We start from the raw sequence: 288,358 nt of genomic DNA, 5'->3' as shown, positions 1-288,358 counted from the left end.
ACACTACAGGCAGATAGTATAGCCTCATAATAACACTAAAAACATCATACTGTATTTATATATATACACCCATTAATAATTACAAAGGCAACATCATCATTTCCAGTTTCAAAAACAAGAATGATACTGTATGAGTCCATGATGTGACACTACTAGATACCCTCAAGTAGTTCTCAAAGGGATAACTAAGCAGTTATTGCTGTCTCTCTAATGTAGTTGACAAATAAGAGTTGATTCGTGTTAATTCTGACCCCTGATGTGTAGTCATAGCAAGCTCAGAAAACACACAGAATCATCCTCGATGTGCAATGAATATCTGTAAAACACAAGTCCACTGTAACGGCAGAAATGTGACTCCAAACCACCCATAGAGACGTTCATAACGGGTCCCCTTGTGGTGCTTCACATTTATGGTCTGTCCTTTATCAGTCTTAAAACTATCAAGCAGGAGGATCCCTGCTTAGTTCCAGTCCTTAAAAGTCCGGCCACAAGAGCAGTGAGGTTCAGGTGTGAGGTTCAGGTGTGCGGTAAGATGGCTGTTGAGAATCCCACAGCTTCTTTGGTTTAACAAGTTGCTGCTCATTTTACAATAATAACATAACAGTACAAAATCTAATAAATGATCATTAACAAATAAAAATGCTGCTTGTTGGCGATTTATACATTTTTGGTACTAATACTAATTTTAAGGCTTAAACATTCAACGCAAGTTACTTAAAGTAAAGAAAATCTGGTATCCCCAGTCCGGGACTCGTCAATTCAACTTGTAAAACACAACATGTACAAATAACACAAAGGAAATAATTTATCCCATAATTAATGAAATGTTCTTAAAGGCATCTGAAATATATTTTGTTCGGTGTCTGAGTCACATGTAGTGTACTAAGTAATCAGATCATTTGTGTACGTCATAGAAAGAAGGCAAACTGCTAAGAAAGCGGACATAGAGTGCTACAGGAATGAGTCCTAAAACCCAGAAATGAGTTAGCATTTCCGGTTCCCTTGTCTGGAAGTCAAAGGGTTTCTTGAATGGCTTTTTAGTTAGATGCCTGAAAGTGTGGTTAACACAAGCTTAAGAGATTTTAATGTCTTCAGAAATCAAAAAAAGTGGTATCATTTGTGAAGAAAACCTTGCTGAACAAAACTTGTTTCTTTGCCACAGAGCTCATTTTCTGCAATAATTCAAAACTCAATGGAAAACTCCCATCGGCTTTCTGTTGAGGTAACCAGGACGATGCTAACTTCATGGTTGGCCAACAAAAAAGACGTCATCCCTGGAGCACTCTATTACCATTCATCATCCTTATTTTGAGTAAATGTTAAACAGGCTGACAGACATGCAGAGCACCAAAAGAAAAACAAGTCCACAGCTGACTAGTGACTGCATCACCGCAGTAAACTCAGCAAATACTGTACATTCATCGTTCTGTTGAGATCTGTTGAGGACTGACTCCCGGGAGTCGACACCTAAAGGTCAAAGGTTCAGGGGTCAGTGCGGCTCATCCGTCCTTGCTGTCTCGTACATTCTCCACACTGTGGATTAATGTCTTGAAAGTGGGGCGCGCTTTCGGATCACTGCTCCAGCACTCTGTCATAATCTTGTGAATCTGAAGGAAGCATCAGAGCATGAACATTAACACAGGGAGAAAAAAATAAAAGAGCTACAATTATTTTATTCTACTTAAATAAGTTAAATAATAAGCTAGTTTTACAGCCATGGAACATTTTGAAATATATTTTTGCTATGAAAGGGGTCTCTATTCATTTTTGATTGGATACGCTATTTAATGATATGACGTTTTCTACTTGGGGCAAAGAATAATATTGTCTTTATTCCCCAAGTGTTTGCTCTTAGTAAGTCCTTAACTTCTCTATCCATTTCTGCAACACAGAAAACTAGTGAGGTTATCACTTGAAGGGCCCTATTTAAACAATCTATAGCATTGCGTAAGTACTTTATGTCCAACTCCACTTTTGCTAGTTAAACGGCACATAATCTGGGCCCATAGGCGCACAGATGTGCGCAAATACATTTGCTACTTACAAAACGTGGGGGCTGGATGTGAGAATGACAACTGCGTTGGTCTGAAACCACCACTGACAGTTGCACTGCTCTGTGTGCCGCTTTGCGCCGGGTGTAAGATAGGAACCTAAACCTAATGGACTCAATCGAACCTGAGTTGGTATACTAATGAATTTATTAAATGAGACCCTGGTTTGTTTGACTTTACAAACAAGTGGTGAGTTTGCATTGGCCTTGAACCAAGAGACATTTTTATTAAAGCAAAAACTGAGAAAAAAACAACTTGTTTTGCAATTTTGTATATTTTGTAAAGAGCTACTGACCTCCTTTGGACAAGTATCTGGAGCAGGTAACCTATATCCCTGTTTCAGCAGGTCTATCAGATGGTAGACGATCATCTGGCCCTGCTTTTCATTTCCCATCTTGTCCATAAACACCTGGAAAAGAAAAAAAGTGCAGTTCTTTAGTGAAAACCCACCTAGTAAAACATAAAAAATGCCCCTGAAAAAGATGAGAAGTGTTTCCTGTTTCTGAGTACATCGCTGAGTGCTCAATCAACTGATTGCTTTAACATTACAAACTAATTATACTGGCCATTGTTATCTAGCTCAGTTAATTTGACAAAGCAATTAAGGGTGGAATAAGAAAAGGTTTACGTGAGAGAGAAAGTCATATTGTCAGAACAAAAAAAACAAAAGTTAACAGAAAGAAAGAAAGAAGAAGTGCAGTACCGCCGGTGGGCTGCTGTTCTTGTCACTGTAGGTGAAGAGTTCGTAGAGGACGACACCGAAACTCCAAACGTCTGATCCCACAGAGAACTTGCTCTCTGTCAGCGACTCTGGAGCATACCTGGAAAATACCATATACACAGTACATAAGAAACATACACATAATGATGCACACATCTTTAAACAGTCAATCCTACATTACAAGCAGACAGACATGAAGGCATGAAAGAGGCAGTACAAAAACACTTTTTTCTCCCTGTGTGAATCACATGATGTTATGTGTTTAAAGATCAGTCACAAAGGGTTACACTTCTTAACCACAACTGTCGAAAAAGCTAATCAAAAACATTCTCTTAAGCGGAGAATCCATAAATGTCAACCCACAAAAAATATGAAAATACTTCTAACAAACATGTGCAGTGTGTCTTCCTCACCAAAAGATGGGGCTTTCCCCCGGCTCTCTGACAGTGTAGTACTCTTTGTCCTGCGGCAGCACCTTGGTCAGGCCAAAATCACCGATCTTCACCCTCATCTCGCTCTCCACCAGAATGTTCCGAGTGGCCAGGTCTCTGTGGATGTATCGCTTAGTGGCGAGGTAGTCCATGCCCTGAAGTATGAACACAAGAGTACTGGTTTATATTAGGGGCTGTGTATCGGCAAGAATCTGGTAGGGTTACACAAAGTCTTTAAAGTCCACACCACCCACTGCACTACATTACCTTGCAAATCTGTGATGCATAGTGCATCAGTTTGTTGAAATCAAAGCGCTCCTTGTGTTTGATGAGATAATCTCTCAAGCTGCCGTAGGGGAGGTACTCCATGATCAGCCGCAGGTTCCTTCGTCCTGCAGAAATAAAGAAGTTAAGTGTCGACACAGCGGCGGAGTGGAGGCCTTCTGAGGAAATCAAGATTGATTTGTCTCATGGGCATGGTCACTGACGCCTTAGGCAGCACATGTTGGAACTGTAAAGTCATTTATTATGTGTAACAAAATCTGCCGGGGTGGTGATATCAAATCAAGGAACAAGTTGTAGGCCGCTCCTAGATCTCACTTAAGAAAAGAGATTTATCAGGAAAATAATTTGCTTTATTTAAATAATGTATACCAACAAAGAAAAGAAATACTAAATATATATTTTTATTGTGATCTACTGTTGATTGGGAATCAAATCTGTGTAAAAGGAGATATTTATTCATACAGCAAATCTCTTCTTATCTCTTTAATAAGCTTAGAACCACTGATGTAGAAACACCAGCTTATATCGCTTTGATTTATATAAACAATATGTGACATATATTCAAAACTGAGCTAGGACAGGTAACAAGATACAGAATCACACCCTATATTGTGATTTTTCTGACCATTTCTAAACAATATGATATTATTATAATAATGAAATATTGCACATATAGATATCAGACCATGTGCTCCTACCTGCGCTGTAGCAGACTCCTTTGTATTTGACGATGTTTTCATGCTGGAGGGATTTGAGGATCTCGATTTCTCGCTCAAAGTCCCTGACGTGCTCGGCCGTGCTGTGCTGTAGCTTCTTCACGGCCACCACCTCCCCCGTGCTGTCCTGCAGGGGGTCGTACCGGCACATCTCCACGCTGCCAAAGTTTCCCTGCAGCGTGGGGTCAGAGGGAGAGCACATGTCAGAAATCTAGAAACAACAGCTGTGATTCCATCTTGGTTTTGAGTAGGACTGCCACTAACGGATATTTTCATTGTCGATTCATTAATTAGTTTGTTTGGTTTATAAAATGTCAGAAAATGATGAAAAATGTTGATCAGTGTTTCCCAAAACCCAAGATGACGTCCTCAAATGTGTTTTGTCCACAACAAAAAGATATTCAGTTTACTGTCATAGCGATATAACACAGAATTCACACCAGCCAGCGGTGACGTGCAGCTCACCGCAATAATAAAAATGTTCTGTACCCTGGAGGCATATTCATGTGTTTCAGGCTTTAAGAAATTCTTTGTAACAATGATGTCACAGGATCATAAAGGATCTGTTTACTGGTTTATTGGTTGTCTCTGGCTGCATTTCGCCACTAAAAGTTGAACTTTTCCCAACTTTAGTTTCGCCGCACTTCATTGCAGAATCAAACAGCCACAGCTGGTTGAGCTCGGGAGTGGTCGCCGCAGCTTTTCATAGACATTGCATGGCAGCTCGCCACAGGCCGCACTTCACCGCTGCTCTGGTGTGAATCTGACGTAAAGAAACTGGAAATATGCACATTTAAGAATCCGAGAATTTTGACTTTAAAAAAAAAAAACATACTCGTTGCAGCTCTAGTTTGAGCGCACATTAAATTATGTAGCAAAGTACAAGATGGTGCGTTGTCATTAACTAGGATGGAATCAGTGAGATACCTAATCACCAGAAGAAGAATTAGTTATGACAGAAAACAAGACACATCATCTTCAGAAAATTGTTGTTCTTTCGAATCAAATAGTGCTGAGCAAGTTCACGCTGTCCGGGAAGTGTCATGAGAATTTTTGAGATAATAGCGGAAACTGCTGATTAGTCGTGTGGGTTGAATGTTTGCTACTGTATATCATCATTTATCTGACAGACGCATTTCAAACACCCACATACAGACCAGCAGAAAGAAAAAGAAAAACCACCTCAAGAGAGTGTGAATCTTTAGAGAGGAAGTTTTAACAGATTTGTATCCAGCTCTCCAGTGAAAATCTTTTTAATGCTTTAACAAATATTTGTATTAAAGGGGCTGTATGTAAGTTTTTACACATATAAACATTGTAATCGCTTTTTATTGCGTAAATGTGTTCATGTGTACAGGTTGTAGCCGAACCTAAAAAATTAGACCTTCCGTGACTTTCTGGGTTTCATCAGCCTTTAGACTGCTTTTAATGTGAAGAAAGTGACATCATGTGCCTTTATTTTCAGCTCCGCTTACAGGGCTAACAGTGTGCAACCATAGCTAACGTTCGGTCAGGATCAACATCGGCTGGGCCTTCGATTTATGGAGTGACCTTTGTTTTGGTAAGCTAACATTACTTCCAAGCATGTTAAATATATAGTGATATTGTGGTTTTAGCTGGCTAATATTGCTTTAACTTTAATCAACATGATGCCTGTCAATCACGTTCAGTCTCGTGTGTTGCCTCACTGTCAAAAAAATCACACTTAAAGATACTATATAAATACTTTGGAGGAGATAAAGGAGAGTCAAACAAAATGATAGTGTGTGTGTGTGTGTGTGTGTGCATGTTTCTCACTTTGCCCAGCTGCTTGAGAAAGATGAGGTGCCTCTCCTCGAACTGGGCGGGCTCCTGGCTCTCGGAGGCCCACGGGAAGCCGAAGCCTCTTGTCCTGTTGGGCACCATGTCGCTCTCCACCAGCAGCTCATAATCTGCAACACAACAAAACACAAAGTCGTTTTCTTAAAATATCTTGAGCGAACCCTAGATGACGAGTGTGTGTGTATGTGTGTGTGTGTGTGTGCGTGTGTGTGTGTGTGTGTAGGGCGTAGTGAATCCACATTGATTTTTTCTCCCCACCTGGTGTGAAGAGGCTGTTGAGATCTCTGATAATCGCTCTGAAGGAGGGTCGGTGTGACGGCTCATAGTCCATACAGCTGTTTATCAGATTGGCCAGCTCTGTCCATTTAGGAGCCGGCAGCTGGTGCCTGTCCTCGTAGAACAAGTTCTTCTGCAGAGCAAAAGTCAGAACCTGCATGTTTTCAAACTGATTTGGGAAACGATCCAAGATACAAAGATTGCAGACATTCTTAAAATAATCAATACAATATGTTTTAAATAACTTTGTGTCCTTCTCACGTTTTGAACAAATTGCATGAGTTAAAGGAATAGTTCGACATTTTAGGAAAAATGCCTATTTGCTTTCTTGCCAATGAGTTAAATGAGATGAGTGACTCTCATGTCTGTATGGTAAATATGAAGCTACAGTCAACAGCCGGTTAGCTTAGCTTAGCATAATGACTGGAAACAGGTGGAAACAGCTAGCCTGACCCTGTCCAAAAGTAAAAAAAAAAACACTTACCAGCACCTCTAAAGCTCACTAATGAACACCATAGTGTAAAAATGACACTGGAACTATTTTTTTGCTGGGAGCAGTGACTTCCTGGCCTCTCAGTGTGGCCAGGCAACCAACTTACTTCAACATTTCCCAAAATGTGGAACTATTCCTTTAATTTAATATTCAATATTCTTAATGCATCCTCTGTTTTTGTGAACCTTAGAGCAGTCCAGGGTGCTGAGTGGTTTGTCTCCGCCACTGCAGATCTCCCAAAGCGTGGTCCCAAAGCCCCACTTGTCTGTGGCTAAACTCAGGTTTTGAGGGTTTTCAATGCACTCGGGGGGCACCCATGGGATACGCTCCACCAGCACTGACGGACGAACACGAGGAGAGATATAGAAGCACAGAGAGAAGGAAATACATGAATGGAATAAAAAGGTAGAGGAGGAAAAAAATAAATCACACCAAAGCAAAATTATGTTAGGTAACATTATTCTCACATGACTTGAGCCTCCACACAGGTGTGAGTTACAAGTCTCCTCACATCAGGACGGTACATGACTGATCTCACCTTCTTTGGGCAGCACGGTGATGCTGATACCCGGGTCACTGAGTTTGATGAAGGGCAGGCTGCCCGTCATCCGATCCTCCTCTCTGATCAAGAGAACATTCTTGGCACAAACATTCCCATGGATGAGACTCTTATCCTCCTACGTGCAGACACGACAGCGACAACAATAATGATATTAGGTACTTCAAGGCTTCAACGCTCGACTAGTTTTATTTACACATTACTTGAAGGTATTTCTCTTTTCTTATGTCGGTAGTCTTACCAGGTAGTGCATAGCCCAGGATAGCTGCTTGGCCACTTCTAGCTTCCAGGTGATGTTAACACAGCTTTTATTCTTCTTCAGGTAGGTGTCCAGTGAGCCAAATTTACCATACTCCTGCACCATCATGTCTGACAGGGAGATCATTTTATTAGTCACTACTATCCATATAGAAAATCTTCCAAACAAAACTCTTTTTATCAAATCTCCCATACAACCAGTTTGTGAATTACGGTAGCTGATTTCCTGTGGTTTCCTCAAAGACAGCAGTTATAGACGGAACACTTTCCGCACCCATGAATTTCTTCATCCCTATTTTGCTATCTGGTAGAGTACAGTTTTTTTATTGTCTAGTTTTGGTGATAAAATCTGAACTGAAAAGTTTGAATTTCTTTGGAGCTGTTATGGTACATGTCCACAGGCTCCGTGCTTTCCACGCTCCCCATTCATTGTCTATGTAAGCTGCCGCGCAATGCATTCTAGTAGCGTGGCGTCGCGGTTCGAGAAACGGAGCGTCACGACGCCCGCTCCTCATTTGCATAAAGTTGAGGTCTAGTCTACTTTATGCAAATCACGGGCGTCCGACGCGACTCGCCGCCTCTCGAAACTCCCGAGAATCTTTTAAAATAAACGTTGTCGATCCAAAATAAAGACAGATTCAGCAACTGCACGGCTTATTTCTCGCCTCAAATGTTTTCTGAAACACATTTCGGTGAACTATTTTCATGAAATAAGAGAAGAAAGTTTCCAAACGAGCCTCCATACTGGTTCCGGTTTGAAAGCTGGGAGCAGCAGCAGCCAACGGAGGGAAAGCGTTCGTCCAATCAGGAGCCTAGTGCCTTGTGTCTAGTGACAGCCCACCAAACGTCCAATGCTGGGAAGCGTCGCGTCCCCTTGCGATAAAAAACGCCCCTGTGGACACGTACCATGAGGCTGACCCGAATGCTTCGAAGCTTTGACTGTTGCCATGGTAATCAACATCCAAATCAGTATTCAAGTGTAGCAGGTTTTTTTTTATCACTGTTTGTTGTGCGTAGAGGGTGCATGTGTAGGTGCGGCGCTGTCCCGGGTGCTGAAACGGAGCGGTGGCGATCGACGGACAGACCGGCTCAATAAAGACAGGTATTTAATTTAATATGTTGGCATAGGCTTCAGTCTATTTGTTCATTCATTTGTTTATAGGCCTACATATGAGCAAATTTGGTTTTATGGATTATCGCTGTAATTGAATTGCCTGTGTCAGTTTTGCATCTTTTTTTTCCATGTCCTTTATTACAATCTTTGTATTTCTTTCCGGCCTTCTCTTATCCTGCAAGCAGAAATGTGAATGGTGAAGGTTTCCAGACACACTGCCCTGATGTGTGAGGGCAGTTCCAGGTGGAGTAAAGATCAACACTGCAGTGGCCCATTAGTAACTTGTTGATCCCGAGGGCTTAATCCAGTCCGAGTGGAAGGGTCAGGGCACAGCAGAGAGCAGGTCAGCAGGTCAGAAACCTTATTTCCTCTGTGTTTGATTGTCTCAGTTGCCTAAAGGGACAACATTTGACCTCGTCTGATGTAAACACACCTGTTTTTAGTGTTGAAAACTCTCTTTTGCATTCAGGAGGACAATAGCCTCCTTGCTTTCTTTGTATTCTACCGTAACACACATTCTGTTTTGCTCTCAATATCCCTCTCATCTAAGATCTTAAAGCGTCCTTTTTATATGAGGATAACCACAATGATTCCTTCCTCTGTGACCATCTCTGTCCTGTGGTTGTGTGTGTGTGTGTGTGTGTGTGTTGTAGACTTACTCTCATTGCCACAAACACACACGCCGTAGTTGAGGAGTAAGTGCTTGTGGGAGAGCTGGCTCATCATACTGGCTGCTTCGAAGAAGGACTGTGAGGGAGAAAATGAGATAAGAGATCCTATTAACTGGTGTCCTCAGAGTTTATTTAATCAGGCTCACTCAATCAACAAGACAAACCTCTGAATAGTTGCGGTGAGCCTTGTCCAGGGTCTTGATAACGACGTCTATCTGGTGCACCTCTCCGTAGTCTCCCAGCTCTTTCCTCACACCGCAGGAGATCTTGGTGAACGTTCCTTGGCCCAGACTCTCGTTCTAAAACACAGTTTTATTATGTTGAAAAACCTAGTTTGGAAAGGGGGTGGAGTGCATTTTAACCACCTTCTCTGAGTCAAAGAAACAATTCCTTGGCCAATACTCCCTCATACAGTTACTGGATCCCTCTGTGGTGGCTTTTTAAAGATGAATTCACAAAGAACGAGCTTGTCCTTTTAGAGTTTTATAACAATAAACAGGGTTCACATTTGAAGGTGCGGATCTCCCAGCTGACTGGCAAGAGAGACACCGAATGAAGTTCACACCGTCTTTTGTCTGTACATTCATGACCTCATGTACAGAGTGTCTCTTTCTGCATTGCATGTCGGGAATTAATAGTTGAAGGCTGAACTCCTCGACTTTGCTTCTGACAACATTGGCTGGCCTAATATAAGACAGTATAACATAATAATAAGTGAATGTGATTGTAAAAAGGACCAATATGAAATATAGTTACTGGCCAGAGGCTAACAAGGTCGTGTCCAAAAAGGTAACCCTCATATTGCGAAAACGTGCGCTGCTATCAGTCACACTGGAGTAGCGGATGGGCCAAGGCTCCAATGTTTTGAATTTGGACTGCTTGTACCCATTTTAAACGCCAGCTGTCAGTCCTACATATTGTTCCTTTAAACACTCTCCAAGTAGTATTACTAAGGAGCATAAATAATCGCAATAATGGCGACCTATTTGATATATGATGCTCCAAATGACATATCAAAGACATTATGAGAGCTACAAGAAGTTTCCTCACTTGCAGCCCAGAAACTAGTCTGAATAAAGTCCACTCCTGTCATCCTCCAGTGTGTACCATTTAGGGGGATCTATTGGCAGAAATGGAATATAATAATAATAATAAGTATGTTTTCTTTAGTGTATAATCACCTGCAACTAAGAATCGTTGTGGTTTCGTTACATTAGAATGAGCCGTTTATATCTGCATCCTCTTCACGGAGCTGCCTGCCATGTTTCTAACGGACAAACCTAACACTGGCTCCAGAGAGGGCCAATCGCATGTTTGCGTCGGCCACCGTAATCCTCCTACACGCTTGGCACTGGAAATTTCAGTTGGTCACTGCTAGATGCCGTCAGATTTAACACACTGCACCTTTAAGATTCAACTAAATAGATTTAAGGTCAGGATCTGCCAAAGCTCTTAAATAAATGCATAAAAAAGCTGAACACATGTTCAAAACAGGAAGATAAAACAAAAACGACACCTGATGAATCTGATGGGGGGACGTGCGAGAAGATAATATTGCAATACAAAAAACCCCCTGAGCTCTCTGATTAGTGGAAACGGCTTCTGTGGTTTTCCTGTGACAGACCTGCTGTACAAAACTGTGCTCAACAAGTGCTCAACTAAGAGAAAATACGGGTGACACGGAAATGGAGCAGTCAACGAGGTGAAAGCCCCGCTGACACACACATGTCCACAGGGACCGCCACTGACAGTAGGTGGATCAATGGAGGAAGTGTTTTGTTAACTGTAGCGACCTCATTGACCCCACAGGAGTTTACAATTTCTACAAAAGGCCTGGATCAGTATATTTTGGCTTTACATTCAGTGTTATTTTACATTTATTAAAACATCTGCGACCCTCTTTGGTACAGATTACCTCTGTAAATCTATAACTTATCTGCTCAGGGCAAGAAACAACACACAAGCGCCTTTTCGTTACTGTTGTAAGCTTCTACAATGCATATAATCTTACACTAATACAACATATTAAGATCGAAGAAATGGCCTAATTCTGAATGTTTGCACGTCTTTTTCAGAGAGGAAGCGAGGAGGGTTATCTTACGATGACGAGGTCCTCCTTTCGGATCTTGTGGAAGACCATCTGGCTGATGTTGTGTTTGTGGAGCGAGGGAGACAGTGGGACATCTGCCCCTTGGTTATTTCTGCACACCACCAGGTTGGATTTATCTACAGAAAGGTAAAGATGAAGGGATTAGTAAAAAACTCACATCACATTTTGACACCACATCTGATTATCACTACAGGAGGGTTATTTCTTTTCAATGTGTGATACTGTTAAATGGCGAGTATGAATAGAAATGCAACAGTTACCAATTGTAAAATCAGATTGCTTAATTTAGAGTTCTTAATCACGAATGTCACCATGAATAAAAACCTAAGTGGTTTGTTTTATTGGCCCTTAGAGACAAGTTTTACCGGAAACCTGGTGAAGTAATTATTGACTCATTAGTAATGATTAGCAAGTCTATCAAATCCCCACAGAGATATAATCATGGTGAGCTGCGGGGCAGTAAAAAGCTTTCCTTCTGCCCACTTGAAGGATAACACTGATTGTGCTTCAGTACGTCATACAATACAGTGTAGTGCAACAAGTTCAAACATGGGAGCAAGTCAATGTGAAAGCAAGATGGAGCTCTAAAACTGTACTACAAGGAACTCAGCAAGTTGAATGAACTTAGTGCTGAGCGAATTCGAAGATGAAGGTCAGTGTTTACTTTAAAGAATCTCTAGATCTTTCAGCGTGTAGTCTCTCGTGTAATCTCTCTCTCTTGGCATCTGATATAACAGCCCGTTTTCATTCCCAGGGCGAGAAATACCGAGGGTTTGTCATGGGCGTCGGTGTGTGGTACCGCCGCACAAGGCACCCCTTAGCGCCGGTATGGAACGCACCGAGCTTTCTATTAACTATACTGTATAAACCCTTCCGCGGCAACAGTAAACACTCCGAGAAAATGCGGCAGGAGTGTGGTGACGTAGTTTAAAGAGCAAAAAGACACACCGGGTGGACGGGTGAGGAGGTGTATGGGTCCAACAAACACAAGGTTTTCATCCAGGAGACCGCTGTTCGTGTCCTGTGCGTCACGTTACAATCATTTGTTCGTTCGTGTCCCGTGTTCACAACGTTCAATGTCATTTCTACTGTGCAAACAAAGTCGTTTTAAGCCCAACCATGTAAACCTAACTATAGTGGTTTTGTTGCCTAATCCTAAAGTGACGCCAAGGGGTAACTATAGTGGTTTTGATGCCGAAAATAAAGTGACGCCAAGGGGGCGTTACAAAGCGGCGGTATGTGACGAGTTGGGATGAGAATGTGTTTGATATAAACAGAAGCTTGAAAATGGGTAATTAGCCGCAGCAGGGATTGGAGTAAGTAAATATTAATGAAATAACAAGATAACAGTGTCAAAGACCGCTGTGAGGAATTGTGTTGGGCTCTAAACACAAAGGGTAATTGGTTGCCTTGATAAGAGATGTTGAACTTGGAGCATTCTTGCGACTTTAAATCACTTCCTTCTATTGTCTAATCATTGCTTTCAAAATGTTATAGATTAAACTCAACTGTTAGTCATTCCTAAAAGTGATTTATGACCCAGCATCAATTAAGACCAATCTTTGGGTCTGCAGCTAAAATAACATCTGCATTTTTATACAATGTGCTAAAAAACTCACTCAAAGTTTTACAATTGATCCTGGTTAAAATAGGAGATCATCCATCTATGATGGAAAGGATGCTGTTGTTGTATTTTTGCAGCCTCATGGACAAAGAAACAATTACCTTCTTTTACCTGTGTTAATATGTGTGCGGATATACATGCCGTATTCTTCTTTGTGTATGTCTGTGTGTGTGTGAATACTTACCTTTGAGGCTAGGTGAGCAGCACCTGGTCAGCTGGAACATGTATCCGTCAGTGCGGAGCGCCTCCTTCTGGTAGCAGTGCAGAAGTTCACTGAGCGAGCCGAAGCTCCTCTTAGCACCGCTCAGAATGTACTCTCCTGACTCCGTCTTCACGATCTGACAGTGCTTATAGTCCACCATACTTACATCCTGAAAATAACAATATCAATTATTACAGTTCAGTTGTGCTGAATATGCCAATATTGATTTAAGAGACTACAAAGTACACTCTGCGATTGAGTCTGTCAGAACACACGAGAGCTTTAAAAAAGGATAGGTTCACATCTTTTTAAGTCTTTCTTCAAACAACAGTCAGGTATCCATACAGTATAAACACTGAAAAAATGTTTTTTTCTTTCTGTAATCACTCCTCTTATTCATACTGGCCATGAAAATATCCGTTCCTAAAGTGATGATGGATAACATCAACAGTAGAGCTGCAACGATTAATCGATTAGTTGTCAACTATTAAATGAATCGCCAACTGTTTTGATAATCGTTTAATCATCATTTTTTAAGAAAAAAAAGTCTAAATTCTCTGATTACAGCTTCTTAAATGTGAATATTTTCTTGTTTCTTTATTCCTCTGTGACAGTAAACTGAATATCTTTGAGTTGTGGACAAAACAAGACATTTGACGACATCATTTTGGGCTTCGGGAAAAACTAATCAACATTTTTCACCATTTTCTGACATTTTATAGACCAAACAACTAATCGATTAATCGAGAAAATAATCGAAAGGTTAATCGACAATGAAAATAATTGTTAACTGCAGCATTAATCCGCAGTCCTCTTTGTGTGAAAATATACAGTTACAAAGTTAATATGAGCTTTCAGCAGTGTTAATCAGTTAAAGAGTAAAGAGTCACAGTCCCACTTTTTGTTTTCATGGCCAGTGCTGCAGATGAGCTGCAGCGGAGGGACAACAACAAAAAGACGACACCCACTTGATTTGACTATCACGGACAGCTGAAGCCTCATTATTTATCTATCAGATAAACTTTGGAATATATCTATGCACAGAACGAGAAGCACACTAGGAAGGGATCTTTTAAAGGCCAGTATGAACAAGAGGAATGATTACAGAAAGAAAAAACATGATTCAATGCTCATTTTGGCACCTGGCTATACTGAAACCTTAAAAAAAAAAATTAATTTCAATGTATTCAAAACCTCCCTCAGTCCCACAACAATATTGGCATGATTATAAAATAACCTAAACTTAATACAATATGTTTATGCCAAACATGATGCACCTGATGTATAGAACAGAAGATATACAGTACACCTTAGTCACAGTATGGTATTGGATATCAGCTGTATTGTCCATTTAATGTGATAATAAAACCTTATTGCTCCCTCCAGTGGTTGAAATTATGGTCTATATTTCAGAGGTGCTGGTGAGTATGACTACTGAGTTTTAGCAAAACTGTGAACAAACACTTTCAGAAACAAGTTTGAAGCAAGTTTGTGATGTTTATCAATCAACAAAGACTGTGTTGAATAAGCCTGTTTTATTTGTAGAGTCACATGTGAGAGAAACACAGTACATCACATTGAAGAAGACCCAATATTAAGAGCTTACCCCCACCACAAAGGACACAAAGAATTTGTCGTAGTCCCTGGGGCTGCAGCGAAGGATGAACAGGCCTTGGTGGTTACCGGAGCGACGCAGCTTACCAATCGTGAACTCCATCCTGTGATCAAAGATGCAGAGGATGTGTGTGTAAATGGCTCTGTGGTTGTGGGCGCACGAGTGCTATATACTATAGGTGCATTGGGTGCGATACTCACGACACGGGACCGTGGCAGTAGCTCTGAATGCACTCCAGAAGTCTCGGTGGAGCCACCTCTTTGCACAGATAATGATGGGCATCTGCAACCAGCCTGTAATAGCCGTCGACTAACGATACGAATGACAGAGCCTCCGGGAGCGAATTAAACTCCAGTTCCTTTGTGGTCAGACAGAGAGCATAGAGAGAGGATGTAGAAGAAGAGAAAAATAAATCATTAAGTGCCTATTTTTAACTTAATCAATGTAAACAATAAGCCTTCAATCCATGTTTTTATGCAATTTACTGTAACAAATGATTACACTTTAAAAATCAACTATAAAGCAAAGAATCTCTGTCTGTCTGTCTTTCCGTATGTCCTTCGCATATCTCGAGGACCGTTCATCCGATCGACTTCACACTTGGCGGGTGTATTGCTCAGGATCCAAGTGTCGAATGTGGTTCAATTTGGCCAGATGGTGGCGCTATATCAATGAACTTTACATTTTGGCCTGTAACTTTTTAACCATAATTCTCAGAAATATTTCGTAATGGGTCCAGGCAAGTCTATCCATATAAGGATCTTTGACTCTGACAACAAGTATGTGCTCATTTAAACACATTGCAGGGACAATTTGGTTTACAGACAGTAGTGAAAATAAGATAAGATTGGAATGAAGCAAAGTAAACAAATGATTCAGCTTAAAGAAGAGCGCAGTGTGTACTCTACCAGGTTCTGGCTGTCCTGTCTGGTGAGGCTGACTATGCGACTCTCCACTGAGCCTTCCTTATTGGACTGTTTGATGCTGATGTCGATCACCGCCGGGAAGTCACAGTATGTCAGTAACTCCTGGAGACACAGAAAGAGCACAAGATACTGGTTTATTTGTATTCGTATTAGATGAAGAACCGTGCACATGCATGCTCTCTTGTTGTTATTGGCAATTTTAACCAACTCCTAGAGCTCCATCTATTGGCACAAAAACAGCCATGGCAGCATGAACCCATCCCCTAGTCCTCACCTCCTCTGCTCCCTCCTCCTCTTTCCCTTTTGACCACTGGATGCCCGTGTTGCCCGTGACAACGATGGCGAGCTCGCGCCCAGTGAGGTCGGTGACTTGGAAGCGCTCGGAGTAGAGGGAGGGTAGCAGCATCTCCAGGCTCATGAGGTACTTGAGCTTGAGGTTACACACCGTGGCCTTGCATTCGCTGAACTGCTGGATGAACTTCTTGAAGCGATAGCGAATCCTCTTCCGAGTCAAGATGTTGTATTCCCGGATGCGGCTTTGCATGCATCTCGGCAGGAAGGATTTGTAGCTATCAGAGCGGGGAGGGGGATCGGGATGGGTGGGTTAGGTGAGTTATCAAAAAGAGGAGGAGGGAATGATGAACAAATAACAGGAAATGCAGAGAGAGAGAAGGGAGGGGCGAATGAAAGAGGAAGGTTAAAAGAGCAAACGCTAAGTACGCTTTGTGGCAATTCAGCAAGTCTACATGCTGCATCCACCTCAGGAGAATCAAATAATATTAATGATGAATTATACAGTATATGAAAGAGAAATTATAGAATAATTAATATTACAAGTGTGGACACAATGCATGCAAAGTAAGATCAGATATTGTAGACGCCTTTTCAACTGAAACATCTCATGCAAAGAGAGAAGTCATTCAGCTGCATGAACACACATAATGAAACTATCTTGATGCTCGCTGTGTCCTATCACACTGCTCTGAAATCGTTATTCATGAGCTGTACCACAGGCACACAAGCATAACAGCGAGCATTTCACATTATTTAGGGAAGAGAGTGTGCAGCATGCACATGAGACCAAAATCGTCTGGAGTTTTGGAACTGCTGCTTTATAGTTAAAGTGGGATTGAAGGGATTGTGTATTGAAGTGGGGTTATAAGAGGTACTTACTTATCCATAGTCAGTGTATTACCTACAGTAGATGACGGTGGGAACGTTCCCAGTTTGGAGAAGCAAACAGGAGTACCGACATCGTAGCAAAGCAAAGCACTGCTGTGGACGAGGGCAGCAGCAAAACATATTTTAGCACCTAAAAGAAAGACCCACCTAAAAAAATCGATATAAGTGTACGCTATATTTAGAATACTTTAGCTGGTTTACCTTGCCGCGAGACAGCTTTACAGTCTATGTTTCCAACAGGGCACATAAGCCGTTATCTATGCTCTCGCCAAAGTAAAGCAACCAGACTCCATTAAAAAAAAAAAAGTAATTTTACCTCGCAAAGCATGGAAGTTACTGGTCCACCTCACCAATTGCACACAATAGCACAAACAAACTAACTGATTGAGGCAGCCGTAGACCATTAACCCCCGTGTTCTGCAAGAAAAAATTACAGTTTTTTTTCAATGTTGTCTGGTGGCTTTGGCGAGAGCATAGATGATACAACAGTTTTAGTTCCCCGTCAGAAAGGGCTGTCTCACCGCAAGGTAAGGCGGTGGAAATATTCTAAATATAGCGTGCACTTAAACTGATATTGTTATTTTAAGTGAGCCTTTCTTTTAGGTGGCTAAAACACGTTTTGCTGCCGGCCCCGTCCACATCAGTACATTGCTTTGGTTCCGTGCGGTAAATCCCGTCTGTTTCTCCAAACTGGGGGCGTGCCGACCGTCATCTACTGTAGGTAATACACTGACTATGGATAAGTACCTCATACAACCCCACTTCACAACACCCAAACTATCCCTTTAAGTGATAAACATTTCTGGGCTTACAGTATTAAACTCTTCTAGCTGAGTTATGATTCTATCAGGTTTCCCTTCATATCCATATTTTTTGGTTACTCCTGATTTAGATCATATAATGTCTGAAAGCAGTAACAGTCACAATGGCATTCTATGACAGTTGGTCGTTCATCTCTAGTGAGTGAATGCATCCTATACCTGGTGTCATTGTAGACTTCCACAGGTGACTGACCACTCTCTTTGGCGAGCCTCATCATGTCCAGCACTGCCATGCCGAGACACTCCTCCTGGACCTCGTGGCTCACCGGAATAAGAACCCAGCCGTTCAGGAAGTCACTACGCCTCTGGAGGAGGAGTGAAAAAAAGTGAAGTAAATCTTAGATCTATCAACCAAACTGACAGTAATCAGACGGATTATAATCTCTTCATGGCACCGGAAATTGTATGTTACAAACAAAAAAAAGTATTTCAGTTCATCAACAAACTCATCACATCAAGTCGAGCTCTACAACGACATTCTGTTGACTCACAGCTCATGTTGTCAATGTGAAAGTGGAGATAAAAGCTGAACAGAGCTGTATGTGTCAAGTTTATAGTAGCATGTGGGAAAGAGTAGTAGAAACTATTTAAAACGCACATGCAAATGCACTCACACACATAAGCGTGCCTAGACACAAGCAAACACAGTGTGAAGAGAACCCTGACACATCCTTGTTCCCCATTTGTGCTTCTTAAACACTCTGACTACCCCACTTCCTGTTTTCCGAACTTGCACAATGGCTGACATGACTGATAGGCCGACAGTCGGCCAGTCAGTCAGAGAGAGAAGGAAGCAAGCATATATCTCCCCCACTCAACACTTCTGCTTGTCGTTATATTTAAAAAAAGCAAGGCATGAAAGAGAAAGTGTGGGATGGAGGGGAAGGAGAGGGCATCTTGAAGACGCTGTCCTTTAGTTGGCACCCGGTTAAAGGAAAAAAACTATAAATGATTCAGACTAAAAATGCACTCCAATTTATAAAATCACAAATACAAAGAACATAGAAAATAGCAGACTTAAAGGGGAACACCACCTAAATTAAGAAATCCAGTATGCTATTTCCACGGCCTAGTAAAGTTCAATCAATATGTGTGAACATGAGTTACTCTCTCTCAAAGCCAGAAACCAGAGAAGTAAGTCTCATACTTGTGATGTCATAAGGTATAAAGTCTAGAGCTGCTTCATAGACAATGAATGGGAGACTGATTTTGTGCCAAATGAGCTTTATTCTATTGTAGTGTTGTCAGTTGTGAAACAGAAAATGTTCCCGTATACTCAAAACATTCCCCTGGGCGCTCTCAGTGTCATCTAGAACATCTCTCCTAATTCATTGTCTATGGAGCGGTTCCACACTTTATACCCTATGACATCAAAAGTTTGAGTTTTAGCACTCTAGTTCTGGATTTGGGAGAGTTGTTCATGTTAACTAATATTTTTTGGTCTGTCTCAGACTGAGGAATAACATGTATGAATTTTGAAAAATGGATGTAGATCCCCTTTAAATCTCATAGCTAACTGAAGCTAACGCTAGCTCTAATGTGCTGCTATAGCACGTATAAGTGGGCCTTAACCAGTTTGTTGACTATGCGGGAATTGGTCTTCATCAGACTAGTCTAAAGAATGTAGGCCCAGGAATAACATTTGAATTTTGAAAATGGGCGTAGTTCCCCTTTAATGATAATACAAGGTGCAAGTCATAAAGACTAACCTGAAAAAACTGGTATGCCATGACACAATCATCCATCACAGGTCTCTCTGTCCCCTTGGACACGCCGTAGCGATGGGCGAATAATGAATTGCCGCTGTCGTACCAGCCAGGAAAATAGTATCTGGGTAGGAAAAGAGACCAAGTAAGGAAAGGAATCAGAGCATGAAACAACACATGCAAACCTGAAACATGCATACTAAAAATATCTACCTGATTCTGAAGTGCAGGGTCTCACTATCCGGATGGTGCAGTTTAAAGATGTGATTCGGAGGGAACCATATCCTGTCATTTTCCCTCATCAGGCCAAACAAGTTGCAGTACACTGGAGCAATCCCTGGAAAGAGACAGTCATCTGTTTACTATGATACAGCACAGACAGTGAACGTCTGGGAAGTCTGAAAGACAGTTTTAGAGCTTTATCAGCGCATGTTCCTAATTAGCTTTAACAAAAGAAGAAGAACTGGCTGTATGTTTATTCACACTCACAGCTTGTGTTGCAGTAGCAAAGTAGACTGGAAGCAGCTGTGCTTATTCAGCGACACATGATGACCACCAACTCACTTCTATTGGTAGTGTATCTCAGTGGAGTTGCCTCACTGAAAATAATTACATTCCCTGCTGAAGTTCCCATGGACTGTTTTATGAGTTTGAGTCTTTGTCAGGAGTTTTATTTACATTTGAGATTACTGTTTGGGATCATAATTTAATTGCGGATTTGGCAGCCTAATTTAGGAGGAAGACAGCCAAGCATTCAATCTCGCACATAACTGGGAGATTAAGGATGACTTTCGAGGGTGAGCGCAGCGAACACAGAGAATTTTGGGAGCCAGCATTAGCAAATAGTAATGTATGGTTGGTGATAATGGATATAAGAAAATGGCTTAATGCAAAAGGAAATTTAACCAAGGAGGAAATCACAATAGAAGGCCAAGCTAACATTAAACCTGCGGCTGGATCCCCGCCACTGTCATCGATTCGTGGATCAGGTGTGATAGTCAATAGACAACAACTTCAGCCTCCAGCTGATCTTGGAAGTGAGAGAAAATTCACTCTCAGTATTGAGGAATGTCTTCACTGACCACCCATGTACCATGCATGTAACTTTAAAGGGGATATATCATGAACATTTTCAGGTTCATATTTGTATCTAGGGTTTCTACTAGAACATGTTTACATGCTTTAAAGCTGGACGAGGCAGTTTATTTTTGGCATTATTGGGTTAAAAAATCCATAATAACTTTTCAGCATATTGTAATTCAAGTGGTACCCTGGGGTAGGCAGTTTCCTGGAAAAGGCACACAGTCTTCAGCCTTCGTCCTACAGCTCTCCTCTCTCCCGTCTCTGTCCTAAGACCCTTCCACTAGACGAGATGAGAACTACATCCTTTTTCTTTGCAGACTTGTGAGCCTGTAAAGTCCTTTGAGGTGACATACTGTGATTCGAGGCTCTAGAAAGCTAAAATATCAGCAAAGCGTTTTCAGAGATGGAGAGAAAACATTGCTAATAATTTAGCCTTCTGCTAACCGTAGCCGTTGCACTGCAGCAGCGAGCAGAAGACTATTAACTAACTATTAGCAACATTTTCTCTCCATCTCTGAAACACTCTGCCGATAGTGACAGACTCTTTTCTTGAAGTCCATCTTCCGATTTTGGGTTGCTTTGCAGTGTAGACACTACGGCTGTGTATTGGCAAGAATATGGCGATACGATACGTATCATGATACAGGGGTTACAACTCAATATATTGGGATATATTGGGATATATTGCGATACTGGAAGTGAGGCGATATATTGCGATTGCGAATCTAATTTTAGGAAAACTGTCAGTTTAAAGAACACACCGCCATATGCATAAAATCTGAGTAAAAAAAGTTGACAATCAGAACAGTGGGATCTGCATTTGCATTTATCACAGTCCTGATAACATCCAACATCATAGCACTACTTTGAGAGGGCACATACACTGATCCCTAATAGAGAGTTGATGCCAATGCTGGAATGGCAACTTTTCCTGCAGGATATTTCGCCGTTGAGTTAGTCTTTCACCATCTGAAGGGACGTGAATGTGCATCTACATTAGAACAGCCAATAGGAACGCTCTATCTCTCTGAAATGACCTGCGATTGGCCAAGGTCTCCCGTCACGGGCTAGATTTTCTAAAGACTGAAAACAGAGCTATGATGAGGTGCAGAAGTAGAGTTTTCTTTCAGAACACTTGAATTACAATATGCTGAAGGGTTATTATGGATTTGTTGCCCAGTGATGCCAAATATATACGGCCTACCCCAGCTTTAATGTTAAAAAACACATTATTTTTCTCATAGTGTCTGTCTGAATATACCTGTATTCACCTTCTGTCTGAAACGCTCCGATTTGGCACCTGTCTCTTTAAGCCCCCCTCCCGAAAAAGCCCAGTCTGCTCTGATTGGCTTGTGAGAAACATATGGTGCACCTTTGTAAAGGTAGTTCCCAAGCTGTGGCCGATATATTCTAATGAGCCTGCTTGGGTACAAGCACTGAAAAAAGTGAGTTTGTTATGATATGTCCCCTTTCAGGTGCAGCTGGTCTTAGAGAGAGACCTCACACTCAAATGCCTGAATAAATGGAAGGACGAGGTCCTCAAGGGAGACCCACCGAGACGCATCCTTCAGCTCTTCTAAGGGTGAGTCCAGTGGCGTAGCGGCAACAGTTTTTAACGCAGATTTGCGTAGTCTATAAAGAGTTGGCAGTGGTGGTTAAACCCAGGCTTATGAGTTATGTTGTGGCATTTTAGTGGAAGTAATCAGCTTTTGTTCATTAAGTTTGCATTGGAAAATGTTTATGCTGCACTATAATTCCACATTCCCAACCATATTTAAACCCCCTGTGAAAACTGAATGCCCACCTGTTCGATCTGTTGTGGCAGTAAGGTGTTTTATCAGTCAGGCTTAAAAGTGAGTCATTAGCAAACAAAAGATTTCATCATTTGGCAGGAAGCACTCACACATGTGAAGCAATGGTATGAGGGTGCGTTAGAGGATGTATGCTCAACCACAACAGGGGAAGTGAAGTCAAAGTAAGCAAGTCCTAACGTTGTATGATTTATGACATTATCAAATAATAAGGTAAGCAATGTACTGCAGAGTCACTGTATTCACACCATTCATTGCATTATACAGTATGTTACACAGCTTAATGACACACTTCATACCATTTTACCATGAAAGTGCAAAGACAGACAAACGAGACAACAAAGGGAGTTGAAAAGAACAAAAACAAACAAAAGCAAGGGGATATAGAAAAAGTAGAAGATAAAAAAAGAGAGTGGTTGTTTCTTATCAGCTCAAAGGGGGATGGAGCAAGAGAGTGTGGCAGTGAGAGATACTGTAGAGCTGAGGCAAAGAGGAAAACACACACGACAGTCGACAACTTCCTGATTTTCTGTTTGCTAGAAAGAGTTGGTGAAAGGTTCCGTTTCCACAGAAATTACTCAGCGGAAACTCCTTCAACTCCTTTACCAGGATATTCTTGTAATGAAACACAGTTGCATGAGACCACAGAAATAAACAACAAATGCTTTTGGTTAACCAGTCCATTTGATTATTTACTTCCTTATCAACTGGATGACAGATCAATCTAAACCACGCAGATCATGGCTCAGAGCCTTAAAATGCCTCTAGATGGCTACAGGTCATGGATCAAAGAATTTTCCCACCATATTGAAGAGAACAAAACAAGCTAGTTTATACATATATGGACAAATTAAAGGCAAAAACAGCATGGGATGTCCTAATAAGGTGTTGACCGAATGTTATCAATGCTCCTTAGCATCAAGTCTCTGAACTCCAGTAAAGGGATAAACAACATTCTTCCAAAAGATATCCCCTCATTTGGTGTGGAGGGGGAAGTCCCTGCTTTTTTTTTTCCCACGTGAATTTAAAGGCACATTTAGAAAAAGAAAAAAAAATACATTCTCCCATGTGTGTCTTCTTGGTTGTGGGAAGTATGCTTTGGGCCCGCATTTGCTTGACTGACATACTGTTACTGATATTGATATTTAAGCCTATCACAGTTGGGTTGGTGATAGGCCAACTGCTCGTACCAACTCTCACTTTAAATGAAAGACATATGACGAACGAAATCAAGCATTCGTTTCCTGCTTATATTATATAGAGAGGCGAAGTCCCTCTCCTTCCGGTGAACAAACATGGGACCTTATTTCGAAAAAAAAACATGAACGGTAGTCAACGGCAGGAGAAAAAATATTTTTTTGATCCTGTTTGAGTTGCGTCATGAATCACACATATGATGTTTGTCAATTTAAAAAAATAATTTAGCAAGTCAAAAAAGTCCAGTCATATTTTTTCTGAAATATGGTCCCATGGAGTCCACCGGAAGGGGAGGGACTTCGCCTCTCTGTTGCTAATGTTTATGTTGAATGGAAACGTAGTGTATACTTTACGTCCTCACTCAGCTCTTTCCAGGCTTCCCACTCATTACCCCTCTTCACAAAGATGAACGTTACGGTCCAGTCTATGATCTATTCAGACAAATGCATTGATGCAAGTAGCAACCAGGCAGCAACCTCCGGTTCTGAAAAGTGAAGCCAATGCAGAAGTTCCCTAAACTTAAATCATTTCTAATAGCCAGCAGGGGGCGACTCCTCTGGTTATAAAAATAATTCTGATTGTATAGATATCTGTGATAAAATGAGCCTACTTCTCACTTGATTTATTACCTCAGTAAACATTGTAAACATGAGTTTATGGTCTCAATCGCTAGTTTCAAGTCTTCGTCAATACAGCATGATGTTCATTTAATAAATGATGGTCCCATTTAAAGTCAAATAGACCATAAAGCAGGGTATGCTTTAGGGCGTGGCTACCTTGTGATTGACAGGTTGCTACTACGGCGTAGTCCGGTCTGGGAGTTGTCCGTGTTTTTGTCTTACAACTTTAACCCTTTCACAGCGTGTTTTCAGTTCATGAAAGTTAACTGTAAAATTGTGGTCGCCTAAAAATGTCTTATTCAGCGTTCGGTTGTACTTAGCTCCACCCTCTCGTGTCACTTCTGATCACAAAAATTCAAGATGGTCACGGCCAAAATGCCAAACTCGAGGCTTCAAAACAATAGCCCACAAACCAATGGCTGACGTCATGGTGACTACGTGCACTTCTCATATATCAGTCTATTGCAGCACCTTTTCTTTTGTAAGCAGTTGCATAAGACTTCATGCCTTTCTGTTCTTACTTCTACATAAATTCAAGATTCAAGATGATACTTCACAACAGTGTCACTATATGTGCAACAGTGTCTAGGAATGTGGATGTGTATGAATGTCGTGTGTGTAATATTTCAGACTTTAGCCTGACGCACTTAGAGGACAACACAAACAAAAGCAGAACTTCACAAGGTTGCACAAACGACCAGATATGTGGCAATAAAAACGGCAAAAAACTGGTGCAGAACAATATAATACATTTTCACACCACTATACTTTGATTGTTGTTCTTCTTTCCCCTCTGTTTTCTAACATATTTGATGCATGTTTCGTTTTTTTAGCATCATATTAAACTGCTGTTAAACAAATTGCTCAACAAATAAACTTCATATGAGTAAACTAAACTATATATTGTGTGTGTGTGTGGGCAGACATCAGAACTGGAATCCTCCTGTGACTCACCACATGCTTTCGCTGCACTGATGCACAGCTCCTCTGCTACATACTCCCCAGGTGGAAATGTGAGCACACTTTCTGAACCGTTACCCTCTCCTCCATCCTTCCCCAGGTAGTAGAGGTGGACAGTGAGGCAGGTGGCATCCGTGTCCTGCTTGGGGTCGAGTCCAGCGGCTGCGTCGAGATCGGGTGGAACGCCATTAAGATGTGCTGCGGGGCCGGAGATGGGATCCATGTCTGTCAGCAGAATACAGGCCATGTGCTGCTTAAAACAATCATCCAACTGTCAGGGAACAAAGACAGAGAAAAAACACAGGTAAGAACGAGACTGAGTAGAAAAGGTCATATTATACTGTAGTTCTGGGACATAATCAGATTAAGGCATTTTGGAGTGAAGATAGTGTTTTACGGCACATACTGCCATCCACGGCTTTCTGACTGACCTGACATATGACCTTCTGAGATTTGAAGGTGTTCATCAGCAAATTAAGCCACTATCAGACACAAAAAAGTGAGAATTGTATCCTTTTATTATCTTGTGGAGGATAATAATAGCGGAGAAACAGGCATCTTTGTCTCATCTAGGATAGATTTCTTCCTGCATGACAAATAGAGTCTGAGAAAATTAGATTCAGAGGGTCTGAAAATAGAAATAGTTTTTTGCTTTTCATGTTTGATAAGGATTTTCAAGTAGCTAAAATATCTTTATGTCACACTTTCTACGTTTACTTTAATCCGCAATCAGAATAAGATTAAAATGCATAATGTAAACACCTCAGTCACAGTAAAAATGACTCATTTGAAGATCAATTTCATTCCTTTCAAAAGGCCCGGGTTAAACCTTTCATTATGAAATTTAGAGCTGCACAGATTAATCAATTAGTTGTCAACTATTAAATCAATCAGCAACTATTATATTATATCTTTGAGTTGTGGACAAAACAAGACTATTGAGGATGTCAACTTGGGCTTTGGGAAACACAAATTTTTCAACATTTTCTAACATTTTATAGACCAAACAACTAATTGATTAATCAAGAAAATGATCAACAGATTAATCAACAATGAAAATAATCGTTTCAGCTCTAATCAAATTAAAAGCACGAAATGTCTCTTAATCACAATATCTTCATCTATCACTTTCATCTGTCTTCTTGTTTATGCCCTCAATACTGAAATCAAGGTTCCTTAAATCAATTATAATTACTGAAATAAAACGAAAATCCAGAAAGATGAGGTGAATATGGTGAAAAAAAGTTGAAATATTATCACAAGAAAAGCCCTCAGATCCACCCCAAAGGGAAAGAGGGAAAAGAGGTTGGAAGTAGAAGCTGAAATGAAGATGATAGGCCACAGCTGGAACACCCAGAAGAGACTTTCCTATAAATTACTTCCAGTAGATGGGGAGAAGTCATCAATAGTCTGTGCTCCCAAGGGAAGGTAAAGGCATCAGTAAGAGATTAGTAATTCATGTTTGTAGTCTGTAGTTGGGCGTTTCTTGGCTGAGTCAGCTTTGATGGCAGATTTCCCAATAAAAGACGGATTATGGAGAAGAACAAGTGTGATGCTTGTAAATCACAGCACATTCCTTCCTGGTTTTTTCACTCTAATTTGCACTCAATCCTAAAATGACACTAATATTTTTCTAGACAGCAGTCGTTTTGAACAGTGGCTGATATAGATGTCTGAGATGCTAATGTATCCCTCTCTATAACCATAAACTGTTGGCTGACACAAGATCAGTATTACTTATCGTCTATTACATTTATGGTTAATTATCAGAACACACAATTACTTATCACAAGACTACAGTGCAGTGCGCTTACTATACTATACAATACTATACTATACTATACTATAAAGACTGCCACTGACAGCTCTCTAGTTCTATAGTCTCCAAACTATATACGTGGAAAATGCACTTAATAATTTTTGCACGTGGGAAAAAAAATTCTCTGTTTTTGCTTTTACTCTAACGCAACCAGCAGGTTGACGTTTGTGACATTTTTTTGGAGTGAAACGTTCCGATAACTATTGGATGGATTGCCGTGACATGTTGTACACACAATTAAGTCCCTTCCAAAGTAAGTTGTAATGACTTTGGATGATCTCCTGATTTTTCATCTAGTGCCATCATTCGGTCAAAATTTGTATTTCTCTAATAATTATAATATATATTATATTTTTATTTTGAATATATTTTATTTTATTATTTATTTTTTATATAATTATATTTTTTAGTTTTATTTCTCTAATAATTATAATATATACTGGAAAAAGAAAGTTTGGAAACTTGTGTTTGGTCGATTATTTCTCTGTTGTTACAATTCTAATTGGCATTGTATTTTACATGGTTGGAAAGCCTGTTTATTTACCTTCACAATGATGTCCTACTTGTAAGGATCATGCATTTGTGGGATTAGCAGCACAGCTGATTATGTGGGGAGCGCCCAAGAAAAATTTGCCAAAATGCTCTGCCAATGGTAAACAGTGTATTCTCATAAGGCTACCAGGAAGCCTGCAATGACTGCCCTTCACCTTCAGGCCCGTTTGCGCTGGTTTCGACAACACAGACAATGGAACCTGAACATGTGGGGGAATGTCATGTTCAGTGATGAGAACAGGTTCTGTCTGCGAAAGTTGGATGGCAGGGTCAAAGTATGGAGACGACGCGGAGAACGCTATGCTGATTGTTGCACCGATGGAGTAAGAGCTTTTGGTGGGGGCAGTGTCATGGTGTGGGGCGGCATCTCCCTCACTGGCAAAACAAGGCTTGTCTTCATTGAAGGCCATTTCAATGCAGAGAGATGTCGGGATGAGATTCTGCAGCCAGTGGTGATCCCATATCTCCACAATCTGGCACCTAACTTCATCCTCCAAGAAACAACGCTCACCCCCACAGAGCCAGGGTTATCACAGACTACCTCCACAATGTGGGAGTAGAGAGAATGGAACGGCCTGCCAAGAGTCCACACCTCAACCCAATTCAACACTTGTAGGATCAGCTTGGGCGTGCTGTACGTGTTAGAGTGACCAACACAACCACACTGGCTGACCTGCAACGAATCCTGGTTGAGGAATGGAACGCCATCCCACAGCAACGTGTGACCAGGTTGGTGACCAGCATGAGGAGGAGGTGCCAGGCTGTTGTGGCTGCGTATGGATCTGCCACCTGCTACTGAGGCTCCTGACGGTGTATTAAATGAATAAAGTGTAAAATAGCCAATATGTCTTGTTTGTTCCTTGTTACTGATAGAGAGTTCAATCATCCAATCCACCAAACAACTCAAAACAAGAGTCAATACCAACAGGAGAATACACTGTTAACCATTGGCACATTTTTCTTGGGCGCTACCCACATAATCAGCTGTGCTGCTCATCCCACAAATGCATGATCCTTACAAGTTGGACATCATTGTGAAGGTAAATAAACAGTCTTTCCAACGATGTAAAATACAATGCCAATTAGCATTATAACAACAGAGAAATAATCGACCAAACACTGGTTTCCGAACTTTCTTTTTCCAGTTTATATTATATGTAATATAATATAATGCACATAACAATTAATGGTATTTTCAATATGGTTTGACTCATTCAATTTGTTACTATAATTGTATCCTTATATAGGGCACAATTAGGACACATTATTATTTTTTGATGCAGCAACAGTCTAATTTATAAAGAGCGATCAAATGTAATGAATTGCCCTCATGGGGTTATGCCATTCATTGTTGAGTAAACTCTTTGAAATCTAATTTTGCTGTGATGCATTGCATTGTAAGAGGGAAAACACAGTAAATAAAAACAGAATTGACTGTTTTCAAGTCAGATACTGAAATAGACTCACACCTCTGGTTGCCCTAGCTCTGCATTGCCAGTCTGCTTTTGATTACAAACTGGCTGACGAGTCATTACATTAGTGGAAGCAGATGGTATACAACATCAGTTTCCCATTCTTTATTACACGACTTTGTTAAATAGTTGACTTTGATTGGTCAATTACAGCGTTCTACAGTCTATTATTTCTTTATAGCAGACCATTGCTATGTATAACAGACCGTTGCTATGGACGCAGTTCTGATCTCGGACTCTGGCAAGTTTTGCTAGTCATAAATCAGAAATAAACATGAGTTATTGAATTTATTAAAATTAATCCTAAAGTTGTATAAGAACTTAGAACATTATGATAGAAGTATATGATGGCCATTCCCATCCTCACTTATGTCTCATAAATTGTAGCATGCTCAGCTTTACAGTGATACCCAATTTATGCAATTCCAAGACTGTTTAGGGACCCTAGTATGTAGAAACCATTTTTAGGTGAAAATAACTTTATACTGCATGCAAAAAAACTGCATGGGATTATCATAAGTGGGCATGTTTGTAAAGGGGCGACTCGTGGGTACCCATAGAACCCATTTTCGTTGACATATCTTGAGGTCAGAGGTCAAGGGACCCCTTTGAAAATCGTCATGCCAGTTTTCCCTTGCCAAACTTTAGAGCATTATTTAGCCTCCTTCCCAACAACTTAGCATGACATGATTGGTACCAATGGATCCCTTATGTTTTAGACTGAGCCCGTTACAGCCTCTTAAAGACAGTACTGTTCAGAATATTTAACAGTGTATGGTTATTACAGCTTCAATCAAAAACTACAATGATGACCTACAGTAACATGCCCCAAACAGTGAAAAGCTATCTTCTGGTGCAGCACAACCAAACAAGGGTGGTATCATCAGCTAATAGTCAAAACCCATAAAGAGGAAGTGCAACACTATGTACACACCCACATGACATAAACAAACTGCACAACCATTACTAGGAGATGAACAACAAAGTATACAACAATATACTGTAGACAATACTAAACCAAAAGCTCCTTAAAAAAAAAAGACTAAATGCTACTTACACATGGGTAAACTTAAAGGCAAATACAGATTACCTGACTGCTGAAATCATGTTTAGATCATTTGGGCTTACAGATATCTAGTTAGTGGGATATGCCCTGTAATTTAAGTGGGTTGACGGATCATTCAGGGCAATAAGAGGCTCAGGATTAAACAGATTATTCCAGTAGCATACCATAGGGTAACTTTAATTGTCATGCAGTGGGATTTCTGCCATTTCTGCAACAACTGAACATTAACTGTATTTTTTTTCTGAATTTGTATGTTATTAATTAACCTCCAGTACATTCAGTAACCACACTGAGTTTTTCTCAAGGATTTAGTGGCTGAAGTCCAATGTTAAGCCCCAGATACAGTTTCCATTTAAATCACATCATGGAGTGCAATAGTGTAACATGTTCCTTGTTGACGATGAAATAACAAAAAGGATAAAAGAAAAAAAAAAAAAGAGCCAAGAAAAACGACCACTAGAACAATTAATTCAATATGGATGACTGTAAACTTGGGAATTAAACACTGGGCTTGCGGCTATATTTTATTTACTCAGGAAATTTCATGAAATTAAGATCTCTTTTGCAAGAGAGAACAACTATCATCTACACAGGATCAAAACAAGAAAAAAAATTCACTTAAAACAAGCATCATACACACAAATGCATTTGTTTAATGTTTGACAGAGTACCTAATGCTATGTAGGATACAACACAGAAGCTGTTGCAAAGTAAAAGTAAAAAAAGTAAGCAATGAATTATGCAAAGTATTGTTTTGGTCTAGGCAGAACATTATTGATGCTCCATAGCTGGAGTCCTTGTTTAAGAATAGAGGAAACACATGCTCTCTAACTTTCTGTCAGTGTGTTTACACACCCACAACGTTTATCATGTAGCAGACAGGCAGTTAGACCAGTTCCTCGCTGCGTCTTATCTGGGCCTTGGCGCTGGTTAAGGTCAGTGCTATCAGCTCGGACATGGCTGCTCTACTGCTCTGCTTCCGTGCTGGCCGCCCATGCCACCTCTTTAATCGGCCTCTGGACATTTTCCACTAACCAACTAACTGTTCCAAAAAAGCATGGCTTAATATCTCAGATTTGTTCTACAGGACTAGTTGTTGGCATACCTTAAATTACACACCTTATGCATGCTGCCTAGACTAAGTAGGGTGATCAAGTGAGCGATGGCATCTTCTGGGTTATCAAGTGGGCGCCTTCTTTCCTTTCATTTGAAACTACATTGTTGGCTGCAATTTAAGTGTCCACCAGCTAATGAAAGCCATGGCTACAACTTTCCCCAACTAGAAAACAGAGCTCGCTGACAGACTTTGTCTTGCAGATGGCTTTTGTTTTCTGTTTTTTCTTCATCATTCAATCATCAACAACCAATCCAGAAAATAATATGAGATGAATCTTTAAGACAGTGCTTATAAAAAGTATTGAGACGTTTACCAATAAGGGAGGCTAACCTGAGACCTATGACAAATCTGAAGGAGCAAGGTTGTGTCTGGAAGGTAACCCCCAAGTTGAGAAAACGTGTAAACTCTCATGAGACTTACTGCCTGATGACGTACCCTAACCCTAACCATTGGAGGTCATTGCCTAACCCTAACCATTGGAGGTCGGTCAATGCCTAACCTTAACCATTAGAGGTCGGTCAATGCCTAACCTTAACCATTGGAGGTCAACGCCTAACCTTAACCATTGGAGGTCAATGCCTAACCTTAACTATTGGACGTCAATGCCTAACCTTAACCATTGGAGGTCAATGCCTAACCCTAACCATCTTGCAAGAGTTCTGCAACTTCGGTGTTACCTTCTAGACACGACCAAGGAGCAACAGGTTTCCAAGGTTAAAATGGGAGACACGGTGCATCCAACAACTATCGCCTGGGTGCTTCACCGGTCATAGCTTAATGACAATGTGGCAGAGTGAAAGAGGTTTGATGGTCTGATGAAACTAGCGTTAAGCTTTTTGATCATTGATGTTCGCCAAACCCCACACATCAGCAGAAACACATCATCCCAAACATGAGGCCTGGTCCTGAAAGCATCATGAGGTGGGGAACATCTGCTCATGGTACTCATGCCACTACAAAATCCAGTTTCCAGATGTACAAAGCTGAGAAAGACCAAAGACATAGACACCAAGCTATAACTGCTGCCAAAGAATGCGCACGTGTCAAAAACGTGCAATAACTTCTTCAATAATGTGAAGAAATAAAAGGATGGAAAAGTCGAGGTGACGTTTGGCTTTGCTTCGTTTGGCTTTGCTTTGTTTGGCTTTGCTTCGTTTGGCTTTGCTTCGTTTGGCTTCACATAGGCCCACAGCATCAATAGCTTTCGACCCAGCCAGAGCTCTCTATAAAATGGGGAAAACCCCTCAAAATACAGTTTACATGTTACTCTGGTTCAGTCTGAGCAGCATGTGTGAAATGTGAAAGACAATATACAACTTTTCTGGTGAAGAGAAAAATCCCCGGCTGCTGGCCATCACTGAAGCAGTCTATAGCACCTATTGTTGCTTAAGGAGGAGAGGGTTGTATAGCTGCTGACTCCACTATGTGCAAAGATTTGTTTGTTTGTGGCACCTTCAGTCAAACGATACTTTATGATACTCCTGACTCATTGATGATGGACTGATGGGGACTTCAGATAGCAGGTGCATTGTATAAGACCAAAAATCATATGCATCCTGGAGCGTTTTTTTTGTGTTACTAATCTTGCTCTTCCATCTAGTTACTCTAGTTACATCTAGAAACTTGTGTGTAACTCAATAATGATTTTAGTCTGTGTCATACCTAGTCATGTTTTGACAAGTAACCACACAGCCATCTAATTAATGTAAACTGTGCTATCTATTGTGATCTCTTTTTTCTTTTGACAAGACACAAGCCTCATTTAATATATTTTCTCACATGCTAAGAATGGAAATTGATCAAAAGAGGGCAATGGTAGCTAGGCTGGAAAATTCCAAAACATTTGTTTGACTGTGTAATCTTCACTGAGCAAACAGTACAATAAGAGAGTTGTGTCTAAAGTTCATATTGTCCTCAGTTACTGCTCACCCACTTCCCATATACTACTTGTCTCTGCTCTGTACTCTTTATTTGTCAGAGTTGAAACAATATAACACTTTGTTACAGTTTTCACATGCTATGTGCTGTCTTTTCCCACATGAAAAAAGTTTAGTGCGAGTAATTACAAGGTCAAGATCAAGGAAAACTTTATTATCCCCTAGGGGCAATTTGTTGTAGTCAGCCACGGCACACAATTTAGCATTGAATCACACCCTTCCGTCATCCCTTAAAGTCTGGCTAAAGTAAAATCTGAGATTTGTTTCTAAACACATTACACATGTTAGAAAATAATTGCTGAAAATATGTGAAAATACTGTGACAAAGATAGTACTGAATTGTGGAGTTAAACTGTTTTTTAAACAGTTTTTCACCATTTTTGTGTTTTAGGATTTTTTGGGCAGGCCTGAAATCATGGCTCTATGATGCACTGGAGCCATCCGTAGCATAACCTCTCCCCTAATGCTATATACAAATTAGAGCACGTAGCACCAGTGGTTCTCCCATTCAACCGCGACTTGAAACAATACTTATTTACCACAGCCAGTGGTGTAGTGGCCATCTGGCATAACGGGACAAATCTTGGTGGGCTGGCACATTGGTGGGCCAGTGGACCGTCAAAAAATTCATAACGTTTTTACCAGCCGTCCAGCCCTGGTTATGTCTAGAAGGTAACCCACAAGTTTGCGAAACTGTCATGAGATGGTTAAGGTTGAGCATTGACCTTGAATGGTTAAGGTTAGGCATTGACCTTGAATGGTTAAGGTTAGGCATTGAACTCGAATGGCTAAGGTTAGGCATTGATCTCGAATGGTTAAGGTTAGGCATTGACCTTAAATGGTTAAGGTTGGGCATTGACCTCCAATGGTTAGGCTTAGGCATTGACGTCCAATTGTTAAGGTTAGGCATTGACCTCCAATGATTAAGGTTAGGCATTGACGTCCAATGGTTAAGGTTAAGCATTAACCTCCAATGGTTAAGGTTGGGCGTTGACCTCCAGTGGTTAAGATTAGGCGTTGACCTCTAATGGTTAAGGTTAGGCATTGACCTCCAATGGTCAAGGTTAGGCATTGACCTCCAATGGTGAAGGTTAGGCATTAACTTCCAATGGTTATGGTTAGGATAGGTCTTCGGGCAGCAAGTCTCGCGAAAGTTTTTGCACAGTTTTGCAACTTGTGGGTTACCTTCTAGACATGACCTCTCTGTGGGCCCTTCATTCGGGGTGCCCATGAGAGCGTGCTGCATGTGTGTTCCAGGTCTGGGCTCACTGGCCAATCACAACCAAGTAAAACTTGTGTTTATGTCATAGGCTCCACTGTAGCCTATTAGGTTGCTACTGTTGCGGCTGTAAAATGGTGGATAAATTGTTTTGCGCGTCACAACCCTCGTGAAATTAGTCATTTCACTATCAGAATTTGATTGATTTGAGCCGTTAATATTTGGAAAGTCTAGAAGAGAAGCACGATTTAATTATTTTATCTTCATTCAAATTAGCATAGGGCTAAACCAGAAGTTAACCGACTCGGTCAATAGAAGTCTCTGGTGCGCATGCTCTGCCCATAGAGCATGCACGTTAACGTTCTACAAAAGTAGTGCACAGCAGTGATATTGCCAACAAGAAGTGTTGTATATGCTGTACATATGTAATCAACCCACAACTGCGATTGCCCGTGGTTTCAGCGCCTTCAAAGGACATGCCCCCAGCGTTTCAGAGCAGAGATACTGCTTATTTTTTTCACAATTTTGAAACCACATTTTATGTAATTACTTACTTACTTACTTACTTACTGACCATTTTATATACTTACTATATACTACAAATTTGGCTGGGTGGTTAATAACAAATTTTCTGTGGTGTGACAAACATTTACTTTTGCTTTACCCGGACTTGAACATCTCAAGTAAAAAAAATTCACATAACGTCATCAACGAAATGTACAGAACAGACCACAGATTAAAGTCATGAAAGTGAAATGTGGAACACAGGCGTTTCCTTCCCCTGCAGCACAGTACTGTATGTGTGCGTTGTTCGTGGGAATGTTTGTGTGCTGGCTCTCGCTGTGTTAAAAGAACAGAGGCACTGTATTTGAAAGATGTTGAAAAAAAAACAGCATTATGGAAAATATTTTGGTAAAAGGGATTCTCTTCTAAAATACCTCCAACTGGTTAAAAAAACCACAAATGAGCAGCATGCTTCAAACACTGTATGAATCAAGGCTCCGGAAAACACAACCACATCACAGTGTGGGATGTTTTCATTCATTCGGGTTTATAGCTGCAAGTCTCTCTAATGGTCTTAAGATTGCACTGACTAAACATGGAAAAACATGCAGACGTGTAATTTAACTGCTGCTACGTGTTCCATTTTAAACTGGCCAACTCATGTTTTCTCAGTTACAGCGGCTGACAGTGCAGATCTTTGAATGTGACCTGAATTTAATTTGCAAGAATAATGTACTTTCCCCACTGTCACGGATTTTGTTCTTCCAGGAAAGACCTCAACAAAAATGCTAAATTGGCTATGACAAGTACTCCAATGAATCAACTCTGCCTACGTACAATTAAAACATCATGTCAAAAACATCAGGAACATGTGTACTTGCTTTTGAAACATAAAAAACAAAAACAGTTACATAATAGTACACTATTTAAAGCATGTCAAGCCCTAAATAGATGCACTGCTAAGTATATCTGTGTTGTGGTAAATGTGGAGTTTTCTGCTCCCTCAGGCCGAGCAGTCCCCTAGAAATGCGATACAGTCAATTTAAGAATCCGTATTAGTACTGTTGGTTGGGGATGACTCAAACATTGCAAACAACACGGCTTCCCTTCTCGAAACCAGAGTTCAGCCCAACACTATGAACTGGAAAATGACTTGTTTGCTATGAAGGGAATTAACTGGCCTGGCTTTTAAAATTAATTATCTTGGATGAGCTATATGCAGTAAATCACACGACATCACTATCAATAGACATCAAGTGTCCAACCACATAAACAAAAGTAGGCTACAGTGAATGTAGAGTTCAGTAACCAGTTTATCAGGTACACTTAGTTGGCCTAGTCTTGCAATAAATCCTCCCTCCCTACATGATGGTTATATTGCTCAGTTTTTTTTTTAAACTGTTTTAGAGAGGTGTTGATTCATGGATGAAGGAATTATTAACAAACTACAGTATCACTTAAGGTGTTGATTCAATTTAAATCTGCAGGGCGTAGAAATGGAGCAAATGTGATTAAAAAAAAGTTATTTTTATAAAATGGTCATTTTATCCTGACAGTAGTTCATGAGACAGGTAATGTGAAAAAAATCATGTGCCTCAGTGTCGTCCGGTGTCCTCCCGTGCTCCTAATGGCATTTGCAAGAATTCACAGACTGGAGGAAAACAACCAATCAGAGCCCATCTGGATCCTGCGGTCCAGCTTCTGTCTACGAGAGCCATGAGTCAATCACTCACAAACTCCGACCAAACTGTCAAACCAGGCAGCGCCGATCAAATGTGAGTCATATTCTGTTACTGTAATACCTATTTCTCGCCTCAAATGTTTTTAGAAACATCTTGTAGTGTACTGTTAAACTGTAAAATTAGAAAGTTTGTGCCCAATGATTGCCAAAAACTTTATGCCTACTGAAAGCTTTAACCACTTGAACGCCAAGCACATTGTGTACACGACTTCCCATGTTGTAAACACAAGCTTGCAAGTTTCATTGGAACCATATTGCACCATGATGCACCAGAACATGTGTATATGTTTTCAATAACATGTGGTTGAAAGGTTGTCCACCAATCGGAAGGTCGGTGGTTCGATCGGGTCCCGGCTGCTTCGGGTCGCATGTCGATGTGTCCTTGAGCAAGACACTTAACCCCAAATTGCTTCAGAAGGCATAGCCATCGGTGTGTGAATGAGTATTTAGATTAGATCCTGATGGGCAAAGTTGGCACCTTAACAGCCTCTGCCATCAGTGTATGAATGTGTGTGTGAATGGGTGAATGCTGACATGTAGTGTAAAGCGCTTTGAGTGGTCGGAAGATTAAAAAAGCGCTATATAAATGCAAGTCCATTTACCATTTACCATATTGTGAATTGGGTTGGGATGGTCTGTCATTTTTAAAAAAGTGGGTCCCCAAAAACACTGCACTAGATGATTTTTTTAATTACCAAATTGAAGGGATCCTTATCAAAAAGAAATGTTTATGTTATGCCTTAATGTTAAAAGAAATTAATATTGGCCAACATACTGTTTTTCAAACTCTCATATATTGGCCTCAAAAATCCAATATCGACATATCGGCTCTCATCAAATAAACTCTTCAACAAAAACTGATCATTAAAACCCTTCTTAAGGTAGTATTTACTGCAGGGCTTTTGCAATAGAATAACACTATTAGCTTCAGACAGGTGTAGTTAATGAGTATAAATAAACTCGGAAAACAAAGTTTGGAAATTTGTGTTTGGTGGATTATTTCTCTGTTGTTACAATGCTAGTTGGCATTGTATTTTACATCGTCGGAAATCCTGTTTAGAGAGTTCAATCATCCAATCCACCAAACAACTCAAAACAAGAGTCAATTCCAACAGGAGAATACACTGTTTACCATTGGCAGAGCATTTTGGCAAATTCTTCTTGGGCGCTCCCCACATAATCAGCTGTGCTGCTCATCACACAAATGCATGATCCTTACAAGTTGGACATCATTGTGAAGGTAAATAAACAGGCTTTCCAACCATGTAAAATAAAATGCCAATTAGCACTGTAACAACAGAGAAATAATCCACCAAACACAAGTTTACAAACTTTTTTTTCCGAGTTTATAAACCAAAAATGTGAATTATCACACCATGGGATGAACTCAATTTAAGGAATCTCTGGTACTTTTGTTCAACACTTTAACATTTACTGAACTGTCCAACCACATCAACACCAATAGACTCCAGTAAGGTGGTAAACACAAACTTTTCTGAAGTTTGCTCTTGCAAAATGCAGCTCTATCACACACCAGCTGATTCAACATTATAACTCTACTTGATATAAACTATAACTGCTGTCAGTTAGTTGGTTTGCAGGAACTTCATGACATATGACAATAACATCCTACTTACTCTGCTTGTTGTCTTCTGGTGTTGCTGTGTGGCTGCTGGAGTTTTGAAGTCCGGTGGGTCTTTTGCCAAAAAACGTGCCAACGGAAATACCCGAGTCAACCCGAGTCAACCTGGCTATCTACACAGACGTTAACGTTAACGTTTAGCTGTCAACAAAACGCGCTTATAGCTCCGTTATTAGCTCCGTTAACTCTCATCCCGTCGGTCTTCACATCCTCCCCTAAACTGTTTTCACTTCAGTCACTTCACCCCGAGCTCACATGACGCGTTGTGCTTTAGAAACCTACTACGTAGTCTACTATCCGGACTCACCCGACGCGACTGTCTCCTCATATGATTCGGTAGTACGCTTCTGTGTAGATGATGATGAGGAGGAGGAGGAGGAGGAGGGCGGAGCAGGATGCCTAACTGTTTAGTCTGCTTTCTTCCGTGTTTGTCACGGAAGCATTTTTTATACTAGAATCCTTTTTAGTTAATCACACAGCTGAAGAAGTCTAAAGTCAATGTAACTACAGTGTTGTGGTCGTTTTACTGTAGGGGAGAGCGGGGTGAGTTGAGCCAGGTTTCTTTAAAGTGGCAGTAGGCAGTATGTATGTTTTTGGCATCATTGGGCAAAAAATCCATAGAAACCTTTCAGCATGTTGTAATTCAAGTGTTTTGTTAAAGATAACTAGACTTCTGCACCTCCTCATGGCTCTGTTTGTTTTAAGGCTTGGAAACAAAATCTCCCAAGCCAATCACAGGTCATTTCAGAGAAGGGAGCCTATTGAGCGTTCCTATTGGTTGTGCTCCGGCTGGTTGGGCGGTGCTTGGCTCACAAACTTTCTCATTTTGCAGCTAAACAGTACACTACAAGATTTTTCTAAAAACATTTTGAGGCGAGAAATAGGCATTACATTAACATAATATTGATTCATATTCGATCAGCGCTGCCTAGTTTGACCGTTTGGTCGGAGTTTGCGTGTAATTGACAGCTGCTCAGAGACGGCGAGGCTTCATCTCGGCTCTGATTGGTTGTTTTCCTCCGGTTTGTAAAATCTTTCAGATGCCATTAGGACAGGAGTCAGCAACCTTTACTATCAAAAGAGCCATTTTAGGCAAATAAAAAAAATTAAAATCTGTCTGGAGCTGCAAAACATTTGAGCATTGTGATGAAGGTAACACAGTTTATAGTCTAAGTATATAGTATATAAGTCTAATGCAGTGAGGGCCAAAGAGCACATGTACTACGGAGTATTAGGGTCACATTGAGGGAAAGAAAATTGTAGATTTACAGAATAAAGTCGTAATATTACGAGAAAAAAAAGTCGTAACATTACGAGAATAAAGTCATAACTTTACGAGAAAAAAAGAAAATAACACGTAAAATTACTACTTTATAATATTATGACTTTATTCTCATAATATTACGACTTTATTCTCATAATATTATGACTTTATTCTCGTAATATTATGACTTTATTTTTGAAATCTCAGATTTATTTTTTTTCCCTCAATGTGACCCTAAGACTTTGTCGTACCGTCGTACCATAGACCTACAACAATGATAGATAAAAATGAAAATGTAAACAAAAAATAGTTACTCATTTCCATTTTTAAAAATCCACAGGGAGCCACTGGAGAGGAGCTAAAGAGCCACATTTGGCTACGGAGCCGCAGGTTGCTGACCCCTGCATTAGGAGCACCGGAGGACACAATGGCACACGTTTTTTTTTTCAGATTACCTGTCTCATGCACTGCAGTCAGGATATAGACACCGTTTTATAAAAATAACTTTTTTTTTAATCATATTTGCTCCATTTCTACCAACTGCAGCTGTAAGTGTCTTTAAATTCAGGGCATGGCAGTAATGTCTCAAATTAAAATATATAATTCAGGATGTGGTGCATTCTTGGGAATAATCACATCCCGATATTTATTTTATAGTAATTGATCTTAAAAGCTTTTAGAAAATGAACAGAAGCAAGACTGGCGTAGTCCTAATACATCCAGATATTTAAAATGAACAGTCTAAAGCTGACTTTCAGTAAGATGGATAAGATAAGATAAGATATAATATGATATGATATGATATGATAAGATAAAATATACTTTATTGTCCCACAGGGAAATTTGTCTTGGGCTCTAGGCCAATGCATCACACAACATACTGTACCAAAGTCACAATGTACATACACGCATAAAACATGGATCATACATACACTCATGCATGAACGTGCTTAAATTCACATGTCGAGTGTGAGACAGTAGTTCTTTAAAATAATAAAAAGTAATGAAAGACAATAGTTTAAAATGCTAAGACCAGGTATAATCATACCAGATAATAAATAACTAATTTACAATATATTAGTTCTCTTAAAAATCATATCATAATATTAGTAAGTGCTTCGACTTTAAAAATAATGAACTTATTGCTCCTTATTCAAATCATAGGCAGAAAGCTCTTAACAAATCACAATAGAAGTTATCATGCAGTGTTACAAAGTAGGCAACATCATAGTAATTAAGCCTATTACTTCAGGAAATTTTGACTGGAAAAAATTGCAATAGAGTGAGTGAGATTGATGTGATGTGTCCCAATCATATCAGAGTTTCTATTGGCCCACAGCTAACATGGTTGGGAGTAAATCTGCCTGTTTTATTGGCACAAATAATCCCCATCTGTACATATGTACTTTTTAATGATACAGCACAATTTTATAATTTATAGCAAATTATTTCACGAACGTTTTGGCATCCACAGACCCCACGCTGAGAATCACTGGATTAATAGAATAATAATGCAACAATAGAATATATCACTTAGAGGACCCATTCTGCGTAATGAAAACTTTTTGTTGGAAATATTTCCATAATTTAACTTGAGCACTTTGATGTCTTGAGCAACAAGTAGTTCAAATAATTACATTAGCATGAAAGCTGATTACTTTTCTTTATAGTTTTTACCCCAAAACTGGATTTAAATTGTATCCTGACAATGAAAACCCAAAATTGTGAATTGGCTCATACTGAAGAAGCCTTTCTTAATAATGATGAACAGCTGAACACAGATTAATTTGCTGATATGGCAAACCCTAATTCTTTGGAGCATTCATCTTTTGGCATGACAAGAGGTTTGGCAGGTAATAACTGCAGCTTCTAAGAAGAGACAGATGTCTGGCAAACTGTCTGTTTATAGGCGTGTGTCCTTTGCTCTTCAGGAGTGAAAACATTTCAACAAAAGTCTATCTATCTATTTATTTATTATTTATTTATTATGTCCTCAGAGTGCATCCAACTGAATGTTATTCATTAATCTTAATCGATTTGGCAAATTTTTTTAAACAGTCTTCTATAAACTGTACTCATGGGAAATCACAACTCCACTGTATATCTGCAAAAGGTAATAACTCACCCAAAACACTTAATTCATGCTTCAAAACCTTGTTATTGTGTCTGTAAATTGGCCACGGCAGTCAACCCTGGAAATGTTTCTTATATAAAAGTAGAAAAAGTCGTTTCGTTCTGCTTTTCCCAGGGGGTGCACCAGGATTTGTCTGCTCTGAGGTGGTCGAAATTAGACTTGCACATATAAAACTGGATAATTTATGAAAGAAATATGCATAAAAAACATTTTAAAAAGAGATTTTCTTTTGCTACTTAGCAGGCCACATTCTGTTTAAACCCAGTAAAGTCAAAATTTTATTGAAAAAAAAGAGGTGTAGTCACTTCCAAAATTCACATGTTTTTGTCTAATGAAATATTCAGTTTCAATCCAATTTTTGTTGGCGTTTAGCCTTTTAAAAAACATTTTCAGTGTGGTCAAAAAACTGTTTGCTCTCCCACTTGCTGCACACAAATGGAGACACGCACTGTTATATTCATTACAGTTTTTCTCAATCCCTTTGGCTCATTTTTTGAAACCATCTTAACATTGTCTAAATTGTAAGTGCAATTATCACAACTGTTTGACGGGACATCACAACCCTATTGCATGTCTGCAAAAGGTAGAAACTCACCCAAAACACTTCATTCATGCTTTTAAAACCTAGTTATTGTGTCAGAAAATTGGCCAATGCCACCAAAATGAAAAGTTGTGTTGTCATTGTGTGAGCACCACTGGACCAAATATTTAGATTTTTTTCATCAGGCCAGTCAATCCTGGAAATGTGTCTCATATGCAAATCTCTGTTTCGTTCTACTTTTTGTTGACATTGACTGCTTACTGTACTATACCAGAATGTCAGTTTTGTCCATCTGAAGGCTGTTGTGTATCGCACAGAGCTTTTTAGATTCCCATTTTAACAGTAGGCAAGGGTTTACTGGGAAAAGTCAATACTGTAGTAGCTACACAGAAAAATAATATGCACATTTGTATTTACATTTGTGTTTAAAGAATTTTTTTTTTTCATGTAGCAATGTGTTACATGTACTGTAAACAGAAAATTCTCTTTTGATCTTTCATGTGAACAGAAAATGTCCCACAAAATGACAGCTATGCCAAAAAAAATAAAAAACACTGCAACAATGAAAGAACCTGCAGTAGTTCAGTTCAAAAACAACAAATTGTACCTCCTCGTCATAGATATTTATGGAATATACATGTATGTCTGACAGATTGGATCATTTTGCATGTGATGGCTCAAACGATGAAAGACTATTTAGAAGTTGTGAAGAATATGACAATTTCAATGAGCATCAACTTATCAGTTTTGATCAGCAAGACATGCAAGTGGTTATTGTGCAAAATGCAGATTGTTCAGAGATTTTAACTTATTGTTTTGGAAAAAATAATTCTCATTCGAGAATTGAGCCAAAGCGAATGAAAAAAACTGTAATTCAATAATACATATTGTCGATAGAGCACATTCTCACATGCTTTCTCTTTGGGATTAACATATTTTGTGTGCATCTTCTGAGTTGTTTGTGTGACAGAGGGCAACATTTGGAGTTTAGCCAGAACCTTGGAGAACAGAAAAGACAATGAACATAACCATGTTCAGTGGGTTATTGCAGTTAGAAGACCACAGAGGAAAAAAATACAATGACAGGACAAGAGAAGTTGGCTGCAGACGAGCATGATGGTCATCCGTATACAGGAATTCATGTGACATCAGCAGCAGGAAGCGATAACTTTTCATCTTTTTTTCTTAAAAAAAAAACCTTTTGAAAGCACAATAAGAACCATTGTTTCCCATGAAGCCAGGGGAATTGTTCAGCCTTTCCCATATTCTGTGGTTCACCATTCATCTTCATTCAAAACAATAAAAGTAACTTTCTTCATTTTTTTTTAAAGACATCTGAAAATTTCTTGATTTGAACCCACCTTATGGAAAGTTTGTATAGCCTGAGCTTTATTGCCAACTAATGTTTGTGTGTAAGATATGAATTTGCAAGTTATGAGTTACATTTATATTCATGTTATCTAATTTCATATCATCCACAGTTACACTTAAACAATTTGTATTGCTCAGCTTAGTAATTTGTAATCCACAACTTACAGTAAAAAAATATTGTTTAACAGACTGAAGTTCAACATTCACTGCATGGCCAGCCGATTAGACTGTTGTCAGGCTATCAAATATAGGTGTTATCAGTCACTATAAGCCCCACAGATGTGGGTCAATAGGGGCCTACTACACCCACTAGTAGGGTTTATCATCTATTCACATGGTAGATCACCAAAAGAATATAAGGAAGAGGACAACCATTAGCGACCGTAGTAATTATGACAGGAGAAGAAACGGAAGTCAGGCGCTGCAGTATAGACAGTGTGAAGCTCCATAAGGTGTGGAGATTGGGGACAATGGATGGGACACAAAATACAGACTTTAGGGCTTTCACCCAGGAGACCAAAGATCGCATCCCGTGTGGGAACAACTATGTGCAGTTGTCTTTGTGTTCGTAGTTATTTTAACCCAAAACACAATGTTATCCCTAAACTTGATTGTTTTTTTTGTTGCCTAAACCTAAAGAAGTTGTAGTTTTGTTGCCTAAACCTAACTGTTTTTTTTTTTTTGCCTAAACATAAAGAAGTTGTAGTTTGGTTATCTAAACCTAACTGGGTTTTTTTTGCCTAAACCTAGAGAAGTTGTAGTTTTGTTGCCTAAACCTAAAGAAGCCTTTTTGTTTGTGTTCAAAACGTAACGTTTCATTCAGTTTTACAACGTGTTAGAAAACGTATTGCTTTTAAGTTTCTCTTTCACTTTTTCAACATAGTAGATGTAGTAGGCCCCTATTGACCCACATCTATGGTGCTTATAGCGACTGATAACGCCTATTTAATGGCCTGATAACAATTGAATCGGGTGCCATGTCTCAAAGTATGTGGACACCTGAATTTTCAACTCATAGGTGATAGTTGAACATATAAACCCAAAATCATGGGCCTTATCAAAGGAAACTAAATGTGGACAGGCAAGTCTTTTTACTTTTGGCAAAATAGTATAATCATACCATAAACAAACCCCTTTGCAAACAGTCATGTCAGTTATTAGCTTCATCAAAATTCCCATTAAGATATGTAACAATGTAAATCTTATTATCTTATTACATTTTCTTTCTTTTATTACCAATTCCAGCGTGAAAATAAACAATTTCCCCATAGTAAGCACAATGTGTGCACACTGTGTGAGTGAAGGAGTTAGAGAGCATTATCATCACCATGCAGTTGTTTTTTAGAGTTGCACTACTGAATTGCTTTATTTCAATGTATTGCACATTCTGTCCGTTTGGGTAGGTTTGCACAATATCATTTCAGGAGCCCTCGGTGCCTTTGTAGAAACCCTTGTGAAATAAATGCACTGAAGGGGTTAATTAGTTCACGAGCTACTGCGCAGCACACACACACACACACTTACACACTGCTGTCTAAATTTAAATTCCTCAGCAGAAAGACGGAGGAAGTCAGGATGACCATTGCTTCCTCGCTGAAGGATACGTCTCATCCGCCTGCATGTGTTGCCCATTAAACGCCTTTTTCCCATCAGTAATTGTAGTTAAACTGTCAGGCACCAGGCAAATAGAAGACTCACTGTTCCCTCTAAATTAATTGTGGTTTTCAATCCGGCTGGATCCATCAGACATCACGGGATGCGCCTGCTGTAAAAGGTGGGGGCTGTGTTCTCTCTGGTATTTTACTGACTGTGGTGCAGAGATTTTTGCTTAATTGCTGACCAAAACTATCCCATGATAATGATGATAATGAGGATGTGAGGATTGTGATTTGGCTGCAAGTCAGTGTGGGCCTTATATAAAGTATTACAAACTTTTATCACACTTAAAATTCAAAAATGTACTTGCACTGTTCAACTAAACGTAATAGAAAAGGCCCACAACCTATTTGAAAAGACAGTATAATGAAAACAATCTTTCTGTGTTCAACCTCTAACAAACTATTCTTTTAAATCCGAACAGACCATCATGTCAACCTCCTCTGACATCCTACAGTTCTGTTTCCCCACCCACGGCGACTCCATCCTAAGCAAAATCAACACCCTAAGGGAGGAGCACCGCTTCTGTGACATCACGCTCCTCCTTGGGGGTCAACGGGGCGCCACTGTCCGGCCCCTCCATTTCCACGGTCACAGGGCGGTGCTCGCGGCGTCCTCGGACTTCTTGCGTGACCAATTCCTGCTCCACGAAGACCGGGCCGAGCTGAGCATGGGCGTAGTGTCCAGCGTGGAGGTCGGCAGGAGACTTCTCCTGTCCTGCTACACCGGGCTCTTAGAGGTGCAATGTAATCTACTGCTTCTCTGAACAAATCCATCCCAGTTATACTACTGTACAATCAAGATGGCATCACCGCAAAACAGTCGGATTGAACAACATCAAGGTGTTACGGCACCAAATCAGAAATAAGGAACAAACATACTGTTACAACAACAAAAGAGAGGGTGTTGCGTGATATTAAAGTTAAAGTGACCGTGTGTTTAAAGTGCACAAGTGGAAGTTTGGCATGAATCTTGTACTGTTAGTTGTTTTTTTCATTATTAAAGGGATACTTAGGATGTTTTGAAGTGGGGTTGTATGAGGTACTTATCCATAGTCAGTGTATTACCTACAGTAGATGACGGTGGGCACGTTCCCAGTTTGGAGAAGCAAACAGGAGTACCGACATCGTAGCAAAGCAAAGCACTGCTGTGGACGAGGGCAGCAGCAAAACATATTTTAGCACCTAAAAGAAAGACCCACCTAAAAAAAATCGATATAAGTGTACGCTATATTTAGAATACTTTAGCTGGTTTACCTTGCCGCGAGACAGCTTTACAGTCTATGTTTCCAACAGGGCACATAAGCCGTTATCTATGCTCTCGCCAAAGTAAAGCAACCAGACTCCATTAAAAAAAAAAACAGTAATTTTACCTCGCAAAGCATGGAAGTTGCTGGTCCACCTCACCAATTGCACACAATAGCACAAACAAACTAACTGATTGAGGCAGCCGTAGACCATTAACCCCCGTGTTCTGCAAGAAAAAATTACAGTTTTTTTTCAATGGAGTCTGGTGGCTTTGGCGAGAGCATAGATGATACAACAGACAGAAACAGACAGGACTTACCGCGCAGAAGCAAAACAATGTACTGCTGTGGACGGGGCCGGCAGAAAAACATATTTTAGCCACCTAAAAGGCAAATCAATATCAGTTTAAGTGTACGCTGTATTTAGTAAATCCGAACTAACCAAAGTCACACAATTACACAAACAAACTAACCAATAGAGGCAGCGGTAGACCAGCAACTCCCATGTTCTGCTTGGTAAAATGTATGTTTTTTATAATGGAGTCTGGCTGCTTTGGCAAGAGTATAGATAACGGCTTCAGTTCCCCGTTGACAACATAGAGTACATAGCTGTCTTACGGCAAGGTAAACCAATGAAAATATTCAAAATATAGCGCACACTTTTACTGATATCGATTTTCTTTTAGGTGGTAAAATACATTTCGCTGCCGGCTCCCATCCACAGCAGTACATTGCTTTGCTTCCGTGCGGTAACTCCTGTCTGCTTCTTCAAACTAGGGGCATGCCGACCGTCATCTACTGTAGCTAACACACTGACTATGGATAAGCACCTCATACGACCCCACTTCAAAACACTCGAACTATCCCTTTAATTCACTGTTTGTCCTTGTAGGTCCCTCTGAGAGAACTGGTGAGCTACCTGACTGCCGCCAGTGCGCTCCAGATGAGTAAGGTGGTGGAGAAGTGTGCCCAGGCCGTCTCCCAGTACCTCAGTCCCACACTGGCTTTTTTGAATCTGGAGAGACACTCAGAGGAGAAGGAAATCCAGCAGCCGCCAGACAGCAACTGCTGGCCAGGTACCAGTCTCAACAATCAGGAGGAAAAGGATGCAGCCCTGCCCAGCACCAGCATCCAGGAAGCAAGCACCGAGGATGTGATTCAGTCCAAAAAGTCGAGGTTCAGCCAAGGAGCTGAGGTCGATGTTCAAGGACTGAGGGAGGTCAGAGATGATAGGAGGGTGGTTATAGCTAAAATAGAGTTATCTGAAGATGCAGCAAGTTGTCTTGATACACCGGAGTCAGAGGAAGGTGGAGACATCCAGCCTGTTCACACAAACAACCAAGTCTGCCATGTTACAGGTGCCCTGCAATGTAAGCAACACCCTCCTCAAGATCATTTATCATCCACAACCAGAGGAAGTTCTCAACACGAAGAATTGGTGTACAGTTCACAGAATCAACATGAAGAAACACAGGAAGAGCAAAGAGAAGAGGAAGAAATGTTCTTGCTGGCAGCTCAACTGCAAGAATGCGGAGAGCTGATGGAATCCGATCTGTTCCGCCTCTCCGGAGCAAAGAGTCATTGTTCTGGAGATGATGATCTGGCAGAAGGTTCAGACGGCGTCTCGATCCAGAGGCCGTACCTGTGCCGGAGGTGCGACAGAGTCTTCCAGCACATGCAGAGCTACGTGGGCCACCTGAAGGAGCACAGACAGCACATGTGTTTGGTCTGCGGGAGAGGCTTTTCCCAGAGGAGCAACCTGACCCGCCACGTACACGTCCACACCGGGGTCAAGCCTTTCCGATGTCCGCTGTGCCACAAGACGTTCTCCCAGAAGGCCATGCTGCAAGAACACCTCGATCTGCACACATGGGATAGTAAGCCCCATGAGTGTAAGCACTGCGCTGTGCTCTTCGCTCACAAGCCAGGCCTCAGGCGCCACCTGAAGGACGTTCATGGTAAGGGTAGCCTGCAAAACATGGAGGAAGCTGTGCACTTATGACAAACAAGCAGTTTTAGCTCAAGTGTTGTTAATGCAGGGGCCTAACAGTTGTTTGTTTCTATTACTTTGGGAACATGTCAAATAAGGTATCTCAAAATCTCAAATTATCTCCCTTTCTGCTACATCAGTATCTCCCATAACAGTGATAAAAGATCAGTGAGTTCATGCATTTGCACTGTATCATCTGGCTAATGGAAATTCCTTCTGTGCCTTCTGCAGCGTTTTCCTGATCTCTGCTGGTACAATACATTGAATTAAGTCCTGTAGCATGCAATGTACACTTTTCATTATGCTATAGATAGTCTGGCATGTATAATAGTGAATGCAGTCTCATATAGGGTTGAGTTGGGGCATTGTTTCCACAGCCGATTAGACTTTTATCAGGCCATTAAATAGGTGTTATCGGTCACTATAAGCACCATAGATGTGGGTCAGTCGGGGCCCACTACACCCAATATTAGGTTTTATCATCTATTCACATGGTACATCACAGAAAGAAGGTATAAAAGAACATGACAGCGACATCTAGTGACCTTAGTAATTCATTTTTTTTCAATTTGTTTTGTTTGTGCTCAAAACGTTTCATTCAGTTTTACAATGTGTTAGAAGGTGTTGCTTTTTAAGTTTTGCTTTCAATTTTACAATGTAATAGGTGTAGTAGGCCCCCACTGACCCACATCTATGGTCCTCAAAGCGACTGATAATGCCTATGTCATGGCCTGGTGCTCCTGCATTTTATATAGTGTGTACAGATGACTGAGTTTGTGTCTCTGTTCCCTCTACAACCCAAGATTATTAGAAAATAAGATAAGCCAAAAGTAACTATAAGAGAGAGAATGCTATGACTGAAAAATTCATAATTTTCTATTAACTTGTTTATTTAATTTATTATTACTCAGTTATTTTTTGTATTATTATTGGGGTTTTTTTATTATATTTTTTCTTTTTATCATTATTATTATTATTTCTTTTCTTAATTTTATTTCAATTTTGAATGTTGAAGTTGTTTTCTCTAGTGTAGTTAATGAGTTTGTCTATAAGCTCAACTACTTAAAAAATTGGTTAATAAACTATTGTAATTACGAACTGTACATTGCATATATGAAAACAACCTTGAAAAAAGGGAAAAAAGAAAGTATAAAAAAAGAAAAATTCATAATACAGTGAACAAGTGAACACTGCTTTAATTACTGCAACAAATTCTGGAGAAAACAGTTTTAAAATAAAATGCCTTTCTAGTTTTAAAAGGTTATTTCACGGCTTGTTTGTTGATTTTCTTTGGATAGACTGAATGCTGCATACTGCCTGCTGGAGTTCACAGACAAACCACTGCTTCTCCATTTGACCCGACTGAAATTGTGTGCAGCTCGCTGAGCATTACGTTATCAGTGAGTGGGTTCTCCCGCGTGGCTGAGAGGGTTTCCATTCTCTCTCTCTCTCTCGCTCCATCCTTTCCCTTCCTTTCTCCGTCACTCATCTCAGTGAATGGAACAGTAGTCGTTGCCCTCCTCGGGGCATCCGAGGTGCCATTGGCTTGTAATGTGTGAGTCTGTGTGCAGACAAATGATTAACGCATGGTGGGCTGTGTATTCAATACATAAATTATAGTGGGAGTATGTGCACACACACACACACACAGTAAATGTGGCATTCGGGGAACCTCCATTATGAATGAGAGGTATAAAATATGAGGAGGATGAAGGCAGTGGGGAAGATGGAGGAGTAGTGGTAGATACAGAGAAAGGTATAGAGACCATCTTGTGATGCGATCACACCAGCCACAACACCAAATCCTGGGGAGGGGGGCAATGGCCCCTTTCCTTCTTCCTACCCTCCTACTTCTGGCCCCCTTGCTCGGACTACACCCATCTTCGAACTCGGTCTTCATTTTGATCTCAACTGCACACCTGTAAAGTTTCGTGACTACATCTTATACAGTTGTGACACTATTGAGGTGAAAACAGACAGAAGACCATGCAGCGTCACTGTCTCGGCTGGTAACTAGAGTGATAAAAGACAGTGGGTTATCGAGAAGAAGCATTTTCTTTGGTCTTATGATAATTAAAACCATTACTGGAGGTGTATATATATATATATGCATGTGCATGACCATGACTGTACCAAGGAGTCCATTTACTGTGATGCTGGTATAGGAAATATTGTTGGCCAACAGATCAGACTGTGACTGTACAGATATGAATGTGCGCAACTGTGTGAGGCTATATTCCTAAAAAATATGGCATTGCTCTCAGCAGAACTACCTCTGATAAATAAATCTGAAAACACTACAATGAAATGTATTTTTATTTGATATTTATCTGATGCCAAAAAGCACAGATAATCCTTTTTCACCAATTGGTATATTCCGTAAGACTAAGATCTACATCATGCTAGTGGCTTTGTGAGACTGATAAACGTAAACTCAGCATGCTAACATGCTCCCAATGACAATGCCAATGCTGATGTTTAGCAGGCATAATGTTTACCATGTTCACCATCTTAGTTCAGCGTGTTACATTTGCTAACATTTGCTAATTAACAAAATTAACAAAAAATTAACAAAACAAATGTAAGTACAGCTGAGACGGATAGAAATATCATTCATTTTGTATGTATTTGGTCATAAACTAAAGTATCAGACCAATTAAAATATTGACCTTATGATTTATAATTAAATTATAATGCATCCTCTGGGCACATTTGATTGAAAATGTTATGACAATCCATTCAACTGCATACAAGAAATGTCACTAAAAACCACAAATGTCAACCTGCTGGTGGCACTAAAGGAGTGGGGGTTGGATTCATCTTCTGGAGACCATGAATGTCTGTTGAAAATTTCATAGCAATGGCAATCTGGATCAAAGTGGTGGGCTGTCGTGGCTAAATACAAGAAAAGAATAAAGCTCTATTGGTTGCACAACTGCTGTGGGTGGAAATTGCAGTGTTTTATAGTGTTTATAATACACAATATAAAGTATGCATATGACAGATTGCAATCACTGTCATTTTTAATGTTTAGTTTACTTTGCTGTAAAACAAACTCAAATACATCGCTCACTAACTGCATGTGATTTAAGGGGTGCAAGTTAGAAAACACTCGAGTTTGAATGAACAAACACTTTGAAATTACTGCTTGCAGCTGTCAAGTTGTTCCACTGATTATTTCCACATCATGTTGAGGCAGCATTTAACCTGCAGCCACATCCACAGAGAGGAGGGATTGTCATGTGACGATACAGTAGATGTGCAAAAAGAGATTGTTGGTTTTGTTATTATCTAAATCAAAGGTGAAGTGTTAAACATTAATTTGTGCTTTTACTGCAGGATGACATTTGAGTGAGCTGACCTCCTGATATCATTCTTTGCTAAATGGACCGCTCACTTTATTAAGGACACTTCTCTGATAATGCAAACAGCTCACTCCACACAGCGAGTCACATATAAATGAAGCACTCAAATAAAACACTCAGATAGGACAGTTCAGTCACTGTTTAACTCACAGTAGTGTTATCCAGACTCATTATGTAACTGAGTTTGAGTTCCTCGCAGTGCCAAATGCACCACTTGTTACCACGGAGACAGGTCGGCCTCAAATTTTCACTAACTAAAGTAACTTTTTCAAGCCAACAGCCTCATGCATGTACAAATGGCTTGCAACATCTCAAAAAAGTAAATTAGCACATATTTAACTCTCCAATATGCATGTTATAGTAAATTAGAAACACATTATGTCCTCATAAGCTCACATCTCCTGTAGTGAACAGAAGGTCAATCAGGCTATTAAATAGGCGTTAACAGTTGCTATAAGCCCCATAGATGTGGGTCAATAAGGGCCTACTACACCCACTAGTAGGTTTGATCATCTATTCATATGGTAGATCACCAAAAGATAGTGTAATAGAACATGACAGCGACCTCTAGCAACTGCAGTAATGATGACAGGAGCAGAAGCAGAAGTCAGGCGTTGTAGTATAGACAATGTAAAACTCTATATGAGGTCGATGGGACACAAAACACAGGATTTTCATCCAGGAGGCCGGGGTTTGCATCCTGTGTGGAACCAAAAATGTGTAGCTGTCTTTGTATTCACAAGTTTCATTTTCACTTATTGAAACTTAGTTATTTTAAGTTAAGTTGTTTCCCTAAACTTAACTCAGTGGTTTTGTTGGCTAAACCTAAATAAGTTGTAATTGTGTTGCCTACACCTAAGTAAGTGTTTTTGTTGCCCAAACCTTAAGAAGTGGTAGTCTTTCTGTTGCCTAAACCTAAAGAAGTTGTAGTTTCGTTGCCTAAACCTGAAGATGTTGTAGTTGTAAGTTTCGCTTTCACTCTTACAACATAGTAGGCGTAGTAGGCCCCTACTGACCCACATCTATGATGCTTATAGCAACTGATAAAGCCTATTTAATGGCCTGATAACAGTCGAATAGGGTGAACATAGACAGTCTGAGTTATTATTACTACAGTATGATACATTATAAACACTGGAGGTAAAGCCATAGCCAATGAGCATGTTAAATACCACTGAGATGCCAGACTAAGTCTATTATAATGTACTGGATGAGGCTAGCCAACTAACCGGATTAACCTCAGTAGGCCACGTTCATCAACATAAGCCAGAGTTTTATCAACCAGTAGCCTATAATAGATATAAAAAGGCACTCTCAATATAAAATAATTATATTTTACATAAGAAGACATTTGAATATATTCACATAATTCTGACTTTGAAATGCTGTAACAGCCTAATAATAATAACAACAAATGTAATTCAAGATAATTAAAAAATATTGGTCAAAGAGTTGGAGATAAACACATCAATGCGAGGTGGAAGAAGTGTTCAGATCTTTTACTTATAAGTATAAGTAAAAGAAGCAGTATTACAATGTATAAATACTCTGTTACAAGTAAAAGTCCTGCATTCAAAATCTTACTTCAGTAAAAGTACAAAAGTATTATCATCAAAATTTACATAAAGTACCAAAGTACTCACTATGCAGAATAATATATAAATAATCTTGCAGATGCCATTAGGAGCACCGGAGGACACAGAGGCACATCTTTTTTTCAGATTACCTGTCTCATACTGTCAGGATATAGTAACTGTTTTATAAAAATAACTTTTGTTAAACATATTTGCTCCATTTCTACCTACTGCAGCTTTAAGAGGCCTGATAGTTGGGATCCATTGTGCTAAAATATGTGGTCACGCATAATGTGGGCACTTGTATTACTCTCTATAAGAGGGGGAAACCGGTGACAGTATTGCGGTTTTCGTTTTGGTAGCTATTTTAGATTTAATCTTAGTCTTACTCTTCAGACAAAAATGCTTATTAGTTTTAGTCACATTTTAGTCATTTTTATCCCTCATAGTTTTAGTCTAGTTTAAGTCGACGACAACTCATAATGTTCTAATCCCATTTTACTCCCGTTTTAGTTATTATATTACATTTTAGTCAACTTTTAGTCATTATTTTTAGTCAAAAAGTATTCTCTCTTAAAGGAACTGTTTGTAAGAATCAGAAATGCTTGTTAACAGCGACACCTGTGGCCGTTAAGTCAACGAAAGTCAGCGTCGAGCTCGCACTTGTTCTCGCTCTAAATAGACATGAACAAGCATCGCCACAATATCACTCTATATTTCACCTGCTTTTCAGTAATGTTAGCTGACCAGACGAAGGTCTCTCCATGAATCAATGCTGATCCTAGTGTTGGCTTTTCCTGCTTCAGCCTCCCGACCGCGGTCAGAGGAAACAGGGACACCGGCACCCGGTCGGAGACGATAACGTTTCTCGCTGTTGAGCCCCGTCACTTCACATGACACAGAAAACCTCTGTTGGTCTGGAGGAGCTGCAGCATTTATTTCTGCACAAACGTCCACTGTACATTCACTAGATATTCTCAGAGCTACGAAGTCTTCTGCAGTGTGTGCGCATGCACGTGAGGTGGAGAATGCTGTGAGTGAAGGCAAGCAGGCAGAGGAGCAGAGGAGCAGAGTACAGCAGAGACTCCAGCCCTGGAGACCAAAGCTAGATAGAACTTTGTATTTTTGGTGCTTCTGTGTAGTTTGTGTTGGAGTCTTGTCTGAACAGCATAGCCACACGAACACGAGCATGCATACGGCGCAAGCGTGCATACACGAAGCGAGCGTGTATACTTGGGCGCGCATGGGACACCGACCCGGGTGATTTCTACATGTAAGAAGTTACAAACAGTCCCTTTAATTTAATCTTAGTCTAGCCCTGTGTCAAATGTTCTTTTTGTTTTAGTCATCAGATTACACTGAACATTTCAGTCAGTCTAGTCTAACCAAAACCAATACATTTGTCATTTACATTTTTAGCTGTATTACACCATCATATCTGCTCCAATTCTCCAATACTGCAGCTTTAAGTACAGTATACCTAGATAAGTGAGTTACATTCCCCCACACTGCATGCATGCATGGTTAGTAGGTTAGTATGGGAGAGTAAACAACATTATAAATAATGGGGAAGACAAACTGAGTTTTATTTTCTTCCACTGCTGCTCCACTTCTCTAAACGCATGCAGGGCTGCAATAAAGCGAGCGGGAACTGCTTGTGTTTAGTCTGTATGTATGTGTGTGTGTGTGTGTGAACTTCCTCTCTTCAGAGCGCACTTGCTGAAGCGCATCATCATCATCATCATCATCATCCTCCAGCCGGTCTGTTCCTTTAAAACCAGACAGCCCACGCCTCGAAAAGCGGCTTGTTCCGGCTTGCCCCTTTACATCTTTTTATCCTTGCTCACAACATTAAAATAGTGCCCCACCACACACACACACACACACACACACACACACCGCTCCTCCAATTACGCGCAAGCATTTTTCATTGAAACGTCTGGAGGATGAACAAAACAAGCGTCTATGGAGTAAATGCATGATGCGTATTATTCTCTCGGTGCGGCAGCAGCAGCTCTCCGCCTGTGCAGCCCGGTCGTGAGGCACCATCACCGGCGGAGCGATACCACCATCTCATCTCAGCCTGCTCTCTCACTGTACCTGCGTGAACGTGTCCGTCATGTACTGTCGAAAAGGAGGGCAGAGGATCAAACAGTGGACCAAGGCAGCTGTCTCTATAATGCTCTGAAATGCAGAGCCACATCACTCTGGCATCAAGAATGATCTCACCCTGAGCTGGCTGCTGCTGCTGTTTTGCAACTGATGATTTTTTTTTATTTATGATTATTATTATTATTATTTTTGATGCGCTTCTGTGGGATGAATATGTTTATTCTGGAGCTCTGAGGTAAGTGACTTATCCAGAGGAGGTGCGCGCTACTTTCTCCTGTTCCTCCTTTAAATCGAGATTTTTGTTTGATGTGTGCAAAGAAATTTTTCTATCAGATTTTGTGTGTTTATCTCATTTAACAGCTACAGATTTCAGACATTATTATATCATTAAACCTGGAAACTATTCAGCCCACCAGCGCATCATCATTAATTCCTGCAACTGGTGCTGATGAGATATTATAATAAGAAGGCTGGTTGTATTTGGAGTTATGGGCCCATAATAATAAGCTCATACGAATGAGGGTTTTCTAGAAAGAGTTGTCATTGCATGCTGTAAAAAAGCAACATGAAATAGATATGCTTGCTGCAATGGTGGAGACTAGGTTGATGTTACCCCCAAAAAGCGTGGTGCACAATTTATGGAGGAGCATCACTTTTGCTCTCAAAGTGACTCCTCCTGAGCCACAGCAGAGCAAGTTCAGGTGTTGCATATTATTTACAGTCTGAAAAGGCAAGGAGGAGTGTGCAGCAGCCTGTCATGTTGGAGGTTATACTCTATATAATCTGCTGGTTTTGCAGCTGGATGCAACCTGATGTTTTTGATAATCCAAGGCTGCAACAAACTAAGATTGCATAACTCTTCTTGGTTGTCTCCTACTGCAGCAGCATGCGTAATAAAGTAGGCCTATATGTGTTGTAGATTGTGAGCTGTATGGTTGCCCTGCCTACATCCACACACTGTGATGACAGGCCTAATGAATAAATAATCACCCAGACCCACATACCCCCACTGTGCTGTACACTCAAAAACAAGCGAGCACACACAAAAACAAGTGTAGTAATCCTGCAATGAATTATGGAACGAAACAATCCAAATATCACAAAAAAATAGCCCGTGTGCTGCAATACAAAAACAAAATTTAAAATCATGTAAAGCCAAAATAAGATTTTTTCATTGCAGACTGTAAGTGCATTAGTGTTTTGTCCCATATACTGGAATGTGTGTGTGCCTGTTGAGACTTTTTAAAGATTAACAAGCAGCGTCAGTGTTAAAGTTGAACTTTCTCTTCATCATTTACCTGCTGGTTGTGGTTATAAGTGCTTTCACTTTGCAGCCGAGAGGTGCTGCAAGTCGAGAGTTATTGTGCATGTAAACACAATCTGATTGAATTACTTTCACTTTGTTGTCAACAGAAATGTATTTCAGGACAAAAGAGTTTAGTGTTTATAGTCTTCTTGGCTTGCTTGACTCGACTGATAATAGAGTTTTTCAGTATTTTTTTTTTTCTTCAGCAATGTGGTGGGTGTGAGGTTTCGGTCTTGTTGTGCTTTACCCACAAAGTTGTTCCCCCGAAGGCTGTGCAGCAGTTGAGTTTATGTTAAACTTCTGGTTGTAGCTTCATGTTGTAAAGGGGTAGGCCAGGCATATTTAGGGGGGGATTTAAAAGGTCATGAGCACATCTACAGAAGTGAAGACAAATGAGTCATGAGAATGGAAATTACATTTTTTGTAAATACCTAAATAGGCTCATTAAAACAACTTTTCTGTGTGTGTGTGTGTGTGTGTGTGCGTGTGTGTGTGTGTGTGTGTGTGTGTGTGCGTGTGTGTTTGTGTGTGTGTGAGCACAAGTTGCACATATTTCTCAAAATGAGTAAATTAGAGTAGTGATTACAGTAGTACGGCCATGAATTATAGAATGAGACCTTTGTTTTGTGCTGATGTACTTCTTTAGTGATAGTAAATCAGTTGTTGGGGAGTTTTTGTGAATAAGGCTATGTTTACACTGTAGGCAAAAGTGGCTAAAATCAGTTTTTTTTATTTTTTGCGTACATGTGACTCGTATCTGTTTTTTTTACATAACAGTGTGAACGGCACAAATCACGTGGAATCTGAGCTTTTCAATTCTGATTTGTGCCACTTTCATATGTGTTCCTAAATCAGATACAAGTACAATTTTTTTGCAATGCGACCGCAGTCTAATGTGTCTTTGCGACTTTTATGTCACTCATGGTCATGTGTGTCTGGAAGATGACCCACAAGTTGCCAAACTCTCGCGAGATGGCTAAGGTTAGGCATTAACCTCAAATGGTTAAGGTCGGGCAGTGAGTCTTGTGAGAGTTTCACACGTTTTCACAGCTTGTTGGTTACCTTCTAGATACGACCGTGAACACAAATATGGAAGACAGCTGCGGTGGAGGCAGTCAGTGGTGGAACAGTGATCGTTATCATCTGCTCACAAATTTGCTGGTTTCCGCCAGCGGGCTACCTCCGGGTCTGAAAAGTGAAGCCATCGCTGAAGTGCCTTAAACTTGCATTCTTGCTAATATCCAGCAGGGGGCGACTCCTCTGGTTTACTACCTCAGTAAACATTGTGAACATGAGTTTATGGTCTCAATTGCTACTTTCAAGTCTTCTTCAATACAGCATGATGTTCATTTAGTAAATTATGGTCCCATTCAGAGTCCAATAGACCATAAAGCAGGGTATGCTTTAGGGCGTGGCTATCTTGTGATTGACAGGTTGCTACCACGGCGTTGTCCGGTCTGGGAGTTGTCTGCGTTTTTGTCTTACAACTTTAACCCTTTCACGTGTTTTGTTTTTCAGTTCATGAAAGTTAACTGCAACATTTTGGTCGCCTAAAAATATCTTATGCAGTGTTCGGTTGTACTTAGCTCCACCTTCTCGTGTCACTTCTGGTTCCAAAAAGCCAAGATGGCGACGGCCAAAATGCCGAACTCGAGGCTCCAAAACAGCAGTCCACACACCAATGGGTGACGTCACGGTGACTATACGTCCACTTCTTATATACAGTCTATGGTTCCCCTGCACATTAACTTTAAATAAATACATAAATAAAACTGTAAACGTTGACTTCAGTGGCCTCCACGTTTACTTCCGTCTGACAGCGTGTCTTTGTTATTGTTCTTTTGCGCAGTTCAGGACCATGACCAGTTCACACAGGAATCTGATATTGGCCACATTTATAAAAAATAATGTGAACAACCAAACAAAAAGATCAGATCTGAGCATTAAATCTGAATAGAGCACTAATAGGCCTGCAGTGTGAACGTAGCCTATATTCCATTAATCTGTGTCTCTGGTGAAAACACCAACCTGGGTTTACTGATCCAGTGACGTCACAAACAGTGACGTGCATATTCTTACACACGCTCTCACATGCTTGCATACACACATACACACACACACACACTAGAAGGAATGTTCTAATTCAAGGGTCACAGTGACACTGAGAAGGAGTCCTCACATTACTTCAGATTCCTCTCCTTCAGGTCCAACTCTGCTCTGTGGCGGTGTGTGTGAGTTTGTGTGTGTGTGTCCATGCAGCCATTTCTTTTTTCTTTTCTTGCGTACTGTATGTATGTGTGTGCACGTGCAGCAGAAACGTTTTTGGACGATATGAGGATGACTGTTTGTCCATCAGATGATGCAGCGTTTGCTCAGCCACCCATGAGACAGCTCATCTCCTTATTGTTGTTGATTGTTGTGGACCCATAAACTGGTCAAACGTCTAACTGTTAGATTATTTTGGTTGGCAGCCACATCCATCCATCGTTACTACATGCCTAACCTCAGTTCTTAAGCCAATCATGACCTAATCCTGCCTGCATGAGGGTGTGTACAGCTTGGATTGGTCATGTGACAAGCTACCTGCAAGCAGTTCTTCTTCGCTGCTCCAAAACAGTAGTTGTCAGTGGCAGCCATGATCAGTCAGGGCGACGGAGGCACAGTGAAGGCTACTGTTTTGGAGCGGCGAAGTGGTGTTGATTTCTGGATTTCAGTTTATTTTTTTCCTGGGTTAATAAATGATGGTAGCGTACTCGCCGATACGGATGCATTTCCGATCCTGATATCGGAGCAACTGTAGTTTTCCCCCCTGGCATGATATTTTTGCAGGCGCTGTAGTGATCTTAGCATGCACCAGCATGAGTCTACCTGATTTATTTCTACCCAATCTTTCGCTGCCAATGTGAGAACTTCCACCCTTACCCTTAAATCATGAGCCTATAAGCCAGAGTCCAAATCTAATAAAGACCCTTGATAAATGAGGATGGGCCATCCTATTGTGAAAATGTTCGTACCTCAATGTTCTGAAAAACACTCTCTCAAAACAATCTCTCTCTCTCTCTCTCTCTCTCTCTCTCTCTCTCTCTCTCTCTCTCTCTCTCTATGAGACATGCCAAAGGAAACTCCAGATGCCCTCCCCCACACAGAGGGGGCCAAGTGAGGACTCACTGTCCTGAGCCAGATGATAGCTCGCCAACTGTTGGCTGTAAAGACACAATGTACTTCTCATCCTCCGCTCGGCAGAGTGGGTGGCTCAACAGGCAGCTACAAGCAAAAATAACGGCTTATAAAAGCTACGAAGCCTTCTTTCGTTCAACAGTTTTAGGGATATTTTTTGCTCTTAAAAGTGGACACTGGAGCTTTCTTGGATGCTTGGGGTGTGTTTTTAAAAATGGCACATCCTCAAGTTCACAAACCGTAGCAGGTGAATCGCAAGCATGGACAAGCCTGGTAGAATAAAAAACACAGCTCATAGGTCAATTTCCTCATTTTGAAATAATCAGTGGAGCCTAATGAGGAAGTTGAGGTCTCCTGTGACATCACATCACGCCCACTCCTCCTTCCAAGGTCACAAGACCGGACTTATTCATGACTGTGGGGGCTTTTTTTGTGTGTGTGTGTGGCATAACGCAGTGGTCCATTCATGCAATTAATGGGACTGTTTGTAACTTTTTACACGTATAAATCTACTGGGTCGGGATCCCATGCGCGCTCGCATATGCGCGCTCGCGTGTGGCTACGCTGTTCAGACCGCTCCGCTGACTGCTTGTCTTCACTCACACAACGCGCACGTTCTCGCTCCACCTCACGTTCATGCGCGCACACTCCACACTGCAGAAGAGTTAGTAGCTCTGAGAATATCTAGTGAATGTACAGTGGGACGTTTGTGCAGAAATAAATGCTGCAGCTCCTCCAGACCAACAGATGTTTCCCGTGTCTTGTGAAGTGACGGGGCTTCGCAGCGAGAAACGTTATCGTCTCTGACCGGGTGCTGGTGTCTCCCTGCGGGCGCAGTCGGGAGACGATAACGTTTCTCTTGAAAAGCCAACACTAGGATCAGCATTGATTCATGGAGAGACCTTCGTCTGGTCAGCTAACATTACTGCCAAGCAGGTGAAATATAGAGTGATATTGTGGTTTTAGCTGACGTGTGTCGCCTCACTGTTTTGAGCGATGCTCGTTCATGTCTATTTAGAGCGAGCAAGCGCGAGCCCGACGCTGACTTTCGTTGACTTGACGGCCACAGGTGTCGCTGCTAACAAGCATTTCTGAATCTTACAAGTAGTCCCTTTAATGGAAGTCTTGTGCACATTATGTGTTGTGAGGTACTTATGCATATCATGGATCTAATTGTGGTGTGACAGTGCATCCAGCCATGTGTTGCAGGAATCATTTCTGCACAGAGAGAGAGACAGGCAGGAGCTCAGGCCAGACTTCTTGCATTCTGCCAAGTAAAAGACAGGATGTAGCAGTTGCTCCGAGCAGGAACAGGTGGCTGTCAACGTGACTAGTGCCAGCGAATGACGGTGAACAGTTGCCCCCAGAGTTTGCACCACTCCTTAATCCGCGCGCACGCAGAGAAAGAGTCCAAGATAAAAAAAAACTGCCCCACCTTCATCGTCTCCAAAAACTCCCCCCCCCACCCTGAGCCAGCTTCATCACATGAGCGTTACCTCACTCCGGTGGTTCCTCAGTTTGTGGGCTGCAATAACCCGTAATAGGTGTTATATTTGGTTCTCCTCGCGGAAGGAAATATGACGCGCGAGGACAGAGCGGAGCTTTCCACGCGGACACACGGGCACCGCGCGCTGCAGCGGGGGGCAGGTTGGAAGGTGCGTGTATAGACAGTAAACTGGCATATTTATAACTGCTATATATATATATTATGATTTAAATCACATTGAAATGCATGTTGTGGGTGTGTTTGTTGTTTAATGTGGCGCGTAATGCGTAAATGCGCACAGTTCCTCTTTCGCTTCCCATTGGACTGCCAGCATCTTCATATTGTAAAAATACTCATATTTATTTGCCATAAAAGGTTGTAAAAAAAAAAAAGGTTGTTATTCAAGCTCAGACAATTCCTAGGAAACTTGGGGAATCTTTTTTTTTTTTATTATTATTATTATTATTATTATTACTTTTCCAGACATATAGGAGTTTTGTTTTTATTTCATGGGACACAGAAAGTAGTGTTAATAGAAAAATTAAATATATATTTGTGCACGTGGTCGATACATGCTGCACAGGCTCTCAGAAGCACACACACACATACACACTGGTTGCATACTTTATACTAATAAATATTTGCCATAAAAGGTTGTAAAAAGGTTGATATTCAAGCTCAGACAATTCCTAGAAAACTTGGGGAATCTTTTTTTTTATTCTTACTTTTCCAGACATATTGGAGTTTTGTTTTTATTTCATGGGACACAGAAACACACTGTAGAGTTTATAGAAAAATTAAATATATTTTTACATTATACATGCTGCACAGGCTCTCAGAATCACACACACACACACACACACACACACACACACACACACTGGTTGCATATTTTCAAAACGTGTTTGGTCCGTTAACTGATTTGCTTTGTCCTCTATAATCTCCTTTATTTGCACTGTGTGAGTGTGTGTGCGAGTTATTTTATCTCTAAACCCATTTGAATAGATATTTTTTGTTCAGTTTATCATGGCACCTGTTCTGTTCTGTTTTAGGGCACCAGCTGTTATTTTGGTGAGCAGTTTGAACAGATGCAGCAGACTCTTAAAAAGCAACAGGTGCTGACTGTCTGTGTGCCACTGTGTCTAAAACACTTTGCATAATGGAGTCAGAAGGATTTTTCTCATGTTTGCATGTATTTTTTTATGCAAGGTTTTGCTTGTAGTTAATGGGTTGATGTTCAAATCAAATAGTATGCAGGAAGAACTTTGTCAGTTGAAGTAAAAAAAATACTGCCTGCAGAAAACACTTATATTCACTTATAGTGCAGTAACAAGTGTTTGTTTTGATGCTATTCTAAATAAGTAGTGTTGTATATCTTTATTTCAACTTGTCTATCTCACCGTGTGGCATTGTGCTCAGTTCAATACAATCTTGCAAACTGTGCTCACTAATACGAAACTGAATGAGAGTCAGTTGTAAAAGATGTCTGTGAACATTTGACATAAACAAACACTGGCCTACAAACTTTCCCTGATACAGGAAACGCTGTTATGATTCAGCTTTATCCGTCTCAACCTGATGATCCTGTCTGTGTTTATCAGTTGTGCTCATTCAGTATTATTATGATTCAGCGTGAGCTCAGTCCTCATTAGACAAGAGAGGGTTTGTCTTAAAGAGCAGGAAGTGGAAGCTGAGATGATTCTGCAAGACCGATCTCACTCTCAAATTAACACTCAGTGCTCAAACTTGGACCTTTATTTTTGAGGTAATTGTCTTCATCTGCTATTCTTGAATAATGTTTTATCTTTGGCACTCTTGTTTTTCTACTTGTTCTTGTTATCTTTGATGATTTAAATAATGTCCCGTCTGTGTTGGTAATGAGGAGAGTGAAATATAGGCTTGGACAGCTTGATACTGTACAAATTGTGTTCACAGCGAGGCCTTTTAACGCAATATGTGTTGAGAATTTGGCAACTGCTTATTTTAGGAGAGAGGGAGAGAGCGCTTTTATTGCCTGTATTAAATAAATGTCTGACTTTTATGGGGAGAGTGGCTGAAGATTGCCTGTGTACTTAGCTAAATGCTTATTGCACTTGATAGAGCTCAAAGAATAATGATATTTATTCTGCTTTATTTATTGGCTAGACACCATGTCATTGTCTGTTAGCTCTTATTGTCTGTAAATATGTGTATAAATTATATATATTTTCAAATGTAGATCATAATACATCAAAGCAAAAGCATTCTTGATTTATGAAGCTATGGCTAATATTTTTTATGGCAAGCAGCTGAATATATATACGAACAGAGTGAATATATGCACATAATGAATTCTAATGGGCTTTATTACAAAACTTTCACAATGTTAGTTGTAATTGTGGAGGTTTACGAATTCTCTATTTCACATTCTTCTATTTTTTTTCGATTATTTAAAGAGGACCTTTTATGCTTTTGTGCTTTTTCCCTTTCCTTTAGTGTGTTGTATATTTTTTTGTGCATGTAAAAGGTCTGCAAAGTTACAAAACCCAAAGTCCACGCCAAAGGGAGTTACTCTCCCCCACAGAAACACTGCTCCTGAGCTGCCAGAAACACCTCGCTTGAAGTCCCGCCTTTTCTTCCATAACGTGGTGATGTCACCAAGTGACACATTTGCGTAATACCTGCTATAGCGGCCAGTTTGTCACGCCCGCAAACAAAACTGGTTAGAGCGGAGCTGGAGCGGAATCTGAAGAGTTTGATTCCGTTGACCAATCACAACAGAGTGGGCCAGCTGACCAATCAGAGCAGACTGTGCTTTTTAGGAGGGGGGGGGCAGGAGCTCAAACAGAGCGTTTCAGACAGAGGGTGAAAAGAGGTGCTGCAGCACAGCCGGTATGAGAAAAATTAAGCGTTTTTTGAACATTAAAGCATGTAAACATGTTCTAGTAGAAAAAACTAAATACAAGTATGCACCTGAAAATAAGCATATTAGGTCCTCTTTAAATTTGATATGGCTTTTTTTTCAGTCACACTGAGTGCAAATCCCAGAATGTAATGCTTTTTTGTGGTGTAGCTATAGTTGTAGTTATTGTAACGCCATGCAGACTGTGATGATCCTTAATGTGCCATGTGGTGGATTATCTAAAGTACTTTATTGTGCCGGTTAGTGCTGCAACAATTAGTGGATTAATGAAGTAGTAAACTGTCTTTTTTCATCATAATGACATCATTAGTTGCGCCTGTTCTTTTTTTACAGTATTGTGCTAACGTGTGTCTTTACAAAATGAATGCTGCATAACTTCATGTCCTGTTCCTCACAGTTGTCGGCGGCGAGCAGGAGCTGTAGTCGGGGCTCATTGACATGCATTCCCCCTGAGCTCGCCGACACCTCCCTCGGTGGTGCGGCAGCAGGATGCCAGTGCAGGCGGCCCAGTGGACGGAGTTCCTGTCCTGCCCCATCTGCTACAATGAGTTCGACAGCAGCGGCCACCAGCCCATCAGCCTGGGCTGCTCCCACACGGTGTGTAAGACCTGCCTGCACAAGCTGCACCGCAAGGCCTGCCCCTTCGATCAGACGCCGATCAGCACCGACATCGACCTGCTGCCGGTCAACTGCGCCCTGCTGCAGCTGGTCGGAGCTCAGGTGAGTCGGGGAAGAAAGAAGATGGCATGTTTGTGTATCAAAGTGTTCTATGTCTTGTGTGTGCTCATGATGATGTGCGTCTCTCAGGTCCCAGATGTGCAGCCGGTGAGCCTGAGCAGTGCAGCAGAAGTCGAGAACTACGAGGTGTGCAGGGAGTGCGTGGAAGAGCTGGCTCTCTACCTGAAACCCATCAGCGGAGCGAAAGGTTTGTGTGTCTGTTTTTGTGTTTTTGATGGTAAATTTTAGAGTTTCACATCCTAGAGAGAGAATGAAGCTCTTGGTGCTGAACATGCGTGGGCTGCAGTTGAGCTGCCATGTGCAACTTGGCAATTCATGCTTCTCACACTTCTCCTGACGCCTGAAAGCTGTACTTTTATGATGCTGAGGGAAGATGCAGCTCTCTGCGTAACCAGACAAGAAAGATTAACCTCACTGAAAATGACCAGTAGTTTCCGGTTGTTTGTTCAGCCAATTTCTGGGTGACGGTGCTATGGCAGCATTCGTCATCATTTTTGGCGAATTAGATCACACTTCGTCATGTTCTGGTTCCCCAAGAATCATAAACCATTGGTGGGAGATTAGCTACACAGTGAACCTTTATCCATTCCATGAAGAGGCCTTTAAATACACCTACATACTGTAACTGGTTCTAACAGACTTTAACAGAGTTAAACTAAGACAAAATCAATAAAACTGAAAAATGACTGATAACTAAAGTAAATGTTCTAGTTGTGATGAAGTGCCACGCTGTTTTACCACAGACCTGTCACCTTCTGCAGGCGTGGCGACTCTGAGTCCGAGCGTGCTCAGCCGGCCAATGCAGAGGAAGCTGGTGACCTTGGTGAACTGCCAGCTGGTGGAGGAGGAGGGCCGCGTGCGGGCGGTGCGGGCGGGCCGGTCGCTGGGGGAGCGGACCGTCACCGAGCTCATCCTGCAGCACCAGAACCCCCAGCAGCTCTCTGCCAACCTGTGGGCGGCGGTGAGGGCGCGGGGATGCCAGTTCCTGGGACCTGGTGGGTGTGAATGAACGTCATGCTCCAAGACACAAACACTTAGATGTTGTGAGGCATGGCAATAAACGTGATTTGTAAGATTTGAATGGATTTTTCAGCAGATTCCACACGTCTTTTTGCATCTTGTCTTATACTGTAACCATCTCCAACTAGACATTTAAAACAGACATTCAAGTTTTAAAGGTGATGCATGCTATTGTGAACTTTTTGAGGCACTATAATTTAAAAACAGGTCACTTGCTTACTTTTGTTACCTGTAAAAAGTACAAGCCGTGTGGTACAGGTTTGAGAACGATAAAGTGGCATCTTGGTTTTATTGCTGCTATAAACTTGTTGAATTTATGAAATCATTGAAACTACTTGTTATTTTAGTGGTTTGGTGTCTGAATTCAAAGGAATTGTGTCCAGAAGTTGCCTTTTGGATTGTCTCATCAAACTGGCTGCTGGTGCTGGTACCCGGTGTCCTGTGATGATTACTCATAGGGCAGATTCTGACTGGGAAAATGTTTCTCATCATGATAACAGAATGAGTTCATTTGAAAGTCTGAGGACACCTGGCTCTATGTGTTACAAATAGATTTTGTTTGTTTGATTTGTTGATTAAAATATGTGTTGTGTTCTTCCATCGTCCCACCATCCTCACCTCTCGCTGCATCCCAACAATCCCCCTCTACCTCCTCCTCCTCATCAGCTATGCAAGAGGATGCTCTGAAGCTGGTTTTACTGGCTCTAGAGGACGGGTCAGCTTTGTCCAGGAAGGTGTTGGTCTTGTTTGTCGTCCAAAAGCTCGAGGCTCGGTTCCCTCAGGCCTCCAAAACCAGCATAGGGCATGTGGTGCAGCTTCTCTACAGGGCCTCCTGCTTCAAGGTACGTGCATGAGCGTACACACACAGATGTACATCAGTCACATAAATACGTGCACATGCGAGGACATGTGAGCAAGCTGCACTATTGAATGCTTTATTAAAAAAATGTAATCTACGTCAGACTGAACAAAAGAACCTCAGTTTGCTGCTGTCCCAAGAACCCAAGCCATAATGAATGACCTGATTAAAAGAAGGGTGTTTAAATAGATCCTCCACGTAGTCCATTACCGCAGAGATAGTGCTTCAAATGAATACCCTTTTTTGTATGTCAGCAGTAACAGAGGGGTTCTCCAAAACTGTTATTCTTTTCAGTTTTATATAATATATTCCACTTAATAAACTCTATCAAATTAAGATAAACAAAAACAAAGATTTTCTTAAAATTTGTCTGGGTAAAACCTCTTTTCAATTGTGGATTGAGCTCCAACTTAAAGAGGACCTATTGTGCTTTTGTGCTTTTCTCCTTTCCTTTAGTGTGTTGTATAGCTTTTTGTGCATGTAAAAGGTCTTCAAAGTTACAAAACCCAAAGTCTACGCCAAAGGGAGTTGCTCTCCCCCACAGAAACACTGCTCCTGAACTGCCTGAAAGGCCTCGATTGAAGTCCTGCCTTTTTTTCCGTAACGTGGTGATGTAACCAAGTAACATATTTGCATAATTCCTGCCTAGCGGCTAGTTTGGTAATGGAGCGGAGTCTGAAGAGTTTGGTTCAGTTGACCAATCATAACAGTGGGTCAGCTGACCAATCAGAGCAGACTGGGTTTTTTTGGGGAGGGGTGGGGGGCAGGAGCTCAAACAGAGTGTTTCAGACAGAGGGTGAAAAGAGGTGGGGAAGCACAGCTAGCATGAGAAAAGTAAAGCATTTTTTTGAACATTAAAGCATGTAAACATGTTTTAGTAGAAACCCAAAATACGAGTATGCACCTGAAATTGAGCATAATAGGTCCTCTTTAACATCCCCTTTAAGCTTTAACACCCTGTCTGACATTAAAGTATTATCACTCCCTAAATGGGTTGCCCATTACCACCAATATCTCACATTGCATTAGAGTCGTATTTGTAATCAGGATACGAGCGTCTGTGGATATATTTGCTGCTCGTGCGTGTATTTCTGTGCCTGTTATCTGATGACAGACATTGCTGGTAGGGCAGAAATGCCAGCTATTCGCTCCCTGATGTAACAGCGGTCTATATTTGCCCCTGTTGCCCCGCCGTGCAGCCAGGACAGATAGACGGACAGCACAGCACAGAGATGCAGAGAAAGATAGTGCAGGAACAGAGAGAAAACAGACAAAGAGGATGGACAGCAGCAAGAGTTCCAATCATGATGAAATCTGATTCGGTTCACTCACAATTTTGTTGTTGCTGTTGAACTTGGCAGATATGTTGTGACAGTGATACAGTAGCTGGTTGTGTGTCTTGTGATGATTACTCATAGGGCAGATTCTGAGAAGGGGGAATCCCTTTGTCTGATCTGAATTTGAGTTTGTTAGTCTGAAGACACCACATACGGACAAACTGGCTGCTTTGTATATTTGGCCACATTTAATTGGACAAATATGCCTCTTTGTCTCCCATACCAAAATACTATTTTTATTTTAAAGTAATAGGTCACCCCAAAATGAATATATATATGTATATAAAATTACATTAAATTAAATTAATAAGTAATTAAAGACTAAAAACAGGTAAAACTAAACAGCAGGGACAAATTAAATAAAAATTGTAAAATGTCTCTCCTTCTTGTATACTACCATACAATACACTTAACAGTAGTAAACCGATAGTATTGTTGTTTCTTTTGCTGTATTTTTAATTCTTAACGTTAATGTAGCTTTTACATTCATGTTAAAAATAAAAAATACAGCAAAACAAACAACAACAGAATTGGTTTACTACATTTATATGTGATACCTTCTTTTCTTATATGTTTTTATCTTATATGTTTTATATATGTGCCATATATGATCTTTGTTTTTTTGTTTTTATTTGCAGCACATTGATTTTTACGCCAGTTGTATGAAATGTGCTATATAAATTGAGATCGATTGATTATAAGTGTCATGTCTGGTAGTATACAAGGAGTGACGTTTAATTATGGGATGACGTGAAAGATGATGATATTTTTCCATTTGTTCTGTATCAATGACAAAAACTCTTACAAAAAATAATAATCTCTCCCTACCTTCCTTCTCTCCCTCGTCTTTCTCCTCACTCTCCTGTCTCTCAATTTCCTCTCTTTCTTATTCTCTCTCCCTCCATTACTGTCAGGTGACTAAGCGTGATGAAGACTCCTCACTGATGCAGCTGAAAGAAGAGTTTCGAACGTACGAGGCCCTCCGGAGAGAACACGACGCTCAGATCGTCCACATCGCCATGGAGGCGGGCCTACGGATTTCACCCGAGCAGTGGTCCTCTCTGCTGTACGGAGACCTGGTCCACAAGTCACATATGCAGTCCATTATTGACAAGGTACCGGTATGATTCATATGCCATTAAGTAACAGGTTGTCATTCCACTTGCCATTTAAGTTTCAGCATTCATTATAGAAATTTCACACGGTGGGTCTAACAAGCCTCTGGAGAACAGAAGCACAGGGCAAACACATTATTCTAATATTTATTTTTTTAATGCCTCACTCTCCTCTTCCATCTTCTGCTCCAGTTGCAGTCCCCGGAGTCGTTTGCAAAGAGCGTTCAGGAACTGACGATCGTTCTGCAGAGGACGGGAGACCCCGCCAACCTCACCAGCCTTAGACAGCACCTAGAGCTGCTAGCCAACATAGACCACAACCCAGGTACTTGGGTTTGTTTGACATCTGAATACTAATGAGTCTGAATGATTCACACTTCTCAGAATAAAGGGCTTGTCCTGTTCCACAAAGATTAATGAGATCGAAAAGTGAAGTAAATAGGAAAGCTGTGGCGCTCACATACCAAAATGCAATTAACGAGCACAAAAGAGAAGATTAAAACTCCTGATTCATTTTGTGTGTTAAATATTTATTGCGCAAAGCACAAAGACAAGCAGGGAGTTTAAAATATGATCGCACTCTACTCTGTATTCTGTAGCCTATTGTGGTGTCTTATCCCTCTGAGACCTACGTGATTGCCGGCGATCCCAGAGGACATTACTGTCTTTACGAGGCATGTGGGCTCAATCTTAAAGCTAGAGGAAATGTATATGAAACTAGAAAAACCTAAGGAATCCATTAGTACCAACCATGTCATGCTAGCTTGTTGGGAAAGAGGCGAAATAATGCTCAAAATTTAGGCAACATTTTGGTGAGGGAAAACTGGAATGGTGATTTTCAAAGAGGTCCCTTGACCTCTGACCTCAAGATATGTGAATGAAAATGGGTTCTATGGGTACGCACGAGTCTCCCCTTTATAGACATGCCCACTTTATGATAATCACATGCAGTTTTGGGGCAAAACCATGCAGTTTTTAGGTCCCTAAACAGTCTTGGAGTTACATAAATTGGGTTTTACTGTAAAGCTGAGACACTTGTGGATCCAATGAGCCTAATTGTATTCATGTGTGATGATGTTAGTTCCCATAGTTGCCATTTCATATAGTGAGACCATTTTTTTAAAACTTGACCTCACTGTATAAAATGACCTGTGGTGACCTCTAGGATAATCACAGCCTCATGAAACTTTACAACCACAAAAAGAGACCTAGAGCATTCAGAGGATGGATGGCTTTCCTAGCTATTTTGACAATAAGGGGGTAATATTTGAAATTTGTCCAGTACTTGAGCATTTTGGCACGCTAATTTTAGCATGTGCTCTCAGCCTCACAGAGCTGCCAGCATGACTGTAGAGTTGCGTTATTTACATTCTCTTCTTTTGCTGTTCTGTTTACTTATCACATTGTATAATAGATATAATGGTGAAAGTGTGTGTGTACTCGTCCAAAAAGTAACTCAGCTAGAGAGTTTTACCCTGACTTAAAGATATCAGGATGTCTAATCTTAATTATATCTGATACACGCTAAATTCTGTCTCCTGAGCTTTTTTAAGAGCTTGTGCAGTGATTAGGATCCCTTCTTCTGAACAGACTTGTGTTGTTGATCTGTGTGCAGATGCCCCGGCGCCATCATGGGAGGAGCTGGAAAGTGTGATGCTGGCTGTGAAGTTGGTGGTTCACGGACTAGTGGAATTCATACAGAACTTCAGCAAGAAGAGCCACGACACTCCGCAGGTACACTGAGGCAATACGAAGAGATTGTACACAGAACAATGCATGAAATCAGAGCGATTGATAAACATAATATTTATTATTATTATTTACCGTAGAAGGTCATTGACACGGAAGATAAGATGTTCAGGGTCTAGCAGCACACTTTGTTCCTCTTGGCTAAACGGGACATGACAACATGGTCTCTGGCTGGATACCACGTCATTAAACAAACAGTATAGTAGGGTGAATAGAGGCAGAAGATCTCCTGCCAATGTCAAACAGTAAACAGAGAATGAAGTTTAAAACAAACCCTAAAAACAAGATCAAGTCCAGACACAGTTTACCGCAAGCTTAGGGTTAAAATAAATATAAATAAATAAATAAATAAATAGATAAATGAATGAATGAATGAATGAATAAATAAATAAATAAATACATAAATACATAAATACATAAATACATAAATAAAATAAAATAAAATAAAATAATACTTGTACAATATCCATGTACAATATTGTAGTATAATATCTTTCATCATCCATGGCTTGCTATCATGAAGTTCTGCCCTGTGCAAACTGAGACATTTTGTTGGTTAAATGAATCTTGTACTTTTCTCCATATTAGAAAATAAGATGTTAAAGATGACCGATCACACCATTATACTTTGTGTTTTGAGCTCTGTAAAGCAGGGAGTATTTTTGTGCGTTTGCTTTGGAGGAAAACAGTTTCAAAACAGCAGCCCTGCCATAAACACTAAGTCTGTTTTCCATCGGGGAATGTACCACAAAGGTGATTATTATACACCTGTTTGTTGGCTTTGCTTTGTGACATCATTCATCTTTGCCAGCAGTGTCTTTGACATCTGTTTGACATCCATTGTGAAATTCTGAGCCTTTTCCTTTTCAACATCTACTGTAAGGAGTTTTAACAATTTGTAAATAAAAACTGGAATCACTATGGATCTAGATAATTAATCACAACAGTACACAAACACTGTTAAGAGTAAACATTAACTAACATCTTGAACTTTACACTTATATTGCCCATGTTTTATTATATCTATCACAACTTAAAACTTCAGACCGAGAGTCCTGAGTTAATTTTAGTCTTTCATTGAAGACTTGTATGCATTAGTTTGATTTCACAGTTACAGTAATGTGTATCGTATCATTGTATTTGCAGCCTCAGGCCAACAGCAAGTACAAGACAAGCATGTGCCGAGACCTTCGTCAGCAGGGAGGCTGTCCCAGAGGAACCAACTGTACATTTGCACACACGCAGGATGAGCTGGAGAAGTGAGTCCGCCGCACTCACATACACTCCGAAAGAAAGAGTCACTGTATTCAAGATAGAAAATAACTCCAGTTGTCCAAGTTTGCATTTATACTTAGATAAAAAAAAAAAATTCCAGACAGAAGTCTGCTTGTCCAACTGTGGGAGATTTTCTTTATTTTTTACAAGTGTCTATGTATCTGTATATAAGGAAGAATTGAATTGAAACGAGACAGATATCTACATTATATTAAGGGTTTGTAGCCCCAGATACACTTTATCTGCCCTGCAAAAAAGTCCTTTAGAGTCTCTCTGCTCTCATCTGTTCCTACACAGTCTTCCCCAAGTCCCCCTTTTTAATTAGGTTTTATTTATCTAATCATATCTTTATTTACAAGAGATCCTTACTGCAAATACCATTTATTAATCCAAACATAACGAGGGGAAGGGGAAAAATTGAAACAGCATAGTATTGCGATATTTTGCGTGGCAATATTGTATCAATACACGGACGTCAAGTATATCGATCTTTTATTGTATAAACTATTTACCGCCGGCCGCTATTGAGAAGAACTGCTAGAATGAAGATACTGGTATAATATGAAACTAGAAAACCTAAGGAAACGATTTTCATCTCGTCGGGAAGAACGCTAAATAACGCTCCATAGTTACACTAAATTTTGGCGAAGAAAACTGGCATGGCCATTTTCAATGGGTCTCTTGACCTCTGACCTCAAGATATGTGAATAGAAACTGATGAACAGAGTAAAAACTGTATCTGATTAGATGAAACAGACAAACTGCATAATTTGCAGTTGAAAAAAGGTGATAAATCGCAACATATCTTATCGCAATTCTCAGCATATCGAAAAATGTTTAAAATCACAATAAGATTGTATCGTAACTTATTAAGTATCGTGATAATATCGTGTCGTGGGGCCTCTGGTGTTTCCCACTCCTAAACATAACCCTACCCCGTCGTCTCTTCTTCTCTTTACAGATTTAGACTGAGGAACAAGAAGAGCAGCAGCGTGGGCCGCGCATTCCCGTTAGCGCCGGGGGTTATGGGTAAAACCTTCACCATGGAGGGCAGTATCCAGACTGATGTGTCTACAGGTGTGGGGCAGGGGCTCAAAGGCACAGGGGAGAACACTGCCTCCCTGACAGAGGCAGGGCCCGGCCTGATTCACCCGCAACTGATCTCCAGAGGGGCCGACATGATGGAGGAAATGAAGAGAGCGGTGCCGAATGGATCCAACGGGGCCAACGGGTCCAACGGACTATCTAGCAGAAACACATCGGGGTCAACTGAACAGTAAGATTATTATTATCTACTTTTTCACTGATGCTTGTACATCTTCTGTTGTCGGCTTATAAAGAGGACCTATTATGCTTTTGTTCTTTTTCCCTTTCCTTTAGTGTGTTATATGGTATTTTGTGCATGTAAAAGGTCTGCAAAGTTACAAAGCCCAAAGTCCACGCCAAAGGGAGATACTCTCCCCCAGAGAAACACTGCTCTTGAACTGCCTGAAACGCCTTGCTTGAAGTCCCTCTTTTCTTTCGTAACGTGGTGATGTCACAGAGTAAGACATTTGCATAATACCTGCCTAGGCTAGTTTGGCACGGTTGACCAATCACACGGGAGGTCAAACAGAGCATTTCAGACAGAGGGTGAAAAGAGGTGCTGCAGCACAGCCGGTATGAGAAGACTAAAGCGTTTCTTGAACATTAAAGCATGTAAACATATTTTAGTAGGAACCCCAAATACAAGTATGCACCTGAAAATAAGCACAATAGGTCCTCTTTAAAGCTGCAGTGCGTAGAAATCCGGAAAACGCAAAATCCTGCATCCCCTCGAGCTGCTCTCTCCTCTCTCCGCTCTCCCCTCTCTGTCCGAAGCCCCTCCCCCCACACGAGAACGGGCATATGCACGCGCTTCATACGTGCTCGCTACATCTGAGGAGGCTACCGCAGCGAGCTACACATTACCTTCTAACGACATCAACAGTTTGGACTGTCTTTTTGAAAGTCTGTCTTTCTTTTTTTGGGTTGTTTTGAGGTGTAGGCAGTTGCTGCCAATGCTGGAATAGCAAGCTTTCCAGTAGGTTGTTCCGCCATTGACCGAGTCTTTCACTATCTGCAGAGACCAGACGTGAACGCGCATCTCCTTTTGTGGAACAGCCAATAGGAACGCTCTCTCTGAAATGCCCTGTGATTGGTCAAAGTCTGCCGTCACGGGCAAGATTTTCTAAAGCCTGTAAACAGAGCCATGAGGAGGTGCAGAGGTGTAGTTTTCTCTCAGATCACTTGAATTACAATATGCTGAAAGGTTATTATGGAATTTTTGCCAAATTATGCCAAAATATTGTTGCCTACTGCCACTTTAACCCTGTGACCAGCCTAATATTATTTCCATTACTATTTATGTGGAGTGAAGTTGCAATAAGTAATTAAGCAATATAAAAATAAACAATATATAAATTTATATTTGCAAGCATGGTTCCAAACATTGAGTTTATTTTTGTAAAGTTGGATATAACAAAAAATTGTAGTCCATATGATTATTTGTGTATCAAAAAATGTGGTTTTCTTTCATTTACACTTGAAGGAATCTAGTCAAATCCACATTTACAAGTCACCTGATATGTGGATTTGCACACATTGGATATTTGCACATAATTTTGGCAGGGAAGGTCTGGTGTTAGGTATCTCCAACTCAACCCAAGAGGCATTCATGTGTTCACTCTTCATGTTGTCACACAGGAAACCCATCTCACCTCCCAGGACCCCAGTCAGCCACTCCTCAGCGTCGTCTCCCTTGACAACAGTTGGGCGTTGCGACGGTGGGGCTCCTATGCCCAAACATGGTCAGTTCGTGCTGCGTGCACCACATCCTTCTCAGGCGTCGGAGCTGTACTATCAGGAGCCCCACTCTGCATATGACACGCCGCATTATCAACCAACCTGTGAGTCCTATTTTTAAAATTAAGGCTTATATTAAAAAAATTAGTGTTGTCTTGGAAAAGTGCAAATTTCCTCCTCCTCTCCAGCAGGTTCCTACTACCAATCCTCTCTTCATCCTCCTCACAAACCCTGCATGGCACGCTTCCTTCGATCCTCCAACGTCCCAGAATCCTCTTTGCCGCCCTCTATTGGCCCTCCGCCATCTTCCTACCCCAGTGACCCTCAATCACCGCATCCACCTTCCTCCTCTTCGTCGGGGTACCCACCTAGAGAGCGGATGGGACCACCTGCCTTCCATCACCACCCGGGGCAGCCTCAGTACGGCCCTCTGGCTCCTGCTCATGGCGTTTACGCTCCCCTCTACGACAGCAGGAGAGTATGGAGGCCTCAGGTGAGTCTTATCTTAATTAATTAGTCATGCTACTGATCATTCTGTGACTCACACTAATGATTATTATCATTACCAGCTGTACCACAGAGAGGACGCCAGGAGTAACTCGCTGCCCCCAGAGGTGCTGCATTCCTCCGTCTACCAGCCTCCACTCAGGGAGAGATTCAACTCTCTAGACAGCAACTACTGCTCCGGAGCTGAGCACCGCGCAGGGCTACACAGGGTAGGCGAAGCGACGCACATCTCATAGCATTGCCGTGGGGAATACTCGCTTCTGATAGGCTGGGGGGGATTTATTTTTAGACGACAACACACCTCTGATGTAACCGCTGCATCACAGTTTTAGTTGAAGACACATATCCGTTACTTGGCTGCAGCTTCTCCCACTTGTTTGAGTGACGTTTCTTCCAACGTTCACAGTAGCATCTATTTTCAAGAGCGTAGTAGTGTATTTTAATTATTGAAAGTAGGCTTACTATAAGAGAGATAATCCACTCGGAGCCATGCAATCATTAGAAACTAATGCTCTTTGCCGAGGCTTATATTAGATGGCTTTCTTTCTGTTTTTCCTGAAACATCTCTCGTGTAGCTTCCAGTGTATCCCGTGAAAAAAATCCATATTAATCGATGTTGGTCTGTCTCACGTTGAACAGATCTGTTGCTGCATTTTTTCCAGCAACATTTCCTTTCCTTTGATTTCTCTTTTTACACCCACATATTATCTCACCTCTACCTTCCCTGCCAGCCACAGAGCTGCAGTATGTAGCTCCAACCTCCTCTGTAGTCCTCCCACTTCTCACCCAAATATGTTTCTGCCTCCCCCACTCTCTTCTTCTCCTTCTCACATCATCATATAGCATCACCAGTCTGACTATACTGCAGTACCACAGTATATTTTACCAGTAATGTTGTCTGGCTGCAATACCTTTGATAGAGATTATTAATACAGGAAACAGTCTTAAAAATATCATTTTTTTTTAAGGTAAATTAAAGCAGCAGTAGGTAGAAATGGAGCATATATGATTAAAAGGCTATTTTTATAAAACGGTCTCTATATCCTGACAGTAGTGCATGAGACAGGTAATCTGAAAAAAATCATGTACCTCTGTGTCCTCCGGTGCTCCTAATGGCATCTGCAAGATTTCACAGACCGGAGGAAAACAACCAATCAGAGCCGAGCTAGAACCTTGCCGTCTCTGAGCAGCTGTCAATCACTCGCAAACTCCGATCAAACGATCAAATTAAGCAGCGCTGATCAAATATGAATCAATATTCTGCTACTGTAATGCCTATTTCTCGCCTCAAATGTTTTCAGAAACATCTTGTAGTGTACTGTTAAACTGTAAAAATGAGAAAGTTTATGACCCGGTAGCCATGTTGAGAACAGTTGAGGAAATACCAAGCACCGCCCACAAGCCGGAACAAACTTTCTAATTTTACAGCTGAAAAGTACACTACAAGGTGTTTCTGATATAGGTATTACAGTAACAGAATATTGATTCATATCATCATATCAGCGCTGCCTAGTTCGACCGTTTGATCCGAGTTCGCAAGTGATTGACAGCTGCCTCCGTTGAATGAACAGCCAATAGGAACGCTCTCTCATTGTAATGACCTGTGATTGGCCAAAGTCTTCCGTCACAGGCTAGATTTTTTAAAACCTGAAAACAGAGCCATGAGGAGGTGCAGAAGTCTAGTTATCTCTCAGAACACTTGAATTATAATATGCTGAAAGGTTGTTATGGAACTTTTTGCCCAATGATGCCAAAAACATACTGCCTACTGCAGGTTTAAGTCTAAGCAAAGACTATTTCTCAGTTGTGCAGGAGAAAACAAACATTTCGTTAAAGCAACACCTATACATTACAATGCAATGCAGTGCTGCAATGAAAATATTCAATATACCTTTTGTGTCCACCACCTGCATGTACAGCATAAGGTGACTAAATGGCAAGCTAATACAAGACCACTAATAACTACAAGGCTTTTAATTTCTGAATAAACAGCTCTCTAGGGTCTCAATAGAAAGGGAACATTAGAAGCGTGACTATTTTCTACTGGAGAGTTGTTTTATTGCATTTTATTGGACAGCTGTTTTTATTATTTCCACCCCCACATATTCAGAAAAGGCTCCTCTGTCTGCCCCGATGTCTAGACCTAGACCAAACATAAAATGCAATCTAAAGTTTGGAAAAGATTGATTACAAATCGGATTCAACTGAAACCTCATATACTGTATTAGTCATGTATTTGTCAGCAGTCTGATTTGGTTCTGAACAGCAGTTAACAGTTATAGTTTCAGTCAGATGTGTTTGCTACCTAATGGCATCATCACTAAACTGTCGTTTAAATATATTAGGCTATTATGTTAATATAAGTATCTGTTCTCTTTTTGCTTCCTCGCACTTCCTGTCTCGTCCTACGCTCCCGTGTCAGGATTATGGCCGCGTTCCTCTCGGCTACGAGGATCTGTTCAGAAGGAAGCAGGAGCAGTGGGCTCACCATCACCACCATCACAACGCCAACAGGCCCTCCCAGTCCTCCCCCATCTTCACCATCGATTTTGGAACTGAGGTAGAAAGCAAATAAAAGAGACGACGCATCACATACTAACACACAGAGCATCGTTAAGGGCGTTCATTTAGAGGCATGACAATTACAATTAAAACGCCACCGTGACCAGTTTGTTAATAGTGTCACGTCTGCAGGCACCTGAAAGTGAGAGTAATAAATTGCTTGTGCATTTTTACCATTTTTAAAGATATGTAGGATTTAATTCCCATCCCAAAAGCTTGCACCTCAGCTGTGCCCAATGCTATTTAAGTGGGGGGATAGTTGCTTAGCAACTGTGGAGGGAGATATCATAGCAATGCACAATTGTGGCGTATGTGCATGTGGGGGCGTGTGTATGTGCGTGTGTGTGAGAGAGAAAAAGAGACAGCGGGAGGAGAGACTTTAACAAGCAGTGACTCAGGCTTTCAGCTTTGTTTAACGGCACGGCAGATATGTTTTCGGGAAGATATCCGCTTTACAATTTGAGCGCTGAGTTAAAGAAAAACACAAGGACTTTTTAAGTGTTTTAGGTGCACTGATCTCAATTTAATTTCGATGCCTCTGCATAATAAACATAAGCTAACAAGACCATCGGTGAAAAGACTAGTTATTTCTATTGAATGATATCCAGTGTTTGCAATGGGGACGGCAGCAAAGTGGCAGCGCTGGCAGTGAGAGCTTAAATTCAAATTAGTCAGCAACAAAGGCTGATATGAGGTGTAGGAGCCCTCTTAAAACGTACACCTTGTGTTTAATATTCATTTCACATGTGACATTGACAACCATGCACACTCATATTCACACCTCTGGTTCTCTATTTCACCTAATCTGCATGTCTTTGGATTGTGGGAGAAAATTGGAGCACCTGGAAAAAACTGGTGGCGGTGACGGCGCTTACCGCTAAGCCAGTGTGCCATCCCAACAGTCATTGATATTACATCGCAAAATATTAAGAGCGAAAATGATCCTATATATAGATCCTATATGTACTGTATTGAGCAAACAGCTGCAATCCCTTTTATTTATTACTACCTGTTAATTTCTCTTGCTTTTTATGTCTATGTAAAGCACTTTGTAACTTGTTTTTGAAAAGTGCTATATAAATAAAGCTATTATTATTATTATTATTATTATTATTATTATTATTATTATCATCCCAAAACACTGCTACTGGGCATCTCTCTTCCTGTCTCTTTAAAACAAATGTTTGGCTGATGAATATAGGCTTAGCAACATGCACAATCTAAGGTGCGTGTCTCACCATCATTATTAAAGGTGCAGTGTGTAGGATTCGGCGACATCTAGTGGTGTGGTTGCAGATTGCAACCAACTGAGTATCCCTCCGCTTACTCCTCCCTTTCCAAGACTGCGGTAACATCAGCCGCCGAGTGCAAAACCGCTGTAACCCCGTTCGCCTCGCTCAGAGGCCATCCATACCATAATAACACTACTTTAGGAGCAACGAAAGTCAGACGGCGGCTGGCGGCACCAAGGTTTTGCACTGTGGCTCTCATTACCGCAGTTTCACAAGGGCGTCAGAGAACTACGGCTTCAGATAATGTAAAAACATGAAAGGCCCTCGCTAGAGCCAGTGTTTGGTTCGTCCGTTCTGGGCTACTGTTGAAACATGGCGGAGCAACATGGTGGACTCTGTGAAGAGGACCTGCTCCCTATGTAGTTGTGAAGGGCTCATTCTAAGTTAACAAAAACACAACAATTTATTAGTTTCAGGTATTATACACTGATAAAAACAAAGATATGAATATTATATTCCATTTCTGCTAATAGATCCCCAGAAATGTTACATACTGTCCCTTCAAATGTCTCTCTCTCTGTCTTTCAGCATGTGGAGAGCAGCGGAGGCCAGTGTGTGGGGTGCAGGTTCAGAGGTGAGGAAAGTTTAGCGCACTACTCTCCGTGGTCCTGTGGCACCATCGGCCCCTGCCTCAGCCCCTTTGAGCCCGAAACGCTCGCACACACCTCGGCTCACTCCTGCTCAGAGCACTCGGTGAGACTCTGAAGACACTGAAGACAAATTATTATTTTAATTTCGATATCTCTGCTGCAGCGTATTGGATGTGTTCCAACAGTATTTTATCTCATGCAGGAGTTGGACAGTAACGGCGGTGGAGGCGGCGTTAGCGGCAGTGGTGGCGGCAGCGTTGGAAAGCGATGGCTACATTCGTTGGATCACTACCGGCGCTTGAAAGACGAGGACCCGATCATTCCCTTCAGTGAGGGGCCCATTATCTCCAAGTGGGGCGCCATCTCCAGGGCGTCTCGCACGGGCTACCACACCACTGACCCCATCCAAGCCACGGCCTGCCAGGGCAGCGCCAACACCACGCCCATCAACTTTAAAGGTGAGGAGGGATAAAAATCCTTTGTTATTCATATGTCACCATGATGATGTTCTATGTTTGTTTGTTTTTTTATTTGGATTTTTTAAATTTTGTTTAAGCTGTTTTTTCTTGTTTATTTTTAAAGGTACAATTGATAACATTGACAACATTCATCCACTAGATGTCGCATTCTCCCTCCCCCGTTCCATTGCATCACAACAAGTCATTGCCAAGCACTTACTTCGCTTTTTCCACACTAACTGACAACCCAGAGATACCAAAGTCATTTTACTATTGGCTCACAAGCCTTGTAAGAAGTGGGAACCAAACGTCAGATATCTTCCACAGAGATAAACAAAACATTCATTTTGGAACCGCCAAATTTTTTAAAACGATTAATTCACAATCATAATAATTTGTTTCAGGAAAAGCCATACTTTTATTCGGCACCTTTCTAAAGGCTCTGTAGATATAAAAAAATATTCGTCTACATAAAAAAGTTATCAATAAGCCCTTTAAGGCTCTAAACTAAAGTTGGAAATTTGATCCTGTGATGCAGCTTTTTTACTATTTACTGTTCTTTATCTGTAAACTGTGTTCAATATACAGATGCATAAAACATGATACGTATTTAATCTATATTAATATAAGGTAAATGTTGCTTAGTTTGTTTTTTCTCCATTTTTTTTTTTACATTTTTCTGTCTTTGTTTTTCTCTCAAAGATTACAACCACCACTTGGATCACAGCGACTACAGGTGGAGCTCCAGAGGATCAGACTCTTCCAGCCACTCCAGTTTCCTAGAGAGGTACAACACGTCTCCTTCAGGTCTTGCATGTTGTTGAACTATGGGGGAAACACACAAACTCCCCGTGGAAAGAAGTGAGAATTGAACAAGAAACAATTCAAATCTTTAAGTTCACAACTTGCTACAGAAAATGATGTGAACATGATTAAAGCAATTTCACAGTTATCAGTTAGCTTTCTCTCCCCTGGGCACACGTGGAAGTCCATTCCTGATTGTTCTTAACACATTTGCTCTCCCTCGTCCTCTCTCATCCCGCTCTCCTGTCTCATTGTGCCACAGTCGTTTCCTCTTTGTGGTCAGACTAAAATAGTGCTGCCAGCTGGGCAGCCAATGAACAGAGTCAGGAAAGCCTTCTGCACTGATGTCTCTCTAACGCACAACATATTCTCCTATATACAATTACACTTTGCTGTATTGTATCCAATTACCAGGCCATTTATGCACATGCAATTTTTCTACTAATGCCAAGGATATTGATTCCAAGAAATTTACAATTTCGATGTACTATACTTTTACTTACAATTATCTGTATGTGTTTTAGTGAGCAGCTTTGTGCATCAGAGCTTCACTGCCGTCGAACTTCATTAAGCAGCGGAGAGAAAATCATATCTGATCTGCAAGCCCGTCAGACCGCCTACAGCCGGGATCGGGGCCGGGCCGAGAGCGAACCGGACCCGGAACGAGACATTGAGCTCGAACTGTGTGCTCTTGACATGGAGGATTCAGAACACCAGGAGATGAAGTCTCAGGTAAAATCACACCAGAGTGATGGGCTATAAGCAGCAAAAAAATGGACACTATATCTGTGATGTGGCTTGAGTATTTCTGAAGGGATGTTTCGAAGATTGGAGTTGACTTTGTCCAACCTCAATCAGAACATTTTGAGTCAAAGTCTCAATGCAACCAAGTACAACCAAACCTCTTTATGTTATCATCTTTATTATCTTATCATCATCTTTATCATATCATCCACTCAGGAGTCTTTAGACCTGGCCACCCCACAGTCTCAGGATGCTTCCCACCTCCGCCCGCCACCCTGCTCCTCTCCCCTCCTCTCTTCTCCTGTGGAGGAGCACCCCCAAACAGAGGGTCCTTCGACAGAAAAGATGGACGCTCACCTGCTGAAAAAGATGGCCTTCAGGTGATTTACCACGGTAATCGCCGTTTCACAGGGTCGCCCTCAGTCAGAGTCAACTTTGACTTGACTTTGACTTCCCTCCTTCATTCCTTCCTTCCTCTCTTTCTGCTTCCCAGGAAGTCCCTGTCTCCTGGAGGGTTGGTCTCAGGAGGTCTCGGCAAGCTCGTGCTGCGGACCGGACCTCCTCGACTGGGGGACGCTTCCACCCGGGCTTGTCCTGAAACGCCCGGGACAGAGATGCTGCTCAATGGAAGCTAAGGGGGACACAAAGTCAGACACTGACCTGCGCCAAAGCTAGAGCTGAGTCGCTTGCCCCATAACCAGATTCCTGGTTAAAGGGAATACCGTTTAATTCCAGCCTTCATATATGTCAATCATATGCCTAAGTAAAACCTGACAGATGTGGGTCAACAGACTGTGCTGCGCCGCGTCGTCGTAAGGAGCAAGAGAAAAACACATTGTCCTGCCTCCCAAGTGTTGATTTTCACCGATGTACAGCTCCACTGTATCACTGTTTATGCCCAGTAAGGCACACGTCCAGTTTGACCTTACAGTAGATGCTGAACTCGTCCATGTTTGTTCACATTTAGGAGAAAGGCTGCAGCATCTACACCACATGATTACTCACTTTACATGACATCGTAGTCCTGAGGTTTACACAGCATCTAGTTTGTTGTCATTCAACATGGCTGACAAAGACGGACTTATGTTCAATGCATCTTTTTTTCATTTCACATGGTCCGTCACACAGCAAGAGCCTAAACAGTAGGTGCCACTTTTAAAGTTTACTTTAGAATTTAATCTTTTCCTTTACTTATTCCTAATTTGTTTTTCATGTAACATGGATTGAGAGCAGGGACTGAGATCCCAACATTTCCTATCAAATAATGTCCTGGTCACAGTACTAAGGTCGGGTACCTGGGATAGTAAATATAAGTACAGTAAATTATCATTCTTTTTATGATGTTATGATTATATTTACTGTATATAATTGCTCACTTTCTTGTGTCTGTTTCCTCCAAGGCAGGCGCTGGTCTAGAGACACTTATTTATCCAAAGCTATCAGTCATTGCCACTAGGGATGCACCGATCCGACTTTTTCAGTCCCGATACCGATAGCGATACCTGGGATTACGAGTACCGATCCAATACCAGTGTTTAATTAATAAGCTGTATGCCTCACGTGTGGAAGTGACTGGGATCATTCTCTTATGTGTAAGGAAACAACAGACTTGACTTAAACATTGCTTTCCTAACTTTGTAAAACTAAATGTAACAAATAAATACATAGATATGAATTTAGTGAATTGTTATTTATTAAAATAATAAATTGTACACCAGGAACTTGGTAAAAAATAATCTTCAAAAATTAACAGGAATTACAATTCAAGTGTAAACCTTTTTAACGCAGCAACAAAATTGGTCAAAACTTAAACAGGAATTCAAATTCCAGTATATAATGTATATAGTATATAAACATAGAATTGAATTGAATAGATCGGCCCTATTGTCTCATTACCCGATCCAGCTATTTAAGTCAGTATCAACCCGATACCCAATCTGGTATCGGTATCGGTGCATCCTTAATTAGTTGCCACCTTATGAATATCTGACAATTATTTTCCATGCCTTGCTATCTCTTGTTTCCATAAGCTGACGTACTTGGTAACTGGCCCTCGCCCAGCTCAATGCTCCTGATTTAGAGTATAGCTTTTGATGTATTGCTGCGTAAACATTAAGTATTCCGTGAAAAAATCAAGAAATAGACATTAGAAGATAAATGGGCAGGGCGCTCCAACCCTCTGAGAAAATAAAAAAAAAAAACTGCAGGAAACAGAGGTCTTCACTATGCTGATGCCCAAAGGAGCTCTATCTTTAATGAGTCATATGTCGACCTCTTAATTCCTGCGACTGTCATGAGATCGCAGAACACAACAGCGCAGTCATAAACTGAATTTGTTAATGATCATCGATCACTGGAGGGATGACAACAAAACAAAGATGCATGTACACTTTTTTTTGTCCATACCATACTACCTTGTTCTTAGATGACTCATACTGCATAACTAAAGAATACCAATCACCAATTTTGGAGCAGAAATTTGTATTTTCAGCTCCAGTTGGGGCTAATTTCGTAGATTTCTATCCAAGCCACATTAAAAACTTGTTTCATCTTAGTGTGCCTGTAGTGGTCCTGGCATTTAATCCTGCTGACTGTAAGTTAGGAACAGTCTCACTGCTCTCTCTCTCTCACACAGTACATGTGTGCCGTCATTCACACACACACACACAGTATTCACAAACATGCAATACAGTGGCCTTTCTCTCCTTGGTGTTACACAGACCTAAACATCGGGCTCTACAGTGACTTTTGTCCGTGCCCGCTGACAGACTCCTGTCCTCTGTTTCAGAGCTGATACCTTTCATGTAAATCTCAGAAACTGGAAATCACATTTTTTTTGTAAGCATGTGGCGTTTTCTGTGCTTTCACCTTTTAATGTAAACGACATTCAGAGGTCATGCGTGGTGTTTCAAGCATACCAAAGCGAGGGACACCGCTTCTTGTGTTTCGTCACGCTGTATGTGTTTGTTTAACTTTTTAACAAGTTTCAGTTTCTTTTATTTAATTGCATTGCTAACTTCTGTGAAGTTGTTTGTCGGGGTATTTTGTATCAGGATCTTTGTTACTCTTGTTTTGTTTGCCTGTATTTTAGAGACAAAATTGATCGCCTTGACTAATGTTTCTCTGCGTTTGCCGGCCACCGGATGCGCTGTCATCAGTACGCTGTCTAGTTCACTGTCATTTTGTGCAGTATTATGGGCGATCTCCATACAGCCCGGCCTTGCCTCACCCCCTTTTATAGATATGAGGCATCTTATCATGTCTTCGTCTTAACGGCTTTAATAATTAGAGTGAAAATCCATTTCAAATAGACAGTTTGTTTACACCCTATTCTAAATCTTATGAGATTTGTGTAGAATGAGAAGAGGGGGGCTGTATAATATTTGAATGTTTCCAGCTTTCCTCTTTCATTTCCTCTCACCTGAGCTACTGTACCTTTTCAAAAATCTCTACATTAAATCCCATTTTAGAGGATGGCAAAACGGCTGAACTTGTGAGGATTGCTTATCCTCCAAGTTTCAAGTTTATTAACCCGAATGAACAATGAAATAGTGAACTGGTAACCTTTTTAGGGGTTTCTCCCTTATCTTCCACCCACACAAGTGAAGAACTGGACTGAACAATTCAGTGTCTTTTGTAGGGTTCATTTCTAAAGGTGGTGCAGGGATTTTGCTGCTCCCCAAGTCATGAAATTAGCTCAGCTACTACCTACTGTTGCTCTGCATCTGTTTACAACTTCACCTTTTGAAGACATGTAAGTGCCATGTTGTGTACAGTGCAGTACAGTACAATCAATCCCCTGCGATTTTTCCTACGGCTTTTCATATCCCTCGCCTGTAAACTATATGTGAGGAGGAGAAGTCAAGGAGTGAGACACTTCTCGTGCAGTTCTGCTTTGTTCCATTAGAGGAGGCTATAGATCCATTTCCGTCTGAATCGCTCAGGGAAGACTTATTAAGTTGCCCAGCTACTTTGGCTTTTTCTATATTCATCACTCCTTATTAAATATTCTGTGGAAGTATTTACCTGAATTTCACCTGCTGATAACTGACAACCCAAAGCGTAAACGGGTTAGAGATTATATTGTTTGCCAGTGTTTGCTTTACCAGTGTTTTTTCTTTTTTTTTTTGCCTCTCTGTATCAATATTGGCTGTGCTATTCCTGTTCCCTTGGGAAAGGGCTGGGCACTACTGTATGTAAAAACAGTATTGTGAGTACGTCAAAGTGATACTCCCTGTTTCCTTTAAGAGCACTGCTGTAGTGGCCAATTGCACTGCACTAATTCCCACCCCATCACTGCCAGCGGGTGCACAACTTCCTTTCACCCCATCCTCCCTGCATCCTGCGTCATGCATGCGATATAGTCCCTCTTGTGACGGCGGAGGAGTATTGATGATTCTGTAGTTGTGATACAACACACCCAGCGCTGTTAAGAGTTCTGCACATGCCCACTGTGTGGCCACGTCAAGTGCTGAAGTTTGCTTGCAGCAGTTTACTTGTTTGCTCATGAAAAATTCTTGTTTAATAGAGATTATATTATTATGACTATTATCGTTATGACCACCATTTGGTTGTTGTCGTGGTATTTTTCCTCCTCGGTATATTCTAAGTCAGCTTCTTTTGTTTTGAATTTGAGAATTTGCTGAAACCGTTTTTTATTAGACAAAGAAAGTGTCTCATTATTCTATATTATATGGAAAAAAGCCTGTTTGTTGATTGTGAAACATATGATGAACTGATGTTTTCTGACTATTCATGTCTGTATTAGACATTTTATTTGCGAAATCTATTGTTCGATTGAAATGTAAATGAACTATTAAGAGATGGTACACATCCGTCATTGTATACAGTTCTGGCACCATCATTAGATGGACTTATATAGTATAGACGCTCATTTATACAACCTGTGATAATCAGATATATTTAAATGTTTAAAATCATCGGGGCAGTTGTGTAATGTTTCAGAATGAGGAAAATAAACTCCTTTTAAGAGACAGCATATTTAAAATGTACCCGTAATGAATAATACTGTTACGTATTCCATTTATTTCCTTGGAAATATCACATTGTGAAAGGTTTCCCTTTTACTGACTGTACGGTAATGCAGGACTGGAGTGAGTCAAACCTGTGATGATGATGATTTATGATGTGCTGTTAATGATTGATGAAACTGTTTGACTGACTGACCGACTTGACTGATTCTTCTGTGCATTTCCTGGCTCGTTCATCTGTATTACACTGACTTACAGACGGCTTGGCCGAGCAGCGTACTGCTTCTGTGTTGCACTGAGAGGTGTAATTATGAAAAGGCACATGAAATTGCATGCCACAATAAATCAACGACAAATTATGTTTCTTTATGATTCCTGTCGTCATTTGTGAATATCGTATTATGATAACAGATATTAGATAACACAACCAATTCATAGGCCTTGAGACAGTATGCTATTTAATGGTTCTCTTTTTTTTCTGATACAAACTCATCTCAAAATATACATACAAACCCCTCAACCCTAAACCCCACAACTCATCATCACCACATACACAATTGTCCTTGGTTGTCAACATAAATTCTCTCCATCATATGCAGTGGACACACATATTAAAACAAGACAGAAATCAGCAAACAGACCATCGCAAAATAAGGAAGTACAATACAAGCACATCTGTTTGTCCATGCATATATTAAAACACTCTACACAAAATATGCAACTCCCCACAGAGTTTGGTTCATGTCAGGCACTCTCCAAAAAGGTTAAGTACTTGCCCCATTTACTAACATTCTTGGACTGGAGGCATACCCTCAGGCGACATCCTCAGAGGAGAGAATCTGTCTGCCTATCAAATTACTAGTTTGGACCCAGCTTCTAATATGTTTGTCTCCTCCTATTAAGACCGATCCATCACTTAGAAGTAGTGGCTTAAAGGAATTTGGGTCTCTGAAATCTCACAGATTATCATATAGCCCCAAATTTTTGGACTTTGTGACAGGACCATAAAACACGTTCCTCAGACTTGCATCGCTAGCAATTTGGGGGGTCCTTTAACCCAAGTCTAAACAGTCTGGAGGGAGTCCAGTAGAAGCAATGCATAATTTTAAATTGTATGAGGTGAACCCTCGCGTCCCTTGACATAGTTTTAATGTTTTTACATATCCTATCCCATTCCTCATCATCCAATGTCAGGTTCAGATCGCTTTCCCACATCTTCTGAAGGGATAATATATTGCCCCATTACCCAAGCTCTTGATCATCATAGAATAAGCTGCCTCATGGCCTTTCCCATAGCTCATTAGTACTTTATCTAGTAACTCTGCAGCTTTGGGAGCTGGTGAAAAATCCCTGATAGTAAAATGTCGAAGCTGCAGATACCTGAAGAATTGAGACACTTATATTTATTTAATAATGTTCTTTTTTCAACTTAATGTGGCAGATTTTTCAAATATAAACCCCAGATACATATGGAGTAGGAGAACATATTTATTCCACATTCTTAGACTTTCATTATTGATATTCACCAGTTAGTTTCTTATTGGGCTTTTGAAACGCTACTGTGAAGACTTGACTCTTGACAAAGTGACATAGATACCAAGACCTTCTCATTAGTTATGTAAAAAAATGTGGCGGTTGCATTCACTCACACACCTTATTCACTTTTGCTCATGGCTCTTGGATTTCCTGTTCAGGGAGATACTGTATCGGACCTCTCTCACTGTCTGTAGTATTTAAATCTAACCAGGAAAACAAGAGAGTTAACAAAACACAAGGGGGTGCTAAAAATCTCTAAACTGCCCTTCAGAAATACACCTAACTAGCTTTGTGAGTGTGTGATTGCAAGGGGCAATCTCTCAATTAGTGACTTGGGTTTTAATATTTTAAAAAGGAGAAGAGGATTGCTTTATGTTTCCTGGTCCAACTCTGGTGAAACAATAAGCCCTGACAGGCTGGACAGGAAGGGCCAGCATGACCACAACACACTGACAGCAGTGGGTGTGTTTCTTACAAATGACTGCTGTGCAAACTGTTCCGCCCAAACTGCTGAATTATGTGAGATTACATTAGAGTGCTAATGCTGAAGCAAAGTTTTTTTTCTAATGTGTAGAGACAGAAATGACCTGACTTAAGACTTAAACCTGCAGTAGGCAGAATGTTTTTGGCATCGTTGGGCAAAAATTCCATAATAACCTTTCAGCATATTGTATATCAAGTGTTCTGAGAGAAAACTAGACTTCTGCTCCTCCTCATGGCTCTGTTTTCAAGGTTTAAAAAAAATCCAGTCCGTGATGGGAGTCTCCCCTATTCGTGGGGTACACACCTACAGTAGCGGAGAGGAAAAAAAACACAAATCAATCAAATCAGGATTGCATTTAGCTGCGCACAATGTCTAAATAATGGGAAAAAAATAAATAAATAAATAAGTTAAATATATACATATATACATACATACATACCTGCATATACACACAAATATATATATATACACACATACATACAGTACATACACATACATACTGTACATATCCATACAAACCCATGTGTACATACATACATAATCATTACATATTCCCAAGAACCCTATATATTTGGGGTGCCATGTGGAGAGAAATAGAGCACCATATCAGATTGACAGCAAGCTAATATTGATAATATTACATATGTACATAATATAGTAAGAGTAATTCTATGAGATAAACAAATATACATATATATATGCATACACACGCTCATATACCCACATGTTCATGCCCATACATACACGTATATATTGCATATAAACTGGTTACAATGCTAATTGGCATTGTATTTTACATTGTGGGAAAGCCTGTTTATTTACCTTAACAATGATGTCCAACTTGTAAGGATCATGCATTTGTGGGATGAGCAGCACAGCTGATTATGTGGGTAGCGCCCAAGAAAAGTTTGTCAAAATGCTCTGCCAATGGTAAACAGTCTAATAAGGCTACCAGGAAGCCTGCAATGACTGCCCTTCACCCTCTACTGAGGCTCCTGACGGTGTATTAAATGAATAAAGTGTAAAATAGCTAACATGTCTTATTTGTTCCTTGTTACTGATAGAGAGTTCAATCATCCAATCCACCAAACAACTCAAAACAAGACTCAACACCAACAGGAGAATACACTGTTTACCATTGGCAGAGCATTTTGGCAAACTTTTCTTGGGAGCTACCCACATAATCAGCTGTGCTGCTCATCACACAAATGCATGATCCTTACAAGTTGGACATCATTGTGAAGGTAAATAAAAAGGCTTTCCAACAATGTAAAATACAATGCCAATTAGCATTGTAACCAGTTTATATGCAATATATACGTGTATGTATGGGCATGAACATGTGGGTATATGAGCGTGTGTATGCATATATACATGTATATTTGTTTATCTCATAGGATTACTCTTACTATTTCTATATTTATCAATATTAGCTTGCTGTCAATCTGATATGGTGCTCTGTTTCTCTCCACATGGCACACCAAATATATAGGGTTCTTGGGAATATGTAACGATTATGTATGTATGTACACATGGGTTTGTTTGGATATGTACAGTATGTATGTGTATGTACTGTATGTATGTATGTATGTATGTATATATGTATATATTTAACTTATTTATTTTTTTATTTTTTTTCCATTATTTAGATATTGTGCGCAGCTAAATGCAATCCTGATTTGATTGATTTTTTTTTTGTTGGACATCATTGTGAAGGTAAATAAACAGGCTTTCCAACAAAGTAAAATACAATGCCAATAAGCATTTTTACAACAGAGAAATAATCCACCAAACACAAGTTTCAGAACTTTTTTTTTTCCCAGTTTATATATACGCACACATACATATACCCACATTCATGTACTGTACATATAAATAGTGGGTAAAATAAAACAAAGTGAATAAGATAGGATGGTAGTTTGCATCATGTCCATCCATCCTATCATTAGGTAATGCCAACCTTCCTCCTTCCTCAGCACTAGACCAGAGAGGTGCTCTGACAGGCGCATGCGCAGTGGGCGTCTCAGCGGGTTGGTCGAGTCTAGTGTTTACAGCTCGGCTGGATGCTGCTGGCTGCTGATGTTATTGGGGAAAGTGCAATGTTGTGCCAACCTCCATTGGAACAAATACATCCGTGGGAATAAAGGTAAGCTGTTTTTGCATTTTTGCGCACGTAAAGTCACCGTAAAACGCGGCTGTCTCTTCAGTTATTACAACAAATCAACCCGTCTGTTGGTTGTTAAGTAGCAGGGTTAGCATGTTAGCTTAGCCAGCTAGCTGCATACAGTAACGGCCTGTTTCCAGGCTTCAGAAAGGGCCAGTCAGCGGGTTTACTCACCAACCTTCACACTGCAGTTTGCTGTATGTTGACGGAACAGTTTGGTTAGTTTGTCACTGTGCAGTTTAACATTGTTGTCGCACTTTGACTCGATGGTCTGCTGAGAAGCTATCGTTGCTAGCCAACGGTTTATAACGGCTAACTGCTACATTAGCCTCGCCCAACGGTATACAACAATTAAATTAACTGACGCTAACCGTTAGTAACCGTTAGTAACCGTTAATTAAGTAACCGTTAAAGAGCTGTGCAGATTTAAAATGAATGAATGGAGGCTGAACAGGCTGCATTGATGTGTAGCAGGTGTGCTTGTATCCAGATTAAGTGGTGCACCTGGTGAGACCAGAAAGCCAATTAAACCAGTAGTATATCTGTCTGATCAGAATAACCATGTTGAGAGCTGTGACTACTATGTGTTAAGCAATATATATATATATATATTCTCCATATTGGTTTCCCTAATTTGTTTGTCACATTTCAGCTCAGATCGAAATGACAACTATATATGCTCTGTTTTTGTTTTCAACATACAGTGTATAGGCTGATAGTACGGTTTATAACCCACTTACTAGACTGTACATATTACATTTATTTATTGTACATACTACATTTATTTATTGACGGACTGTACACACTATGTTCACCCATTCACTCTGTATCTTTTATATCTCTATTATTGTTTTTATAATTTTTTTATACCTTTACCTCTCCTGTCTTTCACTCTGTTTGCTGATGTTGCTGCTTTGACACCTGAGTTTCCTTCCGGGGATTAATAAAGGTTCATCTTATCTCATCTTATCTTATATTATCTTATCTTATTATGGTTGCTGTTCGGTGATTTTCTGTGGCATATTTACATATTCAGTAATAGTCTTCAGAATGCACTGATGATCACATTAACCAGTCTCTTATGCACCATGGTAGCTTACTACATACAGAACATACCGGTAGTTCATTTTGACAAATATATATAAGAAAGACATGTACAATTAGATATGTTATTAGACATGTACAATATTTGTAGACATGTACAATATTTTCTCCATATTGGTTTCCCTAATTTATTTGTCACTGTTAATATTTCAGCTCAGATCAAAATGAAAACTATATGTGCTCTGTTTTTGTTTTCAACATACAGTGTTATGTGTATAGGCTGATGGTATGGTTTATTATGGTTACTGATCTGTGATTTTCTGTGGCATATTTACATATTCAGTAATAGTCTTCAAAATGCACTGATGATCACATTAACCAGTCTGTTTCTTATGTACCATGGGAGCTTACTACATACATACCGGTAGTTCATTTTGACATATATAATAAAGACATAAAATAAGATGAACCTTTATTAATCCCCGGAGGGAAACTCAGGTGTCAAAGCAACAACATCAGCAAACAGAGTGAAAAACAGGAGAGGTAAAGGTATACAAAAATTATAAAAACAATAATAGAGATATAAGAGATGTACAATTAGAAGAAATCACACAACAACATTGATAGCTCAATAGCTTAGTTTAGGCTACTTGAACTCACTTAATGATTTTTTGGGGTTGATTGTTATATCAACACAAGATGAAACCATTCAGTGTATATATAGGCTTTGGTAGAGTGTAAAAAAACTGTATTAGTTAATACTAAGTGTCCTACAGATACTTACTGACTGGAATTTAACTTTTGAATCTTTCTTAAGTTAAGCAATTTGGCACAGAGAGCATTTAATCCAAGCCATGTTTTTGTTAGTTGAAGTTCTGTTATTGTCACATGATGAGGGAGGGACCAGCAGGGATTGTTTGGAGAAGTCTCTGCGGTGGCGTGAGTGTCTGTCTGACATGTCTGCTGTGAAGCATAGCCTGAATTAGGGCTGTACATTATGAGGAAAATATGCAATTGTTGTATATCGCGATAATGATATTACTTACGATAAACAGATATTTAAGTATACTCAGTTATGCCTTTTTGTTGCTGTCAGTATTCTGATATATTACAAAAAATTGCTTGTTGAATAAAAAAAAAAATGAAAATAAATTATTTCCAACATTCTTTTATCAAACAAATTGAACTGAACACATGTACCAATAAAAAAAAGAATGATAGTTAATGTGTAGTTTTCAATAGATACTCTCAACTAACTAAAACATCCCTGAATGCAATATTGCAGTTTTTAGTGATGTGTTTAGTACTTAAGTTGACATTGCGATGATGATAAAAAATGATATATTGTGCAGCCCTAGCTTGAATGAGCTTGATTATTTTTTTGTATGTTGAATGACCCCATTGACACCTTTTAACAGTCCCACTAGTTAGGCACAGAAACACTCATTACAATAGCAAAAATCAATACAATAAACTAACTGTACAACTAGGTTAATAACATATTGATAATGTGTTATCTTATTCTAGGAGAATCTTTCAGGGATATCGTTTCTTAATGCAACCTCTCTGATCCTGATTTCAACATTTCAAAAGGTTCTGTGTTTTAGGGTTAGCACCGAACAGCTCTTTCAATCAGCCATAAGTAGTGCAAGTTGTGCCAACGTAAATTGATACTGATAGTGAGACACAATTTGTTACAGCATCAAACCATCTGTCATTAGCTTAATGCCTGGGTCTAATACTATTGTTAGCCAAGAATAGGAAGGATTGTTGTCAATACCAGTAGCTCTTGTCTCCTGATTTCAAATACTTCTCAGCAGTGGATAACAGGTCATGCATGGTGCCAACTGTCACTTCACGTGATTCAAATCCTTGTTCCTGCTCTGTTTCCTGAAACTGATGTATTACATTAAAGCAGGTGACACGTGCACAAAAACACACAACCCAGATTTGTGTGTAAGCAAATATTTGCTGTACTGACAACAGTCAGTGTGTACGAGAGGAGGGAAAAGCAGAGTACTTTGTCAGATGTACTTTCTATTAGGTTTTTTAAGCCAGTATGAGTATGATATATTTTTTTTACGCATTTGGGCTAAAGCCAATACTATACAGATACATGCATTTTTAATATTGGTCTTAAACACAATAGTTTTTTCCATTTTTTTTAAGCAATTGTTTAAAACCAGAGCACAATACAATACAATTATTCTAATGATCATTCAGTTATGCAGTCTAAGGAATTATGGGAACAAGTGCATAAATTATTCATTTGATCAAAGTTAACACTATAAAAGATATTAAAGGAATACTTCACCCACGGAGAATCCAAAAAAGGCCCAAAACTACTAAATCCTTGATGAATTGAAGTAAATGGAGGACAGGTTTAAGAACAGAAAAACTATATAAAAAAATCTGTTTACAAACTTTCACACAACTCGTGCAGTATAATGCAAGTCTCGTTTATTCAGTTGTATTCTCAGTACTTCCCAAATACATGCATTTCGCCAAAATCGTACTATTTAAAACACTTCTGCCACTACTGTCTCATGCACAGATTCGCAGGGTGCATAATTTCAGCATTTGCATTTCAGCTTCTCTCCTAAAGTAAGCCATAATAAAATGCAGAACTTATGAATTTATGCACCATAATTATATACAATAAAAATTAATCCGCTTCCTCAGAAGCAAATATGTCAAATCTAATGCTTGGTGCACTTTCTCGAACCCTTTCACACATCCCTTCTCTTAGCGTGTCCCCCCATTGTATCCCTCCTATTATAGCTTTATCTGTAATTGAGTTTGCACTGAGCCCTGAATGCTCTGAAGTCCCAACAACGCCCCTCAGATGCACCTGTCATTTGGGGAGCTGGCGGAGCCTGAATGGCGGGGAGCTCAACCGTAGTGGATTCGTGTTTCCTCGCAGTTGCTGTGTGGACGAGGTTAAAAGAGACCATGTGGGGTCAAAAGCATGATATTTCATGGCTAAGAGAGGAGTTAAAAGATACACAGAAGTGTAAAGAATTTGTCTGCGAAATATCTTCCTCGCTTACGGTTGACTCAACACTAATCACAGTTTTAAAACATCAACAATGAGCTTGGAGGAAATATTTTAGGTTTGGGGAGTCTATCCACAACTCTCTGTGTAGCTTTACGGAGATGCTTTAATTGGGCTTGATCCAGTAAAGCATCAGTAATGGGAAATTCACCCAGTGACTGACCTGCTTTCACCAAACTTCTTGCATCTAGAAGCATTGTTGAATTATTTTGTTTATATCTTTATATCCGTTTATATTATATCTCTGTCTCAGTATGTAGTCTTTTAAAAACAAACTGCTAATAATTCAGATCAGAAAAGTCAATGTTTGCTTTAATGATATCTAATGACTTACCCTGAGATGCATAATTGATAAAGCCTGTATTTTAAATGAATACATTTCCTTCAAATTATTCAGACCTCCAGTCATCACCCCAGGAGGGCAAGAACTTTAATCAGTGTTATGAAATGAATCACTGATTGCTTATTAACTATTTTACCATTTGATTCTTTTAATTAGTAGGAAAGGAACATTATCTTGGTGTTGATTTTTAGATTTTATGATTGTGCTATTTCAGTCCTTAGACTTCCTGACCCACAGTAGTGGCAAGCAGTTTGTTTGTGACTGTATATGTGCGTGTACAGAGACTAACATGTAACACCCACAAATGTATTCTCAGTGTTTTCAGTTCCTTTCACAGTCACATTGCATCCAGGCTACTTCTTGAACCACGGCCAGTCCATTGTATTGTAAAAGTCTAATGTAATATGGAGTAAAAAAACAAAGTCGTTCAGGGGAAAGAACAATATAATTGAGTTTTAAAAAAAAAATATCGAATTGAATCTAACTGATATTACGATGGCGACATGATTTGCGATATTAGAGAGAATGATAATTTGTGTGTCATTATTCTCATTTTCATTGAAATACATATTAAAATGATTATGTTATGGTTTTTGTGGAGATCCGTAACAAACAAAGATGTTTTCCCGATATTATGTGAAGGCCAGGACATGCAGTACCACAATATTTAATTTAAAACTGTATTTTGACACTTCTCTGGCTGCCTCTCACAGTCCAAAGACATACAGGTTAGGTTAATTGTTGACTCTAAATTGCTCGTAGGTGTGAATGGGAGGGTGTCTCTTTGTGTCAGCTCTTTGATAGTCTGGCCGACCTGTCCAGGGTGTACCCCGCAATCGGCCAATGTCAGCTGGGATCGGCTCCAGTTCCCCGTTACAGCGTTACAGATAATGGATGGATTGATGGATGGTATTTTGACACACATTTCGCCTTTAACAACACCTTTTTGTTCCTTTTTAAAAGAAAATAAATGAAAGTATTGATTACATAACACCCTTTAATAATGTAGAATGCCAATGCTTATATAACTGGTCATCATATCTGGTATTTTGAGAGTGAAACTAATGCATTTTTCTCTCACTTTTATTCTGCAGAATGTACATAAAACGGCTATATAACAAACCTGCTCTTTCCTTCTAACCGCATATGAACCGAGTATCAGTTGCTGCTTTCAGTCCTAATTTCTAGAGGCCTAACACCCTTAACGACTGTTTGTTGTTAGAGCATGTACCCACTCAAACACACAGGTGTAAAGTTTCCCTTGTAAGCCATATTTCTGTTCTTTATAAACCAGCAGACATAAACCACTGTAGTGCTAAACACATCCGTAACCACACATTGTGCAGCTCAGTATCTCACAGTGGAGGGGTTTGTTGCAGCCAGTGCTCCATTTCAGATGTTAAAGGCAGGCCTGCACTGAGTGTTCGAGGTCGACGATGCAGAGATTTAATTCCTTGATGACAAATGAGATGTAAATTAGAGACAGCATGTGTGTGTGTTTCCTCCTCTGCCATCCCTTTTCTTTCTCCACTCTTTTGTACCCTATACCTTGTGACTCACCTTATGTTAGTTCAGCCTTTTTCTATCGTTCTTTCTCCTTTTGCTGTCTGACTTCTCCCTTTCTCCGTGCTGCTATCTCTGCCTGGTTGAAATCATTGCTGTGAGGCGAGTCGAAAGGGACTGTGTTGCAAGCTTGAATGCTCTCTGGCTGTGTCTGGCTGTGTCTTCCTCTCCCTTGTGAGGTGCACGCAGGGCCCAGCTGGCAGCCCAGAACAGCCCGTTCAGCTAGAGAATGGTTGGCAGGGCAAAAAAAAAGAAAAGGCATAGGTTTCCGGCATGCATAAGATATGCTTGTTACAGATTCAAATACTTTGCACCTGTTTTTAACTGCGACAAATAGCTAAGAGAGGTCACTCTTGTCAGTCAGTCATTTGGTCCCAACATGAAACTGTACTCTGCGTGATCCATTTGCAGGACACACCCAGACTACATCAACATAACTGCTGTTATCGCTTTGTGTGTCAGCTCAGTTGGTAAAGCTCAGCCCTACCACACCAGACAACTTGGTTTGCAACCCTGAAAAATAGTTTTTCAGTTTTTCAAATCGCAAATTAATCACATATTTTTATCTCTTCAAAATGTCCCTTAAAGGGTTGCCAAGTATTTAATACTCTTATCAACATAGGAGTGGGCAAATATGCTTGTTTTTGCAAGCGTATGTATATATTAATTATTGGAAATCAATTAACAACACAAAACAATGACAGATATTGTCCAGAAACCCTCACCGGTACCCCCCTGTGCTTTAAACATTTAAATTGAAATATTTTACATTTCATTTAATTTCATTTCATGGTGAACATTCAAAATGATTAATTGTTTAATAAAAAAATTGGTAGATAGATTAATAATGACAATAATCTTTAGTTGCAGTATTAAATTTCAAAATTGTCTGACATTCAAAATGTAATGCATGTCTTCCTCTAACTCTAAAATGTGCACACGCTCACTTTTTGTTGCCTTTTGTCTACAAAATTGTCTCTTCGGGGAAGTGCATTTGATATAGAGTGATAGTATTTTATTAAGGAAGTAATAGATTTCAAATATCAGTCTTAGAGCCAGAATTACCTTTCAGAGCTGACATATGACTATCACCACCTTTGGTGGTTTGCACCAAATGAACCACTATAGATGACATGGGTCTTGTTGTCATGGTGATACACACAACAGCGTTACAGAGGAAAGTGCTTCCTGCTTTTCTTCTCATATTTTCAACTCTCTAACATGGGAAATAAGTCAGAGAATAGTTAAAGAAAAGGGGGAAAATATAAGATGTGCAAATAAAGATTTAAAACAAAGAATGGGACATACACAAGAGGAGGAAGAGGAAGGGTGTGGCTGGAGGAATACTGCAGCGAATATGATGTGCATAAAATCAATTTAAAAGTGTGACTTTGTTCAAGAAAATTGCCCCACAGGCCTAGAAATGTCCTCCAATTTAAGACATTTAGGAACCTTTTAGGCATTTAGATAGGAAACGCTGTTGCTAATTTTGTAACAATCTCTGGCATGATAGGCAATGGATTGTGTGTCTTGCTGGAAATGTACCAAGACACTGAAAACATTGATAAGGAACAGTGTAGTTTGGCAGGAGCAGGCAGAGGGCTGTTGCTGAGGCTCGGGAGGAAAGCAGGGCGACAAGGCAACCATTATAAGCCTGTCGGAGCCGCCAGCTAGTCATAGAGACATAGAGTATGAGGTTTGTGTGTGCATGCACATGTGCGCCTTCGGGTGAGTGCTTATTTGTGTTCATCATACAGCTGCTTGTGCGTGTGTGCGAGCCAGCATGAAACAGTACTTTCTTTTCTGTTTATGTATGCATGTGTGTGTCTAGACTCGATTGCATAGGTTGATAGAGATTTCAGTGTTTTTTGCTTGAAACATGAATGAATTAATGAAGCTAATTGCCATCTTTCACAAGTTGTGAAGTCTCAGGATCTACATTGCTCTCCAGTGAAAGGATTGACTCTGGGCATAAAAAAAGGGATTGGCTAGTGGCTACTGTCTCATTTCTTTTCTAACCAAACAGAGTATTTTTATTTCGTAGATTTACAAGGTCATGAGTTTCTACTAGAACATGTTTACATTCTTTAATGTTCAAACAACGCTCTATTTTTCTCACACCGGCTGTACAGTAGCACCTCTTTTCACCCCTTGTCTGAAATGCCCTGTTTAGCAACCCCCCCCAAAAAAAGCCCAGTCTGCTCTGTTTGGTCAGCTGTCCCACCGTTGTGATTGGTCAACCGAACCAAACTCTTTGGACTCCGCTCCAGCTCCTCTCTAACTAGCTTTGTTTGAGAGTGTGCCAAACTAGCCGCTGGCAGGTATTATGCAAATGTGGTACTTGGTGACATCACCACGTCACGGAAGAAAAGGCAGGACTTCAAGCAAAGCGTTTCAGGCAGTTCGGGAGCAGTGTTTCGTGAGGGAGAGTAACTCCCTTTTGCGTAGACTAGGGCTGCACAATTAATTGAAATTTTATTGAAATTGCAATACGGCCTACTGCAATTTTCAAATCACAGGAGTTGCAATATTTGTCAAAATACCATTTTAAATTAAACATTGTCATGCTGCAGAGATGTCCTTGCCGACACATCATATTCTACAGACTTCTTTGTTTGGTACAGTTCCCTGCAAAAATCACACCATAATCATTTTAATGTTTTTCAATGAAAATTAGAATAATTATGTAAAAATGATCATTCCCCCTAATATCGCAAATCATATTGCAATTGCAATATCAGTCAAAGTAATTCCAATTTGGTATTTTTTCAAAATCATTCAGCCCTAGCGGGCCGGGGACTTTAGGCTTTGTAACTTTGCAGACCTTTTACATGCACCAACAACTATATAACTATATATAGGCCCTCTTTGAGGTATGAGGACTATCTAAGCATGGAGAAAAGATGCTTAAAGGAAGTGCCAAACATGTAGAAATGTAACGTTCATCAACACATAATCTGAGGAAGAAGAACTAGACTAATCACTCAGAGGACAAGTGTGCTAAAAATGGAAAGCAGCTGCCTTTGAGCCAGAAGTAGAGTAAACATCTGCACTGTCTCTTCAAGATTAAAAGCCGGAGAAGATCAGGAGGATGAGGAGTGATGTAAATTTCCCTCTTGGATTGAGTCAGATGCTAGGTTTACGATTCTCAGCTCAGCTCTGCCCTGCAATTTGTATTTTGTATGTGTGACGCAATTTGTGACGGTAGCTATAGACTAAACATCCAAGCATGTGATAGGGTGGGCCCAGGATGGAACTCAGGTGCTGTCAATCAATCACATTCTGTACACACCAACGTAGTCCTAGAAGGTAGATGTTGAATCACTGCAGAGCTAGGCCTATATTATAAGCCTAACCATGTTATTGAAGTAATATATTGAAGTGTTCTGTTCTGCAGAATTAAAGACCATGCTGAAAGTTGTTATAATTAACAGAGCGATCACTTGCTCTGTGTGAGACGTATATATCTATGCAGGATTATTTGGTAACCATGATAACACATATGCATTGCACTTGAGTGCTGGGATTTTCCGATGATGTTAGGAATTGAAGAGGAGATAAAACAGAGGTGTGTTGGGCTTGTGTGTGCTCTGTATATTGTAGCAGTGAAGCTTCTGTTAACTGTTGACAGGAAGCTCATTATTAGTTATTTCTATATGGGCTCCTTGTGATACTAGAGAAGTTAACACATAAGGTGCTGTCACTTACTGGTCTTTGATTTCCCCCCATGGGTCTATGTAGAGCCAATGATGCAGGATGACAATTACCTGTGTCAGTCCATATGACTTCTTTGTTACTCCTCTTAACTGAAAGGCAACAACATATCTTTTTTTTCAGCCCGTTCGCACAAAAAAGCGTATGAATGACAATGTGCAAGGCATTTAGCATGCAATAGAGTACTACAGCTCCTAAGCATTTTAGCAATTCCGATTCCCTTGTCTCGAAGTCAATGGGTTTTTTGAATGGGTATTTAGTTTGAGGCCTGAAATAAGGTCAGTGGTTAACACAAGCTTAAGAGATTTTAATGTTTTGTTCTAAGACATAAAATACATCAATAAATACCCCACTCTAGAATTGTGAAGCCTTTACGTGTCTTAAAAAAGGCGGTTGCAAACAAGTGGCTAAATGAGACTGCTACACGTCATCACGCCGACTCGTCCACCTTTACAGCCTCGTTGTGTATACTCACATTCTTGCGACCGTGGTGTAGTTTGTTTATAGCCTAACATTGGCTTTTTACTTGTGGCGATTGCATTCACACCTTCAAAATCACAAAAGTGGTGTTCCTTTGTGAAGATTATCTTGCTGAACAAAATGTTAAGTATCATATACAGTATGTGTGTTTGCCACAGAGCTTATTTTCTGCAATAATCCAAAACCCAATGGAAAAATCCCATTGGCTTTTTGTTGAGGGAACTTTCAGAGGTCAAAGGGTGACAGTATAAGTGGTCATGACGAATCATCGTACGCTGTGACCCTGCCTCTCAACTTCACTTTTGCAACACAAGTGAAAAACAACACCCAGGACTTTTGGATGAATACCAGTCTCTCATTTCCTCAGTTTTCTTTGAACGGATAAAGAGAACAAGCCTAAGCTGTCAGTTTACGTTACTCAGTTTGTGTTTGGTAGCCTCATAATAACATTCACATCAGCACAAGATGTTGTAAAACCTTCTAGTCACGCAGAGACAGCTACTTATATTGAGGTATATTCCCGGTCAGTATAACAATGTTATCATAAGTAATGCACATTTATTAACTGCTATGACCTTTCCGCTGTAGACCTTATTTCCTATTACTTTTTCCTTGTTGGACCTGCTTTGAATAGGAAGGGTGGGGGTTTGACGGGAGAGTAAAGTGGAAGAAACGGCAAGCAAAACCTTAAAAAAAAAATTTAGGAATGCAAGGGCAGCCCTTGTTTGAGAGCAATAAGGGCTGAGAAAATAGAAGATTGTAGGGGAATAGATTAGGAGGGCATGAAGAAGAAAAGAGAGAAAGGGAGAGAGATGGGAGAGAATGAAAGGGCGGGGGGGAGAATGGCCAGAAATAGCTTGTTATGGTCTCTTGTTGAATCTCTGCCAGAACCTTCTGTTGCGCCTTTCTTCCTGTGTTACAAACAATGGCGCCTCCCTTTTTTTCATGAGTTACCTCATGCCCTAACGATAGAGCTTTACCTTATTTTTCTTAGAAAAATAATTCTTACCTTAATTTGACCTCCTATTGTTTTACCTAAGCTCACAAATAGAGACTAAAAATGCTTGCTTTGCTATACCTGTTCCACACCTTACTTCCTCTTTCCGAGTCTTTTCTCCTGTCATCAGCTGTCCTCACAAATAAAGATATAATTGTTATGCTTAGGTCAGTTTTGCAAGCTTTTCTTGATTAGCTACACAATGTCATATTTGATGGCTCACTGTATGTGTTTATCTTGTGCCAAAATATGACGCTATGTTAAAATGTCATTGATGGATTGATGGAGGGAGCTGGAGTGAAAGGCAGAGCGAGATGATGTGCCGTTTTTCCCACGGGATCTAGGTTATTTGTGGTTACGGCGGCAGGCCGGGAGAACCATGCAGCGAGGAGTGCACGCAACGCAATTAGCACATTCAGTGCATCATTCTTTGTTTACATAATATATTTCTGGTGTCTAACGTGTTGGTGGGGGACCACAAATCTTTATAAGGGGTAATACTGACATGGAATAGATGGATGCTTGTGGTAAGCTTGCTTGTTCCCTATTCCTCACTTTCATATGCATGTTTCTTTTTCAAAATGACACTTGCATCACCATGACTTTGCATTGCATCAAGCTACTTTGCAAATACCTCTTCTTTATTCTGCTGACATAGACACATTTGCGTCAGATGACCCACAGATCCTCTTTTCCTCTGATCTGTCCCGTGTCCTTACTTCTTCATGTTCACTTGAACTTAGGGCTGCATGATTATGGCCAAAATGATAATCGCGATTATTTTGATAAAAATTGAGATCATAATTATTTATCACAATTATTCCTTGATTTTTAGGGACGAAAATAGTTCTCCTATAAATAAACAGGATTGCTTTCCCCTCCATGTTGTGCTACATTCCCTACACACTAATTAACAAATCGTTGCATCAAAATAAGACTTAAAATAAGGTTCTTCTTCACCTAAATTCAGTGCATTTTCATTTTGCCCGTCTGCTCTACAGTATATTACTTTTTTACTCTGGACTACAGCCGCAACATTCAGGAAAGTTTTTTCACAGGCTGCTGCTGCAGGATGCGAGCCCAGCGACATGACAACTCCCCAAAAATGAAGCCAAATCATCTCGGTCGCCCCTGGTGGCTGGCTGTTCGTTTAGGAAGCGCTCTATTTCATATGCAGCAGATTATTCTATGAGCAGAGCACGCTTTTTAGAACAAGCATGTTCATTTAATTGTGGGAAGTTAAAATTGTGATCGCGATCAATATCCGATTAATTGTGCAGCCCTACTTGAACCAAGCTTTTTTGCTTACTTTTCTTATGCAGCCTCTAATTCCTCTTAACACTCCCTCTCTCTGGGTTTTCTAAAGCTTCCTCAAAGTTTCCTAAAGGTGTTTTAAAGACCTGTGAAAATGAATTAAAAATGATTTCACCATTTTATGAGAGGGTTAGTTTCTAAGTAGCCAAGTTTCCAGTTACCGTAAAAGATGCCTTTCATGGATTTCATCACATCATGACTGTTTTCTGCTTCTTTTCTTTATATATATTTTTTTCTTTTTTTTCCTAGGTGATTTTGCTCATCATCTCCCACCACTTTCTCCTCCCGTCTTCCATTCATGAGCAGCGTGGCTGAGTTAAACAGCGGCAGCCATGGATGACAAGGGCTCGGTGGGGAAGATTAGCGTGTCTTCGGACTCAGTGTCCACTCTCAACAGTGAGGACTTTGTCCTCGTGTCCCGGCTGGGGGACGAGACACCCTCCTCCACTAATAATGGTAGTGATGACGAAAAGACAGGACTGAAGGTAAGGATGGTTGGGTGTAGGTATGGACCGAAGTACAAAGGAGAGAAGGGAGAGTTGATATAAAAGTCTGTTGACATTTACTGTGATAACAACCTCAAGGGCATAAATATTTTCCTAAGCTGTTTCTTACTGTGAATATCACGAGTATGCTCAATACTGAGTCACAATCTGGTCCTGATTACATAAGAAAAATGACAGCTAGTGTAAAGCAATAGTTATTTTCAAAGTACTAGGAGGATAACAGGCCAGAGAGTGCTGCGGGCGAAATGGTGTCATATCAACACTCTTTTTTTGTAACAGTCTTTTCACTGAAAAGAGAAAATACTTCACACTTTGTGCTGTAAAAGCATGGAACAAGCTTTGACAGGATGTAGTGCAGGCTCCTTCAGGTAACTTAAAAAAATAAATAAAAATAGATTGGATCAATTCCGGTCAACAAAGGAGATTTTTATTACAGTAACGCTAACTTGTGTGATATTTTTTTTTGAAATTATTGTTATTTTAAACAAGTATATTGTGGTATTATTTTGTTGTATTGTTTGTTGTAGTTGGAAAGTCTGGTGTGGAGGATTAATATCCTGTACCAGAAAATTTCCAATAAATGTAAAACTGATTTAGGAGTGTATCTCAGGACCCACAGCATGATTTTTTGAAAACTTCATTTAATTTTTTACCTATTTGTCATCAACTTGTTAGAATTGCAGGTTGGGGGTGTCAGTCCATACATATTCCATTGTTAACAGGTTGTGTTCATCACAACTCTCGTCCATCTTTTTTAAACATGCGGTCTCACACTCTAACCATAAGGCTAACCATTTCTTGATTTTGCTTTTTCCACATTCTCACTCTACCTTCTTCTCATAGTTGGTCTTAGATTTGTGTGTTTTATATGTGGTTGTCTGTTTTCATTTGCTTCTTATAGTAAGGAAGCCCTTAAGTCCTTGCACATCATCAGAAATTGAGAACATCTCCCACCCGCAGTCAATGAGCTGCTTCTGTCAGTATACAGCATGAGCTGTCGTACCACAGTATGTCTGACATACAGTATGCCCTCTGCGGTTCAGTTCAGTGCTTCAGTTAGTGCTCACTCAGCAGATATTGGTTTACAAACCGTGTGGTGATGCAGCTGCGAGTGCTTTGAAGTCATTGTCAGGGAAAGTAATGGTGTTTTGTGACCAGGGTGTGTCTCCACAAAGAGAATGAAGACTTTCTGAGGAAAGATATGTAGCTGCCAGCCACCATCCTGTGTGTATCCCTAATGGGTTCAGGTTACTCCACTCCTCTCCTCTCCTCCTCTCCTCTCCTCTCCTCTCCTCTCCTCTTCCCAAATCTCCTCTCCTCTTCCCAAATCTCCTCTCCTCTCCTCTCCTCTCCTCATGTACAGTATTTCCGTTTACTAGTTATCACACTTCCTTTTATTGAATTTACTTAAGTAGCTGGCTTGTATGTTCATACAGCGTCCATTTCTTCATATCATTACTGTACTGTACCTGTATTTCCTGTGAAAGGAATTGTCGACTTGATGTTGTAAAAATACCAGAAGGTGGCGCCAGCAGAGCGTGGATGTTGCATAAGCTGATAGGCATTTGCTGTGCCTGGAGATGAGAGAATAGGATTGTGCATATTACACAAGTCTGTTAAAGGATCAGAATTATTTTAATGGAAACCGGGTTGAGGTTTCAATAATTTTTTGTGCAGCCTAGCGGTGGCTGAAAGGCAGTTCCCTACACACATCCACCGTTCTCAATATGTAGTGGTGAAATCACTCCATTCATTGACACTTGGTCATCCAGATTATCATGTATCGGTTCCCGCCAACACACTCTTGTGCACATTTCCCTCCCAGTCAGCCCATCCGGTCAGAGAGGAGTCAGTGTGTCTAAACTTGTTGTTTGTTATGCAGGTGATTTCTGAGGAAGGGGTCAGCTTTAAGGTCAGTCTCTTCTCTCGCTAGCTTTCTCCTCTCTCTGTATCTCTTTCTTGCTTGTATCTATCTATTATCCTCCTCTTTCTGTGATGTGATTCCGTGGTGATTCTTTCTGTGATTTATTTGTGCTCTCTGTTGAGTGATGGCCCTAGCCAGCCTATTTAACACTTGGATGATGGTAGTGAACATATAGGACTATAATTGCTCAGGCTTTTACCACTGCCTGTAAAGCAGAAGGCCCACCACAGTTGCATAGTGACGCAGTTATGTCAGATGTGTGGACTTACATTTGATGCTGCTTTTATCAGTCTTCAAATGATAATCTTTTTTTTCCACTATATGGCACTAGGACTATTGACATAGACACTGTAGCTGTAGTATCCATTCTGATCTAGATAGATAATTGCATGAGTCCAACAGAATATTCAACCATGCAATAATCATATATATAACAAAGGCTGAAAGATAAGATTCTCCATTCTAAATTGTCTGTTCCTATCCCGTATTGCTCAGCACAGCAGTGCCCTCTGCAGCTTAAGTCTTAAACCATAGCAGGCAGGGAAAATGGGGCCTTACCTCCTTTTGTGGCACCTCATGGTTTGTCCAGCCTTAAACTTGATCTTTGATTGCTATTTGTTAGCTGTAGAATAAGCATGACTCCTCTAATGTGTTGATAAAGGTATTTCACAACTCAAACTCACATGCCTACTAATCACTAATATTGGATGAAATGTAATGAAGATATATCTCTGACCGCCAACATGAAACGAGGCATCTTTCCCCCTTAAACACTGCAACCACTTGAAATGAATTACAAAATCACTATAAGGCACACCCACTGCAACCACACAGATTATCCTAAATTATGTGCTATGGTGATTTCTACAGTGATTTTGATTTGTGTTTTTTAAACTAAATGTGTTGCTTTTTATGCTTCCTTTTGTTACTGCTCCTTGGTGTGGTTGGGTTCATGTCTGTTTCTGTGTCTGTGTGTGTGTTTCTCTACTCCTCTCTGTCTGTGTGTGTGTCAGATTGTGGGGAATGGAAGTGAGCAGCAACTCCAGAGGGAGTTAGAGGATGTCCTCATGGACCCATCGGTAGCCGACACTGGGCTCAGATCAGAAACCGGAATGGACAGCCTCGGCGGGGGCGACCATGGCCCACTTCCCACCACAGCGTCACCCGTGCCGCCAGGCTCTGACCCTCTGAGCGCTGCGCCACCCAAGCTGGAGATGGTGCTTCCCGTTCAGACGGCTCAGGAGAGTGAGCTGAATGAGAGGTCGTATCGAGGTGAGCCACGATGGGACTTTTCTTATCCTCTTTTCTTGTGACTGTCGAAGCTCACACAATGGCTCTTATCTTCAGCGCTATAGATATAGTGTTTCTAAGCCATTCAGAGTCATATCACAGAAACACCCAGCTTTCAAAACCATAGAGTATACTCAAGGTCTTTCCACTTCCCTCATTGCTTCTTTTTTTATATCTGTATCAGAGGACTCCTTTGCCATTTTCCTCTCCTCTATGCATTTGTTGCATGAATTTCACTGAATGATACGACTGTTGATCTTCTCACGTATCTCCCATCCTACTATTACATGGCTACTTCACCTTATTTCTACTTTGCAGAAGGCAAGTCAGCTTATCTCAAATGAGGACAATAATGTTGATGTACAACCATAAAATCATGATAGGTGTTTTAGAATAATCAAATCTTTTGCCTTTCCACTCTTCTACTCTTATTTCCACCTCTCTCCCAATCCGTTGCTCCATTGCAGCAGACGAATCATCATCAGAGGGCAGTCCCTGCAGTCCCATCCCAGACGAGGACAGCGTTGTGTTCAGCCAGCTGACATATCTGGGGTGTGCCTCGGTCAACGCCCCCCGCAGTGAGGTGGAGGCCCTCCGTATGATGAGTATCCTCAGAGGGCAATGCCAACTCCCCCTGGATGTCACACTGTCTGTGCCAGGCGTGTCCGAAGGCACTGTCAGGTAGGAGAAACATATGGATTATTGGTTCCAGTTCTAGAGTGTACTGTATCATACATATATTTACATACAGTTAGGAAAGTCACAATACCAGAAATGTAGTAGTCCATACCAATACCAGGGAAATTCCACGATTCTCGATACCAATTTGATACCTTGGTAAAAAATAAAAGTAAAACAATAAATCCCATGTACTTCAACACAAACTCCTTTGTTACCGTTTGCATACTGTTTTTTTTGTTATGAAGTTAAACGGTTCATAATTCTCTCTCTATTATCTATTTTATATTGCTGTGAAAACATCTACTTCAAACAACTATTTATTCAAGTTTCTCACCAAAAACTACATTTTACAAGATTACATTTGAACACATTATGATAACGTTATAATTCACCGCATCATAATGTAAATCAACGGCTCCTCCATGTTGAAATCGGCAGGAGGAGAGATAGTTAACGTTAGCTGTTAGCAGCCAGTAAGCACCACAGTCCTGCACGGAGCTAACAGCTAACGTTAACTAGCTTTTGTCCTGCTGACTTCAACATGGATTTGATGTTCATAGTTTAGCATTATCAGGGAGAAAGGGGTGCGGTCCCTGGACGCATCGATAGTGAGTTTACTGCACCCAAAAGACATTCGCTATCGTTCCCAGGACTACAGGACACCATTAGTCTTGAGTCTGATGGTACCTGCGGTACTGTAGAAAAACAATTACGTCCCGTTTTCAGCAACGATACCAAACGGCACCATTTTTTATTGATATTTAACAGGTTGCTGGACCCCAACGCCAGCACAGAGATCGCCAACTACCCAATCTACAAGATTCTGTTCTGTGTGCGAGGCCATGATGGCACACCAGAGAGCGACTGCTTTGCCTTCACTGAGAGCCACTACAACGCCGAGATCTTCAGGATCCATGTGTTCCGCTGCCAAATCCAAGAAGCGGTGAGGAATCGATTGATTGTTGTTTAATTTATGTGTAACTTTGACCCCCTTTACATCTGGCGTTAAAATACGTTTGGGTGATTGAATTGCAATTGGATAGTGCTTGACCACATGAAAGTACAGGTGTAAATGCACCCAAAACGCAATGAGGACGGATTGTGATCCGATCGACAAAACCACCTCCATAGGTGGTCAGGGACGCATTGTGACCACATTGAACAGAAGTGTGAATGCGTTTTCAGTCCACAACAACTACGCAGGCAGAAATAAGTAATGCTCCATGCAGAAAGATCACCGCGGCCGCCACCACTCTGTCTGCACTCTGTCTCTCCTCATCCCTCTGTGTGTGCGAGTGTATACGTATCTCAAAGTCAGGTTTGCGGACCCTCTCCCCTGAACAGCGACGTTTTGAGGCAGATGTGTCTGTCCTTTACCCACCGCCTCTCCGACAGTGCTCCGCTGCAAGCCCATGCAGCCTTCCTCCCTTTCAGACAGAGCGATCAGATCTCAATGTGGACACTGGAGATACATATTAATACCAGGTGTAAATGTAATCAGGTTAAAAATCATATCCTATCTGGATACGAGACACATTTTAATGGCAGATGTGAAAGGGGTCTATGTTTGCTGAAGACACATTTAATGGATAGGTTCAAAATTTTGAAGTCTTAAAACAATAGTCATTGAGAGACCTCACTGTGTTTTCAATGGAAGCTTCAGCTTCAGATAAACTTTGAAATGCATTTTAATGCACAAAACGAGGACTATGGATTTTGTCTATCATTGGAGGCGCATTAGTAGTAGCCAGTGTGAACAGGAGGAATGATTACAGCAAGCAAAACCTGTATCAATGTTCATATGGGCACCTGGCTATTGTTTTAAGTCAGACTTGAATAATTGTGAAGCTATCCTTTAACACAAACTCACGCATGCCAAAAGAAAAAAACAGTAACAAGCAATGTTACTGCTATTCAGATAGCGAACCAAAGGGGGAGCAAAAGCTCTGCTTATAAATGCTCTACCCTGCATTTCACATGACACTCTGTTCTCCCTTTTTTTCTCCACACTTTTTCTGTCTCTTCCACTCACGTACATATACATGTGTACATAGACACTCATATTGTAAAGCAGTATTCTGTTTGACCTTGTCTTAAAGTCTTGATCTTCCTGTGGCCGGTTCCCCAGGGTTCAGCAACAGTGAGGGAGCTTCGTCAGTGGTCCACAAGGGATTATGTCATGCACTGCAGGCTGCGCTGCAATGCACATGTAAACCATACACAAAGTACACACAATCCCCCAAGCTAACTTATATGGGAGAGGAAGTGTCATTGCTTATATACGGGAGGTTCAGCAGAAATATAAAGGAAGAGAATAGGGAGTCGACTCATGAAACTGGGTTAAAGTGCCGCTGCAGTGTTCAGTGACCTGATTTCTCCCTCATGGAAGCACTCTCCTTCAATGTCACTTAGAGCCCCCAGACAGATGCTACTTTATCAGTCCCACATCACTATCAGACACCCATCCGTAACACACATGCTCACGCTACAACACTAATGCTTATACACACTCACACAAACCCACACACAGATAATCCCCAGTAGTAATTCACTTCTTTACTTAGCAACCGGACATCTCTGTCTTCGGCTCTGTCTTCTTCCCCACAGTCTTCCTCTTGCACCCGCCCTTCGCTTCCTTCCAAACCCCCAGCAACAAACCAATCTACAAGGCCTCCAGCTTTTTTTTTTTTTAATTTGGGCCTCTCATTTGCACTATTAGACTGGAGTGAGTCAGCCCATTCGTTGCCTACTTCTTCGGAAAAAAGCTGCCCTAGTCATACGCCTCACATCAGCCTCAAGTCCCCTGTAAAAAACTCCTAAGACCTCTTAAACCACTGTATTTCTTGATTGATTTCATCACCGATCTCTACTGAGGTAACCTTGTGGCAAGCCATCACAGCTGGACTAAAACTGCCCAATTTGCCTCAGCTTTCTCATTTGCTTTTAGCCGGGCTGTAACAGAAGTGACCGAATTATTTAATCAAATTGTAAAGAGCATCTGAAGCCTTCTTTACCCAGAATTTCAAACTTCTGAATATTTGGAAAGAGAAATAAGAAACTTGAGGCAAAGTCTTAGGACTTTTGGGTTTTATAATCATGTGTTTTTTTTTTGGATAATCTGTATAATTTCATTTTCTAAACAGATTTGTTGATTTTGGAGCTGAACTATTCACCTCCCTAGCCCTTCTCCGCCTCCTTTGTGCCATACCTCCTAGTCAGGCCCCAAGGCCAGTTTCTAACAATTCAAACTTTTATGATGTTGATGGTGACGTAGAGCCCTGGTGACTCTCATACCCAACGCTTTCCTTTTGTGCCCATAAACTTGCCGTTCCCATCCAGAGACGTATATGTTGTTCAAAATCAGTTCGGCTTCAGTAGATTTGTTTCACTGAAATGATTTGGGTTCCTTACATAAATAAATCACATGTTCATACTCAGGGAGACAAGCACAACTTTGGCAGTGATAAATGGATACAGATTGTTGCCGTGACATCAGATAAAAATGTCTCAAAGCTTCATGTCAGTACGTACATAAAGATCATGCTGCCAAGTAGGAAAAAATAAGACTTTCCTGTACGGGAAGTAAAAACAATGTACCTGTAACACAATACTTAACAAGTTCCAGATCTTTAAAGGCTACAGTGTTGTCAGATAAAGGCTGATTCCAAAATGCCGTATTGAATTACATTTCATAAGAAATTTGAGGGTAAAAACAGTTTCCCATACCGTTTTGATTTTAAAAATGTTTTCTTGGTTTGCAACAAAAGTACAAAAATGAGCAGGGAACAGACCCTTTGAATGAAACTCCAGCAGCACTTGAAAAGTGAGTGTGATAAAACAACTCTCCTTGTTTCCAATTGAAATAGATTAGTTTGACAACTTTTGTGAAAAAGTGTAATTTCCTTGTCACATTACAAAGACAGGATGGGAAGCACCCAATATCAGCCTAAATTACTTGTCAGATTGATATTTTTGCAGTACAACTGTCCAAATCCTAATAGAACTCCTTCAAACTGCACACAAAGAATAAAAAGGCCATTTGTAGAAAGTCGAAACTGGTCAGTTCTGACTCTAGCGTTGATTGGAACAGTACAAAACAACAATTCTCTTGTGTTATTTGTCATAATTTCATCCATACAGGGGGTGACCCCCATCTAACTCCACTTATTCCCCATCTCTTGCATCCAGCCCCCCCGTTGTTTCTCAATAAACAAACCCCCTGCGAGGCCCTAACATCCTTCTACTGTACCGAGAACATAACAAAGGCTTTTTGTAGGAGAGGTTAGGAGCTGCTTTATACTCTGGCCTTGAAAAAAGCAAAAGAGCCTTGTTATTTATTCATAACAGCAGTTTCCCCACAACCACCTCTCAGTCACTAACCCCCAAGCTGTGCTGTTTACCAGAATAAGAGATGATCCAAAACCACTGTGCTGTGGGCCCCTAGTTGGGGGAGCACTCTGTCATCACACACACACATGTCTGTATAGTGATGATCCAAAATTAAATAAAACAACTTAAAAGCAAAGCTCAAAAATCTAAAGACTTGTGAGTGGAAAAGTACATTTAGTGAATGTAAATAAATGATTACCACCCAGTTTTCCACACACCAACCCTGCTCCTCTTTGGGGTTGGAGGTTTAGCAGAAACCTGGAGTCTCTGGGAGGACTGAGTTGTCTCTGCTTAATGTTAATAGGAACAAAACCTCCACACTCCACACAGGCAAATGGGAATCAGTATGTTGATTACAACTCAAAATGGTTAATAGGTTGGAGGATCTGCTGGCCGTAGAGTAGTGGGTCATTAGGTAAGCTTTTTAGTGTCCCATATTGCAAAATGGCATAACAGATCTGCAGAGGTTTTAATCAATACTAATGACTCTGTGATTATTTTGCCTGGTGCTGATAGTTTTGGCTTTGAAAACTCCATTTTATGATCTGCAAGACATGTCAGATACAAAAGCTGCTAAACTTTGTGCCAAGGCCAAAGAAACACTACAATATTTTGCCGTGTGATACCATTTCTCTTCAGTGGATGTTTTCTATTGGATTTCTGCTTATTCAGCTAAATAACTTGTCGGAGTTGCCTGTGTTTTTGATTCAAAAAGGATGGTTTGGATATTTTTAAGTGGTGTTGTATGAGGTACTTATCCATAGTCAGTGTATTACCTACAGTGATAGTAATTTGGAGAAACAGACGGGAGCAAAGCAATGTACTGCTGTGGACGGGGCTGGCAGCAAAACATATTTTAGCCACCTAAAAGAAAAAGGCTCGCCTAAAACAATCAATATCAGTTTAAGTGTACGCTATAGTTAGAATATTTCCACCGTTTTACCTTGCCATCAGACAGCCTTATCCGACGGGGAACTGAAGCCGTTATATCCAGCTATGCTCTCTTAAAAGCCGACAGACTCTATTAACAAAAACTGTAATTTTACCTTGCAGAACATAGGAGTTGCTGGTCTACCACTGCCTCAAATCGGTTAGTTTGTTAATGTTCTTGTGTGACTTTGGTGAATCTGAAGTAACCCTTTCAAACACCAAAGCCACACAATAACACAAACAAACTAAGCAAATCAGGGCAACGGTAGACCAGCAACTACAATGTTCTGCGAGGTAAAATGACTGTTTGGCAAAGGTGTAGAGTGGCTTTTTTATTATTTATTTATTTTATTTATTCTAGATATAGCGTACACTTAAACTGTTATTGATTTTTTTAGTGGCTAAAACACGTTTAGCTGCCGGCCCTGTCCACAGCAGTACATTGCTTTACTTCTGTGCTGGTACTCCTGTCTGTTTCTCCAAATTTGGGGCGTGCTGACTGTCATCTACAGTAGGTAATACACTGACTATGGATAAGTACCTCATACAACCCCACTTCAAAAAATCTATCCCTTTAATGCAACAGAGAGCAGATGGGGGTGGGGATTTCTACTCTCTGTGAATCGAGGTCATAAATGCCTATTCAAACACAAATTATTGAATTGTATATCTGTATTGTTATGATTAACCGCCTCCCCATTATCGTGGCTTAATTTTGTGTTTATTCTCAAGTGTTTTGTATGTGTTTACCTTCCCCCTGCAGGTGAGTAGGATACTGTACAGCTTTGCCACTGCTTTTCGGCGGTCAGCTAAGAAGGCAGTTCTGTCATCTCAGCAGCCTGCTCCGCTCACCCCTGACAGTGACTTGTTTACCTTCACTGTCAGCCTGGAAATCAGGGAGGATGATGGCAAGGGTACTTTCAGGTGAGACATACATTCACTCATTCCAATATTCAGAACATGGAATGATATAATTTGTGAAAAATGAATTCCATGTCTTGAAATACTTTGTAGTTGCACAGAAGTCTGGAAACATAATGGAACTTTTTTTCTGTTGAGTCTATTGTGGCTTGTGCTGGAGAAGAATAAATGTACTGTAGATGTGGGCATACTGTTAAGTCTGTCATCAGAACTGTATTGATCACTAGCTTTAATCGTCAAATCAAGTATGGCATTTTGAAAATGTGGAAAATGTATAGAAACCTTAAACATCATCATTGTTAAATTTCTGATTTCCTGTCTCACAGTAGACTGATATCTTGACCACTCTCATAGATTTCCCATCACAACTCTTTTTCACACGTTTCAACAGAAAGTTCCTGTGTTTGCTCCCTTCGACCCATCTTCCCTGACCTTTAAAATTTTGTTCTCCCATACTACTGAGTCACGTCCGTGCGTTCACAATCAGCCCTAGATACTCAGCTTATTTGGAAAACAAAACAAAACAAACACAATTTATGCCTCTTGTTATTTTTAGCCAGCACATATTTCCTCCTCATTAGCTCTCAGTTGATTATTTTTAGTGTGCTGACTTCCAAGCAAACAGCTCTCACATGCAATGTGTGCAAGCACTAAGATAAAATAAGATGGAAGGAATGCTCTATAGAAAGTTTATATAGAAGAATATCTGTAAAATAAAATAGAAGTAGAATATATTAAAATATTTTTTTCCTTTTTAATAGGATGCAAACAAGCCTGTTTATCTGCAGTCGGAGGACCTATTTACAGTGTAAAACCATGACTCAGTCTGATAGTATAGTTGACTAACCTTTATCTGGTACATTAAGTCTGTACTCACAAAGAGACACGTTTTTTTATGATCTGATCACTGCCTGAAATCATGGCAGGTTCTAAATGTTTGTATTAGATTTCAAATTGATTAATTTTTTTTTTTTTTAACTCGGGAATCTCTGTACTTAAGGATTTCTTTAGTGTTTCCTCTGGAATTTATTTCTGTGAAAGTTTGGAGAATGTTGATTACCTTTCCTGTCTCAAATCTGGTTCTTTTCCTGCTCTGCTTTCAGAGCAGGAAAAGAACCAGAGCCAGAGCATGTTTGAAAATGGCTCTTATGCATGCTTTTATTATGAAAAATGGGTCTATTCTGAATATGAGCCATGGTCTAATTTTTTTTCCAGTCAGAGTGGCTGGTTGACTGATTAGTGATACAGTTCATTGGTCTATTTGTCCAGCAGAAGAAACACCAGTTGCTTGAAATGTATGTGTCAGTTTGTATCAAAAGTAGAAACAGGATTATTGTTTTTATTCCCAGTCCAGACATAAACAACAGCCTGTAGTCAAATATGACCTAAAATGTCTTTAATGTCAAGGTAGTAAATCTGTCTTACTGTGTAATTTAAGTATGCTTTTGTCACATTTATCTCTTCTTTTTCTATTGATGATCTTCTTGCTGTTAAAATGTGGTTCATATTTCTTGTTTTCACATATTTAGTGCTGTAGCGAAAGACAAGGACAAGCAGAGCTTCAAGCTGCGTGCAGGAATGGACAAGAAAATTGTCATCTATGTCCAGCAGACCTCCAATAAAGAACTGGCTATTGAGAGGTAAAATAAAGCACAAACACAAACCAAACACACAAGACATCTTCTGAATAGCTTCTGAGTAGCATTTTTTCGAGGCACTAGTTTATTATACAGTGCTGAATGTTGTTTTTGTTTTTGTTTCATGTATTATCCAGATAAGTTATAACATCCAGTCAGTGATGAGACTACTTGGACCAAGCTGTGAAACTAGGCGATCTAGTTCTAAAGTGAAGCGAGATGGCATAGCTTGTTTCTCGCTTAAAATGTTTTCAGAAGTAGATTTTGGTGGATTGTTTAGATGGAATAACAGAAAGTTTATGAGCAAGCCGCCATGTTGTATCCTGTTTGAAACGACAAGCTGGATTTACCTGGATTATAGACATGACCACTGACTATTTGTGTAACAATTTAGCCACAAATTCACAAACTGTCCATACATGGTCCAGCCATATACCCGGTTTTGACCGGGTCTTGTTAAGTTTCTTCTCATTAACTAAGATGTAGCACTACTTTCACAAGATTTATTCTGGAATACAACAATCAAGACAACAGATATATCTCTAAACAATGTCAAAAACATGCGGAAATAATCTAGATTAATGTAAAAAACCAAGGGAATGGAGGATATAACTTACATTTTTTTGTCACTCTGGAATTATCCTAAAAGGGAAATATCTAAGGAAAGAATCAGTCATGTATCTGTCAGACTGACCGAGGTTCCTCCATTCTACTTAAAACACGGCCAGACATTCATAAGAAAGGAATCACTCAGCTATAATTGAACCGGCGAACATCTTTACATCCGCGTGTCGGACCACGTCAGGTTTTAAGTGTTCCGGCACAGTTTTAAGATGGTGATTGATGCGAGGCCTCATTTTCCACAGTTGATAAATCTACTGAAATGTAAACATTCCATCACTTTTTCGCAGACTTCCACTTTCACGGTGGTTTGTTATTGTTTGATGAACCCAGAGAAGGTGAAGATTGAAGGGCTGTGTTTAATATTCTCAATGTTCTGGTCTGTGTTAAAGGATCAGTCCAGGAAGCTATTTGCGGTAACTTGTGATAGTTAATAACTGGTTTTACTCGATATAGAGATTTATTGTTTTTGTTCCCGCTCTTGCTCCGTTCTTTCTTTTTTTTTCTCTCCCTTTTTTCTTATGTAATCCTATTCATTTCCCTTTTCTCTCTTTCTTGCGTGTGTGTTTGTGCATGCTTGTTTGTGTGTGTCATGTGCATTCATGTGTGTCTTCTTTCCAGGTGTTTCGGTCTCCTGCTCAGCCCAGGGAAAAATGTGAAGAACAGCGACATGCACCTGCTAGATCTGGTGGGTGACTGTTTTCATGTGTGTGCATATCATTGTGTGCTTGCGTTGTGTTTGCTTACTTCCTCCCAACTTGTGCCCCTTCAGGAGTCAATGGGAAAAAGCTCCGACGGGAAGTCTTACATCATCACAGGAAGTTGGAACCCCAACACGCCTCAGTTCCAGCCTGTGAATGAGGAAACACCCAAAGGTAACAGCCAACAATCTGTCGAAAATTCACATAAAACAGAATGATTTTCAACAGTTATTATTTCCTTGGTTTATATTTTATCAGCTAGTTGGTTGTTTATTCACACATATTTTCACACTAATATTTGACACATTTCTAAGCGCGGAAACCACTTTCCGCTGGTCGCACAAATCCTCAAATCAACTCGTGAAGGAGCAATTTATTGTAAAATTATAGCTACACTAAATAGGTATAGAGACTATTCTTTAAAACTGTTAAAAATCAGGTTGCATGCAAGGTAGAAGCTAGAATAGGGGACAGACATTTACATTTCCTATGTCTGATCTGCAAAGGTAGGAATTTAAATACGAAAACAAAACACCTTTTTTAATCTTAGTAGATTATCGTTTTAATAAGCACAATGTTGCATTTAACATATTTTTTTATTCAGTTTGACTCCCTTTGATTAAGCAGCTTGGGATAAACTTTTTAACTAAATACGTTTTTTGTGCTTAAAGGTACAGTGTGTAGGATTTAGGGGGATTTATTAGCAGAAATGGAATAAAATATTCATAAATATGTTTTCATTAGTGTATAATCACCTGAAATTAAGTATGTTTTTGTTAGCTTAGAATGAGCCCTTCATAGCTACATAGGGAGCAGGTCCTCCTCTCCTTGTCCGCCATGTTGCACCGCCATGTTTCTACAGTAGCCCAGAACGGACAAACCAAACACTGGCTCTAGAGATAACGTTCCGCGTTTTTTATGTTAACTGAAGGCCACCGTAGTTTCTCTGACACGCTTGTGAAGGGAGGGGTAAGCGGAAGTGTATTCAGTTAGATGCAATCTGCAACCTCACCACTAGATGCCACTAAAACCTACACACGGCTCCTTTTAAGAAGACATAACTAATGAATGGGCTAATTAGCCTACCGATAAAATGATGATCTTCTAATAATCAAACAATGTAAACACCCATAAACGTATAATGTTAGCAGGTTATTTAAATAAAATAGAATATAAATAAAATATAAAATATTGCTTTTGATAGTCCGTAACAGCGTCAGTAATGTTGTTGATTAGGAATAAACTCTCTTATTGGAATACATTATTATTGTTTTTTTAAAATACTTTTCCATATTTATAAATGATCCAAGGGCTGGATTGAGGTCATTACAAGCTTCCAATTGAATAGGCCTACCGTACATCACACAAAACAAATCCACCTTCAAACACAATAAGTCAAACTCCAGTGTTCTCATAAATCACACAGTTGCAGGATTTGGTTTGAATATGTATTTGTTAGATGGTGAATGGAAGTGGAAGCACTCACTGGGGATAACATTTTAGCCGTTTCTTGTTTTTCCAGATAAGTTCATGTACATGACGACAGCGGTGGACCTGGTGATCACAGAGGTGGAGGAGCCTGTCCGTTTTCTGCTGGAGACCAGGGTCAGAGTCTGCTCCCCAAATGACAGGCTGTTCTGGCCCTTCAGCAAGCGTAACTACACTGAGACCTTCTACCTTAAACTACGACAGGTATGTCAAGTCACGGCACGATTTTCCATCCGTGATTAAATAAATTCAAGTGATGGTCTCTGTGAATTGCACAAGATGTCAGCTGTGATCTGCAATGATGCAAAGCAATATGTTCATTAATACACTGTAGTTTTGTAATTTGCTAAGTAATATTTGAAAAAGATATGTGATAGATGTTTTATCAACCAATCCTTTCTCTTCAGATGGAGCGTAAGGAGCGTAAGAGTCCTGCCTCTGACACACTTTACGAGGTGGTGAGTTTGGAAAGCGAGACTGAGAGAGAGAAACGGAAGACCACAGCCAGTCCCGGCATCGTGCCCAGCGGGACTGGTACCACGGTCCCTTCCCCACCTGAGGATGATGAAGAGGAAGGTAATTGGATGCTGTCTTACTTTTTCCTCTTATGGGATTCTTATTTCATTAAAGGCACACAATACAGAAAAATAGCAAATATGTTCTTAAAAATCAAATTCCTGACGTAGCGAAGGGTATAATTACTTTATATGAGCCATATGAAAATATCCTTTGCAAACATGACCACATTGAACCACAGAAAAAGCCTGACTAGCAGAACCATATGAAAATGGTTTTAACATTTTGAACCACTTGTTGTACTTGATCATGTCAGACACATAAACAGCCTCAAAGCAGACACTTAACTGGCAAGATAATATAAGTGTTTAACTCTGAAACGCTGAACCATTGTGGTGTCCTTGGTCAGGAATGACCTCGTTCAGAAGCACGGACCTAAACACAATAATAAAAGTATTACTGCCCAGCAGCAAGAAATCTAACAAGGCTGACCAGCATACAGCTCAGCTGAATTGTGCTGCATGCGCTCAGATATTTAGCGTTTAACATTTACATTTATATCCTGACTCAATGTACAAATGAAAACTCTACCCGTGGGCTGTGCCAGATATAGTCTTGCGGTCAACAGGAGTCAGAATCCCGTGGGAGATAAGATGCTGTGTTACAGAACTGTTTGTACTGTATCCTCACACAGTACTTAGCCAGCAGTGGTGTGTATATGTGTGTGTTTTTGTATTTGTGTGTGAATGTGGGAGGTAGCAATTAGAGAGCATAATCTAGGTACTTTTTATATCCGTCTGTGTGTTGGTCTTTGGTCTATTGGCCCTTTGGTACAGTTTGACCTCACTCCTTGGGCTGCATGTTCATTGATGGTGAATATTTAGATGCCATAGTAGATAAAGATAGTGCAGCTTTTCAGCCGATACCATGAAGAGTTGAAATAAAAGACCCAACGATTTGTTTCGATCATATAATTCCACATCTAGATATGCATGTCGTCTATCGAAACAACAATAATTTATTTAGAAAGCTGCAGTTCAAGTTCAATATTATCATGACCACAGCTCAGATGCAGAAGACCACACAACATACAGTATAGAACATCATAAAATATTAAACCAGACGATCCTGTGAAGAGCCTGTGACATTTGTTATACACCTTAAAACAAAGTGTCTCTAAGTGGACGAGGGAAACTATCTTGGTAACACAAATAAGCAGAAAGTTTGTGACTGAACATCAATCTCCTTTAAAGCTGAAGTAGGCGAGATTGGAGCAAATATGATTTAAAAAAAAAAATATATATATATTTTTATAAAACAGTCAGTATTTCCTGACAGTATGGCATGAGACCGGTAATCTAGAACAAAAAAACATGTGCCACTGTGTCATCATGTGTCCTCCGGTGCTCCCAATGGCATCTCCAAGATTTTACAGACCGTAGGAAGTCAGAGCTGCTCTGGAGTCTGCCATCCAGCTGCTGTCTATGAGAGCCATGAGTCAATCACTCACGAACTCCGACCAAACGGTCAAACTAGGAAGCGCTGATCAAATATGAATCAATATTCTGTTGTTCAAAATGTTTTCAGAAACATCTTGTAGTGTACTGTTTAGCTGTAAAATGAGAAAGTTTGTGACCCGACAGCCATATTGAGATCAGTTGAGGAAATACCGCTCACATGGCCGCAGTACAGCCAATAGGAACGCTCTCTCTGTCTCTGAAATGACCTGGGATTGATTAAAGTCTTCCGTCATGGGCTAGATTTTTTAAAGCCTGTAAACAGAGCCATGAGGAGGTGCAGAAGTCTAGTTTTCTCTCAGAAGAAAAAAATTGTAAAGAAAAACAAAAGAATTGTCGCCTTCTGAAGCGTTAATGAGGAAACATCTACTGTATAGCTTAATTCCTCCCATTTATTTAATCATTTTCATTTCACATGCATGAGCTCTGGTGTATTGTATCGAATTAAGTTCATTTAAAGGGAAAATCTAAACATAGTAAGAAGAAAAAGGACAATAATGGATCTCACTTTGTGTTTGTACTTCCTGTGTGTGTCCAGATAATGACGAGCCATTACTCAGCGGGTCAGGTGACGTTTCCAAGGAGTGTGCAGAGAAGATCCTGGAGACCTGGGGGGACTTGTTATCCAAGTGGTAAGGCTTTGTTCCCTCGTTAACTTTGTCCTTCCTCTTCTATTGCTGCTGCTGCTGCTGCGATGAATGTGCACATACACACTTACACACACACGCACATAAATATGTCATTTTTGTGTGTGGGGTTTAGCGGATGTACTGTATGCGAAAGAAAGAGCAGCAGGCAGGAGTTCTTGATAAGCAGCTTATTGAGATGGCTTCCCTCTTCCATTACTGCATTTGTTTTTAATCAAAAGCTTGTGATGAACTGAATTGAAGCTGCCCGGACTTTAATTAGCTGTTAGTTAAGCTTCACACACACACACACACACACACACACACACACACACACACACACACAAACACACACAAACACACACTGCATAGCATGCCTCGGTCTTTCTTTCTCTCTGTTCTCATGTATGTTTTTCAAGAGAACAGTGTAATTTGGTTGAATTTGTACAATACATACTACATATATAGATTATTTGGTTTATCTTATACATGTTTATCGTAATAAATCTAATTTTCTTTTCTACATTATTTACTGTATTTTGGTGTATGTAATGTCCCTTGTCAATGTCAAATGTTGACATGAGTGTTAAAACATTGCATGTTTAAAGAGGTAATTGTCTCACTCTCACTCTGTTAAAGATAACGCCTAACTAAAGAAGATAATCATAAGACAAGACTCTCATAATACTCGGCTTTGTGCGGGTGTTCTTGTGTGTGCTGTGGCATTGTGGGATGCAGCGCTCAGGGAGCACAAGAGAGGCAAATCACAGAAAGCCCTTTACAATCTTATGCCCCTAAGGGCCAGGCCTGGCATTACTTACGTCACATGCACGCACACATGCATGCACACACACGTACACAGTATACTTTTGTTCCCTCTCTTAGTTTCAACAGAAAATGCCACATATTGCATAACCTTACCGCTCGGAAACAAATAAACTAAACAAATTCAGAGAATAGAGAGGGATTAATTAAGAAAGGGGGTGGGGGAAGTGAGAGAATCATCAGGGATTCAGGGGTTTTCTGTCGGCTCCAGTCAGGCGGTAGTTGTTAGGTTGATACAGCTGTGCCTCCAAAATCACCTCTCTAATTCTGTCTCGGTCACTCACTCGTGGGCTGGGAGATATCGGAGTTAATTTTGACGCTGCATACAGTGTAAAAAACTCTGTGTTTCGCCAACAGCTTTCACATTTAAATGTGAAGATGAGGAAGGAAGGAAGTTATTAAAATTTGCCTCTGTGTATTGTTGCTGTAATTTTCTAATGGCTTATTGTCTTCTATTGTCTATTGTTTTCCCATCCTGCTAAAAATAGTGCATGTATAAAAATAAAGCAAAACTAACGTACAATTATTGGAGAAAATAAATTTGAGAAAGAGTTTTCAGGGATACATAAAGTACAAAAATAGCACATAGTGTACATTCTGAAGCTGACATTTAAGTTGTCATTGATTGATTGTATCCCTTGTGGGAGGTGAGACTGGAACTTTTTAAAGACTGCTATGCTCGTAAACCCTTATACTTGTGGTATTAAGTGATATAATAACTCCTCCTCACTGTCATGATCTTGGCCCAGCAGACCATCTGTAGAGATGATGATAGTCCTTTTTGGACACAATGTAAAGCCAATGAAAACATTGTTTCGGGTAGATATCGTAGGCAGGTGTGCCAGAAAGATTGCAGATGCAAGAGCTCATGACATAAAATTAGTATGTCTTTTGATAAACTTTCATGGTTGACTCCTCTCCGCTCCTCTCCTCTCTCAGGCATATGAACTTATCAGTGCGTCCCAGGCAGCTACCAGCTCTGGTGCGGAGTGGCATTCCCGAGGCTCTCCGTGGGGAGGTGTGGCAGCTCCTGGCAGGCTGCCATAACAATGACCACCAGGTTGAAGAGTACCGCACTCTTATTACAAAGGTAAGACCACACAAAAGTATTGCCTTTGTTAAGACGGCCAGGACATACTAAAGTCCCATGAGCCCCTAATGTTGGTGGTGTAAGCTGTCCTTCAAGATGACTCATACACAAGTCCCCCATATTTAAGGATGCATCAGCAAGATTCACCTCTGGTGATTTTTTTTTTTGTCCTGTTTTTTATCTGTTTATACACTTGGTTATAAATTTGATCTCTTTAACTGAATCACATTTAATTCAAAATGATTCAATTTCTTGTTTGTTGTTGGCCAGAGCATATGTGTTGCCGTTATTGTCCTTAGCAGCAGCTCTTTAAACGTGCACCTCAGGGGCCAGTGATGGCCATGTTGCATAAGTTTCTCTCTCATGTGCTTCAAACTTGTGATGCAAACCACTGCTGCCCTGTAGCTCATGCCAGCTGATCACTTTTGGTGTTATGCAAGTGAAAGGGTTATACATGTTTCTTCCCTTAAGAATTTTGCAGTGTGTTCATGGTTCTGTTATACAGAAGAGGATTAGGTCCACATGTGAAACAGTTTTTTTAGTTCTAAGTTTAAAGTCAGTCCTCTTTCGTAATATTAAAATTATTAATCCGTAACTTCTTATACAGTAACAACTAGGGCTGTCAATCGACTAAAATATTTAATCGCATGATTTTCCATAGTTAATTGTGATTAATCGTAAATTAATGGCACAGTTTTGATCTGTTCAGAATGCACCTTAGTAGACAAATATGCTAGCTTTATGCAAATGTGTGTCTATATTTATTATTGGAAATCAATTAACAACACAAAACAATGACAAATATTGTCCAGAAACCCTCACAGGTACTGCATTTAGCATACAAATATGCTCAAATCATAACATGGCAAACTCAAGCCCAACAGGCAACAACAGCGGTCAGTGTGTCAGTGTGCTGACTTGACTATGACAAACTGCATATGATTATCATAAAGAGGGCATGTCTGTAAAGGGGAGACTCATGGGTACCCATAGAACCCATTTTCATTTACATATCGTGAGGTCAGAGGTCAGGGGACCCCTTTGAATATAACCATACCAGTTTTTCCTCGCCAAAATTAGCATTTGGAGCGTTATTTAACCTTTTTCTCGACAAGCTAGTATGACATGGTTGGTACCAATAGTATCGTCACTCTTGCGTTAAAACTGAAACCGCTACAACCTCCAAAAGATAAAATTGTTAATGCGTTAAAGAAATTAGTGGCGTTAAAACGAATTTGCGTTAATGCGTTATTATCACGTTAACTTTGACAGCTCTAATAATAACTCAATAATGTTGTTGACGAAAAAAGTAAATGTATATGCAACTACCTGTTTATGAACCTCTGACAGTAAGGAATCATATTTCATGAGGTTGGCTGTGTTTTTCAACTGCAACAGTCAGAAAAGATACTTTATTTCTAATATTCAAATATGATGATTTCAATGGGGAGTATTTTTTAACATTAGCATGTCATAGCTGCTTGGCTTTGTTATTGCCTCTGCCTATGTGCCTCTTTTCTGCAGACATGTGTCTGGATATATGGTCAGTAATGACAGCTAGCTTTTCAGTTTGTTGGAAAATCATGGAGTGCATGTGTAGGTCTGTCTGTGCGGCCGTGTGTGAAAGAATCGGAGGTGACTTAACACTGCTGTAGATGGTTAGCCCCCCCCTGCGCGCTGAGAACAGTGTGTTAGTCTATGTAATTTTTCTCTCGGCTGCAGTTCTGTCCACTGTTCTTATGTAAAGGCAACATCCCCAGGCAGCAAGCTGGGTCCCAGGTGGTGACAAGATGTTGGTCTTGCCCTTTCCTCCCCTCTGCTCTCCTCTCCCACTCTCATTTTCCTCACCCTCCCTCCCTGTCTCTTTTGCTCTTTTCCTATCTCTGCCTGCTCTTTATTTCGCCCCACATCTCTGGCATGAGATGTTGGAAAAATGTGGATACTAAAAGTTTAAAAAAAGAGGATTAAACTCAAATAGAAGTTTTACACCAAAAATAACGTGGGAGCCATGCTGTTTTCTGTTAACATGAACGGTATGAATGGAATCTCAACTTTCACTCAGACAACAATAACAATGGATCACAATGCCATTGCATTGATAGCCATTGGACAGAAAGTTGGATAGGAATTTATTGCAGAAGCACTAAAGCATTCCAGGTTTGTACGTCAGCCAACAAACACACCGAGAAAAGTGTGGAGAACCCGCGCAGCTTTATCTGACTCTGACAGACAATTTGCGTGTTTTATTTAGTCTCCTTTGAGCAAGACAGGGCAAGGTAGCCAAGAGCAGTTAAAGGACAGACAGATGATAAATCTTATTCAACACAACGAGGTGTGCACAGAGTAAATTTCTTTAAATCAAACGAGAACTAAGACACCACACGTTTTGTTAATAAAATTAGCTCTAAAAGAGTATTGAACTGTATTGCATAACGATATGCCGAATATTATATGTGTTAATTAGGAAAGAATTGAATTCACATTAATGCTGGTATTGTTACTGGTACCAATTAAAGCTCATGTTCTCATGTAAGTACTATTTCCGTCTTTCCCTTTTCAGCGCCTGTTTTAAAATGCCATACTCATGTGCCAGCGCCTAATTTGTTTTGTGTTCTTCCTGTATTCAGCCTGTGCTTGTGTGTACCTCTTTGTGTACAGTATGTACATCATGTCCTAGCTAGTGCCCTCTTTTGTACCCTCACTCTCTCTGAACTTGGTGTTCATCCATGTATCTGAATGCAGGGCATTGATGAACATTTAACCGATACTTTCCCTACGGAGCCCTAATTAATTCCCCAATATGTGGTAAATACCGGAAGTACCAGTCTAATTTTGCATTAACAAAGCATAAGTTATAGTGAGTAGAATGCCAGTCGCACGGAGTTAGTAAGTCTGGGAAACAAATAATTGGTTACGAAAGATAACGTGACATAATGGCAGGCAGCTCTTTGTTATTTTGCCGAGGGGCAGTATTAATATTGTGACCATATTACAGCATAACAGTAATAAACTTACTACCAGTTAAGTGTTGCTCAACCTTCAAATAAATTGACAGAGTGTAGCCTATGAATTACATTTTTTTTTTTCATTTTATAAGCTGTAGAGTTTATGGATATTATAGTATACATAATCCTGTTAAAAAAACGTTCCAAACCTTTTTTGCATCGTAGACTGTTTTCATATTGGCAATGTTGTCGTGGATGGACCAACGGTGAGCGGGATGGTGGAAAATAATAAAAGGCAGAAGTAATAAGTTTGTTTATTTGAACAGAACTTGAGAGCTTGTTGCAACATTAATAGGAGCACATCACAAGTAGTTAAGTGGGTGATGATTGACTGACTACCTTGTGTGTTGATAACTATCTTTAGTTTATAATCAGTATCATGTTGTCGTGGCCCAGTAGCAAATTCTTAAAGTCTCAGTGAAACAGAAGTTAGAGCATCTTTAGCTTCTGTACTGTGAGTACTGCCCAGTAGAAGCAATATACAGTTACAAAAGGGATTTAAATAAAATCCTTCACATTTGATTGGACTGCTAAACAGTGGTTTAGTTGATGGTGTTGAGTTATATCGTATTACTGCATGATAGTCAAAGGTGTTTCAACCGCTTTTTTACCTACATTAGTGAGGCAGAATATTAGAAATATGTGTAGTGTAGACACAATGTGATCAGGTAAACACAGGACCGGTCCCCAAACCTGCTGCGCCAGCCTCCTGTGTAGAGCAAAAACAAGCGCCCATATCTATCTGCGTGTCTCTGTCTGACCCACATAATGACCTGTATGCCTGCCTCTCTGTCTATCTGTCTCTCTATGTAATCGTTTGTATTTGCGTACGCCTGACTCTGACTCTCTCTGACTTCTACCTAGACCTGTTTGTGCTCCTGTCAACTTGTGTATCTTCCTGCCTCTCTCTGTATGCCTGCTCATTTGTGTTTTTATTTTTGTCACACTGTCCGCTTGCCTCTTTCTCGATTCCGTCCCGCTGTCTTGTCGGCCCGACGTGTTTGCTTCTTTCTTTTTCTGTGTGACTGCTTGTCTCTCTGTCCCATAGGTTTATGTGTGCATTGCTTGTTCTGACTTCAGCTGAAATGTAAACACTTTTAGATGTTTTTTGTATCCTTCCTTAAAGCCAGTCTCCCACTTTAACACACAGTAAAATACCAGAAGAAAGAATCATTTTTGCAGTTGTGAACAGACTGGAACATTGTATATCTTATTATTATAATGTTTTGTGACTGTGTTAACAGCTCTCACAACCTTTGACTGATTCCGGTATTTATGTGCTAGCTCTGGCCTCATCACTGTGGAGACCGCAGAGATAAACATCATTCATTCTGGGATATAAATCATAGTGTATTAGCTGTCCAGTTCCTTTGAGATTCTTTTCATTTCGATTCCTACAAGGCATTTCCTAAGATGAATAAAAACTTCAGTTAGGAGATCAGTTGACCCGTTCTTTTAACGTTTTTGCTATTATGCTGATACAGAAGTTGGCACAGTGTGACTGCTTATTTTTATATTTATATGAAAACAGAGCTGTCAGGATTATGAGTCACCAGCTGGGTGGTGGTGGATTGTGGGTGTTCATAATAATCAGCTGGAAGTCAGCCAGTATGGCAGTTGCAAGTTAACTATCCCATTCTTTTAATAGTGTTTAGCTTAGCTTGTCAAGCAGACAATATGTTCCATTTTTTGATGACTTATTAATTTTGTGTTATATAAGTAAAAATAGAGAACATTTTCTGGTAATCCATGAATCACCGGTGAAGCATTAATTGTCTTCCACCCTAACAATAACTACAGCAACGTCAGTAAAGCGCAATCATGATGTCAACATGACAACCATTGACTGTATATAAAGATGGGGGCGATCCAGATGTTTTGGCTTCACTTTTGTGGAGCGGTTATGTTGTCCATCTTTATATATAGAGCTATGATAACAACACATAAATGTAATCCTCAACTTTTTTCTTTCCCTTAAACTCAGACATGCTTTTACAGGCATTTAAGAGCGTTGTGTTGTTGCCAGATTTGTGTCAGCTACGGGACGCCTGTCCTTCGTTGGTTCACAAGCTGCTCAACCAGGTGACCGTGACAGTACATCACGCTCTTCCTTCTTCCTCAATTCTCACCGCTCCCTCTTCTGATTTGTTCTTGCAATATTGTATGTCTTTCACCACCTCCACCTCTTCCTCCTCTCACCTTTAATGAGCTCTGTGTTACCTTTGAGTCCCCTCCTCATCTTTTTCTCCTAATCCTCCTCTTCTTCCAACCCCTTTTCGTCGTACTGTCATCTATTTTTAGCTCCTCGTGTGGTGGGCAGAGGAGGTGCGTGAAAGCATGGGAGTGTGTCTGGATCGCGGGGGAGAAAGGTGCACGCCGGTGTGTGTGTGTGTGTATGTGTGGGTATGTTTGCGTCTCCATCACGCTACATCAAATTGCACCGCACGAGACACAGTCTTCAGGAAGCCATTAGGATGAGGATGTAGCAGCACTAAATCTTTTCTAATTTTAGTACAAGAATCTGAGTTAAATGTAATCAGCACATCATAGGATCTAAAAATAACTCAGTTGGTAATTTTCCTTGCGGAGATACAGTAGGCTCTTTACAGAAGGGCTGAAGGGGACTTGCTAGAGCTAACCTCTTTAAGAAAATTGAATAAAAAGTGTTCAACTCATTCCTTTAGAGCACCTGCAATAAAAAGCTGGCTGTTAATATTGTTGGAGATTAAAAGATGTCTGGTGAGGTCATGCTACTTGGGTATAGCTGACTGTGTCAAAGCAACTCTCGTGCTAAGTGGAGGCACAGCATCCGCTGATGCATACACAATCAGGAGCAGCTGCATATCTGTTTAGGGGCTTTCAGGCCAAATAGACCATGCACAAATACATGGACAAAGTTACTGTTCAAATGCGAACATTCTTTGATATGCAAAGTATATATTAATCTGACAATATTTGGATCTTGCTTGTATTTTGCTTACATATAGTATGTTGGCTCTGGTACAACCATAAGAATATTTGGTAACGCTTCATTTTACAGGTCCGCAAATTTCATGGTAATTAGGTGATAATTAGCAAGTAACATATTTGAAATTTCTTTGGAGTTACTGCCAAATTACTCCAATATTTACCTCAAAATGTATCGCAAATTACTTTATTATAAACATTATTTAATAATTATAAAACAAGTAAAATGCCACGTCAGGCTAGTAAATCTAACAACTCTCTCTATAAGGCAAGTGGTAAAAAAAAAAAAAGTAGAAGAATAAAACATATTGTTTTTTCCGGAGCTGATGATGGAAGTAGCTAAGGACTGAGCCATCTTGCATCTTTCTTATCTCTATTGAGAGCTGCACATGTGCAGAACCAATAGGCTACTGGTGAGAAAATGAAGGTGGGTAAAGACAAAGTTTATGCGCTGAAGCACAAGCAAGCATTTCAATTATCACAGGAGTTTAGTTGGGTGGCGTTAGATGATGTGGGCGAAACTCCAGATTAATTTACCTAAATAAAGATTAAACATGACAATTAACTTAAGTCTTTGTTGTTATTTGATAACTGCTAATAAATAAAACAATTTGTATAGGGTCAAGTAAAAATTGACTCCGGGCAAGTCGATTTAAAAAAAAAAGAAGAAAAAAAAAAAAAGAAAAAAGATTAACATTGAACCCTTCTTAGTACTGTAGATTTACAGTTGTAGTCTCTCTCTCTCTCTCTCTCTCTCTCTCTCTCTCTCTCTCTCTCTCTCTCTCTCTCTTTCAAAGACACATGCACTCATAAAGTTACAAAGTTAAACAGAAAAAACACACAAAAACACACTTTTATATCTGGAAAGACCCTTGAAGAAAGTAGGTCATTTGTATAATGACACATGATATAAGTACCAATTTTATACAAGGTGTACATTGTAAAAGGCAAGAGTACTGTGTGTACTAAGTACTGTACTGTGTGTGTGCGCTTATTTTTGAATTTGATGTTATTTAAGTAAGATGTACAATTTTCCAGTATTAATAATAAACCCTCTTTGCCGTTGAGGTTGTGAGTTCATTCTCCTTGAACTAGACTAATGCACTATGGCAATAGCATATTTATCTTGCAATGGTGTGTTTTTTTTTTTCAATCAGCGATCTTATGCGCGTCTAATTATGTCATTTCATCTCGTTCTTTTTCTTTGAAGCTCTTTCTCATGATTTAAAGCAATGCATTTCTCAGTTAGGCTTAAAGTGGCTGTAGAAAATGTTAATTTTAGCATCACTACATTTTCTATTTCTTATCTGAACTTGCCAAACTTCCACCATTGAATTGCGCCTTTCAGTCTCTCCTTCACTCGCAGTTACTAATTGCATAATTACTTGATGCGTTAGTGAATCAGCTGCTAATCACACAAAGGCTGTCAGCGTAAATTAAATTATGGTGCGCTGTGCTTTCATGTATTGAAATCTGTCTCGCAGTCTCGTTAGGCTTGTATGTTGCTGCTGTTTATTATTAGTAGATTACAAATATAAAAAATTAGTAATAGTTATTAGTTTTATGCAGTTTGCAGCAGAGTACCAGCTTGAAAAAGCCAGTAAAAATGCAGTTATAGCTTCTTTAATAAACAAGGAGAGAAAATGTGGCACAATTAACTTTGGATTCTTTCTTTCACAAGACATTAAAGATTATCTGTTGAATGACGTCACTTATAATACAGGGTGTTGCCGTTCTTTTTATTTACAGAAGCAGACACACATAAGAGCCAATTTAACCTTTGTGCAGCATTAAGCACATACTGTATGTCCTTGGTTTACATTTAGATTAATAATAGAAATATTTCCTGTAAACTGCACCCAGGAATGCAGTTATTGTTTCCCTGCAAACAAATACAATAACTTTTTCTGTACGGTAGAAAGACAATGTCCATTCTTTACAGCTCAAAATGCTTTTGGGAATGAGGTGAGAGACTACAGACAAGTTAACAGTCAAAAGAGCTGGCCTAGTACTGAATGTTACTAATTTTAGCAGTGTGAAACAGCATGTTTGAATTTTTGGGTGATTTTGAGAAACACTGGCATAAAAAAAACAAACAGGGAGGAGTGAGAGGGTGGGGGAAGGAGGGAAGCCTCGTGCCCTTACAGTTGATCATTGGTTGGAGCCACAGGGAAGGGGAGGGGCCTTGGTGCCACTGTTTCTGTAGAGAGAGAGGCAGAGAGAGAGAGAGAGAGAGAGAGAGAGACTGAGAGAGAGAAAGAGAGACAGCAAAGGAGGATAAATGAACACAGGGGGTTCTCTCAGCATCGGTATGCCTGCCTCCCTCATTTCCAGTCCAGACATAGTTGCTGCTCCTCTGGATAGGAATAACAGCTGAGGTGCGTTCGCATGCGTGTGCGCGTGTTTTAAATATCCGTCACCCCGCACACCTCTTTCATCCTCTCCGCTCACGGCAGTCCGCTGTGATCTTACTGCGAAGGACCAGACAGACAAACTGGGACAAGAGCAAGCGGACGTGGAGGAGTGGTGAAAAGAGGGTAAAGCAGAGAGCAAGAAGAAGAAACAAGAAAGAGAAGCAGGAGGACAGAATAAAAAGGAGACTTCAATTTCTTCCTTCATGTCCACAGCACATGACACAGTGATGTCTTCTTACTGGAAGCTGTGACTCTGTGGACTATAGACAGATGAGAGAGAGCTTCTGTCTGAGCTTTCTGCAGCTGCAGCAGATGTTGAAGACATCTTTGACTTTATAGGGAGCGGAGGCATTTCAAGCATACATTGGACTGGAATTCCTTTAAACAAAGTCACATTTCATTCTCTTTTTTTTTTTCCTTTTCGTGCCTTCAGCTGGGAAGTAAAGAAAGAAGGAATACACACGTTGCTTTTTTGTGTGTTAATCTGGTGGTTTTGTATCTCGGTGTAAAACCACAACTGCCTGCGCCGAGGACAAACCCAGGGGGCTTCTCACCTTTCTCTGTCCTTTCCATCCCTCCTGCATTTTGAAATGGCAGATGGCAGCAGTCTCATCATGGAACCGCAGCATGGAGCTTTTTGTTTGGACTGAGAGCCTACAGCTACTTTCAGAAGCAGCCAGATACCTGTCAAAATAGTGGGTTCATCGTACCCTTGGAGGGGCCCCTCAGACACGTATTCCTGCCCAAGATGATGAATTCCTCCCTGGATCCACTGAACCAGAGCTCTGCTGACCCGTCAAACTTATCTACTCCCTTCTGCCTGCTTGAGATAGGCTACTCCCAAATTTTCACCACCTGCCTCCTCGAAGTCTCGATCATATGCCTCCTCACTGTTCTTATCATTTCCGGTAACCTGGTGGTGATTTTTGTGTTCCACTGTGCCCCCTTGCTTAGCCAGCACACCACCAGTGCTTTCATCCAGACAATGGCGTACGCTGATCTGCTGGTGGGGGTCAGCTGCCTGTTCCCCTCCTTGCACCTCCTGCATCACCTCCAGGGCCTCGACCCCAAACTCACCTGCCAGGTGTTCGGGTACATGGTGTCCGTTTTAAAATCAGTGTCAATGGTGTCGTTAGCGTGCGTGAGTGTAGACCGCTACGTCGCCATCACGCGACCTCTGACTTACGCGTCCCTGGTGACGCCTTGCCGGGTGCGATGCTGCATCGTTCTAATATGGTTGTACTCCGCTCTGGTGTTCCTCCCGTCTTTTCTCGGGTGGGGGAAACCCGGCTACCACGGGGACGTGGTGGAGTGGTGCGCGGTTGAGTGGAGGACTCGTCCAGAATTCACAACCTTCATCGTTGCAATGCTCTACGCCCCAGCTGCTCTCACCGTCTGCTTCACCTACGCCAACATCTTCAAGATCTGCCGACAGCACAATCGGGAGATCAGCGAGCGCCGAGCGCGTTACCGACCCCAACAGCTGCAGTGCCCAGGATTGACAGTGGGGTCTGCAATCAAGGACAACAGTGCAGTAGAGCACTTGTCCCAACCACAAAAATCCCAACCACCATATCAGCAGCCCACATCAACATACCCAGACAAGCGATACGCTATGGTACTGTTCCGCATTACCAGCGTGTTCTATATCCTCTGGTTGCCCTACATCCTCTACTTTCTATTGGAGAGCGGTGGGATTTACCACCACCCCGCAGCCTCATTCCTCACCACATGGCTCGCCATCAGCAACAGCTTCTGTAACTGTCTCATATACAGCCTCTCCAACTCGGCCTTCAGGAAGGGCCTCAAACGCCTCTGCTCCTTTTGTTTACAGCGCAGCGGCAGTGGCTTTGGGGTTAGCAACAGCAAAAAGACTTTTGTTGGTTCTGTTGAAAAAGGATGTGGAGGGTCGGGGTATGGATACGGTCACGGGGAAATAGGAATTGGCACAACATGTCATGTGTAGGGCACACACACAGAGGAAACCCTTGTGCCAAATTGGCATTTGAACCTTTTTTTAAAAGATGCCTGATGTGCTGTAAAACGTCTCCTCTTTTAAGCTTAAATGTGCTGTAAAGAGATGGAAGGAGGCGTTGATCCGCCGCTGCTGTTTCTGTCGCATTTGGAGGTTACACAGGCGTCCTCTCGGCACACTCCACAGCTGGCAAAGACAGAGAAAAGGGAGTCGGGAGCAAATCACTGAAGGAGAAAAAAGGGCTAAATAGCCCTGCAAGGTGTTTTAAAATGGTCAAGGAAACCGAGCATATTCACTGGTTGAAAAGGAGGAGAAAATCTGAAAATCTCTGGAGAAATGAACTCTTTTGAGGTTGAACAACATTTGTATCTTTTAATGGGAAGTGAATCCTTAACTTATTTTGCCAAAACATCAAAACGTTACAAGAAAAATGTTGTGAAACCTTTGTTGCCAGATTATCAGCACAGTTGAATACAAAAAAAGAAGAAGAAATGAATGCAAATAGAGTAACAGTGTTTCAGTAATGTGGTGCTGAGGTGAACTGCCGATAGCAAGCTCTTTAAATATCTTTTCACGTGCTCTTGCCCACTCAGTATCTGAATACTAAAGGTGATGCAACAGTGTGTTTGTGTATTTGTTGTGTCCCTTGTTGTTGACTGATTGATTGAGCTTAGTCAGTCAAAAAGAAATGATGTAGGTCCAGACCCAGTACACGTTATTTTCTAGTTTGTTTGCATTGACTGAACTGATTATGGTTTGTCAGCATCAAAACATCTATTCATCAACTTTTGATGTTATTCTCAGTGAATTTATCTTTCAATTCATTTTTCAAGTCTTTGTCAGTTTCATTGCCCCCTTGCTGTTTTGATTATGTAACTAAACTTATTTCATAACCGTGTCCAAGGCAAAGCAAGACAAAGAAAGGATGTATTTTCACACTTATTTTACACTGATTGTTGGTACATCTTTGGGCTGACTTTTTGGTTTGAAGGTAAAAACATTAAGCTCTTAGATGAATGACCCTTGAACTGTGATCCTGACACCTTGTCTTCAGGATTGGCTGAGAGGAATGATGAAAAGTCTTATCTATGTGATTGTGGAAATATTCTTGCAAATAATTCACTTGTTAGAAACCGAGGTGTACTTCATTATTTATTCTTCATTACTTATTCGGATCCCCATTAGCTTCTGCAGAGCGGTTGCTACTCTTTCTGGGGTTCAAACAAAAACAATAAAAATAATTTTAAATCAAACGATAAGGAAAGAGAAGAAAACAAACCAATTGTAAGAATCTAAAAAATAACAAAAACTAAATTGTCACAAATTTCCAAAACAACAATAACCAAAATAGCATATATGCTTTAGTGGCTTTTTTTTTTTTTTTTAAAGAAAATCTACTTTTGACTGTCTGATGACCTCTTCAAATGACATTTTGCATATGTAACAGATGACTAGATTTGAATAGAGTCGCCACAGTTAGCCATGAATGATAATTGTTGATATATTTCACACACATTAGCACAGAAAGAACAATGAAGAACTAATTTGACTGCTCTGTTCTGTGCAGTTTTTGTAGATGTTTCTAAGCTTCACTTAACAAATTAACTGGGCAGTACTCCAGGCGTATTTGTTGACTGTATTGTGACTGCATTATTGTGCCCGTATTTGGGGACTAGTGCATGTGCACACATACACACATCAAATCACCATTAAATGTAAACAGAACAGACAAATAGCCCATTAACTCTGCTGCCAGTCGACTAACCTCTGGTTTAACTCTAACCTCTGTGCAGCACCATGAAGAGGGACTGACCCCTTCAACTCTCCTGAAATTCAGTTGCATGTGTGCGTGTATGTGAGCGCCTACGTGCATGCACGTGTTGTAGTCAGTCTGTTTGTTCCCATGTGTAGTTCTGTGGGTTCTTTTCACTCTTAACTTGATATCTAATACAACATTATCAAGACCAATAATAAGCCGAAATGAATCCAAGCATCACTGAACTCAAACATTGTGAAAAATTCTCTCTATTTTGAACCATGGAGACTCATTTCACAGTTTATTTAGGTGCAGATAATCTCACTTTATATGTTTTATCTAATCTACCAAAGAAAGTTCAACAGATATTCTTTTTCTATCTAATATATGAAGATTTAGTAAAATGCGATTGGGTTTTACACAACGTTTTGTGTAGGGCCACTGCACTGTGTCGGCTCAGTGATGCCTTGTGTGCATGAATATGACTGTTTCTCAGTATATAGTGATCTATTGTTGCCTTGATATACAAATGAACTGCTGGGAAAGTATTCTCCTTACATTTAGGGAGGGCTTCGTTTATAGACAAGCGACTGTTTTTAGAGGGAACGGCACGGACTGGAAAAATTTAAATGAAAATGTACATTAGCCAGCCTTGATTCCACACTCTGAGCCCCAGTTGGTGTGTGAAGTCATTAAAAAAAATGTGTTAATTCAGCTACTCGTTAAAAAATTCATAATTTGCAATCATTGTTCCTCTCTTCTGTAAAAACTGAAAACAACCAGGAGCAAACACGTGACTCAAAACTGTTCATTTTGTTTGCATTTTAATTTATTTGTTTGTGTGTGAATGAGTATGAGTGTGTGTGCAGGTATGTTAGGATTAAGCGACCATTGGCTGAATTGGACTGTTTACGGTGTTTTAGCAAGGGTGCTAATAGATCTTCATTGCTTTATTAGCTGCACATCACTTTCCCTCCAGTATACTGTATTTTGTGAGTGTATGATGTACAATGGTGGTAGATTCACATGTTGTCTTTAAATATTCTGGCTGACATCTGGGAAGCATTGCCAAATATTGTAATCTTTCCTATTTGTGCCGTCTTTTGTTCAGAAAAATGACGTGTACAGAAAATAGCATGTACAGAAATGGCGTATTGAATGTCTGATGGTCAAACTACAGAAATTTATTTTTGTAAAAATTACTTGGTTTCTGTCTTTTTCTCTTGTGGAACTCGTAAGTAGGTTTAGTAGCATGCTTACGTATCGAAATGATGAAGCTCTGTCTTTATGAAGATGCATTTTATTTTACTTGGACAGCTTCTATTAAGGTGTCTTTTACAGTTGGTAAAAATAGATTACTGTGAATTTGAGGTAAGAAGTCCACCACTAAAATGTCATATTTTCCCACAGCAGTTAATGGTACAATTCCTCATAAATATGTAAGATTTAGGGAAAAGTTATTGTGCCAAAACATTCAGCGTTAGCATTCACACACACACACATTCCCCTTTTTCCTGTGGGAAAACAATCGACTCATGTTCTCAAGGGAACAACACTCTGGTGGTGGCGGCTGTGTCCGGGTGCAGTGCCATGTTGGGCAGGATTAGAGGGAACAAGAGGGAATATGGACACTAAGGCTGGTTTATGAAGCCATTTGTAGGTTAAATGCAGCCTTCTGCTGTGAGAGAGTAATATATGAGTGTATATAGATAGGTAATAATGGGAAAGACATCTGCTGATAATGTTTTTCAGATATGAAAGTATAAATAAAATGTGCAAAGGGTGCAAAGAAGGAAGTTTGAATGGTTCCTAGCTTGTGTTTCCAGAGTCCTTATATTATGCACTCGTCATTTTATTTCATTTTAAGCCCTTTACAAGTTATCCAGAATCATTAGAGGGCGGCTGCTGCTTCTTCTTCATCTTTCTCTTCTGGCATCTTATGTGGTTGGCAAACAGCTTTAGGTGCATCGCCACTTTCAGAACTGGGGTTACCCAGATGTGTATCTGTCGTGGGAACAAGCATATGTAGCATACTGTCTATGTGGATCAATGTAAATAAAATAGTAGAAACTATATTTTGAATTTATCCAGATAAAAAAAACACATGACATTGATAAGTGTGATAGGGGCCTTATTCAAAATAACCAATAAAATCCATTTTGAGGCACTTTTTTTTTTTTTATCTTGAACATATTTTTCTCTCAGTTCAGACAAAAACAATACAAAAGTATTTTACACCAACTGAATACTGGTTGGCTATTGTATCTAACAGTAGACCGTACCCCAGTACAGCTTCACTCTTATAGTGCACTTTAACACACGAATACCCACGCAACGGTATTTTCTTATCTGCCTTTTAATCTGCATTGGATTTTCTTCTTTTAGTTTTTGTAAAGCTCTAAATAGGCCACACCAAACCCCCACTAATAGCTGTCTCATGACCCAGCTGTTCTGAGGAACAGATTATTATCACAAATAAGACTAGTTTGACCACTGTAACAAAACCGTGGTTTTGGAAACGTCCCAAAGGATGCAGGAATTTCACTCTGCGTTTATTTTTGTCCTCAATGAACGCTGGAAATTGCTTACAGTCAACAATGGGGCATTTGTAAATTTCCGATGGAGAAAATTAAGCCATTTACTGCATTAGATCATGACAAAATCATGTCATATTTCATACGTCAGGGGTATTTGTTATGACGTTTTTTGTAAAGATGTATGCTTTTATAGTTGGAGAATGTGTGGATAATGCAAATGGTCAAACATGTTTAATTTTGCTGTCATGAAAGTGAGTCTGTGTGAAAAATGTTACATTTTTCATCACACGATGCTTTGTAGGCGACGAGCCTGTATGGTATTATAAGATGTACATGTTGTGTATCTGTAAATAGCAAATAAATGTAATGTTGTCTCAATGTATTCAAACTTCCTTGTGCTAATTACTTTGCTACGAACACAGGCATGGTGGGCACAATTTCTTTTATTGTCAGTTTCTCCACCCTCCCGCAGGTGAAATACCATTAAGTGATCACTACTGAAGTACGTAACACACACACTGTTTTTCTTTTGGACAAATATCACAAAACAGACCCTTTTGCACAGTTATATTTAGTAGGGCTGTCCCCTCTTAATAGATAAGTCGACTAATTGGTCGTTTTAGTCTTAGTCGACTAAGATTTCTTTATTAGATTAGTCATTTTTCATGCTGAATGACTTATTTCCAAGAAGCTTATGAGCTCATCACAAGATATAAAGTGGCTTTTGTGTGATTCTTTGTGGAGAAACTCAGTTTTACAGATTTGTCGATTAAATCAACTACTAGATTAGTTGACAAAATCGTATGTGTTAGTTGACTAAGAATTTCTTTGGTTGAGGACAGCCCTAATATTTAGTGAAGTGGAAGGCTTGGGTAAATACTGCTGGCTGAACACCAACTGGTTTAGTTGATAAGAAAAATAATAGCATTGCATTCACACAGACTTTTCCATGATTTGCCAAACACTTTGGCATAGATCGTCACAGATAAGAATAAATTGTTGCTATGTTAATGTTACATGCTGTAAATGAACTGTAGCAGCACCATATTCGTTCAAGCAGTTTGGTCTGCTGAATTTGCATGCTGGTGAAGCTGCAGCGGGAAATGTTAGTGGAGCTCAACTGGAAAGTCATACCATAAGAGAATGCACACCATTGTAGTTTTGGCAGCGTATGTAGTGTGTGGTGTTAATACAATTTACATGGCTTCTTCCGCTATGTCATCCCTGTCTTGATCAGATACATATTTTGCTTGCTCCTCCTCGTGCTAAAGCAGCATACCAGTGCACAAATGGCACAAAAAGTAGGGCATGAAACAGACCATTAAGATTTAATGATAGATGACGCTAAGGTGAGGAGACAGCGCTATGGGTAGCGTGAGCATGTGAGCATTACAGATTATTATAAAGGAAAGACTGAAGGAAACACTGAATTTAACTAAGTAGTATATTCTTTATTAATAAAGGAATTGCAGTTGTTTATGATGACCAGGGCTGTGTATTGGCAAGAATCTGGCGATACGATACGTATCGTGATACAGGGGTTACGATTCAATATATTGCGATACTGTAAGCAATATAAGTTAACTTTTTTTTGCAATCAGAACAGTGGGATCTGCCTTTTTCATTTATCACTGTCCCTGTACCATCCAACATTATAAAATAAAGTATTGACTGAGTTAATCTTTGCATGTAAGCTATTAATTGAAAAATCAATAGTGTTTTTGAGAATCGATACAGTATCACAAAACATAATATGCAATACTCAATATTTTATATATTTTCTTACACCCCTAGTGATGAAAGCATCTGTCAGGGCTCTACTACTAATTATTTACAACGCATTAAAGTTACCGTCAAATTCGCTATTCCTTCTGTAATTTAAGTTTTAAATCCAGCGATATAATCAAAGTGTAGCACTCAGGGTTGTTTGGGCTGGGGAGTGAGGTTTTGTATCGAGCTTGATAAATATCACCCTGTGTTCTCTTGGCATCTCAGCAGGGTCCTTTAGGAGCAGAGAAAGAATAACAGAATGACATGTCAGCTATTGTGTTGAGTCAGAGAAAATCAGGGACATAAACAATAGAGGGCTAGCTACTCAGCCTTCCCACGGAAGCCCTGCTCCGGTACTTTATTCCTAGCTTTAGACACACAACACACACACAAACACACACACACACATACATTCTGTACCACTGCCCCCAGTGAAGCGTTTTTATTGGATATCTGTTAAAAGAACGTGTTTTGTTCCTTGACTTCCATTCAGTGTATAGGTGCCCTTTGATTTCCCTATTGTACTACTCTGGCAGTTACTTGTCATTGACAGTAGACAGTGCTTTGACACATCCATAGCGTTTGTTAAGACAGTTTAACAAAAAGTAGCTGTAGCTGTTGCAGTGTTTTTTTTTGTGGTGTCACCTTGTTTACTGTTGATTGTAAGGAGAATAGAGGGAACTTTTTGGATTGGACTGATGGATTTTGACTATACAAAGAGATCTGGTGGCTCAGCATAAACTGTCTCTCCTTTTGCAAAGTCTCATATGGTGCGAGGAACACTCTTATTACAGTTTTCAACTTTAACTTATACGGCATATTCCTTTACGGTGTGCCATTAAACAAGTTGTGCGTTAGGACAATGTTGGAGAAACAAATTGTTCAGTTTCTTGTACACATGATGATTAATAATGATCAGCAGTGATTATGTTGAAAGTAGGGGGTAACTAGCCTGGTTCTGTCAACTTCAAAAATATGTTTACCAGCACCTCTAAAGCTCCCTTATCAACATGGTTCTTGGCAAACATCAGCCGAGCTCAATGACTTCCTGCTGGAGAACCCGTGTAGACTCCCAGAAATCACTCCCTTTTATACAGCATGTAACTCCCTGTAAAACCCCACCTTGACGTTTTTTTTTTTTTTTTTAACACTTTGTGTACAGATTAAACAAACGAGATACAAAGTGTTCATTTTCCCCCTGCTTCCAGGCTTTATGCTATCTAACCAGATCACAGCCACAGTTCACCCTCTATAGCCACCTTGAAAACGTACATGGATTAAGTGTTTAAATATCACTTAAAGCTTCAGTAATATTTATGTTATTCACTATCTTCTTTATACATTTCCATAGAGATACACTATTCTTAGCATTAGCTCTCTCTTCCCTCTCTTCGTCTCGCTCTTAATCGCTTGAACTCGCTCTCACACTTTTTCGTGCACTGCCATGAGACACTGGATATGTTTTCTCTCCCCTCTCACGCTACCCTCATTCCAAACCTCGCTTTAACTGAATCGACAGACAGACAGAAGGGGAGCTAATTGGCCATTATGTCAGAGGTCTTTGTACATGCTCTCAGCACTTCAGATAAGTATGGCTAAGTGGTGCTTGTATAAACATGGATCCTTATCATTCACTGAGAGACTGTAGCCTGGTGTAATGGGCCCTTCACACTGGACGCGGTAACTCTCCACCCCTGCGCTCTGAAACGCATCAATACTGATTTCAAGATGAAGATTTCTGGAGTGCTTGTGTGCACCTTTTCAGTTGAACTTCACTGATGTGCTTTATAGTGAAGCCCTTAATTTGCCAATGATTTTTTTTGATTAATCGATTCATTGTTTGGTTTATGAAATGTCAAAAAAATAGTAGGGCTGGGACGATACAGCTGCAGTTTGTTTCGGTTGCGGATACGGAACGGACATGACGTCACGTTACTCTGACTACAACAATAAAAGCGGAAACTTCCTTCTACCTCCGCATAGACTCAAATGAAGCAAATATATCGGTTCTGGCATTAAAAATTGATTTCAAAATCTTAAAAAAAAAAAAAAATCGCGATCCATAGGTGAATCGATTTGTTTTCCCATCCCTAAAAAAAGTGAAAAAATGCCAATCACAACTTCCCAGAGCCCAATGTGATGTCTTCAAATGTCTTGGTTCAGTTTACAATTATATATGCGAAGAGAAGCCGCAAATCTAATTAACAATGACTGATCTCAGATCAGTGGATGGGATATGTTCATGCTTTATTGAACGTTATAATACCGCATAAACACCAACCATATAACAACAGAGGAACAGATTGTACTCTGACCAAAATTACTCTAACAATCATCATTACTCAAACTTCCCTCAGCATCTAGTCAAGGACAAACACACACACAAACACACACACAAACTCAGACTTACAGGGTGTGGTGGAAGTTGTGGACTTGACTCATAAAATAGCCCCCTGTTGTTGGTCTCTGATCCCCATTTGTTCACTTTGTTTTAGTATTCCTTTCTTCCTGCATTTCTTCTTATACTCGTTTTATTTTTGTTTCACTCTCTTCCTCTGTGGAGGCTGGAACAGAAACCTTGGAAAAATAAGAGCGAGGGACTTGATGGGTACGGTAACAGAGAGACCAGGACGGTAGAATTAGCTACAAAGAGAGCAAGAGAAATAAAAAAAAAAAAGAAATCAGGGATTTCTGCTTTAATTTACATCCACTAAATACATGGTGTTGCAGGATGGTTCTCTTAGTAGGGATGATTTAAAGCCCCTGCAGGAATTGATGGTAAGCTTCAGTCCAAAAGTGCCACTGAGCAAGGCACAGGATGCTGACAAACTCAAGGAGTACTTTCTGACATCTCAGTGTGTAGTGGAAAATTTCCCTACATGGATCAATGGAGTATCAAATTAATTTGCTCATTTCACATGAACTCGGTGAGGCATTATTGTTACGTACTGCTGACTGAATGGAAACCCTTCCGACGGTCTCATTATTCACTTATGGCATGAAAGCAGGGTCGCAGCACCAGGCTACAAGGAATGCCATAATGGATTTCTGCCTACAAAGTTAAATCAATGCCCCATTTTGTTGTATTACATTACCCAACATGCAATCCAGACTTCAGACTTCACCTCCAAATACTGTTTGCAGATACTGTATCTTTAAATGTGTATTTAATGGCCAGGGTGTCTTGGAGTAACATTACTTATTCAGAGGCTGTTTGTTCCAAGTACACTGAGCATCAATAATGAAATGAGGGGTGATTAATCTTTGCTAGTAGAGTAGTTACTGATCTGTGTGTGTGTGTGTTTGTGTGGGTGTGTGTGTTTCCTCTGTGTTGTGCTCTGTCATCACAGTGGAGGGATATCCCAGAGAAGAATGTCGCTTGTGTGTGTGCACTGTATGCAGTTGGGCTTGCGGTGCTTGCGGTCTACTCCTGTCCTGACCTTGAACAGTTTCTTCTGACCTTGTGGTTTAGCTCTATTGATGTCAATGTGGTCTGTGCCGATTTGTCGGTCCATCGCTTTGGTCCACACTGAAATATCTCAACAACTACTGGGTGGATTATAAGGGTGGGAATCACCACAGGCTCCACGATATGAGATTATCATGATACTCAAGTCACGATACAATCTTATTGCGATTTTAAACATTTTGCGATTTGCAGAGTATTGCGATAAGATATGTTGCAATTAATTGCCTTTTTTTTAACTGCAAATTCTGAAGTTTTTTCAACATCTGTTTTATCTAATAAGATAAAGTTTTCTCATAGTTTTCATTCACATATCTTGAGGTCAGAGGTCAAGGGACCCCTTTGAAGATGGCCATGCCAGTTTTTCCTCGCCAAAATTTAGTGTAACTTTGGAGCGTTCTTCCCGACAAACTAACATAACATGGTTGGCACCAATTGATTCCTTAGGTTTTCTAGTTTCGTAAGATGGCAGTATCTGGTGGGCAGTCAGATTGTTAAGAGGTTAATAGTTTATATAATAAAAAATCAATACTTGATGTCCGTGTATCGACACAAAATTTCCAGGCAAAATATCACAATACTATGCTTTAACTATTTTTTCCCCCGACACCCCTAGTGGATTACCTTGTAATTTGTTACAAACAATAATCTCCCTTTCAGAATGAATGGTAATCTTTTTGATGATCATGACTTTTTTCTTTTAGCCATTATCAGGCCAAAATGTTATTTTTCCAGTACATTAGTTTATGACCACATACCCGCAAAGCTAATGACATACTCATCATCCTGTACTTTGTGTTTACTGATAATAAGCTAACTAAACTAAGACGGTGAACATGGTAAACATTATACCTGCTTAGCATCACGTAGCATAGTTCTAGACTCTAAAGCCGGGTTTATACTACTCATGTATTGTGCGTAAAGCATGAAGACTCCGCAAAGTTGTCGCAGCACTCGGTCATGTACCTCTGAATTTTTGTAACTAGGCTTTTCAGACATGACTGCCACAATAAGATATTAATAGTTAATTAGAAAGATGGCTAATTCGTTTTTTAAATGCTTTAAAAGCAGGAGATCATAGAAAGTAAATAGTGTGAGTGAATAGTTTGCCAGGCAAATCAAATTGTTTACAGGATGTTAAACCGTACAACCTTCGTTTCATTATAATACATTTAATACTTGACTCCTTTCTTTACAGGGATTGTATAAAGGCGATTAAGTATGACCATGAACATGAAATATGAGATTACAGTTAATTACAATTCCTTCCCGGCATTGAGGAGTTTATGGTGTTTTGCCGGTAACACTCCTTGACTTCTTGGTTTTTTACAGAATATTTAGTTTGTATGGCCTCTGGCGTTTCGGAAAAATACTGCAACGAATAACGCAATGAGCAAAAAATGCCTTTGTGCGTGCTTGTAGTGCGCGCACCATCTGTGGAGGCACCCCGCCATGGTGACTCACGCAAGAATAAACAAACAAATAAGATCATATCAATTATAACGGAAATAAGTACACATGTTCACAGAACAACACCCTCAGTCCCTCGTGTTATGGCGCCGATAGCTCTTTTCCTGTTTAGAATTTATTTTCTGCTGCATGCATTTTTATTCACACCTCCACACATCTCCTGCTCTTTGTTCTAGTTTTACATCCATTCTGCTCTCCAGACAAAAGGTCTTGTTGATTTTCTCTTACAGTTCAGAGTGGTGCCACAGAAGCAATGAACCTAACTTTTTTATCCCAATGTTATTTCTTTCAAAGAATCTCTCTGTGTTTGCGTAACAGTATCTGTGTTTTGTCAGTTTCCCTTTAATGTTATTTTTAACGGTTGGTCAGAGCTGAGTTATTATTTTTAGTAACTAATGTCAGCGTATCTAACCTTTGGCAACATAAGAATTACTTGTCAAGTTCTAAATTGATTACAATTCGAATTAAAATGGACATAAAAAGAGGAGAGTTGTACAGTCTGTACTGTAGAAGAGAGAACATTCTGTGCCACCAGTAATTCATCTTGACCCACACTGTAAATTCTCAGCAGTGTGTTGGCACCACACACTGAGGAACACTGGCCACTGCTGGGCCTCTATGGGATTTTTATTCCAGTAGTCTAATAAAACTGTTTGTGGATTCTTAAGTGATGAATCTCCCTCTCTGTGTCACACCATCTTCACGTCTTCTCATTCACCTCGACCTCTTTGTCCTTTTTGTCTCATTATTAGGAGTCCCCTCAGGACAGCGCCATCACCAGGGACATTAACAGGACATTTCCAGCTCATGACTACTTCAAAGACACTGGAGGAGATGGACAAGACTCCCTCTACAAGATCTGCAAGGTGGGACACACACACACACACACACACACACACACACATGCAAGAGGATGTTTGAATGGCATTTTTAGAGTCAACACGGGGCATTCAGGGGCCAGTAAAAAATAGAAAAAAATGGATCAACATAGTGGACAAAGCTTCAGCAACAGCTGTATACTACAAGAGGTGTAAACCTTTTTTTTTTTATAGAGAAACAAGCATGTATTCCCCTCCTCCAGTCTCCACCCTGATCCACATTGTCTACATTAAAATGTTTATTTAAATGCAATACGCATACAGTTTAATATCCGTCTTTTCTGAAACTTGACACAGGATATCTTTTTTTTTTTACGGTAGTTTTGGAATTGGCATAAAATCCATACAAATGCAACTCAAAATACATCTGTAAAATATTCGTAAACATGAGAACAAATAACGGATGAAAACTAAATTTGATGGAATTTCTACACTCCCATCCATCACATTGAAAAATTGATTAATTCAAACTAGGGCTGCAACTAACAGTTATTTTCATTGTCGATTAATCTGTTGATTATATTCTTGATTAATCGATTAGTTGTTTGGTCGATGAAATGTCAGAAAATGGTGAAAAATGTCGGTCAGTGTTTCCCAAAGCCCAAGATGACGTCTTCAAATATCTTGCTTTGTCCACAACTCAAAATATTCAGTTTACTGTCATAGAGGAGTAAAGAAACAAGAAAATATTCACATTGAAGAAGCTGGAATCAGAGAACTTTTACTTTTTTATTCTTAAAAAAATTACTCAAACCGATAAATCAATAATCAAAATAGTTGGCGATTAATTTAATAGTTGACAACTAATCGATTAATCTTTGCAGCTCTAATTCAAACTGTACAACCTCTGTCACAAGTGTTTTTTTGGGGATGATACTGTACTGTTAAAATATAATTGGAGACTTAAACAATTGATCCTTTTGGTAGCAAAAAGCTAGACCCGCTTATAGCATTCTGCATGTGAACTGCAGTCACATGTTCCCCTATAATACTGTGTAATTACTGTGTAAATGACTTGCTTTACAGTAGGTCTGATGACAAAGTTTGCAGAGCAGTAGTGAGAGGTGTCGGAGCTACAGGGAACTGTTTATTAATTAACTGAACAGACGCTCTGTTTCTGGGTGGTTCAGCGAGTTCATAACAACCGCTGCCTGTCTAGAAATGCAGCACAAGTTTCTAATCGAACAAACACACACACACACACTAGACTCTACTATAATCAGTCCTGCTGCACAGCTGATACACACACACATATACGCAAACCTGGCAACTTGTCACAAAACATTATATTATATAACGTCATATTGATCGTAAAGTGCCGCGTGTTCTTTCTCACACAGTCGAGACATTTCAACACATTTCAACCTATAGTTCCATAATCCCAAATGAGCGGTGTGGCTGCAGTTTGTTCACTGTTTTCATTTCATTCATTATGTATAACTCAGGTGAGGGCATCAATCTCTTTCCCAGACAGGCACCTCCTCAGGTGTGTTTGAATAATTCAGCGGGCCCTCCCTTCCCTCTGTGCGTGGATTGATCCGCACTTTGTCTGTTTGACTTGCACTCGTTATTTGTGTTTGTAGCTCAGTAGGCCACTACAGCCCCTGTTCCAAACTCTCTCTCCCTCCCCTCGTATGTACTCCATTTCCTCCATATCAACATCTCTCGCCAACCCTTTTCTTTCCCTCTCTTTGTCCTTTCCCTTCTGTTTGTCTTTTTAACAGTCTCATGGTCATTTCTCCTTCCATCATCTATGTCTTCCTTTACTGCTATTCAATTCTGAAGTGTACTTGAAGACATATGGCATACAATGCAAAAACTTCAACGACTTTAGATTTCTAAAAAGGGAATAAAAACCCCTAGATATTACTCTCAACAGCTTATGTAATATAATTCAAGTGCTCTGTAGCCAAAAAAGTCTGCTGCGAGTTCAAAAACTAAATATTTATACATGTTTTATTACACGGCTTTGTTGAATACTCAATTCTGATTGGTCAATCACGTCTGTTATTTCTTTATAGCATACCGTCGCTATGTATAACAAACCGTTGCTATGGGCGCAGTTCTGATGTCAGACTCTGGCGGACCGTTTCTTTGTGTCAAATTATTGATTTTTAAAGTAATTAGCCGTGTAATTAGTGGGATAATGTACAGCTAACGGATCATTGTTGTGAAATAAACCCCTTCAGGGCGACGTTGTCAGGGTTTATTTCACAACAATGACTGATTCGCTGTGCGTTATCCCTTACATAATTGACTCACATGATGGTGGGTAGACAAAGATCGTCTTTGTTTTTGTGTTTGTCATTTCTCAACCGTTCTTTAATTTGTCTTTGTTTGATTTAAAGCAGTGCTGAAGGTCGAATGAATAGGATTTGTCGGTTGCGGTTTTGTAAACACAACATTCAAAGTTGACTCCACCTACCCTGCCCAAAGGCACCAGAAGCGCATGCCCCCCTGACCGCGGTTAGGGTTAGGGTGCTCACTAGTGGCGGGTGAAAGCCAACTTTAGATTCAGAAGAAGCTTTGTCCGCTTGGCATTTATATTTTTCCTTTTTTCGGTGCCGTGTCCCCCATTTTCGTAGCTTCGTCTTGGATGCGTGCTTCCGATCTGGCACCGGGTCGCTACGTTTTTACAAAGGTTGATACCCAGAAATGTCCTGAACACAGCAAAGCAATAAAATCCAGGCAGAGGGCAGGGTCTCTGCAGATACAGACACCACCACACACTTCTATTGGGTCATAATTGATGATTGAGAGGGATTATTTTTGTATCAGTTTATACATAGTTTTTTAGGAAAATCCTCCTCATTCTGCCTTTTAAGTTTCCAGTGTATCTTGAGCCATCTTTCTCACTACCTGTCAAATACAAGTTCAGTATTTACTGACTCTGAATTTGCCGTGGGCTGGTCTGCCAACTCCTAAGGAAAATATTTTGGTCTTCTTTTTCAGATTATATTTCATCATTTGACTCTGTGTTGAAATCATAAATACCGTTTAATGTACCTGTAAAAGTCTTCGTTTGGATCAGCTGCAGTTGCAACAGCAACATCTGGACCAACATCTATTATACAGTAGTTGGACAAGCAGCAACCCAGAATTGAAAATAAAAAAGATTTTATCATCATTTAATTACCCTCATCAATTTTTTTAATTCACTGTGAAACTTATTTACTGTGTGCCCGTTTGCCTTTGTCGTCTCCTTCAGGCGTACTCCGTTTACGACGAGGAGATTGGCTACTGCCAGGGACAATCCTTCTTGGCTGCTGTGCTGCTGCTGCACGTGAGTTCACATATAAGCGGGGTCCAGCAAAAATCCTATCCAATTTAATCCACTCTGAAGAGCTGAGAGGGACTGTTTTGTTCTCATTTGACATCAGTACATTTTTGACATTCTGCAAAGCCAGAGGATTGGCTTATTTTAAATGTCTTCGAGCCTTGTCTGCAGTATATTATATGATATGCATGATGTACTGTTACTGCACGAAAACAGTTTGCGAAAGATTCCAGATGTGAGATGGTATCTGTGGGACACTGACATTTTATTTTTTATAAATAATATATAATGTGGTCGTGTTCATCTGCCAAGCTACTTCCCTTTAAGCACTCCTGCAGTTAAGGGACATGTCAACACTACCACCTAGTGGACAAACAATGTCAATGTCCTCTTAGATGTGGATGGAATAGAGGCGATATGTGCAAAGTATTACAACACTAAAAGGAGTTATTTAACAAGTTCAGGTAGTGTTATATAAGAACGCTGTTACGTAAAAGGTTTCACATATTAGCCTCATCTGTGTCACTAGGATATGAATTGGCAAGAGGTTCTAATAATTACTAAATCTCTTGGTCGTCTTCTTCAGATGCCGGAGGAGCAAGCCTTCAGCGTGCTGGTCAAGATCATGTTTGATTACGGGCTCAGGGACCTTTTCAAGCAGAACTTTGAAGATCTGCATTGCAAGTTCTTCCAACTTGAGAGACTCATGCAGGTATGTGTGTGTTATTTGCAGATCTGTTTTTTCTGAATGTACACCAAAGCAGTGGTCGACTTCAGACTGAAAAATGTGTTAGGTGGTATACAATTGGTCTAATTACTGACAAGTGCTACTTTCTTTCTGTGTCAACCTTTTTTTCTATTAATTAATTCTCTTTCCTTCCCTCTACTTGTCTACCTCTCCGTGCCCCTGTCTCTTTCATCATTTTCTCCTCTCTTCTGTCTGTCATTTGCTTTTCTCTCTACCTTAAACAGGAATACATACCAGACCTGTACAACCATTTCCTGAACGTGGGTCTGGAGGCTCATATGTACGCCTCTCAGTGGTTCCTCACCCTCTTCACAGCCAAGTTCCCTCTTTACATGGTCTTCCATATCATTGACCTGCTACTGTGTGAGGTTGGTAGTAAAAAGACACAAACCTTCCCGGTTGCAATTCACACATAAAATATGAACAAATGAACATTTTGTTGTATTACAGATCTAATTTTCAATTTCCACCAATTTCAATTCATTTATGTTTGCCATTTATGTACAACGTAGAAGAATGTCCTCACACTATAGCTCCATAAGAGTGCTATTTATTGGCACATCTTAGTAAGGGACGTTTCAAGTACAAGCTCTTCTTCAGACCTAATAAATTCGCACAGAGACGCCATCTTAAAAGGTTCTAAAGGCTCTGGTCACATGACAACCGCCAGTGAACCAAGTATAATCAAACGTAATGTTACATTAAACTCATATATACATAATAACATATACATACATTTATCAAGTCATAATATAGGTAAGTACCTCTCAACAGATAAGAATAACATCGAGCCCATGGCTGTCATACTTTCTATATGGTTAGATTGGAATAGAGGCATCTCTATATAAAAAAAAAAAACAGACTAGGATGTACCTCAAAACATATATAAGAGTAGGAATCTATATGCATGTGCCCATGAATATAAAATGAGGGAGGGAACAGCTATAACTAGAGTCAGTGTCCACATAAATAATTAGCACGGTTAGCACAAGAATCACTATATCACTTCACGATATGCATATACAAATCAGAGGAAAAGGCCATAATACCATGTTAACAAGGACCACATAGCACTTACTTTGCCATTTATGTCCACACATTATTCCATACTAACAATGGATTTTTTTTGGTAACACTTTATAATAACAATAATCAAGAAATGGTAAATTGATAGTTAATTGATTAGTTAATAGTTATTTTACTGTTAACAAACAATGAAATGATAATTAACAATGTTTACCAGTTACTAGTAATGCTATAATTTATGTTATTTTATCATTAGTTTGTGTAATATGAAATAATTTGTTTATGAATTATATTTTATATCATAGCTGATAATAGCCGATAATAATTACATTCTGATTACATTAGTAAACTATTAACTGTTTATTATTGCACACATTATAACATCATTACGTTTACCAAGTTTAATTAATTAACCACCTAATGATGGTTATTATAAAGTGTTACATATTTGTATGTACTGTAAACAATGATAAAGTAATTGAACTAAAAAACAAAATACTCTAAGGAACCCCATTGCTATGACACCCTAAACAGAGCTCACGCGCATCCTGTTTATTTTGATCATCTATCTCTACAAGATTTGTCGACTGTGGCAATTTCAAGCACTGAAAGCACCCCACGAGTTGATATAATAATAATAATAATAATAAAGTTTTGAAGTGAAGTTTTTGAACATTGAACACTCTTCCAAGAGCTGGTTGTTAGGCCAGAGTCAGTAAAACGTTTATCCACTTGAGGGCCTCAAAGAGCAGTTTGCCTGATGAGACAAATATGTATTTTTTTGTCCTGAATGTCAGGCTCTACATCTAGTGAAAACCATGCCCCATTAATAACCTGAATAACGCAGGACACCATGATGCTGTAATGATGCATCGGAACTGGGAGACTGATCAAGATCTAGGAGATGATGGACAGACCCAAGTACAAAGAGGAAAAACCTGCTTCAAATCACACAGAAGCTCAGACTAAGGGGAAGATTGACCTTTCAGCGTAGTGGTCCAAGCCAAGACAACTGGAGTGTCTTTAAAGTTGGTCAGCCAAATCCCGAACAGTCTGTGGAGAGATGTTAAATTTGAAGTTTTTCAACTTCCCGTGAAGTCTGACAGCACTGATAAATAATCTGCAAGGAAGGTTAGGAGACTCTGTGCAAATCCAAATATGCAAAGCTGGTAAAGGAATTTCATTAGCGGCAACTGCGGCACTAAAACATACTCTCATGCTTAAATGTTAAAGAATAGAATTCCTTTATTGCAGAGTACAACGAAATTAAATATCAATCCTGACGGTGCATACACATCTATTAAACAGTAGTACAAATAAAAAAGACATCTTATAAATAGTTAATGTATATTTGCTTGAACTATAAAAACAGTAAAATATTGCACTTCAGATATTGCACGTTGCACATTGTTGCATATTGAGTTGTACTGGCACTATATACAAGTATTAAATAAATACGAGAGTAAATATGTACAAAGGACTAAACCAAGGTGCAGTTGGAATGGAAACATCTGTAGCTCTATATAGTCACATACAAAGGGTTCAGTTGAAATGTAGGAACATAATGTAAAGCTGTAAAGACATAGTGTTGTAGTCATAGGCGCAGTTTGAGCTTTAAGGTTGGGGGTTCACAAAAAAAGATCTAGAGGGAATGTGATGTATACAACGCAGAGAGGTCTAATGTATTGGGTTGCGTGTAGCCTACATATTACAAGCGTTGGTGACAAAATCAGTTTGATTTCATTGTTTTTCTATTGGAATGTCCGACTCCTAACTGGCCGCGAGCGACGAAGAGCTGCGCAGTGCGACATTTTTAAGCTGAACTTTTGTCAGACACCCTGTTTCTATTTATTCCTGTTGCTCGATTTGAAAGTCCCACAATAGATGAGGAACGGCTGATTGGTGAAGTTGAAATGAGGAGTTATCTGTACGACGCCTCCTCATTTCAATACAGTCACCTAAATAAGGTGACGACTGGCTGGAGGGAGATCTCCAGGAGCCTGAAAGTTTACCGGGCTACTGTTGGCTGTATTGTATATCATTTTCTGTAAATATCACAACATAAAACCTGTGTTTTCTGTTTTTAAAAACACAAACGTCAGAAGAGAGCAAGTACTACTCACCCATCTTTTAAGTGGTTACATCTCTAGTCTGATCTTGACCGCACAGCTGATAGGTACGGGGTTTGTTTACATCGCGTAACAGAAGTGCATATTTAACAGAGAGTCAATTTTATTAGGCTACAAGTAAATAAAAAGACCACAAATCTATCTTCTTATCTTGTTGGTTTCTGTCAATAAGAAGACACATCAAAGGTCAATATTATTCATCATTAATATAAATTATTAGTTCTGCGTTGTTATAAAAAAATATATATTAGATGCATTTCTAGGGTGTTCAGTGAACCCCCTGAACCAACGCAAACTGCGCCTTTGGATGTAGTGCTGATGTTATTTTAGTCGGTGTGACTCCTGTTTAATGTTTATTTCTTTGAAGCTACAGTAACTTAATTCCTCACTAAACCATGAAAAATGTGTCTTTATTTTCAGGGCATCAGTGTGATCTTCAATGTGGCCTTGGCACTTCTGAAGGTAAGGTAGCCCACGCAAATATGAACACACACACGCACACACACACACGCACACACACAACAACACCACTAGCAACCACAGCTCTGAGTAGAAACAGAAAAGCACAGCAAAGACACTGCCAAAAGAAAATCAAACCATGGAAAGATTTTACACGTCTGCACATGTGAGCAGGTGCAGACACGTGTAGTGTCACCCTCATTGTGAGTTTTACCTCAAAAAGAAATCTTTGGAGTAACTTTTATCTTATGCTTGTTTCTAGACTGAAGCTAGTTTATCACAAATCTGTTATTTGTCATATCTAGTTCAGAAAATGCAGTGATGATACATCATGTTCAAAAAAAGGAAATAAATGTCCACCCAAGACGACTCCAGGTTGTGTAAACGTGTTCCTCAATGTGTCCCCGTCCTTCTTTTCCTCAGACATCCAAAGACGATCTGATCCAAACAGACTTCGAGGGTGCGCTCAAATTCTTTCGCGTCCCGGTTCCGAAGAGGTACCGCTCCGAGGAAAACGCAAAGAAACTGATGGAGCTGGCCTGTAGCATGAAGGTGAGTTTACAATCTATAGGTAGCTATGTCTGTTCAGCCTCGCATCCCTTTATACAAACCTCTGAGACTTCAGGTTCAGCTCTGTATTCATGTATTCAAACCTCATATTCATTTTGAGTAAAAATTTAAATTTATCCCTTATATGGTAAAACTAATGGTCTTCAAAATGTCCAGGACACCCCAAACATTAATAGATTTGGAATATTTGAAACAGAAAACTCAGTATGTCTCCTAATCACATAATCAAGATAAAATGTAATGGATTGAATGAATGGCTAAAACCTCTCTGTAGTCCAGCAGTGCTACTTAAATACCACTAGGTGCCACTTTTGAACTGTAAATCAAGTTTAACACACACACACACACACACACGCACACACACCTCCACACCTCTCTCTTTCCTCTATCTTTTGAATGCACACAACAACACCTGTGTCCTGACCTGTTTCGAACAGACTGGCCTAGTTTAGAGGGCCGGACTTTGAAGGTAACTTTGGGCAGAGATATTTATTAGCACAAACTCCGGAAAGGAGCCAGCATGGAGAGAGATTTGAGCTCTTTTGGTTCTCAGTTGGACAGCTGGGCAGCAGAGAGAGAGAGAGAGAGAGAGAGAGAGAGAGAGAGAGACACACACACACACAATCAGATATTCCAACAGAGAAAAATATAATGGAACAAAATCAGAGGCAACTTGGCTTGGTGTGCGGTCTTGAAGATGTTTCAGTACTCTTCTTAGAGGCATCAGTTCTGAATATAAATCATGAGTTTGGAGGAAAAACTGTCATGGCCATTTTCAAAGGGGTCCCTTGACCTCTGACCTCAAGATATGTGAATGAAAATGGGTTCTATGGGTACCCACGAGTCTCCCCTTTACAGACATGCCCACTTTATGATAATCACATGCAGTTTGGGGCAAGTCATAATCAAGTCAGCACACTGACACACTGACAGCTGTTGTTGCCTGTTGGGCGGCAGTTTGCCATTTCATGATTTGAGCGTATTTATTTATGCTAAATGCAGTACCTGTGAGGGTTTCTGGACAATATTTGTCATTGTTTTATGTTGTTAATTGATTTCCAATAATGAATATATACATACATTTGCATAAAGCAAGCATATTTGTCCATTCCCATGTTGATAAGAGTATTAAACACTTGATAAATCTCCCTTTAAGGTACATTTTGAACAGATAAAAAAGTTGTGATTAAATTGCGATTAGACACGATTAAATACTTTAATTGATTGACAGCCCTAGTTTGTGTAATTATTAAGCTTAGTTATGCTTGGGATTTAAGGGTTGCTTTGTACCCATTTAAATAAAATACCTGCACATAGTTACACAGATGCATATTGACCTACAATTTCCTGCACACTGCTTTAAGAAGTTATTTCCAGCACTTCTATGTGGCAAGAGAAAATAATTCCAAGAAGCCATTTGACCTCAATGAGTACGGCAACGGTGGGGCCGGGAATTAAATCAGAATCAAGGAAGGCTAATCTGAAGCTTGGATGTTACTATAGTGGGATTAACCGACCAGATTACTGGTGCCCTCATTGACTGATGACACACTGCCGTCTGATTGGAGCACACATCTTTCTGCACTGCCAGGTGCTCCAACGTTATTGCCCATTTTTAGCACAGATTTGCCAGGTATGTAGTCGGTGTCGGATTGTGAGGTTTTAAACATGATGTTTGGATTATTACTGTTGAATGACCTACCTGGGGATGTATCCATGTACATTTTTTAAGATAAAATAGCACAAGATGCTGGAGAACTATATTGGTTACATGGAGTTTTTATTACATTTTTATTAATGTACCAGAGGTTAAAGTCAAACCATCTGGTCCTTGACCCTTTGAACTATTGACTCCTTCCTCTCCTGCTTCATCACCCTCATGGTGGAGTCGGCACAAAACTGTAAAAAGCAGGATTATAGTGATCCTGTCTCAAGAGGAGGAAATAAAAAAAAACTCTTTAAAGTACTTTACTTAGTAATTGTTGTCAAAGGTCATTATAATTTGAATAATTTTGAAGTGAATATGTGACAAACACAGTTGGAAACTACAGTCGGGTCCGAAAATGTATTCAGGAGACAATCTCGGGGTCAAACTAGGGTCATGGATGTTGTCACGGCGTGTAGTTGTTACACCTACTTTCTCTTCTCGTCTGCCAACCTTTTGACTTCCAAAGCTAATATATGCTAATTGCCCAGGGGATTTAAATGAAAGTCATGAATGCTTACATTTTCTTTTTGTTTACTGTGTGTTTTTAGTTTCCATCTCTTTATGTCTACCACATAGCTCTCTACTGTCGCTCTAGAACATACAATATGGAACATGTATACATTAGGGCTGGGACGATACACCTCTCTCCTGATTCAATACTATCTCGACACTTGGGTGCCGATTCGATATGTATTGCGATTCGGTATTACGATTCATTGCAATTTTTGTTAACTTTTTCAACACTAGACCATGGGAAAAAGTTGAATCATACACCTCTAGGGACTTTTACTTTGGAAAATATCTAAATCAATACATTAAAATGTTTGATTTTCAGCATGTTTGTAGTCAGAGATGTCCTGAAGTCAAATATATCAGGATCATTGTCAGACATTATTTATAAAAAAATTTTCCAGCAACCCCAAAATCAAAGAATAAACACATTTCCCTCACAAATTAGTACTATTTTCTTTTTAATGTATAAGGGACATGTAATGTTTTATACTTCTGGTGAATATAATTCAATCAATCTTATTTCCATATATGTATTTTGTATAGACAGTTCTTTTTGTCATCCGGACAAAAGTTCCTTTTGAAAAATGGACGTAGTCAGACGTGTATGCTTCCGCTAACTTCTCCAAGTCCGTCGCTAGCTCTCCCGTCAGCTCTGACGCTTTGGTCAGTTCCATCGAGGCCGTTTGAATGCATTTAACATAAATGTCAGTATATGGGTGCTCTACAGTTGTAGCATCGGCCGATTTGACCACGGAGATGAGAGTGACAGCTGTCTTGACCGCAAGTAATACGATACGACAGAGTTAGCATGCAGCTTTAGCCGTGATGTCTAGCTCTGCTTTTCCTGGCAATGTGTGAAACCCAAAGTGTTTCCATACTTTACTGTATGCGTAGTGTTTACCCCTTTGGATTTAATATATGAGGGTGCAGGTCGTATCCACGCCGACCCTCCGCCGTTTTCTACTTTCTCGTTTTGGCTCACTGCGGCCGGCTGTGGTTTGTTTTCGGTCGACGGATACGGAACGGATATGACGTCAAGTTACTCTGACTACAACAATAAAAGCGGTATCTTCCATTAAAAAATTGCAATGCATAGGTGAATTGCTTTTTTCCCCTGCCCCAGTATACATAGGTATTTGTCTTCAGCTACAGCTCTTCAGATGAAGAAAGCTTCTAATAGGTTTTTAGGGTTAAGAAGAGCAGAGGATAATCAGCAAATGGTTTTACAAGACCTCTAGTGTACTTTAAGAAAACAATGCTGATGGTACTGCACAGATAAGACTTGTAAGATATTTATGTCTGTACTTAACAGAGCTATAGTTGCTCTGTGTTCCTAATTGCTTTTCTAAGTAGTAACGTCTGGTGACCCAGCTGTCTGTCAGGGCTGTGAGAGAAAGGAGACAAATAGGACATGGATGAGCCAACTCCTGCCCTGAATGATCTCTTGTACTTTTTCTTTGTTCTGTCTGTCTCCCATGTTCATGCACACACACACACATACATGCAGAGACACACTTAGAAAAGGACAACATGTGCTGCCCCAGTTCTGCCAACATCATTAGGTGGGTGAGGGAGAGATAGTAACATGCATGCAAAGACCAACGGTGCATTGATGTTGCAGCTGTAACTAGATGCATTAAAAAATCCACAGAATGGACAAGCAAGTCTGTCTCTCATGCTGAGAATCAGGCACATAGTGTTCCTTGTATGGTAGCTGTCTCCTTTAAAAAAAAAAAAAAAAAGCCCAATGTAAGGCAGCAGCTGGGCAGTGAAAGGCCTGTTGATGAGTTTGTCTAAATGCAGCAGTGTGTGCAAACGGCATCTGTAGGCGTGAATGTGACTGTAAGCGTGCGTGTTTAAATGAGACACTGTTTCGCTGGTTTGGGCGATCTGAGGAGAAGCACTGAACCTGAGATACTATATTTTGTGTTCATCAGTTCAACAACAAGACGATAAATAGTGTGAACTGATGCATACTTTTTTAGCATTCAGGAGTTTGCCTCAGACCTGGGGGTGAAGTTACTCTTTAATGTGCATGTTTTGGTGCCGCAGCCTAATTTTAAAATGCTATTAATCTTTGATTTCTGCGCAGCTTTAAAAACCAAATGAGAAAAAAATCTAAGAACTTTTTATAGCTCAACCAAACATTAAGGTGGCACGAGTTACTCCGGACTGTGTTATCCCAACGTACCGGCTTGTCAGACAGGAATTAACAGTAGCGAATTTGCCTGTAATCTCTTAACATGTTCCATTGCATCCTTATTCAAATGCTGGACCGAACTGATGGACTACCACAGTCCAACAAAGATTATCAATCTTGTGCAATCCTGTTTACAAAAGATGGGAAAGATTCGTCACTGGCGGCCACCTTTAGCGCACGAGCCAAAGACTATTGGGCTAGTTTGTATTCATATTTGTCATCATGTGTGTATAATTGCGATTATTAGTGTAATTCTTCATGTTCGTGTGATGTGGTCGATGAGTACCTAACATTTTCTCTGATCTCGCTGCCCAGCAGATCAGCCAGAAGAAGCTGAAGAAATTCGAGAAGGAGTATCACACCCTGAGGGAGCAGCAGGAGCAACAGGAGGCCCCCATCGAGAGATATGAGGTACAAAATATTCACCTGTGCACATAAAACATAAACAAATTCAACGACTTTGCCATGAATTAACATAAACTTAATATCAACATAATATAACGCCGATTTGGTTCTTCTGACAAGAGCAGGAATCTTTATTATTTTGTCCTTTGTTGCAACGACTAATTTAGTTTTATATAGTTTATAATTTAACTATTTTAGTATCCAAAGTATTACATTTGATCTCATGACTCTTTGAACTCTTTGATGTAGTAAATGGATTGTGTTAATACTACACGTTACCACTACATAGTCTTAAAAACAACCACCATATACTGACAGATTTTCCACCGAACAAAATAAATCTTTTTTTTTACTGTGGACCTTGACAGTCCTTGTTGGAGAAAGAAAAATCACATGGCACCAAAAAAGCCATTAATTGTACATGCCATAAGTCATCTCAAGGGTAGCGTCTTGGTTGTGTACAGTACCAGATCATCAATAACAGCGACAGAACATCTGCCCGGTTTGCTCTTTAAAAATGCTTCCAACAAACCGTATACCGATACCATTTTTTAAAAATGTCAAACAAGGTACCTTGAGATGTTTGTATTATTACTGTTTATGAGGATTTTCACACACTCACCCATTAAGCCACAACTTGATAAAGTCAGTTTGGTTCAGTCAAATTATCAGTTTCATCATTTTAAGACGCTTAAGCGTATTTCAGATTATCACAATTCTGTATTTAAATCCTTATGTTATCCTATTTTTAGAGAGAACATCGGAGCATTAGAAATGACTTATTTCTTTTATTATGAAAAACATTTGACTCATTTTCCCAGAATGAAAGTGAGCAGAAAAGAGAATGTGTGCATTATTTGCAGTAACAGACTTGCTTGTAAGTCCCTATGCAAGACAGTTAGGATGACAGTTTGTTACGTTAACCTAAGTAAGAAAAATTCAGCACTATTTTTCAAATCTCTTTTTGGAAGTAGGAATGCTTCAAGATTTTGTAACATATATACTTTATCCCCTTAACTCTTATGCTTCCATAAGTCCATGCATGTCTGGGAAAATATTTTAAACAATGTCTGTTTTTTTAATATAGCCGTCTGTTGCTGTTAATGATAGACAAACCCTGTTACCCTGTTAAACATTACAGACATCTCCTGCGCTCTCACCTGACCACAGTTAATTTTTACACTCACACTCTCATTCTATATATTGTTGTACTGAGCCAGGAAGAGCTGCTTTCACATTCTCTTCATGCTTAACTCATTGTCCCTGCTCTGCTATCTTCCTTCCTCTTCCATGTTCCCTCACTTCTTTCCGTTTCATACACTCTTCTGTTTTCTTCCCTCTTTTTCTTATTTCATAATTTTGCCTTTGTCTTCATCTCTCTTCCTCTTTTTCCTCCTTCTTGCTCTGTACCCTCCGTCCAGAGGGAGAACCGTCGCTTGCAAGAGGCTAACATGCGTTTGGAGCAGGAGAACGACGACCTGGCACACGAACTAGTCAGCAGCAAGATAGCCCTACGCAAAGACCTCGACAACGTAAGCCAAAGAGAAAGATTATATTTGTCTCATTACGCGTGTTTGTGTACACATGTTCATGAAAATGTGAGTTGTCACTTCTGTAAGCACACTTAACAGAAGCAAGTATGCAGTGTATGTGGCAATAATTGTGCAAGAAGTGAAACAGCATGAGAACCAAAACACATACATGTTGCAAAACCTTTTTACACCAATTCAAAATGTCATTAGAGTGTGTGTGTGTTTGTGTGTAAGGCATCGTTTGACTTTGAAAAGAGAGACGGTAGAGAGAAAGCTAAGAAGAAAGTAGGGCAAGTGTAACTTTCAACGACCTCATCAACACTGGGTCATTCTGTCCTGTGTGTGTTTGTGTGTCAGGCTGAGGAGAAGGCAGACGCCCTGAATAAAGAGTTGCTGCTGACCAAACAGAAACTGGTGGACTCTGAGGACGAGAAGAGACGACTGGAGGAAGAATCCGCACAGGTTAGAGCCACTTTTCAGCCTGATGTCTATATTTTAGACATTAGCTGAATATATGTTTTTTCTTTTAATCTCACGCGGCACACAGGGTTACAGATGGGAGGAAAGCGTCAGCACTACTGCAACACAAATTCTCAAATAATCAGAATTATTGTGAAAAAGAGGGAGACTAGCAGGAAGTATGCAATATTAATGTGACAGGCGGTGACTGAGCAGTCCATCTTATGAGAGAGAGCCAAGAGTCTGCAGGTTTTTCCTGGCTCAGAATGGGCCTTTGGGGGGGCGACTATGCACAACAGTAAGCATGAGTCTGCGTTACATTATTTGACAGAAATCTATGCATTTTCCTGTTATTGACCATTTTATAAACACAAATGTATATTATGCTTGAGTAAATGAAACCACAATAAACAAAACTTTTTTCTTTTTTTCTTTTTAATAACTTTTTATTTATTGACTCAGCAAAACCATACATATGCTTTGTTCTCCAAGATACAAAATAACTCATAAATCCAAAAAGTAATATTTTTATGTGAGGAGAAAGAAAAACAATAAAGGAAAAAGAAAAACAATAAAGGAAAAAGAAAGAAAGAAAAAAGAAATTCATAAAATAAGATAAAAGCAAGGGGAAACAGCCAAACAAACAAACAGAATATGAGTTTTATTATTAATAATAATAATAATAATAATAAGTGTAAGTAAGTAAATGACTGAAATTTGTTAAAATAATCATGATCATAAAGAAAGGAAATGCATAGTATTATAATAAAACAAGAACTAACAAATTATTAGTTACCTAATTAACAAAACTGGTTAAAAAAATATATTATTTTATTATAAAGGATTTTCCTTTGGTGCTGGCTGAACCTCTTTGGGGGGCACAAAAAAAAACAACCAAAAATGTTTTTTTTGTATTTTTTGGTGGGAATAAAAACTTGCGGACTCCTGGCATGGCAGCATATCTTTTAGTTTCTTACATTGTTCTTTGAGTGTGTCTTCTAACCACTTTGTCATTGAATCTGTCCGTGCCATATTCTCCTTGTCTGTATGGTTATTGTTTGGCCTGTGTCCATGTAATACAAAAAGGTGGAAAAAACATTTTCAGGGCTTCCTCTATCATCTGTGTCAAACCTCCAATGTCAAAACGATGTCAGTCCAGCTTTGATGTTGATTTTCTTGAGTTGGATGAAGAATGCCTCTGAGGTGAAGGACAGACCTGCTGCCCTCTGCTCCCATGTGTGTTCAATGCTGTCCTCCAAATGTGTCCTGTCTTCTTGAATGTGTAGGTGTAGCAGTGAGTGATTTATGTGCTTGCGTAGAGGTTGCGTTGAGGGTGTGACTTTGCCCCGAGCTTCAGGTCTGCCAATACCTTTCTCTGTCTTCATCACATGTCATGGCAGTCTCACGGTCTCTGGGGCCTCTGACTCTGCTCCTGTCCTCGGTCTCTGCCCTCCAACAGCCTTTAACAGTCTATGTTTGTTTGTTTCCACAGCTGAAGGAGATGTGCCGACGAGAGCTTGACAAGTCTGAATCGGAGATAAAGAAGAATGGCTCCATTATTGGAGAATATAAGCAGGTATGTACCGTATATATCTGAAACTTGTGCTTTAGATTTGAGTACAGAAATAGAGAAGTGAAACCGTGAACTGTGACATACCCAGCCCAGTTTCCTTGAAACGTTTTTGGATTACATTATTGATGATTTTCAGTTTAGATCCAACATCATAACCCCTTCTACAATCCATTTGACCTCCCTCCAGCCCAGGTATAGACAAATCCCCAAGGCTCTTCAACGTGGTGATCAATACACCATCCAATACATAAATACAAATATTTAACTATACCAATGTGCCGGTATATAAGTTTATTAATGTATATCCTCATAAGCTTACATGTGGTATATACATTAAATGTAAAAGTAAGAAATGTAAGAGAGGGAAGATGATGAAAAGTAAATACATTTAAATATGAGGGAGCAAGAGATACACAGTAACATAATCACATGGAGCTGTTCCTCCGATGTATCACACATCCTGGCCCATCCTTGTTACATCTATTGTATCCTAAAAAAAAACTACAGTATGTTCTCCAGTGTTACAATACCATCAAAATGCCATAAGCAATTGTTGTTAGAGCATCAAAAACTTTCTAATAATAATAATAATAATCCTTATAATATAAGAGTGCTTCTCAAAGAACAATGCAATAAAAATCAAGCCATACAGGTAAATCAAATGTATTAAAATAGACCCAAATAAAGTAAAACTAAAATCTGATAAAATTAGATAGATAGATAAATAGCTGAAGAATAAAAGAATAGATCAAATAAAGAATCAATAAAATAAATGACAACACGTCAGCCAGCCTTTCTGTACGTCTTCAGGCCGGTCCCTCCACAGACCTGGTTCCCTCAGGTAACAAGTTTTAGTTTTACACACCGGTCCATATGGCGCTCAAATGTCTGAAATATAGCAAGGAGCCAGGCCATCAAGAGCCTTAAAGGTAATCAATATAATCTTTAAATCAATCCTCAAACCTACTGGGAGCCAGTGTAAAGACACAAAACAGGTGTTGACAAGTCACCTCTAAGCTCTGGTTAAAAGCTTGACCGCTGACTTCTCAACAGCTGCTGTTGTTTTCCAGCAGCAAGAAGGCGACCGGACACCAATCATTTATGTACGAGAATTTATTCAAATTTGTTGTGTAGATTTAATTTTATGAAAAGCTTTAAAATGTAAAGCAGATGAGCAGAAAGCTGCTCATTGATCTGGAAGATGCACAGGACATGCAAGTGCATATAGAACAGAGTAAGACAGCACTAGTAGCTTGTGATTGATGATCAGATACAAACAGCCAGTAATTCTGAAGGTCCACGTATGAATTTGGCTAGACATGTATTAAAAATGTAAAAATTTAGTGACATTTAATTGTTGCTCGATTGAAGACTCACTAACCCAAAATGAACATCTCACAATGTTTAACAAGAAAAAATGTGTGAACTCCAGCAAAAGCTGCCAACAGTTGGTGATCTCTGCAAGTAATAGCTTGAAGTTACTTATTATTTGATTTATATCTCAAAGAAAACATACATGAAATAATGAATATACGGTAGTTTAATATTTTTTCACTGAACATCTGGTATATATTTGCATAACTGTGGCTGATAGTTTTAGTTTATTTTAATGTTTCTTTCGATGCATTTCACGTGACTCGCATCCTGAACTCTGGAGGTTTGATGAGCCTTTGAGCGCCTCTCCTCCACTTATCTTTCCTTATTTGGCTCGTCCTTTCAGATCCGAGCTCCGATCGAGCCATTACCGTGGCAAGACTAGCCATAAATATTTAAAAATAATATAAGAGCGATCTGTTTTCATTCACTCATCTCGTTTGTGAAGCGGAAACATCTAATTTTACGAAACGTCCCTAAGCTGAACCCGGAGCCTTTGATGACTGAGCCTGTGAGCATATTCTGAGTTCCTGTCTCTCCAAATTCCTCTTACAGTGATTTTCATCCTTTCAGATCTCATCCTGTCACTTAATGCTTAAATATAAACCTACCCAGATCAAGTACTATTACTATCAGCGCAGAGACATTATGCAACAATACGGCTCTTATCGCTCCCTGTGGAGGTACGCAGAAATAGAAACAGGACTAATTTAGAAACAGACCTTAACCCCACCTGAGTCTAAAAATATCGACAGCAGATCTGAAAACTGATGAAGAGCTATCAGGTACTTGATGGTTGTGTGTCTGTGTGTGTATTATAGGTGAAAAGCAGCCTTCACATTGCAAGCATGCAGCTGAGCAGAGCTAAATGTGAAAATGGAGCTTCGTCAAAAAAATAGTTATTTTTGTGACAGCGAAAAAAAGGGGGTGATGGATGGAGAGAGTGATAAAATGAACAGAAGTCTGTGGAGGAGAGAGCAGAGGGAGGACAGCAGCATTCAATCCTCTGGGATTGACAAGTTGAGGAATTCCCCAAAATAGCCTGCATTGTTTTCCAACCCAGATAACTCAAATTATTCTTCAAATAGCATTTTGCTATTTCAGTGGCTGTGAATGCCAAGCTTCTTTTTTTGTTGGGATTAGAGCCAAAAAAGCTTTGTGCGCTAATTGCCCCTCCAGCTCACGAGGACAGAGAAAACGTCTGTTAATGGTGAAGCTAAAAACAGTGTCGAGTGGCGTATTGTAATCCCCCGTTGTAGGAGCGGAGCTGGTGTAGATACACTCAGGCCTCCCGGGTGCTTGCCAGGGACAGCGACATGTGCCAGTGCTTTGTGTCTCTGAGGCCTTGTTAGCATTCTATTTATTTTATTTCTTACAGTTTCAAAATATTTTTTGATACTGGACACTAACATTATTCGGAGCATATTTTGATTGAGCATTGCATCTTAATTCGCTTCTAGTTCTAAGCTTTATACAAAATGTTATAAGATTCAAGATTTCAAGATTCAAGAGTTTTATTTGCCATTTGCACCTAAGTACATTGGAATTCTGAGCAGTTTACACCGAGTCAGCTTTAAGAAAAGAAAAAAGGTAGAAAAGGCACAAGGTAATTACAGTACAAAATTAAGTAGCACATTCAACTCAACACAATAAATAAATAAATTATTAAAATATAAAACTCCCTCAGTGTAGTCAATAAATAAACTAAACTACCGTCTGCATAGGAACGATACCCCAGAATAATAAGTATAATATAAGTGGGATAAAGCTATTAAAATAACATGTGCTTACTGCTTACACTATACATGCATTATTGACAAAGAAAACCAAAATTGACGCAGGCAGTAAAACTACAGCAAGGTCCGTGTACCCTCCATCCAAAGCTGTTTTCAACTTGTTTGATAATAGGATAAACATATAAACAATGCATTATTTTTTTGTTTTTTGTTTTTTGTGTGAATTAAAAAAAAGGGGAAATCCACTTGCTTTTCCCGTTTTCAAATCGGAATTTGGAATAGAAATGAAACTAAAACCAGAAAACGACCTGTTTTTTGCTTTTAATGTTATATCTATAGGCCATCTGACCCTACTGCAGCTCTACAAAAACATCACTGGCTATGCTATAGGCCTAGATGGATAGATAGATGGATAGATAGATGGAAAAAGCAAGTGGATTCCGTTTCTTTAATTCACATAAAAAAAAAATGACAAAAATAAATAATGCATTGTATATTCTTTATCCTATTATCAAACAAGTTGAAAGCAGCTTTGGACGGAGAGTACACGGACCAGAAAAAATACTGAGTGGAAACATTTCAAATAAATAAGACAGAGAAAACATGAAAAAAAATGGCCCATGGGTCCCATAGCCTGAACTATATACAGTATAAACAAGCACAACATCTATTATTTGACATAAAAGTGTAAAAAAAAATAGTATCAAGAAAAACAGTAACCCTGTTCATCCTGAATTTAAATCAGCAAAATATTCCTTGACAGCTTGCTTGTAGATGGTACAGCGATAAAGACACCTGACCGTAGGCTGACATGTACCCCATCTTACGTGGACTTTAAAATCCCTGCAGAACACACTATCCTCCTCACCATGTCCCTCTCAGCCCTTCTACAAATTATAGAAAAAAAATATGAAGAAAGGAAAATGCCTATTTCCATGTGGGGGAGAAAACTGATTGAAGGCTGGCAGCTCAAGTTAAAGCTTCACAAAGTAAAAAGATGTACAGCCTGCCATGGAGTAGCACTAGTTAGAGTAAAGGAGCATAGGGGGTAGCTGCAAGATCAGGAGGGATATAAGTGATCAGTAGTGATGAAGGGAAGGTAGAAAGATGTGTTCAGTAATTGCAGTTGAGAGTAAATGAAGGAGAGGATGACAGGAGAAAAAAGATAAGACATGTAGGAGGAGAGAGAGATGGATATCTGCTTAGCTAAAGATACACAGATGGATGTATAGATTGATCTCTACAGGAGAAGGATGAAGAGAGATTCGGTGTATGCCACGGGGAATCTGAGCGATATGCAGGGAGCAGGAGCAGATAGAGAGATAGATCGTCTGTCTACAGAGAGGTGGGATAACCCGATGTTCCCGTTAGGATGACTCATGTCACATCGATCTCTCTGTTTGTCGGCAAGCTAGAGCACAAGCGTGTGTGTGTGGGTGTGTGTGTGTTTGTGCGTCTGTCAGCGTGTTTGTAGCTGTGGGTTATAGGTATAGAAAGAGGAGAAAAAGAGATTGGGTGTATTTAAGGACACACATGCATACTCGTGTGTGCATTCGGTGAGCCCTGCTGGAAAAGCAGGACCTTAAGACACCACTAATGGACTTAAGAGTAAGAGGATGAAGTCTCCGCCACAAAGACTGATTTACAAATAAACAGAAACAAGGGAGAGTCAAGGTTGTGCACAGTGCTATGGTCAGAGGAGAGGCAGAAATCAAAATAGCTGTTTTATCTCAGTGGAACAATACACTTCGCTGTTTCAATTTGGTTTCAATTTGTTATGAGGTTACATATTGTGTTTTACGTCTTAGCTGCACTGTAACAAAAAATACTAGAAGCTTTTGGGGTGGAAGGAAATGGTGGGTGATTGAGTTTTTTATTCCCCCAGTTAAAGGCGTTAATTACATAGATTGACTGATATATTCATGTAATAGAATTTTTTATTTTCCAAATTTATTTCATCCTACAACCTTATTTGATCAAATGTTCTAAACTCCCGTATATATCGATACTGCAGAAAATGAGCATTGAAACTGTTTCAAATATAAATAATAATAATACATTTTATTTATACAGCGCTTTTCATAAAACTCAAAGACAGTTCACAGTTAAAATGATTATAAATAAAACAGCATTATATATAAAACACAACATTAATCACTCATTAAAAGCAGTTCTAAAAAGATGAGTTTTGATTAGTGATTTAGTGGACCGGTTGGTGCAGTCTCTGATGTGTTTGGGGAGAATATTCAGTATTGATACTTTGTTATTTTTGAAAACACTACAAACTGCTGCAATCTGTATTATGTTTTCAAGTCATTTATCTTTAGCTAACCAACACAGTGCAGCTCTAGATACAATAGCTGTCACGCTGAATGGCTAGGTAGAAATTCAATGGACTTTGGGTGAATTGTCGATCACGTTAATGGAAGTCTGAAAACACAGTAACTGAACACCCTTTCTGAACAACTGCCTCCGTCTCTAATTCATATAGATCTGCTCTCAGCTGAGTGAACGACTGGAGAAACAACAGACAGCCAACCGAGGAGAACTGGAGAAAATTCGGGTGAGTTTTACACACAAACACAGGCCTCAAAACACTGCTGTGTGCTCTCAAACACATGGTGTAGATAAACAGCCTGGACTATGAGTGGAGCATAATTACAGAGCTGTGCTGTTGGCGACAAATGTATGAGTGTATATGTCTTTTACAGTTAAAGTGTGGACTTAATGTCTAAGTATAGTATGTCACAAAAAAGTCATAAAAAGTCATATTTAGGGATGCCACCACCGCATCATTTAGTTTAGTTTAGCAGGTTGTCAGCTGTGTGTCTGCCCGACGTAACGATACTCTGTCGCCCGACGTAACGATAGCGAGTATCCGACAAACCGCACGTGTGTAGCGGCGGTGAGTGTGGCATTATAGCTGTGAACGTAGCTGTAGCAGTGAGTGTACAGTTCATTTGTCGGTGAATAAATGCTACAGCTCCTCAGCTCAAGCAACCGGAGCCAACTTCCTGTATCTTGCAACGCCGGCTCAGACTCTCTTGAGGCGGGCTGTTAAGGTGGACCAGCTTTTCTTCTTTTAGTGACAAGCCACTCCTCTGAGTTTTGCTCAGCTTTTTAATGAATTATTAATATTTCTTTTAACCGTTTAAGTGATAGCGTTAATTGGTTAATTATTAACATCCCTAGTCATAGTATAAAAGTTATCCTATAGTATATAAAATATGGAGGACCACAAGAGTCATGTTAATAGTAATAAAGCATTTGATTAATAGCTAATGAAAAATAATAAAATAAATAATATTGTTAACAAATTGATTTATTAATCTATGAATAAATGGACTAAATTACAATTAAATTAAGTTATTATTTTGACATTTTAATGGGCAATTAAAAAGAAACATAAAAAGAATATACAAATGAAATATTAATCCATTAAATGACTATTGATTCTTTTATAATGTTTTTGTAAATCCCCTTTTAATTTGAACTATTTATTGATGGATTAATATTTCATTTGTAAATTATTTTTATAATTCTTCTTTTAATTGCCCATTAAAATGTCAAATAATTAATTACTTTGTAATTTAGTAAATTTATTCATAGATTAATCAATCCATTTGAAAACAAATTAATGCTTATTTTTATTTCTACAATTAGTTATTAATCAATCAAATGCTTTATTACTATTTACGTGACTCTTGTGGTCCTCCATTAAAAATGATCGTGTATTATGCCATAAAAGTCATAAAAATGTCATAATATAGTATGCCATAAAAAGAGTCGCATTATAGTGTTTCATAAAAATGTAATTAAAAATGCTGTAGTATAGTATGTCAGAAAAAAACAAATATATTTTACAGAGCTTTATTTACCGTACATAACTTCTAAATTTGTATTTCATGCCTCACAAGTTCTCTACAATCATTGTAGAGTTGATGCATGGTTGACTCGCTACACTCTATAACAATATTAAATTCAGCTGCTCCCTCCATGTAGAACGTCAGAGCCTTAAATGCACAGAACAGTTTTGATCTCTTACTTCCTGAGTTTGTAGGTTTTGTTGGTAACTATGTTGCCATCTCATTGTCCTGCCTGGTAGTGTAATCAAAGCTTTCGGGGAAGAATGAGGAGTTAGGCCAAGGAGCCACGGCCAAGCATCTCACTTCCAGCACTCGCACACTTGGCTGGCGAACTGTTTGTTTAGACTGTAGCAGGGAGAAATGCCATTTTGGCAGAGAGCTCCGTCAGGGCTGCCCAAGGACTCACAAAAGGACAGACAAAAGGTTTATTGCACCAAGGACAAGTCCTGTAAAGGATGTAGCGTGGCATCTCTCTCTGTGTGTAGAGGAAAGTCTATCATCTTGTTTGTCATTTTTTATTCTGTTAGCAATCGCATTTATAACTCAAGTAGGGGAACAGTGATGCGCAGTGAATAATATATAATTGTAAGTTACAACAGTGTTAATTAGAAATGCTTAAATAATATACTGACATACTTATTCACTAAAACTCTTTAAAGTGACAACGGAAACAATTTCAGCTCGGGCGCTTCATTAATGATCTCATCCACTTCTGCAGTGATGAGCCTACAAACATGTATAATTACTATTCAGCTGTAATGCCAGTTGACAGTTTAATGCAAATGAAATGTAATAGTGTTATGAAATATTAATTTTGAGGGAATATCTCAACAAAACTCATCATCTGGCAAAAATAATGTCCCACTCCCACAGTGATAGGTACTTAAATGAGTTAACACTAGAAAATGACAAGTAAAAATACCTTAATGGGGTGTTGTCCTCTACTAGCACTGTCAGTGTGGCTCTGTTCGCAGTGATTTTCTGTTGCTGCTTGCACAAATGCTCGGTGCCCAATAATAGCTCATCACATACAAGGGAACCCAAATAGAGCTCTTTGACAAAAGGGCAGGGTCGAGCGCAGCCCCGACTGAAGATGGAGAGAATGGTTGGCTTGTATAGCAACTACACTAATGAGCTGCCATGCTTCAGTAACTAAGCAGAGCACTGTCTCTCTCCTCAAATTATAAAAATATCTCAACTGCAAAAAGATAAACGGGGCCCCTCACAGAATTGCGGGGCTGCAGATAATTGCATTTAGTTTAGACACACAAATAGAATACTATGCCATAAAAATGTTGATTATATATTGTCATTATCATCATATTGTCAAAATCATAGTATAGTATAATAAAAAACACCTCATAATATACGGTAAAAAAATCATAGAAAAGTATATCACAAAAAGTCATAGGCGAGAATGTCTTACTTTTTTATGACGTTTGTTACTGCATACTATAACATTTTGTACATTATTTTTGTGACATTTTTATGACATACTATGACAATTTTTTTTACTTTTTTCGACACAGTATAATATGACCTTTTTTCATTAAACTGTTTTTCAACAAACTATACTATGACTTGTTTTTTTTCCACATACTGTATTATACCATCACTTTCTGTCACAGTACAGTATGCTATAAAACATTCATCACTTGCTGGCCTATATTTTCTTAATTTAGAATTTTTCTTTAACATTTTTCATTTACCCCCGACATCAGTCTACTTTTTTTCTGTCTGTATTTACTCAACTCAAGTTTAAAGGTGTGCTATGTATTCAAGTGACCAGTGTAAAGATGTCATTTATTACCTTGTTTTTCCTCTTAATTTATCGCTCTCTCTTTTATCCTTCTTTAGTCCAAAGTGGAAGGCTGTGAGAAGTGCAGTAGTCTTTTCAACAAAGAAGGTCGTGTGCGGGTCGTGACCAAAGCATCTGTTGGGGGGTCTGAGGAGACAGATGAGGAGAAGGAGGATTTGAAGAACCAGCTGAGAGAGATGGAGCTGGAACTAGCCCAGACCAAACTGCAGCTGGTTGAGGCTGAGTGCAAAATCCAGGTACTAACACACAGTTTTGGCCCAAATCAAACACGATTGACACATGAATCAAATCTTTCATAAATATTTATTAAGTTGTAATATAACTTGAGTCATACTAGTTCTGCTCCCATCACGACCAATTAGCTAATGTTGAAGCCATTCAACAGACAGACCTTAAGTCACACAGAGTCTGCTATACTGGCCTTTGTTGCAGTGACACACTCAACACTACTTGTTTCGACCCCTGTTCTGTGATAGTCATACTGATAGTTCTTTGTTCCTCTTTAATCAGGACCTGGAGCACCACCTGGGTCTGGCCCTAAACGAAGTGCAGGCCGCCAAGAAGACCTGGTTCAACCGAACGCTCAGCTCCATCAAGACAGTCACTGGGACCCAGGGCAAGGAGACCACCTAACCTGATAACCCCCATCATCCAGTTTTACCCAGACCATGTCTGGAGCTCAGTGCAACTCACCACGCTGAAACCTCTGGACGCCTAACTTAACCCACCGGGCCATAACTTTAACTTGAACATTGACCGTTAAATCCCAGGATGACCATTACTACATACTGTGTTACTTGTTCGTCTTATCAAGAATGTCCTTTTTGTTCCCACTGCTCCTGATCTAATCACCCCCATCCATTTATTCTTCTTCTCCTCCACCCCGAATGACTACAGCCAAATGTGCTGATGAGAAGGGGTTGAAAAACATGCGATGAAGTGCAACGCTACCACTTTCTCCAGAGACACAATGTGCTTCCACCGGTCACAGAAAGTGTAAAAAAGAAATGCTTCATTTATTTCTGTCTTTGTACTGCTGATATTAAAGAACCGCAGAAGGAAGGTAGGACATCTGAACTGTTACTGTCCCGACGGGATAGAGAAGAAAAACACTCCGTCCTTCCTTACTGTCCTGCGTGCTCCCCTCTAAACTACTGGCACAAAGCAACCAGTCCCTGTAAAATCTTTGTTTTAGGTACGAGAGCTAATAGAGACGCCTTTTCAAAACTGAGCTTTTTCTAATTTACGTTGAACAACATCTTTCTTTTTCTATGTATGTTCATGAATGTGCTTATGTAATGAGCATATGTGTGTGTGTGTGTGTAAGCACGCATGTTTTTTTGTTTTGTGTTGACTGTGAGGTGTGTGTGTGTTCATATGTGTGAGACTGAAAAAATGTGTTTGAATGCTTAAATAATTGACTGAAATAATGTTGAAGTGTGTGTATAAAAGAGAGAGACGGCGTGTGGAAGTCCAAGGGAAAGAAAAAAGCACTAAGGTTATGAGTGTGTGCATGCATGTAAGGGGGGAAAAAATGTTTTCCCTTGTTGTCTAGTTTCCTTTAATGTTCAAATGTGTATATGAATGATGCTAAAGAAAAGTTTGCTGACAAAGCCTTGATATGAAGGTCGATAAAGATGATGCTAACGGATATGAATATATAAAAACTTTCCTGACGTCAAATTTCAAACTTAAAACATGGTTGAGGTTTGTTTGGTTTGGATGTCCCAGCACAAAGAAACTAAAAAAAGCTCCAAACCATGCAAACCTCTCTGCATGTATTATACAGTAAAGTGTATAAATGTTAGAACACTGTTAAAACCCCAGAGTGGTGCAATGCTCGTTACAAACTATAATCATCGCTTAGGAGAAGTGTAAAGTCAAAATGGAAAGCACACACACACACAACGTTGTAATCCCTGCTGCACTTGAACACACCTTTTAAACCCCCGTCCCTACTCTGGCGCCAGCTGCTCTATGATCTTTGACCTCTGACCTTGACTGGTAAGGTCATGTTTGATACTTTGCTGAGCAGGCTGGCAGGCCTTGTGTTTATTTTTAACACTTGAGTCAGACCTTTTGAGTCTCATTTACACACAAACACTGAAGTACACTGTTCATCTTATATACAAATGGGTACAGAACAACACTCAGTGGCCACTTCATTAGGGACACCTGCTTATTAAAGGTCATCTATGTGAGAAACATGCAGACAAGGTCAAGACGTTTGGTTATTTTATAGCAAAAACAATAAAAGGGCAGAATTGGCATTAAAAAGGTGTTTTTTTCTTAGCGTCAGGTGCATCTCTTCCTTGCCGCGTGAAAGCGCTCATCACCGCAAGATAGATTCAGTAACATGACAGAAACTTGTGTTTACTCCGGCTGCCTGCACTCGGCTCAGTAGGAGCACCTTCGGGATGAGGTGGAACAAGATAACCACAACACAAGCGTCTCACAGCTTCCAGCAATCTGCAGGAATTGATCGACTTTATCGAACCAGCGTGGAGCAAAATCCCTGTGAAATACTTTTAACACTTTGATGAATTCATGCCTCAAATAATTCAATGTGTCCAGGAACTAAAAGCAGAAGTGGCCCAGTACTGAGAGGGTTGAAATATTGAAGTGGCCACCGAGTGTTAAAAAAAGTCACATAAACAAAGACACTTGTCAACTACCAGAAGTGAAACTCTGCACCTTAAGTGTCTATCAGTATCACAGGAGTTAGACTATCAGCAGCAGGACTTCAGAGGGATGTCAACAGAGGTCAAAGCAGGGGTCAAACTGACATGCACTCTAAATCAGTCCAGAGGGGATGGGGGGGTTCAAAAGTGCTTGTGTGTGTTTTCATATTTAACTGACTAGAAAGGGGGGTCAACAACCAATTTCTCTTCATACTTTACTGATCAGATTAGACTGAAGAAGAAAACAAATTCAGAGAAAGCTCTATTTCTTTAGCCAGCCTAAAATGAGCAGTTACTGTATATTGCATCAAACTTGAAAGTGGAATCTGATTGGCTGAAATCTACTGGTGATGTCAGAGGAAAGGTCCTGATGAAGTTGAAAGAAACAAAGGGCCGTTCCTCTAAAGGCACTGGGTTGTATATAACAAACATTAAAAAAAATAATATTGAGTTTTTGTTTATGATTTTCTACTCTGTTACTATAACTAATGTTGCCTACTTGTACCTACCAACCTGCTGCCGTGCTACAGTTTAATCCACAACGATGTTTTATGGTTTCATGTTTATTTTGCTCCAAGCTTCTCAAGTCAGACTGCTGTTTGGTTAATTAAATGCCAAAACGTAGCTTTATCATCCAACAACAAAAAACATTATCAACGTGTGGAAATTGTAATAGTGTAGGATGCATTGTGTATACTTCATGAATTTCAATATAAAGATATCAACACAAAAATATGTCTGCCTATGTCTTTCTTTTGCATTTTCAAAGGAAGACAAATCAAACCCTCAGGTCAGCTCAACAGACAGTTGTTAAAGTAGATGATGGATGAAAATTAAATTGAGATGGAAGGGTGAAGCTGGAAGTCATAGTAAAGTATGTTGAAAAAAAGGTCATAGCATATTATGTCAATAAAAAAGTCACACTATAGAGTGTCGAAAAAAAGTCCTAGTATAGTATGTCGTAAAAAAGTCATAGTGTAGTATGTCAAAAAAAGTCATAGTGTAGTATGTGAAAAAAAGTCATAGTGTAGTATGTCAAAAAAAGTCATAGTGTAGTATGTGAAAAAAAGTCATAGTGTAGTATGTGAAAAAAAGTCATAGTTTAGTATGTTGAATAAAACATAGTATAGCCACAAAAAAAGTCATAATATAGTATGTCGAAAAAAACGTCAAAGTATATTATGTAAAAAAAGTCATAGTATAGTATGTTGAAAAAAAGTCAGTGTAGTATGTAAAAAAAGTCATAGTATAGTATGTTGAAAAAAACATAGTATAGATGTCGAAAAAAGTCATAGTGTAGTATGTGAAAAAAAGTCATAGTATAGTATGTTCTATAAAACATAGGATAGTATGTCGAAAAAAAGTCCTACTTTAGTATGCCGAAAAAAACGTCATTATTTTATGTCGAAAGACACATCATAGTATAGTATGTTGAAAAACAGTCAGTGTCGAAAAAAAGTCATAGTGTAGTATGTAAAAAAAAAAGTCATTGTATTGTATGTCAAAAATGTCCTAGTACAGTATTTTGAAAAAAAAAAGTCATAGTCCGTCGCAAAAAATTCATAGTATAGTATGTTGGAAGAAAAAGTCAGTTTAGTATTTCAAAAAAGTCATACTATAGAGTGTCGAAAAAAAGTCACACTATAGTATGTCAAAAAAGTCATTGTATAGTATGTCAAAAAAAAAGTAATACTATTGTAAGTCAATAAATGTCCTAGTATAGTATATTGAAAAAAAAGAAATTTGCTCAAGGCTGAGTTATCACGAGAATGGAATGGACACAGTCGCGTTAACCGAATATTTTCCGTCATTGACGGAATTTTTTGAACAATGACGGAACAATCTGAAGGCTGTCCGTCATTTTGACAGACTGTACGAGGCCTTGGAACACGGCTGTGGCCATTCGGGTCACAGAGCAGTGCAGATCCAGCTGTTCCGCTGGTGCAGAAAGAGAGCATGCTGCGGGACTTCCTTCCAGTGAAGCAAGTGCTTGCAGGATCGGGAAATCCCACGTTCAGAGTCTGGTAATTCCAGTCTCTAGTGTGGCAGCAGAGCGCTGGTTCAGCCTTTAGAACAAAATGAAAATGGCCATGAGAATTTGATTGTCCGAGGAAAAGACTATGGGATATCTGCTTCATGTGTGTTGGCATGAAAAGTGTCGGTGTCGTGTCTCCATTCATCTTTTCTCTTCATGAACTTATAAATGCATAAGCTATAAGTTTTTTGTCAGTGGGATATGTTAATTATCGGAAAAAAAAAAATACACACAACAGGCCAGGTGCCAGATTATACTTAAAGAGCATATGGAAGTGCTCTTTGAGGACACATAGAGAGGTAACATGGGAGAGAGGACGTAAGTGGATGCGAGGCTTTCATTTGGAAATAGTGCGATTGTGACCTAAACTGAATAAACCACCTGGTGCTGTGACATTTAAACTGCGTCATTCTCTTTGGTTTATATCGACCTGCTCTCAGCTGAAAGTACAAAACAGTAAATCAGACCAGAGAAATCCATCGTTTGAATATGGAATATTGCTGAGTGCTGTGAGATACGAATTAAAAGCAAGATCTTTCTTCAAGTTGAGTGCGTACAGTAGAGCAGGATTAAAGTTGACTAAATATACACAAATTTTCTATTTTTTGGTGCAATATAATCGTTCTGCATCCAGCTGAATTAATATGCCTCTGTCAAAAATGGGACGATTTTCACCTCAAGTAGCTGTTTGAAATTAAAACCAATGTCTGTACTATTCTGACCCTGCTTTCCCACATCAACACCTTCCCTCCTTCACTTTTAACAAGAGCACTGACTATTGCTTTAGAGGCTCTTCACCCATCTCAAGATGTCACCGGAAGTCTTAAAAGGTTATTTATTTATTGGTGTTTTGCATCTTTATCTGTCTGTTCTAAATCTAAAAAGCCAAACGTGTCGTTTCCTCTCCGTTCCCTCACTAACATTTCGTATTGCCGCTGAAAAGGAGAAAGAGATAAATAGAGGCCCCTGCTGTTATTATAATGAGACTTCTCTAACTCACCTATTGGGAACACTTCTCTGGACATCTGAGAGAGTTTTGAACATGGAAATAAACCCGTTTTCTTCTAGCTAATTATGTCTTGTGAAAACCGCCTCTGTCTGTCAGCTACTTGAATGAGCAGTTTCCCTCGAGCTGGATGGAAATCTCCTCGTAGCTTTTACTTACTGTTGGCGGCGGCTCTATCTCTCATCATCCCCCTCCGAGAACATCCCTCATAACATATGGATGCATTGTTATCTGTGTCAGGGATGAGCTATTTCCTGCCGTGGCCTCAGTGTGTAAAATGTACAGTGTGCACTGATTGTGCTGGAGGTCCTACATATATCATTTGGAGGGTAACTTAGTGCGGGCTCATAAAATCATCACCTTTAGTTATGACGGCCGTTGGGATCTTGGCTCTGCGTCTGCTACTGAGTCTGCAGATTGCAAAGCAGCAGGAAACGACGAGCTGGAGACCCGGTACCTGCAGCGGCTGGAGGTAACAAGCGTCAGCATTATGTAATCAGCTTGACACGTCCTCCCCTCCTCTTTTCTGTCCTGCGTTACAGAGCTATAAATACAACCGGCGACACAGCAACAGAGTAAAATGCAAAGGTGGAATGCTGACGGGACGGGCGTCTTCGGTTGCTGCTCGGCTCAGTCGTCGATGATTTGCGAGTCGGGGATGAAACTCGGTGTGTGTAGTATGTGAGTGCGTGTTAGATGGGCAGTGTGGAGCTATTTGGACCCTAGATCCTCCCAACAACCTTCTGAACTCTCTGTCACCTAATCCTCTGGCTGCAGACGCAAACGCACTGATCTCACACTGCTTCAGTTACCAGCAACTTTGACAAGTTTAACATCAGCTGTGAAAAGTAACAAAGTTGGTACACTTTTAAGGTACGTTTTAAAAAGGATAAGTTTACAAATGTTCAGTTACGTCTTAAAATAATATTGCCCATATGTATATAAAAACGTTTTTGTCCCTACTTTCCATACCAAAGAGATCCCTTCCTAATGCAATTCTAATGAAAGAGATGGTGGACAAAATCCAGTCGTTTTTCGTAAAAATTACTTCTTAAGCCAAATATGAGAGTTCAACAAATCATCTTCCAAAAATTCCCTCTTTGTGTTTCCCAAACAGTTTCCTTGCTGAGTTGTGGTTAAGGATAGTAATTGAACCAGTATGGAAAGTATCCCTACTTTCCATACTGGTTCAATAACAATTTCACTATTTGTCACATGACTGGGACAGAACAGGAAAAAAAAAATCAACGGGAGCGAGGAATCATGACAACAATAGGTCAGCAGAGATGCATCGATCACCAGTCTCAGATGTAGCCAATTCTGTGTCAGTCAAATTCTTTCAACATCATTCTTTCTCCGGTGGCTCGCAGCTAACAGTGCAAACAACGGCAACAGTGTTGACAGAGCTAACGGTGTTAACCTTGCCAGTGGGGCACACACACACACACACACACACACACACACACACACACACACACACACACACACACACATACATAGGGACTCACAGTCGAAAGTGAGGAAGCAGACAAGAAAAAAGGGGAGAGAGGGCCATGACGTGCAACGAATGTCACTGGCTGGAATCAAACCAGGGATGCTGCAGTTATGTGGCGAGCACTGTAGCCATGTGGTCACCGAGGCGCTACAATGTGACCATTCTTCACTACCAGTGGTTTTACTTTCTATACCAGGACTGCAACTAATTCTAATTTTTCATTATTGATTAATCTACTAATTATTTTCTCAATTCCTCAAAAAATCGTTTGGTCTCAATTTCCGAGTACGGTTGTTGCAATAACCGCAATATTGACAAGCCAACCACAGGGGATGACAAGCAACCGCCACAACCACTATGTTCGCGTTTTAGTTTTTTTTAATTCTTTGCAATGGGAGCGCCACATTTTTACACTTTGCTACAAACGGCAGCAGAGTGACAAGGCGCTGAGCATCTATGTATGGTATTTTTTTCTGGTCACCGAGAGTTGAAAAATCTAGGTAAAACTCCCCAATGACTAACCGTCACATCCTACATGTAGGCTACAAGTGCTGAACAACTACAGGAGATATTAATACACATAGATTGGCGGGTCCGTCCTCTCTCCCTACATGCTTCAGTCTTCCCTTCATCAAGAGCAAGTTTTCCACTTTGCCGACATTTTGATATTCCGTATCATAGCAGCCAGACGCAACCAAAGCGCAGCTGAATGAAACACTGCTGTGTTTTGCATTTAACAATAATCAAGTATTTAATTAGTTTTAAAACTGTCATCTTTGTCATTTAAAAAGCAACAATATACCTAATAATAGCCTAACAATAAAGCTTATTTATACAGCACTAAAATCAGGATAAATAAAGTAATTTGCAAAAAAGAAATTGCAATAATACCGCATATCGCTGTTGAGCCAATCATTATCACTGCAGGGGAAATTCCTTCACTGCCACAGCCCTAGTACCGAGAGCCCAAGTTGATCTTCAAATGTAATTTTTTTTTGTCTGACCAATACCCAAAAACCCAATAACTGAGTTTACTTTCATAGAAGATTAAGAAAATCAGGAAATATTCACATTTGAGCAGCTGAAAGTATAACATTTTTGCCATTTATGCTTAAAAAAAAAAAAAAAAAAAAAAAAAAAAAATCACTTAAACATCAATGATTAATTGATTACCTAGATTGTTAAATATTAATTTTATGTTGAACAACTAATCGATTAACCGACTAAGTGCTTCAGCTGTATTTGATATTACCCACGACTATATTTAAATGAGAAGCAGGTCCCAACTATATTTGAAATATATTCAGTGAAATGTTGAAACAACGTTTTCATGTAACCTAAACAACCTATAAACAACCTACAAATCACCAAATCAGTGCTTACTAGATATATTTATTTAGTACTATTATTTACAGATATATCAGACTTTTCCTTGTTAACATTGTGGTTCAGGTGCCGACACTTTTCTGGTAAATAAAAGTTCCACCACTGTTTCATGTACATACACAGAACAGAGTATGTTTTCACACGGACACACTTACCTTCCCTGTTCCCTTCTGTACTCACTTCTGGAGGACTGTGGGTGAATATTTGGATGCTTGAAGCGGCCCTTGAAGGTGAAATCCTGAGCGCTGAATCGTGTTAGTCTCGTCGCGGTTATCTCATTTGTTCAGGAGAAGAGTGTGAACAAAGCGGAGCCTCCACCTGTTCAGAAAAGATATTTTGGCTGAGTAAAAGATTCACACTTCTCTGCTGTGTCCAATTACATTGCTATCATTTCCCTCTTAATGGACAATTAAGCCTGAGGGTATTCTCAGGGAAAGAAACACTATTTTCTTAATCCTTGACATCCAATTACCATATAGTCAAGCTTCTCAAGTTAGTTGTGAAGTGTTGAGAAAAATAACAAAATGCTCCTCTCTAAAACATTCGTAGGTCTTTTTACACTTACACTTAACCCAGAAACTCTTTATCATATCTTTGTTGTTTGTCCCTCATGCTTTAATCGTGGACAGAACACATATTTTAGCACTGATAATAGACGTAATGTTAACAGTTTCACGTTCCCATTATTCCACCTGACTGCCCTGGTTTAATATCAATTTACTTCCACTAATCTTGATTTGAATCAGTGCTGTTATTCTCCAGCTAACAGTGTTTACAGGTTTGAGGTCACAAACATGTCAAATGCAGATGGGAGCAGACAATGCAAGCAGAGCTGATTAATAATCTGGGTTCAAATAAGTGTTACAGAAGCCAGAGTTTGTACAGTCAAAAAGACTTCAAACTGTACAGCTCGCCTGGTAAAACAATAATTAGTGTGGATTTAAATTTGTTGTGGTAAAGACAAGAAGGTAGGGCTGGTTGGCAACCGTGTCAAACTGCACAGAGTGTGGAGGAGCAAGATTGATCTCCCCAAAATTAATTTCATGATTAATTGGGACCACACTGGTTCTTCCATTCATTGCAATTTGGGTTCTTAAAGGGGCCATGTGGAGTTTTCATGTAAACAAACTAAAGTCATTCAGTGGTTCTGACCAAAACAACAAAACAAAAATGATGTAATGTTTATTGTTTACATCTGTTCTGTCTGTTTAAAAATTGGGACTACTGGTGCAAATTGGTTAATTAACCCTTAAACCCATGCACGTTTAGCTTTACTTCAGCACAAATAAAGACATTAATAAACAATGCCTACCTACTGCGAAAAAAGCGAATAACTTCACTGTCCAGCATCACTGAATGTGTTGTTTGATTTACACACATTTCTTTAATAATATTTAATAACAATCTTATGTTTCACTTGTTACTGGTGTTACTTGTATGTTTTTTTTTTTGTGGTTACACTATAGTCTAGTTATGTTATATTTACATTTGTTCTGTCTGTTTAAATTGGAAATACCAGTGCAAATTAGCTAGCCATTTAACCCCAAATCCCATGCACGTACAGCCTACTTTTGCACAAATGAAGAAACTAACCCCAGAACCCATGCACGTTTAGCTTTACTTCTGCACAGATAAAGAAATTAATAAACAATACCTTCCGGAAAACAAGCAAAATAACTTCACTGTCCAGCATCATTGAATGTGTTGTTGGATTTGCACACATTTCTTTCATCATTTTTAATAAAAGTCTGATGTTTCACTGGTTACTGTTGTTACTTTTATGTTTTTTTTGTGGTTAAACTATAGTGTACTTATGTAATGTTTACATCTGTCTATTTAATTAAATTGGGACTACTGGTGCAAATTGGTTATTTAACCCTTAAACCCATGCACGTTTAGCTTTACTTCTGCACAAATAAAGAAATTAATAACCAATAATACGAATAACTTCACTGTCCAGCATCTCTGAATGTGTTGTTGGATTTGCACACATTTCTTTAATAATATTTAATAATAGTCTGATGTTTCACTTGTTACTTTAATGTTTTTTTTGTGGTTACACTATGGTCTAGTTATGTAATATTTACATCTGTTCTGTCTGATTAAATTGGAACCACTGGTGCAAATTAGCTAAGGTAGCTATTTAACCCCAGAACCCCCCATGCACGTGCAGCCTTACTTCTGCACGAATAAAGACATTAATAAACAATACCTACCTATCTAAAACAAAGCTAATAACTTCACGGTACTGCATCATTCTCATATTAAACATTTACCCTCATCGAAAAACCTGTTTTAATATCATAAACACCACATTTAACATCATAACCACTCACCTCTCTGGCTCTCTAAAGTTTGTAGCTCGCTCTCCAGAGAGCAGTCTCGAGCCACAGCAGCTAACAGCAAGTACCAACATGTAAACTAACGTTATCACTAACACTTCTCTGCTGCTGTCCGTCCGTTTATTCACTTTACCACGAGCACATATTCGCCAAAATTCACGCAAACATTATCATACAGCTTTAGTTACCTGGTAGAGCAGCTAGCTGCTGATTACAGGTAATAGCACACAGGTGTGTTCTGCGTACAGGTCACGTTGTTAAATTGTCATGTGACGTCACTGTGTGAATATACGTAACATAGAAAAACAGTGTGCGCGTGCTCAAACCATGTAGCTGTAGACTTGTATTAATATTGTTTATCTTTGTTTTATCTGTAAACAGGCCCTGGTGATGACGTCATATCAGTCTGATTAGTGAGAACAAAAACGGATCATCCTGATGAAGTCAGCAGTCCAACATCATTTATTACACTAGAGCAGGGGTCAGCAACCTTTAGTATCAAAAGAGCCATTTTAGACAATAAATAAATAAAAAATCTGTCTGGAGCCGCAAAACATTTGAGCATTGTGATGAAGGTAACAGTTTATAGTCTAGGTATATAGTATATAAGTCTAATGCAGTGAGGGCCAAAGTGCAATGTACTACGGAGTATTGGGGCCACACTGAGGGGAAAAACATCAGAGATTTCGAGAATAAAGTCATAATATTACAAGAAAAAAGTCGTAATATTACGAGAATAAAGTCATAACTTTACGAGAAAAAAGAAAATAGCACGTAAAATTACTACTTTATAATATTATGACTTTATTCTCGTAATATTATGACTTTATTCTCAAAATCTCAGATTTATTTGTTTTTCCTCAATGTGGCCCTAATACTACATCGTACCATCATACCATAGACCTACAACAATGATAAATAAAAATGAAAATGTAAACAAAAAAACAATTATTCTTTTCCATTTTTAAAAATCCACAGAGAGCCACTGGAGAGGAGCTAAAGAGCCGCATGTGGCTCCGGAGCCGCAGGTTGCTGACCCCTGATCTAGTGTATGAACTTGGACTATGCGTAATATGCCTCTGGTATAAAGTTTCTTAGTGGTTTTCCAGATTAGTGTGCAGCCTGCCTGCATAACTGATATCACTCCTTTTTTTAGAGGGGTAAGCTGAGAACCTGAAGATAAATTTGAGATGCAGTATCTTCACTCTAGCTCAGCCCGCAACAATCTCAGAAAGACAGAATAGCGCCATTTTACTCTAAATGGTTGTTTTTATTGTATTAATCATGTTGATGGGTGTTGGCATGTAAACGTAGCATTACAGTTAGATTTTTTGACACTTCTATCCACATTGCCCTCATTTTTGTCACTTTCAACGGAAAAGAATATACTATAAAAAGACAATAGATGGAGTAAAAAAAGTGAACTGCCACATTTGACACAATCCACTGGCACTGATATCTACTGAGCAGGGTTTAATCTGTCAGGATAACTGTCATCGGCAAGAGTTTCATCTTCATCTTCTCCGTCTCATTTGCTTTCTTTCTGACAAAAGCACTTTTATTCCAGTTGTTCTTTTTTTTATGAAAACACACACACATGCACACACACACTCTTTTCTCTGCAGGATGATTGGCAGTCGTGGCTGTGTGCTGGTGGCGTTGACTGCTGGAGATGTCACCGGATACTCGGACTCAGCCGTCAGCAGTGCTGCTCTAAATGTGACTGACAGCTCATGTGTGCTGAAACTCTTCTTAAACAAACTTGCCAATTATCGCTCATAACCTTGAGTCCGTGATTATAGATTGACACGAGTATTATCACTATTCGGTGTCAGAATGTAGCACTAACAATGTGGGCACAGGAGGAACTATAATAAAAATTGCCAATTTGCCAGTGTGTGCAGACTCTATGGTGTACAAAATCAGCTCCGTCATTTGCTGGGGGCCCAAATCTGAACGGTTTTATTATTTTTACAAAGTAAATGTCATATTAACGATTCTTTCTTATGATTTCTACTTTCATTTTAGCGATGTTCTGTCTCTCTGTGTTCTCTTCAAAACATGAAATGTACCCTTTGTTTTAAATACTTCAAGAAATGAATTTAAATGAAGAAAGATGTCTCTCTCTGCTAACAGTAAATAGCTGTTATTTCCTCCAACTTGTTTACATGGTGCTGATTAGAGCTTCAACTTTTACATTTATTGCCAACTATTTTGATAATCGATTATCGGTTTGAGTATTTTTTTTATTATTTTTTAAGAAAAAAAGTAAAAATTCTCTGATTCCAGCTTCATAAATGTGAATATTTTCTGGTTTCTTTCCTCCTCTATGACAGTAAACTGAATGTCGTGGACAAGACAAGACATTTGAGGACGTCATATTGGGCTTTGGGAAACACTGATCAACATTTTTCACCATTTTATAGACCAATTAACTAATCGATTAATCAAGAAAATAATAAGCAGATTAATCGACAATGAAAATAATCTTTAAATTGCAGTTCTAGTGGTGATACTACCTGTGTTTTTCTGTAGTTTGTATATAGTGTCCTGTAGTGTCATGCGAATGTTCATCAGTTTCGGTTTTCAGAGACCATTAAAAAAGATACTCACATGTAGAGATTCAGCACTTTCTCAGATTTATTTTCAGTTCGTCAAGCATAGATTATGTCAAAAAACAGTGACAACCACAGATCATCACCGCTGTGAATGTTGCTACTAATCAAAACGATCAACGCAGCGAGTTCAAATGACCCCGTCATCGGCCTCCGTTCACTCACCACCCTGTTCATCGTTACATTTCACAAACATTATACTTTGATAATTTCATGGATCAAAACAGATTCTGTGGACAGATAATCACTTCATAGTTTCACAGGCGGCATCGTAAAACTGTTTCTCTTTTAATCCCCTTTTTGTCAAAAATAAAATAAAATAAAAAAAATCATATTTACAGAAAAAAAGTAAACACTCATCACTCGTAAGACGCTACTTTTGTCAGAACAATTATAAATAAAAATTGAAAAAGGGGGAAGAAATGTGAATCCAAAAGGGTGGATGCGCCCCAAAAACAACTCTCACACACAAGTAGTTCAAAAGATATATAGATGTATATATATGTATGTATCCATATATATTCTGTATATATGCTTCTCTACAAAAAAGCAAGTTTACTCTTTCTATGAGTAAATACATTCTACTCTACAATCACTATAACGACAGTGTACATTCCCAACCAAAATGCTTCGATCGTTTTATCAGGAGGTGGACCATGACCAGGAAGTATGCAACAACATGCTTATTGTGATCGCAATATTGTGTGTATGTATGCGTGCATATGGGTGTGAAATAGCTTCCCCCATTAGCCTCCGGTTTATGTGCTTGCAAGGCGAACACACAAAAACACACATTTCCCCCCCCCACGACACACATGCACACACACTCAGAGAGAATGACGTGTTCAGCAGTTAGTCTGGTTCGCTTTGCCTCGGCAGTCGAAACGTGATCCCGGATCTATTTCTGCTGCCCTGCAGAGTTCAGGGTGCGACTCACGGATTGGACTTTCCGGCTCTTTCTTTCTGCAGATCTTCTCCTTCTGCTCCCAGACAAGTTTAGCACGACTCCCAGACTTAAAACACAACTCTCTGTGGTGATGCAAGAATGAGCAAGACACCGTTTTTTTTATTTACACTTTTCTTTTTACCTGATATTTCATAACTGTCTAGATTGGCGAATATCAGATCACATCTACCGTATTGGTTTCTCACTTCTGAGACTGCCGGGATGATCAGATTTGTGCAACAAAGGCTTTAAGAGTCTTTGGTGTCTGGATGAATCCCAGAACAAATCCAAAACCCATTTCCCATCAGCATCTCTGCATCATTCGCTTTCCTTGTTTTAACCTTTGACCTGGCAGGGGGGATGAAGAGGTGCCTTAGGGAAACCGGGCTCGACAGTCTTCAAAGTGAGTCCAAAAAAAAGCTGACGGTACCTGGCAGCCAAAGCACTCAGAACCCGTTAACTACTGAACATATTGCAGCATCTAAATGCGCAAAGCTCCTGCATATATTGCCAAAAAAAGTTTTCTCCCCTCCCCTCTTTTCTCCTGTCAGCAAAGCTCGAGTTGTTCACAGATAACCGCTCCAAAAAGCAAAAGTAAAATCCTTTACATACAGTGCTACGGACAGCCCGTTATAAAGCACCGAGATAACAAATGGGGGCGGTGTGTTTTCTCAGCTATACATGGCTCAAATCCTAAAGTACAAACAAGGCCTAACCACTTGTGTGACTCTCACTACATACAGTACAATCTTAAGTGTAATATACAGAGCAAAGAACGCCACGCTGTCTCGATGTGCTCGGCTGTTATTGTCGGTGAGTGCTTAGATATTTACATATATGATTACATGTGTGTCTATTTGCATACACGTGTGTGTGTGTGTGTCAGGTGGCCCTGAGAACGATGTGTGGGTGTATTGCTCGTGTGTGTTTTGTGCTTTTTAGATTGAAAGTCGTTGCGGAGAGGCGGTGTTTGGAAAAAGTGTGGATGCAGGGAAGGTGTGCATGTTTACAATGGCAGCCACGTTTTCCTGTTTCATAGTGATCTCTTAAGAGACATTTCTGGGGAGCAGGAAGAACATCCATCAGAAAACCTCACAGGACTCGAGTCCCCGCACAAACAAGCATTACTCTCTAGAAAAGTTATCCACGTGGACATAACTGTCCAAACCTTCAGATACGGCTAATATAGTAATGTTTTCTATTCTGTGACAGTTCATAGTGGAGTACGGCTGGTATTGTCATCAACAGTGTGGGAAACACAGCTGGAAACTATCTGACTGATGATTTCTGCATGTGCTGAATAAAGCTTTTTTGTATGGATTGTGAACGGAGCAGCTTTAGTTTCACTCTCCTCCTTGTTTCTCACGCTTTCTCTACATCATCACCAAATATATCAAACTGTAAAGCAAGTCATCTCTGTCTATCTGTTACACGCATGTCTTGATAACCGTTCATCCAATCGACGTCACACTCGATGGGTGTGTTGCTGGGGACGTGCAGTGTCGAATTTTGTGCAATTTGGACACGTTCAATATTAATAAAATAATGGTTAGCCAACTGGAAGCAGAATCGAACCAAGGTGTATTTCACCAGTGTGTGTTTTCCCCCCGTCCCTGGTGTAAGACTTGATGCTAACTTATAACACTAATACTGTTACTGCAAGCAAAATACCTCCGCTAATTAAATCCAAGCTCTACTTTATAACCGCAGTGGTTATGTCAAAGCAAGCGACTGATGCGCCTATTTGGAAATTACCTCTTGTAAGTGTATTTCACTGATTTTTCGGGCTGCGAATAACCCCGACCTGGGTGTGTTTTTTCCCCTGTGAACCAGAGTGTATTTCATCGGTGTCGGACCGTGAGTAGCCGCAACTTGGGTGTGTGACGCGACTATATCATGGCAGGTGTATTGCTCAGGAACCAAGGAAGCGCAGTGTTGAGTGTGAAGTTTTTTGGATGAGCGGTTCTCGAGAAAGCTCCAAGCAGCAACACCACAGGCCAAGCATTCGGCCCATTCTGGACAGGCATGTTTTGAACAGGAACTACACTAGTACTTTGAAAGAACAAGAAAATGTATTTTTTTCCCCTTCAATAATCCCTATTAGACCACAAACAGCATGGATGCTTTTATCTATTTTTCTACTCAAACCACTAGGGGCTTTAAAGTAGCGGTAAAATGTTGTTTTTCCTCACATTTCATTGTAAAGCCTAACAAGAAACACACACGTGGGACCTCTGCCTAACTAGAAGACAACAACTCCCCAATCGCTACAGTCCCACCAGATCGCCTGTGTGCCAGTTCTAGACCGACTGCGTTTCCCTGAGCTCTCGCTCCGCCACCCTTCCTCTGAACGCGGTCGTCCAGCCAACAGACCAAGAGGACAGGGTCAGTAGTCAGGGTGACTCCTCCTGCGTGTCTGCTCAGTCTGAGGGGAAATGAAAAGGTTGCTCACTGAGGTATGACTGTCTGCCTTATTAATGTGGGCCATCTGGACAGAGGGGACGGGGGCAGAGAGAGAGAGACGGAGGGGAAATTAGGATAAATTCTCAGCCGATAGAGAAGGTCTGTTTCCGCACAGTAAAGCTCCAAGTTATTCACCTCCACGTGAATTCCAACACCAGAATGAAAAACTGCAAAGCAGCTCCTCTCCCGGATGAGATGGGACGACGTGATTTGATGGTTTACGGGGAGCACAGTGGCTACCACATGGGCATGGGAGTGGACTCTTGCTATAACACATAACAGCACACTGTGTGGATGTTTAAGTTGAGGAACCAGCTGCTCAAACACAAATGGCCGAGAGCTTATGTGCTTGACCTCAACGCTCCGACACACAACTGGAGGGGAAACAGGATATCCTCCAGTTTACCTAACAATCACAGCTTGATGGATTTTATTCCATCTTCAGTAAAACTGTCCAAATTCTTTTCGCTGTCAGCTCAGCGGCATCGCAAACTCTAATTTGACTTATCGTCTCGAAAAAATTGGGCTTCGGGGGGCCTGAGTGAGTCTCGTTCTCAGACGTCGTTTTTGTTGAATCAAAGCCGACACAAACACAGGAGATCAAACCGGCGCCCAGATCAAGGCGAGCGCGAGGAGAATCAAAGCCTTTTGATGCACATGCTGTTCGATTCTGCCGCTGCCGACTGACACCTTGTCTCTATTAAAGGCTAAAAATAAATAAATAACGGATGAAGAGCTCTCAGAAGTATGTAAGCACCGCAGAAATTTGCAGAAAGCCCACACAGCGCTGAGTGAGTACTATGTCTGTGACTGCTATCGGAACAGTGTTGTGACACCTGTTTGGTTCCAACAATACCCCAAAATTAGACTGTTATACATAAAGCACTTTAGAGTTTAATAGAATATCTCATTGCTTAGTCTAATTACTACCGTGCTATAGCAGCGTTAAACCCACAGCGTTAAGACTACACAGTCAACTACTAAGTGCAATATACATGTATTTTCAGACTAAAAATGATAACCAGCCAAATTCCATTTCCTCCATTCCCCAAATATCTCCGCAGCAGTTCAACATCCTTGTGACTAGCCAGTGCAGAATTGCCTTAAATTGCAGAAAGATTAACTGCATGAGGAGGCTTCAATTCCTCAAAGAGACCCAACTTCTGTCTCAAAATACAAATACAGTGGAAACCGCTTATATATGGATCAAAAAGCTAGCGACAGAATCATTCCAACACAAATGCTGTTTAAATAATTTGCTTAAAGTAATCAAGTAGTCCGTTTTCATGGAAATAAAAATTAAAAACTACAGTAATTCTATTTTTTTTTTATAACTTAACTCCCATGATACTTTGCCTTGCAGTATTTCCGGCTGTTTAACTGAGGCTGGTGGTGCGTGCACATTGAAATTACAACGGGAAAAAGAAAGTGAATTATACAAATGTCAATTGGTAATCTCCATGAGAAATAAAGAAAAAAATGTTTGTAATAATCATCCACTTACAGTGATCAATGTGACCCGGACAGACGTGATCACTATAAGAGGTTTCCACTGTACTTTTTTGACCTTAAAAGCTAATTTTGCTTCCTCAAAAGTGTGCCGCGGTGGAAATGTTCAGAATCACTGTTCCTTTAAGAGCATATTTAGTCTTACTCAGAGGTTTTGCAGGCTGTTTTCTTGCCACGGTGGCTGAATCTAGGCATGCACCAATCCAACTTTTTCTCTCTAAACTCCGATACCTCAACTCAGGTTATCTGCCGGAATCCTTTTAAAGAGGACTTATAATGCTTTTGTGTTTTTTTCTCCCCTTTCATTCTATATTTTGTTGTGCATTGTAAAAGGTCTGCAAAGTTACAAAGCCCACTCTTTACTCTCCCCCACAGAAAAACTACTCATGAACTACCTGAAACGCCTTGCATTAAATCCCGCCTTTTCTTCTGTAACATGCTGATGTCACCAAGTAACACATTTTGCGTAGCGGCTAGTTTGGCACGCCCGCAAACAAAGCTAGATCGAGTGAGCTGGAGCACAGTCCGAAGCATTTGGTTCGGTTGGCCAATCATAACAGAGTGGGCCAGCCGACCAATCAGAGCAAACTGGAATTTTTCGGGGCGGAGGGGGCAGGAGTTCAAACAGAACGTTTCAGACAGAGGGTGAAAAGAGGTGCTGCAGCACAGCCGGTATGAGAAAAATAAACCTTTTTTACATTAAAGTATGCAAATATGTTCTATTAAAAAAAACCAAATACGAGTATGCACATGAAAATAAAAAAGCATAATAGGTCCCCTTTAATGTACTCTAACATGAGGCCAGAGATTGCCGTGGTCGATACTGAACGGGCATGTTGGATCGGTGGATCCCTAGACGAAACTTCCTCAATCCACCTCAGCTCTAGCCAGGTTTCTTTTGCTCAAATTTTCTGGCATCAGTGACCTGCAAAGACAGCCAAACGTAAAACCTCATCCCTCCAGAAACCTACAGGTGACATTGCCAAACCACTGAAATGTGCATATTCCAATCAAAGTCATAAATCCAATTCAAAGCCCTGCTTTTGAAGACTTTTGCTGGGCTATACCTTTAATTAGTTAGCCAGTAGTTTGTGCTGTGTCTTTCCCATTGTGTAAGAACACTGTATCTGCCACCAGCAGCATCTAGTTCGTTACAGTAGAGGATTGCCATAGGAGGGTGGAGGGAGGGGTGTGTGTGAATGTGTGTGTTTGCAGAAAGACGGAGTGTGAGTGAGCTGTGCTTTTGGTTCCTAAGGCGAGCGGGACAGAGCTGACGATTGTACCGAGTGTTGATGGGTGAGTCCGCTAATGTGTTAATGGCAGATGGAGGAGCGCGTACATCAGAGTATACACATACTATACACATACAGTACTGTATTTGTAACAACAGTATTCCCTGCCAGCAGTGAGACTATAGAAAATGTGCTTTCTGACAGGAAAAAAGTGTGTGTGCGTGTGTGTGTGATTAGGTTATGAGTGTGTTCAGTAGTAGCGAGCACCTCTGGTCCGGGCCACGTAAACAAACCTCGGGCAGCAGAGAGCGTGCTCAGAAAGGCTCAGAAAGACATCAAAGATAGAGGAGGAAGGAGAGGAAGGAGAGGAAGGAAGGAAAGAAGGAAGCATTAATATTCTAACAGCACAGGTTAATAGGAATACCAAAGATAATATTGCATCTCCTAGATCTAGCTTCAATTGCTCAGTGTATATAAAATTGGAAGAAAGCTATACTGTGATATTACAGTTACATCTCACTTTATAATTCTAAAATAATTTATACCAACAATAGTTATATTTTATAGAATATTTACATAAATACATCATCGTATAGTAATATTATTGTCAACACATCGTTATAGAAACATACACCATACATATATGTGTATATAGTCATGTTATAGCCACACGTACACACACATACAATGAATATACAATCAGAATGAGCTATTGCAATGCTGTGTTGGGTCAAACTCCGTCGGACATTCACATCTTCTCAAGTAAGTAAGCTCGAAGAGAGGAGTTCTGGTGTATTGCTATAAGAAAGAAGTTCAGCCCAGCCTCGCACAGTCGCAGCTGAACGTTTCTCGTAAAATCAGAGTATTGCTTCGTGTAAAGTTTCTCTCCTCTGAAGTGATAATCTGGGCGGAGAGTAGAGAAAACACAGAGAGGAGCTATGAGCCTCTCGGTCAGTAGGTGAGATAGTTTCCGCCGCTGCTGTCGGGCTTTTTTTTTTTTCCCAGCGGACATGATCAAACAGAAACAGTTTTGGTTCTGTGAGTCCGTCACCTGGATAGAAAGGCAGCCCGCTTAGACGGACAGAAAAAACAGGTGTCCTGCGTATACGGACAGGTAAGTGTGAAGAGAGTATCCAACAACCTGCTGCCTCTAGAAGTCAGAGAAGAGATCCTGGGGACCCAGATGAATGATAAAAGGAGCGAGGGTCCGAGGCTGGTAGAAGGGATTGTCAATGAAAAGACCACCTGCAGTGAGATGAAGGACAGAGACAAAGGACAAAGAGAGCAGGAGAGATTACTATATCTATATATAGAGATCTATAAAACACAATGTTATGCTGCTATATATAAATCTTTATTCACTTCTGCGACAACAATATGGGTTAAACGAATGAATGCCTACACAGAGGCAATTCCATAGGGACAAAGAAATCCAGTAATGTTTTTTTTTTTTGGGACAAGGTTACTTCAAGTGTACTTGATTTACTGGAACTTGGTGTTCCAGTAAAAAAAGAGTATTACCTGGGTGGTATTAATAACATTACATTATATGGGAATGTCCAGTAGATTAGGAATAGTTCGTCATTTTGGGAAAGAAAATAATTTGCCTTCTTACCGAGAGTTAAAATGGAAGATAATATTATTAGAGCTGTCAGTCGATTAAAATATTTAATCACGAAAAATGGCATGATTGTCCATGATTAATCGTCATTAATTGCAAATTAATTGCAGATTTTTTTATCTGTTCAAAATGTACCATAAAAGGGTATTTATCAAGTATTTAATACTCGTATCAACATGGAGGTGGGCAAATATGCTTGCTCTATGCAAATGTATGTTTATTATTGGAAATCAATTAACAACACAAAAAAATAACAAATATTGTCCAGTAACCCTCACAGGTACTGTATTTAGCATAAAGAAATATGCTCAAATCATAAAATGACAAACTCAAGCCCAACAGGCAACAACAGCTGTCAGTGTGCTGACTTGACAATGATAAAGTTGAAAGACAGATATCATGTCTGTAAAGGGGAGACTCGTGGGTACCCATAGAACCCATTTTCATTCACATATCTTGAGGTCAGAGGTCAAGGGACCCCTTTGAAAATGGCCATGACAGTTTTTCCTTACAAAATTTAGTGCACGTTTGGAGCATTATTCAACCTCCTTCGCGACAAACTAGTATGACACACTGTAATTAATTACAAATGGATTCCTTTTTCTGGTTTCATATGATATCAACACCTTCACTGTAGCTTTAAAACTGCCCGCTACAACCTCCGAAAGATCAAATGTGTTAAAGAAATTAGTGCCGTTAAAGTGAATTTGCGTTAACGCGTTATTATCGCATTAACTTCGACAGCCCTAAATATTATCGTCCTGATTTTCCAATTTGGGGTATTTTGTTCTATTCTGTACATGTGACATGTATTACATGTCTGTCCGTCCTGGAAGAGGGATGCCTTCTCTGTTGGTTCCCAGTTAAAGTATTTCCTTATCTGAATCGAGGGTCAAAGGACAGAGGGTCTCGTAATGCTGTACAGATTGTAAAGCCCCTTGAGGTATATTTGTGATTTATGGTATTGGGCTATATAAATAAAATACTTGAACTTCACTTGGGGCAGCAACTCACAGACACAGAACATGCCAGAGAGATTATATATCTAATCTGTTTTGGGAACACGATCCACCAGGAGGATCTAGAAAAGGTCCCTGGGGGGGGCCAGCTGTCACCGCGACCTGGTACCAGATAAGCAGCGGAAAATGGATGGATAAATTCAAATCAACTTTACATGATTGATACCGGACCAGTCTTATATCTGTCATTAAATATGAAGCCATGAGACGGTGAGCTCAGCTTAAAATAAAGACCAAAAGCAGGGGGAAGCAGCCAGGCTCTGTCAGGCTAGCTGTTTGCCCCTGTTTCTACGCTAACCGGCTGCTGGCTGTAGCTTCATATTTGAGTGAGTGGTATCAATCTTCTCATCTAACTTTTGGCGAGAAAGCAAAGAACCAAATTTCCCCAAACTTCCGTATTCCTTTAATATTTGACAGCTATTCCAGTCATGAACATCCGGTAGGAGCTGAGTGAAAAACCTTATTACAAATATTAAATCAAAGATGTAGAGACTGAAAATGAGATCCAACACCGGTAAGACAGTTCTCTCCTGGGCTTCAGCTCTTTGTGCACTGAAAGGAATTCAACCTTGAACAGAATAGAAGAATAACAGAAATATACACAGAGTTGGAAATCAATCTTCAATCATTTCAGATTGAAATAAAGCTCCGGTGATGTCAGACAAAAATCATTTGAAAGGTTTTAAAACAACACAATGGAGCTCAACCAACCATTGGACAAGATACTGGGTCCTCTCATCCAATGGCTGCGCCTCATAGCTGTAACCATGGAGACGTCGTCAGGGGGGTTATCTCTCGCTGGTAGGATGACCGAGACGTGGTGAAGGGCCAGCGTGTCTAGCATGTTGGGAGCATTTTTCTTTTTTGTAAAGTTTTTAGCCAAGTTCCTCTTCTATTTTTATTTGTCTTACCTGTGACATTAGATCATTTTTTAAATATTTAAATCTTTATTTGAAACACAGACTCAGTCTAGAGGGATACTTTTGAGCTCAAGTTGTCAGCGGCTCAGTTGGTGCTGATTTTGATTTGACAACGGTTGAGCAAAAACGTGCAGAAGCAACAAATACAGCAATGATACTGAAATAATGAAACAACAACAACATAAAACACACCGACAGTGAGGTTTGAATTCATGCAGGTCCCTTATTGTTGCTTTTGATTGTAATGTTTGTGGTCGATGTGCAGTGTTAACGGCTCTATGACGTCTGATAAGACAAATATAGGGATATACAGATGCAGTCTTAGTCTTTATTTTATTTTATTATGTGCTTAGCTCTAAAATTTCTCCTGCAAGAAGGCTGTAGTTGGTTTATGTGACAACCTATAAAGGCGTTGCATATATGCTGTAGGTGATACCGCTGGTAGCTGTGGGAAATCCGCCAAATATTAATCCACGTAATGGGATCGTGCAGCTGAATGCAAGATGCAGGATCTGACGAGAGCTTTCTGAATTCATCCGTTGTCTTCTTGCCTTTCTCTCTGAATATCGATAAGCTGAGGGTCAAAGGGATGTAACGAGACGCACTGAGGTACGTGGAAAGATGGAAATTTAATCTGCGTCCTAGTATGAGGGTGGAATATTAAAGCTTGATGTAAGTTAAGGTCACAGTATTGTGCGCAGAGAAATCCTTTCACATGTGAACTGACATAACTGTTCTAAAGAGTCAAAATCCAGTGTTCAGCTTTTATAGGAGATAAACTTTATTCATTTTTCAACATTCTTATTTATTTACTCCTATACATCCTTCACACGGCTCATTATTATTTCCTTTTTACAGAGAGTGTGTGTGCGTTGTGTATATCATATTGCAAAGGCTCTCCTCTTCCTATCAAAGAACAAACAATAACAAAAGGCTGATATATATATAATTTAGACTCAAAGAACGAGGTCACAATTCACAGTACAAATCCTTCAAGTTTTTGTTTATCTCTTAAGAACTTTAACCTGCAGTATTTTTTCATATTCATAAAAGTTTCTGGAAACAGTAAGAAAACAAAAAAGCCCCCCCCAAAAAATCGCTTTTATAAATCTTCAGCTCAAGTCCTTAATCCTCTCCCCGTCATTGATATTGTAGAAAAAACCCCGAATTGTACGGTTTGGAAAAAGCGTTTGGTATGTATGAAAAAGCGTTTGGTGTGTGTGTGTGTGTGTGTGTGTGTGTGTCTCCTGTGCTAAAAGAAGTGGTAGTGGGGGACGGAGTAGGTGGGCATTTTCATGACAGGCAACAGAAGCATTCTCTTGGGCAAACCTAGAGGGGAGACATGAGAAGAGCACAGCTCCGCATGAGTCCAGGGCAACAAAATAAACCATGTGTTTCTATTCCCGCTACACTACACGCTACGCTACATCTAGGTCCAACAAACAGCCCTCGCACTATGCAAACAGGGCTCCCAAAGGGGGAAGTGTGTGAGAACAGGCAGGATTGTGTGTCCTTCATCGGTGGTTAGAGGAACCGAGAAGGACAGAGAGGCGGCGTTAAAAAGGGAAGCAAAACAAATGGCCAAAGTTAAAGATTTGGTTTATTACAACTTGGTCTTATTTCTGTAGTTTTAGCAATCTTTTCCATTGGTTAGGAAAACACTGCACTCATCAAGTTAAAGCTGGGGTAGGCAGGTTGGAGCAAATATGATTTAACATTTTTTTCATGTAACGGTCACTATATCCTGACAGTAGTACATGAGACATGAAATCTGAAAAAAAAAAATCATGTGCCTCTGTGTCCTCCGGTGTCCTCCGATAGCCTACTCCTAATGGCATCTGCAAGATTTCACAGACTGGAGGAAAACAACCAATCGGAGCCGAGCTGGAGCCTGCCGTCTCTGAGCAGCTGTCAATCACTCACGAACTAAAGGTTATTATGGAATTTTTGCCCAATGATGCCAAAAATATTCTGCCTACTGCAGGTTTTAATTGCGGAGTAGCGCAGGTCAAATTTGAAACATCTGCCTTTGTTTTTTCTTTCAAATAAGTTTGGCATATCTGGGGTTTGGTTCTCTTTAATGATGTCACATTGCCAGATCTCAGCAATAAACCTAGCGAGTACAATGTTGTTATTACTGATAGGAATGATGGACAAAAATACTACTAATTTAGGACCCAAGTTGTAATAAAGCGGAATGATCCTTTAAAGGAGACGGTTGAGCAGAAGAAGTTGTTGTTGTTGTTACTTTCCTGTAATGTAGGAAGTGGTCCTTCTAGAAGAGCTATGGAATAATATGTTCTATAATGTTCTTTGTTTTACAGTATGATCTAATGTTGTGTGCTATATAATCTAATGTTCTAAGTGTTTGCCAACAAGAAAGCCCAAAGCAGCAGCGGGTGCCAGTGCACATTGAAAAAGCAGGAAACAGGATGAAAGCTTTGTTTCCAAAATATAAGAGACTAGTTCCCAGTGTTTTCATGTGCCCTTTTTCTCCCTTCTGATTGAAATGTAAGCCCCAGTGGGTCCAACCCAAAGACAGTTTCACAAGCGTGTCGGAGAACTACGGTGGACTTCAGGAAACTTAAAAACGTGAAAGGCTCTCTCTAGAGCCAGTGTTGGTTTGTCCGTTCTGAGCTACTGTAGAAACATGGCGGAGGACCCGCTCCCTATGAAGGGCTCATTCTAAGCTAACGAAACGATTCTTAGTTTCAGGTGATTATACACTAATGGAAATGTAGTTATGAATATTATATTCAATTTCTGCTAATAGATCCTTCAAAACACTGTTCCTTTCATATATTTTATGTAAAAAAAAAATCAATCTCTCATTCTTATTCTTCCACTAAGCTGCATCTCTGCATTTTAAGTCAAGTGTACACAGAACACATTAGATTTTCACCTTAACTCGCCTTAACAGCAGGTGTATCTAATATTTTGTATATATTTGTGTTTTCCCTCAAATTTGCCATATAAAGTCTCTGATCACACAGTTGGAAACCACTGAGTGAGAAGCCAAGCATAACAGAGAGCAGGACAGAACATGCTGTGCTGACGCAAATTGGGAGGATGAAACATTTCATTCCAGTACCTAATTCTGAGTATAATTCTAGTTTTCATGTCTATCTTTTCTAACATTGTGAACTTGTATAACACAAATTGAACTTCCTACCTACTTGTGGGAGGTTAGATCTCAGGTTAAAGCTCAAGCAGAATGATCACCCACTAGGATACGTGACATTACTCTGATACAGGGGCAGAGATGCACACAGTAGTGCAACGATTTATGCTACATCACCCCCACAGAAGTTGCATTTAATCGTCTATTTTTTGAAGCAGCCTACTGAATGCCTTCTCAACTATTTTGGATGTCATGGCCTTTAACAAACTTGTAAATTTGAAGGAATAACATAATAAAAATAGTTCCAAGGGTCCCTGAAATTTGCTTGTTAGATGAAAGCAGAAACTATTTCAGGAAGCGCCGCGCCCGTTCACAAGAACATGTGAAAAGTGTGCGGATGTCAGGGACCGAAATGAAACACCCCCAAACGAACGCAGAGCTCCAGCTCCATCATAAACAGAAAAACTAAGGCGCGCTTCATATTCAGGGCTGATGGGGTCTCAGGGGGGTACTAGACGTCCGCCTGGGGCCCCAGATCAGTTTCTCCTAGCACATAAGACCCATTCAAGCTCAAAGATCTGGGATGGACAGAGAGGCCTCCCAATGCTACACAAGGCCGAGTCTGTCGAGGTAAATATGACTGTGTGTGACAGAGGGGACGCATGTGTGAGTGAATTTTGCACCAATACTTATGCTGTTAAAGGTCAAGGACTAGTATAGATTCTAGCCTATGCATGTGTGAGAGAGAGCCCGGCGGCCACTTTCAGCAGCGAGGAAATGGAAACCCCTTAGCAGGAGTAACATGACAGGAGTAGCGCTGCCACCCTGTCTTAAATAACAGCGGGTAAAGTGAGGAACTCACACTATGCGTTCTGCTAATCTCAACAGAAATGAAGATGACGGCAGCAAAGGCAGCATGTCAGGGTTGTTGTAAATCCAGGAAAAGCTTGTATAGTTAGTAAGAGGTGGCTGTTTTATCGTTCTACTCTTTTCTGTTTTCATTCAAGAAGTGCAGGTGTGTGTGTCATTGTGATTTTATGATCAGTTTCTTGGAGCTTGAGACTGACAGCAGCTCTTTACTGACAGAGTAGTGATCCAACCATAAGAGATGAGGCAGTGAGTGGCAACAAGCAGATTAACAAACAAGTGGCGGGCGGACAATAAGCCAAAGTACAGAGAGATTTGCTTGCAACAAAGAGGTATAAGATTTGTTTAATCATGACTATAAGTCAGCGCCAAACCCTAAAACTTAGATTAGAATGGGATCAAGTTTATTTTGAGAAAAGGGGAGGAAACTGAAGCGAAAGGGAGAATTAATTTACCCACTAGTGGTTAGCAGTTATGGTATGTTGGGTTAGAAGGGAACTGTTTGATTAAGAGAGGCGAGAAGGTGGAAGAAGGTTATAGAAGGAGGGCGAAAGGAGTTGACAGGGAAAACAAACAAGGAGCACGTACCGTATGCAGGAGCAGCTGCTGCAGCAGGGCTGTAGCCATACGGTGTCCCAAAGCCTGTTGGGGAAGAGGTTACAGGCTCTTATTCCATTGCACACGTGTTTTATTGCAAGCTGTATTTTTTCCAACATCTTAAGTTTTAAGTTTAGATGAGTGTTTTGGACATCCTGCACACTAGCAGACAGTCATGGGTTCAGGTTAAGAGACCTAAGTGGAAGCTACTGTACACTCCTTCCTAACAAGATCAACGTACTGTACATTCTCACACAACAGGGTCATATATTAGTGGAGGTTCAGCACAAACTGAAATCAATCAAATTCTGATTAAAAATTTAAATGAAGGGCCAAGAATACGTTCACGTTCAATAAAACCTGATGTGAAGATGGGCACATTTTTTTTTTTACATGATATAATATTATGGTACAATGCATCAAAATAACGAAAATATCAACTGTACAAATAACTGTATCATTTCTAGAAAAAAAAGTATTTATATATGTATATAATAAGATATTTTGTTTTGTGATTTTGATCTGATTGTATAAAAAATGTCATCTTATTTTACTTAATGCATATGGTGGTGTGATCTTCATACATGTCTTTATACTATGACAGTTAAAATATCGCCTTGCTTGTTTACAGTATCGCAATATACTGAATCATAACCCCTGTATCATACGTATTGTATCGGCAGATTCTTGCCAATCGCATGCCCTAATTATTTCATAGGCTGATAAAATGGCCCTTGAAATATACCAAAAATAAACCACCAACCCACCCATATAAAAAAACATAACACATTTTTTTTTTTTTTAAATCACAAAAACTGTGTATTGCCTCAGTAAAAAACACCAAAACCACACACAACTATCCTCTCACTAACCTGGCGTGACGTATCCAGGTGCGGCTGCACTGACGAAGGCTCCTCTCGCGAGGGCTGCTCTTCCTCTTCCTCTGGCTACCTGAGCTGCTACTGCTGAGGCTGCTGCTGCCGCGGCCAGGGCTCCTTTAGTCTGAACACAGACCCACTATATGTAAGTGTGTTTCAAACATCCATGATGCAAAGATAGACAAAGTGTTTAGATACATACATATATGTCTGCATAAATATGGTGCACAGAAATAAGGCATAAAACACACACACACACAAATGTGTTGGCACACAGGCTCATTGGCTAAATAAGTGTGAGATCTGATAACTGTCAAGTATTGATCTGATTAGACACTTGTTAAACGCAGTGCCATTGATTACTGATGGATGGACAAATAGTCCCACAGCTCTACAGAGATGATTAGGGTTCACAAAAGACATTTAAACTTCATCTTCTTTAAAGCTGCACTGACAGTTCAGCTCTCAAGGAAGAGAGGAACAGATTCCTTCGATTATATGTTTCATTCTGTGTGTGTAAACGCCACAGACTGAAGCAGTGCCCTCTGTGCCTGGTATGTACAGTACTGTACAGTATGTGTGTGTATCTCCTCACCTGAGGCAATATCTTCTTTTTCTTGTTTGCAGCTGCGTTGGGACCAGAGAAGAGTTTTTCCAGAGCTGCCAAAGCAGCGCTGGCCTTTGCTACTTTTTTGTTGGGACCTGCCCCACGAAACTTCTGCCCATCGACCTCCACCTTACATGCAAAAACACACACACAGAATCTAAATTATTAATCAAAACATGCTTTATGATTAGAGTCAGACAGAAGGAACACTCTGTATTTTGGGCATCTGGTGAAAAGTCAATTTTTCCACAATGAATTTTCTATTCTAATTAGCATTTCTATTAGTGGTTTCATATTTTATGTTACAGCTCTGTCAAAACTAACAATCACACAATAGCTTTGGCAAAACCCATGCGTTTATCAGTCATCAGTAACTCAGCGAGCGAGTCTGGCTGAACAGGACGGCTTGTTTAGCGATGCCCTGCTGTCAAGCGGGCTTGCTAATCAATCAGCAGAGCGATGGAGCAGCCATGCATGTCGGAAAACAACACACCCCACAGAGAACAGGCCTGCTCCAGGAACCAAGTTGACTGATTGACGCTACTGGTTATCAGCCTGTTAGTGAGTGTCTGTGTGTGGCTTAGCCTCTGTATGCGTCTCCCCCTGGCTAAAGTGTACTTATTCTAGATTTTTTTTGATTACCACATGGCTCCACACTTTTTTTTTTTTTTTACATGTCTACATGTTTTATCCCATTTTTATTTTTTTTTCCCAGAGTCAGTCTGTGTGTGTGTGTACATGAAGCCCTCACCTCCATAACAAAGCGTTTGTCGTGGCTGCCTCCGCTTTCAGAGATGAGTTCATATTTGAGGCCTCGTCTCTTTTCGTTTAGCTCCATGACAGGGTTCTTCCCACTCGCCGTCAGTATGGGGCCCTGAGTTCGCACCTGGGGAGTGAAAATATTATTAAAAGTAATTCAATTTAAGAGCATTTTCAAAAACCTGGGTGACGAAGCGTGATGTGGAGGAGCAAGAGCATGACTGAAGCAGGGTGAAGATTTAACAAAATTTGGACACTCTTTTATGGCCTTAAACCAGAGAGACTGTTCAGTTTTAATCACTTACAATTAAAATTTCCCTGACTTAGACTTTAGGAAAAGCATTCAGCATTCACCTCCAGTGTGTTTGAACTGTCCGAGGAGTGTTTTGGGTTATTGCTAGTGTGTGACGACGTCTCGCTCTTCCCCTCGCCGTCCGACTTCTCGTCTGAACTCATGGGGTCCAGGTCTGAGTCGAAACCTGTCGGGTAGCCCATCGCCTGGAGAACCTAGAGAGGGATGATGATGATGATGATAAAGTAGAAAGGAGTTATGAGAAAATAAACGTCAAACAAAAACATTAAAGCTCAATGTGTGGATACCAAGCACAAACGGTCATTCTGAATAGAAAACCAACAAAACAATTTTTTAACAACTTGTATTTTGCTGCTATTGTACAGGCCTAAATGTATATATGAATTTTTTTGTGTTTTGTTTTTGTTGATTTGAAAATCCAAAGTTACTAAAATAAAAGAACAACATTGTCTTACTACTCTACTTATACACAATCTAGGGATGATGTCGTAGGTTTAGTAAAATAGAAGGGTGGGAATCACCATAGGCCCTTATGCAGTTTGTCAACATCTGTTTTATCTAATAAGATACAGTTTTGACTCGGTTCATTTCAGAGTTTCCATTCACATATCTTGAGGTCAGAGGTCAAGGGACCCCTTTGAAAATGGCCATGCCAAATAACACAATAAATGGGATGAGATAGATTTTGCAATGTGAGAACAAATTCCCACTGTTATATTCATTTCCCTTTGCGTGTGAGGACTCTGTTTTGAACAGAAATTATTGGTATTATCAGCCATAAAGGCAGAGAGCTGCTCCCAAGGGCAATAAGAATGGAAAGCAGTGCATAGACAGGAAATAACAACCGCATCCGTAAATGTGTTGATGACACAAATTACTATATTTTAATAAACAAATTATACCGGACACAGCAATAAAAGGGGTAATCTAACTTACACAATGGTTACAATAAAGCCATTATAATACACTGGCTGTACAGAGTCGCAGCAGTCTACCGCGAGTCCTCGACAGCACACAGAGCAGCAAAGTGACTCGCAACAATATGCACGCAGGAGATAATAGAAGAATGACACGTTTTTGATCCAAATGGGTGATTGTGTTACAGCTGCTGAACCAGCCAATGTAGTGAGAGAGTAGAGCAGAGAGAGAGAGAGAAACTGAGGGGAGATCAAAAGGTGAGTACATGAGAGAAAGAAAGTGAGTGAGGAGGAGAATGGAAAAGGGGGAGAAAGAGCCTTTTATGGGAATGCAGCGGATAGCGGATTATCCCGGCTCTGTGCTCTGGAGAGCCTCTTTGTTCACAACCACTTTGGGATTACATGGATTTGCCCACCTCCATCCCTCCTCACACGCACACACACAAACACACACAATAGGCAGACACACAGACAGAACCATATTTATAGATACACGCAGGTTCGGCTGCAGCCGGAGCTTAGAAAGTTCTTCAGGTAGCCAAAAAAGAATCATCTCTCTTTTTTATATTCGTAGGACTTTTATCATTGTTATTAATTTTCCTTCCTTACCTTGACGGCGACGTGGAGCTTGGCGGTCTTCTTGGAGGATCCGGACGCTTCGTAAATGGTTCCGTCCAGATCCACAGACATTGTGAAGACCGGAGCGTGAACCGGGCCCGACTGGGACAGCAGGCGATACTGCAGCCCCGGCCGGATCTGGTTCAACCGCATCAGGGCGTTCATTGGCTGGTTGGAGTCTATGGCTTTACTGTCTAGGACTAAAAGAAATGGAGGGGGTATGGTTACAGTAGAAAGTAGAGCATATTAGGATAGATTTAATAAGGTTTTGCAGGGCGTGTACCAATTATCCAGACGAAATTGGACAGACTTAGCCAATTCAGAGATACTGTACGTAATAAATCACATTTTTCTAAAAGGTTTTCAGCACACTCGCCGGCTGTTTTCATGATGAATAAAGGTGCCTCTCTATTTTCTTCTTCTTTCAATCACTTTCCTCCTGTTTGCCGATATCTAAAAAATGCCTCTCTGTCTCCATTAGTCGTGGTTCATCTTCTCCTTGTATGAAGAAAGAGCTGGGGATGGTTGGGTGGCCTACTAAAACGTTAGCGATCAATACTATTGATCTGCCTCCATGGAATGGAAGGGAGAGAAGCAGACAGGGGAAAAAACAGAGACGGGGAAAAGAAGCGATGCTTGTCTGCAGACAACAGAGTATGATTACTTCCATCTCCGAGCATTGTGCTGCTTTGTTTTCAGTGCTTTGATTAAAAATAAAAAGACAATCCAATGCTGAATGGAACTTTTTGTTTTGCTTTTCTTTCCAGCTTTAAAATAATGTGGTGAACAGAAAAAGCATTAGAAATAGGTAATAACACCCTGCCAATGTTGTCTTTCCCTCCTTCTCATACCTTTCCTCAGATTCCTCTTCATCTTCTTGATGAGGTCCTTGTCATCCATCGCTCCATCCTCGTATGGCCTCTTCAGACCTAAGCCTGGAGAGAAAGCAACAGGGAGAGAAACATAGAGAGAGTTACTAATCAATCAGTGACTACAGGAGATGTTTATATGAACGCACACAAAAAGGCACTTGTGTGTGACGGAAAAGAAAGGCGCAGAAAACATGCACTGTGTGAGAAGAAGCATAAAGATGGATAAGCTCACAGACAAGATAAACAGAGCAGACAGAGAGAGCCGCAAACAGTCAAACAATGAGGAAGACATATAAGCTCCTTTCCTACATGCACCTTAATCTGCAAATGCTCTGGCAATTTTCCATGTCAGCGTCACGAGGCACCAAAAGGCTCGAGCTCATTTGAAAATTGGCCAACTTTCTCTTGTGTGAACAAAAGCAGAAACATTCCTGCGTGAACCACACACAAGACATTTCAACCAAGGCTACCGTGTTTTTGGTAAGACACCCAAAAAAAATATATAGTGGAAAAAAGCAGGCAAAACATATTTTTGTGGTGTTTCACATGTCAGCAATATTGACAGCGCTGTCAGTGCTGGGGTGTAGAAAAAACACCAAATGCATCCAGAAAGGTCACGTCATGTGTGAAAAGATATGATGGCAAGTCCGACCTATGAACGAAAGCCATCTGCCTGAACTGATGTAGGTTTCATGTGAGAATGACGGACAAGCCTTTGCACAGACAGATTAAGAGAGACAACACATACAGACTGAAAGCTTAACAAGGACGGAAAGAGAGACAGTGGAAGATCTATTGGACAGAAGACAGAGAAACACAGAGAAACACAGCGTGAGGTAGACTGAGCAGACACACCTTCTTTATCAGACCAAGGGTATTTCTGCGATGGTTTATTTGAGGGAAGAGGCTCCATCTCCAACACCTTGTAGATCTGTCCGAACGCCATGAGTCTGAGAGCGTGCTGTTGAACGTAAAAACACACGGGAAATGAAATAAAACCTGAGAAGATACATACAAACTTTATAGACAGTATGGACATTAACAGAGTCAAATCATTTGCGCATCATTTATACCAGCAATTTAGAATTGCACTTACTTAAAGTTAGATCCTACATTTCCAATTATGCAATGAGTTTCTTAGACGTTCCCTGCCTCGTAAATGCCCACTTCTTTCAAACGGCACACTTCCAGTTTGCAAAAAGAAACGGTGGAATGACCCTTTAAAGCTAATATTAAATATGATCCTGAAACATTTTACTCTCTAATAAATTAAAGTCATAACACTCGAATGGAAAGTGAACGCCCCGCAGTTTGCTACATGTATCTATAGAAGATTTGTGCAGACATGCGGTCACTAAGGGTGTAAGAAAATATCGATACACTTGAGTATCGCAATATTATGCATTGTGACACTTTATTGATTCTCAAAAACACTATTGATTTTTAATTAATAGTTTGCAAAGATTCGTGGCTCAGATTGCACAAAAAGTAGTGCTTTGATGTTGGATGTTACAGGGACTGTGGTAAATGCAAATGCAGATCCCACTGTTCTGATTGCATAAAAAAGTAAAACTTTTTTTACTCAGATTTTATGCATATGGTGGAGTGTTCTTTATACTATGACAGTTTTCTTAAAATTAGACTTTAAAAAAATTGCAATATGGTAAATGGACTTTCATTTATATAGCGCCTTTCTAGTCTACTCAAAGCGCTTTACTCTACATGTCAGCATTCACCCACCCACACACACAATCATACAGAGGCTGACATGCAAGGTGCAAACCTGCCCATCAGGATCTAATCGAAATACTCATTCACACACCGATTGCAAAGCCTTCGGGAGCAATTTCGCTCAAGGACACTTCGACATGTGGACTGGAGGAGACGAACCGTCGACCTTCCGATTGGTGGGCGACCCGCTCTACCTCAGAGCCACAGCCACCCCCGAATATATCGCCTTGCTTACAGTATCGCAACCCCTGTATCATGATACGTATCGTATTTACAGATTCTTGCCAATACACAGACCGCAAGGGCTGTGTATTGGCAAGAATACTCTGTTTTTACAGCAGTCTTATTGTGATGTATCTTCCCTCATGAAGAGAATGATGAATCCATAATGTGCATTTTGTTCTGAAATTCTGTTGTAGCGTATTTCATTAAATGTGATCATTATTGGTTTTTGCACAGATATAAATAACGAAGAAGGGAAAAACAAAACAAAACACCTAATATTAATAAAATAGAATAATTATATAAAATAGCTAAATATGAAGTGAAGCTGCTGCGCTAATGCAGGACAAAGCGGGAGGTGGTAGATTCTGGTTGAAAAACTGAGAGAGACAAAAAGATAAGCCGGTGTAATGATATTCATCTTCACAAATATTAGGAGGCCATGTCTAAACAATAGAAGCGCATGGGGAAAGGTGTACATATGTAAATGAGCACTAAATCTCAGCCACATCTTTGCATTAATGAATGTCTAAATGCCTATAAAAACTGGAGTTATCATGCACCACACCGCATCAAACTTGTACTGAAAGATAACCAGAGTAGAAGTGCTTTTTAATTGTTTCCCTCTTAATATCAATAATATCCGGAGATGCACTGACCAGTGTGTCTGTGTGTTAATTTATCAATCTCAGTCTACTGTACACATCGTCGATCTACACAAACAATCGAAAAAATAACCAGAACGGGCCACTGTGGCTCTGCTAATACAAATCCATTAGGGAGGTAGAGTGTCTCAGATATTCATGAGGCTCGGTGTAGCTCATTGACAGAACAGCTCCCTCTCTTCTATCTGCTCTTGTATCTGCTCCAATACAATTATCCCCATTGACATTCCAGCCTCGTTCAGGCTGCCTTCAAAGGAAATGGGCGGCAGGATTCACTAAGCCATGCGGCTCAGAGGCTGCCCTGCTCACTCGAGTGTGTGTGTGTGTGTGTGTGTGTGTGTGTTAAGAAGGACACGACAGCACGCGCGCCCAAAGTGCAAGCACACAAATACTGTCCTCCGGGTGTCAGAGATGGATTTATGGCTCGCAATGGCAATAGTTTCCCACACCAGTCATTAAAATGCAGCACCACACAGCTCTTCATGGAGACGTGCATGCACGCTCGCACAAGTGTGTGTGTGTGTGTGTGTGTGTGCAGATTGTGTGGTTGGGGTGGTGATGGGGTCTTTCTGTCTGGTAATAGGCGTGTTGCCTACTGATTCCCACACACTGACAGCTCAAGGCAAGTGCAGCTGGGTGATAACAACTGTGTCTTTAAGCTGATTTGTGTGAGTGAGTGTGTGTGTGTGTGTGTGTGTGTGTGTGTGTGCGTGTGCGTGTGCGTGTGCGTGTGCGTGTGCGTGTGCGTGTGCGTGTGCGTGTGTGCGTGCGTGTGTGTGTGCGTGTGTGCGTGTACCTGTGCGCGGAAGGTAATGGCCTCAGCCTGCTGGTCGGTCATGTTGGCTAGTGTGTTTGTTGGCTCTTTCTCACATGGGTCGTGTAAACCTGGACCACCTGGGGGAAGTGACACAAGACAACACACACACACACAGAGTCAGTTGTTGTCACTTTATGTACTGACACTGCAGCTCAGCAATATTTAATTAGGCTTCACTGTCATGGAATAAGTGACGATGGAAATCCTGACTCTTAAAATGGACAGCAGCAGCTATGGGAAAATTTAACTGGTCAAACTGGCTGTGAGATATTCAAATCAGTCACTTAATTTAAAAGGTAAAAATTCTCAACCTTTAATTGTGCAACGTATCCTCATGCAACGGTTCGTATGATATCTTACAAAAAAGTTATTTCTCCTTTTTCATTCAATTTCCTATGAATGTCCAGCAACACTCGTCAATTTCCGCTTGTAACATGCACACTGTCTTAATAAACTTCCGTCTTTACAGGAAACCACTTCCTTAGGTTTAGGCAAGAAATCTTTTTAGTTAGGCTTAGGGAAAAGATCGATTTGGTTAGGCTTAGGCAAGAAATCTATTTAGTTAGGCTTAGTGAAAGTTTGCTTTGGTTAGGCTTAGGCAAGAAAGCTACTTAATTAGGCTTAGGAAAAGATCGTGGTTTAACTCCAGAAGTGGCGTTACTTAAGTACGTAACTTATGTGACCAATAAATCAACTAGAGTCAACAAGAGTCATTGATTTCTGGTTTTATATGGGACATGAGCGCCGGGCTCCTGGGTGAAAGTCCTGTGTTTTCTGACCAACCCATCCACCTCCCCCACACGCGGCGTTCTGTGGTATTTATAATTCCTGGTTCACGATTTCGTTAAATTACACACGATTTGAGACCAGCCATTTTTGCCTGTGAATTAAACTTAGTTTGTATTTGATTTGAATCTTTATTTGCATTTAGTTATTTGCATGTGCAGTGCTCTTTTCTCTTTTTAAATATAAAAAAAAATCTATTCTCAGTACTTCCTAAAGTAAGACCTTAATAAGCCTCAATCCATATCAATCAAGCCATAACTGGCGTTTGCATCCAAATTAGTTTTTAAATTAAGCAAAATGAAACTTTCACATACTTCTGAACATTTTTTGCCGAGGATGCACAACAGTTTGTAAAGAGACCCTTCAGCTGCTCCTAATTAAGATGCTCTTGTAATGATGACTTTCCTCAGACAGCTGTGCTCTGCTGGGTCATTCATAATATCTCGACCTCTCTTAGAGAGGAACAGCTTAAGAATGTGCCAAGCAGAGTCTCGATCTATCAGCTCATCTACCCAAAGCCAGCATGTTCCCTCGCTACTCTCACCAGTGATGCCAATTTGCATGAAAACACACATGGTCCTCTGTTGATTTCTCTAATCTTTCCTGCTGCCATGCATCCACTGTGGCTCCATACCTGGTAGCAGTATGCCTGAGGCCAGACACTCCATGACTCGACGCAGGGCTTCTCCAGCCCCGAGAGGTCTGTTGCAGGTGGCAATTGCCTTCTCGCAGATAAGCTCTAAGGGCTGCAAGAACACACACACACATATGAACACAGATGAACGTGCAGCTGTAAAGAAAATGAGGTGCTGTGCCAATAAAAGGTGTTTACCCCTTTTACTAAATACCTACGGTGTATGAAATTAAACTCGGAGAATGTGGGCTGGCATTAATATTTCAAAAGAATTATCACCATCTGTTGCTTAAATGTTGTATTTACATAATATATGTAGTGGTTTTCTCATTAAACATTATTCATCTCTCTCTCCGACAAGATTAACAGCACGTCTGTCAGTCAGATCTTAATAAGACTCTGTTTTGTGGTGTACACTGGACTGAATTCTTCAGCCTCGTATGAGCCACACAGTTCACTTATGGATGATGTTTGAGCACAATTCTTCAAATTCCAATAGAAATATGAACCTCCCATTAGAGCAGGGAGATGGAGGGCATTTTGGAATGCACATAATAGCGCAACTAGAATTACCGCCTTGCGGCTGTATGCCTCCGTCAAGTTGCAGTTTACATCCATGTCTGTCCAAAAATGTCATCACTTCATCATTTTATCCTGTAAGAAATTTGTGTGTAATTGTCATAATTTGCATATGGCTCCTGGATTTATGGTCAAAAACGTGTATTGTGACAGGTCACAGTGACCTTGACCTTTGACCACCAAATTCTATATCAGTTCATCCTTGAATCCAAGTGGACGTTTGTGCCAAATTTGAAGAAATTAATTCAAGGTGTTCCAGAAATATTGTGTTCACGAGAATGGACAGACGGACGCTGTCGCTGGCCTGGAGGCATACAAATGTAGTTCAAGTTCAAGGGAGCTGAACGCTTTCTTTTCATTTCATTCGTGTTAACACTCAAACACAGGTAATTACAGCAAAAGACTCACCCATCCCTTGAGAGGTTCCCAGACGGGGTGTCTATTGCACATGTCTCTAAGTATCCTGAGAACGATAACGCAGGACTTGAGCCCGTTCACTCGAGCCTGAGAGAGATCGAGGGATGGAGAGGGGAGAAGGAAAGGAAAGGCGGAGGGATGCAAGAAGGAAGATTACACGGACAGAGGGAGGAAGGGAACAAATTGAGTGCAGGAGGAGTGGCATTTGTGCAAACACATACAGATAAACAGCCTGCTTTACACCACAAAACCACATGATGAAGTGATTGTATCTGTCTAAAACCCCACAGAGAATGAATATCCGGATACTATGCATTTTGAATTTAGTCCACTAAACGTGTTTTACTATAAATATTTCTCTATGTCTTCAGTAAAAAACCTATCATTCTGAACTTGTAAAATGTTGTCAGTAAGGTAAGTGAGTTGGGAGATACAGTAGATGGGGAAGGGTATGGGAGGGGAATCAAAAGGAAGCATTGACATACTGTACAGAGCAGGCAGGTTCACATGATAGCCAAAAAGAAAAACAAGTATCAACCATTGCTTTTGTAGCCTTACGATTCTTCTTACATTCATCGTTTTTTTCCAGTTTATACTCAGTGGGTGGAGTGCAACTTCGTATATAGTGGAAAATACACTTTTTGGGAGAGTATTTATGTGACTGATGTGTAATATTTGGCAATTTTTGTTTGTGATGTTGTAAAACGACATCCTGCAAACTGAACTGGAGATGAGCGAGCATAAAGACGTTTATCAGCCATATTGTCTTTAACTATAAGATCATTTGTAATCATTCTTACATTTAAATTCAAATTTGTGTCAATAAGTAATTTTCCACACGTCTCTCTATTCTAGATTAGTCTAATCTGAGTGGGCATAATAAGCACCACAGCACTAGTCAACGGTGAGTGTGTGCCCTCGGGGTGAATCGTCAGGCTACAATAAGCATCGGGCAGGAAGACAGGAAGTGAGTGGGTGCCGACCTGGAACCACTTGGCGTGTCGCAGCGCTGCCAGGGCCAACAGACATCTGTGTCTATCCAGCACCTCCCCCTCCTCCTCCTCCTCAGCCTCCACTCTCTGCGCGGCAGCACCCAACACTGCCACAAAACAATAACAACCCGATATAGAGAACGTGAAACACACACACGTCACGTCTGAGTGTGTGTGTTTGAAATGTGCGCGTGTGAATGTGTGCAGACGCACGCTTGAAATTGCGTGTGAATGCACGCATAACACACACACATGCATGGATATTTTTTGGTACATACAAGGTGCTTTTCATGCCATAAAGTTGTTCCTCTCCTTGTAGAAAGCGCTGACTCTCTACAGGGCACAGATCTGTGATGAATGCTCAGAAAAACACTCTTTAAACGGTGTGTCATTTTCAACACTGTGATCAGTCTAGCGTGTGTTAACTGTATCACATGTTGACATCTATAGCACAAAATAATACATAGGGGTGGGGAAAAAATCGATTCACATCTGTATCGCGATTTATTTTTTTTACGATTCTGAAATTGATTTTTTAATGCCAGAACCGATATATTTGCTTAATTTGAGTCTATGCAGAGGTAGAAGGAAGTTACCGCTTTTATTGTTGTAGTCTGAGTAACGCGATGTCATATATGTCCGTATCCGTCAACCAAAACAAACCGCAGTCGGCCGCAGCGAGCCGAAACGGAAAAGTAGAAAATGGCAAAGGGTCCAAGTGGATACGACCTGCACCCTCACATATTAAATCCAAAGTGGTAAACACTACACATACAGTAAAGTATGGAAACACTTTGGGTTTCACACATTGCCAGGATAAGCAGAGCTAGACATGATGGCTAAAGCTGCGTGCCAACTCTGTCATGGACAGGAAAAGTTATCGTATTGCGGTAATGTGTGGTCAAGCCAGCTGTCACTCGCATCTCTGTGGTCAAATCGGCTGATGCTACAACTGTAGCGCACCCATATACTGACATTTATAAAGAGAACGGAGCTGACGGGAGAGCTAGCAACGGACTTGGTAAAGTTAGCGGAAGTATACACGTGTGACTACGTCCGGTTTTCAAAATAAGGTGTTAACAAAGGGAAATGTACATACAAAATACATGAAGTGTATGATTTAACTTTTTCCCATGGTCTAGCTATAAAAAAGTTAACACAAATCGCAATAAATCGTAATATCGAATTGCAATTCTTGTAGAATCGCAATACTTAAAAATCGCAATACATATCGAATCGGCACCCAGGTATCGTGATAGTATCGAATCAGGAGAGAGGTGAATCGTCCCAGCCCTAGTAATACAGGATGCACTGTCCCCTTATTGAAAATTACACACACACTATTCAACAGTAATTTAGTGTTTTACATCCATCCATTCACTGACAAATCAGTGAAAGTGAGAGCAAACGGGGAAGAGACAACTTTGTGGGATGGAGAGCCCCCCACAGACATACACCAAACAAATACCTAAGGAGTGTTTGATTTAATGTGTGGGCATTGTTGGGACACATCCATTCATTTCGCCGTGCCCAGCAAGGTAAATCAATCTCTCCTGTATGTATTTGAGGAGGATTTTCATTTATTTTGATCCAGTCTGCACCAGGCAGGAGTCAAAATAGAAGTTGATTTTTTTCTTCTGGATTACTTAAGGTGCACTTGATTTCACAGGCTCGTAGAGAAATGGTGCAAAGAAAAAGCAATTCAACTCCCTGTCTGGGCAAAACACAGAATCAAGCGCTCCTAAAGTAGAACTGAAAAGAAAAGAAAAAAAATCTAAGATAGTTTGACCCAGTCTCAGACAAAACACAACACAGGAGGGATCAAGGCAGGGTTTAGTCAAGAGCATCGTGGTCGGTAAAAGAGGAGCATTCTTTACGCTTTTATATGTGAGCGTTTGATTCACGCCGCCAAGCACACCGGGATGGTTGAGTTACCACGCTCTGCTACTTTAGTATCAGCACAAAATCTATGATGTGCGAGGTGAGCTGAATCAAACGCAGGCTGTGTATGAATGAGTGTGGTTACATGGGGTTTCTGAAGAGGGTTTCTTGTGTGCGGGACCTACTGGAAGTGACATAAAACACGCTAAAGAGCCCTTTGGGTCTGTATGAAAACACAACTAGGTAAATATTTTCATCATCAATCTCCCATGGAAAGGAAACCCTTCCCTGAAGAGACATTAAGCTGAAATGGTAAATGCGTCCAATGTGTAGCAGCAGGAGCACATTTATCTCACATTATCCCTGAACTCATGTGGCCATTATGGCAGCGTAGCTCTTCCTCTGTCTAACGCATGAAGTAGTGTGTGTATTTTTTTATGTATAACGGTGTATCTGAAGGTCTGTCTGCGTGATCCCAGCTGCACGTGGGAGCGCTCTACTGCTAGTGGATCATTATAGTATTTCTACTCTCGTTTGCTTGTCCTCCCACTGCTCTCTCAAGCGCTATTGCTGGCTGGCCGCGCCCACACTCAGCGCTCTTATTTTATTATTATCACCTTCTGTGGTTACTGACGCCGTCGTCTCACTCAGTCTGATTAAAAAAAAAAAAATTCCCTTTGCTACCGTGTGTTCTTTAATTTGCTGGCACAGCACCTTCCCTCCCTCTGTGACCACACTGAGCTCAAAGAGTAACTCATATTCAATCAAATATTCAACTATACGTAGTCTTGTGTATAAAATCAAACACAGTGACCCTGATTCATGTGGTGACTGATTTAAGTGGCAGATAAAATGATCAAGCACTATTTTAAATCAATGTATTGATTGCCTGTCATCAAATCGGAAGGCATTATTGATCGCAGCATTTAAATAGCCGGAGCTTACTGAAACATTCTGGCTTTTACTCTTATTAAAGAGAACCTATTATGCTTACAGCCGCGTTTTTTTTAACATTAAAGCATGTAAACATGTTCTAGTAGAAACACAAACTACAAGTATGCACCTGAAAAATAAGCATAATAGGTCCTCTTTAAATGTGTGTGCCATGTTGCTGTGCATGAGCTTGTGCGTCTTTCAGATTTAGTTTACAGACCCTCTAATACGTTGCTAATAAAGGTCTGACCAGGCACAGAGAGCTGAAAGAGGTGCTGACAGTGGACAACACCACTGGTATCTGTGTGAATCGATGCCTGTGTTAATGTGTAAAAGTATTAGACGCTGCCTTTTACGACGTGACCCCTATTAGACAGACTGACCCGCGTTCCTCAACTGCCACGGGTGTCTGATGAAATCTGAGCAATTAGACATCCGGCGTGTGACAGGTATCTTTATCCGTCGGCTGTGAAATACGACTGCGTGTGCATGTCTTCTCCTCGGTGTGGTTGTGTGTGTTCTTCTTGGTGATGCGAGAGAGAAAAAAAATATGAGCCGGTCTTCTCCATCTTGCCGTGGCACGTGGCATGATGTACGGCTAACCTCCGTGCTATCTCTCATCTCTCTCTGAGACCTGAGTGTCTAGTTGGACGGGAGCCACAGGATGGATGGGCAGCTTGCTACTGCTGGGTTATTGATTTTAGAGCCCTGCTGGCCTTGCCTCGCTGTCCCACCTCCCACAACCAATTATAATCAGTTCCTGCTACCCATGAAAACGTGGGGGATGGGGAGCGGGGATTGTTGTTATTAGACTGAACAGACAGTTCCTGTGTGTTTCAGCTCTGGTATGCGTCCTGTAGCTGTCTTGTCTTGTGTCAGCATCAGTTAATGAGGTCATACCTCTTGTTTGAGGGAAATAAAACAGTTCTATGGCATATACAAATATAAAATGGAAATGTGTGTTGGGGTGTGAGAGGGAAAAACCACAACTGGTGTGTTCCTACCTCGCCCATTCTTCTTCTCCTGCTCCTCCTTTTCATCCTCCACTTCCTCCTCCTTCTCCTTCTCCTTCTCCTCCTCCTCCTGTCCTTCCTCCCCATTCTCCATCTCCTCCTCCTCCTCCTCCTCCTCCTCCTCCTCGTCCTCGTCCTCGTCGTCTTCCCTCATGACCGGCGAGGTGAGGGTAATCGTGAGTGTGAGTTTGGGCTCTGTTGTAGTTCGTACCAAGATGGCTGCCTCGGGCAAGGAGCTCGTGACCTCATATTTCTCTTCTGTCAGCTTCTGTCATGTGTCAAAACGAACATAAATGGATGGTCAGAGGCCAAGGTCACGACATGACTCGGTGCAGATGAAAAAGAAGCAAAATATATCTGAGCCTGCTGCTGCTGCTGCTTCAAGATGCTGCAACGACATCACCAGGTACGACAGGAGAAATATCAAGTGAATAACGTGCGTGAGAATTTTTTCTTTTTTTCTTTGAGAAAATGATTAGCCTTGCAGATACCGTATCTCTTGATATTTCCGGGGCTATTTTGGTCTCAAAGATGTGACTGATATCTTGAACTAAAAGCAGCTTTTTGAAATGTGAGAAGTATCTCTCACTGACTTGTCCACACATCATAATGGGCAAAAAATACTTATTTTAAAGTCACATTTGTACCAACACTCCATCTCGATCACACACATGACAACATGCAAATGAATAAAGGGCACTGAATGACAGCTGTGAGATGGATTCGATGAAAAAAATCATAAAGATGATGAAGTGATGAAAGCTGGTATAAGCCCTGTATCCTCTACATGAATTCTGGAGACATTGTAATGATAATGATGTGTGTTTTTACGTGTCTACCTCTATTGTTTCGCAATAGTGTCACATCATTTGTGAAATTGTCTATCTGTATGTACACTATGCTTCATTCTGCTACCATTCTCAATTACTGCTGACCTCTGTGATCAGGACTGAGAAGTACTGATGATAATGAATTCATGTCACTATTCACAACAGCCACATTTGTTACTTGATACAAACATGCATTTAAACACACGTGCCTACATACAAGAACAACAACAACAACAACGACCTGCAGTCTCGCCCACTAAAACACTTAAACTAATGAACACACATCAACACACACATTAGCCCCACAGGCAAAAACAGGTACACACAAATAGAGCTTTGATCCTCTGCCCTAACCCGGCAGGGCCTGACCTGACCCACCGGGTATGGGTTGTGTTCGGCTGTGACGTTTTTTGGGCTGTGCTGAACATTCGGTAGGAAAAGGCGCATTTCGGAGATGGTGTCACAAATGTCTGTTACCGCACAGAAAAGACTAAAGTTGGCTTGTAATTAGGGGTGTCAATTGATTCAAATATGTAATCGCGATTAATAAAATCATTGTCCAGAGTTAATTGCGATTAATTGCAAATTAATCGCACCATTCTTCAAAATGTACCTCAAAGGGAGTTTTGTCAAGTTTTAATACTCTTATCAATATGGGAGTGGACAAATATGCTTGCTTTATGCAAATGTATGTATATATTTATTATTGGAAATCAATTAACACCACAAAACAATGACAAATATTGTCCAGAAACCAAATCATAACATGGCAAACTGAAGCCCAACAGGCAACAACAGCTGTCAGTGTGTCAGTGTGCTGACTTGACTATGACTTGCCCCAAACTGCATGTGATTATCATAAAGTGGGCATGTCTGTAAAGGGGAGACTCCTGGGTACCCATAGAACCCATTTTCATTCACATATCTTGAGGTCAGAGGTCAAGGGACCCCTTTGACAATGGCCATGCCAGCCTCCTCTAGCTTTAAAACTGAGTCCTGCTACAATCTCAGAAAAATCGAATAGCGGCCGGATTTACAGTGGAAATTCAGGTATTTAAATCTAAATCTAAACTATGTAACTTCTAATCATAGCTCTAACAGACTCACAAAACACATAAAGTCATGACCGATTATAAATATTGAATAAACAGAGATGTGATCTAAAACACAGCATAAGTCAAGCAGTATGTGTGTAGCTGTTTCTGTTGTACCTACCTAGTATATGCTGCTCTAGCTCTACTTGCAAGTGGACTATATGTTTGTGAATATATTTGCATTATTTACATTGTTGGGCAATAAATCTGTCATCCAATCACATTATTGGACCTATGTACGGTCCAATGTGGAGGCAAAAAGCTGGTCCTCACAAGATCCATCACTTATTTAAGGGTTAAGACTTTAGGCTAAGATTACAGTAAGCTTTCAGGACATTCATATAAGTCAATGCAATGTCCTCCTCCGGCGTGACAAAAACAAGTGTGTGGATGTTTTTCTAACACTGTTTAAGTGAGCAGTGAGTCGCAGAGGGCCCATCTACATCCCATTTGGCCCTGATGAGAAATTCAGAATCGCTGGTCACTGGGCCGAGACATGAGATTACCTCCCTGCCCACCCACACACAGAAAACACACACACACACTCTGCCTGTCGTTCTCTCTCTCACACCACTTAACCACTAAAGAGAATGGGCAGAGACGAGGCACAGGGGCAGAATTTATTCATTGAGTAATTTCTGCACTTGTCGGCCAGGTTGTGGAGTTTTAACGCGTTAGCTCATTGCTAAATACCTTCCCTTCTAACAGATTTTTAGGGAACGCAAAAGTTCCCCTGGTTGCCACACTATACAGCTAACGAATGACTTAAGGGGTTTACAAAGGGGACTATGAGCTAATTTAATTCCCACTTAACATTACAAGCCATCAAGTCCAAGAGCCAAAGTCACAGCATGTAAAAAAAGATGAAAACTATGTGCTGCCCATTTGTGCCTGTATTTTGAGCTCGCTCTGAATGCACTGCAGGGATCAGTGTGTTTTGTATTTCTGTGCCATGACTTGTTAATGAGGAAACGTGACACTGAGGTAGTGACGAGAGCATTAATCACACATGACTCATACATACTAAAACACCTCTCAACTTCTCACTTGACGGCATTGGCATAAGTAGGCAACACTCAACGACACTTCTCTATACACTTACACATGAACTTATTATTATACCGTACACACGCACATAGTATAGTGAGAGTTGCGAAATTCAAGCAGAAACACTACACAATAAAATGTGGATGCTTATCCGAATAGCTTTTCTGACATTGGAGAGGCAATAAAAATAGAGCTTTCTTGAATTACGTTTGGCAGACTAGGGCTGACAGTTTGATGCAAGGCTAAGATGTATTTGTGTGTGTTAGCAGAAAACAAAAGACAAAAACTAAGAAGCAGAATTATGTGCCTGTGTGCGTGCATCTGTGCATGTGTGGGTTTGTGTCTCTAACCTCTATCTGTGTGGGTAAATTGTGACAGACAGTGTCCAGCAGTGTCTGCGTGGGTTTGTCTCTGCACATCAGCACCAGCTCCAGGTCCATGTCGCCTTTGATCAGCAAGCCTTTGGCCACGAGGCCGATCCTCATCACTCCACACAGCACGCCACCACTGCTGGGTTCTCTGTTTTTAAAAGAGAAATAAAAACGACAGGTAACATTCGTATCTCGTAAGGTTTTTAACTATAAGGACGCACGCATTTCAATTTACTGTACAGCTGAGAAAATTAAAAACATTACTACATCCTTTTTTTTCAATAACATATGCCGAACACAATACTACTACTTCAAATAAACAATATTTCAATATGTATCAATATTTTATGTAATCTTTGGTAAATAGCAGTATGATTAACATATTAAAAGTAGGACTGTCAAAGTTAATGCGATAATTAACGCGTTAACACAAATTAGTTTTAATGTCACTTATTTCTTTAGTGCATTAACGCAACTTGTGATTTTTTTTGTAAACCTCTTAAAAATCTGACAGGCTCTTGTCGGGCCCGCCGCTATTCGATCTTTTGGAGGTTGTACCTAAGTTTTAAAGCAAGAGTGATCCATTGGTACCGACCATATCATACTAGCTTGTCGCGAAGCAGCCTAATTGACGCTCCAAACTTTGGTGAAGAAAAATTGGCATGGCCATTTTCAAAGGGGTCCCTTGATCTCTGACCTCAAGATATGTGAATGAAAATGGGTTCTATGGGTACCCACGAGTCTCCCCTTTACAGACATGTCCACTTTATGATAATCACATGCAGTTTGGGGCAAGTCATAGTCAAGTCAGCACACTGACACACTGACAGCTGTTGTTGCCTGTTGGGCTGCAGTTTGCCATGTTATGATTTGAGCGTATTTATTTATGCTAAATGCAGTACCTGTGAGGGTTTCTGGACAATATTTGTCATTGTTTTGTGTTGTTAATTGATTTCCAATAATAAATATATACATACATTTGCATAAAGCAAGCATATTTGTCCACTCCCATGTTGATAAGAGCATTAAATACTTAACAAAACTCCCTTTAAGGTACATTTTCAGCAGATAAAAAATGTGCAAATAATTTGCGATAAATCACGATTAACTAAATTATTTTAACCGATCGACAGCCCTAATTAAAATACAAGGTACCAGTTAAGATTACAAAATAAGATCTGACAAGGTAATTCAAGACCTTAAAGAGAAGTAATGAACCCTTAATAAAAAGATTCATGGAGATAGCCGACCGTGGAGACTGTGCCCGGAGAGTGTCAAGTGGTTAAGTTAATTTCCTCTGGAGCCGCACGTGCTCCTGCTGTTCATCTAACTCTCTGCCAGGAAGCGAAATAAGAGTATTTCCCAACATATTGAACTATTCCTTTAACCTTTTTTGGTCAGACAAAACAAGCAAGAGGACGTCGCCTCCTATGTCATGTCAATTTTCTGACATTTTATAGACTAATTTATCAATTAATTAATAAAAAAAAAAAATCAGTAGTTGCAGCTCTAGTGTGCGTCACTACTACCCCACCTGTAGCTGTCGCTGGAATCCTCAGTTTCATTGCTGGGCTCGTCGCCAGGATCATCCTCCTCTGTGCTGTCTGCTGGTTTTACATCGACCTGGCTGTGGGCTTCGCTGCTGCTCTGATCCAACCAATCGGAGACGTGCTTGAGGGCGCACTCGACTGTGGACACCAGCGTCTGAACGGCTTCCAGCTCCTGAGAGGAGGGGTAGATGGTGGAGTGTTTTGCCATGACGTGGCGGTCATCGTTGCTGAAGGAACGGAAGGACCTCTGGAAGGGAAAGATCAATCAGGAGTTAGTTATCAAATAGTAAAACACAGAGATGCACACACACCTGTACAAACACACAGCAAGGGCACCACCGGAGAGAGGTTTTCAACAACAGATTGAGCTTTAATCCATCAAATCGTGCTATGGGCTCCCTGTTGGGGCCTGACTTCTCTCCATCTTACACACAAATTAAACTCACACAGCTCGCACAAATGCTTGCACCACAACCGAACCAGCCAAAAACAAACACACACACCACCAATCTTTAGTAAAAATGGCTTTTTGTAGGGCTGTCCCAAATACCATTTTTTGGGCCTCGAACTGCTGCCCCACTACTGTACACACATGCACCTCTACACACAACAAACAGCGATATCCATTTGAGAATAATAATTCATGTTGATTCATTTATTTCATGGGCTATTTTGGGATTTATACATTATTATTACATACTTACATTATCTTATAATATACAAATAAACAAAGCATTCGAATACTAATTTGGAGGTCGATTACCTTGGCAACAGTCAAAGCTTCGAAGCATTCAGGTCAGCTCTAGCTTTTTGTGTGTGTTGAGTGTGTGTTGCTTTCATTGCACACTGCACATGTATCTTTTTTATGGGAAATAAATCAATTCCTAACTCAGTGACCCGCTTCCATTTAACGGCACTGACCCTGACACGCATGCATGCCCACACAGCTATCAGACATTCATCTGACCACCATCCTCATATCCTCTCCACCTGTCCTAATTCAATCAGACATCCTGGCTCTGGGAATTTATGTCAGCTCTTCGGTCTTTCTCATTTGCTCCCTCTTACTCTCTGGGAGGCAGAAGGAGGAGATCAGGTGGGAGGCATCAGACAGGGGGTAGCACAGAGGAGAGTAAACGACTGAAAATAGGGCCAAGCCGAGAAGGAAGAGAACAGAGGACGGCAGAGGAGGGCTGTGGGAACGGTGCAGAATCTTTAAAAAGGACGTGGAAATGGTTGTCGCAGCAGAGGAGGCTGAACTCAAAGATGAATGGAAAAAGTAAAGAGATGAAAGAGAGGAGCAGGTGCGGCTGAGGCTTTTATGATTCACTCTCTGCAATTAATACCACCCAGATGGGTCCCTGTGCATTTATATGAAAACACCTTGTAAATTACATGTCAGCTGTTTACATCTTTTGACGTGTCACAGAATTTTCGTGGGTGGTTTGTTATGTGAGAGAATAATTTAACATCTGACCATTAGGTATTAACTAATTTAATGTAATTTAAAACTGACAAAACGGGGAACTTAGGTGGCAATGCATAGAACAGATGATGGGATAACCTTTTGCCAGCATAATTACAGTGAGAATGCATTATAATCTATTATCAAAATACAACATTTGCAGCAATACACATCATGCAAATTATCTGGGGTAACTGTATAATTAATAACAGAAGCAGATAAATGATATATTAAAGTGCTTGTCATAACACATTATTTCATATTAACTCCTCAATGCTTATAGCAGCAACACCACTTCTGTTGTGATTCTAATTTCTTTCTGCATTTCTTCTGTGTTATTATACACATCAAAATAAAATCACTGTAGTTCAGTTTTGCTTTTTATCTCTTCACTTCGTCTCTCTTTCTTTCTACCACTACGTCTTTATTTTTTTTATAAATATAAAGATGTAATATCAGAGAAAAACAATTAAGATTACAAGGTATTGTTTACAGCATCACTTGGTAACCTGAATCTGAAGGATGAAGTTCCTTTTTAATCATTAGAGGTTGTCGCACTGTGCATGGGAGCCCGAGGTGCATAACCCAGTTCAACATGAGGAGGCTGCTCTCAACAAGCTCCTTATCTCCAAGACCCACATTTCCCTTTATTCACGACACACACATCCACTCTAAGAGAACCACACACCAGGCATACTGACGTCACACACACACACGCAGGAGAGATGACCTTTTTTCGTTGTAGTATGGATAGAGTAGCTGGAGCGCTACTATCAATCTACTTGAAATCCAAGGACCAACTGCACACACACACACTTCATCCCATTCCTAATTGAACTGGTGACATTCTCTTTCACCGGCGTGAGTGAGATAAAGCTATTAACAGAATGGAGGACAAGCACTGCACAATAACGGCAGCCTCGCAGCCTGTGTAGCTCAGTATGTGGAGTTTGGCAAAAAATATTCAACAGGGTTAGACTTTACATTCCCGCTGGGACTCAACACTTTGGCACAGAAGGGACACAAGAGTGAATTTAGATACCTTGTAAGAATATGCCAATATTAAAAATCTGCATCATCATCATGTCTTATTTTGATCACCATGACTTGCACAGCTTCATCTGACATTTTCAGGCAATCAATATTTTTAAATGCCATTTTCATAATCTTCATGAGCAATGTCAAAAAATGATTACACCTCGTTTCTTTAGGAGGGACAACACAGGAAACAGGACTAAAGAAATACAGTCAATACAGTTTCAATTGTGCTAGCGCAGAGCAACGATCAGTTGATCGACTAAAAATTAAGCAACAACAATTATGATTGATTAACCCTTTGAACTCTGCAATAGAAATGGTTTGCCAGTACCTACATTGGTATTTTTGCTAATTGTGATGTCATTTCTTGGAGTATTTTCAAATTCTTCATATCCTTCAAACCTGAACAACCTAAGCTAAAAGGTTGTATAAGTCATAAACCATAATAATTGACAAGTCTTAAAATTGTGTCATAAATAAAAAAAGATTAGGACTGTCAATCGATTCAAATATTCAATCGCGATTAATCACATGATTGTCCATGATTAATTGCAAATTAATCGCACATCTTTTATTTGTTCAAAATGTGCCTACAAGGAAGATTTGTCAAGTATTTGATACTCTTATCAACATGGTAGTGGGCAAATATGCTACGTTATGCAAATGTATGTATATATGTATTATAACAAATCAAGTAACAACACAAAACAATGACGCATATTGTCCAGAAACCCTCCCAGGTACTGCATTTAGCATAACAAATATGCTCAAATCATAACATGGCAAACTCAAGCCCAACAAGGAACAACAGCAGTCAGTGTGTCAGTGTGCTGACTTGACTATGACTTGCCCCAAACTGCATGTGATTATCATAAAGTGGGCATGTCTGTAAAGGGGAGACTCGTGGGTACCCATAGAACCCATTTTCATTCACATATCTTGAGGTCAGAGGTCAAAGGACCCCTTTGAAAATGGCCATGCCAGTTTTTCCTCGCCAAAATTTAGCGCAAGTTTGGACGGTTATTTAACCTTCTTCGCGACAAGCTAGTATGACATGGTTGGTACCAATGGATTCCTTACGTTGAGGTCCTTAAGTAGAAACATGAACAAAATATTTCTCATCACTCTATAAGTTATTTGAACTATGCACATGTTTTAGTTTTTGAGATATGCTCTATTTTATGAGCAGATTGAGTGCAAAGGTGTTTTGATAGCTTTGTTACGTTCCGCAAGTAACGTAACTTAATGACGCCGTCACGAGTGTACAACGTGATGATGTGAAAGACAGACGCCTTAGCTTCCTGCTGCAAAAAGAGTGAATGCTCCAGCTATTATGGTTTTTATTTTAGATTGATTTAAACAGGATCATGCAAACAACGATGGGCCGCGGGAGGTCCGTTTTTAAGGGTTAATACGTAACAGAAATATGACGATTTCCTACTTTTCTCTGTTTTATTTCATTGAAGATGTATTAAAAAACGCTTTGGGACTTTTGGTAAAACAAAATGAAATAAATTTAATAAATAAATTTGATTAATTGAAAATGTAATAGTCGGATTAATAGATGGTGAAAATAACCTTTACTTGGGGAAAAAAATCACTGCACTGGTCCTTTATTGAGCTATGAGTAATTTTCACTGTCTCCAACAGATGTTTCCCCTCTTCTCTTTATAGAGAAAATGTTTTATTCTCTTCAGCAAAAAGTACTGTACAAAAAAAAAGGGTGCCAACAGTTTAACTGTGAGATTGTGTATGCACGTGTACGATCCTGTGTGTGTATCTTTATCCTTGTGTGCCTTCTCACAGCAGTGTTTAACAGACCAACAGTCGCAGATTTTATGAGCCGTTGCTAATGTGAGCTTCTGCAGCCATAAACCACATTGCGAGGAGAGTGTCCGTGTATCGGGTATGTGTGTGTGTCGGTACTACTCGACCACAGGGGAGTTGTTGCCCAGCCGCTCTGATCACCATGTAAATCAGAGCAGTTAAGGAGGACTCACTGACAGGAATCGACCCCCTAGGCCGGCGCGTGCCCAGATAATGTTGCAGACATTTAGACAAGTGACACGATAAGTAAGCTACTGCGGCCAAGATAGGAAGGGATGCAGGATTTCGCAGTTTCACACTAGAGAAAGGAGGACGGTTGAATGAAAATTCCATGGTAACTGTGGAAACTAAATGCTTTAACCTATATTTTTGTAACGTTCTCCAATTTTTATGAAAAAAAAGAACCAACTTCAAGAAAAAGGCTCTCAGGTGAAAACAGCACAAGTTGCTCTCTTTACAACCTGATTACAAAGATGCACACTCAGTCTATTAAAGACAAACACCTTGGTTGTCCTTGAATCCACCCTGACCGGCACATAACCCAGAGGTCAATCGCACAATATGTTCTCCTGTGAGAGCGAAATAAATCACAGAACTCTATCCAGATGCCTGTAACAACCCCGCCAGTGTCACTGTCCAATTTCAGCACATTGACCTGAAGCTGATCCCTGAAGGTGAAAATTATGTTCAGGTGTCTTGTAAGGCCAATGTTAATGTTGCTGTGTCCACAAATTCAATATATCAAGCTCAAATTAAGTTCTTAGTCTATAAAGGCTGTAGAAAATTAAACACACCAACAACCTATGACAAAGAGTTTAGGGGCAAGACAGACAGGTTGTAAACTAGCCAACAGTTTAGCCATATTATCAAAATCACTTTTGTTTGGAGTGCACACAAAATGCCAAAAATACTCTATTCTAAATTCACTAATCGTTTAAAGTGATAGTTTGGGTGTTTTGAAGTGGGGTTGTATGAGGTACTTATCCATAGTAGGTGTATTACCTACAGTAGATGATGGTCTGCACGACCCCAGCTTGGAGAAACAGACAGGAGTACCGACACCGGAGCAAAGCAATACATTGCTGTGGACGGGGACAGCAGCAAAACATATTTTAGCCACATAAAAAAGTTGATCTTCGTTTAAGTGTACGCTATATTTAAAATATTTTCACTGCTTTATCTTGCCGTCAGACAGACCTTTCCTTCTCCTTTCTGACAGGAAACTGAACTGAAAGTGAAACTTATCTATGCTCTCTCCAAAGCCAACGGGCTCAGATGACAAAAACAGCATAGATACGTTTCATTTTCAGTTCAGTTCGCCATCGGAAACTATTCTTAATATACTGTACATTTAAACTGACATTGATTTTTTTAGGGGGGGCCTACAATATGGCTAAAATATTTTTTTTTCTGCCTGCCCCGTCCACAGCTCTGTATTGCTTTGCTCCGGTGTCGATGCTCCTGTCTGTTACTCCAAACTGGAGACGTGCCGACCCTCTTCTACTGTAGGTAATACACTGACTATGGATAAGTACCTCATACAACCCCACTTCAAAACACCCGAATTATCCCTTTAAAACCTGTCTGCTTGTCTCATCGCTCATGTTCCTAAATATCAGCAAGGAACATTATTATTGAACGATGGCAAAACGTACGAAAATAACACAACACCAGAATTATCCTGTAACATGTTTCAGGATAAAACATCACACAACATTAAGCATAATTACCTTTCTGGTTGACATATTTACACCAAATAAAAAAATATTCCCACTAAGCTGTTTTATCGTTTGTTTTCCCTTCTGAAGCACTTTCTGAATCCTGTGCTCCAAGCGTCATTAATGTTTTAATAATGTGTAATGTAGTATAACGATGTATATCATTATTGAGTGATAAAAAACTGTAAGATAAACATTATTTTAACTCACTGTGGAGTGAAAACCTGGACACACTACATTCTGGCATGGCAGTTGTCACAACCTGGCCCGTGGGCCATGACAAAAACCGGAGCAGACAGAAAATGCCAAACAATGTAAATTATTTATTATTACAAAGAATATAAACAAAGGATAACATTTGAGTGTATAAGCTGAGTCAGGCAGTGTATTTTCAGAGTTTTAACAAAAAATTCAACATCTAGCTCCAAAGCAAATGATTCCACTAAAGCTCAGACATCCAAAATAAATGATAACTTTGTGAAGAGCCAAATATGAACAACACAGAATCTGTAAACTTGTATGAGGGAATCTGTTGCCTGTGATTTTTCCCCTCAAGGAATCAGAAACAGACATGCACTCATACAAACTGTTAAATCCCAGCTGTCTGCAAGCCACCGGCACACACCACCATGCACTGTGTGTGTGTACATTCGTATGCCATTGTTGCACAGTGCTTTTAGACCACACACTTACCAATTACACTCCATTTCATGCTCCAGCGGGGACGACCGGCTGGCAGGCCCATGTTACATAACCACATTACACAGCATTTACAACTCGCTGTGTGCTAAACTAATGTGCACACACATAAACACAAGGAAACCTTGAACATATCACGGAAAAAATCCAACACCTTCATCACTAAATATGAAAATTATGAGTGATATATGCACATAAAACCCATACAATCAATTGCACACACATTACTTCCATCACTTCAATCCATCATCCGCCCCATTCTGTGCTTTATGCCCCGCAGTAAAAGCATTTCGGATCAAGGTGTTGTGGTTAGACACGCACCCTGTCGGTAGCGGCTACCTCACTTTAGGAGCAGCAATGACTCTCCTCTCCATCGCCGCCTGTCTCTTCCTGTCTCTCTGTGGCCATCTGCTATAAATTGCATGACCCGATGCCAAGGACAAGACTCACAGGAACAATATCAGCTCTGATTGGAGTCTATAGACCCGTTTTTCCTAAAAAAAAACTATTATTTTTAGAGCACCGTTTAGGAACAGTGTACTATGTGTGTGTGTGCTCTGAGGCAGTGCACCTAAGGTGTTTGCATGCTCCTATTCTAAATAAGTCATATGCCTAAAGTGCATGCCGAGCGCTTGGATGACAGCACACACTACTAGGTATTGTGAATAGAGAGACTGAGATATGAGGGAGAGAAGGGGATGACAAGCCTCCGAAAGTAAACAAACGACCAAAGCCGAGAGGTCGACAGAAGGAGATGCGGGGAGATAAAGACAAACTGGATTTTAATATTTTTAGCCAGCTGCCGAAAACAAACGTTTGTTTGTGCTGAAGCTGACAACACGGGCCAAAAAACATCCTCATAGAAGAAACCCAGAAAAACAAATCACCACCAATATAAATAGCACGCAAAACTATTTCAGAAGTGGTGTTTGAGGAAAATGTCACACCTCTTTAGCCTAACATGAAACCAAGTAAAGTTGAAGGAGAAAAGAAAAACTTCAAAAACCCATCACCAAATAGGCTCGGAGTGATGGAACAAGCAACACGCACACACACAAATAAAAAAAAACTCAGCGCCTTCTCTGTAACATCCAGCAGCCTAGGGGAGATTGCATTAAAAATTCATCCTGTGATTTATCTGCTCTCGGCTTGGCAAGCCGGCCCGACACACTCCGCTGTCCTGTTTTATTGTGCTCTCTCTCTCTTTCTCTCTCTCTCTCTGTCTTCCAAATTACCACATGCGTGCAGTCACACACGATAGAAGGGTACACATACATCACAATATGTATGAAAAAGCGGCAAAACAACAAACCGGCTGTCCATGTCAAGTCTCACCTCTCAAACTGTCCTGATAAACACATGAAAAACTAGAAAACCATAAACCAGGGCAATATATATATATATATATAGAATATGTCAGCACCGTCTGCCTGTCTGCTGTCATCAATCAAGCTTATAAACCAGCCTTTCCAAACTACAATACCCAGCCTACTTTGCACTAAAGGAAGAGCTTTTCTTATCTACGCTCCTGTACCCCCCTTTAATGTGTCGGCAAGGTTTTAAAGGTTTATGTACAGCCTATAAAATATTATGACCGGACCGCTAAAAGCAGATGAGCTGACATTACGCTTTTTCGAGGCATACCATTAGAGTATTGAGTACGGACATGTCTACACGAGGGGAATAGCAGAACACAATGAAATAAACATAAAATTATGTTATGTAGGTGAATGTTCTAACGAAATATGTTTTCGACAAAAACTTTTAAAACCTCACTTTGAATATTACTTTTGTCTTTTACTAAATTGCACATCAAAGATGCAGGAAAGATATGGAGAGTACTATTTTACAGTCAACGTAATACGGAAAGCGGAACTGGAACCACAAAAGTTGTTAAAACTTTCCGCTTGGCGACGTCTGCGGCGTCTACTCCAGAAACTGAGCGGTGAACTAATGATGACATGTACAAGGGGCCGAGCTATACAACGTGCCAGACAGATACAAAATAATCAGGCCAAAATGTGTGTGTGTGTGTGTGTGTGTGTGTAGGAAGAGAATGAAGACACAGAGAAGCGCTGTGGGCATGTGTATTCATTAAATGCAGAATGCTGAAAGTCGATAAAGAAGCTGTATGGTGTATTGTGCGGTTCGCGCGGTGACACCCTCGCCAAGGTCACCCACAGTCAGTATTTGCTGCATCACCATAACTCAAGACTAATCACGGTACTGTGTTTGCAGGCTGCACACACACACACACACACACACACACACACACACACACAGGCATGCACTAGTCTCATTACCCTTGGTTATTTATGAGCTCAACCATGTGCCCTCTTCTGCGGCGTCCAACCTCAGCACCATCAGCAACATCTTGTTTTCCCTCAATCATTCATCTTTCTCCCCTTTTCCTCCTCCCTCCATTCTTCCACCCTCCCCTCACAAACCACTCTCTTCCTTTTTCCACTCATTTTTCCTCCTTCCTCCTCTTGTTCTAGTTTTTTTTAATAATTCATCTTCTAGTCTGCTCCCCACTCCTCGGGGAAAAGCTCCCTCTGTCACAGGCCAAGAACATTAATCAATCCCTCGTCTCTCTCTACCTCTCTCAGCTCTTAACCTCCCTTCTCTCCCCCATTTCCACACTTCTCTTTTTGCTTTTCACATCCTTTGCGCTTTTCACCTGTCATGTTTCTGTCCATCATTTATGTTTTTATGGTCTTATCTGCCCACCGGCTTGTCATTCTCCCCCCTCAGCTGCTCTCTTTGATCTTTTGAGACGGCCTCTCCTCCTCCTAAACAACCCACAGCACTCTTTTTCCTGCATCTTCTTCCTTCCGTAACGCGCCTCTTGTGCTATTACTTAAGGAACAAACCTCATTTCTGCATTCATTCAGTATTTGTGATTGTGCACGGGTAGAAAATTGTAGACCAATGAAAAATAATCAACTAACCTTCATATTTAAAGAGGACCCATTACGTTTTTGTGCTATTTCCCTTTCCTTTAGTGTGTTGTATAGTTTTTTTGTGCATGTAAAAGGTCTGCAAAGTTACAAAGAGCCAAAGACCACACCAAAGGGAGTTATTCTCCCCCACAGAAACACTGCTCCTGAACTGCCTAAAACGCCTCGCTTGAAGTCCTGCTTTTTCTTCCGTAACGTGGTGATGTCACCATGTAACACATTTGCATAATACCTGCCTAGCGGCTTGTAGGCTTGCCGCAGTAGTCGGTGTTATCAGCGCTGTGTTATCAATACATAGTCGGATGACGGACACTACAAACTGAAAGTGAATGTGTGCTCCGTATGGAGTCCCAGCACAGAGTAGCAGTTGTCATATTTCACACACACATAGGACGAGAGAGAGTTGACCGGCGAGACGATGGCGGAGGATTTGGTGTCGAAGCGAAAATCCAAAGTGCCTATTTAAACTCAATGCTATAAGGGATCCATAACATTAATGAGGTAATCGCCGCGAGGAGGACGGTGCAGTCAGAGTCGGTGTGCGCGGCAGAGCAGCGCCGGGTGGAAACCTGTGGCCCCGCAGCGAAAGCTAAACCGGAGAGGCCAGACACACAGCCACCCGACGTTAAAGATCAAATAAGCGTGCGACACATATTGGCCATCATCTTTTCTTGTAAACTGTCTGTTGTAATCGGCAACACCGGTGTTGTCCCGAGTTTATTAACCGGTGGGAAAATTTCCTCATCGTCACATCCTTAGCGGCTAGTTTGGAACGCCCTCAAACAAAGCTAGTTAGAGCGGAGCTGGAGCGGAGTCCGAAGAGTTTGGTTCGGTTGACCAATCACAACAGAGTGGGCCTGCTGACCAATCAGAGCAGACTGGGCTTTTTGGGAAAAGCAGCCGGTATGAGAAAAATAAAGCGTTTTTGTACAATAAAGCAAGTAAACATGTTCTACTAGAAACCCAAAATACAAGTATGCACCTGAAAATAAGCCTAATAGGTCCTCTTTAACATCAACATATGAAAAAACAGGCAGGATTTAAGACATTCATTCCATGCATACTTACTATTATCCAACTATAAGAATATAACATATGGAAATTCATTGTCTTTGGATCAAAATCACAAGAAAAACATTTAGAAAACCTAATAAACAGCCAACAGTAATTAATCTGATGGGCTCTTTCTGTTAAACACCACTGTCTTCTCCTGTTCCCTTTCATTGTTCTTCATCTCCTTAACCTCCTCTGCCCCCTTTCATTCTTCTGTCTCCTCCTTCTCCTCTTTCCCCCGTGTTAACATATAGCCTGTATAGTCCCTCCTCGTCTACGCAAAGCTATACACTCCTGTCTGCACATATCTCTTATCAGCTACTTGAACTCTTACACCCCTCCAGTCTGGAGAGTGTTTCCTTACTCTACTGTGGATAATTCACCAGCATCCAAGCAAACACAACCACAACACAGGCATTCACACACACACACAAACCAGCACTTGTAATACAGACAGAGAGTTTATTACCATGCCTGCAGGAGGAGTGGTCGCACGTTTCCTTCCTTCTGACGCCCTGCTTCTAGAGTTGCTGGGCGTGTGGTGGGGAGGGGGGGTTCAGAAGCAAGGTTAGCGGTCAGGATGTTGCTGTCACGCCGTTTCCGCTCCTCATGTGTTCGTCCGTCACTCTGGCCACCGCTCTACAAGAGGTTCTGCTTCTAAACGGGATGGAGAAACAGAGAGAAGAAGGGGAGAAAGGTTGATCAGTGCCTCAACAACTACAGGAGGGAATGTCAAGGTGAAATAGGCGATGCTGCTTCGTCTCTTCCACATAAAAAAAACACACAAAAAAGGAAGCGATATAGATTTTTATAACAAAATACTTCTAAAACGCAGAGCAAAACAGATCAAACAAAGACAGCAGCATGATCATCATCTAACCAGCATCAACCCCCCTCACATTTAACCAGCATCTGTCTTCACCAATTCCAACCATACCTTCATTTCCCCCTGTAGCACCCAATTCTCTCACACACACATGGTTTTCTAAGTACGGGTGCAGTCCCCGTCCTTGAGTAAAAGATCTGACAGAATGGCTGATCGACCCATGTGGAGACAGACATGTGGACACACACACACACACACACACACACAGGCCTTCATTCATTTTTCATGAGCTGGCAGGGGTCTGAGGGAGGGGGATGTAATACAAACATGTACTTGTTTCTATACACTGGGTTACACACTTATGCCTAACACACCCTCCTCCATTCACACACACACACACGCACGCACGCACGGTACCCATAGAACCCATTTTCACCCCTTTCAAAAAGGCCTTGACAGTTTTTCCTCACCAAAATTTAGTGCAAGTTCAGAGCGTTATTTATTTCATTTCGCTTGTATGACATGGTTGGTACCAATGGATTCACTCTCCCTTTAAAACTGAGCCCACTACAGCCTTTCGAAAGATCGATTGCGTTATTGCGTTAAAGAAATTAGTGGCGTTAAAACAAATTTGCGTTAACGCATTATTATTGCGTTAACTTTGACAGCCCTAATTTAAATGCTTCCACAGCAACGTATCCTCAACGGTTAGTATGATATCTTACGAAAAGGTATCTCTCATTTTTTGGGTGTTTTCCTGCAAATGTCCAGCAACACGTGTCAATTTCCGCTTGTTACAGGCATACAGGCAAAACTACTTAGTTAGGTTTAGGAAAAGATGGTGGTATGGGCTTAAATAACTCCGGAAGTGGCGTGACCTAAGTACAGAAGTTACGTTACAAGTAAATCAATGTTGACTTCTGATTTCTCACGGTCAAACAGGGTACGAACGCCGGTCTCCTGGGCAAAAAGTACGGTGTTTTTTAATTTATTTCATGGATATTACACAAATAGGTATAGCTACGAACGGTGTATGAGAACAGCCTGACCACAGTGAGTCCATACTATGCCTATGAGTCTTGCAGAGTGACATTTCCAACCACTTTATAGAAGAAGCAGTGACGAAATGTTGACAAAATTATAATGTATTACTCGCAAATACTGTGTTTTACTGTAAAGCACTTCTGAATCACCCAGTGACAAACTGTAGAGAAGGCGAGTGGAAAAAAAGGACAGAAAAGGGACTGACAAAACTAAAATTACAATGTTTAGTGCTTGGCGGGAGCCGGACCACTGTGCTACAGAGTGTTCTTTCCAATACTATTTGAGACAGTAATGGTTCTAACCTTATCTCTTCCTGGCTTTTATTCCTTTCAGTGAACAGAGGTGACAGTAAAGTAATACTGGAAACAGATTTATTTAACTCAAAATACAGAGAACACAACCAATAAATTATTCAATGCCAGTAAACCAATTCATCTTTAATGTTTTCCATGCCTCTTATAATGACTTCATGATAAATTAATTGTAAAAGCAACCTTGAACTTCAATGAAGCTACTTGTGACTTCTACCTTCAGCTCATCTCAGGGTCCCGTGAATTAAACTAAACATCTGGTGTTGCTATGAAAACACAGGCCAGTTTTTATCAGCGCGCAGCGAGCCGAGCTAAACAGATACACAACGTTCTTATTCACAACATGAAATGTCAACAGTATCACCACTGACAGTACACAGACGCATCTGGTCACTCTCAAACCAGAGCAATGACATTTATAGAGCTGCGCATGTGTTCACACAAGAGTGTACGAGTGGATCTCTCAAAGGTCTTCCAGATTCAAGGGGTTGCGTGTTGCAGGCAGGTGTTGCAGCAGTGTTAATTTCATTAATGGAAACAGTGAAAACACACAAAACAACAACAAAAAACTGTGACTATTATTATTGTTGAAAAATGGAGCTAAAATGGGATTTGAAAAATAAAAAAAAATTAAAAAAATAAAAAACAAAATAGGGCAGGGTAGCAAAACAATGGGCTGATATTTGGACTAATTTGTAACGATGCAGACAGAAAGAGTGATTGGTTCACACTTTTACTGAAGTCAGATAAAAATGCTTCACTGAAGTACTAAAATGTACTTCAGTCCTCACGAATGTCAAATGTTTTCATCCAACTAGATTTGACTAAAAACATTAAAGTGGCAGTAGGCAGAACGTTTTTGGCATCATTGGGGGAAAAAATTCCATAATAACCTTTCAGCAAATTGTAATTCAAGTGCTCTGAGAGAAAACCTGCACCTCCTCATGGCTCTGTTTTCAGGCCAGAAAAAATCTAGCGAGCGTTCCTAGTGTTTCTATTGGCTGTTCATTTAACGGAGGCAGCTGTCAATCACTCGCGAACTCCGATCAAACGGTCAAACTAGGCAGCGCTGATCAAATATGAATCAATATTCTGTTATTGTAATTAACTGTAATCCTATTTATCGCCTCAATTGTTTTCAGAAACATCTTGTAGTGTACTGTTTAGCTGTAAAATGAGAAAGTTTGCTCCGGCTGGTGGACGGTCATTACTGCATTTTAGTTTGATCTGCAAAAAGCCATCATCTCTGAGAAATGACATTAAGCAGGCACTGCAATGATATGGGAAACAATACAGACATTCATGTGGCAGAATCCAGGAAAAAGTACTCATGCATCCATTAAAGTCCATTACAAACACCAGACTGTATCTCAACACTCTACCAGATAAATAAACAGTGTGTCTAATGTGTAGAGTATCTCATCACCTTGAGACCTCTGTACATATACCCAGGGTTCTATCTGGGGACAGAAAAGATAAACGTGTGATTGTTGGTCTCTCCTAGATGTAGATTTGCTGGGTGTGGGAAAGCAGCAGCAGCCTCAGTGAAAGCTCTGTGGGATCCAGAGATAGACATGCAGTGAGTAGTTAAAGAAAAGACAAGCGAAAAATGGGGGAGAATTGGTAATGTGCATGAACGGGAGCACGTAGGTCGAGGCGAGCGAGGAAAGAAGGCGGAGAGCGAAACTATAAGGAGAATACGAAGTGGTGTAAAGGGACAGAGGGGAATCGGATAAACAACAATGAATGGCAGATATTGAGCTGGCCCCCTCAGGCAAACAGACTCCACCCGAGGCTGCTCCTCATTTTCTCTCCAGGTCCCCCTCTCTGAGCCACTGGTCGCACTGGCAATTACCTCCTCAACACACCTGGCAGCGACAGCGTCTGTGTCTCTGCACTCGTGTTTTGCCAGTTTACCTTCCAGCCAACACTGTGCCTGAGGGGGGGTGAGGGGGTAAGCTCTTTTTCCAACATGGCTTGGCCACTTAGGATTGCACGCACATGATTATAGTGCACGCACACAAACACGACGCAGATCCAAACACCCTGCCAAGAAGCATAATAGCAACGTGCCAGCCCCCCATTCGATTCTCATTATCAGAGCAATTCAGTGATAAACAACACCAATTCCCTCCCTTTGTTTCTCTCTCGTGGCACTTTCCTTCTCATTTTTCTTTAATTAAAATTGTGTGTACACAAGTGAAAAATACACCCCTACATTAAAAAATATAATAGAACAAAAACGGAATGTCGTCTGAATCAAAGCTTAAATGAAGATCTGGATCGCCAGAACAACAATATGTGACCTACAGTATGCCCACCCTCCTCACACTGGGACCGAGGGCGACTGAGGGGACCATGTTTTCACACGCGTGGCTTTGTGTCGTCTGTACAAACTGTATGCTGCTTGCTTGTTCATAAATCCTCTTGTGGCTTTGTCTTCCTTGGGCTCACACTGACCAATTATTACATTTCTCCCTGCATCCCCCCCCTCTTCCCCATCTCTTTTTGTACGCCTCCCACTGGTATCTATTCTCCATTTTACTTTTTCTCGTTTACTCACACCATCCTGGTGGGTCATTAATGTGTGATTTTGAGTTTTTCCCCAGAGAAGAGGAGGAGAAAGGAGGGGGGAAACTGGCAGAGACCCCTGCCTCATTAACACTGGTGGTGGCTCATTGACATTAGCATGTGTGCACACACACAGACACCATCACCATCACCTCAATTTGGTTCCATAGTTGTTGAATCTATTTCTCCTAGAAGTTTATGCAAAAAGGGAGAAAACACACACACATACTGTGTCCTTCCTGCGCCAAGAGCTGGTGATAACATCCCGTTTTTCCCTACAGAGATGAAAGGAATCAAATAAGAGGATAAGAAACGAGGGATGGGAAGATGAAGGAGAGATAGCAGAGCTGGGGAATTTGCTGAGATGGCTCTGAGCAGCAATTTACACCTTTCTCATCTGATAACCATCAAATGAGATGAGCAGTGGAAGAGACGGAGTGAAGGGAGACATAGGATTGACAAAAAGCCAGAGAGAGTGTGCTAATTAGTGTTGGAGGAGCTCATTTTCCACAATGTATTCCCTCTTAGAGTTTTGTTTATCTGCTTAATATTTTAATCAGATCATCAGCCGCCACTGCATAAAATGATGTGGACCGATGTTTAATGATTACAGCACGGTCGGAAGTGTTTCATCCAGCGGCCACGGTGCCAAAAGGACACCAAAATTCAAGACACACTGTCATTATTCCACCGGTGAAAGGACCTTTCGATTAATGGCTGGCTACATGCCAGAATAGTTGGAGGACGAATCGAACATTACAGCCACAACCAAAAATGTGCTGGCACTTTATAAAGCTATGAATTATAAAACACCAAATTAGTATCTTTTTTTGCATTAGGGAGTTTGAGAGAAGCCCAAACTAATGATCTACTATAAAATCCATCTGTATTACGATTATAACAGGGGAAAGCCCTGGGCCCTGTCCCAGGAAAAAGCTTCCTGCCACAGTTTTTGGAATAAGATATAATGTCGCACACAAAGTCCAAACAGAGTCCACTGATTTACTTTAAACAGAACAAGCTTACATCAATTGATGCACTTCACTTCCACCTTGCTTGTCATCAATTCCCCTTTATTTCTTTTTTTTTTCTATACTCTTTGCCAGAAGTACAACCGAACGATGAATAAAACATTTTTAGGTGACCAAAGAGGTTATAATTTCATGAACTGAAAACACACTGTGAAAGGGTTAAAGATCTAAGACAAAAACACAGACAACTCCCAGACCAGACAACGCTGTGGTAGCGACCTGTCAATCACAAGGTAGCCATGCCCTAAAGCATACCCTGCTTTAAGGTCCATTTGACTCTAAATGGGACCATAATTTACTAAATGAACATCATGCTGTATCGAAGAAGACTTGAAACTAGCGATTGAGACCATAAACTCATGTTTACAATGTTTACAATGTTTACTGAGGAAATAAATCAAGTGAGAAGGAGGTCATTTTCTCATAGACTTCTATACAATCGGACTTCTTTTGTCAACCAGAGGAGTCGTCCCTTGCTGGCTATTAGAAAGAATAAAAGTTTAAGGCAGTTATGCATTGGCTTCATTTTTCAGACCAGGGGGTTTCCTACTGCTTTTATCTAACGGTCCACCAAGAGATATTCAGTTAACACCAATATTAAATGATGTTCACATTCGAACCAGTGAATGTTTTTGCATTTTTGCCTGATGAATGACGTGTAAAAGTAATTGATTCTCAAATTTGCTATGTTATTAATTTTCTCTCAATCATCTAACCAATTAATCGACTAATTGCTTCAGTGTTAAATGTCCTTAATGACTTATTTGACACTCTTGTGGTCTAAAACTCAAGCTTCTACTGAGCTAATTGGTAAACCGCCACCATATTGTTTGCTTTAGAGATGAATCCATGTTTTTGGCAGATGAAAAGGTAAAAGATCTCATGTATTGTTTAAAAAAATCCAGTGCTGAGGGACCCTTAATAAGGTAATGAGCTTAAGTATGTATCATGCGCTTGCATCTCTGTGCGTTCGTTCCAGCTCTTGCCCTGCTGTCACATGCCATACTCTTCTTTTTCTAAACCAACAACTGTACAGACGTCTCTATGCACTCCAATGAAGCAGACCCACGATGGAGCTAATCTTGAGCAGGTGATGTTTCTGGCAGTTGAGTCTGTGTGTTATTCCTAAGATATTTTAGAGCATGACTGTTGATTTTTCTCTTTTTATTCCCAGGTTTAGGTATTTTTGCTCTCATGAATGCTTTTCTCACCAACGCTATTTCTGATCCATCATGTTTAAACATTCATCACACACCTGAAAGGCTGTTTAGAGAGTGTGAGTAGCCTCTGTGTTATATTAGTACCGAATGGTGTGTGGCTGGCTCCGGGGTTATTGGTGCAGCAATGTTTGCATCTGGGAAAACATCTGCAAAAGTGTGTGGTAATGAGCTGGACAAACACACACACACAAATAATGAAACTCAGAGGAGCAGGCAGTGCACAATAAACAGAATGGATGCAGACTCACGCTCCCATACACCTCTCTCTAACCACCTCTGTTGTGAAGAAGCATGCACTGTGTAAACAGGTGCTGGCTATTTCTCTACTGGCGTGAGACAGCAGGACGGAGACAGATGGAGAGACAAGTGATCAGAAACACAGACAGTGTAACAGCAAGAGAAAGGCACGCTGAGACAGGGAGAGGTAGTTTTTTGATTGCAGAGGAGATTGCAGAAAAAAAGCTCAAAGGAGAAGTAAGGAAGACTGTTGTCTCTGTCCTTGAAAATGAAAGAATACTTCTGAATTTTGATGAAAATGAAAATTCCCTGCAAACTCTCATGTATTTTCTCACATAAACTTTGCTATTTATGTCTCATCTTTCCTCCAACCTAACAACATCTGATTTCCTCATCCATTAGGCCTTCCTTCAACTTATTTCCACTCTTTCTTTTGATCCTTGGTTGTGCTGCCAAAAGAGCAGTTATAATGTTTATATTGCTAGTATAGCAGACTTCAACAGACTAGACTGCAAACAGGCTGTCTTAAATAAAAGTAGCTTTAATTGGAGTGTAATCTGGGCTCCTTTCATTGCCATAAAAAGTGTAGGCAAAAAAATTGGCTCACAGTTTTGCTGACATTATGACTTTTAACTACAATGGATACAGTTAGACAAACAAACATTGAACATCCTGATTAACTATCAGGTAGGGGTGTCAAAGTTAACACGATAATAACACATCATATGAAGCTAGAAAACCTAAGGGTTCATTGGTACCAACCATGTCATACTAGCTTGTCAAGAAGGAGGTTAAACAACACTCCAAAAGTATGCTAAATTTTGTCGAGGAAAAACTGGCATGGCCATTTTCAAAGGGGTTCCTTGACCTCTGACCTCAAGATATGTGAATGAAAATGGGTTCTATGGGTACCCACGAGTCTCCCCTATACAGACATGCCCACTTTATGTTAATCACATGCAGTTTGGGGCAAGTCATAGTCAAGTCAGCACACTGACACACTGACAGCTGTTGTTGCCTGTTGGGCTGCAGTTTGCCATGTTATGATTTGAACATATTTTTTATGCCAAGTGCAGTACCTGTGAGGGTTTCTGGACAATATTTGTCATTGTTTTGTTTTGTTAATTGATTTCCAATAATAAATATATACATACATGTGCATAAAGCAAACATATTTGCCCACTCCCATGTTGATAAGAGTATTAAATACTTGAGAAATCTGACTTCATCTATCTTTAAGGTACAATTTGAACAGATACAAAAAAAAGTGTGGTTAATTTGCAATTAAGCATGATTAACTATGGACAATCATGCAATTGATTGTGATTAGTATTTTAATCAATTGACAGCCCTACTATCAACGTAACTCATTGACAATGTGACACCAAACAGTCCATTTACGTAGTTCAACCTTAGTGTGCGAGGGCTTTTCCTTCCCTTAATGAACCGATTTCCTTTCCAGAAATAAACAAGGATTTCTTTCTCAGATAAATTCTGCATTCACATTCTTTCAAGAATTAAGGAAGTATTTCCTTTGCAGATAAGACAACATGAGAAGAAGAAGAAGAAGAAAAAGACAATAACAGTATAAGCAGGGTGTGAATATCAGGAGCTGGATAATGAAATTCTAACGTTAGAAAAGATTGAAGACAAACAGAGGAAGTGAGACACTTCAAAAGGAAACCTCTTGGTTAGATACACTGCCCTCCTTATTGTTTAACGGCCAGAGGAAAAGGTTGGACACTCTGACCCCGTCTTGTTCTACGTGGTGTCTATGTGGAGACCATTTATCAAGATCTGAAGGGTAGGTCCAATGGCACAACTGTGGAGGCTGCAGTCAGCATGCCCTGCAGCTAAAGGAAGAGGCTGTATTTCACTGAGAGACATGCCCAGATAAGCCGATTGCTGACCGAGTATAAGGTTGCCTTTGCTAGTTCACTGTGAGGCTTTACTGGCTCACATAGCGGAGGAGGCCGTGCCTGATTGCTTGCCCCCCGAATTGCGGAAATAATCAGCCAGTCATCAAAATATGAGAGGAATGCCTGGCCAGTAGAGGTGACAGGGCCACTATACCAAACACCTCATAAATATTAAAGGGGCGATCCTGAACGGCAGGACCTTACACTGATACTCCTGGCCAGTGGCCACAAATGCAAAGTGTAGGTATCCATGTACCCGCAGACCATTTAAGGATGATGGAAACAAGCCAGTCCCTGTGAGCAATAATATAAACAACATATTTTAAAGTAGCATCAGGAAGTGCATGACTTTCAAAAAGTGCATTAGCCCTCTCAGGTCGAGGATGCAGGTGAGCTGTTCATCCTTTTTGTGAACGAGGAACAACACAGAGTAGAAGCTGTCATGTTTGAGTTCACAAAGACCTGGAACTGCAATGGTGAGACCACCCTTGATTGTTTGTAGGGGAGAAAGGTGGAAAGCAACAGCCTCTGATAGATGAGATTGGAGGAACCAAATCCTTGGTTACCAGCAATGGCAATAAACAAACAAGCAATGCTAATTTGGCAGTAGATTGCAAGGAACAGAGAGTGGTGGTGAGAGGCTCCATTAATAGAAATTGATTTATTAATTTATTTGACAGGGACAATTATTAAAGTGCAACCGATGCAAAGTATATAGAACTTCTAGCCGTAGCTAATTTGAAGACCTTGTCCCTGGTTAGGCTTTTAAGAAAAAATAAAAATACTTAATACCACATCATACATAAAATCACATAATACAACATCGTACAACAAATTTTCTTCCTGACCACAAATTCTTAAAGAGAACCTATTATGCTTATTTTCAGGTTCCTACTTGTATTTTGGGTTTGTACTAGAACATGTTTACATGCTTTAATGTTCAAAAAAATGTGCTCTGATTGGTCCGCTGGCCCTCTCGTGATTGGTCAACCGAACCAAACTAGTGGACTTCGCTCCGGCTCCACTCTAACTAGCTTTGTTTAAGGGCGTGCCAAACTAGCCGCTAGCCTAAGCAGGTATTATGAAATGATTACTTGGTGACATCACCACGTTACGAAAGAAAAGGCGTGACTTCAAGCAAGGTGTTTCAGGCTGTTCAGGAGCAGCGTTTCTGTAGGGGAAGAATAACTCCCTTTGGTGTGGACTTTGGGCTTTTTAACTTTGCAGACCTTTTACATGCACACAAAAAAACGATATAACACACTAAAGGAAAAGGGAAAAAGCACAAAAGCATAACATGTCCTCTTTAAGTTTCCATCTGCATACAAAAACACGCACAACGTACAGAAAACAGCCGCACTGGAATAATACACAAAACTACTCAAAAGGTATCAGCATTCATGCACATCTCTTTAACATGCACCCTACATTGTAGAGGCATGATCAGGAGGAAATGACATGCCCGTAGATATCGTCTGCATTATGTCTCATTAATGCAGAACTATGCAGCAAGCTCGACGCACGCTGAGAGGATATTAGAACAAAGGACACCAGGGATATGGCGTCAGGTATGTACTGCATGTGCGTAATGGTGATGGTTGGGAGGTGCGTTGTTGTCCTTCCTCATTCCTGTTAGCCGCATTTCTCTCAAAGCCCAAATAGGTGTCTTGACAGATTGTATAAACTGTCTACTCTTTTATGGCTGCTTTTGCCATCTTTCTCCATTTTCCCCAATTTGTTCCTTCCTGACTGATTTATGTGTTTGTTTCTGTTTTGTTTTCTCTGTCCGTTCCTCTACCATACTGCTAACGTTGAGCACTTGGCATGGAGAGTAGTTGACAGGTGCGACTACAGGCAGAACAATGCCAATTGCAACTTGAAAAGACTGTCAGGAATTGGCCCATTAAAACATTGCAAATTCATTTAAAACTGTACGGCTCTCGATTCTAGTTCTCAGAAAAAGGAGACCTGCTGGTTTCATTCCAGCCGTTTAATCTGGGACTGCATTACACCTGGGAGTCGAGGTGAATGCAAATTAAACATTTCCCTACATAGTAGTTGGTACACTATTCAATACATTTATCCTGTGTCTTTTTAGTTTTATGCAGTGGCGGACTAGACTTCTGTTATTGATAAGTGTTTCATTTATTGATATTTTCAGGAACAGGGGGAACAATCCAATTTTAATGACCATATATTCTGAGGATCTAACATAGATGGATAGGTCCGTCTCACGAACAAATGAACATGACTCTCCTCACACTGGACACACACTGACTCCACTGAACACACACGCACAAAAGCAATTACTTCTCCTAGTGACTAGCACGCTGATTTCCCCGCTGATCTCAACTTATGCACCTGGTCTGTTCCAATTTATCTTAGCCCTCCTACCACTTTTATGTTTTCCTGCTGTTTTATTAACGACTTGTTCAGTCTTTCAGTTTCAGAATGGATGGCGTTACGTTTGATTTTTCATCCTTATTTGTCATCCTTATTCTTTTGTGATGAGATGCTGATGGGAGCCCTTTTAAGGTTTTTATTCTATTTACAGAACATCTTAAAAATTCCAGCAATGAGATGTTTTCTGATTCAATGTTTTCTTTATAAAAGACCTTCATTTAAAAAGAAGATGCTCAGTGTGATGACTAAAGACTCACTCCTGCCACAATAACAGTGTTCAACAGTCCCTTGTTACGTCTATGCTACTTTTGAAAGCCTGCAATCATGAAGTGAGTCAGTAATGGCCACAATAAGAAACCAAACACACTGTATATTAGGGCTGCACGATTATGGCCAAAATGATAATCACGATTATTTTCATCAATATTGAAATCACGATTATTATCACGATTATTCATAGATTTTAGGGACAAAACATTTTTATTGCAATTTCACATTTTAAATAAACAGAGTTGTACTACATTCCAACAGTCAAAATTACTAAATGTTGTCCTTTTGCTTTGCTACTGTCATCTATAGTGGTTGGTTATTTGCATAAAAACTCATATTCATAATCATATTTACTGAGCAGAGTTTGAACACATCATAATGGAACCCAATGGAACCTCGGTTTACATTAGCTATTTAGCTCCCTGCTGTCGGCAGACGAGCCGATCACTGTGATTACTCTGAGCAGCATTATGGGAATTAATTACAACATAATGAGAATCTTATTAAGTTAGTTGTTCCAGATGTTTTAAGGTTCTTCCTTCACGGCTTATTTTGGACTTACAGTCCTTTTCACTCACGCTGAAGAACTTCCACACCGCCAACATGTCGTGTGTGACGTTGCTGACTGTGCCACTGTGTGCCGACGTAAAACCATAATGCGGCTGATGCACGTGGGTATGACCGGCAAAAACTTGGATATATGAGACTACTGAAAACAGGCCGGCATCGATCGGCTGCTGATTGACTGTGCATTTCTAGCTGTTAGCTTAGGAAGCGCTTGATTTATGCAGCAGAGTTTTCTATTAGCGGGGCATTTTAAACGTCAATATCACAGTCGATCATGTTCATTTAATTGTGGGAAGTCAAAATCGTAATTGCGATTAATATTCAATTTATTGTGCAGCCGTACTGTATATATATATACTGCATAAAGCGCAGCCTGATATGGTTGACAAATGCAGGTGCTTTGGAAACAAGCTTTCCAAAAATTAGGATAAATGACCATGCTTTGCTTTATTGATTGAAATTGGTATTCTAGTCCGTATAGGACAAGGTTAGGTCAAGTTTTGTTGAACCCAGACATTGATTTCTGTTACCACTGATGAGCTCCTTTTAGCTATCATTTTCACATTTGTCTTCTCTATATTTGTAGGCAACTCTAAAATGTAGGTTACAGAACTACAGTACGTACTCACTGCATATCTTGAAGGAAGACACTCTGTTGCCCTGCGTATGTTTTTGAGTACTACACTATGGTCCTGTGCAGGTGGGGGCCAGGGGAGGTCAAAGCACAGAGTATTGATGAGACGGCAGAAAGCAAGAGGAAACGCTGATGTTGCTTCTGGGAGGGAAATAGATAACATTGACAGGGGGAGTGTAACTGCCCTCGGTCGATTATTAAAATGTAGAAAAGCTGAATGTGTGTGCAGTTCCTGCTGAGACAATATCTTTCTATCTATCTATCTATCTATCTATCTATCTATCTATCTATCTATCTATCTATATATATATATATATATCTATATATATATATATAGATATATATATATATATATCTATCTATCTATCTATATATCTATCCATCTATCCATCCATCCGGGGTGGGAGAAAAATCGATACAGCATAGTATCGTGATATTTTGTGTGGCAGGTTTGTAACAGTACACAGACGTATAGTATTGATCTTTTATCATAAATAACCTCTTAACAATCCGCTGGGCCGCTATTCTGTCTTTCAGAGGTTGTAGCGGGCTCAGTCTTGGAGCTAGCGTGAAGATACTTGTAACTTGAAACAAGAGAACCTAAGGAATCGATTGATACCAACCATGTCATGTTAGCTTGTCGGGAAGAACGCTAAATAACGCTCCAAATGTATGCTATACTTTGGTGAGGAAAAACTGGCATGGCACATATTCAAAGGGGTCCCTTGACCTCTGACCTCAAGATATGTGGATGAAAACTTTGAGATGAACGGAGTGAAAACTTTATCTTATTAGATAAAACAGATGTTGACAAACTGCATAATTTGCAGTTGAAAAAAGGTAATAAATCGTGATATATCTTATCGCAATACAATAAGATCGTATCGTGACCTAAGTGTCGTGATAAATATCGTATTGTGGGGCCTCTGATGATTCCTACCGTCCATCCATCCATCTATCAATCTACATGATATGTTTGTGTATCCACATCATCTTAAAATTAGCTTAGCATTACTCATCTCAGACACACCTGTCATCTCCATGGGTTAGCTTACTTTTCACTGAAAACTTAACTGCCATACACACATACACAATTGAACACTGTCCTGCGTCAGCGTGGGGAATAAATAGACTATCACTATGCCAGAACTGAAGCATGCTGCAACGGTGTGTGTGTGTGTGTGTGTGTGTGCGTGTGCACTTGGAGGCTCCTGCTGTGCTGATTTCAGCATGAACAGATGGCGCTGCCAGGGCTCTGCCGAGGCTCCAGTCCGTAGTCTGTGGGAAGACTTGTGAATGTGCGGACTGTGTGTGTGTGTGTGTGTGTGTGTGTGTGTGTGTGTGTGTGTGTTTCCTACTCTTTTTTATTTATCTACCGCACTACTTTACATACTACTGTACACACACACACACACAGGCACACTGACACTGATTGCTGCGGTGTAAGTGATATCATAGTGGTCTTTGACCTAGTTGTCTGTTCCATTGACACTTCGTAGCTTAATCCTGCTTGAAAGGCTCTTGACTGCTAAGCTCATGTTTGCCAACACACAAAGCTGTCACACCCCCACCGCTTTGTGTGTTTGTTTGTCCGAGCAGGTTTGTGAATACGTAAGTGGTTACAAACACTTATCACATAAACGCCAGCTGTCAAATTGAAGTAAAAAAAAAAAGGACTGCTGCATCATACTGACACTATTATTTTATAATAAATAAATAAACACACACAAAAAAAGAGCAAACGAAGAATGTTACCAACACATAGCAAATTATCAACTTATTGAATTATCGAGTCATTTCGAGCCAAGGTTACGTAGGTCACAAAGAAGTGATAGGTAGGGTGATGTGGTAGGGAGGGACAGAAGGAGAAGAGAGGTGAGGTGTAGAAAGAAAGAAAAACTAGAATGTATAGAAACTTTGAAGATCGATTGTAGGGCTGGGCAATATGACAATATATATTGTCAAAACAATATAAAATGTCTATTGTTTATATTTTTCTATATCGTGATGTTAAAAAAACAGCGGCCAAACGGCGTTACGGCCGTTATTTGGACAACGCTTTACATTCTGATCCTTAAGGCCTTTATACAATGGGAGTGTTTTTTCACTATATTTTTGTGTCAATGTTGTTTTTGTCATGAGTACTTTCACACCGAACACAAATATTTCCTAGCGAAAAAGCTCCATCATTTTTTTACGGAACAACTTTGATTTTTCTGAGCTTTCGCACCTCAAAAAAAGGCATCAACGAATCACACTGTGCGGAAAGGACATATTCAATATGTACACTATAGTAACACGGAGGCTCCGTATTCTGAACCAAGACGGCAAACGTTATTACTACTTTCAACCTTGACAAAGGCAGCAGACCCACTCCTTCTGTTCTTACCTTTCATAATAAAAGCCCTGGACATATACACTGAGTGAATTTGCCTCTGGTAAACAGTTACGCAGAGCATTTTGCTAAAAGGAAACTGAAATTGCTTACAGTAGTTTATACTTGTCATTTGTCAAGTATTTAATTCACACAGTATACAAAAATGGGCTTTATCATGTGGTTATTTCATATAGACGATTTATTTATTGAACCAGAAAACATGCTATATTGTGATGTTTATCGTTATCAAGATGTGAAATTACCTATATTATCAGGATAGAGGATTTTGGACATATCGCCCAGCCTTACTGGATTATATGTAGTTTTTCCCTGCTTAAACCTCATGTTTGGTCCAGCTGTATCAATGATATTGAGAAAAAACAATCTTGATATGCTATAAATCTATTGAAAATTGAGGTATGCCAAAGCCAAACAATGGGCCACATAAACATCAAAACAAGTCTCTAAGATAATCTGTAGAGAATTCATAGTCAGAAGTCTATGCAATGTTGTTAAAACCCTCCCAATTCTGAAGCGTATATGTTACGAGTTGTGAGTGCATGAGGACAGCTAGGGTTGTCCAGATGTGGACTAATTCCCTAATGGGCTTCTACTCCACAGCACACACTGGCAGGCAAGCTGGCAAACAAACACACACACACACACACACACACACACACACACACACCCATTGTGTGTCCATTATCTCTCTCCCTCCATTTTCATTAATAAAAGCAGTAGTGTGGCGGGTGGTGGCAGATGAGCAGATTAGCGTGATGTATTGCGAAAGCCAAATCCCATTGAAGGATCAAGTATTTTTAACAAAATTAATTTCACAGGATGGACTCAGAATGACATCATCTTACATTTTGGACACTAATAAACGTAGAACAACTTCAGTGACTTGGGAGAGTGCATCCTCTCATTCTGTCTCTTTCTGTTTGTCTGTGTTTTTTCTAATTTTCTTTAGCTATTGCCTCGCCTGTCTCTGTTCAAACAGCAGCAGAGAAAATCTCTTGAATACAGATTGCTTCCTCCTTCAGCTGAAATGACTGAATTCTCGGCCAAGTATCGATTTCAGGCAGAATGCAGCAGAAGAAAAGTTATTTTTCTGCACTCATCTATTGTTTCAAACACAGCTCACTAGTAATAGAATCATACACCCAAATAAACACACATATAGCGTTGTTGATTGTGTTCTTTGACTCACAGATACACAGAGTAAACGTGTGTGTTTACTCATTCTGTCTGACAGCAGTATTCATAAAATGTGTGCTACATTAGGCAGCTTAATTTTCTCTCCCAACCCCCCCTACTTCTTCATCTGCGCAGCTTTAACGGGGAGCTGATCAGTGACTCCATTCATTCCAGGTCAATTTGGGCAGTGTGCTCGATATGGCCGTTTCATTACACACTTCCTTCCTGTCTGTCTGTCTCTCTGACTCTGGGGAGAAGACGGAGGGACCGAGAGGAAGGAACAGGAGGAGAGAGGGAGAGAAGAGGAAGGGCGGGATTGAAGGGGTGTACTGTGGGAGAGAGAGGGAGTTAGGGGGGCTAGAAATGAGGGAATAAGAGAGGGAAATGAACAGAAGGAAGGAGATGGAAAAGGTTTACAGTATGTGGTGAAGAGAGGGAGATAAGTGCAATATTAAGTGTGAGTGTGAGGGGGTGGCGGGGTGGAGGGTGAGAGATTAGGAAGATAGGAATCAGGATGGCACAAAGGAGTGGGAGACGGTAAAAGGGGTTGAGTGACAGGGTGTGGCTGATTTAGATAAGAATAATGGAGCCGTAAGGTAGGACGTGCAGAGCAGAAGAAAGAGAGTGAGGGAGGAAAAGTGGTGTGAAGAATAGAAACTGTGAGAGAAGAATAGAAGAAGCAAGCGGGGAAACTGAGAAGGACAAAAATGGGTGAATGGAGAAAGGTGGGGACAGGAAGGAAGGAAGGGGAGGCAGGGGGATGAAAGCACGAGGGAGAGGGTGTGAAGGGAATATAGAAAGAAGGGATGAAGTGAAGGGAGACAAGCAGAGCCAGAGGAGCCGTGGCTGAAATGATTCATTTCCATTGTCTTTTATACACTTTAGAACAAAATGTTTCGTATTAATATTAAAACAAACTTTACCGAGCCACAGGAACAGGACTTGTGATTAATAATTAACAATTAATTATCATTAATTCACAAAACGGAATTTTCTGCACTTTTAAATCTCCAGTCTGTCTTCATCTTGCCCAAGGCCACCGCCATTAAAACCACAGATTAAAGGATAATTCCACTCACTTTACACCCATTTGCAATAAGGAAGGTCTTATTGCAAGAGAAACTCAAATAAAAGACATTTTTGGATGGTTGCAAAATCAGTAAGGACCTGGTAGAAAAAAAATTAATTACATACAGTATGTCAAAGGAAGCATACAAACAGCTCATGGCCACATACATGTGTGATGACATGGTCTGACTCTCTTTTTCAAGCTTTAGATTCTGGTGAAATTATTCTGCCTCCTCACTTCATTTTCCTCTTTTTTTCAGTAGTCTTTTTTCCATCAGCTTCTTTTGTGTGAGTGTTAAATGTCAAACTTGGGTTCAACTGCAACGGTCATGGTCACTAACAAGCAAGAAACCAAGAAACTGAAGAAAAAAGAGAAAAAGAGAAAAAGAGAAATACACTGCGCTCAACTTCATCACACCACAGACTGTATGGCTCGTAGCTGCTGTGGTAGTGGGCCAATCACATGTAGCATTAATTCAAAGAAGGCTTGCGATGACTGGCTGTGAGCAAACCCATACAAAGAGTCATGTTTTACTAGATCTGGGTACAAAAATGGTCGAATGCAGGTATCATTTGACTGGACAAGTTTCGATACTTGGTACTGGGTTATTTCGGTCGATACCTTAAAGGGCGGTACATTATTTAATCTTTTATTAAGTTTTTATATCATTCTGTAGCTTCCCAGTGGTGTTCCTTATGTATTCAAATCCAAATATAACATTTTTGGTCAAAGTATGTATGTTTTTGCGTCAAAAGCCCTTCTAAAAACGTTTCCCCACGTGGCCTGACATATATTTCTACATGATGACTCCGCTACATATACAGTATACATACAATATATCCTTATAGTCAGTGTATTAACATTACATACAGTAACTTAGATGGCATTCTCCCAGCTTGGAGCACAAAAGCTCAGCAAAGTACTGCTGTGTGGCGCCACGTTAGTTTGAATCCGAAGTCACACAATAACACAAACTAAACGATTGATGCAGCGGTAAACCAGCAACTCCCATTTTCTGCAGGGTAAAATGACAGTTCCCAATTAAAAAAGGGCTGTCTGATAGTACGGAAAGCGGTGAAAATATTCTAAATATAGCGTAAACTTAAACAGATTTTTTTAGGTGGTTAAAATCTGCTGCTCCCATCCACAGTCGCTTTAATTTGCCGTCAGACAGCCCTTTCGATGGGGAACTGAAGTCGTTACAATGCTCTCTTCAAAGCCACCAGACTACATTCACAAAAGCAGTAATTTTATCTCACAGGACACAGGAGTATATATACAACTCCACTTTAAAAAATCTGAATTAACCCTTTCAGTTATTTCCAAACTTAGCACAGCTGACTTTGACTCAGCCAGTGCTAGCGTTCACATTATTCACAACTGTATTGATTAGCTTCAACTAGCTTACTTTTGTAACCTACGCAACTGCTTTTTGAGACGGCTGAGTGGGTGTTTCCATTTGAAAAAAAAGGAAAAGAATGCAGATGGACTCGCCCTTTAAAAGGTATTGAGTACTGATACCCAGCCGTACTTATTTTACAACAGCGCTAAATTGAAATCTGTGCCAAAAGAACCAAAACAACACGTGACTCACAAACTGCAATCTCCTCTGCTTTCAGATTCTGTGTGTGTGTGTGTGTGTGTGTGTGTGTGTGTGCGCGCGAGGAAAGCGTTAGATTGCAACACGGCATGAGACAAAGGAGGAAGAAGAGAGTGAGAAAGAGATTCAGCATCAACTTTTCCCCTTGGGATTGGTCGCCATGGCTACGGAAGCATTTTCAGCTGAACGTGGGACAAACATAAGGAAGAGTGAGAGGGAAACGCACAGAGACAGAGAGAGAGATAACATGGCAGCACTGATATATTGTCATTGTACGTTAATGTAGATTTAAAGCAGTTAAAAAAATGTATGATACATTCAGGATGCAGTTACAAAAACACTTGTGTCATATATAGCGCTGCAGCTAGGTAACCACAAGACACTTGATCTCCAACAGAAAACATGTAAGACGTCAGGAAAAAGCAGTGACCCAATACGCCCTCTATGAACTCTAATGGAAAACGGAGACCAACGAGAACAAACAGCATCAAGAGACTATAACGTCTCATCTTACAACCAGACAATCAGACTCCATCTATATTTCAAAAGCTACGGAAAATCGTGACAATGGGCCGTCATGATCTAAGATTAGTGGAGGGCACCTTTAATGAGGAGGAGGAGGAGGAGGAAGAGGGCACAAAGGGGTCGTGTTTCCATGCTGGCAGGCTAACGGCGGTATCGCCTGAGGGCCAATTTGTCCGAATTCAGTAACAAAACTTGAGGAAGAGTAATTGAACTTGTGCACCAAACCCCGTTTTCTTAAATGTCTCATCATCTAACCAAGAGAAGTGAATTTACCAGAAACATTGAAGCATTGCTCGTCTTTTTAATGGACACATTGTCATCTTTTGTGGTACAGAGCGTGTTATCGCTGGGGTCTGATTGACAAGCATTAACAAAGAAAAAAAAAATCGAACTAATCTAATAACACTTCTTCTGAACAACTTATTTGGGGAGCGCTCTATTGTGCCATGACTTTGAGATATTTTACTCGTATCAGCAGTTTGTTGATGATTTTCTGAAAACAGTAAGTGGGCAAAAATTGTGCTCAACACAGGAAACGACCGTCTCAATTTTTCTCTGCAATAGGTTTGTCAATATTTGCATAAAGTACAGCCAATGTTACTGGTCATGAATTATTTATGGAGACTAAAGGAAAGAGACTTGTAAGGGCTGGTTCTGCTTGACAGTGCTGCCATGGACCTACCAGATGTGTGTGTGTGTGTGTGTGTATGCGTGTGTGTGTTCAGGGGATTGAGTGAGTGTCAATGAGAGAGAGAGAGAGAGACAGAGAGAGAGAGAGAGAGAGAGATGCGCTCTGCTGCGCTCACCGGCAAAGTCACTGCTTTCTCAAGGACACTGCGGCTAAGGGGCAAGAAAGAGAGAAGGAATGACACACGGGAAGAGGATGCGAGAAGGAGGCAGAATGAAATAAAGACATCTGATGATAGAAGGCCAAGTAAGATAAAGAAATAAGCGGAGAAAACAGGCAAAAAAATGAGAGTGGAGGAGGCAGCAGATAAGGAAAGCTGTGCTCCATATGTGAAAGTGAAAATATTTCTTGTTGGAAAACCACAACAAGGTTTACAGTATGTAAAGTAACCATAGACTGTATATAAGAAGTGGACGTAGTATAACGCTAAGTATAACCAAACGCTGAATAAGACATTTCTAGGTGACCAAAATGTTACAATTAACTTTCATGAACTGAAAACACACTGTGAAAGAGTTAAAGTTGTAAGATGAAAACACGGACCCGGAGGTAACGACCTGTCAATCACAAGGTAGCCACACCCTAAAACATACCCTTCTTTATGGTCTATTTGACTTTAAACGGGACCATAATTTACTAAAAACATCATGCTGTAAGGAAGAAGACATGAAACTAGCGATTGAGACCATAAACTCATGTTTATAATGTTTACTGAGGTAATAAATCAAGTGAAAAGTCGGGTAATTTCCTCATGGAGGAGATGCCCCCTGCTGGCTATTAGAAAGAATGCAAGTTTAAGGCACTTTCTGTATTGGCTTCACTTTTCAGACCCGGCGATTTCCCAGTGGAAGTAACCAGAAAACGTTGTTTAAACACAATACAAAAGTAGTGCTACAGCTACAGACAATGTCATTATCAGTTAATGTATCGATGATTCTTTTTAGTTTAATCAATTCATCATTTAATCTAAAACACGTTAAAAAATGTAAAAACAAAAAAATGGTTGAAAATGACTCAAGGTGACATCTTCAACTTACAGTAAATCAAGCAGTGGTATTTTGGCTTGAAAAAAAAACTAATTTAATTATATCTTCATAATATAACATCTTCATCAAAGTTGTTGTCAATGAATGTTTGTATAGATTTTCTGTGATTCTGAGATTTATGACTTAATCCTTTCAGCAGCACTAATACAAACTAAACCGACTTGACACCAACGGGCCACCCCAGAGAACACAGAGAGCCCAACTGAGCAGCATATATGTTATATATGTTTATGTTATGCACACTGAGGAGCAGAGCCGCGCATGGAGCAGCTTTTTTCTGCCTGGTTCAGTCTCACCAGCGATCCACTGAAACCTCTACAGCAATCAATTATTTACACATAAAAACACACGCTACGCGCAGACCCCAAAACACTCCCACTGAGATGATAGCAAGGAAGGCCGCGGGGTGAATTGCATAAAAGCTTCTTAACATAAGTAGGCAGTTTACCAAAGCGGCGAGTGAACTCGGCAACCGCTTGGACCGCAGACTTGGACCCTGACCAGCTGTGATCAAAAAACGGTGTCTAACCTAAAGGCATCCTCGGTGTACGGCTATGATACTGAGGACCAGACCACAAGATGAATGTGGGGCTTATGTTTATTCAGATGACACAGATGGGAAAGGAAGAGATATGAGCATAGACGGTTACAGAATACATATATAGGTGAGCAGATATTGGCATATACAGCAGTAAGAGGGCATGCGATATAGAGAGAGCCAGAGGATTTAAAGTTTCGCTCCATAAACAGTGAGCCAACAATGCTGCAGCAGCCCAGATACAGCACACAGAGACATACAGATGGAGAGATAAGAATTTGGATTTCATTATTCTTTTTTACTCACCCCCCACTGTCCTCCAATCTGTTTATCTGCCCACTTCTCTTTCAGCGTCCGTCACCCAGTGTGTCTGTCTGGAGTCACGGTGTCTGAGCAGGCAGGGTTCAATACCTGAGAAGACAAAAGGTCAAAGGTCAGTTAACATCAGTGCGATGACACTTAAGGATCATGTTCAGCTTGACTTCAGGGACAACAGCTGACCAGCTGACACCAAGGGGGGAGTAAAAAAAAAAAATAGGTGCAAATAAGGATATGCTTGTGTGCTTAAGTACTACAACGTGTCCCAGTGCAACAGTTTGTATGGTATCTTACGAAAAGTTATTTTCGTGTGTTCTCTTTTATGCGATCAGTGCCCCTTCAGTGCAGAATCTCTCTAGGCAGCAAAACTACTAAGTTAGGCTTAGGTTTGTTACGTAACTTTTAATTAGTTAAGTACGCAAGTTACATAACAAAAGTAAGTTAAAATAAGTCTACATCAACTTGGTTCCACGTGGGACACAGGAGCACAAAGGAACAGCAGTCTCCTGGGTGAAAGACCTGTGTTTGTTTGACGTGTCTATCCAACCCGACCTCCTTCTTATGCAGACTTTGTCGCTCTTTATACTCATTCACCTGAGTTCCTTAGACCCCTGCACGTCCTGGCTCACGATTATGTGGGTTACATATGAATTTCAGTGCATTACTTTTCGTAGGTATAAGTACGAAGAGTCAATGAGAACGGCCTGAATAGTAATTTAAGTATCATGCATTTCCTTGCACACTTGCACTCACACAAACAAAAGCGTGTGCACGTAGACACTCCACTGCTATCTATCAAAGGCAACAGATAGCTGAACAGACACTTGAAGATGAGAGGTTGAAAGACTAAAACCTCCATTAAGCAAGTGCATATTTAATCTCGGTGCGATAAGAGTAATTATTTTGCACTGAAGTATGACTGATTCACTCGTGCACATGGCAGAGTGTCGTCGTTATATTACTTGTTCCTCTCCTTCCTGAAAACGTCGGCAGAAAGGGCAGTGGAGAGGGGACAGGACCTAGGGGTCAAGGGCTGGGAAAAAGGAAATAATACGGGAAAGGAAGCATGTATGAAAGAGAAGAGTAAAGGAAGAGATTATAAGAAGGTACGAACTTCTTCTGGAAAACACAGAAGTGTATAAACACTGACCAGAAAATTGAGACCCTGCCCCCTGCAGAAGAAGTGGGCCCTCCCTTTTTCCCATTTGCATATGTGCCGCTACATACATACACGCATGCAACATCACTTCCATTTCCACATTTCCTTTCCATGCAAATGGATTACAGAGAATGAGCCCGTAACATATAGCACTGTGTCACAGATTTCCAGAGAATGTGCTCTAGTTTATTCCTCGAGGACATGTTTGACTTTGAGAAAAGCTGCGTATTAGCTTGTCCGCTGAATTCTCCCAACTTTCCAAAGCTTGTCTAAAGCACTGCTGAGCTGACCCATTCCTCTTTTATTCCGCCCAGCAGGGCACGGCAAAGTTGCTTACTTTTAATTCACTGTGATGGCAGTCTGATGTACAACCATACTGCAATAAGCACTTGTAGCTTTTCACCTTCAAACTTTAACAACCAAACTACCATTGTAATTGTCCTTTGAGCTACAGTGACACGTAAGAACAACTTAAAGGGAACATTTCATGCTCATTTTCAGGTTCATACTTGTATCTTGGGTTTCTACTAGAACATGTTTACATACTTTTATATTCAAAAAACACTTTATTTTTCTCATACTGTCTGTCTGAATATACCTGTATTCACCCTCTGTCTGAAATGCTCCTCTGTCTCTTTAAGACACCCTCCTGAAATAGCCAAGCCAAGTCTGCGAAAAAAAATACGGCGGAGCTTAGTAAAGGTAGTTCTCAAGCCGTGGGTGAAATATTCTATTGTGACTGCACAAAAAAACTGACTGGGTTGTCCTATTTCACAGTTTGTGGGTTGATAGGTACTTCAGATACCCAAATGTTTGTGCACAAGCACTAAAAAGGTGAGTTTTTCATGATATGTCCCCCTTTAAGAACTACTGGCTGCTCTGTAAAGCACCGATCATTTTCACATTTTACTTTCTGAACATTAGTTTAATTAGGTTGTGGCTTTTAAATTGTCCTCTGTCTTCTATTAGCTAAAACAACTTTAGGCACCATTAACGGATGAACCAGCTGGAGTCATTATGTAATCTTGTTGGGTTTAATTTGCGCTATTGTAAATCAATAAGAACAAGCCTGATTGCTGGACTGCTGGGAAATATCAAACTATCTGCTTTGCTCAGTATTCATGAGCGGAGTTAAGAAAAGTCTGAACCAGCATTAATCCTAACAGACCATATATTGTGTATTACAATGCAAAAAAATACTATTCATAGTACTAACACTAATGACATGTCCCTCCCTGTGTAGCAAATTCTGACAGTGATGATCCTGAAAAACCGGATACAACGAACAGACGGCGGTGCACCCTCCTACAAATATGACACACAGCCAAGAAAATCAGAGCAGAACAAATGTACAGTATTTGCTTTGTGCTGTTTGGGGAAGCGGTCACACCTTGTATAATAGAGCATAACTGAGTTGGGTGTGGGTTGGTGTAAATGGATGTAATGCCATGGTCCTTCAAGACAAACTGGTTCCCTGTCACATCTGATTGAAACTCTATTCACAACTCTGACACGCGCATACACACACAAATTAGACTTACAAGTACACTGCGTATAGTACACAAACACACACACAGTTAATCTTCCTGTAAAAAGCCTTTGAGGTATGAGCACTGTTAACCATGGTAACATTAATAAAACTTTATCAAAATCAAACAAATCTTATTTTTTAAAATACTCTTTCTGCTTGTAATCTCTTTACCCTTTGTAATTATTTATAGGCCTATGTATCTGAGTATTGTCTAGACTGTGAATGACTCATTCCATTTAATTACACAATTCCTTTTATTTTGTGTGCTTTGTTTAGAAAAACATTGGACAGTTGGAAAGCTGGTAAACAAGATGTGACAGTGTGACAGTTGGTTAAAAAAAATTGTTATTCGAACGCTTGTCATCTAACTATAAAGCGAGGAATCTCTGTCTGTCTGTGTGTCCTTAGCATATCTTGAGAACTGCTCATCCGATCTACTTTACACAGGGCGGGTGTATTGCTGGGGACCCAAGGGAGTGCTTTTTTCAATGCAATTTGGACACGTAACATGTTCAATATTAATAAACTTTAAATAAACAACCACATAGCACTCTGTGCAGCAGTGGGGGAGGGGCTTCAGGGTTTCAGGGCTGAGACGAGCATGTCATCCTCAGTGGGCTGACTGACGTCATTGACTGACATTCACTTTGGCTGCTGGATATTCTTACGATACAACCAAACTCTTCTTCACTTTCCTGGAGTTGATGAGCGATGAGCAGTTCTCGACTGCGCTGCAAGCAATCGGCCCGCTTCAAACGGGCACAAGCCAGCAACAAAGCTGCAAACAGCAATACCGGGGGGCTACCGGGAGCTAATTGGCCCGCTCCAAACGGAAGCGGGCTCCGAAGGAGGCGGGCTCCGAACGAGCACGAGCCCACGACAGTGCTGCAAGCAGCAATACTGGGAGGCTACCAGGAGCCAAGCAATCGGCCCGTTCTGAACAGGCACAAGTAAATCACAAAGGACGGACGGAAATCATTTTTTTCAAGCAAAAGATTTATCATGATTATAACATCTTAGTCAGTAATCTGTTTTAGTAATTACAGTTTGATACTGACAAATATTACAAACTGTACATACTATTCAATAAGGGATTGGCATATGAATTAGATCACAAACAAAAGTGCTGCATAAAGCCACATTGAATTGAGCAATGTTAACGTTATATCTAAAGATACTCTAGTTGTTTTTTCACAGAAAATTGCAGATGTATTAGGCAGTGCTAAAGTATGGAATGTAGATTAGGCTTGAAAGTCATTTTTCACACCTCTAACAGGCGTGGTGAATCAGTTTAAAGATGGAGAATATTAAAAAATAAAAACCTCATCACTGATTTTTATTTCTTCCCTCTGTAGCGGAGTTCTTGAGAGAGAGAGAGAGAAGGGGGGTTAATGGAGACGTTCTGTCAGATAATGGTCTCCAGTGACTGACACGTGTTCTCAATAGAGCGCTCACGAGAAAAGAAAAATAAACCTTCAGCCGACAGCATTATCTAATTTGCCGATCCTTCACATCTCATTTGTAAAGCATTACTGATCGTGAGAAATAAGGAGCTAGGTGTCAAACTGAGAAGCAGTGGTGCAACGGAGCGTAAACAAAGACATCATTTTATGCTGCAGTAGGTGGTACGAGAACCTGACTCGGTGCATAAAACACAACCTGTAAGAAATTGAGCTTGTTAGTGACAGATTGCAGTGACAGTGTCACATTTTTTAATCAGACAGGCTGGGGGGGAAATGTAACCGAAAGCACAAGCGTGACCGTATAAAAGTATGCGCCAACATGGAAATCTACACAATACCCATGGGCGAACACAAGTTTACGTGCCATCATAAACACACAAATTGACGGGTGTGCATTCCGGCCCATATGCTGCACGAGACCCCCTTGCTTGATGAGGAAAACAGGGCAGAGAACTCTCTATACCTCCTTGAATAAAGCTAAGCACTCTCCAGCTCTATGAGTCAACCCCACTGTTAAGCTGTTCATTTCCACACGCATGATTCAGATCATTCTCACCCACAGCACCTGAATTCACGGGATACATTTCGCGCGAGCGCAGGTGCCTTCGCAATACCTCCGTCTCTGGTGAATCACCCAGAGAGTTCCTTGATCAAAGGGGCTGTTTAATCAGCTTGAGCCCTCACAGCTTAATGTGTGGTGATGTAGTAGCCATTAGCCAGACAAGTAGTAGGGGACTACAGCCAATAATAATAAACTTAATGAAGTGTGAACCCAAAACAGAGGTGGCTGTTTAAAGCGAACGGGAACTTTTAAATGACTGGACATTTTCGATCCATAAAACCTGCCCCAAATGTTATGGCCCATACTGTAACATCACTGCCAATGTCGGCTCTACAATGATGTACATTTACATAATGTAAAAAAAAACAACACAAAAAGTAATTTGTACTGTCATTCTTGTCCACTTTTTAATAACCAATGTAAGGCTGGGCAATATATCAATATTATATTGAAATTGTGATATGAGACTATATATCGTCTTAGCTTTTGGATATTGTAATATGGCATAAGTGTTGTCTTTTCCTGGTTTTAAAGGCTGCATTACAGTAAAGTGATGTAATTTTTTAAACTTATTCTAGCTGTTCTATTACTTGACCTTACCCACTTAAGTTATAGGGCTGGCCGATAATTCAATATGATAATTTATCACAATATTAAGATATCGTGATACACAATTATGTCGTCTAAATTATTAATAACAAGCACATACTATCTCAAATTTCTCAGAAAATCTGAAAAAATGCTCAGTACATTTCATTTGTCAAGTATTAAATTCACAAAGGAGTATACAAAAAAGGCTTTACCATGTGGTTATTCCATAAAGTGTATTTATTTATTGAATTACCAGAAAACACGCTATATCGTGAATCGTTATCGAGATGAAAATACCTCATTATGTAAATATTTTGTTAAAGCACCAATAGTCAACCCTACCTAATATCATCGTAATATCGATATCGAGGGATTTTTGTCAAAAATATTGTGATTTTTTAAATTTCTCCACATCGCCCAGCCCTAAAACAAAGCTACCATTTTTTGCTTCAATTATGTTGTGCTGCACAAATGTATACTCTGAACGTCTTTACAACGGAAGCTCTACTACTGTGAATGATTTCTGAGGTTTCCAATGCAGTGTGTCGGTTATCTGGTTATCTGCTGTTAGTTTATAATACGATAACGTGACTTTACTTTGTGTTGGTATAGCTCCAGGTGTTAATATCATCATGAAGCTAATCACATAATGCTGCTTATGTAGTAATTTCTTAATCACAATCTTAATCAGATTATATTATTAATATTGTAGTCAGTGAAAATGCCATCATTGAGAGTTTCTTTAGCTTTGAGCCTAAGTGAGATTGACGTGTCATGGCAAGCACATTAGTTGATCTCACACCAGAGTGCTTTCATAAAAAACATAAAAGACCATTCAGTATAATTCTAAATTAGTTTTGCTATTCAATTTGTGAAATAAATTTAAAATGACAATCCCTTTTTAATATTCATACACACTCTAATAGAAATTATGATGTGAGCGAGTATGCCTAACGTTGTTCTCAATTTAAAAATATTACATGTAATCCTAATCCAGTATAATCTCCAGTTTTGAATCATTTTCATTACGGGGATGCTCTTGCATACACGCTTCTGATTTGTATGCGTTTAAAAACACAATTATCTGAATCCAAGCTGCAGGTAACCAGACAATTCAAAAAGTCACAGATATAAAACAAACACAGGCGTAGACTCACAAAGATTTCAGTGCAGAGGGAACTACTTGCCTAAGAGGAACAAAGCCTTCTTTAAACCCATAATTGCACACCTGTGTACAAACATGCATGCATGGCACACACATACCTACAGTGGAGGAAGCCCTGGAATTGGTTCTCTGTTTTTATAGTTCCAATCTGAGGCAGGCTGGCCCAGAGATCTCCACTGACTTAAGCCTTGGCTTTGGGATTTCGATCAGGAAACAACTAGAGGGTGAAGGGTGAGATGGGTTCCGGCTGGATGGAGTGTACAGTAGGTGGAGGGTGTCGAGGTGTGAAGACCGAAAGACCTGGGCTGTATTTGAAACCGCCCACTACATGCTACTATACAGTACATACTGCAAACCTCAGTAGTATGCTAGTGAAACAGTTCAAGCGATTTATTTTTCAGTATGTTAGGCCAGGTTTTAGCCTTTAAACAAGCTCTTAAAGCACTGGACAAATAAACAAACTCGTACCTCTACTGCAATATTATCGAAAAATACAACTTTGATTTTTTTTTTGTTTCCCTTTTTGTTTATTAGATACTGCATGATTTAGCTCCACCCTTAAACAATTTATTCTAACAGCTCATGGTGAAGTAAGACAAACAGGATCATCCAGGGGAGACGGTGGAAACAGTGGAATGATGTCCCTACAAATATTAGAGTAACGTTGGTTGTTCGATTCGCCATCTAATATCGTAAAACTGCCAATATTCAAAATCTCAAAATTTTTCAGAATTTAGTGATGAAGTAGCTATGAAAAAATGTAAAGAAACAGAAGCCGTTTTCGACCACTGTTCTTGTGACCACAGCCTGTACCGTTCCAACGCTTTGCATTGTGGGATACAGTAGACGAGGTAGACTGGTCCGATGCATACAGGAGATTTTTTTCCAAATCAGTATGACATCTGGGTGTTTTTGGCATTTTGTAGATTCTGCTTTTGTTTGCATATTACATGCTATATTTTGCCAAATCAATACGCACTACTAGTACAGTATGCAGGTTCGTTGCAGCCCGGGTTTGTATACAGTATCGATAAAAAGAGCTACAATATGCGGATAAAAGGTGAGAAATGAAGATACTGATACACGCCTGATGCACTGTGAAAGAGGTAGAGCGTGAGGTTGGGAGAAGGAACGTGGGAGGGTGAGAAGGGAAGTGGCGACAGGTGACAGGGAGTTTCCAGGTTCAGCCGGTTGTTCTTCATTCTTGTGTGTGTGACCTCCTTCCACTCAACAATAAAAGCAATTTACTGTAAGCTTATACAGAGCCACTGCAGAGTCATTTGCCGCTGACTGCATTTCTTTATTCCTAGGAGCAAAGTCAAATAGCCTTCTTGTGTAAAAGAAATGATCTAGTGACCAGCCTTCTGTTAGCTTTCCTAACATGTCCCTTGAGGTACATACATGGACAGCCATATCAGTTCTATTAAGAGTTATTCAGTTTATTCAAGCAAAGCTGATGAGACACTGAGCCAGTGCTGTAATAACAGCTGAATGCAGAAAGTACACGCTGCTCTGAACTACACACTCCCATTCATACAATCATGCACAAAGTCTGCAAAGCACACACACAGTGTGTGAGCCCCAGTCATTGGTTGTGATCTGACATCTACAAAGACGCCTCTGTTTCAAACATCAATAAAGACCCCCTCTATGTTATCCATACAGATACAGCAATTGGTGCTGGTTTGTGGGTGCCCTTGTGTGTCTAGGCAGAGGTCCCTAAAATCACAAATGAGTCTACATTCAGCGCTTGTTTAACACTAACACATTCTGCAGTAGAACACACCCTATAGACAGTGCAAAGAGCCTTTGACACTAATGCAGCGTAGAAGGCATAACTTAGACATCCTGCATGGAACCGCCAATAAATACTGACACGCCAAGGAAAGAACATCGAAAACGGCATCATGTTATAGGAATAACTCATTTGAGGCTGACAGCATACTGTGCGATGCAGAAAAAATATTGTATCATTATTTTTCCAAGTTGTAATGATATCCGACAGGGTGTAACATCAATGGAAATGAAACCAATGTGAAGTCTTTTATGTGGCAAAACTGCTGGGGATCCTCTATTCAAGCATAGTGTTTAATCTGGAGCTGAAACAATTAATCAATGAATCGATTACTTGATCAACAGGAAATTACTCTGCAACTATTTTGATAATCCCTTAATTCTTTCAGTCATTTTTTTTGTAGCAAAGAGAAGTTGGGACTGGCATTTTCCACCATTTTTTTTATCAAATGATGAATCGCTTAATCAAGAAAATAATCAGCAGAGGAATTGATAATGAGAGCACAGAAAAGAGGTACAAATCAGAAAACAGAGGTTCCTGTCTGATTGATAAACAGTAAGAAAGGACACAAGAGTGTGATAAAAGTCAATGTAGGACTGCAATTAAGGATTACAGTATTTTCATTGTCCATTAATTTGACATTTATTTTCTCGAATAATCGATTAGTTGTTTGGTCTATAAAATGTCAGAAAATGGTGAAAAAATGTCAATCATTGTTTCCCAAAGCCCAAGATTACATCCTCATATGTTTTGTTTTGTTTTGTTTACAACTCAAAGATATTCAGTTTACTGTCATAGAGGAGTAAAGAAACCAGAAAATATTCACATTTAAGAAGCTGGAATCAGATTTTTGACTTTTTTTTCTCTTCAAAAAAACTCAAACTGATTAATCGATTATCAAAATAGTTGGCGATTAATTTAATAGTTGACAACTAATCAATTAATCGATTAATTGTTGCAGCTCTAACTCTAAATGACACAGACACAAGATCTATAGTAAAAACTGTGAGTTCTCCTCTAGAGGCTAACCAGGAACATATGCCTGCCTTTCAGCGAAACATTCGGGCTTATACGGTCTATTTGATGTCACAGCTACTCTGCGGCTGCTTTGTATCTCCCCTGCGAAGTGTTTCATTTCATTCAATTAGCCATGCGAGCATATGCGACCAATGGATGCAATTCGCAGTCATTTTCCAGGTTTATAGGCCGTGCTGCAGTGAGGAAATGCTTTGCTGCTCACCCAGATCCATCATAAAACAGCCTGACAACTGACGGAGAGCTCTAAACAGAACATGAAAAAAGGCAGACAGACAGGAAGGGGAGCGAGGAAGAGGAGTCTTGACTCCTTGTGTTCCTCTCACCCACTCTCGTATCAACACACACACACAAGCACACAAGCACCAAATGAGAGAGAGTGACTAAGTCTCACCCCTAGGCTTCATACAGTAGCTCTTAACAAATTCAAGCCTTGCCCAATCGTTTCCCTTCTCTCTGGGTTGCCATAGCTACAGCCTGCCTCCTTGTCTGTACTTTGGGAAGGGTGAGACTTTACCAGTGTGTGTGTGTGTGTGTGTGTGTGTGTGTGTGTGTGTGTGTGTGTATGTGTGTATGTGCTAACCCCAACAGATGGGGTCTTAACACTTTGTATCTGTCAACCTTACATTCACACTCCTATTGGACGTCTGAGACGGGAGGCTGCGAGATAGCAGAGAGGTGAGACGTGCTGAGAGAAGGGAGAAAATAACTGTAGTGTGGTGGAGGAGATTGCTTGTGACCCCACACACTCGTGTCATCCCATTCAGTACCGACACCATGTCTAAAGAGCAACGACCTGGCTTCTATTGTAGGGGCAGAGTATGGACTGTGCTCCCTTTTTTTTTTTTTTTTATTAACTTCTAAAATGTACTACTGTACCTTTACTGAGATAAAAAAGCCTAAAACTGGCAAAAAATTAATTGAAATCCAGAACTATCTGACCAAAGAATACGTAAACAAGATTATTAATATGACCAGAAACACCAAAACACTGAGTTTTCATACCTATACTTAGGCACTAGCTTCTTAAATGTGAAGATTTGTTGCTTTTCTCTTTTTTAGACTGTCTCCGGCAGTGCCCGGTAATGTGCGTAATGCAGCCTCCAGTGGCTTCCACTCAGCTCTTTCGGCCCCTCCATGGCTTGCATCGGAGAACGCTCTACCACAAGCAAAGGCAGCGAGGGCTCCATGACATGACTCGGGAAGGACTCAGCCAGACATTCCTCCGTCCTCGGCTGAGATGGACGGCATAACGCTGCAACACGTGTCTTTCGGTTTACTTAAAAAAGCCATTAATTTTTACGGATTCTGTTACAGTATTGTTTGTATGGTTATTGAATATAAAAACATTTTATAAATGGGGTTTATCTCACGACGATGACCAGCTCGCTGTACATTATCCCTTACATGGACAATGTAGGGCTGCCCCCTCCTAGTCGATAGGTCAACTAATCAGTTTTTTTTTAGTCAACTAAGATTTCTTTTGTCGATTTGTCGTTTTTTATATTCTTTTTTTCATACTGAATGACTTATTTCCAAGAAACTTCTGAGCACATTTCTGGTAAATACGTGATTTAAAGTGGTACTGTAGTGTGATTTTTGTGGAGAAACTCGACTAATCATTCAGTCGACAAAATCATATGAGTGTTAGTCGACTAGGAATTTCTTTAGTGGAGGACAGCCCTAGGATAATGATAGTAACAATAGTCAGTCTTCAGTTGTAGCCCTACGTCTAGTAATATCTAATATTTATTCTGTTGTTGATGGGGATCTTCTCACATACAGTAATAACAGAAAAAGAGTGTGTGATGAATCCTTTTATGTACTCGTTTGTCGGTAGCCTCTATCTCTTTGAGTGTGTGTTTGCTATGCATCGATGATTCCCTTTATGATAAGAAAATATGATGATTTCCCGAGATGCAGTGATTTACAAACAAACACTGTCGATCAGTACAGGGAGAAGATGCAAAGGTTGTTTAGAAAAATTCATTATGCCACTAAAATACGGGGACAGAGTACAGCGCTGTTTGTGAAGCTATCACGAGTCAGCGGAGCTGGCGAGAAAATTAGTGTGTGTGTGTGTGTGTGTGTGTGTCAGAAGGAGTGAGAGAGACAGAGAAAGTGTGAGAGCACCCCAGGAGATCTGCTCCTTCTGTAAACAGGACAGAGAAGGCAGGACTGACAGAGATGGAGCTGTGTGTGTGTGTGTGTGTGTGCTCAAGATGCATATGTGTCTTCAGAAGTGTGCTTCTCAATGCACTACGCCAGATGTCACCTTGCGAGCACACCACACAGGTGTATGTGTGTGTATGTGTGTGTGTTTGTTTGCAGGTACTGTAGATGACAAGAATGATGTAAACACTTGAGGATCAACATATCACTAAACTCCCACCACCTGCCCGCCAGCAGACAAATATAAACACAGTCTTCTCTTACTCTGCTATTTCTTTATCTCCCTGCATCGCTCCACTTTTCTCTCCGCTCTCGCTCTCTGCAGTCCTGCCATCCATCATCATTAGGAGGGGGATAGATGACCTGTCTACACCTGCAACCATTCTCTGTCCCTTTACTCTCTGGAGAGGAGAGGAACAGGAGAGGGAGAGGAAGACGAAGAGGAACAGGATAGGAAGAGGAAGAGGAAGAGGAGAGGAGAGGAGAGGAGAGGAGAGGAGATGAGAGGAGAGGAAAGCTTATAGACCGGACTGACACTTTGGCTGTATATACATGTACACAGTATATTGTTATATGTTATGTTATATCATACTGCGTGTGTGTTTTTGCATTGAAATGCAAATTTCTGACTCATTGCTCTTTCTCTATTTGTGCTACGAGGATTCCTTAGCCACATTGCACCAACTATAACAACACCTAATAAAGTCAAGTCCCAAGAGTATAATAAGAGTATAATATCACAATTATTTGCGTGATTGTCCATAGTTAATCGTGATTAATCGCAAATTAATCACACATTTTTTATCTGTTCAAAATGTACCTTAATGGGAGATTTGTCAAGTTTTTAATACTCTTATCAACATGGGAGTGGGCAAATATGCTTGCTTTAGGCAAATATATGTACATATTTATTATTGGAAATCAATTAACAACACAAACGATGACAAATATTGTCCAGAAACCCTCACAGGTACTGCATTTAGCATAAAAAAAATATGCTCAAATCATAACACGGCAAACTGCAGCCCAACAGACAACAACAGCTGTCAGTGTGTCAGTGTGCTGACTTAACTATGACTTGCTCCAAACTGCATGTGATTATCATAAAGTGGGCATGTCTGTAAAGGGGAGACTCGTGGGTACCCATAGAACCCATTTTCATTCACAAATCTTGATGTCAGAGGTCAAGGGACCTCTTTGAAAATGACCATGCCAGTTTTTCCTCGCCAAAATTGAGTGTAAGTTTGGAGCGCCATTTTACCTCCTTCACGACAAGCTAGTATGACATAATTGGTACCAATGGATTCCTTAGGTTTTTCTAGTTTCATATGATTAAAACTGAGCCCGCTACAACCTTGCAAGTTGCGTTAAAGAAATTAGTGGCATTAAAACAAATTTGCGTTAACGCATTATTATTGCGTTAACTTTGACAGCCTGCCTGTCATCAATGTATTTCTGATTCGCTTTTTTATGTGCATAATTGTCTGTTTTGCTCAACTTATTGTGGTGATATTGCCATCAAGCCAGTATCTTGTGCCAAACGAAGCAGAGAGTTGGTGAACCTTTACATCCCTAAAGGAGGACAAAGTAGAGACGCATACAGAAAAGGGGGGGAAGAAGCGCGGGATGGTACGAGATGAAAGGATGGGAACAGCTAAGATGGAGGAGGAGAGGAGCGGAAGGAAGCGTATGGAATGGATGAGGGGAGGACGAGCAGAGGACAACGTATTGTCTCCTGTTAATATGTAAAAATAACTCTGCTGCTGCCTGGTGGAAGAGCTAACTGGGTCAGAGAATTCCCACAGAGGGAGAAAGAGAGAGGAGCGAGAGAGGGAGGTATCACATTGATTCAGTCTGTGGTATCAGTGTGCAGCAGAAGTCAGTCTCTCTCTTCACCTTAAGGCTGTTAAGGCTGAGCGGCATTCTCAGTGCACATCCATCTATCCGTCCGATAGTCTGTCCTCCCATCCCACCCTCCCACATCTTTCTATCTTGTCTCTACTCCCTTTGTTTACACCCTCATCCCTTCCTTCTTCTGCTAATAAACATAGCGTCGACTTTAACACACACACTTGCTAGCCTCCGTCACATTCTGCTCCCGAGTTCCCCTCTCGCAATTAACCCTGCCTCCCTTTCTCTTTCTCTGTTCTCCCTCTGTAAATACACATTTCTAACCACTAAATGGCTGAATAAAACATGCTGCGTAATACACTGCCAGTTAATCTATTCATAATACAGCATTTAATTACCCGGCAGTTAAGCAATGTGACACGTCTTGAACCGATGATAATGATGGCGAAGCTGACTGATAACCTTGCGGGAATAAGAAGAAGAATGTACGAACTCAAGTTATTATATCGCAGGCTGTGTTATTATCGGTGGCACGAAATCAGTCACTGGTTAATGTGATATTGCGCTCTTTAAAAAAACATATCTGGTAATTTACCGGGCCTCCAAAACCATGATTTAATGTGATTTTAATTTGGTTAATTTAGAAACTAATTTACAGCAAAATTGATGCCAAGTCACTCAATTATTTCGGCCGTGGTGTTTTGTCACACACTGCTCTGCACACACTTCCATTCCCTTGGTCTGTCCTCTTTCCTTCTGGACTTTTTACCTATTTTATTAATTCTTATTTTTTAAGCACTCAAATTGTCTTTGCATGTTCAGCACCTCTTCTATATCTGTCCACACTTTGTCCCATTCCTACCCATCAAATCCATGCTACTTCTATCTCAGCCTGTGCACCTGTGTATTATAGCATAGCATATCTGGTGAACCTGGAAACAGATTAGCTAAATGTGAGCATACTGTCAGCAGCTACTGTCCATGGAGCCGCTGTGGGTTAAAGATCTAAGGATTAAAGATACATAACTGGACTATTTTAAATCATTTTCAATATTTAAGCTATTTTCAGATGGACTCTGAATTCCAAAGACACTGAAGCTTTTTTTTCATAGTTTCTCTCTCACACACTCTCTTTTTAATCTATGAAATGTAATCCCATGCACCAAAAATTCCACGGCCTGCTGTGTTTTCTGAGTCTTTACTGTTGCCCACAGCAGCTATAAGTGTAACACATAAACCATAAAATGCGCGTGGATCAGCAATTCTGAGCAATAATTAAAATCTTTATTGATGAAGACTGCTGTAAGCATACTAACTATTTTGCAGACTATTCATCAGGCTACTACTGCACTAGCTGCGTGTGTGTGTGTGTTAGCCAGAGTCATACATCTACAAGACAAATTAATACAGGAGCTCTCTTGCACTCGGGGAATTCCCACCTGTGTATTTTCTCTTGAACTCAAATATTCACATGCCAGAATTTTTAGCAATGGTAAGCAATAATGTGAAAAAGTAAGTAGTATGCAAATAAGGTCAATCTACTGCTGAATAATCAAGCTAACCTTTACCTCTTTGCTCCTTTTACTTGCCATGTTTCTGCTATTTCATAATCATTCTTGTTAACCATGTGTAGATTAGCCAATCTCCACTATGAATTCATACATTCATGTGCCTGGATAGAGCTACTTAGAGCTTAAAATGATTAAGAACTCAAGGCCTCGATGGATTAACCTGCAGGGTTGGTTCCGAAATGGGCAGGGCTGCTTCTTGGCCGGCTGACTAGGGGCAACAGAAATAGCTCGAGCTGACTACAGCATATGTAACGCACTGCAGCAGTCCTCCAGGGTTCCATGTTTCTTCATTTAAACCACCTGCCGTATTTGCGTTTGTGCAAAAGAAAGAGCTCCGTGTGTTTGTGAACTGTACATGTGATGGTGGCAAGGCGTTGGTGTGTTTTATGGAAGAGAAGAGACATACATAGGGGTTAACTCATATCTTAATGGTGCAGTGGTACTCTGCGGTCTTTTAAAGCGAGGGCCCAGCGAGAGTCTATCCTAATGAACATAAAACGCCATATTATCCTTGTCATGTGGAGGCCTTTTAGTTGAAGATACACTGCACTACAGTGTTGCTACAGTAGATCTTTGACAGATAATAACTACTCAGTGTCACTGAGGGGAACGCACTATGTACAGTAGCTCTGAATGTGAGCCCTCTATGTGTTTTTTGTGCATAAGTGAAAAATTTAAATAGGTTGGATTGTGTGTTGGCTGTGAGCTGACTAAAGCTTAAAGGTTACCGTGAGTTTAAACTGAAGACTTTCGCTTGCAATTTCATTTGGACATATAGCCTACGATTCAAGAGTTTGTAACTCTATAGCTGTTAATCCTTAACATGAATACATTATTTGATACTTTTTATTGCTGGCGTTTTTGTAACAGTATTCATAGTCAATAGTCTTGAAATGCATTTGAATACTGGAAGCACTGCTCAAAACTCTATGGTTTGACTGACAAATATGCAATATGCAAAAATGTAAAACTATGCAGAAGCTCTTTTTAACTACTGGGACAATAAAAGTGTCTTTCTTGCGGTTTTTCAATGAAATATATTGTTAGGAGCGTGTGTCCATGATAATTCTGTATAACTCTACACTGCAACCACACCCCCATAACTGCGAGAAGCCCTGTAACTGCGAGAATCCACTATAATTGCAAGGTTTAAAGTCCATAGGCATTAAAACAATAAAGCCATTTTACAACCAACCAAGAGGTTAGCAAACCTTCCTGAAACCACCAACTCTGACACAGCTTACACACCTGTGTGTGTGCATTTATCGAAAACAATTTAGCAAATAGACACAGATTAGGGTACAGCCTACGCATAATCCACAGATAAAGTCTGACTGCAACTACACAGAGTGAGAAAATGTATGTATGTATGTAATGTCTTATCTGTGATAACAGTCGTATTCATTCAGCAGAGCTGAAATGAGGCTTACACATGAGGTCGTATGGTTAACACCTTATGAGAAAAGGAAACAGGAACTTCCTGTTTATCACGGATGTATGCTAACAGTGATATTTGTTTGCATAATGTCGCGGGGAACAAATACATATCTAACTACAGTGTTGTTTTAGAAACAGTATACCCAGGTTATTAAACTGCTGGTCACTGTGTAACTGCAATCTTTTTAGAAAAAAATATGATGGACACACAAAGTATTTTTACATGAACAAAAACAGAGGTGAACATTGCTATCTTGACATACAGAAGCTACAGTAGCAAGCACACACACACAGGCATAAAATCATTATGACGGCTGCAGTAAAAGGCTCCAGTAGATCTGGCCGGATACCACAGCTATAATGCCAATGCAGACTTTTGAACTGCCAATATCACCACAAAACACACAGCACAGTTGGCTAAAGGTAATACCACTAATTAAAAGGAGCACAAGCAAAAGGTCACTAATCACTGTTGCAGTCATCGAATTATCATGAATGATGCAGAGTGATGAATATAATTGAGATACTATCTTGCCTTCAAAAAATCAACATAAAAAACATCTTTTTTTTTAATCTTTCCTCGCTTGTGAATCACAACAGATTACTACTGAGGATCAAGTCCCCTCCTTTTTGACCTTCTGCCAAAGATCAGGGTTGAAAGCAGGATGGGAATGAATAAAACACTAGTGCAGCCACATACCAATAATCCATGACCAGACACCAAATACTGTATACAGGTAAGCTTGTGCTCCGTACAGAGGAGGATCCCGCCCCCCTCTGCTTAAGCCAACAAAAAATCAAAAAGCCCAAAAAAAACCTGCTTAACCGCTATCACCAACGCTGATTGAAATCACCAAATCAAGATCCTGTTCCTGGAAAAGAGCTGCAGGAAAAAAAAATCCTCGCTAAGACAGGATGAACACGGCATGATGCGCCTGCTAATTCAATGCGTCTCAGCTGATCTCTTTTTCATGCACCTTTAATTTCATTTAGAAATCTAATTGGGAAAAGAACTCAAGTTTGCTGGTTGTTTGGGTCGGTCCATGACAGTTACTGTAGCAGTAACGCGCCTTGCTTTCTGGCATCCTGAAACAGACATGTTTCCCTCAGTCTGATGATTGGCGTGCAGCTCTGCAGGTGAAGGGAAGTTCTTCAGACAACCCACGTCCATATTTAGCTTTTTTTCCCCTCTGATATGCCTTGAAAGTGCTTCTCTCTTCGCGGTCTACATCTTCTCGTCATCATTAAGTATAGTATTACAGTATTACAATGCTACAGTATTGCAGATAGCGATGCATGCCAGCGGAAATAAAAAGCTGGCATGGATTCCCAATTAACTACAGCCTCCACCTGCATCGCTCTATATCGTATTTCACTTAATCATGCAAACCAACTCTGAGCTTCTTTCTCCCCTCCTCTTGCTTTCCCGTAACACAAAACACTGCATAAATATGGCAGTTTTTATTGTAAAGAGTAAGCGATTCCTAATCCTACCAGAATCCATTATCCTTCCCAAATCCACGGCACGTGACGCTCCAATAAATGCAATTAAATCATAGCACATAGCAATTTATTCAATGTGGCTACAGTTAAAAAAAAAAAAAAAAAAGACTCTCAAAATAAAAGAAAATATTTACCTTTTATCAATTTCATTGTAAAATTCTTGTTTTATAAAAATGAACTAAGCGGTCCAATAAATTACCACTAATATTGTCCATCTCATATAAAACAGAAATGGTCTATGGTATGGGATCTAATTCCAGCTATGCAGTGGCGTAACATACCACGTAAAAGTCGTCCTGAGTAGTCCTGGAAACACATGGATTAAGGTCGGAGTCATTTGTAAAATAAGCCTGACACCACAGTAGAGAGAAGCAGATCAAGAATGACACATGACAAACAACCAAATCAAGTTCACCTAGAGTCCAACACTGTGGACTAACAAGACAGGCAACCAACCAGTCCATGCACCAGCCAATGTTACAACGCCTAAGTAATAAAAGATTTGAGGTGCAGATCTATTTGTGATATCGAGCAACTGGTACAAAAAGCAATTCAAACAAAGACAATCATGAATTTCAGCACCATGGAGAGCAAACATACCCAGCTAAATATAATATACAGCAAAGTTCTCCAGAGAACAACAGATCTGATCAAAGTTTGTCAAAAAGAGAAAATAACAACTATACACGCATCATTTCATATGGACTCAACTGCAGACGGCAAGCCTCAGCACCCATTAACGCACGTTTTGATCAAATGGTCTATGAGTTACAAAATATACTGTATTACAACTCACAGTATATTATTACATCACTCTTAACAAAAAAAAGCCTCTCTTCTTACAGGATACAAGTACTCAGAGTAAACCACATGGGAAGATCATTTTCTCTGCTTTGTAGCAAGTTTCCTGACATTCAGATGGCTGACTTTATAACAATGTTTTGTTGTAAACTCAATATGTTATACTGTAGGACTTTAGGGAGAGACAGCACCTCAACAGATTACAGTGTTTTATAAAGCAATGCAAGACATATTTCTCTTTGATTAAATGGCATTAGTCATGGTCTTTGTGTTGTTATCTTTCCCACTTGCTGCTCGTTCAAACCGCAGCACCACATCATATCACTCCTGTTTAGCAGCCTTACGCTGGCTGCTTTTTTTTTTAGGTTTCATTTTTAATTTACTGATAACTAAAGGCCCCGCAGCGACATATCAGACCTCTTTTTTATCACTTATGAGTCAAGGCAGAGTTCGGTCCTCTTAAAGCAGAGCCTGACTGCTTGTTCCACACACAGAGGTGGCCGTGCCTTTTACTGTCAGAGCTCTCGGCGGTTGCAACTTCCTGCCAGAGGAGCTCATGCTACCAAGATCATGACACGATATGAGTGGAATGTGACTGGGTCTGTTGAGATTGGGAACAGAAGTGGGGTGTTGCAGGCAGGGACGCTGGCAGACACTTCTTGAGGTGTCGTGTCTCTAACTCAGTGACTCATTTGTGAAGGAAGGTGCCCACTTGATAACCACGATGTCATGCCCACACTCGGTCCAGGCTGAATAGAATAAGTACTACAAGTGGTTAGTGTCACTGCCGGTCTGATGGTGCCGTAGAGCCTGATGGTTATTTGTGAGTGCTCACCGATCAAAGCTACACCTGTCAGTCAAGTCAGTTTGGTGCACCCTGCATGTTCGAGCTAGCGTGATGTGTTGTTTCAGTTGTTTTTCTGTGTATTGGGCAGGCGAGAGAGAATGTTTGGAGAGAGCTGTGTGGGAGCTGTCGGACTACAGCTCTAATGAGCTGTGGATGAAAAGCAAGAGTTGGACCAACATGACCTTTCTTTATTCCAATATAAGGCACATCCCACAGTAGCCTGGGTACGGTTCACACAACCAAGTTGTTGTAGAGTGCCGTAAATGCTTTGTGTTCTTACTAAGGATGTCATGATACCAGAAATTTAGTAGACCAGCGAAATTTCTCAATTCTTGTATGCATTCCGTCTTTTGCAAATTTATTATTAATCCCTGATGATCTGCCTCAAGTTTCTTGCCAAAAAACTTAATCTTATAAGAACAACAAAAATAAATTAAAGAATAAATTTGAGCATATCATAATAACGTTATAATTTACCTTTGCCCTTACCCATTTTTACTAAATAGAGATTGAAGGCATCATAATGTACCTCAATGCAACCTCCATACGTTAGCTGTTAGCTCTGTTATTTAGCCAAGCAGAACTGTGCTACCCACCGGCTGCTAACAGCTAACGTTAACTAGCTCTCCTTCTGCCGATTTCAACACGGATTTGTTGTTAACATTGCAGCATTATCAGGCAATTTTTCAATTCATCCCCGGAATGACGGTATGCAATTAGTCTCGAGCCCTGATCCCCGGTACCTACCTACGGTACCTGTAGTACTGTAGAAAAACTGGTAGAATCATATTTCCAGAATTTTTTACCCTGTTAATTTCCACAAAAAAAGGAAGTTTACAAGTGTAAAAGTGCAATTTTCCAATATTTCAAAGATGGCTTATTAATTCAAGCAAAATCATACAGATGCACACAAGCAAAGTCAACTATTTTTGCACATTTCTTGCACTCCAGTCCTTCCTTTTCCCTTCATAGCTACACACACACACACATAGGCAAGTCAGGCTGACAATGATGTGTGTGCTGGAGTGAGACGATGATGTGGCTCCAAAAGATCTCAGGAGAAATATGGTGAAGCTTCCCTGCGAGTGCTATGTGTCTGCTCATAGCCATGTATGTGTGATGGTGTGTGTGTGTGTGTGTGTGTGTGTGTGTGTGTGTGTGTGTGTGTGTGTGTGTGTGTGTGTGTGTGGCAGTGTGTGCTGCTCCGTTGCATCCTTTTCATCCCCATCCTCCCTGCAAGCACAACAAACACGGGTGGATACACCTCAGTGGCTCTGAGGCATATGAAACAAGTATGTGTACAAGTACTGTACATTAATATCTTTGATTCTACACGCTGGGCGTCCATGAAGTCGCACATATACACATCATTTTATCACTTTACTGTCATTGATACTGTACATACTATTTTTCACCATTTTTAAGCATAAAATCTGTTGTTTCATCTTGTTGTTCATGTCATTGACTTATCTGGTAACGTAAAGTATATACTCAAGTGATGAAATTAGATAGCAAAGGAGAGCATTTCCAAGCTGCAGCTAATAATCTCTTAGTGTGGTTAAACAATCATTTAGTCTACAAAATATGAAAAATAATATCAAGCACCTACTGTAAGTTTTTTAGTCTGAGCCCAAAAAAAGTCTAAACGATATTCAATTTACAGTCCTAACATATTTGAAAAGCTGTAACCAGTGTATCTGGCGTTTTTACTTCAAAGCACTATTAATCAATTATTAATTGTCAATTTTATGTCAATTGTCTAATCAACAACAAATCATTTCAGCACTAAAACAATGTTATTAATTTGCGATTAATCGCAATTAACTATGGACAAACGTGCGAATATTCGTGATTAAATATCTTAATCGATTGACAGCCCAAATTTAACTTTAAGCCTTAAAGAGAAATAATGTAGAGGTAACATGTCCGCGTGTCACAAGTCATAGTCCGTCTGAGAATTCAGTAAAGGCATTGCAATATGCAAAACAATTTTGTGAATAACACCCAGCTCTGCAGAGACATGCACTCTGCATGTGATCCTCTTCCTCCGCTAGTACACTTGTCAGCGTGGGCCGGTGTGTGTGTGCAGAGGGAGAATCCCATAAATCCTACTTTACTAGATAAACTTCCTAATCAGATAAAGAAATCTCACACACCCCCCGTGCGCACACACACATGCAGAGACCCAGACGGCATCTCACTGATAATCTCCATTACCAATTACGGGGTGATACGCCACAGCTTAACATGAAAGCAGCAATTAATCTGCTAACACCGGTCACTGGGTCATTGTAGTAGAGAGGGAAATATCGCCTGCAGGCACGCATATGCACACACACACACAAAGCCATAGTATCATTGAGATATTTTATTTAGAGCGAAGTATAATTTTTCCTCATTTCTCCAGAGATCCAATTCAAATATAGTGGAGTTTTTTTTTTCCATTCTTATTTCCATAATGCCTGTGTTCTCAAACTGTGGTGAAGGACTCAAAATTGGTCCCAAGACTTTTTCTCGCGGGTTCCTTTCAAAGCGGCACAAATGCATGCTTTAGATCGGTCTAATGGAGACAGACTTGCCTGCAGTGAGTGTGAGTATAACCCTGAAAGATGGTGCTATTCATCATAACTAAATCGTGGAAACAATGGCTTCTTTGGACTCAAAACAAGAAGTCGATCCACTTCAACGTTTAGCACTGTTTGTTGTTAAATGCCGATTAAGGCAGATTGAGCTGGATTATGTTAACAACTACAACAAGCAGACACTACAAACCTACAACAAGAGCTGGCAGTACTTTTGTATTTGTTATCAAAGTGGGTATCCAACAACACTTCATCTGCTCTGTCTAATATATTAATAAGACAAATGAATGGAGAGTCTTAACAATGACAGATGAAGCTCATAAACAGCATGTCACACTGTGATCGACAAACAGCCGTTCACTTTGTATAAACTGTTACGAATACAATTGATTATACCTAAGTTAAAACATGATGTGATTTTTCTGTTAAATATTCTCACTTGTTTTTAAATAAATTACAGTGTAATATATTACAAACATGCACAAGTTATCATATAATAATGAAACGTCCAAGTACAACTACAGTCTTCATCCGCATGTTGGAACAAATGGAAGTGACTGCCCTGCTCTGCAGCACCTTGATAGTGGTTTGGTTCAACCAAATTTGTTAAACTATACTGGGATTCAAACTGGAAACTCTCCAGTCACAGTCCAAACATGGAGTGCGTGGTTTGAATAAATAGCCTGATCTTCCAGGAAGTCCGCATGAGAGCAAGCTATGGTTTCCCTGATCTAAGCTCTTTTTGATGCGGTAAGCAGAGCTGGGACATTAGAGGAGGGGGATAGGGGAAGGTTGCGTGCACATGTTTGTGAGAGTGAGAGAGACCTCAAGAGTTCGGCTGGGGTCTGTGCAAATGGGTTAACAACATGTGAACACTATATGCGTTATATGTTGCCGTTAGTGGGTGTGCGTGTGTGAGCGACTAGGCAGAGCAGAGAGGTGACACTCAGTGAGTCACACTAGTTGAGTGATAGAGCAGATGGGCCTCCCATACCAAACTGTCAAGACTTTCTCTTCACTCAATCCTTCACTTCCTTCAGTATGTGTGTATATGCATGGCATCATTTTTGCTAAGGCTAGAGAAATGCTATATGCTGAAAATTGTAATAATAACGGAAAAAATATATCTCAACCAGGTTATCATACTAACATTGTTACATGTTTACATGCACAAAATATTACATTTTTTGCCCTTATTCCAAAAAAGACAAAATTCCTACTAAGTTGTTTACATGGCTAATGAAAATGAATATTTCACTAATATTTCCGTTTACATGCAGCCGTGCATAGCATACTCTGATTAGCGTAACCGGTGGTGGACTTGTTCGACCAGGCAAACACAGCCCCCCCCCTCTTTCATTCCTTCAACCACCTTCTTGAAAAGGCCAGCGTTGCGATATTTGCGCATGTCCAAAAACCTGTTGATGACCAAGTTTTTCATAATGTTTAAAGTAGGTGTGTTTCTCCTTCTGGCCAGAAATGTGGGCTTTCTGTTGGGCATGCATCTCTGCAAACTGTCGGGTAGTTATAATATTGGCATATCCCATGTCTTAATCAGAAAGTGCTCCATTCACAATAAGGCCTATATCAGAATATCCAAAGAGAATGCTGTTTACATGGCCCCGTAACAAATTAGGAATATTGTCATACTTGGAATAATAGTGGAATATTAGAGTACATGTAAAGTAGTAATACTTAATCTTGGAACTATTTTGGCATGTAAACAGTCTAGTCTTGCTTTTTTTAAGAGTTTTGATTGTGCACACCACAACAAAAGTATCAGAGTAAAAAGGATGCAATCATGCATTTTTGAAAAAAGAACAACATGAGTAAGTAGCAGTAAAAAAAAATGGAGCAAATGGAGGAAGCGATTTTCATGTCACACCACAAGTAACAGGGATTGCATTTAAACCCCACAATCCATAATCTGTGACTGCACTTTTCAACCCACACGTCAGAGTCCATTATTATGAATTGGACCGTCATAGTGCTCAGGGAATTAATCAAATTGAAAACAATAAAACGGCAAAACAAAAGTCCTCCATTTCACTGCAACATATCCAACCGGACATTTCTTCAATTGTCTGTCACCTCATGTAAATCTGGGTTGTTGGGTAAATCGACTAATTATCCATGTCAAGCTGTTACCGTCATACAGGTATTCACAGTAAACAGGTTATGGGTAAGCATGTAACTGTAACTGGATGTAACTAATTCCCTCCTTTCACATTCTTCTAACTTCTTCCATTCTTTGCATCTGTCTCCTTCACTTCATTGAGGGCTCCCATGGCCCGTTTCCTGTCTCCTTGACTTTTTATTTCTGTTTAGTACAAAGTACAAAGTACAAAGCTGTGATTAACAGCAAAAAATCACAAACTCAAAGTGAACCAAGAAGGATATGAATGTTTGTTTTGCTCCTGAGAACTGGAGCTGTCAAGATAACCTCCACTCACTGTGCCACTTCTTAATCCCATCTACACCTTGCCCTTGTTCTATGTTCACTGTCTACCCTTATACTGCTCATCAATAATGTTAAAGATGTGGTATTGTTGACCTGTTAATGATTAGTGCAGAAACAACGGTTGCGGTAATGCTAACTGCTCTCTAACAAACCCACCAATGCAATAAAAAGGCACATTCTTAACTGTCCTCGCCCATATGTCCGTCACGCCAACCTCTTTCCTGGTAAATCCATCATCACATCAGCAAGTGAAATGGAATATGCAGAGAGTGAAACTTCTGAAAGCTTCCCTCCATAAATATATGACCTTCACCCAATGACACTAGCGATGCTCAAATAGTCAAGCGGCATGTGGCTCAGATTTTGTAAAAAAAATTCTATAAGAAAAATGTTGATCATACACACTTCAATCAATAATATAAGCATGTTTACACTTATTCCTCAAATTTAATGTAAAGTGACCATTTTTTTCCTGATAGAGACATTTTTCCCATTATTTCCCTTTCAGGGTCAGTATGGTATGATCAAATGCATTCTCTGAGCTTCATCTCACTTTATAGGACAGGGATTCTGCGTAAACCCACATTTAGTGGTTTACAATGCCATCTGGAGCATTTTCCCCTGTGATAAAAAATGTCAATATTTAACTTTCTTTGTGTAAAGCAAAGATGATAAACACACTCTGCTGCGTGTCATTTGTCCTTCACTGGCCTCGCTAATTAGAGAAATATTTCTATTTATTTATTCATATTTATTATATATTTTTCTCATGAGAGAAACGTGTCATACACTGAACAAATTCGTATCCACTCTGCTTCTACATTAATTGAACAAGTGACCTTTTATATAAAGCCAAATTAGTGCTTGTCTATATGCGTTTGCAACAGCTGCAATAATTCAAGTTATCAAATTTCTTTCACTTGCTACAGAGACAATGATTACTTAATAAAGAATCCAAGTGACAGATTTCATTACCAGTTAGTTCTCCATAGGAATGCATAATAGTAGGGCTGTTAAAGTTAACGCGATAACGCGTTAACACAAATTCATTTTAACGCCACTGATTTCTTTAACACATTAAAGCAACTTTTTTTAGGTTGCAGCGGGCTCAGTTTTAAAGCTAGAGTGAAGATACTGGTATCATATGAAACTAGAAAAACCTAAGGAATCCATTGGTATCAACCATGTCATACTAGCTTGTCGGAAAGGGGGTTGAATAATGCTCCAAACTTACACTAAATTTTGGCGAGAAAAAACTGGCATTTACCTCTGACCTCAAGATATGTGAATGGAAATGGGTTCTATGAGTACCCTTTACAGACATGCCCACTTTATGATAATTACATGCAGTTTGGGGGCAAGTCATAGTCAAGTTAGAACACTGACAGCTGTTGTTGCATGTTGGGCTTGAGTTTGCTATGTTATGATTTGAGCATATTTTTTTATGCTAAATGCAGTGCTTGAAAGGGTTTCTGGACAATATGTGTCATTGTTTTGTGTTGTTAATTGATTTCCAATAATAAATATATACATACATTTGCAAAAAGCAAGCATATTTGTCCACTCCCATGTTGATAAGAGTGTTAAATACTTGACAAATCTATAAAATATGTGCGATTAATTTGCGATTAATCGTGATTGATAATGGACAATCATGCAATTAATTGCGATTAAATATTGTAATCGATTGACAGCCATAAGTAATTGTCCAAGTGTTCAAAAAAAATCATATGAGCAAGCATAAAAAGGAAATTAAACTTTTGTACTTGCAAATCATGAGCTCTGAGAAGTACCAAGTTGTAAGTTAACTAACTTGTTTACAAAGGGTTTCAGGGCCTAATGGGGAATTAATTCATAATATGCAGTACATTAAGCAACAGCACTGCTATTGTATGTATGAATACAATGAGAATGCAAACAAAACATGCCATTCCTCAGGAGGAACTCACTATTATTACAAGACCCCCAATGCATCCTCTGGTGAAGGCTGCCTTTGTTTCATTGTAAAGCAGCCACGCAAGGTCAAAGTTCAAGATAACAGCGACTTGAGAAACTAAACCCTGAACAGTTCATTTAAGGTTCAGTGTTTGTGTGGGGTGGTGGTGGTGGTGGTGGTGGTGGTGGTGCAGGAAACCTTACATGGCCATCTCTCACACTCTCTGCCTCTGTCTGTCTGGCGGGTCCCTCTTTGTTTCCCTCCCTCTCGCTCATCTCTTGTCTCTGTCACTCTGAGCTATTCCTGGATTCCACACTGAGGTGAAAGGAAACAGGGATGGCTGCAGTGGATGTTGGTAGCAGCATTTTTTTTCTCTCTGCAAAGAGCCACTCTTCCTCTTGTAATACACGCACACACAGTCAATATTCCTGTGTTAATGACATTGTTCCTCAGCCAGTTGGGAAGCTATTTCCTCAAACATGTTTGTGTGACGAAAGCCATTCTTGTTCCTGCACATGGAATGCGTAGGGGGGTGTTTGCATGTGTGTATTTGCATGCGTGCTTGGCAAACAACACAGCTGAAAATGAGATACGGTCAGCTGGATGGATCTGAGTCAGCAGGGTGCAGATGGGTTCTTCCTTTATATTGCCATGTGAGGGAATATTCAAAACACACACTCTGCTATCTGCCCTTTGTTCAGTCTCTCCTGCACCACTGGGACTCTCCCCAACTCCCCGTTGTGCTTACAGGAACCTTGGCAGCCAGCTGCCATATCGGCCAATTAGGAAAGCTTTTACTAAAGCTCCAGCCAATTGGATTAGTGCTACATTTCCTTGCCAGATGAGACTCTAAATGTGCTGCTGTATGCTAGAATCTGAGAACTGGTGGGCTGACTCCTGTTTCGCTGATAGGCACTGGGCACCAGAATACACACACACACACGCTGCAGCAGAGGCAGCGGCAGGAGAAAGAGAGAGGCATCCCGTGACGCAATACTGTAACTGTGAGTCCTCTGCTACTGATTGTGTATGAGATTCTAAACAGTTTAAACCAAGAACATAATTTAAGGCAAACCAGAACCCAAGCAGCCGAGGGGCCGCGACGCTGCTCCAAGCGTACATAAAACAGACACTTGCACGGATGGGTTTGCAGAAAAAAAAAAGGCTGAGCCAGGCTATACATACAGACAGAAAAAGGGAAGAGGACCGAGACCAGACATTTTCATTTTTTAAATAAAACTGTTATTCTTACCGATTTCCCCACCTTAACCTTTTCTTTTTTTAGGAGTTTTTCCTTATCAGAATCGAGGATCTAAGGATAGACGGTGTATGCTGTGCTAAATTGCAAAGCCATTAGAGGCAAATTTGTGATTTTGGGCTAAATAAGTAAAACCGATGGGACGTTACTTGAAAACAAATTAAATGCTGTACTTTGTTTAACCGACTGCGTGTGGAATAGATTAGAACAAATGTACCTTACACAACCGTGCTCTTCTGGTTTGTGGCTTGTGGCTGTTATTTAATTGTCAATCCACTGTCTCTGTGTTTGTCTTTGTCATGCATGCTCAGTGTATGTGTCCTTAGTCTGGGAATCTGAGCCCAAGTGAGTTCCATTAGTGGAAATTAAATCAATTTCCAAATCCATTGAAGCAATCCATAACCCTTGTGCTTCAATCACCTGTTTGATAAGAGGATCAAACACCAAAAGCTAAATATAGAATGGTAAAAGAGCCCTATTTTATATGGAAAAAATATTTGGGTTATTCTGATCAAATGATTTATGTGTGTAATTCAATGTCTACCTTCTCAAAATGTCAAAGATAAGTAAATAATGCACTAAATCAAAGACTGAAATGTATGTCTTTCTTATATGTAAGTCTAAGAGGACAAAGAAATACAAAAAGGGGCTTAGAGATGCCGAGCAAAATGAAGAAAAAAAACTGTCTAAGAAAAAGAGTGTACCACATTTTCCAAAAGAAGTGAGGAGAGAAATACAAAAAAGAAAACAATTCTCGCAAAAAGAAATACTGAGAGAGAGCCAAAGACGGACTGTGCATCATACAGTACAATATCAGCCCTCTCTCGTTCTCATCCTCTTATCTCATCGATACTGATAGAGAGTTCACTGCCAAGTCGATGCTTACGAGAAAGAGTCTGTAGAAAGTGCTCATGGGGGCCTGGCGCATACACACACACACACACACACACACAGACACTTTCTCAACCTGCCCCATTCCTGGTGCTCACTTTGTGAAGTCGCCGCTGGGTATTTGTCCATCACAGAAAAGAGACATAAATACACACAAGAAAAGAAGCAAATCACTGACAATTTCTCAAACGCATATTTGAAAAAGCAAGAATGTAATTACTCCATCTGTCACTCTCACAAAGTCCACTGTATGCAGCACAAGAGGAGCATTATATGGCCACAACAAGCAACAACTAAAGACGCGTCTGTGTTTCCACTTCATAAATCAACTCTATCTAAGTGAAGCAAGGGCTGGGCATTGAAACAAAGACGCCCCACATTTCGATCTAAGCAGGGCAGGTGTGACCGAGTGTGTTACTGTAGCAGGGGCAGCTCCTGCACATGAAACCGGGTGGAGTAGGGTGGAGCAACCAAAAATAACCCAAAGGCAACAGGCCATTAGTCAAGCCTGGAGGCCACCTGGCACAAGGAGCTGATAAACTACTGAAACCAACAGAGACCACAGCGGAGACCAATACAGCTCAGTCAATGAATACAGAAAAACAACTTGTCCACTAGGGATGGAAATAAAATCGATTCATCTATGTTTTGTGATTTTTTTTTTTTTTTTACAATTTTGAAAAAAAAATGTTAATGTCAGAATCAATATATTTGCTTCATTTGAGTCTATGCGGAGGTAGAAGGAAGTGACCGCTTTTATTGTTGTAGTCTGAGTAACGTGACATCATAGGCGTTCCGTACCCGTCAACCAAAACAAAACGCAGCCGGCCAAAACGACAAAGCAGAAAACGGCGGAGGGTACGCGTGGGTACGACCTGCACCCTCACATTTTAAATCCAAAGTGGTAAACAACTACACATACAGTAAAGTATAGAAACACTTTGGGTTTCTAATATTGCAGGGAAAAGAAGAGCTAGACATCATGGCTAAAGCTGCATGCTAAATCTGTCGTATCGTATTGCGGTAACGTGCGGTCAAGCCAGCCGCCATTCGCATCTCTGTGGTCACATCGGCCGGCGCTACAACTGTAGAGCACCCATATACTGACATTTATGTTAAATGCATTCAAACAGCCCCGATAGAGCTGACCACGGATGTATAAAGAGAACGGAGCTGACGGGAGAGCTAGCGACGGACTTGGAGAAGTTAGCGGAAGTATACACGTGTGACTACGTCCGGTTTTCAAAATAAGGTGTTAACAAAAGGGAACTGTATATACAAAATACATATATGGAAATAAGATTGATTGGATCATATTCACCAGAAGTATAAAACATTACATGTCCCTTATAAATTAAAAAGAAAATACCACTTAATTGTGAGGGAAATGTGTTTATTCTTTGATTTTTGGGTTGTTGGGAAAAAAAATAATAAATAATGCCTGACAATTACAGATATATTTGATTTCAGGACATCTCTGACTACATACATGCTGAAAATCAAACATTTTAATAAATTAATTTTGATATTTTTCAAATGAAAAATTCCCTAGAAGTGTATGATTCAACTTTTTCCCACAGTCTAGTGTTAAAAAAGTTTACAAAAATCGCAATAAATCAGAAGATTGAATCGCAATACTTAAAAATCGCAATACGTATTGAATCAGCACCCAAGTATCGTGATAGTACTGAATCAGGAGATAGGTGGATCGTCCCAGCCCCGCTGTCCACACATAAAAAATGGCATGCTGCCGAATCTGCAATAGTGCTGTTTCAGCACCAAGAGGAAGTGTTAGGAAAGATTTGCATGATAGCAGCCTACAGGCAGGTGGGAAGAAGACCTTTGTACACTGACAAGCTGATATGCCTGTTGTGGTCTTTCTAGTTGTTGTAAGACACAGAAATAAGGTGTTAGTTTACAATCACTTAACAGGTTTAGGTACGCCAACAAGCTGGTTCAGCAAGAACGGAGGTACGGGCACTTCAGCATTTCTTTTTTTCACTGTCATTCACTTCAATCCACCCACGCATGCACACACACACACACACAGGAACAAACTAGGGTGAACAGGTGTCACACACTTTATGACGGACTGCACTGCATTTTTATCCCTTGTCCCTTGATACTATATGTCCCACATTCTGATATATATCGGCTATAGTTCTCAAAAGCCAAACCACCGCAGGGCAGACGCTTTTCTAAAATATGGCTTTTATCAGATGGCTGTGAAGAGAGCAGGGAAGGCTGTCATCACGAGGGTCAAGTGCAGGTTAACCTGTCTTTGCTATACGGGGAAAAGTCACAAGCAAAGAAAAGTAAATGCAACAACAACAAAGACTGTTAAACTATACTTATAACTAGGTGAAGCCGGTGGAAGGTGTTTCAAAAAGAGTTCTTGCAAAATGTTTTCAACCAGAGGGCAAAGCATAGAGACGTTACAAAACTTTCCTGTTTGCTGCTGCCTTTTATGAAACCAGATAATGATCTTATACTGCACTAGAGCTTTTACTCTTGTGTGTTATATTCTAGTTTAGCTTCTATCCTGGCTTTTATTTTTAGCTTGTTTTTATTTTCTAATCTTTAATGTTTTTATAACTGTTTTAATTATGTCTTAATGTTTTTTTGCACTTTGTTGCAATGTTCTTGAATGTTTATGTAAAGCACTTTGAATTGCCCTGTTGCTGAAATGTGCTATACAAATAAAGCTGCCTTGCCTTTTGCCTTGCCTTACCAGCTAAGGGACGAAATAGAAATGTTGATTTTTTTAAGTTCGATAGACATTATATCAAAATTGAAGACTATACTTCTCAGCATTAAAGTCCCACATTGTCACACACAAACATATTCTTTGTCCCACATTTGGTTTGTTGGGATCTGGTCACCCTATAGAACAAACACATTTTTCACACAATGTTTCAAAAGTCGTTTAAAGTGTCATTTAATTACTGTCTTGTAATAGCTTGTTGTCCATGTATCTGTTTATATGTTTTTTTATTTTTTCCCACTCACAATGTTGTTTGGTTACGATTGCCCAGAAGTCTTTATAGATATTTAAATCAATATCCTCCTCACAAACACTAACAATACACTTCCACGCAGCACACATATATACAGTATATCTTGTCCTAATTGGTTGTTATCACTATTATGTAGTCATATTATGTCTTTATATTAAACTTGTCTCTAGGTGGAGGCTTCAGATAAACCCAGTGGGTTTTTTTGCCTCTTCCTGCACTGTATATTATTAATTTATTGTTTTTGTTATGTTGTATAGTCTTAAATTGTGCAAAACAAATGAACAAATAAACATTCACACACACAAAACAGAGAAGATAGTATGTACTGTAGTGTGAGGAAATGAGCTCGATGATGAAACTCGGTGTTTCAATAACTTTGTTTTGGTTCCCTAAGGAAAGGTTAAAAAAGGGGAAATGAAAACAATACTGAAAAAACAACAGTTAATTCTAAATAAACAACTGTGACACCTCAACTATAGCAGGACCTCTAGTAATAACCCAACAATATTAAATAAATATTAAACAGACTTGACAATAGGAGCGATATCTCGCAGCACACTGCGGAAGTGGGTTATTATCAAACACCTGCTATAAAAGATGAGCCACCGCCACCAGCACCTCCTCATCTCACTCAACTCTTTGCAGGATAAACCACCAAAACACCGTCCACTAACACTGACTGGACACTCACAAACACGAGGAAAAGTTAACGTTTCATCACGTGGAAAAAAAAGTTCCTCTTTTTGTTCTTGCCACGGGGAAAAAAGCGAAAGTAAAGGTAAAACAGATAACGAAACAATAGAGTTGATCTACTCATCTACTCTGTCGACCAAGAGCACGCAGAGAGGTTTCTCTCACGGTGTGACAACATAAACCCTCTTAAAATACAGGAAAAAAACAAGCTAGAAATAAAATATCAACCAACTTACGGTGTTAACGAGAAGCTCTTGATAGTCCGTCACTTCTACCAAAACATAGAAATCCAAATAGGCAGAAAATCCGACACAAAACAGCGAGCTGTCAGCGTGCAGCCGCAGCAGCGAGGAGAGAAGTCAGACTGCTGGTGAGGAGCCTTGACAACCGAGAGAGCGCGAGCCCCGGAGCCGCCTGCTGGTTTCTCTTCTCTCTCTCGCACGAGACAAGAGGAAGAGAGCGAGATCCCTAGAGATGAATGGAGGCGGCAGTGCGCATGCGCAGACGGGGGGTCGATTCATTCCGGTGGAGTAGGGCTGAGAAAGAGGCAGAAACATAGCAGGGCAAAATGCGGTGCTTTTATTTATTTATTTATTTTATTTTATTTTATTGAAAAGCACTTTGTACCTGTGTTTTGATAGGTGCTATATAAATAAAGATTATTATTATTATGATTATTTATTTATTTATTTATTGAAGAGCACTTTGTAACTGTGTTTTGAAAGGTGCTATATAAATAAATATGATTATTATTATTATTATTATTATTATTATTATTATTATTATTATTATTATTAATTAATTTATTGTTTATTTTATTTTTTATTGAAAAGCACTTTGTAACTGTGTTTTGAAAGGTGCTATATAAATAAAGATTATTATTATTATTATTATATATATATATATACATATATATATATATATGTGTGTTTTTTTCTGAGGAAGCATTTGAGACGAGTAGAAAAGAGAGTGGAATAAACAGCTGGAGCAAATCTGTAGACAACACTAGAAAAGGCTGTTCTGGCATCTTAATTTAATTAGGGCTATACAACTATTGATTATTTTCACCATCAATTAACCTGGCAATATTTTTTTTAGATGAATCTATAAATTGAGGCTGTAATATGTCAGATAAATGTTCATGATTAACAAGTTTCCCAGAGTGCTTATGTTGTCCGATTAACAGTCCAAAAACTCAAAGATATTCAATTTCGAGTGATATATGAATCATTGAAATCAGCAAATCTTTGGAAAAATTTGAGAAGCTGAAATCAGAGTTGTCCTTTTCTTACTTCATTAATGCTTGATTCAATCATTTTTAATTGATTTTTCGCCAAATCCTGTCAGCATTTCATTTGATTTATTTACCAAAACAATAAAAAGAAACTCAAAGCCTTAAAGCTTAAACTGGACAAAGTAAAAAAATATATATGTGCGAGTGAAAATGGGTAGAAATCCCGATTAGAAGGAGCCTTGACTCCCTCTCCAGAGAAGCATTACTCTCTCCCAGACAGTCTTATAAATAATTCAGCAATATAAAAGCTTGCCTCTGCTTGCCTGGTTGCATGCAGCACCAAAAAGAATCCTCTCTCACGCTCCCCCCTCTCGCATCTAATCTACGTTACCAATTTAAACAAATCTCCAAGCGAAATAAAGTTCAATCAACATTCTTTGTTGTGCAATTGGCTGTGTGGTCGGTTCAGCCAGATCAGTCAGGGATTACAAGGTCTTCTGTCAACTATCAATAGCCGAGAGAGAGAGAGAGGGAGAGAGAGAGAGAGAGAGAGAGAGGGAGGAGGTGGTGGTGGTGGTGGCCGAGTTTCAATGCGCAGACTGTGCAGAGCAAAGCAGCCGATGATGCTGTTTTGTCCTGTCCAAGGATCGGAGGAGAAGGAGGAGAATGTAATCCATCCTGTCCCAGAGCTCCGAGCATCTGTTACCCGCAAACAGAGCAGGTGAGACAGACAGACACAAAGTGTATAGTCAGGAAAAAAAGAGCCATTTACCTGCACTCCTCCGCCTCCAGTAAATCTGCCCAATACTTCCCACTCTCAGTCTCAGTGTGGCTTTCAGCGCTTCTTTCTGCCGCTCACTCCGAGCTGCTCAGCCTCTCGACCGGGAATTTAGACGACGGGATTTGTTCACGTGGTCACGCTCAGTGCTCCCTAATTGGTGGAGCGGCTCGAGCCGTCATTCACCTGTACGGTTAACGGGTAAAAACATGCACCCATGCAGGATGAGAGGATGAGACAGAGAGAAAGAAGAGAACAGATTGGTGCATAATATATATCCTTGCATAATATTGATCCCTTCCCCGTGTGTGTGTGTGTGTGTGTGTGTGTGTGTGTGTGTGAGTCAGAGAAAATTATATTAAAGGTCCCATATTATAAAAAAATTAGATTTTAATGTTTTTTTTTATTATAAAGCAGGCTTAAAGGGACTATTTGTAACTTTCAGAAATGTTTGTTAACAGCGACACCTTTGGCGGCTAAATCAACGAAAGTCAGCATTGGTTATCGCTCTATATTTCACCTGCTTGGCAGTAATGTTAGCTGACCAGACGAACGTCTCTCCATGAATCACTGTTGATCCTAGTGTTGGCTTTTCCGGAGGCTGAAGCAGGAAGAGAAATGTTATCGTCTCCGACCGGGTGCCGGTGGGAGACACGGCACCCGGTCGTAAACGATAACGTTTCTCGCTGCGGAGCACCGTCACTTCACAAGACACTAGAAACCTCTGTTGGTCTGGAAGAGCTGCAGCATTTATTTCTGCACAAACGTCCACATTCACTACATATTCTCAGAGCTAAACTAACTCTCCTGCAGTGTGTAATGTGTGCGCATGCACGTGTAGAGGTGGAGCGAGACAGCGAGAACGCAAGCGGTGTGTGAGTGAAGGCAGGCAGGAAGAGGAGCAGAGACTCCGGTCACACGCGAGCGCGCATATGCGCATGGGTTCCCGACCCATTAAATTTATACCTGTAAGAAGTTACAAACAGTCCATTTAAGTCCTATACAAATACTGTGAAAGTATCGAAACACTCAATCCACAGGGAAATACACACAGCCCGTATTCAGAAACTCTGCATTTGAAACAAGCTGTCAGGATTTCTGCCCATTTGTGATGTAACGAATATACAATATTTAGACCCTCTACACAGATTTAAATGTAAACATTCTAAATGTGTCCCAGTTTATTTCCTGGTTG

General features: G+C 40.2%; 6 protein-coding genes and 2 long non-coding RNA genes across 25 annotated transcripts; 5 read left to right on the top strand and 3 right to left on the bottom strand.

Moving 5' to 3' along the window:
• Positions 1-1,061: 1,061 nt before the first annotated feature.
• jak2a (Janus kinase 2a) lies at positions 1,062-38,667 on the bottom strand. 2 transcript variants are annotated; one of them, XM_037753130.1, is made up of 24 exons: positions 27,224-27,356; positions 25,248-25,556; positions 19,796-19,919; positions 19,586-19,706; positions 18,036-18,181; positions 16,148-16,442; positions 15,856-15,975; positions 15,148-15,305; positions 14,939-15,050; positions 13,315-13,501; positions 11,498-11,622; positions 9,561-9,695; positions 9,385-9,472; positions 7,595-7,722; positions 7,333-7,471; positions 6,980-7,131; positions 6,284-6,434; positions 6,002-6,135; positions 4,187-4,376; positions 3,471-3,595; positions 3,186-3,358; positions 2,755-2,872; positions 2,347-2,460; positions 1,062-1,607 (listed from the first exon to the last, which is right to left on the bottom strand). In XM_037753130.1, the coding sequence occupies exons 2-24, from the start codon at positions 25,498-25,500 to the stop codon at positions 1,500-1,502; spliced, it is 3,396 nt and encodes a 1,131-aa protein (XP_037609058.1). In that variant the 5' UTR covers positions 25,501-25,556; positions 27,224-27,356; the 3' UTR covers positions 1,062-1,499. The 2 variants fall into 2 exon arrangements, with proteins under 2 accessions (XP_037609058.1, XP_037609059.1); XM_037753131.1 differs by lacking the exon at positions 27,224-27,356 and adding an exon at positions 38,318-38,667 and having other exon boundaries at positions 1,471-1,607; positions 25,248-25,524.
• Positions 11,614-25,491, top strand: LOC119478414. Of its 2 annotated transcripts, none has more exons than XR_005204441.1 (3): positions 11,614-11,632; positions 22,141-22,247; positions 25,354-25,491. It is a non-coding gene; the product is annotated as an uncharacterized LOC119478414 (long non-coding RNA). The 2 variants fall into 2 exon arrangements; XR_005204440.1 differs by lacking the exon at positions 11,614-11,632 and adding an exon at positions 22,029-22,047.
• Positions 38,668-44,527: 5,860 nt separating the features above from the next.
• Positions 44,528-49,030, top strand: LOC119477850 (zinc finger and BTB domain-containing protein 26-like). Its single transcript, XM_037752004.1, has 3 exons — positions 44,528-45,406; positions 45,713-46,027; positions 47,427-49,030. Exons 2-3 carry the CDS (start codon positions 45,719-45,721, stop codon positions 48,534-48,536), a joined length of 1,419 nt encoding a protein of 472 aa, XP_037607932.1. The 5' UTR covers positions 44,528-45,406; positions 45,713-45,718; the 3' UTR covers positions 48,537-49,030.
• A 6,299-nt stretch (positions 49,031-55,329) lies between these two features.
• Positions 55,330-83,878, top strand: rc3h2 (ring finger and CCCH-type domains 2). 6 transcript variants are annotated; one of them, XM_037753041.1, is made up of 21 exons: positions 61,444-61,713; positions 62,597-62,659; positions 64,844-65,166; positions 65,254-65,371; positions 65,928-66,179; positions 66,871-67,046; positions 69,315-69,515; positions 69,708-69,840; positions 71,131-71,249; positions 72,411-72,523; positions 73,501-73,815; positions 75,264-75,466; positions 75,551-75,855; positions 75,932-76,078; positions 78,292-78,429; positions 80,252-80,416; positions 80,516-80,771; positions 81,474-81,558; positions 82,100-82,307; positions 82,536-82,699; positions 82,813-83,878. In XM_037753041.1, exons 3-21 carry the CDS (start codon positions 64,936-64,938, stop codon positions 82,952-82,954), a joined length of 3,471 nt encoding a protein of 1,156 aa, XP_037608969.1. In that variant the 5' UTR covers positions 61,444-61,713; positions 62,597-62,659; positions 64,844-64,935; the 3' UTR covers positions 82,955-83,878. The 6 variants fall into 6 exon arrangements, with proteins under 6 accessions (XP_037608968.1, XP_037608972.1, XP_037608969.1 ...); XM_037753040.1 differs by lacking the exons at positions 61,444-61,713; positions 62,597-62,659 and adding an exon at positions 55,330-55,810; XM_037753044.1 differs by lacking the exon at positions 62,597-62,659 and having other exon boundaries at positions 61,443-61,713; positions 82,536-82,712; positions 82,813-82,950.
• Positions 83,879-91,320: 7,442 nt separating this feature from the next.
• Positions 91,321-174,420, top strand: LOC119478103 (rab GTPase-activating protein 1). Of its 3 annotated transcripts, none has more exons than XM_037752535.1 (27): positions 91,321-91,476; positions 104,254-104,489; positions 106,393-106,422; positions 107,448-107,706; positions 108,192-108,405; positions 109,174-109,348; positions 114,488-114,648; positions 116,175-116,285; positions 117,525-117,591; positions 117,676-117,778; positions 119,127-119,296; positions 119,500-119,668; positions 121,664-121,757; positions 123,516-123,666; positions 145,779-145,892; positions 149,113-149,187; positions 149,768-149,893; positions 150,154-150,297; positions 153,505-153,546; positions 153,967-154,095; positions 158,853-158,945; positions 160,361-160,471; positions 160,829-160,933; positions 162,423-162,506; positions 168,105-168,176; positions 171,337-171,534; positions 171,809-174,420. In XM_037752535.1, the coding sequence occupies exons 2-27, from the start codon at positions 104,337-104,339 to the stop codon at positions 171,929-171,931; spliced, it is 3,273 nt and encodes a 1,090-aa protein (XP_037608463.1). In that variant the 5' UTR covers positions 91,321-91,476; positions 104,254-104,336; the 3' UTR covers positions 171,932-174,420. The 3 variants fall into 3 exon arrangements, with proteins under 3 accessions (XP_037608463.1, XP_037608462.1, XP_037608464.1); XM_037752534.1 differs by having other exon boundaries at positions 158,850-158,945; XM_037752536.1 differs by lacking the exon at positions 106,393-106,422 and having other exon boundaries at positions 158,850-158,945.
• Positions 131,242-138,702, top strand: LOC119478106 (probable G-protein coupled receptor 21). The gene has a single exon (XM_037752544.1). It carries the CDS (start codon positions 132,801-132,803, stop codon positions 134,016-134,018), a length of 1,218 nt encoding a protein of 405 aa, XP_037608472.1. The 5' UTR covers positions 131,242-132,800; the 3' UTR covers positions 134,019-138,702.
• On the bottom strand, positions 160,940-182,631 carry LOC119478107. Of its 4 annotated transcripts, none has more exons than XR_005204383.1 (4): positions 182,238-182,631; positions 180,057-180,219; positions 171,290-171,424; positions 162,371-162,456 (listed from the first exon to the last, which is right to left on the bottom strand). It is a non-coding gene; the product is annotated as an uncharacterized LOC119478107 (long non-coding RNA). The 4 variants fall into 4 exon arrangements; XR_005204385.1 differs by lacking the exon at positions 162,371-162,456 and adding an exon at positions 165,636-166,500; XR_005204384.1 differs by lacking the exon at positions 162,371-162,456 and adding an exon at positions 169,998-170,205.
• Positions 182,632-184,859: 2,228 nt separating this feature from the next.
• On the bottom strand, positions 184,860-287,302 carry LOC119478105 (spermatid perinuclear RNA binding protein). 6 transcript variants are annotated; one of them, XM_037752539.1, is made up of 20 exons: positions 285,388-285,597; positions 264,568-264,704; positions 252,819-252,923; positions 230,909-231,096; positions 219,664-219,926; positions 218,109-218,277; positions 214,779-215,055; positions 210,952-211,067; positions 209,960-210,055; positions 208,973-209,084; positions 207,532-207,629; positions 204,973-205,078; positions 204,097-204,180; positions 203,237-203,445; positions 201,752-201,904; positions 201,390-201,524; positions 200,627-200,767; positions 200,026-200,170; positions 199,145-199,198; positions 184,860-192,253 (listed from the first exon to the last, which is right to left on the bottom strand). In XM_037752539.1, the coding sequence occupies exons 4-20, from the start codon at positions 230,909-230,911 to the stop codon at positions 192,159-192,161; spliced, it is 2,256 nt and encodes a 751-aa protein (XP_037608467.1). In that variant the 5' UTR covers positions 230,912-231,096; positions 252,819-252,923; positions 264,568-264,704; positions 285,388-285,597; the 3' UTR covers positions 184,860-192,158. The 6 variants fall into 6 exon arrangements, with proteins under 6 accessions (XP_037608467.1, XP_037608466.1, XP_037608465.1 ...); XM_037752538.1 differs by lacking the exons at positions 264,568-264,704; positions 285,388-285,597 and adding an exon at positions 287,158-287,302; XM_037752537.1 differs by lacking the exon at positions 264,568-264,704.
• Positions 287,303-288,358: the final 1,056 nt, after the last annotated feature.

The sequence above is a fragment of the Sebastes umbrosus genome, chromosome 19, assembly GCF_015220745.1.
Source record: "Sebastes umbrosus isolate fSebUmb1 chromosome 19, fSebUmb1.pri, whole genome shotgun sequence".
Classification (NCBI taxonomy): domain Eukaryota; kingdom Metazoa; phylum Chordata; class Actinopteri; order Perciformes; family Sebastidae; genus Sebastes; species Sebastes umbrosus.
The sequence above is the reverse complement of the archived record's forward strand: the minus strand, read 5'-3'. Positions and strand labels throughout refer to the sequence as shown.

Coding starts and splice junctions, on each gene's coding strand:
- jak2a (XM_037753131.1), bottom strand. CDS start 25,500: ATGGCCTGTATTCTGCTGACAGACATGGATCCCATCTCCGGCCCCGCA. Junction 15,051..15,147: donor TACTGCCACGGTCCCGTGTC/GTGAGTATCGCA, acceptor CTTTGATCACAG/GATGGAGTTCACGATTGGTA. Junction 1,608..2,346: donor CAGATACTTGTCCAAAGGAG/GTCAGTAGCTCT, acceptor TGCTTCCTTCAG/ATTCACAAGATTATGACAGA.
- LOC119478103 (XM_037752534.1), top strand. CDS start 104,337: ATGGATGACAAGGGCTCGGTGGGGAAGATTAGCGTGTCTTCGGACTCA. Junction 119,669..121,663: donor TGAGGATGATGAAGAGGAAG/GTAATTGGATGC, acceptor GTGTGTGTCCAG/ATAATGACGAGCCATTACTC. Junction 154,096..158,849: donor AGCTGGCCTGTAGCATGAAG/GTGAGTTTACAA, acceptor CTCGCTGCCCAG/CAGATCAGCCAGAAGAAGCT.
- LOC119478106 (XM_037752544.1), top strand. CDS start 132,801: ATGATGAATTCCTCCCTGGATCCACTGAACCAGAGCTCTGCTGACCCG.
- LOC119477850 (XM_037752004.1), top strand. CDS start 45,719: ATGTCAACCTCCTCTGACATCCTACAGTTCTGTTTCCCCACCCACGGC. Junction 46,028..47,426: donor GCTACACCGGGCTCTTAGAG/GTGCAATGTAAT, acceptor TTGTCCTTGTAG/GTCCCTCTGAGAGAACTGGT.
- LOC119478105 (XM_037752538.1), bottom strand. Junction 204,181..204,972: donor CCCTTGGTCTGATAAAGAAG/GTGTGTCTGCTC, acceptor CTTTCTCTCCAG/GCTTAGGTCTGAAGAGGCCA. Junction 192,254..199,144: donor AGCAGCTGCTCCTGCATACG/GTACGTGCTCCT, acceptor ATCTCACTGCAG/GTGGTCTTTTCATTGACAAT.
- rc3h2 (XM_037753040.1), top strand. CDS start 64,936: ATGCCAGTGCAGGCGGCCCAGTGGACGGAGTTCCTGTCCTGCCCCATC. Junction 80,417..80,515: donor ACTCCTGCTCAGAGCACTCG/GTGAGACTCTGA, acceptor TATCTCATGCAG/GAGTTGGACAGTAACGGCGG. Junction 81,559..82,099: donor CACTCCAGTTTCCTAGAGAG/GTACAACACGTC, acceptor TATGTGTTTTAG/TGAGCAGCTTTGTGCATCAG.